At 41.8% G+C, this 288,358-nt stretch overlaps 2 protein-coding genes and 1 long non-coding RNA gene across 3 annotated transcripts; 1 reads left to right on the forward strand and 2 right to left on the reverse strand.

The window, feature by feature from the left end:
• Window positions 1–73,651: 73,651 nt before the first annotated feature.
• On the reverse strand, window positions 73,652–83,779 carry LOC126175144 (uncharacterized). Its single transcript, XR_007535531.1, has 2 exons — window positions 77,928–83,779; window positions 73,652–77,895 (listed from the first exon to the last, which is right to left on the reverse strand). It is a non-coding gene; the product is annotated as an uncharacterized LOC126175144 (long non-coding RNA).
• Window positions 83,780–83,833: 54 nt separating this feature from the next.
• LOC126175145 (forkhead box protein J3-like) lies at window positions 83,834–155,398 on the reverse strand. Its single transcript, XM_049921705.1, has 6 exons — window positions 155,273–155,398; window positions 143,985–144,280; window positions 133,370–133,493; window positions 133,034–133,189; window positions 118,167–118,341; window positions 83,834–85,552 (listed from the first exon to the last, which is right to left on the reverse strand). The coding sequence occupies exons 2-6, from the start codon at window positions 144,188–144,190 to the stop codon at window positions 85,035–85,037; spliced, it is 1,179 nt and encodes a 392-aa protein (XP_049777662.1). The 5' UTR covers window positions 144,191–144,280; window positions 155,273–155,398; the 3' UTR covers window positions 83,834–85,034.
• A 22-nt stretch (window positions 155,399–155,420) lies between these two features.
• On the forward strand, window positions 155,421–181,572 carry LOC126175146 (transmembrane protein 222). The gene is made up of 4 exons (XM_049921706.1): window positions 155,421–155,972; window positions 156,049–156,259; window positions 180,533–180,663; window positions 180,739–181,572. The coding sequence occupies exons 1-4, from the start codon at window positions 155,842–155,844 to the stop codon at window positions 180,824–180,826; spliced, it is 561 nt and encodes a 186-aa protein (XP_049777663.1). The 5' UTR covers window positions 155,421–155,841; the 3' UTR covers window positions 180,827–181,572.
• Window positions 181,573–288,358: the final 106,786 nt, after the last annotated feature.

Genomic DNA, 288,358 nt, shown 5'->3' on the forward strand with positions numbered 1-288,358 from the left:
ATTTACGCCAGGAATTTACAGATGGGAATACTTTAACTGCCTCTGATAAGATTGTGTAGCATCCAGTTCCCTATTGAAAGAACATTCCCAAGCTGTCAATGCTATACTCTCTCTGTATAGCTTGAGCTTTTTGTTTACTTCTTCATAGCTCTTCATCACCGCTTGTAGTTCAGACTGCAAAGCCTGATAATCATCAAGCACTTGTAGCTGAATGTATTACATAGGGTTTGAAGGAGGTTGTACCAGAGCTGTCCCCTACGGTACTGCATGTGAATATGCCAGCAGACTAAGACTAGTAGCGGGTACTGACTCTCCAGTGCTGGTGTGCCTGATACACCCTTGTGTTGGGTTAGGGGAGAGGTGAAATCATTGGAGAATATCCATACCTAACGTTAGTTTGCAAATGTCTGCAACAACAAACTGTCATGTAAACTTTTTGTGAAAACTAAGGTCTATGTTGTGCATCACAGTTTCAAATAGCCTGATATGGGTGTTGTTTGCGGAACTTAGTTGGATGAAAGATGGCATGTGTGCCTTTTATGGCTGTTCCCCTGGAATAGTGCTCACTTCAGAACCTATACCTATAAGGAAGTATTGATTTGTTGCATTATTTAACAAATACTGTCTACCAACATCAGCTGTAGAGGAGAGAAACTAATTTGGCCCACACGCTTGAGCAATAGGTGGCTGTGTTGTGCATTGCGATTTGGATGGTGTCATTTGTTTAGGTGTTTATGCGAAATGGACAAAACGTGAGTGAAACCAACACAACCACAGCCATGCCCCCATACTACAATAATGTATGTTATTGTCAGGAATGAATTTGACAGACTTGGCTGGCTAAACATCACCACTCCAAGGGCCAGCCACTCATGACATCACCATCATGCGTGAATGTAGCTGTTCGTATCATGTCATCTCTGGCTGGCTGTAGCCAGCATGCTGTGCCAGGACTTACTGGCAGCAGTCACTGTTGCACACTGTTTCCAAGTATTGTCGGTACTGTGGGATTATGAAAAGTCTGTCAGCCAGAAATAATTTGCTTTCCCTCACATTGCATTTGTGTGAAATCATTACTCACTGCTTCTGAAGTGATAATTTAATTAACCAGAGCACCCAGAGTGTGTTGTCTGTCATAAGAGTGAGGTTGATCTATTCATGGAGACGTCTCGACAGCTGAGATGGTGACCTGCTGCCAATCTTTCCTCATAAATTACCTGTCATGGCTATAGCTCTGGTGTCTTGGCAAGCCTTTGCAACAGTGCTGCCTTTGCCGGACTCTATGAGATACCGTCAGTGCCTCTGGATACAAATGGACCAAGCCTTCCTTCTATACGGTGCCACGACCTCATACATACACTCTCAGACATTTTCCGCCGTCTCGGAATCTGACGTTGGGAAAGTCTTACCGACCGCTTCAGTCCTGGAACTTCACTCATACACACAGCGGTTCTTCGGGCAGCCACCCAAGTTCTACGCACATCGCCGCGTGACGCCGACACCGCCCACATCTCGACATGAATCGCCTCATCACGTGCCTCACTACGTCGAGCAGCGTTTCCTGCCCATCTTGCGCACCGATGCTAACGCGTCTGCTGCGTCTCCAGCGCCGTGCCACGCCCGTCTCGCGATGGTACCTTACAATCGAACCACTGACGGCCATCATACAATCCAAAAATAGCATTGTTCCGAGTGTATTATATTGCGATGTAGTTTGCCCTCAGCGAGTGTTTGATGTCAGCCAGTGGCGTCAGTGGGGATGACGAGAAGTTCGCCACTCTTCTTAACCACCTCGGAGACAGTGCAGACCTATTACCTACTTGCTTTTGGATGTTCCAGCTTCTCACAAATACTGAACAGCCAAGACCCCTACAATGACTAACACACACGCCTGAAGAGCAGCTACATCTTGCATCAACAAGACTACTTTGGGCAACAGCACGTCATCTTTGCTCTGCCGCCACTTGCGATTTCTTATTGATCCCATTCTACTACCCGATCGCATGCTATGAACACTTTGGCTCCTAAAACTGCCAAAGAACATCCAGACAGCAATGCTAGCTACACTGCTGTCGACGCCCAGTATGCTTGCACCAAAACCGATTTTGCTCGATCCCAGCCAAGCCACCACGACATTCCACGCAGCCACAGACTGTCCCACCTCTGCCATCCCTGCACTTCTCACGGCTACGGCATACAACAGTCGCCTATCGCGATACCCGAGGTTGTTGCCTCACAAGCTGGCAACTGTCCCAACTCTTTGTATAAACAAAAGCCGCTCTGACCAAGTGCATCGCCTGCTTCCACACCCAACACACAACAACGCTACTTCTGGTTTCGCATCAGATATGGGCAGGACACCCAGGACCGCAGACATCCCTGCGCCTACCCAAAAAAGAACGGCGACCTGACTTATGTGCACCAGGCTGCTCTTCATTAACAAGACGCCTCTGCACACAATGGCAAAACAGCACCGATGCAGGGTTTCAGCATTCAGATGGTGGCTGACTGTTGATACCGGGGCTGACATGAGCACTTTACCACCTGCTCTCATGCCTGCTACACTGCCGCCATCGTCACAGTGAAGCAAAGCAAGCACTGTCTCATGTGTGAGATACAGAGGCGAGCGAGTGTGCTGCGACTTCACTGCTAGTAGCACCACATCACCTTAACACGCCTGCCCGTAGCGCACAAGTATCGCACCACAATTAAGAATAAAATTAAAAGCCAAGATTAATGTTTAAAACTTTGTTAAAATATAGTTTAGTACAATAATGTTTCAAATATCAAGTCTTTATGTACCTAGACTTGATAGTTTCCATAAAAATGCAATTTTAAGAGAAAAATAAGCGCCACTAAATAACAAAGCTAAAAAGCCAGAATTTGGTTAAAAGGGCTCATAAATACATGGTGCAAATTTCAAAACCAAAGAGCAATAATTATGACCGGAATCCACGTTTTTTAGGAAAAATGGAAGGCGCTAAATATTGGACTTAGAAAGGTAAAAATTTGTTTAATGCTTCAGTTAACCCTAAAAATAATAATTGAGAGACCACTTATAGTTTTTGAGTAATTAAGTAAAAACGAATTTTGTAACTAAAATATACCCATTTGTAACAGATTAAGTACCTGTAATTTTAAGAGTAGAGAATTTTGGCTAAATCAGGTGATAAAACCTACCAAATAAAAGAGCTATACCAAATTTGAGAGTTGTAGTGTTAATAACAGCCAATACAAGTTCTAGTAAAGGTGTGGTTCAGAGGTAACGATCTACTGTTAGTTCCACTCTAAAAACTCTAGAAGGTAAAGTTTTTATTCAAGCGAGCTGAAACTTTTTCTGTGCTTTCAAACAACTTATCTGAATACAAGTAAAAATTAAGAGGTTTGTGAATTAACTTATAATTACGATATTAAAGTCTATGTGTCCGAGAAAGCGGCAGTTCTGAGCCTGCTGCAGTATGCAGAAGGCAGATAACAACAGATGTTCCCTCGGCTGTCCGCTGCGGCACCTACATAAATACAGCCCGAGAGGCAGTAAAAAGGTTCACTTTGCACTCAGCCACTGTAAGATCGAAGTCTGATAAACGTCGGATCGCGCTCTGCCTCGGATGACATCAAAACCGGACTGTGACGAATTTGCGGTAAAAACGGATAGTGAACTCGCGATGACTGTACACCGTCCTGGATCGCATAGAATTCCCCAAAGTAACTGTTAGTGTGCCGTCCGTGTGGCAAGTGGCGACTATTATTTCCACTTTTATGGCAAGCATTAATTTTGTACATTTATTTCGAACATTCGGTTGTGCATTATTAGAGCGAAAGATATTCTGGTAGGAACGTACTGTAGAGGTCACCTCTGAACTGCTAGTTGAGCTATTTATGATAGAAAGATTTGCTGTCAATTAAACATAGTGAATTTCAAAGTGTTGTATGTGAGAGATTGTATGAACTAGAACTTTATACTTTCATTTAAAATTATAGTCCCGATCCCGCTAAGTAGAAGGAGAACACAAGCGTTTCTTTCAGTGGGCTGTACCAGAATGTGGCCGCAGGCTGGAAACTGAGGTCAGTATGTTTCCCTTCGCTTTCTGGCTGACCACAAAATTAGTTGCCAGGCTCGCGTGAATAAGACGGCTTAATGAACAAACAAACAATGTCAAAGTTTAACAAAAATTATACCTGCGCCCCACAGCTGCAACTGCATCATGTGGCCACTGTAATTGCTGATGTTGGAACTCCACACATTATGCTCGATCTCAGAACAGATAAGCAAATACCTTGGACATTCCCAGTGGCAGAGAGAGTTGACCAGTTCTGGGAGTTGATTTCCTCCAGCACTACCAAATACTGCCGGATTTAAATCGCATCCTCCTATTACGGTGGGACAGCTAGCAGCCATACACTCTGTACACTTGTAATGATTACACGAGTTATGTATATTGTGCTCAGTAAACGGCGCAAACCATATCTCTATGGAGTGTCACTATTTTGCTATCACAGCTCTGGTACCTAATGTCCCACACTGATACACTTCAGAGCCCATACAATCATTGACAGCTACCCTGTTCAGAAATTGCACAATTTTTTCCACGTCTTGGCCGCGGCAAAAATTTTCAGTGCCGTCGATTACAAAATAGCGTACCTGTAAATTCTGATGGCGGCCGAAGAAGTACCGAAAACGGCGATAATCACGCCATTCGGTCTCTGTGACCTCCTCTACATGCCGTACCGACTAAAATACGAGGCACAGACATGGTAAAGAACTTAATGACAGCATAGTGTTCAATTTGCATTTCTATTATGCCTATGTAGATGACGTCATAATCTTTTCGCAAAACGAGCAAGACCACGACGACCACCTGAGTATCATCCTTGATAAGCTGGCCTCTCACAGGTCATGATAAACGATGACAAGTGCCAACCCCGAGTGACCTTTGTTTGACACCACGTCGACGAGTCTGGGGTACGTCATACTGCTGAGAAAACTGAGCAGATATGTCCCCTCCCGCCTCCCAACAACTACCAAGAGCTGCATAGGTCAGTGGGGATCATAAATTTCTACAGAAACCAATTGCCACACACTGCTGAGACTTTATACCACTCACACACTTACTGTGCAATAAGAATACATCTCATAAACGACACCTCGACTGGATACTACAAATACAGATGGTCTTTCACAAAATAAAAGGACACCTGTTACATGCAACGACCCTCGTCCACCCATCGCTCGAAGCACATTTAATTATCACATTACATGCGAGTGATCATGCGATCAGGGCTACTTGACAACAAGAGATTGGTGGAGTCACTCAGCTGCTTACATTTTTCTCGCACAAACTAACCGGCACCCAGATAAAATGATCCATATTTGATCGCAAAATACTAGCCATATATGAAGCAGTTCATCACTTTCAAGGTGATGTTGAGGGGAGACCCCTTATCATATATACAGATCATTGCCCATTGGCTGACGCATTCTGCAACCTGTTGGCGGAGTCTGTACCCAGGAAATTCTGTCACCTAGATTTCGTAGTACAGTACACTACCGATCTGCAATACATCATAGGTGCCTATTATATTGTGGCGAACTATCTTTCCCACATAGCACCTACCTGAGGCCAGATGGAGTTTGATGGGATCGCAAATGCATAAGCGACAAACGCCGATCTCCACAGCTTGTTTAACAAACCAGACACTGGACTCCAATTGTAACAGTGCACGCTACCTGGCGCTACCAAAGAGGTCTGGTATGATGTTTTGAATGGATGGGTCCAACCAGTTGTTCCAGGGCCATATCGGAACAATTTTTGACCTTCTCCACAACCTTGCACATCTGTGCGTATGTCCTTACTGTACACTTCATCACGGAATGGTTTGTTTGGCCTAACATTAAAAAAGATTGTGTTCAGTGGGCCAGGACTTGCATTCCATGCCAGAAGGCAAAACTGGCTGCCACACCCCATTTTGATGAATTCCGAATTCCAAATGGGCTGTTCCAGCACGTCCACACTGGCATCATAGGGCCACTCCCCGAACCACATGGTAACCAGTACATTCTGTCAGTGATAGACTAAATGACACGACTGTTGGAGGCCACGCCCACTTTCGACATATCAGCAGAGCGAGTATCAAAAACTTTCATCAACAGCTACCCAGTCTCCTTAACGTCCGACCAGGGTTGGCAGTTCGAATCCCAACTGCTCAGTGACTTATCCCACCTAAGTGGATTCCACTCCACACAACCGCCTACCGCCACCAATCCAATGGCCTTGTGGAATAATATCATCAGGCGATGAAAGCCGCTCTCATGTACCACTTGACGTGTCGCTCACCGAAATACTATTTGGCGAGTCCCCTTTGTAGTGCATGAAACAGTTCCCATAGACCAGGACTTACCAGACTTAGACGTGCACGTGTGCACACATATAAAAAGCATCAATGTGCACTCCCTTCACATCACATGACGACAAATTTTTATTGATAAAGATCTGGCCACATGTTCTCATGTGATGCTATGCACAGATGCAGTGAAACTTGCGTTACAGCTTCCATTTACAGGACCACGCCGAGTGTTGAAGTGACATACAAACACTTTTTATGTGGCAGTTGCTGGAAAACAAACAAGATTTTTGGTGTATTGGCTTAAACTGGTGTGGACTTTAGTTCGGACCTGTCACAATAGACACCCACGCCCCACCGCTTCCTATGCACCCATTAGTCAATTTCCAAGGGCCTGTGATTCTCCACGATTTTCCGCCCAACGACATATCCGTCACATTATGCCATACTGACCTCATGATTACCGCTAGCACAATATGGACAGACAGTTGGGTGCAAGCACTGTCATACCCAGTTTCATGCACACCACTCCAGTCCCACCAGAAGTTGACACAGCACCCGTTTTTCAGCAGATGGTACACTCACCATGACAACCCCCACTTACACAGCTGCAGGCCCCACGACGCCTCCTGTGGACACAACGATGCAAGGCAACGCCGCCAACTTGCATCCCTCATCGCAAACGGCCGCTAAGCCAGCAACATTTAAAGACGCTGCCGAGACTATATCCTTATCTGTTAACACACTCAGTAGAAACCCTTTAGTCGCAACGCCGACGTCGCACTTTAGGCGTGCTCTGTGCCCACTGGTGCACCTTGCTGACTACGACGTGTCTTCCATAACATTCACAGTCACACAGCCGTCTACATCACTTTCGACAATTCGACAGATGACACCCCACGCAGCCTCCCCTCACATGCTCCATACTGTGGACATGTGTGTGTGTGTGTGTGGGGGGGGGGGGGGGGGGACTGTGGTGACATAACTTCTCTGACTGGAGAAAGGGAGATGGCTATCATGGGAGGCGAAGAGGATTCAGTATGCTCTGTATGCTTGTAACGATTACACTAGTCATGTATGTTGCGCTCGATAATAAATAATGTGGAAATCGTAGCTCAACAGTGTGTCACTATTATGCTATCACACCTCCAGTACCCCATTTCCCACATTTGAGTCCACTTGTTTACAGATTTTAGCTGTAAAGTCTAATTGTTGACTCTTCCTATTGTTCCCCAGACTTAGGAGAGAAGTATTTTTCTTGCAATTCAATCATAGCATTTTTCTAGGAAGATTTGTTTTTTATTTTAAGGAATCTTTTAATTTTGGCATAGCCATTCTTATAGTTGCAAAAATTTTCCCACATGCTGTTCCTCTTCTACAGTGTAAATGCTAATTTACGTTGAGCCACTACCTTTGAACGCTCGTAGTTCAATCATGGCACAGATCCACATTTCAGATTTTTTGTCGCCTTCATCTGAAGGATGGAAGCTGACTTGGCTATGTTGATCGTATTACAGTGGTATTTACTGTAGTTCTCTGAAACTTCGAGACGTTTGAAAACCATTAAAAGACTCCAGAAACAATATGGAAGTCAGTACCATGTTTCCCACACCGAGAAAAAAAATCATTAATATTAAAATTAGTAAATATGAGCTCAGTTTTACATGTCCTGCTTCTTGGAAAGAGTTTCGTTCCTTCAGTTTTGAAAAAGTCGCCACATAAGTTTAGATGGGAAGATATCATATACTCTGAGATCGCTAAGGAACAGAAGTTCAGACTGCACTAACAATCTGATTTGTCCTCATTATTATTGTTGTTGTTATTCTCTGTTTCCACAGTCCCAAGATTCCTAAGAGCTGCTTTTAGCACGTCTACAGAGTGTTTTATTCTGGGTGCATTAAAACGTAGATTCTGTAGTGATCTGGCCAATTCTTCACATAGTGCAAACTCTTCAATGGCGATTGTCATATAAAAATAGTCTCAGAATGTCTGAATCGGTCGCACAGGAATTACTCTCATTCGTCTCTAATTGAGTTCTGTGCATTTAGTACTTCTGTCACTGTTTTCTGGGTCCAGTCATAGTTTTCCCCGAAATGATTCAAAGACTTTACGCTTACAACCCATAGGGTCGGACGCATTGGTATCAGCCGTTGAACGTTCAGGTTTGGATTCGTGTTGTTGACACCAGACAGTAGCAGAACTTCCCTTTTGTGGTTTACAAAATTATTTTTGAGACGTCTTTCACACTTACCAAGACATCACACAATGAATCACAGCTCTTTGATCGGTCTTGAAGAAGGATTTCCTTCACAATCTCGTTCTGCCAAGATATATTAACTGCATCATTGGAGGGCAAGCAGATATTCAATTCCTTGTGAGAGTCTTAGCAGTATGTACTGAACGGTAGCTGCCAGTATTTGTGCTCTACATTCCAGAAGAGTATAAACTCTGCCACAGATATTTTACTGCAAACGTCTGAGGTTCGATGCAACGTACACAGAGCGTGAGATGCTCCTGACCAACCATGTGAGTCGTCGAGTCCATGGAGTATAAATATACTCTATGGTCGAGTCAGCTATAATTTCGTAAAACTGATTATTTTCTAATTTGCTACACAATGTCTCGCTGGATCATGTGAGTCATAATTTCCAGTATTTCGTTTTGTATCGCACAGAAGAATGCTGAAGATTAGATGGGTAGATCACATAACTAATGAGGAAGTATTGAAAAGGATTGGGGAGAAGAGAAGTTTGTGGCGCAACTTGACGAGAAGAAGGGATCGGTTGGTAGGACATGTTCTGAGGCATCAAGGGATCACCAATTTAGTATTGGAGGGCAGCGTGGAGGGTAAAAATCGTAGGGGGAGACCAAGAGATGAATACACTAAGCAGGTTCAGAAGGATGTAGGTTGCAGTAGGTACTGGGAGATGAAGAAGGTTGCACAGGATAGAGTAGCATGGAGAGCTGCATCAAACCAGTCTCAGGACTGAAGACCACAACAACAACAACAACATCGCTCGATGCAATTTAGTGTCGCGGCACTTCAATCAGATCTTGAGATCTGATATATCGTTTTACTAGCAGTGGGAAGTGACATGAGATTTCCAGTAATCACTTCGTGACCTCTCAGTGCGTTTCTGTTCGATCTAGGAACATGAGTGTGTGAATAATTTTTAGTAAAGCGTTTTTAGCTTTCTTCTGATCGATCAGTCAAAGTGACGCGAGTTCTCCGATCACAGCTGCGCTATTTTAATTTTGCTGAAAATTTGCGACGGACCCTTGAATGGCCCCTCCGTCTCCCCTCTTCCCCTCGACCAAGGGTGCCCATACGACAGTTTGTAGGGGACAGGCCTAGGCCTGCGGGGATACGAAGCATTATTAATATTCTGGAAGACGAATGACGACTTGAAAGTAACAAAAAAAAGTTCCAGTTCCGACCCTGTCAAAAATTAGAATAATATAGACTTTTAAATCATTTTCTGAAAGAAAAACCCGGAACTATACTATTAAGCAACTCCATCAGATCATAATGCAATAAAAATCAGCTTAAATAACACTGACGGAAAAAAAACGCAAGACCCAAAAGTTACTGTAGAGCTACGAATTTTCGGGAATACATTTGTTTAGGTGACATATTTAAGTGATGAACATTGCAAGATCATAGGTTAATTTAAGTGTCAGATAAGCCATTCCAAATGTGTAATCCTGGGACATTAATAACCGGTATAGCCGCTAAAATGTTGAATCCAAGTACGCAAGCGTGCATGAATTGCATTGTACAGATGCCGCATGTCAGTTTATAGGCTGGAGTTCCATGGCTGTTGGTCAATACAGGGACGGTTAATGGTTTGTAGATGATGATGGAGTTGGCGTCCAGTGATGTCCCATATGCGCCCAATTGGAGACAGAGCTGGTGATCGAGCGAGCCAAGGCAACATGTCGATATTCTGCAGACCATTTTGGGTTACAACAGCGGTATGTGGGAGAGCATATTCCTGTTGGAAACAGCTTCTGGAATGTTGTTCATTAATGGCAACTCAACAGGTCGCACAACTAGATTGAGGAAAATATTTGCACTCATGGTGCATGGGATAACCAAGAGTGTGCTCCCACTGTCGTACGAAATCGTGACTCCAGGTGTATGTCCAGTCTGTCTAGAACCCAGACAAGTTGGTCGGCAAGCCCTCAACTGGCCTTCTTCTAATCAACATACTGCAATCATTGGCACCGAGGCAGACCCACCTTCCACCAGAAAACAAAACAGATCTCCAACTTGCTCTCCAATGAAGTCTCGCTTGACACCACTGAAGTCGCAAATGGCTGTGGTTTGGGGACAGTGGAATGCACACTACTGGGCGTCTAGCTCGAAGCTCTCCTTGATGCAACCAATCTATAACAGTTCTTGGTGCCACCTGCTGCTCAAATTGCTGCTGCAGATGCAGTACGATGCGCCGGAGCCATATGCTGAAATGATGGTTTCCGTAGTGCCATGTGGCCATTTGGAGCCTGGCTCCTAGCGAGTGTACATTCTCGTGACCACAGCTGCCAGCATCATGTACAGTGGCTGCATTCATGCCAAGTCTTTCTGCAGTACCGCAGAAGGAACATCCGGCTTCTTGTAGCCCTATTACTCAACCTCGTTCAAACTCAGTGAAGTGCTGATAATGGTGTCTTTGTAGCCTTAAAGGCATTCTTGACTAGCATCAAGTCACCATGTCCAATCTCAAAGATAACTAACGCTCACGACCGTTTAAGGCGTGCATTTAACGCAAACTTGATTTGCATCCTCACAGTGGCGGTGCTAGCGCCACTCTTATGCAGCTTGCGCGATATATAAATAGACATCATCTTTCAGATGCAGCAGCTTGCCTACCAACTTTGGTTTACATCGCACGACCCCTTCTTGGTGTTCTGATTTTTTTTTTCGTCAGTGATTTCAAAACAAAAGAAAAGATACAAAAATGGGAAATATGTAAAGTAAAGAACAAGAACTAGCAGCTCTTAGGTTTAAACTTGAGAGAAAAGGATGGGAAAATTTGAGAAGAAAAGATTTTTCAGTAGATCACAATGCAACATATTCTGTAGATGTACTTTGTTAATATTTACATATGACATGCCATGTGACGAAGTCTAGAAGCTGAATCACCAATATATACAAAGAAAAATAATAAAATTACAGGGCATGTGTTAAAACCGGAAGTAATAAATACCACAAAACTTCTTACAGGAAGGAAAAAAAAGTGTTTTCATGACCGTCTGCATAAATTTATTCAAGAGGGTACAAGACTATACGTCTTCCAATATTGATGTAACTGTTTGCTGAGTTTACAACTTCAGTGAAGGATTGGTAAATGAAAAAATATTGTAAAATCAATTGTAACTTGAGATCAGTTAGATACTATATAACCACTATAAGGCCTTAAATTTGTATATGTTTAATTCGCAAATTAGGGGTACAGTCATGCACTGTTGCTTTAAGTCCTAATAGAAACATCGATTACTCATATGACTCACTTACCAAGCAATCAGTGAAAATTTTATAAACACACATGTAAATGAATGGCTTAATAAATAAAGGAGATAAGAAAGGAATGATCCTCAGAAAAATGATGTAGCCTAACCACAGGATTAAGGTTCATTATCAATTTATTCACATTAAACACAATATGTCTTTAATGGTGGTCTTATACAGAAGTTTAAACACTATGAGCAGCAAGAGAAGATCAGTTAACTGACCTACGATAGCATGCAGAGGATTTACAAGTGGTAATAAATGTAAGCCAAGCGCATTTTGCAATGCATTCGAATCACTCAAAATGAATAAAATTCCTAGAGCACAATATGTTCATTCTGACTATTGTAGTGCCATAACCCAGTCTTATAATTTGAAAAAAGAAGTGCATTTGTGCCATCAGCTATACAACTGGTACGTTTATTCTCTACCAGTCACAATAGACCTTCTTAACCAGTTCATATAAATGCTCTGTGGCTTGGGAGAATTCGTGTAGTGCACACTTGGTGATTCGGTTGCAGTGTGTGGAATATTGTTTAAACACTTTAGGCAATGTATAGAATATTGTTCAATTATTTATGACAGTGTATGGAATATAGTTTATTTATTTAGTTAAAGAATTGGTGCAGAAATCGATTGCTATGCATGGAATACTGTTTAAACAATTTAGACAATGTGTGGGATATTGTTTATTTAAACAATTTAGGGTATTCAAGGGAGTGTTGGAATATATGGAAAGTGGTAGCTCTTTGGTGGAGCTGAAGGAATTCATAACAAATTCATGGGTATATTGTTTATTGATAAAAAAATTCAGTTCATGGGTGTTGGATTTCTCTTCCTCATCGTTCTCTGCTGTTTGGAAACATGTAGTTCTTGTAAGAAGTAATTACATGGTGCAAACATGTTTCATGACCTAATGATCGGCACTGTACTCTGGGTGTCTTAGCCTAATGCTCGGCACTTAACCTATTGTTCTGTTAAGTGGTTTTCCACGTCACCCCCATGTCCTTTAACTACTGTACCGCCTTTGATACCAAATTAAGTAATTGGTTATGTCCTCCGACCATTTTCTGGTACACTTTTCGAATTTCACATGCTTTTGAATGCCCACACCCTCAAACTATTGTACTGCGTTTTACATAAAAATAATGCAAATTAACCTAGTGTTCTGCACTTAACGTGCTGTTCTGCTCCATGTCACCCACTAATGCACACCCTCCCCCTAACTTTTGTACTGCTAACACCACATTGATATAAAGAATTTATGCAAATTAATTAAATCCATATTCTTCACATGTATGTTTTTTTTTTTTTAATTTGCAGCATCCTATTGGTCGGTGAAATCGATGGAATATAGTTTAGACAAAAGATCACTAATTAAAAACACATCCCAACACCCAACGCCCGATACTGATGCTGTCAACTCCACACATGCCCCCAGGAGTAGGGGTGCATCGTCAGCCCCCGCAAAGTGACAACACAGCCGGCCATCAGCTGCTGCACCACACACAGGTGTCCATTCAGGTCCCACAAACATAAGGCAGTGGCATCCCTTTCATACTTGACACTTGAGAAATTCCTGTCGAAATATGTGCAGGTCCAGCACCTAGACAGATGTTTGCATAGCAACTAAAAGGTTCTCAATGTTATACTGACGTCACATGCCCATGTAAATAACAGCCAAGTCCCACCTCTGGAAGCGCTATAGAAATCTGTTGCAATGCTTCCCAGAATAACACCGATTGCATTCTACCTGATGGTCCTAATGAGGCACCCCGTCCATCACGTGTTACCCTTCCTGGAAATCGTTAAGTCTTGCTTTCAACAAACAATGTGAGGATATTCAATATGGACATGTGTTTTCACTGGACCATTATTCCCTCCCATGTAAATTGTCTGATTGATTGCACAGTTTCGGATGATGTTTTAAGCGTACCTCCGGAATTAAACATGTATTATCCCCAAAATATCGAGGATAGCTTAAAGTCAACAACAACTATAATCATATGAGTTGTTTGTTTGAAATCAAACTCAAGTTTACTTTGAACCTTTCAGCAACTGTATCATCTGAATTGGGAGGTCGGTAAAAGGATTCAATTAGTATTTTATTCCAGTTGCCAACCATGACCTCGTCCCATACTAACTCACAGAAACTATCTACTTCAATTTCGTGACAATATAAACTACTTCTAACAGCAATAAACACGCTACTGCCAACCATCTTTAGCCTATCCTTTCAGAACACCTTTTGGTTCTTCACTAAACTCTCGGCTGAGCTTATCTCCGGCTTTAGCCAGCTTTCAGTGACTATAACGATTTGAGCATCAGTGCTTTCTATTAGCACTTGGAGCTGTGGTACTTTCCCAAAAAAGCTTCGACAGTTTACAACTGTTATACTGATGGTTCCTGGATGTACGTTCTTCCTGTGTTCAGCCTGCACCCTTTGTGGCTGAAGACCTTCTTGTGTTTTCCCGAGACACTCTAACCTAAAAAACGGTTAGTCCACGCCACACTGCCCCTGCTACCCGTGTATCCGCCTCCTGCATATGGTGAACACCTGACCCATTCAGCGGAACCTGAAACCCAACCACCTTCTGGCGCAAGTCGAGGAATCTGCAGCCTACAGAGTCGCAGAACCGTCTGAGACTCTGTTTTAGACCCTCCATTCGGCTCTGTTCCAGGGGTCCGCAATCGCTCCTGTCGACTATGCTGCAAATGGTCAGCTCTGCTTTACCACTTCTGTTAGTCACTCGAAACCAGAGAGAATCTCTTCTAATCCAAAGTGACACACATCATTGGTACTGATGTGAGCAATCACCTGCAGTTGGCTGCACCCTGTGCTCTTCATGGCATCTGGGAGGACCCGTTCCACATCTGGAGTGACTCCACCCAGTATGCACACAAAGTACACATTGGTTTTCTTTCCCTTCTTGGCAGCAATGTTCCTAAGGGGCCCCATAACACACCTAAGGTTAGAGCTCCCAACTATCAATAATCTCACCCTCTGTGGTTGTCCGGATCTTGCAGGCTGAGAGGTTTCCTCTGAAACACGACAGGTGACAGTATCTGGCTCATCATCTTCTCGTGGAACCTGTTTGTCAGACAAGCTGGGGCAGCCTTACATGTGGCCGTCTGGGAAGTCTTTCGCTGCCTGCTACACCCCGGGGCGACCTCCCACTCAACCACAAGTGAGGGGTCAACCTCAGTGCGAGCAGTAACTGGGCTGGCCACCGGTGAGGATTGATCGGAGGACTCGGACGTGCTGGACATCCGTTGGATCCCCACAGCTGGCCCACAACCATGGTGCCCATCTACTGCAGCCATAAGCTGTGTAACCAATGCCATCACTGCCTGAAGATGAGAGCGATGTGTCACCAACTTGGCTCGCATCCGCACACAACAGTCTCAGTCCCTGTCCATACTAAAGACCATGGAAAACTAAACTATGCAGATAAACGGACTATCGGCACGCGCTGTGCAACTCCTTGCTGTGGACCATGACGAAAATGCAGCAACCATGTCTAATAAATTAGATTAATACACAGAGATTCAAAAACCGGTGCTACATTTGGGGGATGATCATATCCCTTTCATCCACTTTTTTTTCTGTTGCATTTCCTTCATGCACTGGCACCACTTGATGAATTTCTTTGTTGTTATGACATTCTTTACCTGAAGAGTTTGTACCATTTCATAGTATAACCAGGACAGTTCTGGAACAAAGGACACTACCAATCCCTCCCTCTCATCCCTCCATTGTTCCCAAGGTCAAGGTCACCCACTTCCCTACCTGTTCTTTGTTTTCAAGGTCAAAGTCAACCACTCCACTCACTCTCCCTTCCCCATAGCTACACCAGCTCTAGGACAAAGGACGCCATCACACCACACCCTACTCCTTTTCCCTCTGTGTTTTCTGGGACAGAGGTCATGATCCCTCTAGGTCATCCCCTCCCACTGTGTGGGTTCTGGGACAAAGGTTATTATCTCCCAAGTTCACTGCCTCGCCCCTATCCTCCGACATAGCCCAATTAAACTATCTATAAAATGGCAGGAGATCATAAAAGTTGTGGGACGTTAAAAAAGTTGGGAGATTAAAATCTGACAGGAAATTCAAAAAGAACCCAATTGTGGTGCAGGGTTTCCCCCACTCCTATGATAGCTCTGTGGGATTAAGGCAATTAACCCACGTGTAAATTGGTGACAAACTCTAAACATACAAGATAGAGACATTGCCATGCTAGTGTGAAAATAAAAAATACAAGACAGAAAAATTGGGCATATGAGCACAGCCTGCATGGCTGCCAAGTATAGTATCTGGTCCTAAGTTTAAAATAGTGCAAAATTTCAAAAATCAGTGGTTTTCCTCGCATCTATGACACAACAGTCACTTGCTTTAAGTTCAAGATTGTTGTGCTACGCTTAAACAACTAGTGGGAGAGGATAGTAGCACTAGATCTTTATTTAAACAAATATCATGCTGGGGAGTGCCTTTTCTGCAGTCTCCGGAAATGCTGGCAAAGTCCACTAGCAGCCAGCATGGCCGAGACCCCATGGTGTGCCAAGCCTCAGTTGCCACGCTGCAAGCCATTGGTGTTCCAGGCAGAGACCACTGCAGGGTCACAGATGTTGAGTCGCCGCTGGCTCCGCTGCTGTGCCATCACTGTTGGCACGTATGCAGCTGGGCAATACCTGCACGCACTACCGCAGCATTACAGTCGCACTGCCATTGCCACTAACGCCTGCAGGCTGGCATACCCACTCACTCTAACAGCTCCATGCTTCTGTGAGGTGACACAACAGCACTGCATAGCGTGTGACGTCACACAAATGGCCGCCAAGCTGTTGCCCCCACTCATCCCCTCATGCTTCTCCTGATCGCTGCCGCCAATTCACCGTACACCACTGCACTAAGACTGGGCCACAGACATTGTATAGCCACCTCACAACCTCTGTACTGCCTGACAGTTTGGGATCAGACAAGGTTTGTTCACAGCTAAACAAAAGACGGTTTTTCCCAGACATTCCCAAACCTGCAGTAGTTGATATTCATATCTGGGACAAAGCCAATTGCACAAGGGGTTATTCACACCCTTAAACAAACGTGTTTTCCCTCACATATCTGAATCCACAGTTTTCTCCCTGACCACCTGATACCTGTAGCACACTGAAACTCTAAAACAAACTTATAATGGTTGTTGTTTATAGCCATGACAAAAGTTTTGCTTCTATTGCCTGTCTAAACCTGCATACATAATACATTTTTCGTTCTACAAGTAGTAACCAGTCTGTTATTTATAGCTGACCTACTTTCACTGACATGAAGAACCAGTTAACAGATGAAAATATACTTTTTCCCCTAAGGCAGAAAGCACTCATTCATATACATATCTGCAGAGTTTTTTATAGCAGGTGCAAGAAAATTCACTCAGCAGGAATCTGAAGAGATACTGTCAAATTACTCAAAACAATGGATAAAACTGGACACAATCAGCACAAGATGATTTGTCAAATAATAAAAATGAAGCTTGCAACCTTCCAATGTGCTAATCAACGAATACATTGATTAAAAACTGATAGAACTCAATAACTAATAAAGAAGCTTAAGGAAGATAATCATGCATTGATAACTTTCCTATTATATCTAGCAAAAAAAGTGAATAAAGATATGAGGTCAGTGTAGCCCAGTTGGTATGGTCATAGTCAGTGTGGTAACTGTAGCAGGTTCCACACAGAGTCGTGGTAGTAAGTTCTTTTTGTGTAAATTCAAGTAGTAGATCTTAAATTACAAAAATTTCAGCATTAGGCTCCTTACAGACAGCTGCAATATATTGAAGAAATATCTTTTTTTTCAATGTTATCTACATTGCATTGCGAATATGAATATATATATATATATATATATATATATATATATATATATATATATTCACAGAATTATGTATGACTTTACAACATTTAACGTCAGCACAGAATTCCATTCTTATTTGATTATGTATATATGCCAGACTCTATCTAAACATAAATGAAATGTGTATGACATCTGTGTTCTTTCTTTCCTATATATATATATATATATATATATATATATATATATATATATATAATAGAGGGAAACATTCCATGTGGGAAAAATGACTTACCAAACAAAAGCGCTGGCAGGTCGATAGACACACAAACAAACACAAACATACACACAAAATTCAAGCTTTCGCAACAAACAGTTGCTTCGTCAGGAAAGATATTTAGCATCCTCGTGTTCTTAGTTAATAGTGTGTGTGGTGAACTGTATGTGCATGGTTTAACTCGTTTTATTTTTATTTCAAGGTGATGTATTGGACTACCCCCTGACATAGACATCTCAATAGGAGTACATATACATTTTCAGTATGTCTTTAAATCAAAATTCAAATCACAGTAAAAGTATCAGTGCTGGAATATTGTCCAATAGTGAATTTAAGCCAGCTGTAATTTTTGAAACCCACGTAATTGTGACAAAAAAGGAATGCTATCTCATACAGATTGGTGTCAGCTGTGTGCTAATTTATTTGCAATTGCAGGAATGTTTATTGCAAACAGTCAGTCAGTGCAGGCGACTTCCTAGGAATTATCAAACTTCCTATCGAACGAAGCAAAATTGTCTCACATGCAGGAACACAACTACAAGAACTTAATGTATAGCAGTTATGCCATACAGCATGCACTGAACCAAAGACCGAGCTGGCACCCGTACATGTATAGCATCTATGAAATATTGTCGAGTAATTTACTAGAACTCTCACGACAAACACCAAATCCCATGGAAGAAAATGTTGGCAAATATTTCGACATGTGTTGCACGTCAGTACACAGAATTATGTATGACTTTACAACATTTAACGTCAGCACAGAATTCCATTCTTATTTGATTATGTATATATGCCAGACTCTATCTAAACATAAATGAAATGTGTATGACATCTGTGTTCTTTCTTTCCTATAAAAACCCATGTATGCTATGTAGTCATACAGTATTCTACATGAGCGGTTGAATGAAACCTCTTCACAACGAATTTGTTATAATTGACTGATCTGAGAGTACTTCAGAGAAACAGAATAAGAAGAATGGATCATTACTGCCAGACAGTATCAGATCGATGCTTGTTGATCCATCTGGTTGTGAGAAGGCGCATGTTCTCACATCCCTGCCATTGCATCCACTTTATGTATATGTATTTTCAAAAACATTATTCCTGCCCGAATACCAACTAATTGAGGAAATATTCTCAGTCATTGAAGCTGTAAAATATCACTGCCATCTGCAGAGCTGAAACCTAATACAGCATTCATACTCAGCAAATCTGCAGTGGGATCAAGATCAAATACGGGAATACTTCCGTTTTGGCTGTCATAAAGATGTTGAATGTGTTACACCTAAGTCAGATGTATTTTGTTAGGTTAGTACATAGGTTTGTAGCGGTTTTGTTTTGTATGTTGGTATTCCAGTTGCTATTGGTTTATTTGTCGATTGTCATTTTCATTTTTACTTCACTGTTGCCATTTTGAGTTTACATATTATCATTTTGTCATTCAGAGATAGTGAGAGGAAGTTTGGACGCTCGAAAATAGAGTTGCCAAGTGGAGAAATCGTGATATTTCCGATATATTCTTCTGTTTGAGTACAACAGAGTGTGACAGCAGTGGAGGAACCGAGAATAAATTGCGCCATGTATGAGGATAATGCCAATGCACAGGGTAAGACAAGAATGTGGATTTCTCGTTTTAAGGAGGATCGTTTTGACATTTGTGACTTTCTGTGTTCAGAAAGACCTTCAGGGTTTGGTGAAGATCGTTTAAATTCATTAATCTACAGCAGTCCACGTCAGTGTAGTACTTGAGAACTGGCAAATGTAATGAACGTTGATCATTCTACCAGCGTGCGACGGCATGCTCTAGCCTAAAATCGCAAAAATCAGCAGGTTTTATGGTTTGTATTAACCAATTACACTAGCCCCTCTCCTCACGTTCGGTCTGTGGAATCGATTCGTCAGTATTTGATGTGGCTTACGAAATATATGCAGCGGTGCATCGCTGCTTGCTCATCATTGATTAGCTCGTGAAGAACACCAGTCATTCCTATCCTGTGTCGTTACTGGTGACGAGAAAAGATGAATATTTGCCAACGTGCGGAAAAGAAAGGAATGAATGAGACCAAACAAAGCAGCAACTCCCCATACAAAGCCCTGCACGCATCCACGAAAGGTAATGTACGTCTGGTGGTGCAATGACGGTGTGGTGTACTACAAATTGCTTCGCTGAGGTGTTACCACCACTGTTGATATTTGTTGTCAGGAACTGAGACGTCTTGCAGAAGCAATCAAAGAGTAACCACCAGAAAGACTGTGTAAAGTGATATATTCCATGATAATGACCACCCGCATCCTTCTAGACTGACAAAAAACGCTACTCAGGAATTGATTAGGGAAGTCATTCCACTCCCACATTATTTACCTGATATTGTGCCTTCATATTTTGACCTTTTCCGCTCTCTGTCGAACAACCTTCGAGGAACTTCCTTTCTGGACGAAAATGCGCTCCGAACATGGCTCGACAAGTTCTTTGCCTCAAAATCACGTGATTTCTGCAGTCAATCGAAAAGTTACCGCAGTCTTGGCATACTGTTGTAAACAGTGAAGGAAAATATATTATTGATGACTAATGTCTCCGTTTGTGTATCTGTTGTGTTTACTATATTTACAGGAAAACGCTTCGAACTTATACGTCAACTCAACATCATCCCAATGCAACTGATAAGAGGTCATGAAAATCTCGTTATTGACCTCCAGCAGCATAATATGAATTACTCATTTTGTAAACAGAAACCTCCTTTTACTGTTGCAAAATGTTTTATTTCTTCCAGATGCATCTCGCTTTTCGCTTTAAGGCATCTTCAGTGGATTCTAGAATGACACAGTTTTGGTTTTATATGCGATATCCGTAGATTATAAAACTGTTCACGTCTTATTTTTTATACAATAAGTGAATACTTACAGTTATTCGCGTTTTTGGTTTCCTCTCATATGGTCATGTGCCCAAGGTCGCACTATAACTTCGCTTATGAAACATAAGCACGTTTTCATGTTACAAACTTTTTTCTTCACGATTTTCGTATTCTTTGCGCTAATTTCTGTGGAGTACTATCAGTCTTCCGCCACTAGCTGCAGATATTTTACCGAAAACTATGATTTAAAGTCATAACTACTTTGTGTTCACTTTCTTCCAGTTTTGTTTAATATATGTTGCCAACCCAACGAAGTATGTGCTGAAAAATAACGTCTGTTCACTTCTATCTCTCTCTCTCTCTCTCTCTCTCTCTCTCTCTCTTTGTGTGTGAGTGTGTGTGTGTAAGAGAGATAGGGAGAGTGTATGTGTGTGTGTGGGGGGGGGGGGGGGGGGTTGGTTATGCAGGGTAGTTGTTCAAAACTGAATATGAATGTAGTAGCTGTCAGACAATGATTGAATTTAAAATACTTTTACCAGATGCATTAGGAACCGACATGACAGTCAATAAATTTACAACTTTATGCAGAGATTGCTGGAATCATTCACAGTACACCTTTCTAGTTATCAATAAAATGAGGCAGTTGAATGATGGTTGACACCAGCAGATTTTTAAGAAATATGATGGCATGTATATGTAGATACTGGATATTAAAAAGGTGTCGAATATTTTGAGAGGTAGTAGTAACCAACAACACAAGAACAAATTGGCTCTAACATTCATACTGTAAGAGCTATCAGCACTTGTTCATCTTTGCTACTGTGAAACACAACTCATAGCTCTTAAGGCATGTTTTATAAAGCTCGTGTTTACTGAAGTTGTTTGGGCCATGCTACTTCCTCCCAAAATACGGAAAAGGAAGAGCTTGCAATAGAAGATATGTGTTCCCCAGTATCAAAGGTGAACAAGTGCTTAAAGCACTTAAGGTGTGGATTTGAGAGGCCATGTTTATTAGACTTTTTTTTCTTGTTTTTATGGTTACTACCACCTCTCAAAATATTCGACACTTTTTTTAGTAACCCGTATAGTGAAACTACAGGGTAATAATATTATTACACTTTACACTCTGGATAAGTTAGTGCACGCATCTGTGGTAACATCAAGGCACCAAGCCAAAGAGAATTGTTGATAAGCGCTGTGAAGTGGGAGTGTGGAGCATCTGTGCCCTGGATGCTAGATCACACTGAGTGATGTTAGATGGTGAATGCCTCTTGTATTTGTTTGAAGCTAATAAATGTTTATTTAGACTTACTGGTGTTTGCTTGGTATTTTCGTGTCACCTATTGCCATATGTAGGTATACTTCCACAGTGGTGACCCTTGTGCTGTGTTATCTATGAAATACAGTCGTATGCTACACTATTGTGCATTAACAATGAATGCGCAGTTTACTCTGTTCATTGTTCCTTATGGTTGTATGGCTACAAATTCATCACCACCAGCTACAGTGTAGTGTGCCATTCCCTTCATCAATGAACTACGTGGGATATGGGGCAACAATTGTACATAAATGTCACCTCACAGCAGACAGTGACTGTAAATCAACAATGGCAGCCATTGGAGCCTATATTAGTGGATTTGCATGGCAATCCCACACTGACTTGCTTCGAGAACAGTTTTCATTCCGTTTTCGCCTGATCAGACATTGTGCCATAGTGACTTCTGCGTATGCTGTACTGCGATCGGTAACGCTCGATGCATTTGCCTCATATACACAACCTTGATGCCACAACGATGCCAGGTCCCCACCTCCAACGGTGCCATGATTGACGGTCCCAGCACCAGTTGTGCCTTTCCGTTCAGCTCAGGCGATGAAAGCACTATCGGGATTCACAGAACAGTGCAGAGCTGCATGATTCAAATTTAGTGACGTCAATCTGTCTTCTCACAGAGTATGCAGAACTTATAAGTGACATTACCCTTTTCTCTCTACTGCACAGTAAGTATGATGTACCAAAAACAGCATTAGTACAGCAAATTTCTTGCACTCGTGAACAACAGGTGCATCAAGTCATTTACAACAAGAAGCTCGTCGAGGGTGTCATCTATATTCTCTAGTCCACCAGACACTAATGCCAGATCCAACTCTTTGGACATCATGGATTGTGAAACTTCTGTCTCGGCTACAGCGTGCAATGATTGCACAAGAGACATGATGATGATGTTAAGAACTCTAGTAATATGTATGAATGTTAGAAACAGACTGAACTGAATTATGGTGTGCTGGGCTGTCTAATGTAGGTGTGGCTGAGAGAGCTGTGACATTTCAGCCATTACCACTCCAGCTACCACCAGGGTGGACACATGCTAGTGCAGCTCGTGGGGTAAAGTGCTAGGGGTGCATTTGAGAACTAAGATGGCATGAGAGACTGTTTAAAAAAAGCATTTATTTATAATCCAATTAAATAGTTTTATTTTATGTAATGTATACGGTGACAATTATTGAACTACATGAAACAAAATTGTCACAACTTCTGAACAGTTTGTGTTAGGGCGTTCAAACTGCACGGTTGGCTGTGGGGCTTGATGGGAATTAGTATGCACATGGTTTCGTTTAGCCCACTTTCATTCGGATGGGTGCATCAACAAGCAAAATTGGCGTATCTGGTGGACTGAGAATCCGGATTTCTTGATCGAGAAGTGTCTTCACCCTCAACAGGTGACTGTGTTGCGTGCAATGTCTAGTCACGGAATAATCGGTGCGATATTCCTTGATGGCACAGTGACTACCAAATGGTACGCGAAGATTTTGAAATATGATTTACCCCCATTATCCAAAGTGACCCAGATTTCGACTAGATGGGATTCATGCAGGACGAAGCTCGACTTCATCGATGCAGGAGAGTGTCTGATGTCGAGAATGAGCAGTTTGAGGACCGCAGCCACTGGCATGGGCCTCGATTGGCCGCCATACTCTCCGCATCTGAACACATGCGACTCCTTTTTGTGGGGCTGTATTAAAGACAAGGTGTACAGCAATAACCCCAAAACCATTTCTGAGCTGAAAACAGCCATTCAGGTGGTCATCGACAGCGTCTATATTCCGACACTTCAGCGGGTCGTGCAAAATTTCACTATTCGTCTGCGCCACATCATCACCAAAGTGGCAGGCATATAGAATATATCATAACCTAAATCCGAATATCTGTAGTGACGTTTACATGTTGAATAAAGTGTGTGCACGTGGTAGTTTGTAATTTATTTACCTTTTTTTCATATCGTTCAATGATTATCCCCCTGTACATCAGTATGTGACGAAATTTCAGAAGAAATTTCGAGAATGGAACACGGAGTTTCAGATATTAATAGGGACTAGTATCACCCATGGTCGAAATATACAAAGTAACTTCAGACACGAAATTATTTGCATTACAAAATCTGCACTGTCAATTAGTCAAACCGGAATTATAACCCTCAAATTATTTGAAAGTATGTGAGATGCTCATTTAAATTTATCTTTCATTACAATAACAGAATTATTATTATAATCATCCACATATTTTGTCTTTTTCCTAAATTTAAGGATTATTCTTATCAGTTTTCCGCCATTCCAGGAAAAAAAATGTTTGTGGATTGCCAGAAAGAGTATTTGCAGCACCTGACGAGAACACTATAAACGTTCGGCAGTTAACTGATAGTCTGTGTAAATTTGTTGGGCACAGCAGCGATCACAATGAACTAGTAATAAAATATTATTTAGAACAGACTTGATCGCATAAAAATACACTTTCATTCACAAGTGGTGACCGGTTTGGTCTGATGTGGATCATCGTCGGACGATATTCTAGTGATGACAAGTGGACATGGCGGCACAGAGCAGGGACCCACCACCAGCAGTCGACATCAGTCTGGTGGGGAGGGTTTCTGATACGTGTGGCAAGTAGGAAGTACAATAGCTGCTGGCAGAAGTGAAGAAGAAAGAGTGTCCCGGCCATGTTGAGCTCATTTTCCGGGTTGGGGAACCAAGTCGGCTGTGTCGTTTTCAAAGGAACCTTCCCGTCACTTGCTCCGAGTAGTTTGCAGGAAGCGTTGGCAGTATCAACCGAAATGGCCGAACGGGGCTCGAACTGGCGAACTCTCGCATCCAACTCCAGTCCAGGCCTGTCCGCTGCCTCAGCCACCTCGCCTGGCCCTGCAGCCAGTTCGGATAGCTCAGCCTGTAAGGACACTGACCACAAGAGCCGAGATCCCGAGTTCAAATGTCGGTCAGACATCGCCGTTGTAATCTGTCGGGATGTGTCGAAACAGCACATACTCTGCTGCGGAATGTGGATCTTATATGTTGTTGTTGCTGTTACTCGAATCTGTTTCCATGGTATCTACCCGTCGCCCCAGTGATTACTACAGAGCAACTCATCACTGGTATGACTTTAAGCATTGAACAGTAGAGGTAGTTCCATGCCTTTATACATGGTGGAGAACAAATGTCACACTTGGCGGTTGGCATGCGATTCCTCATCCCAGTTCAAGATAAAAGTGTATCTAGCAAAACCTACTTCCGCCAGTAGGTACACTATGTGATCGAAAGTATCCGGACACCTGGCTGAAAATGACTTACAAGTTCGTGGCGCCCTCCATCGGTAATGCTGGAATTCAATATAGTGTTGGCCCACCTTTAGCGTTGATGAAAGATTCCAATCTCGCAGACAAACGTTCAATCAGGTGCTGGAGGGTTTCTTGGAGAATGGCAGCACATTCTTCACCGAGTGCTGCACTGAGAAGAGGTATCGCTGTGGGTCGGTGAGGCCTGGCACGAAGTCGGCGTTCCAAAACGTTCCCAAAGGTGTTCTATAGGATTCAAGTCAGGACTCTGTGTAGGCCAGCCCATTACAGGGATGTTATCGTCGTGTAACCACTCCGCGACAGGCCGTGCACTATGAACAGGTGCTCGTTCGTGTTGAAAGCTGCAATCGCCATTCTTGAATTGCTCTTCAACAGTGGGAAGTAAGAAGGTGCTTAAAACATCGATTTAGGCCTGTGCTGTGATAGTGTCAAGCAAAACAACAAGGGGAGCAGGCCCCCTCCATGAAAAAGACGACCATATCATAACACCACCACCTCCGAATTTCACTGTTGTCACTACACACACTGGCAGATGATGTTCACCAGGCATTCACCATACCCACAACCTGCCATAGAATCACCACATTGTGTACCGTGATTCGTCACTCCACACAACGTTTTTCCACAGTTCAATCGTCCAATGTTTACGCGCCTTACACCAAGCGAGACGTCGTTTGGCATTTACCAGCGTGATGTGTGACTTATGAGCAGCCACTCGACCATGATATCCAAGTTATCTCACCTCCCACCTAACTGTCACAGTACTTACAGTGGGTCCTGATGCAGCTTGGAATTCCTGTGTGATGGGCTGGATAGATGTCTACCTATTACACATTAAGACCCTCTTCAACTGTGCTGGCCTTGGTGTCCGAGCGGTTCTAGGCGCTTCAGTCTGGAACCGCGCGACTGATACGGTAGCAGGTTCGAATCCTGCCTCACGCATGGATGTGTGTGATGTCCTTAGGTTAGTTAGGGATAAGTAGTTCTAAGTTCTAGGGAACTGATGAACTCAGATGTTAAGTCCCATAGTGCTTAGAACCATCTGAACCTCTTCAACTGTCGGCGGTCTCTGTCAGTCAATACACGAGGTCAGCTGTACGCTTTTGTGCCATACGTGTCCCTTCACATTTCCACTTCAGTATCACATTGGAAACTGTGGACCTAGTGATGTTTAGAACTGTGGAAATCTCATGTACAGACGTATGACACAAGTGACACCCAATCACCTGACCGTGTTCCAAGTCTATGAGTTCCACAGAGCGCCACATTCTGCTCCCTCACGATGGCTAATGACTACTGAGGTCACTGATATGGAGTACCTGGCAGTAGGTGACAGCACAATGCACCTAATACGAAAAACGTATGTTTTTGGGGGTGTCCGGACACTTTTGATCACATAGTATATAATAGAAATGTGATTTAAAAAAAGGCGCTGGCAACGCTGTAACTGCGCGTCTCGTGGCCAAGAACAGGCAGCGTGCGCTCTGCGCTGTGCCGGAGCTGTCGCGTTAGCTCAGTGAGATGAGGCGAGGCCGCGGAGAATGGGTATGCAGACTTGGTGATGTTCGGATGGCGTCGCGCCTAACTTTCTCCTTTTAGTTAAAGCATCAAACTGTATCTGATTTACACCCCCACAATGCAGTACCTTAAATATCTCTTTCTGTTACTACTACCTGTCTTTAAACATTAAGACATAACGTGAACTTCTTACGCACGTAAACGACCACTTTGTTTCGTCTATGACAAACCTAAAGCCAACATGAAATAATAGTGGATAGAGTAACATCGTCTATATCCAATAAGGTACAAAAAACATGAGAGGTAGGCAACACTAGATTCCACATTATACAGTGTTGTGGTCTTCAGTGCGAAGACTAGTTTGATGCAGCTGTCTACACTACTCCATCCTGTGCAATCCTCTTCATCTCCGAATAACAACTGCAACCAACATCCTTCTGAAACTGCTTACTGTGCTCATCTATTGGTCTCGCTCTACAATTTTTAACTCCCCACACTTCCACCCAATACTAAATTGGTGATCTCTTGATGCCTCAGAATGTGTCCTGCCAACCTGATCCCTTCGTTTGGTCAAGCTGTGCTACATGTTTATTGTCTTCCCAACTATACTCAGTACCTCCTCATTAGTTACGTGATCTACCCACCTATAGAAGAATGTTGATGAACATTCTTCTATAGCACCACATTTCGAAACGTCCTATACTCTTTTTATCTAAACTGTTTATCGTCCATGTTTCACTTCCATACAATCCAGACAAATACTTTCAGAAAATACTTCCTAAAACTTAAGCTTATATTCGATGTTAACAAATTTATCTTCTTCAGAAACGCTTTTCTCGCCATAGCCAGTCTGCATTTTATATCCTCTCTACTTCGGCCATCATCAGTTATTTCACTGCCCAAGTAACAAAACTCATCTACTACCTTAAGTGACCCGTTTCCTAATCTGTTTCCTTCAGCATCATCCGATTTAACTCGACCACATTCCACTATCTTTGTTTTACTTATGTCGATGTTCACCTTATATCCACTTTTCAAGAAATTGTCCATTCCGTTCAACAGCTCTTCCAAGTCCTTTACTCTCCCTGACAGAATTACAGTGTCGTCGACGAACTTCAAAGTTTTTATTTCTTCTCCCAGAACTTTAATTCCTTCTCCAAATTTTTCATTTGTTTCCTTTAATGCTTGCTCAATGTACAGACTGAATAACATTGGGCATAGGCTACAACCCTGGCTCATTTCCTTCTCAATCGCTGCTTCCTTCTCATGTCCCTCGACTCTCCATACAAGTTGCAAATAGCCTTTTACGTCCTGTGTTTTACCTCTCCTAACTTTGAAAGAGAGTGTTCCATTGTCACCAGCTTTCTCTAAGTCGACAAATGCTATAAACGCAGGTTTGCCTTTCCTAAACCTATATTCTATGGGAAGTCGTTGGGTCAGTATTGCCTCGCGTTTTCCTACATTTCCCCGGAATCCAAACTGATGTTCGTCGAGCTCGGCTTCTACCAGTTTTTTCACACTTCTGTGAATAATTCGTATTAGTATTTTGCAACAGTGGCTTACGAAACTGATAGTTCGGTAATATTCACATCTGTCAACATCTGCTTTCTTTGGAATTGGAATTACTACATTCTTCTTGAAGTATGACTGTATTTCGCCTGTCTCATATATCTTGCACACCAGATGGAAGAGTTTTGTCATGGCTGGCTCTTCCAAGGTTATCAGTGGGTCTGATGAAATATCCTTCACTGCCAGGGCATTGTTTCGACTCATGTCTTTCAGTGCTCTGTCAAATTCTTCTCGCAATATTGTCTCTTCCATCTCATCTTCATCTACGTCCTCTTCCATTTCTATAATATTTCCTGCAACTTTAGCTTCCTTGTAAAGACCCTCTATATACTCCCTCCACCTTTTAGCTTTCCCTTCCTTGCTTAGGACCGGTTTTCCATCTGAGCACTTGATTTTCATATAGCTGCTTCTCTTTTCTCCAAAGGCCTCTTTAGTTTTCCTGTAGGCGGTATCTACCTTTCCCCTAGTGAAATATGTTCCTAAATTCTTACATTTGTCCTGCTTAGCCATTTTTCACTTCCTATCAATCTCATCTTTAGACGTTTGTATCACCTTTTGCCTGCTTCATTTGCTGCATTTTTATATTTTCTCCTTTTATCAGCTATATTTGGTATCTCTTGTGTTATCCAAGTATTTCTACGAGCCTTCGTCTTCTTTCCTTCTTGATCCTCAGTTGCCTTCACTACTTCATCTCTCAAAGCTACCCATTCATCTTTTACTGTAACCCTTTCCGCTGTTCAAGACAATCGTTGCACAATACTCCCTCTGAAACTCGCAACAACCTCCGGTTCTTTCAGTTTATCCAGTCCCATTTCCTTCATTTCCTACCTTTTTGCAGTTTCTTTAGTTTTACTCGGCAATTCTTAACAAATAAATTGTGGTCAGAGTCCACATCTGTCCCTCGGAAAGTCTTACAGTTTAAAATCTGGTTCCGAAATCAATCTGAAACCTGCTGGCGTCTCCAGGTTTCTTCCACGTACACAAACCTTCGTTCACGATTCTTAAACCAAGTGTTAGCAATGATTAAATTATGCTCTGTGCAAAATTCTACCAGGCAGCTTCCTCTTTCATTCCTTTCCCCCAGTCCATATTAACCTACAGTTTTTCGTTCTCTTCCTTTTCCTACTATCAAATTCCACTCCCCCGTCTCAATTAAATCTTCGTCTCCCTTAACTATCTGAATAATTTCTTTAATCTTATCACACATTTCTTCAATCTCTTTATCATCTGCAGAACTAATTTGCGTATAAACTTGTATTACTTTCGTCGGTGCGAGCTTTGTGTCTATATTACCTACGATAATGTGTACACTTGGTTGTTAATAGTAGCTTTCCCGATTTCTATTTTCTTATTGATTATTAAACCTACTCCTGCATCCAGGGCTGTCTTTAACCTATTGGAGGCTCTGGACACATTAGGATAATGGGGCCCCTATGGCCTTGACAGAGTATTATTTTGTTGGAATAGACAAATAAAGTAGATAAGCGAGGTTCTAGATATATTTTTATATCTTTACAGTCACATTAAACGAATAGGTAATATTATCCACAAAAGTAACTCTTTTAACAGTCCCATATTAGTGCTTAAAAATCTATGTTGATTGAAGAGGTACCCTTCTAGATTTGAGATGGGCAAAATTGTTAATCATTTTTTTCAAAATCTATAGTATCGAGCGTATCACATTCTATGGACGTCAGCGATAAACTAACTTTCTTGAAGCATGGTACTTCTTAATTCATTTTTTATTCTTTTCCAATTGGAGAAGGAGCGTTCCACACTGCAGTTGGTTACCATCATGATTGAAAAGATTCTCAATGCGATTTCTACATTTGGAAATGTGTCTTCAATTTCGTTTTCTTTCAAAAGGTGATATATTTCCAATATACTATCATATCCCCCATTTTTACTGTGAACAGTTTTGAAGTATTCTGTTAAATGCAGACATTCCGTTTGCAACTCTTGCTCGTTAACGTCTTCATAACAAATTTCACCAAATTCTTTGCAACTTTGTCTCAGCTCTTCGGAATTCGGAGTTTTCAAGCGAAATTATGAACCAAAACGTTGACTAATGTTCTCACACGAACTTCATAGCTGTTTTAGATGAATACTCAGGGAAGAAAGGATTCTAGGTTGAGTTTCTCTTTTCCATTCAGTTGGACTGACGGTGCAGAGCCATCAAAAAAAACTCTGAAGTGAGCTTCTACGTTGTGTTCTTTGAGATAGGTACTTATAACTAGATTTCGGGTTTCTTTCTTTAGCGGACGTTTCAAAGTCATCAGATTTATCCGTGAGGTTAATGATAAAATAATCAAGTGAACCGAATAAATTAGTTGCAACGTGTAATGTTATTGTTTCTTTCTGAAGATAATTACTTGTTTTGTCCATTCCTTCCCACATAGAGCTCCAAGTTTCCGTTAGTATAATAAATTCTAGCTTTCTCATTTCTCTGGACAGACTAAGGGTTTCGTCTATAGTTTCTCTTGGCTGTTCTGTATCTTCTGCGACGGACGTCAAAGTTTCTATGATTTGTTTATGGCCTTCATGCAAAGTGCTTACTGCATCAGCTGGGGCTGACTATCCGCTTTGTGAAAGACTTTTAACAACTTTTTTTTAACCTAAATGTTCTGTCAGTATATTCCAGTTAGTAACAACTAGAAACAAAACAAACATCACAATACCGTAGACCGCAGACAAATACAGGGGGATTCCCGATCGTGGAATAGGTTTATTTAAGTCTATCGGACACGTTTAATTTTACGTCACTATTCGCTCCGTGCAGAACTGTGCACTGCGCAAAGCTGAGAAGCAAGTAGGCACATCTGAAATCATCAGTCCCCTAGAACTTAGAACTACTGAAACCTAACTAACCTAAGGACATCACACACATCCATGCCCGAGGCAGGATACGAACCTGCGACCGTAGCGGTCGCGCGGTTCCAGACTGAAGCGCCTAGAACCGCTCGGTCACACCGGCCGGCTTATTGTTTAGTGATCTGGCAGGAGCTAGGGGTCCCCTATCGATCGCAGGGCCGTGGGCACGTGTCCAGAGTGCCCAGCGGAAAGAGGAGCCTGCCTGCATTACTCCTATTTGCTTTTGTATTTACAGGGTGTTACAAAAAGGTACGGCCAAACTTTCAGGAAACATTCCTCACACACAAATAAAGAAAAGATGTTATGTGGACATGTGTCCGGAAACGCTTAATTTCCATGTTAGAGCTCATTTTAGTTTCGTCAGTATGTACTGTACTTCCTCGATTCACCGTCAGTTGGCCCAATTGAAGGAAGGTAATGTTGACTTCGATGCTTGTGTTGACATGCGACTCGTTGCTCTACATTGTTGGTGCATCAAGCACACCAGTACGTAGCGTCAACAGGTTAGTGTTCATCACGAACGTGGTTTTGCAGTCAGTGCAATGTTTACAAATGCGGAGTTGGCAGATGCCCATTTGATGTATGGATTAGCACGGGGCAATAACCGTGGCGCGGTACGTTTGTATCGAGACAGATTTGCAAAACGAAGGTGTCCCGACAGGAAGACGTTCGAAGCAATTGATCGACGTCTTAGGGAGCACGGAACATTCCAGCCTATGACTCGCGACTGGGGAAGACCTAGAACGACGAGGACACCTGCAATGGACGAGGCAATTCTTCGTGCAGTTGACGATAACCTTAATGTCAGCGTCAGAGAAGTTGCTGCTGTACAAGGTAACGTTGACCACGTCACTGTATGGAGACCTTAATGTCAGCGTCAGAGTAGTTGCTGCTGTACAAGGTAAGGTTGACCACGTCACTGTATGGAGAGTGCTACGGGAGAACCAGTTGTTTCCGTACCATGTACAGCGTGTGCAGGCACTATCAGCAGTTGATTGGCCTCCACGGGTACACTTCTGCGAATGGTTCATCCAACAATGTGTCAATCCTCATTTCAGTGCAAATGTACTCTTTACGGGTGAGGCTTCATTCCAACGTGATCAAATTGTAATTTTTCACAATCAACATGTGTGGGCTGACGGGAAACCGCACGCAATTGTGCAATCACGTCATCAACACAGATTTTCTGTGAACGTTTGGGCAGGCATTGTTGGAGATGTCTTGATTGGGCCCCACGTTCTTCCACCTACACTCAATGGAGCACGTTATCATGATTTCATATGGGATACTCTACCTGAAAGCTCTTGTCTACGCAACCCCGCTACCAAATGTAGAGACTCTTCGTGCTCGTATTGTGGACGGCTGTGATACAATACGCCATTCTCCAGGGCTGCATCAGCGCATCAGGGATTTCATGCGACGGAGGGTGGATGCATGTATCATCGCTAACGGAGGGCATTTTGAACATTTCCTGTAACAAAGTGTTTGAAGTCACGCTGGTACGTTCTGTTGCTGTGTGTTTCCATTCCATGATTAATGTGATCTGAAGAGAAGTAATAAAATGAGCTCTAACATGGAAAGTAAGCGTTTCCAGACACATGTCCACATAACATATTTTCTTTCTTTGTGTGTGAGGAATGTTTCCTGAAAGTTTGGCCGTACCTTTTTGTAACACCCTGTATAACCCTGTATCCACCTGACCAGAAGTCCTGTTACTGCTGCCACCGAACTTCAGTAATTCCCACTATATCTAACTTCAACCCACCCATCTCCCTTTTAAAATTTTCTAACCTGTCTGTCCGACTGAGGGATCTGACATTCCACGCTCCCATCTGTAGCAAGCCAGTTCTGTTTTTCCTGATGACGACACTCTGCTGAGTAGTCCCCACCCGGAGATCCGAATGGGGGATTATTTTACCTCCGGAATATTTTACCCAAGAGAATAGCATCATCATTCAATAACAGTAGAACTGCTTGCCCCCAGGAAAAATTACGGATGTGGGTTCCCCTTGCTTTCAGCTGTTCACAGTACCAGCACAACAAGGCCGTTTTCACTGATGTTACAAGGCCAGATCAGTCACTCTGTTGCCCTGTAACTACCGAAAACGCTTCATGAATCACACGTTTGTCTGACCTCTCAGCAGATAATCCTCAGATGAGTTTGCACTCACAGCATGGCTCTCTGTATCGCTGAGGCACGCAAGCCACTCCGCCAGTGGCAACGTTCATGGTTCATGGGGTAGGCACGTTATGCTACACATAATTTCATTCTGTACGTTTGACATCCAGGCTTATCTTTACAGAGCCGTGCATACAAGTATGAGCAACATTCACTTTAGAGAAGATCTTGAGAGCATTTGCAAACACTTCGCCACTCACTGGAGTATACTTTGCTGGACATTATGCTACACAGTTCTATCCACCATTGTCTAAGCAGCATGCACTCGAGCTATTAGGTCATCTGCATCCGTGGATGGACTACTATAAACTCGTTCCTCTAAGTGTCCCTACAAATAAAAATCCAGTGGATTAAGATCCACAGAACGTGGGGGCCAGAACTTTGGATCTCCACGATCAAGCCATTTCTTTGGAAACTCATCATTTAAATAGTTACAAACATTCATTCCAAAGTGTGTTGGTGCACCGTGGTGCTGAAACGATAGCTACCGCCGAATACCAAGTTGAACGTTTTCTAATGCGTCAGGTACAGTATTGCTAAGGAACGTACGATAACGGGGCGCATTCGACTTGTCCTGCAACAGCTAAGGGACCCAAGCACTCCTCCCACCACTCCAGCGCATAGGTTGATACCAAAGCGTACCTGTAAGCCACATTTTGTGTGCGATGTAGCTTGTGTTCCGACCAATAATGGCTGTTGTGGAGTTTGAGAATATCTTCACAGGTGAAGCTAGATTCGTCAGTCGATATCATGTTATTTATAAAATGTTCAAATGTTCATTATCTTTCACTTTATTCAAAACACACTGACAAAACAGTACCCATCGAATGCGGTCTTCTGACCATTGGTGTTGAGTTAAAGTGTAACGGTGGGGACGCAGTTTTTCATCACACATCACTTCAACAACCAGTCTTTGAGATACCTGCAACTACCTCAAAAATATGGGGGTACCTTGCCGAAGTGATTGGTGAACAGTTTCAAGAATCGCGTTCCCTGTTTGTGGAGTACGTCTAGTCCTTGGACGACCACTGTCAATTACTTGTGGACGAAGATTACCGGTTTCCCGAAGACGTTGCTCCGGGCGACGAGAAACATTGTTACCGGGATGGCGCCTTACAGGATACTGTACCCCATACTCCTGAGTAGCAGCAACAGCTCGGTTATCCGATGCACCCACCATCAAAAGCATATCGACGTATTCATCATTTTTGCACGCCATCTGGAAGGTGCAGTACATGAACTCGAGGGACCAGTAATGACTGTACACTGTGAGGTTAGTAGAGACGTACATGCAGTTCCATGGATCCCACTATGGTGTGGTAGGCTATTGTCATGTGACAAAATGATGCCCTGCTTATAAACGACAAGAACTAGGGAATAGGCGAGAGGGGAAAAAAAAAAGACTTGACGAGCATTCGAACCGTAGCTCCATGATGGATGTGGGTTCGATGTCCCAGCAGTCTTCTCGTTAAGCTACGACGGCTGGTACTATCATAGTGTGTGTGTGTGTGTGTGTGTGTGTGTGTGTGTGTGTGTGTGTGTGTTTTCGGGGGGGGGGGGGGAAGGGGGGTTTGTGATGCACTTTCCTCTGTACATTGCGATGTGCTGCACGGTGTGACAGTGTTGACAGCTCTTCGTTTTGATACGCGCGTTTTCAAAATGCACCCGATCTGATTTTGCTACATAAACATTTGCCTCGAATCTGGATGAGGACTCGTGTACCAACCTCCAAGTGTGGCATTTTTTCTTCATCCTGTATGTAATGATTACTACATTCGTTGTGCGTAGCTCATTCATATTCAAGCTGCTTAATCATGAAGTTACGCCTTTTATGTATGTTTGTTGTGGGGAATAGAAACCCATGTCTGCAATGTACCATTTCCGTTCTGTACTCATTTCGATTAACCTGATGCGGTTTGTTTACGGAATTTCATTACCCGTGACATTACGTTTCTAACAACCAAACTCAGTTGTGCAACGATTTCTGGGGGAAAAGTAAAGTAAGTAATCAATTGAAAGGGATCAGTGCTGGGGCCATTCCTATTCCTTATTTATATAAATGATATGCCCTCTAGTATTACGGGTAATTCTAAAATATTCCTGTTTGCTGATGACACTACCTCGGTAGTAATGGATGTTGCGTGCGACATTGGCTCTATTTGAAACAATGCAGTTCATGAAATAAGTTCATGGCTCGTAGAAAATAACTCTAAACCACCGTAAGACTCAGTTTTTACAGTTTCTAACACACAATTCAACAAAAGCCGACATTTTAATTTCACAGAGTGGGCATATGATTAGTGAAACTGAACAGTTCATATTTCCAAGAGTTCAGATAGATAGTAAACTGTCGTGGAAAGTCCACGTTCAGAATCTTGTTCAAAGACTTCACGCTGCCATTTTTACTATTAGAACGGTATCTGAAGTAAGTGGTAGTTCGACACGAAAAGTAGCCTACTTTGCTTATTTTCATTTGCTTATGACATATGGTATTGTATTTTGGGGTATCTCTTTCCATTCTCAAAATATTTTCTTGACTCAGAAACGGGCAGTTCGAGCAAGAAGTCTTGTTCACTAATCTGGGTATTCTGACATTGGCCTCTCAGTATATATCTTCTTTACTGTCGTTTCTTGTTAACAATATCTCAACTCATTCCCAAGGATTAGCAGCGTTCACTCGGTTAATACTAGGCAGAAATCCAATCGGCATTTGGATCGCACTTCCTTGTCTCTTATGCAGAAAGGTGTGCAGTATATACTGCTACATCCGTTTTCAATAAGGTACTACAAGAATTCAAAAATATTATAAGTAATCCACGCACTTTCAAATCGAAACTGATCCTATTTTGTCGAGGACTTCCTTGAAAAATTAACTTGATTCCTGGGTTATATTGTTGATTGCGTTGATGGCCTGTCTTTTTTTGGGTTCATAAACATTTCATTTTATCTGTTATTACTATTATGTTGTAACTCCATGTATTGACAAGTTCCATGACATTGGCGATTTGGTCCTCAATTTAGTCCTACGGAACTAGACATGTACAAGTTGAGGAGCAGTGTCAGTAAAGAACTTATGTTATATGCATATTTTTCATTCTTCCATTCCCACATGAGTTATGTAGTACTATTATGGGCAATTCCGTAGGCTCAAAATTAGTGTTTAAATGGCAAAAGAAAGCCGTAAGGTGCAGAGCAGGACTTAGCCCATATGAATCATGTCGAGATTACTTTAAAAAACTAAATATAATGACAGTGCCTGGCCTGTATATTTACAACTAAGTTGTCTCCGTTAAAGAGAATCTGAATAAATTTGCTTAAGGAGGATAGTTCACGACCGTGACATAAGAAACGGACATACAATTAATATGTCATATGCTAGGCTTGCAAAAACACATAACAGATACAAATATTTTGGCCGTCTGCTTCAACAAATTACCTGAGAATGCCTACACTGTGCCAGTAAATAAATTTAAAACTAGTCTCTCGAGGTGGATGAAAAGTAAAGTAATTCACTCTGCTCAAGAGTTCCTTGAGTACGTGACAAAAGACCCACTTTCCTTATGAGAATGAACAATAAATTAACTCAAACTATACATACGCCACACTGTGCAACTATTTTATTACTGTTTCATGTACTTGTTGTTAATTATCTGTTTGATTATTTATTTGTCATTTACTGAACTATGTACTTCATTTATCTTGTAATTGATCAGTTAAGAAACTTTTATTTGCTATTGACATTTGCATAAATATGTATTGTATCCACCTGGATTACTATATTGTAGTTAATGACATGTGTCCAAGTTTATATTGTTATTATTGTCATTATTATTGTGTTAACACTGACGACCCCAGTTGCATGTAAATATGCTCAAAGGTGGATTAAAACATTTGTATTTATATTTGTGTTGTAGAAAATAAAAAAATACTTATTCTCATGTTCTAAAAGTAAAACTTTAAAAAATGTTTGCAGTATTCCACAGTAAGAAATAAATAAATAAATTGACGGCGGCTAGTATGCGGTAGCGACGCACTACAACAGTGGTTGTGTGTGGCGGCCACATGGCGTCGCTAAGCACACACTGAACCTACGAGTGATGTCGTCTGGTGCAGTGAGTGTCTCACAGCTCTGGAGCGGCGAAAGTAACTTGTGTCAGTACGCCTTCCCCCGTCTGTACAAAGGTCTCGTAAGTAGAATTCTCAGCAGGGTCCCAGAAGAAAAGTTACAATGAAGTTAAATCCAGTAATCGTGGGGCCACACAGTTGTACCATGTTGGCCAATTAGAAATGGTAGTACGACCAACACGGTACCTTTCCAGACGTGAGTTTCTATTCAAAATATTATGCACTCACTCCTCCATACAAGTCTCGGAAGATTGCGATCGGAATCTGCGAACAGTCTGTATAATTATTTTTGAATACATTACGGGAAAGGCAGTGATCAATGTCTTACAAATATTTACTATTAAAAACAGTCTTGATCACGATTTATTTATCAAGGTAACCGGTTTCGACCACTACTGTGGTCATCTTCAGACCATTGAGTAGGAACCTCTTTCTGTTGGAGAATCTCTACTGATTCTCCAACAGAAAGAGGCTACTACTCAATGGTCTGAAGATGACCACAGTAGTGGTCAAAACCGGTCACCTTGATAAATAAATCGTGATCAAGACTATTTTTACTAGTAAAAAAAAAGTCTGTATAATGGTGACACCAAGCGCACGAAAATGCTTAAAGACGAAGAAATGAATCTGAAACAATCTCCCGTTCCTTCCTTTACGCCTTATTGACCATTAAGGTCGGGCCTGTTTGATGCCAAATGTTGTAAGACATTGCCAAGGCAAGTAGGGTTATCTCCCACTGCTCAAGATAATTTTGGGAGAAAAAGACATTTCGTGCAACATTTTACTCCCGCTTGATCTAAACGCTTGCGTCTCTCCGTCTATAGCAGAAAAATCTATCACCAGTGTTACTGAATGAGAGTGGAGTACAGCTATGCAGCCTCGACTCTTTCTCTGCTGCTTCCAGCCACTTCTATTCTCGGTATGAGTGGCAGGTAGGAGCAAAAGAGTATAAAATTTTGCTCAACTTCGATGTCTATTTGTGCACAGATTTGTTGATATTTCGAACGTTTAGTACCGTTATTACTGAATGCTACATTCTCGTTGACAATAAACATTGTACCGGCACTGCACCCGGTATATCTCGTAGGCACAATTACCCCGCGGTGTCGCTTATTTCCGGCTCGCCGTGCGGAGTACCACATCCGGCGATATACGCACGTGAGGTGATTATATGGACGCTGTACACGGCGTCCGCCCGCGCAGCTGATACCGCCCTGTATCAGCCCCTTACTGTTCCCGTCTGTCGCAGAGGTGCAGGATGTAGTGCCCGAATATAGCGCGAGGTACAACTGAGGCGACAAGTCACGTGTCGTAGGTCTTACTGCCCGGCGCAGTGCGGCATCTCGACGTGGCGTGAAGTCAACAAGTCGTTGAAAATTCCCTGTAGAAATACTGAGCCGTGCTGCCTCTACAGGCGCCGATAACTGCTAAAGTGTTGGCTGGTAGAGGATTTTGTGCACAAACTGAGCTCTCGATTATGTCCCATAAATGTTCGATGGGATTCAAGTCGGTCGAATCGTTCGCTCGAATTTTCCAGAATGTTCTTCAAACCAATCGCGAACAGTTGTGGGCCGGTGACATGCCGTATTGCCATCCGCAAAAAATTCCATCTTTGTTTGGGAAAATGACAACCATGAATGGCTGCACATGGTCTCCTCGACGTGCAGAGCGCACACCATACGATGCTCGGGGCGACAAACAATAATCCCCATGCTCGTTCACGCTCGCACAGGGAGGCAACTACAGTTTCTCACTCGAGTTGCCCCGCGTGCGGAACAGCGTCGCTTGCAAGTCGGCAATCAGTTGCCGGTGTAGGTCGCCTGCCCGTTGCGTATCTTTCCAGTCGCTCCGCTTGCGGACAGCCTACATTGCTGTAGGGATAGGCAAAAACCGACCAGTTAACACTCTGCCGTCCGGCGACACCACAGTTGGGTCGTGCGCGAAATAGCGATTAACGGCCGGCGACACCACAGTGGTGTCGTGTGCATCGTATCGCACAGTGGCCGGCGACAGCATTTAAGTATCTTTCGCGTTCTGCTGGTGTTTTCTTTAGGTGACAATAAGTTACACACGTCAACAAGTTTTTTGTTTTTATAAGTGCTTCTGCCCTTTCATCATGACACACGAAAGAGACGATACGATTATTTACGACGAATGCGCAGAGCAAAACTTGGAGGTTGCCACTACACCGCGTACATCTCATCATGATCCGGATGACAGACTTTCCGGTCACATAAAGCAACACCAACTCATAGGCCTACGTATTTCCGAAACGATAAACGAAAACGATGAAACTGCCATGTATGTTCCAAAAATAAAAAAAACAACAAAGTTAATGTGCAAGTCTTGTGGAGTTGCATTACATCTTGGAGACTGTTTTGCTGCATATCCTACAAAAGAGAAATACTAAGTACGAAAGACAATGCAAATAAACAAATATATGAAACAAATTTTGTATTTATTTACGTATGTATCTTCCAAATTTCATGAAAGTAGGGGAACAGGGTTGAGAACTTATGAGAACTAAGGATGAGATTAGTAAAACGTAACAATTTATAATCTCTTGATAATGTCAAGAACGGCCGGCGACGAGCCAAGTAATCCGAATTAGCGCTGCCAGCGCCAAGCAGCAAAGTGTTAAAAGCGATACCGGATTTTAGTTCTCAATAACCGGTATTTTTCGGTATTTGTGTGGTCTCGGTTATAGCACGAGTTTTTTATGTTTCACTGATAACCGACTAAATAAATACCGAAATATCAATTAGCCGTTGGAACCGTGCTAAAATTTTTCGTTTTACATAAACTCTTTTTTAAAAAAGGGTCAAATTTGATTCTTAAATTTGCATTGGTTTAAAATACTGCATTATTATGGAAAACTGGAAAAGCGATCGGTGCTATTTTAATAACAATGTCGACAGAAACGAGTAACGAACACATGGCATTAGAATTGGCATAGCGTTGCTGAGAGTAATATCCCTGCTGCCGCGTGTCGTGGCTTAAGGTACGCGGCGTACGTGAAGTGTGCAGAGGACTTGGTCCCCATCTGGTCTAAACGGTACTTCCTCGCTCTCGTCGCCGGACATCCGTTGTATTGTAGAATAGCATCAACCCTATTCTGGAAATATTTTTACTAAGTGACTTAGCGATGACATACATTGCTTCATTTGTTTAAAGGCTAAGATACGTTTTCCATCTCTATGAAGTAATAAAAGAGGAAGGAAATTACGGCAATAGTAATAAATTAACGACTTAACAACAATTTATTCGTAGTATATAATAAAAATATAAAGGAGTTGACCTGCTGCCTCAGTCTAATACGCCTTTATCTGCTTGTAGCCCTTGAGAACGGACAAATCTACAAGAAAAACAGAATTCTTCAATCTCAGTGACCACCCTTCAGTTGTGTCTATTAGTAATGCCCGAACAGTGGCATTACAAACCGATTTTTGAGCAGAGTATCCAAAAATTAGAATCAGTTGAAAAATACTGGTGAATTTTTGTGGTGTTCAACCGCTCATGACCTTTTGAGAAAAGCAGCGAACAGTAGACGGGTTAATTTTTCTTTTGTTTGCCTATTTAATTTAACATTTTGAAAAGAGTGTCTTGAAACTGAGAGTCGAAATTTTTCAACTTCGTTCGATTTCTACATTTAATACAGATAATAATACACTACTGGCCATTAAAATTGCTACACCACGAGGATGACGTGCTATAGACGCGAAATTTAACCGACAGGAAGAAGATAGGCAAATGATTAGCTTTTCAGAGCATTCACACAAGGTTGGCACCGGTGGCGACACCTACAACGTGCTGACTTGAGGAAAGTTTCCAACCGATTTCTCATACACAAACAGCAGTTGACCGGCGTTGCCTGGTGAAACATTGTTGTGATGCCTCGTGTAAAGAGGAGAAATGCGTACCATCACGTTTCCGACTTTGATAAAGGTCGGATTGTAGCCTATCGCGATAGCGGTTTATCGTATCGCGACTTTGCTGCTCACGTTGGTGGAGATCCAATGACTGTTAGCAGAATATGAAATCGGTGAGTTCAGGAGGGTAATACGGAACGCCGTGCTAGATCCCAACAGCCTCGTATCACTAGCAGTCGAGATGACAGGCATCTCATCCGCATGGCTGTAACGGATCGTGCAGCCATGTATCGATCCCTGAGTCAACAGGTGGGGATGTTTGTAAGACAACAAACATCTGCACGAACCGACTATCAGCTCGGAGACCATGGCTGCGGTTACCCTTGCCGCTGCATCACAGACAGGAGCGTATGCGATGGTGTACTCCACAACGAACCTGGGTGCACGAATCGCAAAACGTCATTTTTTCGGATGAATCCAGGTTCTGTTTACAGAATCATGATGGTCGCATCCGTGTTTGGCGACATCGCGGTGAACGCACATTGGAAGCGTGTATTCGTCATCGCCATACTGGCGTATCACCCTGCGTGATGGTATGTGGTGCCACTGGTTACACGTCTCGGTCACCTCTTGTTCGCACTGACGGCACTTTGAACAGTGGACGTTACATTTCAGATGTGTTACGACCCGTGGCTCTACCCTTCATTCGATCCCTGCGAAACCCAACATTTCAGCAGGATATTGCACGACCGCATGTTGCAGGTTCTCTACGGGCCTTTCTGTATACAGAAAATGTTCGACTGCTGCCCTGGCCAGCACATTCTCCAGAACTCTCACCAATTGAAAACGTCTGGTCAATGGTGGACGAGCAATTGGCACGTCACAATACGCCAGTCACCACTCTTGATGAACTGTGATATCGTGTTGAAGCTGTATGGGCAGCTGTACCTGTACACGCCATCCAAGCTCTGTTTGACTCAATGCCCAGGCGTATCGAGGCCGTTATTACGGCCAGAGGTGGTTGTTCTGGGTACTGATTTCTCAGGATCTATGCACCCAAATTTCGTGAAAATGTAATCACATGTCAGTTCTAGTATAATATATTTGTTCAATGAATACCCGTTTATCAACTGCATTTCTTCTTGGTGTAGCAGTTTTAATGGCCAGTAGTGTAGGAGTAAAAACCCGAAAACCGGTTATTTCAACTACAATCGCCATCCCTTCGTTACTTCCTATGTAATGGCTTCCGAGATCTGAAAAAATTAGACTTTCAATATTTCGGCTACTTATCGACTAAATTTAAAAATTTTAAATGCTATCATAATCTACTCATTAAGACGTATAATGTTACGTTAAAAGTTTGATGCAGTAAGACAAGTACTAAAGTTAGAAATTACGTGTTTGTCTTGCGGAAGCGTCATTTACGGTTCGCAAATTACCAGAAATGTACTCGTCCAATATTTGAGAATGAGAGCACTTAGCGACTTTCAACAAATTTTACACACAGTTTCAAATCTTTACGAAACTAGATCTCGCCAACATTCACCACAAAATGGTGAAAGAAATTCGTTTATCGCTTACCACATTTTTCGCTGTTCATGCAGTAAAATTTCAGCATCGAGCATGATGTCTTAATTTCTTACTTCTTTACTGCCGACTCTATCGGCAACGTAGTTTGCAGAAAATGTCCACATATACGCCACTGAATGTACTTGCCAAATTAATCATTGTACGACACACAGTGCATGGTATATGACGTCATGAACATTGAGATGCGTGAATAACTTGCTTTTGCTAAAATGTAGCGCAAATTACCCAGCATATAATCGTCCACTGTTTGAGCACTTGACGACTTCCAGTAAACTTTAAGCATTTTCCTGGTTACATGCTTAATGCCAACTATTCAACACATTAACTCATTTGTGAAGTAATCATACGTTTGAAGCTGTTTTATATGTGGGAGTTCGATACTTTAAAGAATCGAGGGATTACTGCTATATCCGTGATGACTAAATACATACGGATGCGGTTATCGCTAAATTGTAGCGGTAAATGTAGTTCAAAAATGGCTCTGAGCACTGTGGGACTTAACATCTGAGGTCATCAGTCCCCTAGAACTTAAAACTACTTAAACCTAACTAACCTAAGGACACCACACATATCCATGCCCGAGGCAGGATTCGAACCTGCAACCGTAGCGGTCGCACGGTTCCAGGCAAGCGCCTAGAACCGCTCGGCCACAACGGCCAGCAAATGTAGTTGATTCCTGAGGGCTATAGCCGCCGATTTATGACACCCACGCCGTTTTTTCTATGAAACTACATACGTTTCCTATGTCCTTGGAAACAGCTTTCGATGAAGACTTCCAGGACATAACGTACGTGTAACTTGCGGCCACACCGGCCGGCAAATGTAGTTGATTCCTGAGGGCTATAGCCGCCGATTTATGACACCCACGCCGTTTTTTCTATGAAACTACATACGTTTCCTATGTCCTTGGAAACAGCTTTCGATGAAGACTTCCAGGACATAACGTACGTGTAACTGGCGGAGAGGTAAACGGGATAACGTGTAACTCGTGTGCGGTTCGTATGTTCGGTGTTGTGACTGCCACATCGACTGCACAGAACGTTGACCTCTAGTACTGATAAATGCTGTTGGGCGATTCCAGACAGATACCTACCCATGGCTGAGTTTCATCCGCATTTTATCTCAGCACATGCCCGTGTGGTACCTGTTTTATTTATGTTTGCGGTGTTTCCTTGTAGGCTTCTTGTGTCAACTTTCCCAACGGATAACGGTCCAGAGGCGCTCAGTCTGGTGAGCAAGCAAGCAGTTTTGTGTTTCCTGAACGACCGAGCCAGAGGTTCTCTAGTTCTGTTAACCAGACCTGTAATAATAACCAGGGCGAAATGTGCGCAACATTCGTCAACATAGCTCGCCTCATGTCCAGTGATATGTCTTGCATAAACTGCAGCAACAACTCTGTTAATTATTGTAGATACTTGTGACTATCTACAGTCCCATTTTATTAAACAGGGACAAATGCCGGCATTCTCGAAAAGGCCGCACCACAAGTTGATAGACAAATGTTGCTCACCCGCTTCTCTCAGAGGGTTTTCCTCTGACTAGCAGTACATATCGCAAATATTGCTGTTTGTAAACTATCCATCATCCGTAAACAAAATATTGCACAGAAACGCTGCATCACTTTCCAGTTTTGATAGACACCATTCGGAGAACCACAAGTGATTTTGAGTATGGTTACCAAGAAGCTGTTGACTGAGCGTAATGTGGAAAGGATGAAATGCGTTGGAATTTAATATCCGCAGGAGCGTCCTATGGCTGATCCCTCTTGCACATTCAAAAATGGCTCTGAGCACTATGGGACTCAACTGCTGATGTCATTAGTCCCCTAGAACTTAGAACTAGTTAAACCTAACTAACCTAAGGACATCACAAACATCCATGCCCGAGGCAGGATTCGAACCTGCGACCGTAGCGGTCTTGCGGTTCCAGACTGCAGCGCCTTTAACCGCACGGCCACTTCGGCCGGCCTTGCACATTCAACTTGTCTCGTAATGACGTGCGGATTGTATGTTACCGCTGCTAAAATGTTAGTTGCGTTTCCCTCATCGTTTACTGTTCTTTTCCGTTGTCGTATTTTATGGTTCACATTTATAATTTATTGATTATTTCCCCCCCCCCCCCCCCCCCCCCCCCCCCCACGCTGAACGTCTATTCTCTTGTCGGTAGAACTTTCTTGCGTGACAAAATACGTGAAATTGAAACTGCTAATAACTACGCAACTAACGATGCGTAAACTATGGTTGACACCACAACGGATAGATAATACCTGTACGTGTTTGTCGTATAGTTCCTGATCTGCCTGTGCCGTCATTCTAAATGCGTAGGCGCATGAGCGTCATTGTTACCAACTAGCTTTGTTAAAAGTTACAGATTGGTGAAGCGTGGAAACGCCTTTAGCTGGGTCATTGATTCGGACGTCGCTGTGAAGAGCCTGCGGGGCGCTGCTAGCACCCCAAGAGGGAAAGTAGAAATATTCGTCAGAATACAACTGCAAATCGGCACTAAGCGGAAAATTGTAAAGTAATGGAAGATGTCGTTTCATACGACTCTTAAACATGCTCGGAATTATACGAAATGTAAGACAGAGGACAGCTCGCTTCGAAAGGAACCCAGAAACCCTCAAAAGTCCAGTGCCGCGCGATTGTGGGAGCTACGGCAGCGTCGAAATGGGAATGAAAATACTTGTGATTTATCTATTCTGTAACCATTATACTACTCACGTCATTGTAAACATTGTCTTAAAGAGTTTGGCGATGAAATTAGATCTTAATACCAAACACTTGTTGTGATTTTATGCCGACGTTTTGAAGAAACATGTACTGTACGGCCTCGAACTGCGCACACTGACATTTTTGTAAAGTTTGTAACGACGGATCTGGAGGTCTTGGCACGATCTAAATACATCCGTACCGGTAGTCTAACATTTGGGCAACATTAGGCATAAAAGAAAACCTGACGCGCTTCTTCGACTGTCGTATAGAGTGTCAAAGTGTGACTAGCCAAACGGGCAAAAATATTTGGTGTATGTGAGTGTGAAACGTTAATCCCTCTTATCTCGGACTCGAGATCGACCAGGTAAACTCGCAGACCGTACCTGAGTCACGGGTTTTCTACATTTGGCTCAACGGGACAGGCTCTGTGGTAGTGCCGACGGCGGGACAGTGATTTGTTATCTCTTTACTCTTTCGTTGAATTATACACATGTTATGTCTTGGAATCCTTCTTAGAGTGCCACAGAAAACTCCATTTAAAAAATAAATCAAAAAATTCGGAGCCGTATTTCAGTAGCAGTAAACGTTCAGATATTACACTACTGGCCATTAAAATTGCTACACCAAGAAGAAATGCAAATGATAACCGGGTATCCATTGGACAAATATATTATACTAGAACTGACATGTGATTACATTTTCACGAAATTTGGGTGCATAGATCCTGAGAAATCAGTACCCAGAACAACCACCTCTGGCCGTAATAACGGCCTTGATGTGCCTGGGCATTGAGTCAAACAGAGCTTGGATGGCGTGTACAGGTAAAGCTGCCCATGCAGCTTCAACACGATACCACAGTTCATCAAGAGTAGTGACTGGTGTATTGTGACGAGCCAGCTGCTCGGCCACCATTGTCCAGACGTTTTCAATTGGTGAGAGATCTGGAGAATGTGCTGGCCGCGGCAGCAGTCGAACATTTTCTGTATGCAGAAAGGCCCGTACAGGACCTGCAACATGCGGTCGTGTATTATCCTGCTGAAATGTTGGGTTTCGCAGGGATCGAATGAAGGGTAGAGCTACGGGTCGTAATACATCTGAAATGTAACGTCCACTGTTCAAAGTGCCGTCAATGCGAACAAGAGGTGACCGAGACGTGTAACCAATGGCACCCCATAACATCACGCCGGGTGATACGCCAGTATGGCGATGACGAATACACGCTTCCAATGTGCGTTCACCGCGATGTCGCCAAACACGGATGCGACCATCATGATTCTGTAAACAGAACCTGGATTCATCTGAAAAAATGACGTTTTGCCATTCGTGCACCCAGGTTCGTCGTTGAGTACACCATCACAGGCGCTCCTGTCTGTGATGCAGCGTCAAGGGTAACCGCGACCATGGTCTCCGAGCTGATAGTCCATGCTGCTGCAAACGTCGTCGAACTGTTCGTGCAGATGGTTGTTGTCTTGCAAACGTCCCCATCTGTTGACTCAGCAATCGAGACGTGGCTGCACGATCCGTTACAGCCATGCGGATAAGATGCCTGTCATCTCGACTGCTAGTGATCCGAGGCCATTGGGATCCAGCACGGCGTTCCGTATTACCCTCCTGAACCCACCGATATCATATTCTGCTAACAGTCATTGGATCTCGACCAACGCGAGCAGCAATGTCGCGATACGATTAACCGCAATCGCGATAGGCTACAATCCGAACTTTATCAAACTCGGAAACGTGATGGTACGCATTTCTCCTCCTTACACGAGGCATCGTAACAACGTTTTACCAGGCAACGCCGGTCAACTGCTGTTTGTGTATGAGAAATTCGGTTGGAAACTTTCCTCATGTCAGCACATAGTAGGTGTCGCCACCGGTGCCAACCTTGTGTGAATGCTCTGAAAAGCTTATCATTTGCATATCACAGCATTTTCTTCCTGTTGGTTAAATTTCACGTCTGTAGCACGCCATCTTCGTGGTGTAGAAATTTTAATGGCCAGTAGTGTACTTAAACCTAACTAACCTAAGGACATGACACACATCCATGCCCGAGGCAGGATTCGAACCTGCGACTGTAGCAGCAGTGCGGTTCCGGACTGAAGGGCCTAGAGCCGCTCGGTCATATAGGCCGGCTACTGCCTGTCCCATTCCATACGAGAACCGAGTGAGAGCAAAAATATTTGGTGTATGTGTGTGTGAAACGTTAATCCCTCTTATCTCGGGCTCGAGATCCCTACGACGGAGGTAAGAAAAATATTGCACGGCGTTCCTGGAATAGCGGCTCTCTGAATTTACGCAGTAAGATCAAGCGAGGACAGCGCCGCCTCTTTTCCGAACATTCCCGTTTAAGGTCCCTTGACGTTGGCGGTAATTACCTGTGGCGATCCCACCGCCGTTTCTGAATTCCTTTGACGTCATCCGTATGGTCCATCTAAAAAGTGTCCGAACATTACAAGGAAGGAAGCAAGGTAGACTAGGGTTTAGTGTTCCAAATGTCACACTAGTACTCCAGTATAACTCTTGACGCGAAGGAAAATGAACTTCGCCAAAAATACAGTAGCCCCTGCGTACTGGATCAACGACTCGCAGCTACAATCCGTAATGTCGTACAATATTTGGGAGTGAGTGTTTATAGACGTATGATGTGCAAGGACGACGTAGAACGAACTGCACGTAAAGGAACTGGCAAGCTGTGGTTCGCTGGTAAAATACTGCGAAGCTGCAGCTTGTCCGTAAAGGAGACTGCATGTGGCACATACCTGAATACTGTTCGAGTTTATGGGACTCATATCAGGTCTGACTGAAGTCGGAGAAGAGCACTTACAGAGAAAGGCAGTTCGAATGGTCACAGGATTCTCCGATTAGACAGACAGAGCGTGACAGAAATGTTGAAAAATGTCTGCACCAGCGGGCATTCGGAGACAGATGTATATTGCGCGAGGACCCGCTTAGAAAGTCACAAGAGCTGTCATTCGGAGCATAAAACACTAACTTTCTTCATTCCTCTAAGTAGCTGGCCTGGAGAGGTCATGCAGATAAAAATCAGGCACGTAACGCGTCTCGCATGAGCAGTGATTCATTCCACGCTCCAACTGTAACTGGGGCAGGGAGAACCCTTTATACACGGCTCAGTGAAAAGTACCCTCTGCCACGCTGCTTCCACTGATTCACAGAGTAGAGACATAGAAAACATCGCACTAAAGACTTTATGCGATTCCCTTCACTGATGCACTTTTTTCTATTGCGCCTTCCTATAATCCTCCTGTCAAATATTTGTCTTAGATTCACCTTTCATTAAGCGAATTTCACGTGATAGTTCTTTTTCATTTCGTTCCATAAAGTCACTCCCAAGGAATTTATGTTGTGTGTCGGGCCCATGACATCTGCCGGAAATTCATCGAGAGCAAGGACGAGATGCCGTCGGGTTCTCCCTTTAGTCTGTGGGCATCATCTTGCTTTGATTCACACTTAAAAACAACTTCACTACGTGAAAATACTGTCTGAAATAAGTTTTCTCTTCCCTTTCAATCGTCCGGCGACGGCACGTTCCTTGTAGAAACAGCGATCACTCTTGGAATGTTGCTGGCGCCATTTGAGTAATCGTTTGTTGATATTCTAAATGCAGTTCTACATCTACATAGATACTCTGCAATCCACCTTACTGTGCGTGGCGGAGTGTACCTCGTACCACAACTAGTCATTTCCTTTCCTGTCCCGCTCGCAAATAGAACGAGGAACAAACGACCCTTTTTATGCCTCCGTATGAGCCCTAATTTCTCGTATCTTATCTTCGACGTCCTTACGCGCGATGTATGTTGGAGGCAAGTGCAGTCGGCTTCAAATGCCGGTCCTATAAATTTTCTCAATAATGTTTCTCGAAAAGACTGTTGCCTTCCCTCCAGTGATTAGCATTTGAGCTCCCGAAGCATCTCCGTAACGCCTGCTTGTTGTTCCAACCTATGGCTAACAAATCTAGTAGCTCGCCTCTGAATTTCTTCGATGTCGTTCTTCAATCCGACCTGTTACGGATCCCAAACACTCGAGCAGTACTCAACAATGGGTCAAAATAGCGTCGTATACACGGCCTCCTTTACAGATAAATAACACTTTCTCTCAAGAAAACCTAGGTTCACAATTCGCCTTTCCTACCACACTCCTCACATGCTCGTTCCATTTCACATCGCTTTGCAACGTTACGACCAGATATTAAAATGACGTGACTGTGCCAAGCTCCATCACTACTAATGCTGTATCTGAACATAATGTGTTTGTTTCTCCTACTCATCCGCATTAACTTACATTTTTCTGCATTTAATGCTAGCTACCATTCATCACACCAAATACGAATTTTATTTAAGTCGTCTTGTATCCTCCTACGGTCACTCGAGGGCGACACCTTACTGTACACCACAGTACCATCAGCAAACGACTGCAGACTGCTGCCCACCCTGTCCGCCAAATCATTTATGTACATAGAGAACAACAGTGGTCCTATCACAATAACCTGGGGCGCTCCTGATGAACACTCGCCGTCTAGGACAATGTACTGGGTTATATAACTTATGAGGCTCTCACATACCTGTGAACCTATTTTATATGATCGACCCTTCGTTAGCAGCCTGCAATGGGGTACCATGTCAAACGTTTCTCAGAAATCTAGAAGCATGGAATCTACCTGCTGTCCTCCTTCCATAGTTCTCAGTATGTCATGTGAGAAAAGGGCAAGCTGAGTTTCGGACGAGCGATGCTTTCTAAAACCATGCTGATTCGTGGACATCAGCTTCTCAGGATCGAGAAAATTTATTATATTCTAACTCAGCATATGTTCCAGGATTCTGCAGCAAACCAATGTTAAGGATATTGGTCTTGCAATTTTTGCAGGTCCGTTCTTTTTCGCTTCTTATACACAGGAGACATTTGTGCTTTTTTCCAGTCGCTTGGGACTTTGCGCTAGGCGAAGGATTCATGATAAATGCAAGCTAAGTAATGTCCCAATGCCATAGAGTACTCTATGAAAAACCAAACTGGGATTCCATCCATCCCTGTCGATTTATTTGTTTACAAACTCATTCAGTTGTTCCTCTATGCTAGGGATGCTTATTACTATGTCGTCCACACGGGAAGGCTGACTGTTAACATTCCTGGAATCTCTAAATACCTTCTCCCAATTAAATTTTACATGGTCCTATTCTGAATCCCACGCCACTTTCCTTGATGTTGATCTCATCCTCACTGAAGGCCAGCAAAGCGTTTCCATCCACTTTAAAGACTACCAACAACCAACAGTACTTACATTTTGACAGTTGCCATACTTTCCATGTCAAACGTTCCCTGCCGGCGACTGGTGGCCAAGCGGTTCTAGGCGCTTCAGTATGGAACCGCGCGACTGCTATGGTCGCAAGTTCGAATCCTGCCTTGGGCATGGATGTGTGTGATGTCCTTAGGTTAGTTAAGTTTAAGTAGTTCTAAGTTCTAGGGGACTGATGACCTCAGCTGTTAAGTCCCATAGTGCTCAGAGCCATTTGAACCATTCAAACATTCCCTCCCACACAGCCTTGGCATCCGAGGTAAAAGTATTTGTTTGGAGGCAAAGTCTTTACAGCAATACGCCACCATTCTCACCTCCGCCTTCACTGCAAGTAACTATCCCACCAGATTAGTTAAGAAGCAGTTTTTCTGAGCCATCATATCCAATCCTGGTACTGCTGATCCCTCCACAAAGCAGCTTCAGAGCACACCATTGGTGACTCAGAATTATCCTGGTCTGGAATGTGTTAGTCAGCTACTTTGACAGGGCCAAGAGTTCCTAAAATCATGCCCTGAAATGAGATCCATTCTGTCTGAAATTTTACACACCACACCTAGAATAGCTTTCCATCAGTCTCCCAGTCTCCACAACATTCTTCTCAGACCCTATGATCCTTCTGCACCCATCACCCTACCCTATAACTCCTACCCGTGTGACCATCCCAGCTGCAATACTTGCCCTGCGCACCCTCCTACCACCAGCTATAACAGCCCTGTAAACAGCAAAACATATACTATCAGAGGGAGAGCCACCTGCAAAACGACACATCATACACCAGCTATTATGCAAACATTGTTCGGTTTTCTACATTGCCATGACTACCACCAAATTATCAATTAGGATGAATGGTCATAAGCAGACTGTGTATACTGGCAACTTGCAATATCCTATTGCAAAGCATGCTCTACAACACGACGTTCGTGACCTTGGCGCCTGTTTCACCACACGTGCCACTTGGATTCTTCCCCTAGACACCCATTTCTCAGAACTACACAGGTGGAAACTAGTGCTACAACATGTCCTCAGTTCTCACCACCCACCTGGCCTTAATTTACGTTAATTTCTTCTGTCTCAGAATTTCATCACTGTAAATACTCTTTGCTTCACTCCGCTTTAGTGTTCTACATCATTCATTATCTTTCCCATTTATTTTTCACCTCCCCTCCAACCCCTATTACACACTTAGCTTTTCGCTCTTTATTAACTCATGCATGATTTTTATGCAGTAATCTCTGTCTGCATATTATCCTGTCTTCCACCTTTAAGCAGGTTTTCAAACCTCATTCAATGCAGTCCCCAACAATCTGTCTTTCCTTCTCATCCTGCACGGTAAGTCTCCCCTGACCCGCGATTCTGGGTGACTTCCGAAATCTACCCCTTTTCCTAGAGCTCTCCAATCCTTTTCCTTCACCATTCTTCCTTCCCCTTCAACCCTTCTAGCCTGAAGAAGGAGCCACTGGCTCCAAAAGCTTGCCAATTACAACCGTCTTTTATGTTTGTGTTCTGCTGCCGTTTGGTGAGTAGAATTTTTATCTATCCAATTATACAATCCACTTAGCTTTTCACTCTTATGAACTCATGCATGACGTTATAGTAGTAATCTGTGTCTTGCATATTACCCTGTCTTCCACCTTTAAGCTCTCAGGTTTTCAAGTCTCATCCAGTGCAGTCACCAACAATCAGTCTTTCCTCCTCATACCATTCGGAAAGTCTCCCCTGACCCGGAGTTCTGGGCGATTCTCCCAAAATCTACCCTTTTTCCTAGACCTCCCTAGTCCTTTCCCTTCACCCCTCTTCCTTCCCCTTCAATTCTTCTGCCAGGAGGAGGAGCCACTGATTCCGAAAGCTTGTAAAAGTTAAACCCTTTTGTGTGTGTGTTCTATGAGCCAAATATTCCAGGATTCTCTAGTATATGATCATACTTATGAAGATCAGGTGTGAATATAGTCGCTACCAGTATACAAACCCCACTGCCATTAGGAATGTTAAAAAAGTACACTGGGAACATTATCAAGAAATTATAATGTGACAAATAAAAGATAATTTCAATATTCCAAAGGGAATTTAAGGATATGGAAAGTTCATCTCATTGATCAAACAAGCAGATCCCTCCCCTAAGAAGCAGCAATAAAGACAAATGACTGGCAGTTGTATGGTAGAACGTAGACTGCTCCAGGGCCCTAGCAAGGAGAATGTTAGCTCTTTCATCGTACATATACTTGATTCAATTTGCATCGCACTAAAACAAATTATCATCTCGGAAGCACATATATCTATTAGAAATTAAATTAAAATGAAGCCTTTATAATCATTTAAGTTTGGAGATTGGTTATGTCAAACTCTCTATTAAGACCTGAACAAATCAGTACTACAGTGACAAAAACATTGATTATTCAAAACCGCTCACCAAGCTGATATGCAGCACCTTAGGTGACCTGACCACTCATGATATTTGTGTTCCTCGTGCATTTTTACTCAACTATTTAAACCCAAAGTGTCTCCATCTTCGGAGCACGTACTTGGATACACGTATCAATGATATAATCACTGCAAACTCATTCACATTCCACCCACTGGATGGGATCACTGAGGAGGACTCAGGAGGGTGTAGTGTCTGATGTAGTGGAGGTTGCAAAGGCTGCCAGGGAGGATTTTGTTCTTCACTCTGTGCTTTCACTGATCGATGGTGCACTGACGTGAACCTGGTCTTCCTCCAGGTTTGTCTGTGCTTCGCCACTGGGTTCAACTTAAATCTCTGCTCCTTATGTCACCTACCTTGTAGATGCAGCAAATACTGAGCAGGTCATGCTGGTGCCCGCAACTGCACTTGGTGTCGGATGCTCTCGACAGCCTCACTGGGACTGTACCAATTTCTGAGTTTCAGTTCACTTCCCTCTGGCCCCTATAATGATCCAAGATGTGCAGGAAACAAAATTTACGATACCACCTTCTTTTCAGTAATACTTTAAATAAACTTCAGCTACAAATTATGTGATTCATATTTTTCAAAACTTCACATTATACATTTATACATCTGATAAAATTTCCCATCTCTTGAAATTGATACACAACATAACAATAATTTTGCACATTTCTGTGAATTAATCTTGCAATGAAATGACTACCCCTAGCAGCATACAGGTGTTGATATAAATCAACGAGGACAGTTGAAAATGTGTGCCCCGAATGGGACTCGAACCCGTGATCTCCTGCTTACATGGCAGATGCTCTATCCATATGAGCCACTGAGGACACAGAGAATAGTGCGACTGCAGGGACTTATCTCTGGCACGCCTCCCATGAGACCCAGATTTCCACCTTATTGTCCCGCACTATATATTCATAGTGCCCCTGCCCATTATACTCATTACTCGTGGCATTTAGCTGATTCCCGTAAGAATTCGGGCACTGTTTGTGCATCCGCACAGCAGAACAAGATGGTCAAATGGCCGGTGAGACTTAACTCTCTCTCTCTCTCTCTCTCTCTATCATGCATTAAGAATATTAGTTATCCTATTGATTCTACTTTATTTGATTACCGAAAAGGCCTCATATTTCATATATTTAACAACAGAATAGTTCTTGTATACAAGGAACAGGAAACAGATATAATTTCTTAAAAAATAGAAAAGTAAATATTGACTGTCTTAAGCATGCGGTGTAGTTGCAATTCTTAAAATTTATATAAAGTGAACTGAGTTACTAAATTTATCCTTGAATTTTTCTAAAATTAAAAAAATATAGCTTTGCTTAAATTTATCACTACTGAAACACAGGAAATGGAAATATAGTGTAATTTGAATCATCACATTTTCTGTAACATTCTAGAAAAAATTGTTCTAATGCATCAAGTGCAAATTTTTTTTTCTTTCTTCATCGCTATAGAGTCAACCATCACATTTACAAAGTGTCTTTCTTAATGGTTGATTTTTACATTACAAGTGAACAGAAGCAACAACAAAAAAAGTTTTAAAGGTGTGCAAGAGGAAAAGTTGGGTTCAATACTGTGAATCAATATAAAAAGATACCAGCATGACAAAGGTCCATCAGAAAATGAGATGTTTTAGAAATGGGAAATCAAATATAAAATTCTTTGAGAAACAACCTTCTTGGACAGAATTGCACCAGCTTCAGCCTGTATCAAAGATGTTTACTTTCATGAAGGTGAAGCACATCATGAATTATGTACCCCTTTCAAAGAACCAGAATTGATTAATGCTGTATAAAATTCACCCAACACAGAACAAGGTATTGACAGAATACATGATCCTAAACTTGCTTTCTGAGGCACTTGCTGTGTTATAAAGGTTGCAGAATGAAATATGGATGTGTAGTCCACAACCTCATGAATGGACGATGCAAATTTTAATACCTTTTCTTATAGCAAACGAAGACACTCTAAATCTATCGTCTTACAGACCAATAGCACCATCTTCATGTTTATCAAAGATGCCCGAAAGAATGGTTAAAAACATATTAAAATCCTGGATGGAGACAAATAATGTTTTTCCAAAGACTCAAATTGCATTTCAAAAAGGAAAGCTTGCTCTTGACAACATAGGAATTTTTGCATCTGGCATCGGCAGCCACAGACAGAGGTCATGTGTGTGTGTATGAGCTGCATCTGCATGAATGTATATGTGTATGTTTTTTATGTCAGAAGAAGGCCTTCTGACTGAAATCTTACATGTTTGGTAGTCTTTTGTTGTGCCTGTCTGTGACTCAAGATCTCCACTATGTGATGAGTAGCAATCTATCCTTTTCATAATACTGAATTTTGACAAGTGCTATCAGTGGACATTCGTGAACAAATTTTTCCTGTTTTTGGTATTCTCTGATGTAGATGGGGCTTATGACAGTCAGAAAATTGCAATACTGGTAAGAGAACTTGTTTCAGCTGGTTTACTTCTGTAACTAATCTGTGGAATTAAATCTTTGCTCTCAGGGACAAGAATCCATGTTAAGTACAACTGTAAACCTCGGGCCTCAGATAACCAAGAACTATCTTCCTCAGAGAGCCATACTGAGCTGTCTCCTGTACATAGTGTGCTCACGAGACATTGAAAACGTTTCTTGCCAAGAGTATCTATCCTACAATCCACTGATGATCTTTTCCTGTATTCAATCACTTATTCTGCAGAAACAGCAAAAGAAATTATGGGTCATGACATATTAAACCTTAGAATTTGGTTGAAAGAGAATGCCCTGGAGATAACACCAGGAAAATCATCAACAGTTATTTTTACATGAAGAAGAGTTCCAGATTGCCCAAATAGTATGAGGGTTGATGGAATAAATATCCCATTCAGGAGTCAAAATAAGTTTCTAGGCATGAAAATTGACACAGGATTAAAATGGAGGCCTCACATAAATGATATTTCTTCTAAGACAGAGCTGCGTGGCTGGCAGATCATGGGGATCCCACCCAAAAATACTCCTGGACTTTGTATGGGATCCTTGTGAGTTAAGTCTTGGATTATGGATGCATATTTTATCACGATGGGGCAGGAATTTCGATACAGGAGCCATACCATACACACCTACCAATGCTCTCCTTGCTGAGGCAGGTGAGCCACCACTGAGTATCAGAAGGGAAAAATTTGTGACTAAATTCATTTCGGAGTGAGTCTCACAGACAGAACATCCTGTTTGCCTACATTCAAAGATGATGTATACACATGGATCCAAGACCACTGACAGCGATAAATAGATGTGCAATACAGAACCCTGCAGAAAATTATTGAGGCCTGTATTCTCTACCTAAGAAGGCAAGCATCTATTGCATGGAAGTCACTGCAGTTAGGAAAACAGTAAAATAAGTCAGATCTTGCACACAAAGCAGTATGGCGATATTAACTGATTCCCTAAGTGTACTGAAGAACATTAAAAAACCAACATGGAACAAAAGTGTTCTGTCTATAACTACAGACATTATTAAAGAAGTCATCAGAAATAAGCAAGCAGGAATAGTAACAAATTTCTTATGGCTACCTGGACACGGTGGCATCTTTCCTAATGAAATAGTAGAGAACTTAGTAAAGTGAGCAATGAATGTGGGTAAAATCCTAAATGATAAGAGTCCTTATCAAGAAATTCTGGGCTTAATTCATGAAAAAGTGAGAAACAGCTGACAGATGCAATGCAATTTGACCAAGATATTGAAAGTATTACAATATGTGGTCAGCTGCAACCTAAAACAGCATTATCCTGTTGGTTTACTGGTTCGAGTAGGAGCAGATGACTCATAACACTGATTACATGCTTGCTCTTAAATCATGGCAATCTCCCGACCCAACTCGTCCAAATAGAATTGAAGGAATCTCCATTATGCGATTTATACAATATATTATGTGAATCGTTTAGTGTTATTATGTACCAGATACAAGACACAACAAGAATCCTTTATCAGTGCATTGGTTAATTCAGAGGTTTCTCTTCCAGTGTTGGACACAGTGTTGTTGTCAACCCAAAACAGTGTATTACCGATAGTATTACATGTGATGTCAAACTACTTAAATATGTGTGATATAGCTATCTAGAGACACTACATACACAATGTGCAGATTTTTGTATGTTATGTTTTCTTTTTTTTTTTTTTTTTGTTATTATTATGGTACAACCACTTTAGGAGTAGTTTATAGTGGTGACATGCATCAAGCATTTATTCATACCTTTATTATATATAAACATCAACAATCACCTTGTAAACAGGCAATAGACTAAGATGTTTGCCACACAGGTGAAAGGGTACGCACTTCCAAACATTTTCTGAACTTTCAACACACAGAGAACAACCTTACTGATTCATGACAACGAACTTCCAAAATATACCTCCACACCATCTCCACCCCAGAGGGCTAAAACTCACTTTCTGCACCATACAAGAGGCAATGACTGATCCTCAATTTTGCAAGCTGCTCACAGCTTCATGAGACTATTTTCACACAACGTGGTTCGGCCAGTCAGTCCCCACAGCAGAAAATAGACACTGTGAATGGCTACTTCCTGCTAACACTCATAGTACTACTATGAAGTGCTGCTGTCAGCTGACACTTTAAAGTTTGCTTCCCAAAGGCTACTGGGAAACACCAGTCACTCTGCATGAGACACACTCAGTTTGGCAGACCATCCAATCAGGCGTGCTGCCGAGAAGCCAGCCCTTTATCTCCAGACTGGAGAACAGGCATAAACCCACGGACTCTTGGAAGACAAAATTGTCACTCACAATAATAACAGCTGCAGCCCAGAAATGATGACATTACTCCTAACTTGGTTAATGAAATTCTAGGAGCTGAAAAATTCACATAACATGAAGGAACAATGGCTAGTGGGTGTTGCTTACAGAGGCCACATACATACCTCTCAGTTACTGTTTGAGAACTGAACTTGACATAACAGTTCTACAGATTGGTCCATTGATAGTGACCGGGCCAAACACCACAAGAAAAAAGCATCAAACGAAAAAACTACAAAGAACGAAACTTGTCTAGCTTGCAGGGGGAAACCAGATGGCGCTATGGTTGGCCCGCTAGATGGCGCTGCCATAGGTCAAACAGATATCAACTGCATTTTTAAAAAATAGGAACCCCCATTTTTTGTTACATATTTGTATAGTACATAAAGAAATATGAATGTTTTAGTTTGACCACTTTTTTCACTTTGTGATAGATGGTGCTGTAATAGCCACAAATGTATAAGTATGTGGTATCATGTAACATTCTGCCAGTGCGGACGGTATTTGCTTCGTGATACATTACCCGTGTTAAAATGGATCGTTTACCAACTGCGGAAAAGGTCGATATCGTGTTGATGTATGGCTATTGTGATCAAAATGCCAAACGGGCATGTGCTATGTATGCTGCTCGGTATCCTGGACGACATCATCCAAGTGTACGGACCGTACGCAGAATAGTTACATTATTTAAGGGAACAGGAAGTGTTCAGGCATATGTGAAACATCAACCACGACCTGCAACAAATGATGATGGCCAAGTAGGTGTTTTAGCTGCTGTCATGGCTAATCCACACATCAGTAGCGGACAAATTGTGCAAGAATCAGGAATCTCAAAAACTTCGGTGTTGAGAATGCTACATCAACATCGATTGCACCTGTACCACATTTCTATGCACCAGGAATTGCATGGTGACGACTTTGAACGTCGTGTACAGTTCTGCCACTGGGCACAAGAGAAATTACGGGACGATGACAGATTTTTTGCACGCATTCTATTTAGCGACGAAGCGCCATTCACCAACAGTGGTAACGTAAACCAGCATAATATGCCCTACTGGGCAACAGAAAATGTACAATGGCTACAACAAGTGGAACATCAGCGATCTTGGCGGGTTAATGTATGGTGCAGCATTATGGGAGGAAGGATAATTGGCCCCCATTTTATCAATGGCAATCTAAATGGTGCAATGTCTGCTGATTTCCTAGGTAATGTTCTACCGATGTTACTACAAGATGTTTCACTGCATGATAGAATGGCAATGTACTTCCAACATGATGGATGTCCGGCACATAGCTCGCGTGCGTTTGAATCGGTATTGAATAGCATATTTCATGACAGGTGGATTGATCGTCGAAGCACCATACCATGGCCCACATGTTCACCGGATGTGACGTCCCCGGATTTCTTTCTGTGGGGAAAGTTGAACGATATTTGCTATCGTGATCCACCAACAATGCCTGACAACATGTGTCAGCGCATTGTCAATGCATGTGCGAACATTACGGAATGCGAACCACTCGCTGTTGAGAGGAATGTCGTTGCATGTATTGCCAAATGCATTGAGGTTGACGGACATCATTTTCAGCATTTATTGCATTAATGTGATATTTACAAGTAATCAGGCTGTAACAGCATGCATTCTCAGAAATGATAAGTTCACAAAGGTACATGTATCACATTGGAACAACCGAAATAAAATGTTCAAACATACCTACGTTCTGTATTTTAATTTAAAAAACCTACCTGTTACCAAGTGTTTGTCTAAAATTGTGAGCCATATGTTTGTGACTATTACAGCGCCATCTATTATGAAGTGAAAAAAGTGGTTCAACTAAAACATTCATATTTCTTTACGTACTACACGAATATGTAATAAAAAATGGGGGTTCCTATTTAAAAAAAAAACACAATTGATATCCGTTTGACCTATGGCAGCGCCATCTAGTGGGCCAACCATAGCGCCATCAAGTTTCGTTCTTTGTAGTTTTTTCATTTGACGCTTATTTCGTGAGATATTTGGCCCGGTCATGACCAATGGACCACCCTGTATATAACACAAAACAGTGTTTCCAATACCTGATCATATTAAAAAATTAAATAACGACAAGATACTTGAAAAAGTAACAATTAAAGTATTTTTTGTTGTAAATTTCCTCCAGTGCTCCTCTCTGATAGGAAAAACAGTATTTTTTGTTGTACATTTCCTCCAGTGCTCCTCTCTGATAGGAAAAACAATCTGGAAACCTTGCTGGACATACAATCTGATCTCAATAATTAACTTTCCCAAATGGGTGGACAAAGACAGTAGGACAATAGCTGATAATGTTTTCTTTAATGAAGCTCAAAACAAGAAAATAACTCTGTACCCACTTAAAAATGCCTACTCTGATCATGATGCTCAGTTAGAATAAATAAGATAGTGCCCTGCTGGATTGATACTCCTTACAGATGATGATGATGATGATGATGATGATGATGAGTCCCGTACTCCTTTACAGAGCGTAGGGGAGCGACGCGGGAGACCCACACCGCCTTACTAGGCAAGATCCTAGTGGAGGTGGTTTGCCATTGCCTTCCTCTGACCGTAATGGGGATGAATGATGATGATGAAGGCAACACAACAACTCCCAGTCATCTCGAGGCAGGAAAAATCCCTGACCCCGCCAGGAATCGAACCTGGGACCCCGTGCTCGGGAAGCGAGAACGCTACCGCGAGACCACGATATCCTTACAGATATCACTTAGAATAAGTAATTACTACAGAACAAATGGTTTTAAGAGTAGTTTACATGAGATGACCTGGGATGAAATTTACAATGAACCAAATGCCAGCATACAATTTATTATTTTGTAACAGCTTTCTACATAAGCTCATCAGAAAGGACATTAAACAGCCATATAAAAGAAAAACCTGGATTGCTAGATGGATTAAAGTATCACATGAAAGGAAAGGGAAAATGTATCTGTTTGCAAGAACAACTAAAGATCCTGCACTAGTTGCACATTACAAAAATTACTCAAAATTACGAAGAAAAGTTATTAAAAAATCAAAGCACATGCACATTATGTCAGAAATCAGTCAGCAATTCCACCAACAAACTTAAGGCTATATGGAATGTAGTAAGACAAAAGACAGGACAACTGGTTACAGAACAGGATAACAAGACTCCTGAATTAAATGGAAGGGCTACAAATGAATATTCATAAGTAGTTAACAGATTAATAATCATTTCTTAAACACAGTAGAAAATATAGGTACAAATAGTTCAAGAGAAAAGTCACAGCAGTATGTTGAAAAAAATACCTCTCACAAAATTCAACCATATCAATGTGTAACTTTCTTCTCCTTCTGAAATTAAGAAAATTATAAATTCTCTGTAAAATAAGAGCTCATCTAGACTTGATGGTGTTTCCAACAGAGTACCAAAGATTCATTCCCATATATGCCCTGATGTATCTGAAGTATGTAATGCATCAACAATCCTAGGTATTTTCCCAGAGAGACTGAAATGTACCACTTTTAACCGTCTATAAGGAAGGTAATCGGAGAGTTGGCAATAACAATTAACCTGTTTCACTACTGACATCACTTTCCAAAATTTTTGAGAAGTTAATATATTATTGGACAGTACTTCACCTGTGCAGTAATAATATCCTCAGTAAATCACAGTTTGCATTTCAGAAGAGTTGCTCTACAGAGAATGCCATTTACATGTTCACTCAACACATTTTAGAAGTATTAAACTACAAAATAGCACTGGTTGGTATTTGGCATTTGATTACAGCAATCAAAATAAACTGATGTTTTATGTGACTGATGGTAAAATCAAGCAATGGATAATGTCATGTCTATCTAAAAGAATGCATAAAGTTGTACCTCATAATTCAACCAATGTAGTCATGTACATTATTCTTACTGGGGAGAAATCAAATATGGGATTCCCCAAGGCTTGATCTTAAGTTAGTTGTTGTTCCTCATATATGTAAGCAATCTTCCTTCTAATATACAACAAGCAGAATTAGTTTTTTTTTCCCAGATGACCCTAGTATTGCAATCAATCCAAGCATACATACATCACTAGAAGAAATGGTAAACATTCTTAAAAGTATCATTGACTGATTATCTGTAAATGGTCTCTCTGTCAATTTAATAAGGCACAACATATTCAGAAGCACATCAGGAGGCACTGCACCAATGATAAATGAAACACATGATGAGGAAACAATAAACAGGATGGCAACTTCAAAATTTGTAAGTGTCCATACTGATGTGAATTTAAACTGGAAAACACAAATTTTGCAACTCCTAAAACAAATTAGTCCAGCCATATTTGCACTTCAAATTGTTGTAAATCGTGGGGAGGGGCAAACTACTAAGCTGACATATTTTCATTGAATAATGTCATGTGCAATAATGTTCTGGAGCAACTTTTATTTAACAAAGAATGTCTTTATTCCTCAAAAACAAGTTGAATGAACAATATTTGGTGCTCACCCATGATCATCTTGTAGACATATGTTTAAGGAGTTCCGTATTTTGACTACTGCTTCACAGTACATTTATTCCTCTAAGAAATTTGTAGGAAATAATCCATTGCAGTTCAAAAGGAACAACAATTTCCACAATTACAGAACCAGAAGAAAAAAATAACATTCATTACTTCACACCATGTGAAAAGTGGGTGCCCAGTGCTGCAACCAAAGTTTTTGAACACTTATCCAATGATATAAAATGTGTCTCAGGCAGCAATGTAAAATTTGAAAACAAACTCAAAAAGTTTTCCTTAATAACTCCCCCTATTCCACAGAAGAATTTATATTTCTGTAATGTGTAAAAAGTGGTGGGTAGGAATTACTAACTCATGTCAGTATACAGTACACTGTCTGATCTCCGTACTATGCAGCCTACTTAATTAATATCATAATAATACTTCTTCATGATAAAATGAGGATTAGTTTATTGTATATACTGTAATTTTTCAAACCTTTAGGGAGTGGGTCTCAGTTACAATGCTCTGTGTCCTTTCAAAATATTTTATGCATCTTTTGCACTTCTAGCACATCAGGGGCCATAATTATAACATACGTACTGCATTGTTGATATTGAATAAATTACCAGAATCACTCTTCAACAAATAATATTTAGAAGCCTTCTTCCCGCACTCACAAACAACAATGAACACACATAGAGAGCATCTCACACATAGAGAGCATCTCTGTTGGCAACCCTGTTCTTTGCTTCTCCAGTTGCACATCAGATGTCCAGAGTGTAGGCATTGTTGAATTGTTGTTTTGTGTGGTCCTTTGTGTTTTGAGTCCAAAATGAGTGATGTAAGAAAAAATCTTTTAGTGACTATAGTTCAAAAACTATGTGCCATAATGTGACTGGATTCTGGGATAGCAGCCAAAACTATTGCTTTGGAGTTAGGGATAGTACAGAAGTACTTTTAGAGACAGGAAAAAAAAAAAAAAGAAAAAAAAAATTGAAAGGTGATGCACTTTGCAAACCAGTCAAAGTAGAATAAAAATAAGGAAGACAATGTTGAAAGGTAAGCATAAAGCAGTTGAAGAAGCTTTATTTTAGTGGCATAAACACTTAAGAGGAAAAGGTTCACCTGTTACTGGGCTGATATTGCAGGAAAAAGCTTGTAACTTCAGTAGCAAATACAAGGGTAAGGTTCAGAATTCACTGCCAGTGATGGATGGTTGGACAGGTGGAAAAAAACAATTCAGTATTCCGCAGACTACCATTAGCGGAGAGGCTTTATCCAGTGAGAGACTGTGTCATTGTTTAAAGATGATCTTCAGAAGCTACTGACAATGAGGAAATTTCTGGCAACAATTGCACAGTTGTGATGAGAGCAGTTTAAATTACCAGATGCTCCCTACAAAACTGCTTGCTACAAAAAGGGAAGCTGCGGCACTCAGATACAAGAAAAGTAATGAACTAGTTAAAACATTGGCTTGCATTAATGCAACTGTCAACCACAAGCTTACGTGCACATTAATAGGTAATTCACAGAAGCCTAGAGCTTTCAAATGGCTCAAAAATCAGAAAGCAATGCCCTTACATTACACTCATCGAAAGCAAGCATGGATGAATTCAGAAATGAATTTGTACCAGCTGTAGAGAAATATTTGAAAGACAACAATTTACTGAGGAAAGCTCTGCCATTTCTCGATAACATGTCTTCGCATCCTGCCAGTGACAAATTCATAGATGGGGATGCCAAAGCATTATTTTTAACACCTAATGTGACTGTTCTTTGCCTGCCAATGGACCAAGACATTCTTGAAATGCTAAAGAAAAAGTATCACCGCTATCTTCTCAGTTCGTTGAGATCACCCATTGATAATAATGAAGACAACCATTCTGAAGAGGACTGACTTGCTATATGTCATAAGGTGGTTGGTCAAAGTGTGGGAAGAGATTCTGAACATGTCACTTGAAAGGTATTGGAGAATTCTTTTAGGTCATGAACGTGAACATTTTGACTTTGAAACCAAAGTCAATGATGGAAACAACAATATTGTTTCATTGCTCAAAAATGTATGGATGTTGATCAGACGACACAACAGAATGGATGGAAAATAGTGAAGTTGATGAATTATCTGACAACAATATTGAGGACATAGTGATACAGAGTGAAGTAACGTAAGAGTAGGAGGCAAACTTAGATGCCAGGAGAAATTTCATCCCACATTCAGAAGGGTTCAAGACAATTTACGCAGTGCTGCAGTACATTAGCCGATGGTCTTGCTGCAGTGGTAGCACTGGTTCCTGTCAGATAACCAAAATTTAGCACTGTCAGGTTTGGCTAGCACTTCGATGGATGACCGTCTGGGATTGCCAAGCAATATTGGCAAGTGGGATGCGCTCAGCCCTTGTGAGGCTAATTGATGAGCTTCTTGAATGAGAATTAGCAGCTCTGGTCACGAAAACTGACAACAGCTGAGAGAAGCATGTGCTGACCACGTGCTCCTCCGCATGCGCATACAGTGACGCCTATTGGGTGAGGGTGACATTGTGGTCGGTCAGTAACCTTGGGCCTTCCGAGGACTGTTTAGATTGCAATACATTAGTGAGCAGGAGGAAGCAATACCTGCTGGTCTCATCTGTTTGCGTGGAGAGATATTGTAGCACAAAAGAGGGCTTATGGTGGGAAAGAGTCATCTATCAAAGTCTTTTTTAAAACCTCAAAACCTGTAAGTTTCATCTTTTTTGTTAGGCCTAGTTTTTTACATTTATGTAAACCTATGTTCATACTTTAAAATGCAGTGTTTTATGTTTCTTGTACTAATTTTTAACGGATGCTGTAAGAACCTAATAAATACTTATAACTAGCATGTATTATAATGTCTGAAAATGTTAATAAAATTGGGTTTTGCTGTAGAAAGAAGTGTTTTGAATGGTACAGCTGGGGTCGTGAAAAAGAATTTACAGAACTCTGGCCTATCTGGCTTTTTTTTCTATCCATCTTGATCTTCCATCACATTTGGCCAAGTAGCCAAAAGTCTACTGTATTATTATTATTTTATTTTTTTAATGCAACACACTGATAAACTGTCAACATGTAGCCAACTTACAAATTAATTTGTGGTCTGTATGTAAAATGATTCATTTCACATCATTACAATTTATTGTGCAAATTATCCAAGTAACATGGAACTAACTAACTAATTGTAGTTCTTCAAAATTGTTTGCTAATAGCCCAATGTCATCTGCAAGTCTCAAGTTGCTAAGGCTCTTCCCATTGATTACAGTTACTTGTTCTTCCCAGTTCCATTTTGACATTGCCATTTTCAGGACAGCAGAGAATAGCTTGAGAGAGATGGGGCCACCTCATTTCACTCCTCTCTGAATAGTAAACACTTGAGTTATTCCCTGACACTAACAAAAGCTGTAAAAGTTTCATAAACATGGTACAGGATTTTAAACTAGGCCACTTCTGACCTTTGCTCAGCTAAGGCTTGCATGACAGCAGGATTGCTAACTGAATCAAAAGCCTTTTCAAAAGCAAGCAGGGTTAAATTAATTAAAATTTTTATTAAGAAAGTGACCAATGCAACCACAAATCCTAAGATGTAGGGATGAGCCAAAGACGTCACTAACTGTTTGAATTAGAATAATGAACAATTTGTTGCTGTATTATTTCAATATGGGAAATTAAAGAGAAAAATTGTGGCAGAACTTATTACACTGAGCAAGCGGTGTTCACAGACACTAGAAGTAGAACCACATTAAATGGTTCATGTTTTATTAAATGTGCTGCTTTTAGATATCTTAATAGGGAGAAATTGTCACATGTTGTAGCAGTTCTGCCTGCTTTATTTGTTTCTTTGTTTGTTGTCCTCGGTGTCTAAGTACTGCGTTGCTACACTGCCCGAAAAACGGGTTGTGGATTCCGACACTGACTACTGTAAATAATGTAGCTGACAGGTACACAGCTGGGATTCACAGTACTTTAATTTCACTTTTCACAACCACCTAATAATACAAAGTTATATGGCCAGTGCACTATTGTTTAACTTTTGATAAGCCTCGTTATTAGTTTGCAGGACAACCTTCACATACTGCTACAATAGTTTTCTGCTGAACATCTACAAGCAGTAAAACCTAACCACAAAGTTCACAGTTCTTGAAGAATAATCAGGTACATATGGAGCATGCAGTATCATTGTTTTTACACATGGCCTAATTGTTTAACACTTATTCCACGGTTAAGTTGAAGCATTGTTGTTGTTCTAATCAACACAGGTTTCTCGTCTGAAACATATGGCCATAGACAGATTGTTTCGTGACCAAAAATCGGGCCCTTATACATCCTCACAATAATAGATACTGGAACTACACACTGTTCGAACTAAAATTTACAGAAATTACAATTAAAACTTAACTCATTTGATTAACTGAATATCTCAAAAAATTGGTCCTTTTTAACAGTTTCTTCTACTGCAAGAGTTAACCCGAATTATTTGTTTAAATTATGAAATTAATGAATATAAGTATGCAAACAATACTTTTGACAAAACTGATAATTACTTTGGAATTAATTAAGGGCTAGCTTTCCCAACATGTTTTCAAACAGAGCCAAATAGATGCTTTAAGAATACAACTAGATGTTCCTCCAAATGTTTATAATTAGTACAGAATTTATATTTGTTTATATTTCAACAACAGAATTTAAATTAAGAAACAATTACTGATTTCACCCTATAACAAAAGATACTAACTAGTATTAGTCAAAATAAATTAGAACATCAATTACATACATAAAACTAAGCACAAAAGTAGATCTGGTATTATATTGTTTAAAACTGAGGGCCACCCTTTCTCTTATATGAAAATGCAGATTATACTTGCATATGCTAAATGCAATTAGTTAAAAGTGAAACAACGAACTTAAGTAGGTAGATGGAAAAACAAGAGGGGAAGAAAAAATATCCCAGCTTGCTTTGTTACAATGCCAAAGAAACTTTTGGTGTACCTTGAGGGAGTATTATACGGCAGTTACTGTTCATGATATACATTACATAAGTGGCCAGGTGCATATCTCACAAACTCTGTTAGGCTGTTCCTGGTTGGCATTGTGGCACACAGAGAAGTTTCAACACCAGAAAATTGTAATGAAATACGCTAAGACTTGCAGAGAATTGATATACACTGCAGGTGTCTGCCAGTTGACCCTCAACATACAAAATTTTAATGTACTGCACATAAGTATGCAGAAATACCTATTACTGTTCGATAATAAAATCAGTGATCAGTTACTGGAGACAGACAGAATCATAAAATATCTAGAGGTACAAGCATGGAGTGATTTACAGTGGGATATCACACAAAAGTAGATGTAAGACAGCCAGATGCCAAAATGTGATTCATTGGACGAATTCAAACAAAATTTATTTCAGCTACAAAGGCAGTAGATTACAAAAAACCTATTATATCAGTACTTGAGTACTCTTCACAGTTCTGGAAACATTGCCATGTAAAATCAATTCAGAAGAGCCAAAGAAGAGCAGCAAATTTTCTCACAACTTCATTTAATAAGTGGTAGTTTCACATAGATATTCATCAAAGTCTAATGGCAGACACTACAAGAGAGACATTGTGCATCATGGAGAGATTTACTGCTAAAACTACAAGGAGCGTTTCGAAAAACATGAAGCAACATACTACCACCTCCCACATACATCTCCTGAAATGACCAGTCACAGAAATGAGGCCTCATATGGACAGTTACCATGTCATTCTTTCTAAACTCTTTTGGAAAATATAACAGAAAAAGGGGGAAAATGATAGTGACACATGACGTACCCTGCACGACACACCATAATGTAACTTTTGGTAGGGAGAAGAGGTTGGGGGTGGGGGTGGAGATATACATTCAGATGTAGATCTAAGTATCATGCTGTCAGATTAGCCACTTGCCAATGACAAGAAGACAACTAAATAGATACCTGGGCTTACACACTGACAATATTCTGAACTTTCAAGTACAAACAGAAGTTGTCTCTAAAAGGGAACATATACACATAATCCAGAAGTGACAATTACACACTGAAACTTTCAACTGACTTTTTATGTCATGTAAACATATCATACACCATCTGAAATGTTACCATGAACTATGGACAGAGTACAGAGAGAGAACTGTGAAGACCACACAAGCTCTCCAACAAGCACAAAGAGCAATCTTATTCCACCAATAAAGTTACTCAAGTAGAGGTGTATGTACTAGCTGTGCTTCTAGATATACTTTACAGTCTTGGGAAAATGGATCAGTATTCACATTAAAAGGATGACAGTGTGGCAGGAAAAGAAATACTGAATTCCAGAGCTAAATCTAAGCACGAAATAGAGGGCGGTACTAATCAGGAAAAGGCAGGAAATTTGGGACAGGCCAGGGCAGAAGCCAGGAAGAAAACCTATCAGTCAGAATAAAGAAAGCTTGAAAATTAGTCAATTTAGTGTAATAATCTACAACCTACCAGGGCCAAATATCGAGGAAGGCTGCATCAATAGGACACAAATATTTGCAGTTTCAGTGTACTTGGTACCCCCAAATCACATTGTTTAAGAATGTGCCAACAGGGAAGACATAACACAACAAGGAGATACCTACTGAGAAATAAAACAGTATATGAGAAATAAAGGGGCTGTGAATATTGGCAGAACAACATTGCTACTGTATTGCACAGAGTTGCATTGTCTGTTATACATTAAAGCTTGATCAGGTGCACTGTTTTCTACAACATGAGTGGGAGCGTGATGGACTTTGTGCACATGTTAAGTTGTCTTTATGTTACAAAGGTAAACATGTATGAGCAAAATCACAGTTTAATCTTAATTTAATTCAATAACAATGAAATAAACTTACTTCATATGAGTTACAGCACCGTTTAATAACACTAATAAAACAAACTTTCATTACTTCACTCTGCTACTGCGTACAAGTGTTACCCCCAATAATGAACTGCTCAAAGCATTAAACAGTATAGTTGCATCAGATCCCAGTCAAATGCTTACTTGTTTACTGATTATCTTGTAGACACCTGCCTCATTGTGGAATTGTGCCACTAGCTCGGGATCTGGATCATTTCTTGCATGGAAAATAAATTTTTTCTCACGTTGCTTGCTGTTTATTTTATATTACTGCTGTTTTCTTGGATGTATGACAATACAATTGCTGAAGCAATAATGAAGGAATAGGTAAGTGATCACAACTGTAACCGATAAATAGGACAGTACAAGACAATGTTATTTGTGGTTGGCGCACTTCATACATGGGCACGCCAGCTTGATGGTTAAACAAAGGGTACTCACAGGCCTATATGTCATTGTTACATAGTGTCATTATGTACCTTAGAAACAACTATCCCTGAAGCACATTAATTCTGAAGACACTCATTAAGGACACAATATTTCATGGAATTACCAGTCCAAAACATCAGTGGCAACAAATGATCATGCAATTGGAGCTGCTATGTGTAGATGAGAGATAATATTGCCGTGATATGTATGTGCAGAAACAAACACTGTGACATTAGGATACAAGGATGATTCAATAAGTTTCTGTGTTAGAAGCAGATTTTGTAACAAATGGAAGTTGATGTCACCAATGTGTGCAACCATGTGTTAGATGACACTAAAAGAAAAATGACACTGACTCATAGGTTACTTCCAATTGTGTTTCATTGTTTTCTCTGAAATGGAAACAGCGTAGTATTGTTTAATGATTTGCTCTTCATTTTGGGATGCGAAAATGTATGATGAGATAAAAGCTAAACTAGATCCTATTTATGGTGACCCTTCACCATCAATGACAGCAGTTAGATACTGGTTCAACAAATTTAAAAACAGTCAAAAATCCAACTTAGATGAGGGTCACCTAAAACTGCTCAGCATATGTGGGAACCAGAGAAGTCGAGGTAATAATCCATGACATGACCCACTCTGAGCATCAAACAACAGTGGGCAAAGCAGCAGATGCCATACGTGAGTTGATGGAACGATAATCAATATTTCACATAAGTTGACAATACAAAAATTGTCAGTCCGATGGGAGCCATGAATTCTGATGGCAAACAACAAATGCATGAGGTTTGTAACTTTGAATCTGTTTTTACAGTAACTTATGTGAGCTCTGAAGGACTTTTTGAATCATGTTGGCTATGTTGATGACATCTAGGTTCACAATTACACCCCAGAAACGGAGCAACATCAAAACAATGGAGAGCTTCTGTTCCAAAGAAGGCAAAGATAATTCCATCAGCCCGTACTGTTGTAGTGTAGAATTTTTCGAATGCAAATAGCATCATCCTAAAAAATTAATTTTTTGATAGGTTCCACCTTGAGCAAACACAATTTTCTTTTTTTATCCCTTTTACCCCGACATGTTTCACTGAAGTTACAGCATCATCAATGAGCTTTTATTTACTTTCTATTAAACAACAGGGAACATTGCTTTTTTTAATACCCGTAGATACAGATTTTAGTTTTTAAGTAAAGTATTCACAAACTTGAAAGCAGAATTTTTTTATATGTCGTTAATGCCTACTATGGTTTCTGTAGCTGGTTTTCTTTTGGAGTTTGTTATCGGCAACCACAGAGAATTTAAGATAGAAAACTTATTTACACTGAAAATTACATTTGGGTATTTAATACAAAAAAATTATTTACATAAAAAATTACATTTGGGAATGAGTACCTGTGTTATGTTGTGGTTTACATTATTTTACTTTATGTAAAAGAAAGACTCTCTCTCTCTCTCTCTCTCTGTGTGTGTGTGTGTTCTTTTTGGGGGGGGGGGGGGGGGGCTGGGAGCAGGAAAGTGCATGCTCTTGCAATACGTTTACACTTACTTTCACAGATTTCCACATTCGTCTTCATAGTTGTAAACTTCTTAGAGAAAGAAAATATGATTACTGGGCAATACTACACCCAGATTTTGGACTCTTTAGATGAAGGAACTGAAGAAAAATCAGTCCAACTTGCATAAAAAGAAACTGCTTTACAGATTGCTGCAGCATACCTTTATTTTCCCAACCTCGCTTCCTGTACTTGCTTCCTGGGTCCAAAAATAAAGAAATGGCTTGAAGGTAAAAAGTTTTACTCGCATGATGTGGTCATCTTTGAGATACAGGTATATTAAGAAGGCTCAAAAATTAAAAGCTTTATCCCTAAAAGGAGACTATGCAGAAAAACAAAATGATTGGTCAGTTGAAAAAACTATTATTTTATAACTAATGGACGTACTTAGCGTATGGCCACTGCACTATACCTACCTGGCTCCAAGATTCAGCTAGTGGCTTTTCATCAACAGAAGTGTAGGTTATGTGATCCATACAGCCCCCACTACCACCTACTCCAGCCCTGTCACAGGCACCTCCTACCCCATCAAAGGCAGGGCAACTTGTGAAAGCAGCCACATGGTCTACAGACTAAGCTTCTATCTTTTACCTCTTTACACGGGCATGGCAATGACAAGTTGTCTGTTCACATGTATGACCCCTGCCATACTATGGTCAAGTGACAGCTGGACCACCCAGCTGCTGAACATGCTGCTGAGCGTGATGTACTTCACTTCAATTACTACTTCAAATACTGCACCATCTTGATTCTTTCAACCAACACCAGCTTTTCTGAATTGCATCAGGTGGGAGCTCTCCCTACAACATTTCCTCCATTCCTGTAACCCCTGGCGTCAGCCTCCACTAGTCCCCATGCTGCACCTACCTACCCCCACGAATTCACCTACTAGTCTTTTCCCCTTCTCTACTCCTCTCCTCCTCCTTCTATCCCCTACCCCCCCTCCCCTCCCCCCCCCCTTCCCCAGAACAGCCTCCAGATCCCACACCCAGCTGCCCATTCTGTCCCCATCACGTCCTTGCATATTCTCATAGACACCACAGCTTCCTCCCCCACCCCTATCCTGGTATCCCTCCCACTGATTTTACTCCCACCACCCATACCAGCATACAGCTTCTCATGTCACATGCATTTACCATCAGGCCCCAGCAACTGCAGACAGTGGCTGTGTGTGTGTGTGTGTGTGTGTGTGTGTGTGTGTGTGTGTGCGTGCGTGTGTGCGTGAGCGCGCGCGCATGCTTGTGTTAATGTCTGCATGTTTTCTGTTTCAGATGATGGATTTTTTTTGCCCAAAAGCTTGAATCTTTAGCAGTCTTTTTCACTGTGTCTATCTGCAACACAACACCTTCTCTATGTGGAAAGCAGCACCCTATCCTTTACACACTGTTGTTATTCCGTACTGAGCTTTCCATTGCTTTATGTATATAGGAATAATTTTTTACCAAAGGTAACTAATTTCAGGAAACAAATTCCAGCTACATGATTAAGCTATTATTCAGTTTTGTATTGTGGTTAGTTCACCTGTAAGTATTTCAAAGTCTGCCAGTTCACTCAAACTACCAAATCAACAGAGCTCCATTCCTGCATAGCAAAGTAATTGTTATTCCTGATATCGATACTTGCAAACAGGAAAGGTACACATGAATTTTAATCAATTAAATTAAAATTTTCCAAATCCACTAGCATGCTGCAAACAGTATGTTCTACTGACATTCTGCTTACAAAGACACTTCATTCCACTCATTATCTCAAATTTATTTCACTTCATGGTGTCAAACATTGCTATTAATGAAAAGGAAAAGATATAAAAATAAAACAACAAACTCCAATTTTAGTAAACCAACATTGTAATTGGGTATAAAACTTAAAAATTGCACAATTTATTAACTGGCCTTTGAATGAACTGAACACATATTAACACAAATTCTTTTTCTCGGCTGGTTTTCGAGTAATAGTGGTCCGTAACATATTAATGCTCAAACTAAATAAACAATGACTGTAAAAAAAGAGAAATTGCACTACTGACAATCACATTATAGGCACTTAATATACACAACCATGTCACAACCAGCAGCTACAATGCCAACATGATGCACAATTCAGTAATAATGATAATAAGAAAAACAACAACAATAGAAATGTATGGATATGAATAAAAACTTGTTACGCAAACAGCAAGTTATTGTCATTGTTTACAGGTGGGAAACACTTTGCAATAATTAGTGCAGAAACATATCTCAACTGACAGCATCTAACAGAAAACAACTGCCTCGTGGTAGGAGGAGGATTACGCAGTCATCTGCCAGGCATTTCCCAACAACAACAAAACAATCAGTCATCCTCTGAAAGCGTACACAGTGCTATTCAGTAGTGCTGTACAATTAGCACATTATGCTATTAAAGCTCAGATTCAGAAGTTACTGCATATTATGCATGTCTGTGAGTATCGATACGTGAACATAGCAAACAAAATAAAATCTAAAAATCTTGTGATAATAAAATCTAAAAATCTTGTGATATCGAACACCACAAAAAATTAACTCAGAAAGCTGCCATTAATTTTCATTTACAGCTATGATTAGAATATTGCAGGAGATTAGTCCACAATTTTTAACACTCAAACAAAGCAGTCCCATATTACAACTACTGAAACCATCTCACATGTGAAGTGAAAATCTGTACTTTTGGTACCAATATCTCTTACATGAGGTAGTTCACAATTCAGCTAACAGCTGGCAAGTTAAGCATTTAAGCAAACAGTACTAATGCCTTAATTCTTGTAAAATACAATGTTTTTGCACAATATTTGGAACTTGAGTACTTATATGGCACCTGTAAACACAAATAAATAAATAAACTAATAAAAAATAAAAAACAATAAACACATGCAGTACTTTCATTTACCTATGGAAATTTTACACGTTTCAATGCTTCCATTAATCCTGGGTTCATTCTGCAGACAGAATGGTTTGTGACTATTAACACCAAAACTCAGACAATAATGTTTTATCCCATCCTTTTTTTGTTTACAACAGACGTGCACAAAAAATATTTATTTATCCCTTCCACACAGACACTGTTACAACTTTCACAGTTAAAAATGTTAATAAATTTCAAGGGACAAATGAAAACAACAATTTTCATGTAATAGTGCCACAGTTTTGGACTCGTGCAAACAACATTTTTTCCCTTTTGCTATGAAGGTAATTTAATACATTTAACAGTAAGGAATATTTTTTTACAGGAAGGCCTCTGTAACTATTGTCCACAACTGTTGAAGTTCATTTTGAGATTAATGGGCAAGCAGCAGTTGACTAAAATGTAACATTTTCATAAATAATGAGACAGTTAGAATTTTTCCTATCCATGTACTCTTCATTCATTCTTGTATCATGTAAAATGTCTTCCTGATATTTGACAAGTGTTTATCTGCAATTATTCATATGGTAACAAAGACAAACTTTCAGGAGCCCTTCTCAAGTGAATGTATTTTTATAAAGCACTCACACTCACGTCATTTGCAACTGTTAGTAACATCTATTGTGGCAATGCATTTCAAGGTCACTTAGTGTGTAAAATGCTGCTCATCATTTTCTCTCTGACACACACACACACACACACACACACACACACACACACATTACAATGCAAGGTGTTAATCAAAAGATGTCTCTGATTTGCTATTCAAACTCAGAGAAGTTTACAGGTATACACATTCATACCACTCTGAGTAATAAAACAGGCTATGTACATTATTCAACTACAATAAACAGGGTATTATAAAGTTTACTTCCAAAATTTTGTTTCACCAGGAGGCTGAAGAACCTCTCCTGTCAAATATATCACAACATGAAGACATGCCACATCCCTCAGTTGTGATTTTGTACGGACAGCAGAACACTGAATGAAACACAATATTGCAATCTGTTTCAAAGATAAAATAGCTGCATAACAGTGTTTCCTGGAGGTACATATGACTTTCTGTTTTTAATTATACAAACTATTCTCAGCAACAGAGCTGTTAGATTCAAAGAATAGCCACAAATCCTAATGTTCTCTTATATGTAATGTACATGGAAATAATGCATGTGGCAAAGTTCTGTACTGACCTCACAAAACATAAAAAAGAAAGCTTTGGAGAGATGCTTTTCATCTGAATTTTGCTACTGCATGCCAAGAATTGGTATGAATATTTTTAATAAAAATATGGTCCAATATGAACCATTAAAATCCAAACCAGCTCTTTTCCTTCAAACAAATACCAGCTATTACGTAATAATAATAATAATAATAATAATAATAATAATAATAATAATAATAATGACAACAAAAACAAAAATGTATGATCTTTCCAAGCAGGAGATTATGTTTAAATACTATCGGAGGAAACATAAGTTCTCTTTGCATTGATATTTGGTAATGTGATATGGATTTACATTAAACCTGCTGCATCATGCTGGCAGCTGAATCAGTCATCAGTAATTACAACACTAGAAAAACTGAAAAGCAGGAATTCTAAGAAATCATAATCACTGCAAAATTGGTTAGTAAGACTAAATCCTTTTCCTTTTTTTAAAAAAAAAAACAACATTTATAATAAAGAAAATAATGCCCTTAACTGACAGGAGGAAATTCATAGCCAAGAGGCTATCTAGGTCACACCAAGTTATTTCAAAGGCAGGGAAAAAAAAGGGGAAGAAATATGTAAAAAGGACTGACAGTTGACAGATGGAGACTAAAGCAAATGGTTGATGTCAGGATAACAGTTCTGAAGATTATGTGCTGAGAACATAGTCAAATTGCGGCAAAAGGAAAATATGAATAGCAGTTTGTGCCAGTAAGGTACAGTGTGTGTTTGCAAACCAAAAATTACTCTTGCCTAATATGAATTCTGCTTGTCGCTACATATTCTGATAGACCAGTTGTGTTTATAACCCTGTCAAAGAATGGGCATATCCAACACTGTAGTTATACTGTAGATTGCATATTCGATGCCTCACACACATTTGGTTTTGAGGTTGTAGCCAAGGACAATCACTGAACTTGCAGGATATGATTTGCACACACAGCATTTACCGAGAAAGGAGGCGTAGCAAATAACAATACTGAAGGTCTACTGAAACAGTATGGCAAGAATATTATTACATCGAGAGGCTCACTGGAAGTTGCTTTGTGGATTATTACATCTCCTCAAGTGGACAGTCATTCTAAGCTGTGCCAATGTCTGTAGGAGCGAGTGAATATGCTGCCTCACTTTTTACCAAAATTGCCCATTACAATTACATTTAAAAATTTTTAATTACATTTAAACATTGTTGTTAGTCTATCAGTCCTCAGTTGCTACTAATAATATATTAATGATTTTTAGGTTTTATGTCTGTGTGTAACAGAATAAATGCAGCTATATATTTCCAGATGAGTTTCACCCTAATTTATTGCAACGTCTTCTGTAACAGTATATGTTGTTGGAGCTTTACATGTGTCTTCACTGTTTTGTAAATGAAGTTGTTCATCTGCTTATGTGCATACACGTGCACATGCATGCACATGTGTGTACACAATCTCCCCCCCCCCCCTCCTTCCTTCTCTCTCTCTCTCTCTCTCTCTCTCTCTCTCTCTCTCTCTCTCTCTAATGTTCTTTTTTTCTACAGATCCCACTTGCCTTCCTTATACAATGATTCCCTAAACAAGGTGGAAATGTGTATGGGCAAAGTTGTGTGGCGAACTGACAAGAGTTCATTCATAGTGTTGCAAGCTGTAAAGCAGCTTACCAGCAGAACAGCAAGGACGCTTGCAGAACAACACTACATAACACATACTGCCATTGAAGATGCATCACTAAATTAGTGTGAAACTCATCCGGCAAAATGAACACTGCATTTATTCAATTTCACATAGAAAAATTATTAATATATTCTCATATAAGCTACAAGATCTGCTGACTTCTAACGACCCTCCTCCGTCCCAATTTTATATGGCCTACATTCAGATTTTGACCATCCTGGTATGAAACAGCATCACATTTGTCATTCCAGTTCCATCCCGAATCCTTTAGCAAACAGGCCACTCTCTATCTCTCCCCCATTTACACTGATCTTTCCCTGAAAATGTGAAGACAGTCCAAAACTATATTTACTGCAATTTTTCTGTGAGTCTTATCATTCCCTCTTTCATGAGTTTTCCCATTCACCTTTATAGTAATGTTATATTGTAACAGTTCCACAGTGTTGCATTGTTACTATAAATTTACATATATGTGCTTTCAAAATAGAAACTATTTATAATTAAAAAAAGAAAATTATTTTTACTACAATACTGTAATTTGGGAACACTTAAATATGTTAAGAGTTAATTTAATTTGTTATCTTTGCAGTGACAAAATGGCAACTTTATGATGTGATCAATGTACTGGCATTTGCCACAATTATCTTAAGTAGTACACCTCTATTATCAACTGCATGACAAAATCATGGTGGAACCATACAGTTTATTAAAAGTTAAATTCTGTGTCAGAGTATTCCTTGACACACAAGCAAGAAAAGTATCAATTATCTCCATGCACATTTCACTGGACAATACATGAGATTCCTGTTGGACGGGATATTATGAATGTCACTTTCCAGTGCTTGATTTGTGACGGTATGTGCCGGTACACTATACAAGTATCTCTGATGGAAGAAGTCATTAAAATAAGGTTTTAAGGCATTTAAATAAAAATAAAAAAGACCCCCCCCCCCTCCCCAGAATCTCACAGTATCGGAACCTCTTTTCTTACAAATCAAACATTGTCATTTTTTATGTTTGTCAAGGAGCTACAACAGTTGACCATCCTTAAGAGCATTCTTGCACCTTTTCTTGAAATTTAGCATTCCTATTATGGACACATCCCCCTTCCAAAGCGAAAACATTCATATTATAGTGTCACAAAACTCCATAAAACTGTGCAAATGTTCATACGTATTTGCCTACCTAAGTCTCTTACCATTCCATCTCTCAAGGAAAAAATTTCAAAACAACGAATGCCACTGACTACGTTTGTTTACCAATAACTGATACCTTATTCTACATAAACTGTCAATATACAAGTAGGGTTTTCATCCTCAATTATTGCAAAAGAAGAATTTCAATATAAAATGTAACAGGAACCTTAAATATTTGTGTTGTAACTACAAGATAACAAGTTATGTCTCACAAAACTGTGAAACAATATTAAAAAACTTTACATATGTGTACTGAACACACTATTAAAATCACAATTGTGTGTTTCAAATTAGTTAGGAAAGACCAAACTTAGCATGCCTTTTATTTGATTTAACAGATCTGAAGAAATTCAAACAGGTTGTCATTGCAAAGACTATTGCAACAATAGACTGTAATAAAAAAAAAAAATGTTAGGATTTTAAAACAGATAATCAAACTCAATTACTTACACATCATCATTACTATTAATTAATAGAGAGGGAGGGGGAGGGGCAGGTAAAATAAGAGTGACATATCAACTATGCCTCTCACTTAAAATTAAAATATTTTCTCCAATTTATAAATTTTATCCACCTGCACCACAGAAGGAAATAATGATATTAATTAATACACTTCATATTATTAAGGTCAAAAGTTATAAACTGAAGAAAGGGATTAACTACTACACCATATAGCCATCGTCAACACTACAAGCCGGAAGTACGCACTGATTCGGTGCCTAGTACTGCATGCGGTTTTCCCTGAGTATGGGGATGGTGTCTGCGAGGGTAGTTAGTTGAATGGTAATTTAGTTTACCATGTTAAACGTTTGCACTACAGCTTACTGTACTGGCCTAAAAAGTCATAACTCTACAATGACAAAAACTCATGTGTTTACTTGGTTTAAGTAGACCAGGATGGGGCAGCAGAAGTAGAATTTATTTTGCTTCATACCAAAATATAGGAATGAGTACTGTGCATGCTAGAAAAAATTAAAGCAGTCATCACCTGGGAGTTAGTTTCAGTACTGCAGTGCCTTCCTGGACAAGGTCCTATTGGAGGTGGTATGTCCTTGCCATCTTCCTATTGGAAAAACAATCCATCTTGCCATTTATAAGGGAGTTAAATTTAAAGTGGAGTTCAAATGACAGTACCCTCACCAGTTTCATAAAAAAAAAACAATTAAAGAGAAAAGTTCTCTCTCAAATTCACATCAAGAACTACTAGCCAAATGCCAACCTCATAATCCCATGCATAATTTGGCACAGCTGTCAGATGTTACCACAACTGACAAGTGACATAAGAGGACTGGGGTTAAATGGCACCAACTGCTGCATACAGTGCTTGTCACCAGCAATAAAATGAAGTCAGAACATAAAACAAGAGCACATCAGTTTCAAAATATACCAATATCACTAATAAGGGGTAAACTCCCTCTCACCAGAGTTGAATTTAAAATTTCAGGTAGAGAAGTAAACTGTCTGTTTACTTGTACAACAAGATGATACTTGCAAACTGCACGAAAGAGACAAGTTACTTCCCATATCACATCTACAAGAGGCTGAAGAGAGGCAAAACCAAAAAGTCACCATACAGATCCACCTAACTATGATGTTGCTGTTAGAAAGTAGAAACTAGTAAGCAAAAACCAGATTTAACACCTCCTGAAGTTTGATAGGGCAATCTTCCAGGAAAACAGAAATTCTGAAGCAGCAGTAAACGCTTAAAACAATACATTTACATTTTGTGAACAATCAACCTCAACTTGAATGATACTTGGTACAAACATATAAAATACTTAACACATTTCACTGGTTGTAAACCGCACAAAGAGCTGAAATTAGAAGTTTTAGCTGTTGCAAATATTGAAGTTTTTGTAACAGTATACCCGCCATCACTAGTGCTCATTACACAAGCAGCAAAAAAAGAACATACAATAACATTCTAGGCAGTCTTCAGTACATTTCAATTAAAAACTACATTTCACTTATTGTAATGGGTGGCAAGATACAAGCAAAGTCACAAATTAATATCACAGTTATGGTTTGTAAATGTTCATGACATTCAGTTGCATTAATAGTGAATCTTAAATGTGTAATAATCTATTTAGCACTATTCCCTCATCTGGAAGTTAGCTATTCAGTTATTCCCTCCTTATGGACTTAGTGATTGGTTCCGCCATACTGAAATGAACCACTAAGCGGCAAGGGCAGATTTTCTGTTGTTTAAAGTTAGCAGGGTGGAGACCAGATGATGTAAGTACTTCAAAAATCCTCAAAATATCCAAAATACTAGAGGGGAGATTTAAATGTCTTCAATATCAACATCTAATACATATTCCAAATTCAACTGCAAACTTTGCACACAAATATATAAAAGCACAGATCTTGCTTCATAATGCAATCAAAAATCTGTGTGTCACTAATAACTAAACAGTAAGAACACAGGCAAATTTTAACAAGTACAAGAATTATATACAAAACATAAAAAATTGTATGAGGACAGGCACATAAGTAGCAGAGATGTTTGTATATTTTTGTGCGAGTGCACATGTGAAAAAGAGAGGAGTACGGGAGAGGTGGTACACATTGTTATAAGCACATTAGTTACACTTTCTGCGACGGAAACTGAAATTTGAAAGCTGAATAACAATTTTTGTGTCTATTTATGAGCTTGTCATCCACCCGACACATCTTTTGAACGTACAATAGTGGTTGTCCTCATACCATTTTTTCCCTGTCATCCACATTGTTCATTATCTTATCAACATAAAATACAGTTACGCACAAGACGGTAATAAAACATGAATAAAATATTAATCTTATGCATATTATCTGGTATCAATCTTAATTATAAATATTATTGGCTATTGTTGGTAATCTATTGTAGTACCCTTTCACTGGTTTACTGAAACATTCTTAAAGGTTAAAAAAGGAAAGAGATCATTGTGTTCTCACATAATATGAGTGACTATTAAATTATTGGTTTGATGAGACATACATGAATTGTGAGATTCTTCCTCTCTATTTTCTGTCCACCAATGTATGCATACAGAGATGTTTGTATATTTTTGTGCGAGTGCACATGTGAAAAAGAGAGGAGTACGGGAGAGGTGGTACACATTGTTATAAGCACATTAGTTACACTTTCTGCGACGGAAACTGAAATTTGAAAGCTGAATAACAATTTTTGTGTCTATTTATGAGCTTGTCATCCACCCGACACATCTTTTGAACGTACAATAGTGGTTGTCCTCATACCATTTTTTCCCTGTCATCCACATTGTTCATTATCTTATCAACATAAAATACAGTTACGCACAAGACGGTAATAAAACATGAATAAAATATTAATCTTATGCATATTATCTGGTATCAATCTTAATTATAAATATTATTGGCTATTGTTGGTAATCTATTGTAGTACCCTTTCACTGGTTTACTGAAACATTCTTAAAGGTTAAAAAAGGAAAGAGATCATTGTGTTCTCACATAATATGAGTGACTATTAAATTATTGGTTTGATGAGACATACATGAATTGTGAGATTCTTCCTCTCTATTTTCTGTCCACCAATGTATGCATACAGAGATGTTTGTATATTTTTGTGCGAGTGCACATGTGAAAAAGAGAGGAGTACGGGAGAGGTGGTACACATTGTTATAAGCACATTAGTTACACTTTCTGCGACGGAAACTGAAATTTGAAAGCTGAATAACAATTTTTGTGTCTATTTATGAGCTTGTCATCCACCCGACACATCTTTTGAACGTACAATAGTGGTTGTCCTCATACCATTTTTTCCCTGTCATCCACATTGTTCATTATCTTATCAACATAAAATACAGTTACGCACAAGACGGTAATAAAACATGAATAAAATATTAATCTTATGCATATTATCTGGTATCAATCTTAATTATAAATATTATTGGCTATTGTTGGTAATCTATTGTAGTACCCTTTCACTGGTTTACTGAAACATTCTTAAAGGTTAAAAAAAGGAAAGAGATCATTGTGTTCTCACATAATATGAGTGACTATTAAATTATTGGTTTGATGAGACATACATGAATTGTGAGATTCTTCCTCTCTATTTTCTGTCCACCAATGTATGCATACAGCAGACTTAAAATACTGAAAGGGAAGTACTCCTTCCATCTCCTCCCACATGTGATTTAATGTATGAAAAATGACTCTACACAGTAATTACAAGCACAGATCTAACTATAAACAAATTAGACTGCAGCTACAAGCAATTATTCCTGTGAAAAACATAAATGACTTCTGTTTTCAATTTAAATTCCTTTTTTTTACTAGCAGGCATTTGGTAATTGTTATATGTGTGGGAATGAAGTGCAGATGCATAAACAATGTACTTATGAAAATATACATGCATTTAGTGTTGTAGATTTCATAGAACAACAAAAATACAGCAATTCAGTTTTTACACTTCTGTTTATTTAATAAATTTGCCCATACAGCTGCATTCTTTGAAAATTTTCAGACTCACATGCAGTCAATTCAGTACACGTAAACCCCATCCTCGGGCACCGCTCTGTTAGTCGGTTGTCGATTGTCACATTTTTGTGGGTGACACTTGGCTTGAGTTATATTATTGGTGGCCTCCAAAAGCTGTACGAGGATGACATTTAAGTACCTCAAGACTGGTACCTGTGAGTCAAAAAAATTCTTCAAGGAACACGGGTGGTCAAGCGAACTGAAAGAACGAAGGAAAGAAGAAAGGTGTGGGTTTAACACCCCATCAGTCACGAGGTCATTAAAAAGAGCCCAGATTGAGAAAAAGATAGGGAAGGAAATTGGTTGTGCCCCATCAAAGCGACCATACCAGCATTCACTTTAAGCAGGTTAGGGAACCACAGAAAACCTAAACTGGATGGCCAGGCAGGTATTCAAACTGCTGCACTTCCGAATACGAGTCCAGCCTCTTAGCACTGGCCTGGGCGCCTCGCCTGATGCAAGCAAACTGAGTAAACAGAAGGCATACTAATTTAGTTACAAGTATGATTTTCATAAACTGCATATCAAAACTGTTGTTAGGTTAGCACTTTTTCAATTTTCTTTGTCCTTTGTGGATGCCCACCACATTCTGCAATGTACACAGCAGATCAGTCTGTCACTAAAGCAAATTTTGCAGCAGCACAAAATGTGAATTTAAATAGTAGCTGGTATTTCACAAATTACTACTGCAACTAATGAAGCGATGTATTACTATCAGTTATCAATGCAACTGCTAATCTGTCTTATATGGGGCAAAATGATCTCTTGTGCATCTGTTACACATTCAAGTAATGATACGTTACAAAATGTATACTAAATTACTTCATATGGTCACTTTTCATTTTAAACAAATGTGTGTGAAGATGAAGGAGTAGATAGGTGATAAGTCACAGTAGGTGTATGTGTTGGGCTTTGTGTGGTGGTAGGGTTATGGAGGGAGGGAGGCAGAGGGAGAGAAGAAAGAAAGAGAAAGAGAGAGAGAGAGAGTGAGTGACAGAAAGAGAGAGAGAGAGAGAGAGAGAGAGAGAGAGAGAGAGATTTTGAAGTCTAACCTATACTTGTGTAGCTCATCTAGTTTTTTACAACCACAATATCCTCTACATTCATGTATGCAAATAAATCCATCAAATTGACTTTATGCAGAATCTTCTGATGCATTAGATAAGCACTTTTCATTGAAAAATAAAGAAATTAAAAATAGCTGTACAGTTCCTTGACACATGTCTTTGTTTCTCAAAGTACTCCTACAGCTGTAATGTCTATAATGGCACACAACACTGGAGCGGATCGCCTAGGCAGTTATTGTTACAGCAGTAATATACTGAGCAACCATAAAATTTCTTAGAGTTTATTATTCTGTATTTGTTTATTTTTATAAAAAATGTGTACTGCGACAAAGGAAGAACAAGATATGCTCCCCAGTTCCAGAAAACAAAGAAATACCAAGGCATAAAGCTGAAACGTACCAAATATTGTACTGATGATAATAATCAGCCATATAATTATTTTTCTCTCATAACAGTTCTAACAATCACAGAGGCACATAAGAGGAAATGAACTGTGGTCAGAGTGCCACAGAACAATATGAGAGAGGAGAAAAATGGCACAAATTATGAGGGGTTTTACATAATTATTTTTGCTCGCACACTGAGGCCACAGTCTCGACTGACTACACAGTTACGGAGAGGATCCACAGAGCCCCACCAAAGATACCAGTCTCCTCCTCCCTGCGAGCTGATAACTGTTAGCCCCCACTACAGCAAACGGTCCCAATCAAAAGTGTCCCCCACATCTGAGTCCGAGTCCTGCTGCTGTGAATACTGGCACCTGAACATGAGCTGATCGGCCTCTGCACCCTGCTGATGATCCAGATGCTGTTGCTGATTCTCTTGTTGCTGCTGTTGATGGTGTTGGTGTTCCTGCTGCTGCTGCTGCTGCTGCTGCTCCTGTTGCTGGTGCTGCTGCTGCTGCTGCTGCTGCTGCTGTTGTTGCTGTTGTTGTTGTTGCTGTTGCACGTAATCATAGTCGAGGCCTGCAGTTACCTGGGTGCCAGTATAGCAGCCACTGGCCTCAAGCGTAGTGGGAGTCGCACCGTAACGCACATACAAGTCATTGGAGGCAGAGGGTGGTGCCGATGGTGCTGCAGGATAAGAGCAGGACTCATCCAGGTACTGGTACTCCGAGAGAAGCCCTGTCAGCACGGCCGACAACTCCGCTGCATCTGCCAGCTCCAGGGCACTCTCACCCTCTGCAAATGCCGAGTTGCTGCTGCCTGTGGGCACAGAGTCCAGCATCGAGGAACCATTTGCTACTCGTGATGACTTCTGAGAAGTCAGCTTTCACTAATGAAGTCTTCTAAAGTTACTAGCCATGGAAAGAATTATCTTGAAGTAATGAGCAGGGAACCAATTGATAAGTCACTCTAAGATGGTGCTATCACTTGGCTAATTAATTAATTAATTTTTTATTTACATGTCAAGTTCTGTACGACCAAATTGGGAAGCATATCTCCAAGGTCATGGAACGTGTCAATACATAAAATTACAACATAAAAGTAATAACAGATAAAAATAATATGTTTATGAACCCAAAAAAAGTGAAGCCATAAGTTTAAGTAAACGCAAACAACAATGAAACAAGAATCAGCTTAATTTTCCAAGGAACTCCATGAGGAAACTCTTCAGTTTTGATTTGAAAGTGTGTGGATTACTGCTGAGATTTTTTAATTCTAGTGGTAGCTTATTGAAAATGGATGCAGCAGTATACTGCACACCTTTCTGCACAAAAGTTAAGGAAGTCTGATCCAAATGCAGGTCTGATTTCTGATGAGTATTAACTGAGTGAAAGCTGCTTATTCTTGGGAATAAGCTAACATTGTTAATGAGAAATGACAGTAAGGAATATATATATATTTTGAGAGGCCAATGTAAAAATACCCAGATTCCTGAACAATGATTGACAAGAGGTTCGTGAACTTACACCACAAAAATATACTTTTAGAATGGGAAGAGTTACCCCAAAATATAACATATGACATAAGTGAATGAAAATAAGCAAAGTAGACTAATTTTTGTGTCGAACAATCACCCACTTCAGATACTGTTCGAATAGTAAAAATGGCAGCATCTAGTCTTTGAACAAGATCCTGAACATGGGCTTTCCACGACAGTTTACTATCTATCTGAATGCCTAGAAATTTGAACTGTTCAGTTTCACTAATCATATGCCCATTCTGTGAAATTAAAAAGTCAGGTTTTGTTGAATTGTGTGTTAGAAAGGTAAAAACTGTGTCCTACTGTGATTTAGCATTAGTTTATTTTCTACAAGCCTGAACAGTATTTTATCAGATGTGACAATCATTTTTACAACATTCTTCCAGAGGCAAAGAGGAGAAATCTAAAAAAGGTATACAGAATATATCAGGACACTGAATATGTTGTGACTAATGAAAATTTGTGTTAAACTGGGACTCAAGTGCAGGCTTCCGGCTTTTCAAGAACAGTCACCCTAACAATTAGGCTATACGAGCACACATTTGAGGCTGACTGACGTTTCCAAAGGTTTTCTCCCAGAGCATATGTGGGGTGTACGAAGCATAACTTTTGCCAAAAGAGTGTAATAGTTTCTTCTCTAAGGCTTTTATACTAATTATTTTTGTGAACTGGTGTCTTCTGATCCTTCTGCCTGAGCCAGAGCAGAATGGGAAGCAGGAATCCAAGTCTGTACTGCCAGTGGTGCTGTTATGCTCTCCACTTAACATCTCAAATGATTCAATCACAAGAGCTTTCCCTGTAGTGTCCCTGGGAGATTACTCATTATCTCTGTTCCTGATCACCAACTGTGACATACGTCGTCTGCTCGAGTCGCCTTCAGTGAGATTGGACTTATCACAAATCCTGACACCTTCAATTCTTATGTATTCACTGACCATCCACAATTTACTTCAAATTGACTTAAGTTCTTAACACTTCCTCCTGCTATGTAGGGCCCTTGTATACCAATAACAATAAACAATTTTTGAGCCAAATTTGGATCCTTATACACCTATCATGTGACATCTCTTTCCTCATTCGGTCATTCTGTACTTATTGTTAGAAGTACAATCCTGTAACCTTTTAGCCTATTTGTGACTGCTAAAAGTCTTGACCAACAGTATATTCATGTGGAATGAGCAAAATGTAGCTTTGTCAGTAACATTCTTCAGAGTATGTGATCACATTGTCAGATCACGTTGTCAATGTGTAAAATTCTTCGACATTTTGGCCACTGTTGCAAATGGCCTTCCTGAGGGTGTTTTTGCAAATTGCTGAATAAGAAAAACTTAAGTTCTTATGAAAATGTTTCACTGTACAAAATTAAACTAAATGTAATTTTCTACAAAAAAGGTTACATTCATTTATTTCTACAGGACTAATAATTTCCGCATTATCAGGATGCATAAATCGCAGATTGTTAAAAGCGTGTTGTTCTGAAAAATTATAAAATTAACACTTCTTTAATTAAGTAGGTTAAAAGCAAATTTTAAATCTGTCAACCACATCTATGAGCAGTAGAGCCATATTCAGGGATAAATTGTGTTGCAGGAGTGCAACAAGGTGCAGGGGGTCAGTGTGGGTTTGAAGTGCAAGGGAATGTAGGTCATTGGATTGTGTTCGTGCACTTCCCTCCTTCATAGGTTTGCAGACTGTAGGTCAAGCTGGAGATTCCCCACTCTATCAACTCCACTACATCACAATAAGCAACTACAGAGTGTTTCACAAAATTATACCGACCCTCCAGAGCACACCTCAGGAATCACTGGCGATGTAGTGCACAGACGTGCCGAGGACTATTTATTTTGCACAAAATGCATTAACTCTACACTGACTGCAGGTACAAGTTACTGATAATACTGACACAGAATCTACGCACAAGGTGTGAGAGAAAAGTAATGGGACTGACAACACTGCAAGTGATCTGGCAACGCTGTGTTGTTCTGCTTGCATAGACCACTGCATTCATCCATGCCAGGAGCTCGGACCGAGTTTCAGCTCTGTACAGCAATCATTTGATTTTTGAAAGCACCGTCACAGAAGTTGTGTGTTATCAAATTGGAACAGCGGAATTTAGAACGAAGTTATGCCATCAAGTTTTGTGTTAAACTTGAGGAGTCTGCAAGTGTGGCATCTGAAAAGTTGAAACAGGCCTGTGGGGAACATATCCTATCAAATGTAGAAATTTTTCACCGTCACAAATCTTTTTGGAAGGCCAAGAACATGCTGAAGATGAACCTTGCTCAGAGAGACCTTCGACTTCAAAAACTGACAAAAACATCAAACGTGTGCTTGATCTTGCAAGGTCATAACCGACGTTTAACAATAAGGACCGTGGATGACCTGTTATACTTAAATATTTTCATAGTACATCAAATTTTGTCTGAAGTTTAGCACACAAAAAAGGTTTGTGCCATAATGGTGCTGAAAAACCTCACAACTGAACAGAAGGGCAATCAAAGAAATGTGTGCGTTGATCTTCTTGAGAGGATTGCCGATGGCCACAAATACGATCACAGGTGATCTTTTAGTACAATCCTGAGACAAAGCAGCGAAGTGAGGAGTGGCACACTGAGACACATCCTCAACCGAAAAAAGGTAGAATGAGCAAATGGAAGATCGAAATGGTGCCAATTTGCTTTCTCGGCGGTAGGAGTATCGTGTATGTAGAAAATTTCAATAATTTAATTATGTACTGCAGAACTTTTCATTTAGTTTAATTTTGTACTGGAAAAAGCTTTTGTTAGAAGCCGCGGCTTTCGAGTTACCTGAGAATAATATAAAAAAGTGACCTATAAACCCACCCCCACCCAAACGCACACAGTCCAAGTCAGGATTTTTTAGTTGCGTTTTTCATGACACTCCTTCCCAGCACTGTCCAATGATTTGCGACCACGTGATTTTTCCTCCCTAATCGACTTTTGTTGGTCTTTGCTGATTGGGCTAGTAGGTTGAGACAAAAAAGGGCTAAGGTTAGACCCAGGGGAAAGGCACATTTAACAAAAGTACTTTAAATGTGCAAGGAAGAATTGATAGTAAGTGTGTTGTGAATTAGGTAAGTATGGAAGCATTAGAGCAACTGTGGGAGCAAACTGCAGCTCTTCTGTTGGAGAAGCAACCTCTGAGGAAAAATTTGAATCAGGCAGCTGCAGAAATATCAGTGTTTCATGGGAATAAAAGATGCAAATACAGCTACTATTTCAGCTTCACAATATCAAGTTGTTTCACCACCTGTGGTAATGTCAGTTAAGTTGGAGGTAGAGTTTCATTGAGCAAGTTTATTCAGTCTTTTCCAGAATGGTTGAATAAAATGTGCACAAATCCCTAAAGAATATCAGATGTGTGCATCATTCTCATATGTGCACACAGTTGAGCAAGTTCAAATTGTATTGATGAAGACACTTCCAAACAAAAAAAGGATCAGTTTCAATCATGATAAGTAATCTACTTTGAGGAAAGACCATGCCACGGATTTTTTCGTATTTATAGATAGAATTCAAATTCGAGAAAGAAGAATAGCAATCAGTCACAAAAAACTTGAATTTTATTGCAGATCGATTTCAACTATAGAACAGTCATCATCGGTGCATAAAATACCTAGTATGATCACAGTGACATAAAGTTCAAGCACATGTAGACCACAATTTACAGAAATACATGCAGCACCCATTACAGTGAAACTGAAGTGGCCGAAGTCTAATACAAAGTTGAATCTGTTTCTGTTGCAGTTTTGTATTAGACCTCAACCACTTTGGTTCCACTAGCTGTATATTTCGTAATGACTGTTGGAACTTTAATAGTGGCAACTATTTATTTACAGCTTGTACAAAATAGCTATGTGTTTCAAAGTTTTACTGACCTTCAAAGTAGTCTCCAGCATTGTGTATAACCTGTTGCCAGCAATATGGAAGTTGTAGTATACTCTTAGCAGTGACAGTTGTGTTGACAATTCAAGTGGCGCAGTCTATTGCGCGACAAAGTTGTAGCAGTTCTGAAGTGAATACCGTGAAGTGTTTCCTTCAGTTTAGAAATCAAGTTGAACTCGTGAGGACTTACGTAAGGGGAGTGCAGTAAGTAGTATAGCACTTAGCAGCCCCATCAGTCAAACAAATCAATAACAGCCTGGACTGTATGTACTTGAGCAGTCCTGCAAAATGATGGTCAGGTCCTGCAGAAAGTGTCATCACTTCTGTTTCTATGCTGTTCATTTTTGGAACACAACCTACGACCAGCTTAGAGACAGAAGTGATGACACTTTCTGCAGAAGCTGACCATCATTTTGCAGGACAATGCTGAAGCATGTACAGTCCAAGTTGTTACTGATTTTTTTGACTGATAGGGCTGCGAAGTGCTATACCACTTACATACCACTTACTGCACTCCCCTGACTTAAGCCCTCATGAGTTCAACTCGATTTCTAAACTGTAGGAAACGCTTCACAGCATTCACTTCAGAACTGCTACAAATTCGTCAGGTAATAGACCGCACCGTTCGAACTGTCAATACAGCTGGCATTGTTAAGAGTATCCTACGACTTCCACATTGTTGGCAACGGGGTATACACGATGCTGGTGACTACTTTGATGGTCAGTAAAACTTTGAAACACGTATCTATTTTGTACAAGCTGTAAATAAATAGCTGCCACTATTAAATTCCTACCCTCGTATTTCTGTATTTAAATTGTGGTCCACATGTGCCTGAACTTTATGACAATGTGACCACACCAGATATTTTATCCCTTGACGATGACTATTCTACAGCTGAAATTGATCTGCAATAAAATTCAGGTAGGTCACGACTGATCGCTGTTCTTCCTCCCTGAAACTTTGACGGTCACTATGCAAAGAGATCTCATGTACTCCGACATAAATAAAATCTAAGTTGTTTCTTGCCACAGATTTTGACAGAATACTGAGAACAGAACAATACACATTCTACTTCACCAGGAGGTGGCTAGCAATACTGACATTTAGGGAATTGGTCCTAGAACAAGGGGTGAGATCAGTTCATGGTGCTAAGTGCCTTACATCAAACATTAGACTGAGGTAAGAGGGAAACTAGGTAGTAACAACTGTGAGCCACACATCTGACAAGTGCCATGTAACTGAAGCCGGGTGTGACCATTGCTATAGACCAGTACACCATGCATACTAGTGCTAGGCACCATATTACTTGCACTGCAGGAAATGAGCCATACAAAACAGCCATGCCCTAAGCCTCAATAAGAGCAGACAGAAAGTCAGCAAGGGGTAGAAGCAGAAATTGGGGAAATGCAACATAGCTGCCTCGCAGAGCTCCCATTAAACACCATTACACCAGTGAGAAGCATGGGATTAGAAACATTAGAAAATGTGACATTTACTGGAGAAGCAGAGAAGACAGAAGTGAAAATATTTTTAGAAACAGCAGCACAGACGGCTTAAATATTACTCCACAACCCCTTCTCCTCCCTTAGCAAGAGAAGCATGACCTCTCAGTCATCCACACTGTTTAGGATGTGAGACAATATACAATTTATACACGTGGGAGCTTAATCTGAAAACTGGGAAAGCAGTATTTGCGGCTGCAGTCCGACTAGTGGCTCAGGAAACCTGTTCTTTTTTTTTTTTTTTACTTGCTCCTGGGGAGTGATTTCCTGGAACGCATTCACACTTTGGTCTAGTTTCAATAGTTTACAGTTATTTGGCAGCAACAGTACTGACAGGCATGTGAGAAGGCTGAAAAAGGATTGGTCCAACCACTCTCAAAAGACTGACCCACTTTAAGGTATAAGTCAAGTGTTTCCAAGCTATATGCAGTGGAATGAGATGAGTTTTGTGGGTGCAGGTCAAATCTAGTGTCAATAATTTTGACAGATCAGATGTCACCATAACTGGGGAGTACAGATTTAGCAAGAGCCAATAAAATAAGTTGTGAAACAGGGAGCAAAGAAAAAGGATGAATGGGAAAAAAATTAGGAGATAGAAAAATATACGCAAATATCAGAAGTTAAAAGAAAAGTTTATGCAGCTGCCTGCATAGGATGGAAATAACTGTATTTAATACTTGAAGGATTTAGTTCAGTTTTTGAGGGACAGCAAGATTTTATGCTTCTAATTTAATGAATCATATCTCCACGGGCTACAAAGGGCTGATAAGCTAAAAACTGAACAGATTCCCTATCACTTTCAAACCTGTTGTTGAACAAAGCACTCAGAAGCATTTTGATGCTGGTAAATTTAGTCCTCAGTTTTGCCTACTGTCACACTCCTGTAACAGACGCAAGATGGAGAAAATCTGTATCAAATATGCGTTAACACAAGATGTTTGAACAAAGGCCCGTCATGAATAGATGAGACATTGGTTCATTTAAACAATTCCCAGTATTTCAGAACTTTAGATGTCAACCGATTTATCAGCAGCTACTCATCTCCTGTGATGACCATGAAAAGATGGAATATCTAATTATGAGAATTTGAGGATGTCCTCAGGGTTATATAAGGCACCAGCAACAATCCAACAATCTACAAATTTATTTATTATAAGGTTTAGACTTCCTATGAAATCTTCAACCTAGTCCATTGTTAACTGAGAATTTCCTTCCTCTTGTTATGTGAAAGAATTACTATCTTTTTTGGATTTGACAACTGTTGCCATCACTTTGTACCAAAATACATCACTACTGTCAAACATCTCATGAAATTACTAAGGAAGAGAGTGTTATTTAGGCTACATGGACTCTGAGTGTGTAACACTCTTGTTACAATTGAAAGATGTTTAAAGTTAATCAGCTGTTTTGGTACACACTGAGGAATGATTTGTACTCTTCTGTGATGCCAGTCATTACGCAACCGGGTATGTTGATGGTCAAGTTCATGGAGAATTTAAGCCCCCTATTCAGTACGCGTAGGCAGTTAAACAAAGCTGAACTCTCTTACAACACAACAGAGAAAGTACTTTTAGCTTTGTCTATAGAGCAAATTATTTCAAACGTTATTTGTATAGAAAAAGTTTACCGCTCCAACAGATCATTATGCATTAATGATATTTCAAGCCTCAAGGACCTTAGTAGGTGGTCACTACATGGGCATTTAAGTAAATAAGACTACTCAGTAAGACATGAGCTAAGAAACCCCTACCACAATACTGATGCCTCGAGTTGGGAAGTTCGGTATATAGACGTATATGATGTCCTGATTTTTGAACTTCAGGTAGCTCAGCAAGGGGATTAACAATGCAAGCAAATTCAAAGCACCATTTGGATTTGTTGTCATTAATAAAGTCCTCTGTCACAAAAAGGTCCATAGCAATAGTGTTCATCCCTACATTAGTGTAACCAAGCTACGACAGGTCAGGAATGATAAGGAATGCACTGACACTGGACAAACTGGCCAATGGTCGTCAACAGTGGATCACCACATGTGGATTGAAAGACATGCAACAAGAGAAGGATGGTCAACGGAGATGGCTTAGTAGAATAACAAGTCCCATCAAGTACCCATAGAACGAAACCTAAGAAGTAGCCAAAATGTGAGACCAAACAATGATGATTAAAAAGAACAATGCAAGAGAGCAGTGAATACACAACTGAGGCAGAGCCGCAGTGCACCAAGCTTTATAGGGCTGTGGTGGGCTTCAATTGACTGGTGAGATGGGTGTGCATCTAAACCTCGGCCTCTGTGGCTGATGTTGTGACAGTGCCACGAGATTTAAAAGTGCCGCTACGTCAGTACACAAACATGGCGACAGAGGCGCTCCGCAGCTCGGCTGAGCGTGGGAGCGCCACCTGGCTATGAACGGTGCCGGCCGCATGTCACGGCACGGCAGTTGAGTGACAGCTACGGCGTTGGTAGCATGAAACCCACTATTGTTTCTACGTTTGTATATCCACGCAATTTATTAGTGAATTAAAGGTTATAACACTTTTTGGCGACGAGGTCGGATATTTTTCTTCCAGCGTTGGAGTATTGCGCGTTCGTGTCTGGGCAGACATGGAACAGCTTATGCAAGCACTCATTGAACAACAAACACAGCTGACGGCTGCTATTCAGGCGTTGTCGACGTCGCTTACTCATCGTCTGTCGTCCTCTTCTCCGCCTCCGTTCCCTCCTTACGACGAGGCCGCTGAAGACTGGGAGGATTATGAGAAGCGTTTGCGGTAACACTTCTTGGCTTTCGGCGTTGTCGACGCTCCGATGTGTAAGTCGTTATTTCTATCTTGGATTTCCCCACGGATCTATCAGCTGCTATCTCAGTTAGCACCTCTGCGGGAACCTGCCTCTCTGTCCTTCCAAGAAATGTGTGATTTATTGTCTAACTATTACCGAAAAAACACCCACGTCGTTGCCGCCCACGTGGCGTTCTACCGGTGTCGTAAACAGCCCCATCAATCTTACCGGGCTTGGGCGGCGGAACTACACGGTCTGAGTAGGAAATGTCAGTTTGTCACGGACACTCATCATGAGTCTTATGCTGATTAATGGTTAGGGATGCTATTCTACGGCTTGCTCCTGATAAAGAAGTTCGGCAACATGCCCTACAACTGCCAAACCTGTCGTTGTCGGAAGTTCTAAGCATCGCTCAATCCTTTGAAGTGTCTCACGCTGCTGGCGCGCAAATAGACGCGTGGTGTGATGTGGGCGCTGTACAGTCAACTTTCGACACGGACAATTTGCCTGTTTCCCAGGAGAACGATGATGTGGCGGCGGTTCACTCGCGTAAACAACGTCGCGTTGGGCCGCTATGCTCGCAGCGAAAACAGCACCCACAGAAACAGGTTCGTTCCGCCCTTCCTTCTTGTCCACGTTGTTTTGTACAGCATGACAGGGCCGCGTGTCCAAAACGTTGGGACACGTGTAATTCATGTAGGAAAAAAGGCCACATTGCTTCTGTGTGTCAGTCCCCTCACGTTCCTGTCGACGAGGACGAGGCATCGGACATGGATGTTGACTGTGTGCTTTCTCAAACAAATAAGTTGTTTGTTACTGTTTGTGTTCTGGATAAAGACATTCGCATGCAAGTGGACACTGGCTCTGCAGTAACTCTAATTAATTCTCGCACGTATTTAGAGTTGGGCTCCCCTCCCTTGTCTCCAGTTACGCGAAATCTGAGAACTTATAATAAACAGAAAATTCCTATCGTTGGCCAGTTTGATGCTTCCACTGCTTACAAGTCTGTTGTTCGGCCCCTCATGTTTTACGTGGTGGATCATGCAGGCACTGAAAATCCGTTCGGTTATGACGCTTTCCAGTTGTTTGGGTTCTCCATTGATGATGATGTGCACCTCATATCTGAGGACATTCCGTATCAACAGCTGGATGGATTGTGTTCTGAATTCTCATCCATGTTCTCTGCTGGTCTGGGTCGTGCCAAGGATTTTGAAGCCCACATTACTCTTAAACCTACAGCTCGCCCTAAGTTTTTCCGGGCACGCCCTATTCCGATGGCGTTGCGGGCACCTGTCAAGGCTGAGATAGACAGTTTAACAGCTTCAGGGATTCTCCTTCCTGTTACCTCCAGCGAATGGGCATCGCCAATCGTGGTGGTTTCTAAACCCAACGGGAGTCTGCGATTGTGTGGCGATTTTAAAGCCACTGTCAACGCTCAGAGTCTCATTGACACTTATCCTCTTCCCCGTCCTGAGGAGTTATTTACCAAGCTCGCTGGGGGCCAGTTCTTTTCCACACTTGACTTATCGGAGGCGTACCATCAGTTGCCGTTGGATGCGTCTTCCAAGGAATTTCTCGTCATCAACACTCCTTGTGGGTTGTATCAGTACCAGCGGTTACCATTTGGTGTCGCTAGCACGCCGGCCATTTTTCAGCGGTTTTTGGAACAGCTCACGGCTTCCGTTCCTGGCTGCATCAACTACCTGGATGTCATTGTTGTCACGGGGGCCTCCACTGAGGAGCACCTTCGCAATTTGCGTTCATTATTTCGGGTTCTGCATTCGGCTGGGTTGAAGTGCAATCTGGACAAGTCACAGTTCTTCCAACCCTCCATTGTGTATCTTGGTTTCCACTTGTCCCGTGAAGGTATACGTCCTCTACGTCAGCACGTTGCGGCCATCACCGCTCTCCCCCGGCCGTCTACGGTAAAAGAACTTCAGGCGTTTCTAGGCAAGATTGCTTATTATCACAAATTCATTCCATCCGCGGCGGCGGTGGCTCATCCTCTGCATCAGCTGTTACACAAAAACGTACCTTTCTGTTGGTCCGACGAGTGTGAGCAGGCTTTTGTTCGCCTGAAGGCTCATTTGCAGTCGGCACCTTGTCTTGCCACCTTCCGTCCGGGTCAGCACTTGGTTCTGGCGACTGACGCGTCACAGTATGGCCTAGGGGCTGTTCTCGCCCATCGGTATGAGGATGGGTCGGAACGACCCATCGCCTATGCTTCAAAGACCCTCAACGATGCCCAACGGCGTTACTCTCAAATCGAAAAGGAGGCGCTCACTATCATTTATGCTCTAAAAAAGTTCAGCGTTTTTTTGTATGGTTCTAAGTTTCACCTCATCACCGACCACAAGCCGCTGGTCTCTCTGTTCAGCCCTTCGGCGTCGCTTCCGGATAAGGCGGCTCACCGCCTGCAACGTTGGGCCTTATACTTGTCTCGTTTTCACTATGAGATTCACTATCGCCCCACGGCCCAGCACGCCAACGCTGACGCGTTGTCGCGTTTGCCGATGGGCCCCGACCCGGTTTTCGATCGAGATGAACTGCTCTGTTTCCACATTGATGAGGAAGAACGTCGTGCGGTCGAGGGTTTTCCGCTTACAGGTTCGCAGGTCGCGTTGGCTACTGCGCGGGACCCGGTCCTGCGTCAGGTGATCGGTTTAGTTCAACGGGGTTGGCCGGACAGGACCAAGGGCCGGGCATCGGATCCCCTTCGCAACTACCATGCCTTGCGCCTTCGTCTGTCTGTTCGTGAGGGTGTTGTTCTTCTGGCCACGGATGGCGCATCTCCACGGGTCGTGGTGCCAGCTTCTCTTCGCAAAGATGTTCTCAAACTATTGCATGAAGGCCATTGGGGGATTTCTCGGACTAAGTCCCTGGCCCGCAGGCATGTTTATTGGCCCGGTATCGATTCGGACATCTCCCACATGGTTGCTGCGTGTGGTCAGTGTGCTCAACAACTGGCTGCACCCCGTACAATGCCCTCTCCGTGGCCTGATCCGGCGCAGCCATGGGAACGGGTGCACGCTGACTTTGCCGGCCCCTTCCTCGGCACTTATTGGCTACTGTTGATTGACGCCTTCTCGAAGTTTCCGTTTGTGGTTCGATGTCCGTCGCCCACCACTGCGGCGACGACGCTGGCTTTGTCAAAAATTTTTGCGCTAGAAGGTCTTCCCTCCACGATTGTCACGGACAACGGCCCTCAGTTCTCTTCGCAGGCCTTCCGTGATTTTTGTACTGGACACGGGATTCATCATGTTACAGCACCACCCTTCCATCCCCAATCGAATGGGGAGGTCGAGCGCCTTGTCCGCACTTTCAAAAGCCAGATGAAAAAATTCCTTACTGATTTTTCTACCGATGACGCTCTGTTGCAATTTCTGAGTTCTTATCGTTTCATGCCTCTGGGTGATCGCAGCCCTGCTGAACTCTAGCATGGCCGCCAACCGCGCACTCTACTGCACCTGCTTCACCCTGTCAGGCCTAGTACTGTGTCCCCTCTTACGGGAAAATACTCGGTGGGCGCAGACGTGTGGGCACGAGGGTATGGATCTCGCCCTAAATGGATTCCAGGGGTGGTCAAGGCTCTTCGCGGCCGCCGGCTTTGTGAAATACGTACGGACGACAGCATGGTTGTTCGTCATTACGACCAGATGCGCCCACGAGTGGTGGCCACGCCGGTGCCACCGCCCCTTCTTTCGCCTCCACCAGCCCGAGAAGCCAGTCCTGTCGCTGCTGCCGATCTCCCGTGCGTGTCGCTCCAGCCAACGTCGCTGCCGCTTCCGAGTACGCTGGAACCAGCCCCAGTCGCGACGCCGCCTTCTCCGGGACCCATCTCGCTGGAGCACACCCCCAGGTCCACGACACCTATGGATGCTGCTCCGGAGTTTTCACCCATCATCTCGTCCAGGAGGCACGTTCCACGCACAGGCTTCTGTCCTGGACATTTTCGACCATATTCTCGTGTTTCTCCACGGGATCTTCTCGGGGTCTCCCAAGAGGCCATGGATGTCTCCGCACTGTCCGTGTCTCCAAGGAAGTGAGTGTTTTTTTTTTCAAGGGGGGAAAAGTGTGACAGTGCCACGAGATTTAAAAGTGCCGCTACGTCAGTACACAAAACACGGCGACAGAGGCGCTCCGCAGCTCGGCTGAGCATGGGAGCACCACCTGGCTATGAACGGTGCCGGCCGCATGTCACGGCACGGCAGTTGAGTGACAGCTACGGCGTTGGTAGCATGAAACCCACTATTGTTTCTACGTTTGTATATCCACGCAATTTATTAGTGAATTAAAGGTTAGAACAGCTGAGTTCACAAAAATCACTGCTGGTGGTCTGGAGCACAAGTTATACCCTCGCAGTTGGGGGACTGGCAAAGTCGGGCTTTCCTACTCCGACTGAGTCACAGACGGCAGCGCAATGAGGAGGCAGGGGCAGAGCTGACTGCTATGATGGTACTGAAAACCCTTGGAGTGTTAGCTGTAGCAAGGTACCACCCGTGGTGGGTAGCCACCACCAACAAGTCTTTCGCTCCGTATGTGCTTTCCCACACAGTCGTGCCCAGAGAATAATGCCCCGCATGGTGGGTCCACTGTTCCTGGGGCTAGGAGACGGAGGAGAGTACGCGGCTGTTGCCCACAGTCGTGGATGGGAGTGGTCCTGTATGTGCTTGCTCAGGGACATTGTGAGCATAGCCATGGTGGTGATACTTCCCACGGCTTTTAACATCTGCTGTTTAAACACCTGCAACATATGCTCTGCTCCGCCAGTCGAGGACACGTACAATGGCAGACTAAATAGGTGTCTGATGCCATCTGAAACAAAGAATTGTTCGATAGCCGTTGCTGTAAGTTGAGGCACACTGTCCGACACAATGGTTCGGGGAAGCCCTTTGACGGAGAGAATTTGGACGAGTGGATTAACTGTGAGGTCTGTGTGTGTGTGTGTGTGTGTGTGTGTGTGTGTGTGTTTTTTTTTTTTGGTTGTGGTTTTAGGGCGCAAAACTGCTATGGTCATTAGCGCCCAGCCCGTGACTTAAGACAGTAAAAAACCGAAATTGAAAACCAGCAGCAATGGAAACAAACTCATAAAATTGGAGAAACTAAAAATAGAATGCTTAAAAATCCACTACAGAAAGGGGGTGGTTGTCCCCAAAAAAAGCTTCAAATGACTAACGTCATTTCACTGTCACTAATAAACTGGAGAACGCGGTCGGCTGAGCGCGTGTCATCTGCTAAAATCGACGATAGATCAGGCGATAGCTGTAGGCGGGAGCGTAACGGATTAAAATAGGGGCATTCAATTAAAAGGTGCCTGACCGTCCACGGCTGAGAGCAGTGGGGACAGAGTGGAGGAGGATCACCGCTTAAAAGATGTCGATGGCTAAAAAGACAGTGCCCTATCCGGAGTCGAGCTAAAATTACCTCCTCCCGACGACGCGTTCGGGAGGAAGAAGTCCAAGCGCAAGGAAGGGCTTTCACTTCCCGCAATTTATTACGGGGAAGTGTTGACCAATGCGCATGCCATAAATGAGCAACTTGGCGACATAAACCGCTCCGTAGATCGGTGAAGGGAAGCGACTGAATAGCTGGCCGAGGAAGAGAGACTGCAGCCTTGGCCGCCATATCGGCCGCCTCATTCCCACAGATACCAGCGTGTCCCGGGAGCCAGAGGAACGCCACCGAGACGCCCCCCAGGTGGAGCAAGCGCAGACAGTCCTGAATCCGGTGGACCAGAGGGTGCACAGGGTAAAGAGCTTGGAGACTGAGGAGAGAGCTGAGAGAATCTGAGCAGATAACGTACTGTATCCGCTGATGGCGGCGGATGTAGTGGACAGCCTGGAGAACAGCGTAAAGCTCCGCAGTATAAACCGAACACTGGCCGGGAAGCCGAAAGCGATTTGGGGTGTCGCCAACAATATAGGCACTCCCTACACCTAACGATGTTTTCGAGCCGTCGGTGTAAATAAATGTGGCGTCCGTCAGTTGTGCACATAGAGCAGCAAATGCCCGACGATAAACAAGTGTAGGGGTACCATCCTTGGGAAATTGACAAAGGTCACGGAGCAGGCAGATCCGGGGACGGAGCCAAGGCGGTGCTGTACCCCAAGTTGTCAAAAAGGTTTTCGGAAAGCGGCAGGAAAGAGAATCGAGCAATTGACGGAAGCGGACTCCCGGGGGTAGTAGGGAGGAGGAGCGGCCTGCATACCCTACATCAAAGGAGGCGTCGAAAAAAAGGTCATGGGCTGGATTAGCAGGCATGGAAGACAGATGGCTAGCATAACGACTCAGGAGGACTGCTCGCCGATTGGACAGCGGAGGTTCAGCAGTCTCAGCATAAAGGCTTTCCACAGGGCTAGTGTAAAAAGCTCCAGACACTAAACGTAATCCACGGTGGTGGATAGAGTCGAGACGCCGAAGAATAGACGGCCGAGCAGAGGAGTAGACTATGCTTCCGTAATCCAATTTTGAGCGCACTAAGGCGCGATAGAGGCGGAGAAGGACCACTCGGTCCGCTCCCCAGGAGGTACCATTCAGGACACGGAGGGTGTTAAGTGATCGCAGACAGCGAGCCGAAAGATAGGAGACGTGGGAGGACCAGCACAGTTTTCTGTCAAACATAAGACCCAAGAATTTAGCGACGTCTGAAAACGGAAGGTTGACAGGACCTAGATGTAAGGAGGGCGGAAGAAACTCCTTACGTCGCCAAAAATTGACACAAACGGTCTTACTGGGTGAGAAACGGAAGCCGGTTTCGATGCTCCACGAGTGGAGGCGATCGAGACATCCTTGAAGACGTCGTTCAAGAAGGCTGGTCCGTTGAGAGCTGTAGTAGATCGCAAAATCGTCCACAAAGAGGGAGCCCGAGACATCAGGAAGGAGACAATCCATAATTGGATTTATGGCGATGGCAAACAGTACAACACTCAGCACGGATCCCTGGGGTACCCCGTTTTCTTGGGAGAAAGTACGGGAGAGAGTAGTGTTCACCCGCACCCTAAAAGTGCGCTCTGCCATAAATTCGTGAAGAAAAAGGGGCAGCCGGCCTCGAAAGCCCCAAGAGAACAGTGTGCGGAGGATGCCTGTCCTCCAACAGGTATCGTATGCTCTCTCCAGATCGAAAAATATTGCTACCGTTTGGCGTTTCCGGAGAAAATTGTTCATGATATAAGTGGAGAGAGCAACAAGATGGTCAACTGCAGAACGATGCTTCCGGAATCCGCATTGGGCTGGTGTTAAAAGACTGCGGGATTCCAGCCACCAAGCTAAACGGTAATTCACCATACGCTCCAAAACCTTACAGACACTACTCGTGAGAGAAATGGGGCGATAGCTAGAGGGGAGATGTTTGTCCTTTCCAGGTTTCGGAACAGGAACGACAATAGCTTCCCGCCACCGTTTGGGAAAGGTACTGTCGGTCCAAATTCGATTATAAAGGCGAAGGAGGTAACGCAGACTAGGGGTTGATAAATGCAGCAACATTTGGACATGGATACCATCCGGTCCCGGGGTGGAGGAGCGATAAGATGAGAGGGCATGTTGGAGTTCCCGCATGGAGAAAACAGTATTGTAGCTTTTGTGATTTTGAGAGGAGAAAGCAAGAGGTCGCACTTCCGCTGCACGTTTCTTCGGGAGAAACGCTGGCGGGTAATTTGAAGAGCTCGAAATCTCAGCAAAGTGCTGACCCAACGAGTTAGAAATTGCGACGGGGTCCACTAAGGTATCATGCGCGACAGTGAGCCCAGAGACCGGGGAGAAACTAGGCGCGTCTGAGAACCGTCGAAGCCGACTCCAAACTTCCGAGGAGGGAGTGAAGGTGTTAAATGAGCTAATAAAGTATTTCCAGCTTGCCTTCTTGCTATCGCGGATGACGCGACGGCATCGCGCACGGAGCTGCTTATAGCGGATACAGTTGGCCAAAGTAGGATGGTGACGGAAAATGCGAAGAGCACGGCGCCGCTCACGTATTGCATCACGGCATGCCTCGTTCCACCAAGGAACTGGGGGGCGCCGGGGCAATTCGGAGGTGCGTGGTATTGAACATTCCGCAGCTGTAAGGATAACGTCAGTAATATGTGTGACCTCATCGTCGACGCTGGGAAAGCGACGGTCATCGAATGTCGCGAGAGACGAAAAAAGTGTCCAATCGGCTTGGGCAAACTTCCAGCGTCGCAGGCGCATATATGGCAGTTGAGGCTGCAGTCTGAGGACACATGGAAAGTGGTCACTCGAGTGTGTATCATCAAGGGCGAACCATTCGAAGCGCCGAGCTAGCGGAACAGTACCGACCGCAAGGTCCAAATGAGATAAGGTTGTCGTGGAGGCAGACAAAAATGTGGGGACCCCAGTGTTGAGGCAAACTAGATCCGCTTGGTGGAAGACGTCTAGCAATATGGAGCCACGTGGACAAGGATGTGGAGATCCCCAAAGCGGGTGGTGGGCATTGAAGTCCCCAACCTGCAAATAGGGGTGTGGAAGCTGACCAAGAAGATGAAGGAGATCAGCTCGTGCCATTGGTGTGGACGATGGGATGTATACAGTACAAAGAGAGAGCGTATATCCGGAAAGGGAAAGACGGACGGCGACAGCTTGGAAGGAAGTGTTTAAGGGGATTAGGTGATAATGGAGAGTATCATGGAGAAGAATCATGAGTCCTCCATGGGCTGGAGAGCCTTCAACAGAGGGGAGATCATATCGGACCGACTGAAAATGAGGGAGAACAAAGCGGTCATGGGGACGCAGCTTCGTTTCCTGAAGACAGAAGATGACCGGCGAGTAGGATCTTATGAGGATCGACAATTCATCCCTATTGGCTCGAATGCCGCGGATATTCCAGTGGATAATGGACATGGGGTGAACAGAAAATGGAGGACTGTGACCAAAGTTGCTGTCAACTCAAAGACTGCTCGGAGCTAGCGACCGACAGCATGGAATGGCAGTCAGCCGAAGGCAGAAGATCCTGATCCATAGGTTGGTCAGGAGCAGCTCCTGCCACCAGCGATCGGCCGGTTGACCGGCCACCAGCAGTGCGCCTCGGCGACACAGAAGATGGCCGAGGGCGATTTCCGCCAGGTGGTGCTGTAGAGGGGGCACGCCTTGGTGGAGAAGGGAGAGGAACTGGGTTTCTTTGTAGCCTTCTTGGAAGAATGTGGTTTAGATGAAGAAGGAACCGATGGTTGTGAAGTTGCGGTACGTAAAAACTCTTCACGAGTATGCTCTTTTTTCGAAGACTTGGCGTCCAACTTTTGGGCTCGAGATGTAGCAGAACCCGACGAAGGGTGAGCCATAGAGTGGGCAGGCGAAAGTGGTGAGGTTGATCGAGCGATCTTTGCGCTGGCCGATCTGACGACCGTGGTACTAAAGGTGAGGTCGCAAGTCTGCGTGGCCGCCTCCTTTGTTGGCCGAGGAGAAGCAAGGACAGCGCTGTATTTTCCTGTCTGAGGCACGGTGGGCTTGCGACTGGCGAATAATTTTCGAGCAGCAAAGGTCGACACCTTTTCCTTCACCCTTATTTCCTGGATGAGCTTCTCGTCCTTAAAAACGGGGCAATCTCGAGAGGAAGCAGCGTGGTCATCCATGCAGTTGATGCAGCGAGGGGATGGAGGTGGACAAGCACCCTCATGGGCATCCTTGCCACACGTTACACATTTGGCTGGATTGGAACAGTACTGGCTGGTGTGATTGAACCGCTGACATCGATAGCAACGCGTAGGGTTTGGGACGTAAGGGCGAACGGAAATTATCTCATAGCCTGCCTTGATTTTCGATGGGAGTTGAACTGTGTCAAATGTCAAGAAGACAGTGCGGGTTGGAATGATGTTCGTGTCAACCCGTTTCATTACTCTATGAACTGCCGTTACGCCCTGGTCAGACAGATAGTGCTGAATTTCTTCGTCAGACAATCCATCGAGGGAGCGTGTATAAATGACTCCACGCGAGGAATTTAAGGTATGGTGCGGTTCCACCCGGACAGGGAAGGTGTGGAGCAGAGAAGTACGCAGCAATTTTTGTGCCTGGAGGGCACTGTGTGTTTCTAACAACAGGGTGCCATTCCGTAATCTGGAACAAGACTTTACAGGACCTGCTATTGCGTCGACACCTTTCTGAATAATGAAAGGGTTGACCGTGGAGAAGTCGTGACCTTCATCAGACCGAGAAACAACAAGGAACTGTGGCAACGATGGAAGAATCGTCTGTGGCTGAGACTCAGTATACTTACGTTTGTGAGCAGACTTAGTGGATGGTGAGGAAACCATTGCGGAAGAATCCCCCATGATTACCGGAGTCTCCGATGGCGCGCTCCTCCCTTGTGGGGGCCCTCACTGAGGGCACTCCCGCCTTAGGTGATTGTTCACACCTCAGGTCACACCTCCCGACAAACGGACGGAGGGACCAATCGGCATTTTCGGAAGGTATCAGCTCGGGTAATCACCCCTCCCTGGGCCTGGCCGTTACCAGGGGGTACGTACGTGTCCTACCTGTCTACCCGGGGCGGGGAATTACGCGTTACCCCGTCACCGGCTACGCACGAAGGGCGTGGGTCGGCCTTCAGACACGCACAGGGAGGAAGAAAGAGAAAGGCAAAGGAAGGAAGAGAGGTCTCAAACGCCGCAGCGGAGAAAAGGGAAAGAGAAGAGGTAAGGAAAAGAGAAGGACAAAGGAAGGAAGAAGACAGAGAAGGACAAAGGAAGGAAGAAGACATAAAAGCAAGGAAGGCAAAGAATGCAGTACATTTACGAGCGTCCGTCTCCGGACGTAGGCACAAACCATACTCCCAGATGGGGAGAAAGGGAAGGAAAGAGCCAGAGGTGAGGGGAGGAGGGGCGAAGATAGGGATGGGGAAGGATGCGGAATGGGAAGGTATGCAGCCCGGAAAGGAAGGAAGGCCACATTAGCTCGGGGTCCCGTGCTCGCTACGCACGTATCCACAAAAGAGTTGTGGACCCCCTGGGGGGGGGTCTGTGTGGTGGAAACCACCTAGCCACATCTGGGTATTTAGAGTAAGCATCCACGAAAATTAGCGACAGAGTCCAGAAAGGGGTTCACAAAGTCCAAATGAATGTATTCCCAGGGGTCAAGGGGTGAAAGAATGAGCTGGCGCAATTCGATGCCGGGAGTGAGTGGAACATCTGTGCACCACAGCTTCCACAACTTCATTCAGCTTCAGCCAGCAGGTGTGTATCTGTGACATTCCCAAGTGCCTGCAATGGAGGATTTCTAAAACTTGAGGTTGCTGGCAGTCAGGATAATGACACAGTGAGCACCTGCCAGTGTGCGGCAGGAGAAAATTGATGACGACTGACTGACAGTGGGAAATGCGAGCCCAGGCTCACAGCTCAGGATTGGAGTTCTTCAAAAAATATGTGGGCCATCCACTGAACACACCATAAGATAAAAGTTGCAGCACATGTCTGCAGTGATTTGAGCAGCTGTAATGGGAAACCTGTCCAAAGTGTGCTGTCATTTCACATCTATGTGGAGACAGGAAATTTCCTGCTGGTCAAAGCCCCATGCAGACTTTTGTATTGGGATCCAGATGGACCATCTCACCTCGAATTAAAAAGTGAAGTCTCATCAGCAAATCATTCCTTGTAAACTGGTCACCTACAAGCGATATGACCAACAACGGTTGCTTGTGATCTTGATGAAATTCGGGTTGTGATGTGACCACATGGAATCATTGTGAATAATAATTTGAAAGTAACATAGAAATCTCTCAAAAGTGAGAGGGAAGCCAGTATTTTCAGTAAAAAAAAAAAGTCTCCAGGGAAGCCTAAGAAAGGAAGAGCAATTGTTGGAGAGTATCATGGGAGACGTGAAAGGCAGTGAAATGCCGTTTCAGCCATGGTAAATAAGTGTCTGAATTGTCTTTGGGAACATTAGGCAGAAATGCATGTGGGCGGCTTTCCACCTGGGCAGTGTCACCATTTGTACTGGGTTGGTACCTTGAATCTGCAGTCGATCCTTCAAAAGCTGAATGTCCTGATGATGCAACTCAGTTCGCTGCTGCTGTAGCTGTTGTAACAACTGTTGCTGCAAGAGAAGCTGTTGCTACTGCTGTTCCATGAGCTGCATGAGCTTTGTGTCCATAGGACACGGTGAAATTCTTACCTTGCTGCCAATTATTTTAACAGAGCTTCGACAGAGGGTTATAAACCGCTAAAAATGTGCCGAGACTGCACCAACCGGCCAAGGATCACAAGCAGCAGATTGTCGCGTGTGGACAGAAAGACAGTCAATGACAGGAGGATGGAGAAAGAAATCAGAGATCAAACAAACAATGAGTAAATAGAACAATACAAAAGAGCAGCAAATTCACAACTGAAGTGAGCTTTATAGGGCTGTGGTGAATATTAATTGGGTGGTGAGATGCGTGTGGCCTTGAGGCGCGTCGAAGCCAGCTCTGCAGATGGTGACACTAGTGCCTGTAGTTTTAACAATCTTACCTAATGGCCAAGATCAAGTTCCCAGTCTTTCAGCAGGCTCTGACAGTCAGTGGGCTGGGATACCTGACATATCCCTTAGAGAAAGAATTTTATAACAGCCAGATGTCACTAAACCATCTGAATTGTTTACCTTTGTTATAGTTAGCCTATTTCCTATTACAGCACAAATTAATAAATATGCCTTGTTGATTATTGACCAACACACACACACACACACACACACACACACACACACACACCTATGGCCCCAAAATGTGCCAGCTAAACTAGGAGTGGCAATGCTATTTTTCGGGTGGTGGACAGGCTGTGGTGGGAGTTAGTGTCGGGTAGGGTAGGTAGAGGGAGAGGAAGGCAGAAGGCAGGAAGAGGGACTGAGGATGGATGGCTAGCATCTCAAAGGAAAGTGACTGGTTTGCCTGCTAGGAATGCGGGAGGAATTGTAGCACCCACTGGGAAGCAGCACACGCTGAAGGTGAAGTGACGTGAACTGGGAGTGGATAACCAGATGGATGAAGGGGAACTGTTCAGTGGAGGGTGCAGGGACAGTGAGTTACCTGAGTCTGAGGCCAGAACAATTAGAGGAGCAGGAGATGTGCTGTAAGGATAACTCCCATATCCAAAGTTCAGAGAAGCTGGTGGTGGAGGGAAGGATCCAGGTGGCTCGGGCTGTAAAGCAGTCACTGAAACTGAGCATGTTGTGCTCAGGTGCACGTTTCATCGCTCTTTGATCTCAACAATAGTTTGGCGGTGGGCATTAAGCCTGGTCGACAGCTGGTTGGGAGTCATACGACATAGAAAGATATATAGTGTCTGCAGCAGAGCTGAAATATGACGAGGCTGCTTTCACAGTGGCTCAGCCTCTGATGTGGTAGGATGGCCTGTGACAGGACTGGAGTGGGAGGTGCTGTGTGGGTGGACAGGGCAGGTCTTGCACCTTGGTCTACCACAGGGATATGATTCCTGTCGCAAGAGATTGGGAGCAGGAGTGGCATAAGGGTGGACTAGGATCTTGTGTAGCTGGGTGGGTCACAGAACACCTCTTTAGAGGGGGTAGGAAGGATTTTGGATAGACTGTCACTCAAAATGGTAGAATAAGAGATAATCAAAGACCCAGTGAACAATACGGGTCAGTTGCTCCAGTCCAGATGATATTGTGTGATGAGGGGCATGCTCCTTTGTAGCTGATTCTTGGTGGTGGTGGGAGGGTTGAGGTGTGAGAGAATGTAGCATGGGAAACCTGTTTGTGGGCAAGGTTTGGGGGTATTGCCTGCATGTGAAGGCCTTTGTGAGGTCTTCAGCATACAGGGCAATGGAATTTTCATCACTGCAGATATGTTGTCTATGGGTGGCTAGGCTGTATGGCAGGAAGCTTTTGGTGTGGAAGGGAAGACAGCTTTTCGAGTGGAGGTACTGTTGGTGGTTAGTAGGTTTAATGAAGACAGAGGTGTGGATGGAGCCACAGAGAGGTAGAGATCAACGACCTGGAAGGTAGCACGTTGCTCCACAACCTCTACACCTTTTCTCCCACCTGTTTCACCAGGTCCTCCTCTACCCAATGCACCATTTTCCTGGACTTGACCTCCACCTCTCTGATAGCTCCATTCATACAACTGTCCACATTAAACCCACTAACCTCCAACAGTACCTGCCTTTCAACAGCTGCCATCCCTTTCACACCAAAAAATCTCTTTCCAGGGCTTCAGTTATCTCTCATTCTGCCCTGAAATGAGAGATATCCCACCCAAGACCCTTCCCACCCCTCCTAAATTGTTGTTCTAATAGCCACAAAAACCTACACAACAATTTAGATCATCCGCATTCCACTCCTACTCCCAAGCCCTTGCAACACATGTTATATTTCTGTGGGAGAGCAAGGTGCACGACATGCCAAATCAACCCACCCAGCACCTCCTACTCCAGTTCTGTCACAGCCTTATTCTATCCCATCAGAGGCCAGGCCACTGTGAAAGCAGCCATACCATACATCAACTCTGCTGCAAACACTGCACAGCTTTTCATGTTGGTATGACTACCCACCAGATGGCCACCTGGATGAATGTCCACCATCAAATTATTGTGAGAAATAAGGTAGACCACCCAGCAGCACAACATGCTCACTTTCAATGGCTGCTTCACAACCCAAGCCATCTGGATCCTTCCCTCCACCACCAGCTTCCCTGAATTACGCAGATGGAAGTTAGCCTTACAACACAATCTCTGCTTCCAGGATCGTCTTGGCCCCTATCTCAGATAATCCACTGTCCTCACATCCTCCACCCAACAGTTTCACCTTCCTCCACCCTGTCACCCTCTCCCAATTCAGCCCCACATCACCTTCAGTTAGTGCTGGTTCCCACAGGCGACTACAACTGTGCCAGCCAGCCCATATACCCGCCCTCTCTCCCTCATTCTTTCCTAGCAGGCAAATCAGTCACCTCTCTCCGAGATGGTAGCCACCCTCCACCACTTCCTCTCCCCTCCTTGTGCCCCATCTGACACTATCCCCACCACAACCAGTCTGCCTGCTGAAAAATAGCATTGGCACTCTTAGTCTAGCCAGCACCATGTAAGCAGATAGGTGTGTGTGTGTGTGTGTGTGTGTGTGTGTGTGTGTGTGTGTGCGCGCGCGCGCGCGCGCGCGCTCGCTCGCTCGCTCGCAGGCACGCACGCACGCACGCCTGTTTTACTCTAGTCCGTCAAAGGCGAACTCCAAAAGTTATCAAATTTTCTTGTACCTATCGACAACTCAATGCTTCTGCTTTTTGGTGAGTGGTCTCCTTTAATCCAGAAGTACTTACATAGTAATACCATTAGTTGTGTTATGTAGCATAGGGAAAAAATATTCCACTGAAAGGCAGCAAAGCAGGCTCAGACATGGTAATTGGATGTCTCTATAGGCCCCTTGGCTCAGCAACTGTTGTGGCTGAGCACCTGAAGGATAATTTGGAAAATATTTCGAGTAGATTTCCCCACCATGTTATAGTTCTGGGTGGAGATTTTAATTTGCCGGATATAGACTGGGAGACTCAAACGTTCGTAACGGGTGGCAAGGGCAAAGAATCCAGTGAAATTTTTTAAAGTGCTTTATCTGAAAACTGCCTTGAGCAGTTAAACAGAGAACCGACTCGTGGAGATAACATATTAGACCTTCTGGTGACAAACAGACCCGAACTATTTGAAACAGTTAACGCAGAACAGGGAATCAGCGATCATAAAGCGGTTACTGCATCGATGATTTCAGCTGTAAATAGAAATATTAAAAAAGGTAGGAAGATATTTCTGTTTAGGAAAAGTGACAAAAAGCAGATTTCAGAGTACCTGACGGCTCAACACAAAAGTTTTGTCTCAAGTACAGATAATGTTGAGGATCAGTGGACAAAGTTCAAAACCATTGTACAATATGTGTTAGATGAGTATGTGCCAAGCAAGATCGTAAGAGATGGAAAAGAGCCACTGTGGTACAACAACTGAGTTAGAAAACTGCTGCAAAGGGAACTTCACACAAACATAAACATAGCCAAAGCCTTGCAGACAAACAAAAATTATGCAAGGCGAAATGTAGTGTGGGGAGGGCTATGCGAGAAGAGTTCAATGAATTCGAAAGTAAAGTTCTATGTACTGACTTGGCAGAAAATCCTAAGAAATTTTGGTCTTATGTCAAAGTGGTAGGTGGATCAAAACAAAATGTCCAGACACTCTGTGACCAAAATGGTACTGAAACAGAGGATAACAGACTAAAGGCCGAAATACTAAATGTTGCACAAATGACAAGATGGTAGATATCGAAATAAATGACAGAGGGATAGAGAAACAATTAAAATCGCTCAAAAGAAGAAAGGCCGCTGGACCTGATGTGATACCAGTTCGATTTTACACAGAGTATGCGAAGGAACTTGCCCCCCTTCTTGCAGTGGTGTACCGTAGGTCTCTAGAAGAGTGTAGCGTTCCAAAGGATTGGAAAAAGGCACAGGTCATCCCCATTTTCTAGAAGGGACATCGAACAGATGTGCAGAACTATAGACCTATATCTCTAACGTCGATCAGTTGTAGAATTTTGGATCACTTATTATGTTCGAGTATAATGACTTTTCTGGAGACTAGAAATCTACTCTGTAGGAATCAGCAGGGGTTTCGAAATGACGATCGTATGAAACCCAGCTCGCGCTATTCGTCCACGAGACTCAGAGGGCCATAGACACAGGTTCCCAGGTAGATGCCGTGTTTCTTGACTTCCGCAAGGCATTCGATACAGTTCCCCACAGTCGTTTAATGAACAAAGTAAGAGCATATGGACTATCAGACCAATTGTGTGATTGGATTGAAGAGTTACTAGATAACAGAACGCAGCATGTCATTCTCAATGGAGAGAAGTCTTCCAAAGTAAGAGTGATTTCAGGTGTGCCGCACGGTTGTGTCTTAGACCGCTGCTATTCACAATATACATAAATGACCTTGTGGATGACATCGGAAGTTCACTGAGCCTTTTTGCGGATGATGCTGTGGCATATCGAGAGGTTTTAACAATGGAAAATTGTACTGAAATGTAGGAGGATCTGCAGTGAATTGACGCATGGTGCAGGGAATGGCAATTGAATCTCAATGTAGACAAGTCTAATGTGCTGTGAATACATAGAAAGAAAGATCTCTTATCATTTAGCTACAATATAGCAGGTCAGCAACTGGAAGCAGTTAATTCCATAAATTATCTGGGAGTACGCATGAGGAGTGATTTAAAATGGAATGATCATATAAAGTTGATCGTCGGTAAAGCAGATGCCAGACTGAGATTCATTGGAAGAATCCTAAGGAAATGCAATCCGAAAACAAAGGAAGTAGGTTACAGTACACTTGTTTGCCCACTGCTTGAATACTGCTCAGCAGTGTGGGATCCATACCAGATAGGGTTGATAGAAGAGATAGAGAAGATCCAACGGAGAGCAGCGCACTTCGTTACAGGATCATTTAGTAATCGCAAAAGCATTACGGAGATGATAGATAAACTCCAGTGGAAGACTCTGCAGGAGAGACACTCAGTAGCTTGGTACGGGCTTTTGTTGAAGCTTCGAGAACATACCTTCACTGAGAAGTCAAGCAATATATTGCTACCTCCTACGCATATCTCGCGAAGAGACCATGAGGATAAAATCAAAGAGATTAGAGCCCACACAGAGGCATACTGAGAATCCTTCTTTCCACAAACAATACGAGACTGGAATAGAAGGGAGAACCGATAGAGGTACTCAAGGAACCCTCCGCCACACGCCATCAGGTGGCTTGCAGAGTATGGATGTAGATGTAGAAAGCCAAAAAATTAAGGACACGGTATAATTACTCAAGTATATGAAAACACTGAATATAAGATGAACATCCCCCCTCCTATTTGTTAAGAGGATCCTTGAGAAAATTTTACTTTTAACATATTCTGACTAATCAGAATTACAAACTGTTTTACTGATCTATGTACCTGCTTAAAAAAGTTAACATTATACCAATTCCTAACTTAAGACAATTTACTGGTTGTCTACATTTTGATAGAACAAGGAGAAATAATATCAACAATAAGATTGGTTCACTTTAATTTTTATCGTAATTTCACTTTTTCCTTACTTTCTAAGCCAGTTGTCTGTAGTATCACTATCATCAATCATAATCATTGTCGCCGCCGCAGCCACCACCAATATCATCACCACCACCGCCACTGGTATCATTGCCTGGGATGATAGTTTAATCTAACCAATTAGAAGTACGAAAAAAGATAATGCATGAGGATCATTCCAAAAGAACAAAACACTTTTTCCTACAAAAATTTTTATTTGATATAGTTAAATGAAACTGTGTTTTACACACAATTTGATACCCAAGCTACTAGGTCTACAACTTTTCTTCCACATTCTTTTCTGGAATTCGGGGCTTTATTGTACAAACTTACAAAAGAATTATGATTCATAGTATTGCCCATCACTGGGCACTACATTCTCCCATCTTTTGGATAGCATACGAATCCCATGGCGGAAGAACTGGGCATCTTTTGCGTTTGTTTTTAGCAAACAGAACACAGCATGTTGTTCTCAATGGAGAGACATCTACAGACGTTAAAGTAACCTCTGGCGTGCCACAGGGGAGTGTTATGGGACCATTGCTTTTCACAATATATATAAATGACCTAGTAGATAGTGTCGGAAGTTCCATGCGGCTTTTCGCGGATGATGCTGTAGTATACAGAGAAGTTGCAGCATTAGAAAATTGTAGCGAAATGCAGGAAGATCTGCAGCGGATAGGCACTTGGTGCAGGGAGTGGCAACTGACCCTTAACATAGACAAATGTAATGTATTGCGAATACATAGAAAGAAGGATCCTTTATTGTATGATTATATGATAGCGGAACAAACACTGGTAGCAGTTACTTCTGTAAAATATCTGGGAGTATGCGTGCGGAACGATTTGAAGTGGAATGATCATATAAAATTAATTGTTGGTAAGGCGGGTACCAGGTTGAGATTCATTGGGAGAGTCCTTAGAAAATGTAGTCCATCAACAAAGGAGGTGGCTTACAAAACACTCGTTCGACCTATACTTGAGTATTGCTCATCAGTGTGGGATCCGTACCAGATCGGGTTGACGGAGGAGATAGAGAAGATCCAAAGAAGAGCCGCGCGTTTCGTCACAGGGTTATTTGGTAACCGTGATAGCGTTACGGAGATGTTTAACAAACTCAAGTGGCAGACCCTGCAAGAGAGGCGCTCTGCATCGCGGTGTAGCTTGCTCGCCAGGTTTCGAGAGGGTGCGTTTCTGGATGAGGTATCGAATATATTGCTTCCCCCTACTTATACCTCCCGAGGAGATCACGAATGTAAAATTGGAGAGATTAGAGCCCGCACAGAGGCTTTCAGACAGTCGTTCTTCCCGCGAACCATACGCGACTGGAACAGGAAAGGGAGATAATGACAGTGGCACGTAAAGTGCCCTCTGCCACACACCGTTGGGTGGCTTGCGGAGTATAAATGTAGATGTAGATGTAGATGTAGATGATCCATGAAACAATTCAATTTTTCTCTTGTTCATATGATCGGTAGTGTTGGTCAGCCACACTGTATGCCACTGATCGAAAAAGGTGGTAGTTAGAGTGTGCAACGTATGGAGAATACAGCAGGAGTGATAGGACTTCTCATTTCAATGTTTCCATGTATATTTTGATGGGTTTTGCGACATGGGGTTGAGCAGTGACCTGCTGCAAAATTACCTTTACGTGTCTCTCGCTGTACTGTGACCATTTGTGTTTCAGTGCTGGGCTCGAATGCATCAGTTGCTTTCGATAACGATGTCCTGTGACTGTCTTCGTCTGTTTCAGTAGCTACGAAAAAGTGGTGTCTTCCACTGCCACGCCGGACTTCAACATAAAAATCACCGTTCTTAAGGCGTTGAAAACATTCTCTGTACATTCTTCCACTAACAGTTACCTCACCATTTGTCTTACCCAACATTTTAAGAGCTACAGCCGCAGATTTCTTCATGTTAAAGCAGAAAATTAAAACTTCCTACAAATGGCGAGAAATGGGTACGTAAGTTGATGTACTTAATCGAGAATAACCTTATGATGCAATCACAAATCAACTAATATTTTTATGGCATTATGTTTACAGATGCCTAAGCTTATTGTATTACGTCTATGACTAACCACCCAAACCCCACTTGCCGCTACTGCCGTCTATTGCAAAACGGCGGAAGCAAAGTTGAAGACCTAATATTTTTCTACCTAGTCACCATTCAAGTTTAGGTACTTGTCATACCATTTTACCAGCTTTTCTATGACTTCTGCATATTCTATTGTCACCAGGTTGTTGAACTACCGATTAACGGCTTCTTTAAGTTCATCATCACTTCCAGAGTGTTGTCCACTCAAGAAATCTTTCAATTTGGAGAAGTGATAATCACTTGTAGCTAAGTCCAGACTGTATGGTGGATGCTAAAACATTTCCTACTGAAACTGATGAAGCAAGTCCTATGTCACTCCCACTACCTGCGGACATGCATTATCGTGAAGGAGCATGACTCCACCGGCTAGCATTCCATGCCACTTGTTTTTAATGGGGTGGCGAAATTGTTGAAGTAGCTGATAGCAGGCCACTGCACTTATGGTGTCACCTCCATGTAGTCAATCAGCGTGACACTCTTACGATTCCAAAACACTGTAACCATAACCTATCTGATGCCATCAATTTGTTTTGCTTTTTATTTTCAGTTTAGTTGGGTATTATGAATAATGCCATTTCACTGACTGATGCTTTTTTTCTAGTGTGAAATGTGATAGCCAAATCTCATCACCAGTGACAATGTGATTCAAAAATTCAAACATTCTTTACTTTCTGAATGACCCTCCCATTTTTACACATGAGCTGGAATGAAATTTATAATCTTGCTTGTCATAAATATTCACCTGTTTCTTCCAAATATGTTGCGACTCCAATGATTGTGGTTGGACCTAAGAGCACAGCTGTCTTTTCCGAATGAATAACGGATTTCGCATCTACATTGATGTGAGAATATGACAACATTGCTTTGTCCTTTGCCTCCAAATATGTTGTATGCCCACAATGTAGATGCATTTGTGAACACTTCTTCATTGTGAATTGGTCTGACATTCCATGTGACTATGTGTTATGTGTATATTACCTACATTTAAATTGGCTGTTGCCTAACCAAGCACTGCTAGTTCAGCTTTAATAGGTCTGGCTTGAAAATGGGCTTCGTAGTTCGATACTAGTGTCTGGAGGGTTATGTGCCTAGTAAGTGGATAAAGGATGGGAAAGACCCACCATGATTTAATAACGAAATTCAACAGATGCTGGGGAAGCAGAAGCTGTTGCACTCTCAGTTCAACAGCAAATGCACAAATTATGACAAGTGAAGGTTAGCAGAGATCTGCAGGTCAGTGGAAAGATCTATTCGTGAAGCATACAATAACTACCACTGTCACACCCTATCAGAAGATCTGGCAGAGAACCCAAGAAAATTCTTGTCTTGCGTAAAATCGCTAAGCAGGTCTAAGGCTTCAATTCATCCCCTTGTCGATCAGTCTGGTGTGGCAGTTAAAGACAGAAAAGTGAAAGCCAAAGTTTTAAATTTCAAGTTCAAGAAATCATTCACACAGAAGAATTGTACAAACATACCATCATTTGACCATCAGATAGACTTATATATGGATAACATAGTAAGGTGCATATCTAGCATAGAGAAGCAACTGAAAGATTTGAAAGCAAGTAATTCACTAGATCTGGATGGAATCCCACTTCGATTTTACAAAGAGTACTCTATGGCAATGGCCCACTACTTAGCTTGCATTTATTGTGAATCTCTCGCCCAGCACAAAGTCCCAAGCAACTGGAAAAAAGCTCAAACGACTCCAATATATAAGAAGGGTAAAAGAACGGACCCGCAAAATTACAGACCAATATCCCTAACTGCTTTTGCTGCAGAATCCTCGAACATATTCTCAGTTTGAATATAATAAACTTTCTTGAGACTGAGACGCTTATATCCACAAACCAGGGTGGTTTTAGAAAGCATTGCTCGTGCAAAACTCAGCTTGTCATTTTCTCACGATACACTACAAACTATGGATGAAGGGCAACAGGCAGATTCCATATGTCTAGATTTCCGGAAAGCGTTTGATATGGTGGCCCACTGCAAGCTGTTAAAAAAAGATATGAGCATACAGTATAAGTTCATAGATATGTGAGTGGCTCAAAGACTTTTTAAGTAACAGACCCCAGTATGCTGTCCTTGATGGCAAGTGTTGGTCAGAGACAAGGATATTGTATGGAGTGCCCCAGGGAAGTGTGATAGGACCGCTGTTGTTCTCTACACACATAAATGATATGGCGGACATGGTGAGCAGCTATCTGTGGTTGTTTGTGTGGTGTCATCGCCAGACACCACACTTGCTAGGTGGTAGCTTTAAATCGGCTGCGGTCCATTAGTACATGTCGGACCCGCGTGTCGCCACTGTCAGTAATTGCAGACCGAGCGCCGCCACACAGCAGGTCTAGAGAGACGTACTAGGACTCGTCCCAGTTGTACGGACGACTTTGCTAGCGACTACACTGACGAAGCCTCTCTCTCATTTGCCGAGAGATAGTTAGAATAGCCTTCAGCTAAGTCCATGGCTACGACCTAGCAAGGCGCCATTAACCATTTCTAGAGAGAGTCTCACTTGTATCATCAAGAATGCTGTATACAAATGATGGATTAAAGTTAAGTATTCCAGGAGCTACGTACTTTTCTTTATAGCATTCATTACGTATCCTGTTTCAGACCTAAAGCAAGCCTGCGTGAATTAAGCGCGTGCCCTTTCGGCTTCTTCGCCTTGTGCCTAGACTGTCTTGTCTAGACACAACAGTTTGCTGATGATGCTGTGGTGTACAGTAAGATGTATAAGTTGAATGACTGTAGGAAGGTACACAATGATTCAGACAAAATTTCCAGTTTGTGTGATGAATGGCAGCTAGCCCTAGATGTGGAAAAATGTAAGTTAATGCACAAGATGAAATCTCTAATGTTCCAATACAGTATTTCTTGTGTCCTGTTTGATGCAGCCCAGTCATTTAAATACCTGGGCATAACGTTGCAAAGCAATATGAGAGGGAACGAGCACATAAGAACAGTGGTAGGGAAGGTGAATGGTCAAATTTTGTTTATTGGGAGAATTTTTGGAAAGAGTGGTTCCTTGTACAGGAGACCACATATAGGGCACTGGTGCAACCTATTCTTGAGAACTGCTCAAGTGTTTGGGATCCGTATCAGGTCAGACTGAAGGAAGACATCGAAGCAATTCAGAGGTGGACTGCTAAATTTGTTATTGATGTAGATGTAGCACCAGCAGAATTAAACACAACCATGAACAAATTACAATACAGAATTTATGCTACACACTTGCTCTTAAACCAAACTCCTATCTGTTTCAGTGATGTCTTTCATCAAATGAATGTTGGCACTGCCTTCACATCACTTCCTTCAAACAATGTCAGCACCTGACACACTCAGAACCACCTACAATAGTACAGGAGACAATAGGAGAGTATGCCCTTGTTATTTAACCACATCTGCTGACCAGCTCTGCGTCATCAGTTAGTCCTTGCTTTACAAATTCCACAACACCGAAAAATAACTAAGAACCTTCAATCCCATGTGGCATATCCTATCACCGACAAGAAGACAGCAGGAGAAGTGTGTACAGTAGCAGCTACAGTTACTGTTACATACCAGAGAGGTCTGCAGAGTAGCCGTGAATGGCAGTGGCATCTGCTACCTGCCAACCGGGTATGGATGGCGTGGACGACACTGTTGGGGCGACAGGGCCAGCTGTGTACACGCAGTTGCTCAGGTCACTGCCCCCGCTCCCATTGCTGCCACACTCTGGGCTATACGGGACTGCTGCCTGTAATGTATATACACAGGAACACTGCTTATGGGTAAATTTCCATTGGGCAGCCACTGATGACAGAGATAATACAGTAACAGCATGGAAACATATCCACAAAATCCAGCAGCTCTAAAAAAATTCTGAAAATTTATAATTATACTTATATATAACAATATGTAATATAAGACATGTGACCAGTGTCAGCAACAAAAGAGAGAGAGAGAGAGAGAGAGAGAGAGAGAGAGAGAGACTCAGGATAAATATTTAGTCTGTTCCCCACCTCTTTTTACATTACTCATTGGGTTTCTGTCCTAAAGATGGACATAAAATTTCTAACTCATCTGTCACTCTCTCTTTATATAATCTAGAAAACTCACTAAAAGAAGTGTCCATCTGTAGCAGCTAAACATATTTATTATGGTGGGTTAAAAAGCTGTCAATAGCTATTCGTTCTCAGAAATCACCGAAAAGAAATTAAAGCTATTCTTAACCCCAAGGCTGGCTTGAACACTGCAGAACAAGATTTACCTATTCAATTACAGATGAGTCTACAGTTTAACATACACTCTGAAACATAGTGTAACTCATCATTTTTCACACAACAAGCATGCCAGAGGTGATGAGTGAAAGACAAAAATCCCAGAACTGAGTGGCAATCAAACCATGGATCTTTGGAACTGCAGTCTGGCACTTATGCATCGAGCCACACAGAATTCTACTATCTACCTCTGAATGTCAGCCACACACTAACTTCTCTGAAACCTGGCCTCAAGTACATATACCTATTTCATACCAAACATTCACTTCCCACTCCACTTATTAAATTGACAGCTTTGGCTCACTATGAATTCTTGCTGCATCCTTTGTAGTCTTTTCATTGTTACATCTTGGTATCATCAAATCTAACCTTCCTTATCTTATCCAGATAAAAGCCCCTCCAGTCAGTACAACTAGAAGGCCAGTCACCTACAGAAGTCTTACCCCACCTAACAATCATCTCTGTGAACAGTGCTTTTTCCACTGTTGTTGTGAACTGATGCACACACTCAGTTGAAGGACAACACAACTTGTACCTGGCTCCATTCACGATCCCACTGACGTATGTCGAATTCCCCTCCCTTGTGGTACATCGCTCGTCTCATCTCCATTTATAAACTTGAGCACTTTGGATGTCCAACAGTGGCTGGCACTGCAGAGATGACAAATCCTTGCAAAATAGTGCATTCACTTCACATGTAGAGCCTATTAACTTAAATCACAGCTACCAAGCATTTCAATCTCAGAGTATACCCAATTCCCATTCTGCTTTGACCCACAGTGTAGACTGTGCCTACCTTTCTATTAGTTTCCTATTTCGTATTACCTCAGTAAACTCTGGCATTTCTTATGTAGGTGAATGGCTGATAACTCCATGGTTCCTCCACAGTCAGCTTTGAGTACGTCTTTACACGAGTGATTACATACACAAATCTGCAGTTCAAAGGTGCATAACCACAATATAGAGTGACTGGTGACACCTGTATATGCTAAATCTTCTAAAATTAGCTGTCATTCTTTCCATGTCTCAAATTTTACAGCTAGAATATAGCACTTTCCTATATGCTGGCCTGTCTCTTCAATTGCTCTATTCACAATAAAAATGGTTCAAGTGGCTCTGAGCACTATGGGACTTAACTTCTGAGGCCATCAGTCCCCTAGAACTCAGAACTACTTAAACCTAACTAACCTATGGACATCACACACATCCATGGCCGAGGCAGGATTCGAACCTGCGACCGTAGCGGTCGCGTGGTTCCAGACTGTAGCGCCTAGAACCGCTCGGCCACTCCGGCCGGCCTATTCACAATAAAGCACAGATCATCTACAGTACCTACACCTCAACATCTTTCTTACAATATTGAACTTTTCAGACATTATTTTTGCTGCAACGTACAATTTCTGCCCCTCCCTCAAAATACAATCTCAATGAGTGCTTTACAGAGCATTGTACTACCAACGAATCCTGTAGTACTGTGATGTCCTTCAGAGATCTGTTAATCAATCAAAGCAGATCTTTGAACATTTTCCTCAATAACACCTAAAACATTTTTCTCCAATCTGTTACTGTCAGATAATAGAGAGAGAGAGATGGCACCATAACAAATGGGCCAATGAAGACAGGCTATCACAGGTTCCCAGCAGTAGATGATGCTAAAGTTGCAGGCGACAGAGGAATACATCACACTGTGAGGTCCGGTAAATACACAGACAGGGCCTGCTTATGATCACTGCCACCAAGACAGTCATGTTGGCCTTCCCCAGAGGCTACGGGTCTGGTTACGTATTTTGCAGACATGAGATATCAACGTCATTTATTTAGATTTATTTAGTGTTACTGAGGGAGCAGTATCTTCCCCCCACTCTGCTTTCTTTTAGATTTATTTGTATTAAATTTATCTGGCATTATGCAGTGCATTACGCAGTGTAGTGACGGTTAATACAGTAAACGTGTTAAGTGTCTACTGTTTGCTTGACAGGTTCCAAATCCTCGAAGTTTCTCCTTCTTGATGAGAGCTATGGACCATGATGGATGGAAGGGTGGATGAATGAATGAATGAATGAATGAACAACTATTGAACTTATTCTTGAAGATGGCTCAGAGCCATTTGTGGAAACAGGAAAATTCGGGCCAAAACATTACACAGATGATTCCTATGCACATTATGACAACTATTCTAGCCAAATGATCTTCCATCGAGACCTTTCCAAGATGGCATACCTGGATACTCGGCACAGTCACAAAGATACAGAGATCCAGTACATTGGAGATCTAGGTGTCTTTCACTGTAATCCCCTCCCCCCTTTCCCAGTGCCCTTTTTACCTCCTTCCTTGTGGACATTAATAACACAAACCACAAAATGTTTCTTATATTTCTTTGTTGCTCAGGTATTCATTCTTAACTGAAATATTAGTTACTAGTTGGTCAGGATTTGTAAGACCGTCATTAACTAATCAAGTAACTTGAGAAGGGCAACAATAAAACTATGATGAGATGCATGACCAGTTATTTAAAGTCTTATGAAGCCTAACTGAGTAGTAAATAAGATTTTAATCAAGTAAGGACATGGGGTATAAATGTACTGAAAATTGTGGGCAAGAAATGTAACATTAGAAAAGTTTCATGATTTGCACAAACAGACAGAACCCAATCCTGTAAAATATATGCAAGTGACCACCTCCATGTCAATGCCTAGCTAGTCTATACCTGAATACACTCTTGTTCATCATCTACATCTACATGGATACTCTGCAAATCACATTCAAGTGCCTGGCAGAGCGTTCATCAAACCACCTTCACAATTCTCTATTATTCCAATCTTGTATAGCACACAGAAATAATGAACACCTATATCTTTCCATACGACCTCTAATTTCCTTATTTTATCATGGTGATTGTTTCTCCCTATGTAGGTCAGTGTCGACAAAATATTTTTGCATTCGGAGTAGAAAATTGGTGACTGGAAATTCATGAGAAGATTCCGTCACAACGAAAAACGCCTTTCTTTTAATGACTTCCAGCCCAAATCCTGTATTATTTCTGCAACACTCTCTCCCATATTTCGTGATAATACAAAACGTGCTGCCCTTCTTTGAACTTTTTCGATGTACTCTGTCAGTCCTATCTGGTAAGGATCCCACACCAGGCAGCAATATTCTAAAAGGGGATGGACAAGCGTAGTGTAGGCAGTCTCCTTGGTAGGTCTGTTACATTTTCAAAGTGTCCTGCCAATAAAACACAGTCTTTGGTTAGCCTTCCCCACAACATTTTCTATGTGTTCCTTCCAATTTAAGTTGTTCGTAATTGTAATAACTAGGTATTTAGTTGAATTTATGGTTTTTAGATTAGACTGATTTATCATGTAACCGAAGTTTAACGAGTTCCTTTTAGCACTCATGTGGATGATGTCACACTTTTCGTTATTTAGGGTCAACTGCCACTTTTCGTACCATTCAGATATCTTTTCTAAATCGTTTTGAGTTTGTTTTGATCTTCTGATGACTTAATTAGTTGATAAATGACAGCGTCATTTGCAAACAACCAAAGACGGCTGCTCAGGTTGTCTCCAAAATCGTTTAGATAGATAAGGAACAGCAAAGGGCCTATAACACTACCTTGGGAAACGTCAGAAATCACTTCTGTTTTACTTGACGACTTTCCATCAGTTACTACGAACTGTGACCTCTCTGACAGGAAATCACAAATCCAGTCACGTAACTAACAAGGGAATGGTCAGACTTGTCATGCTGAAACATGTATTGATTTTTTTAGCACTGTTATTTAACTGTGCAAAAGGTCCGTTTGCAAAATTGTTTCTGCTGACATGAACTGGAAGTCCCTAAAAAAAAATCACGAACATGGCTGTGTTTCCTGCTTGGCGCTTGCAGTGTCGGCTGGCCACCCCTGGAAATGGCGAGTCGCAAGCGTTGTGCGCATGGTCGGGAAGAGCGGCCGTCTTACCGCGCCGTTCACTAAAGAGGAATATCGCTGCAAGGTTTTGGTGGAAAGGGGGAATGAATATTCGTTTCTGTGGCATGCACGTCCTTTTAATTTCTGGTACGTATTTCGAAACATACCGTCTTGAAACCGGTTAGAGATATGAAAGATGTTCTGTACATGTTCATCTATACTCCGCAAGTCACTTTACGGTGAACATTCAATCTCCCCTCACAGGTGATGGCGAACCCTGTAAATGTTTTGCTGCTTGCCATAGAGATATACCACAGACGCCAAATGAAGCAATCAACAGAAAACACGTGTGAAGACTATGTGTTGTGCGACATGGTTGTTAAACTTCTAGACGAGCATGTAAATGGCGCAGACATGTGGCAAGAAACAACTGGAACACTCGATATTGCAGACTGTGACTCTACAGACGGCGAAGACACCGACGAAAGTTGCACTCGTGAAGACTCTTCGAGTGATAGTGCCGCGTACCATCATCAATTATCTCCGAAAGTAACACCAGCAACAACAATTATCTTATCAGACAAAGAAAAAGCGGTGACGTAATGGTTGAACGAAAGTGGTAAGAAACGCCTACGTGTCAGTACTGTTCAAAATAAGTATCGCTTTGTCCGTTCTGAACGTGAATTGTATAGATGGAAAAAGCAAGTCGCTCGACGACGTAATAGTCGACTGGAAATTGCGACGGAGGTAACTGCGCGACTTTTTGAGTTATTTACCGATGCCAGACAACAGTCATTTGGTGTGAGCAATACAACTTTGAGTGACTGGGCGTTAGAGATTGCCAACGCGATAGACGCTAAAGAATTTACGGCTTCTCAAAGTTGGATTAGTCGCTTCAAAAGATCACATAAAATTGTGGCACGAAAAATAACAAAATTTGTATCGAGAAACAGGTCGGAAAATGAAGTGACACAAATCGAAATGATATAAGCTTTTCTTACGAATGCAAAAAATACGATCGCTAGTTTTAGTGAATCATACGTGTACAATGCAGATCAGTCAGGTTTTCAAAAAGAAATGCATGCGAAAAGAACACTGTCATTCAAATGGGAAAAACATTTTAAGGCGATTGCACAGTCCACGACTGCACTCACCCATTCATACACTATAATGCCCATAATTAGTCTGGATGGTTCATTGCTGCCTAAAATTTATGTGCGTCCTCAAGAACCAACTGGACGTTTTGGACCACGTGTCAAAAGAACAATGTTCTACGCAAACAGTCTTGTAGTAGACGCATCGAAGTCTGGAAAAATGGCAAACGAAAATGTTACACTTTCCATACGTCATGCTTTTTTTTCCGTTGCATCGAAGTCTGGAAAAATGGAAATGAAAACGTTACACTTTTCATGCTTCATGCTTTTTTTTCCGTTCTGCGGGAACAAATCTCTTCTCCTAGATTCATGGTCAGGTCATAAACGGTCTGATTCATTAAAAGCTGTATTTCGAGCCCACCCTGACACAGAAGTAGAGATGCTTCAGATCCCACCCGGCACGACCAACGTAATTCAACCTGTAGACAGAGAATTTTTCCGCCAGTGGAAGGCATTTTACAGAAAACTAACAGAGAAAATTATTGTGTGCTGATCACTGCAATTTCCTGTCTATCACCGTGACAATATTCTCAAGCTGCAATCACTAGTACATTATCAATTTTCCTCCCCACGATTTCAGAATTTGATTAAATATGCGTGGCACTCCTCGAAATATGCCTGATTCATTCCTAACACCAGCCCAGTTTTGTCTACGGACATCCAACAACGTCTGTGATTCGCAGGGCTGTCATATGTCGCCTTTACTTGTATGTTCTTGGTGCACAAAAAACCTATGTTTTGAACAATGTATCAATGTTTCGCATTTTTGCGGTAATTACAAGAAATAAAATTTGGACATGTTCTAAACCGTATATTATTTGTGTCTATTTCATAGCTATTTGGAAAGAATGTCGTAGATAACATATCAGCCATATTTGTCAACGAATGTTTAATTATCATACGATCGCTTTCACTGGGGGAATCAGCTCTCTCAACGCTGTGGCAAGAGAGCGGCGCGTAGCTAACGCCACCTTGTCCCTAGATGGCATTGGTATAACGTAGCGAGAGAGGTCAGGGTTGTACAAGAGGCAGTTATAAGCGTGGAAACCATGCGACAATAATGTCTTACTTCATAAAATTGTTTACAGACTTCCAGGTCATGTCAGCAGCTAAAATTCTGCATACAGACTTCTTGCAATGTTAACTCACAGTGGTAAAAAAAGCAACACAGGTTTCGACATGACAAGTCTGACCATTCCCTTGTAAGACAATATTCCATAAGCACGCAATTTCACTACAAGCCACTTGTATGGTACAGTGTCAAAAGCCTTCCGGAAATCCAGAAATGTGGAATCAATCTGAAATACCTTGTCAATAGCACTCAATAATTCATGTGAATAAAGAGCTAGTTGTGTTTCACAGGAACGATGTTTTCTAAACCCATGTTGACTGTGTGTCAATAGACAGTTTTCTTCGAGGTAAGTCATAATGTTCGAACACAATATATGTTCTAAAATCCTGCTGCATATTGACGTTAACGATATGGGCCTGTAATTTAGTGGATTACTCCTACTACCTTTCTTGAATATTGGTGTGACCTGTGCAACTTTCCAGACTTTGGGAACGGATCTTTCGTCGAGCAAATGGTTGTATATGATTGTTAAGTATGGAGCTAATGCATCAGCATACTCCGAAAGGAACCTAGTTCAGGGTGTATACGTGGACAAGGAAAAAAAATTCCCGGATTTCCCGGTTAAAAATACACTTTCTCCCGGGTGGAAACATAGTTTTTCCCTGTTAATTGACAGTATATTTTCTCTCGAAACTGTGTAACTTACCAATCCTTTGAATGGTTATGGTTTTATACATGGGCGTAGAACTTCCCAGCGCTTTAGGAAACAAAACACCTTTTGGAAAGATGTTTGATGTGCAGTAACACGTACGTTGCATATTTTCATATTACGAAAGTATAAATTCGAATTCCACCAAACACCGCATGTTACTTCCCGAAGCATTGAAATTGAGATTGCGATGCATATTTGTAAGCCAGTCATAGCTCATGTCACGTGATCTCGCCAGCCAATGACAGTGGATATTCAGAGCTTCGGACACGTGGTGTAGTCACAGCCAATAGCAACATCACTGTTAAGTAGTGCGAACATACGAACAGGAAAAGTTAATGGTTTAAATTAATATACGAGGGCTATCCACAAAGTACATTACGTTTTTGTTTGTGTCCGTTATGGGTGGGGCTAGCGCGGCCATCTTGGTGTCATGGCATTCCGCCGCTCAGTCGGCATCCTGCTGTGCTAGTGAGAGGTTCGTGCTGTACTCCGCTGAGTTACTGTGACAGTTTGAAATGTCAGCGTTAATTGAAAATGCCGCGAAGTGTGAAGTGCATGCTGTAATAAGGTTTCTGACTGCAAAAAATCTGTACACCGATAGAAATCTGTCGGCAGCTTTGTGAAGTGTATGGGGACAACATAATCACTGAAGATGGAGTGCGTCAATGGGTCATAAAATTTAAAAATGGCTGAACTAACGTTCACGACGAAGAGCGAAGTGGAAGACCCAGAATAGTGACTGCCGAACTTGTCGAAAAAGTCGATGCCGCGGTCCGTGAAAACCGTAATTTCACAATAATGGAACTCTCTATGAGTTTTCCACAAATTTCACGAAGTTTGTTGCACGAAATCATTACTGAAAAGCTTGGTTACCACAAGTTTTGTGCAAGATGGATACCAAAAATCTTGACAGAGATTCACAAAAATCAGTGAATGGCTGCAGCGTTAAGGTTTTTCTACACCTACGAGAAAGATGGCGACTCATTACTCGATCGCATCATTACTGGTGATGAAACATGGGTTAAGCATGTGAACTGCGAGACAAAATTGCAGTCAATTCAGTGGGGGCACACAAATTCCCTCCAAAAACCCAAGAAATGCATGCAGACAATGTCGGCAAGGAAGGTGATGGCGACTGTCTTTTGGGACAGAAAAGGCGTGATTTTTGTGGATTTCCTGGAAAGAGGCACTACAATAAACTCTCAAAGGTATTGCCAAACTCTGCACAACCTTAGAAGAGCAATACAAAACAAGCGCAGGGGAAAGGTGGGCTCAAAGATCTTGCTGACTCATGACAACACCCGGGCCCACACGGCAAATGCCACTCGTGAAGTTCTCGAATCTTTTAAGTGGGAGTTGTTTCCTCATCCGCCGTACAGTCCCGACCTCGCACCGAGCGACTTCCACTTATTCCCAGCAATGAAGAAGTGGTTGGCTATGCAGCGTTTTGATGATGACACAAAGCTTCAAGAAGAGGTGACCACGTGGTTGAAGGCACAGGCGGCCGAATTTTACCACGAAGGGATTTCCAAGCTCGTCCATCGCTATGATAAGTGCCTTAATTTAAATGGCAACTATGTAGAAAAGTAGTATTTAAGTATGGCTTTCATCTGTATATAATAAAAAAATTTCCAATACTTTATTTATTTTTAATTCCAAAACGTAATGTACTTTGTGGATAGCCCTCGTATATAATGTTACTACAAGAAAAACAAAGCTTTAACATATAACATTGGTCTCTAAGGCCAATTTGCTGCAAGCTTTCACATATAATGTTGGTCTTTTATGCACGTATTACATTTTAAGATATATCACACAAATGTGCCAGTAAATTTTTTTAATAACTACATAAAAGTGTAATCTTCTTGGCTATAAATTCTTCTAAGTGGCTCATCATCAAAGAGCTGATTTTTAAATGAGTCCCAGATTCCCAGTGAAGTAGGCATCGACCTGATATTAAGCTTTTCAATGTGGTTTCGGGATGCAAATTTCCTTGGGTACCAGTACTTTGTTATCTCATGTCTGGCTCTTTGTTATTGCATAATAAAAACGTGCTAGAAGATGAAAACGTACACTTGAAATGCACCGAACAGTTGAAACTAGCCAATAGTTTGAAATTAAACCCTTTATTTAAAATATATTGACTGCCTCAGCGGAAAAGATTAATAAAAGAAAATTTCTTCAGCAAACCGATAAAAATAACTCCATTGTTCTGCATGGCAATTAATGCTTGACTGTCAGAAAGGTGGAAATAAAATAAAATCTGAAACTAATAACGTATTTTAGCCTCCTGTAATTATGTGAATGTATTTTAATTCACGATAGCTCCCGGCCAAAGAAATCAATTTTGTTTTCATTTGACGCGAGTGCAGTAGACAAAGAGGAAACAGCAAAATCACTAAATGTAAACATGGGTCACATGGAGACTACCCACTTCCCTATTACAACTCAGACTGCTCTGCGCATCAGACCTGTATCTACGATATTTCCGAACCAGGGCAATAGTAGATAGTGGCATCCCTCGAGCGTTTGAGATAGGACGTCCAAAATTTAAAAAAAAATCGAATTTTCAAAACTACGTTCATTTTGTAGCGCACGTCTTTTTGAAGACTCTGATACATAAAACATACGTTTCCGAGGAATTGTAAGACATGTTATCTGATCTTAAGTGTGCCAAAGTGCAGCGCCACACCTCTTCACACAGCATTCTTCTATCGCACGTCACTGTATTTCGGTTTGTGGAATTGAAACACGTATATTTTGTACTGGATGCCATCCAACTATATTCAGGACAGCGGAAATTAAAATGTCCTATGGTGCCTCTCCTGCTTCCAGTCGGCCGGTTTGACATCCTGTCCCTCTTTTTCTTTCTTTCTCTTTTTTTTTTTTTAAAAAAAAAAACTGTTCAGAAAATTTGCACTCTTTATTCCCTATTAGCTAACAACTTGCTCCTTTGTGTAACATAAAATTAAGTATAGGATACATAAAGCCAATAAAGAGAAGAGACAAGCAAGACAGTACACATTTCTTCAATCCTTAGCTCTTGGAATTTTTCTCTCTTTAATCTTGCTACAGCTTTACATGGCATGCTTTCCTTTCTGTGAAAGGATCTGTTACCTCATCAAAGTTCGTCAAACGTTTTGCTACTTGAAAAAACGAAATGTCGTTGTCTAATACTGAAAAAGCTGTAATCACAAATAGACCCAAGACTGGTGTGGTTTCTCGACCTGATTACCTATTTTTGTCACTGTCTGCGAGATAAAACAAAATAGGCCTTTATAATACTGCAGCAATTGTAACACACACCAAGTAAACGAGACTGTTTTGGCAGAAATGGTCATTTTTATAACATAGCAGAATATAATTCACGAAGTACCAATATCAAATGCCTATTAGGCCTACTACAAGCAAAAAGCTTTATGTTAGGAAATAGTTTAACACTTCATTCATACGCTTCGGTTTCTCGAGCATGAGATCGAAAAGGACTAGTGCGAAATTTTTATTGAAATTTGGAATCGACTTATTCTTCCATAATTTGTGTGATGTCCCCGTTTCTTCTCCTTCCTCGTTCTAACAAACAATGTTGTCATCACTAATTCTGCATTTATTCCTGCCAATGTCAAAGGTTATTGGCTGGTTAACTTCACTAACTCTGCCAGAATCACCAGTTTAGTTATCCCGCGATTATTCTCTTAGGCATTGTTACGTGTTCGTACAACGTGTTTTCCGCGCTACTTCCAGAATAGACCTTAAAGTGACTGCTAGCCGGAGACGGTACAACTGGCCCTTGCTAGTATAGCGATTTGGCCAAAAATTTTCTGTCAAAATTTCATTTTCTTGGATACACCGAGAAGATAATACGTAATCTTTCTTACCTGTTATTCCTCTTAGCCATTTATTCGCACTCTGGTATCTGAATCTATTGATTTCACTGGTAATCGTAACAACGCTCATCGTTCGCAAACCCTATCAACCACATAATCAGACAGTGGTTGGCATTCTTTTGTTCGGCTATACTCTGCTCAACTCGTATAGCCCATTTTGTCTGCAGGAAAGTTTATTTCTAGATGTGACGAAGATCCCACTGACAGAGACATCACGTACACTATGCACACATTCACAAATCAACTTATGATTCATTCAGAAATCAACTTAGAATGTGTTCAACAATGTTCAAAAACCGACAGGGACACATTTCAAAGTCATGAACAATCGATAGACCAACGTGCACTGGATGCTAGGCGCTTTGTGAAACAAGTTTTATACGTATTTGCCCCCCACCCCCCCATGCTCCTAGATCCAGGGCTGCTTCCCAATCTGGAAGCTTGAGCGCGCCAGTGAAATTTTTCCCGGTAGCACCTAGCTGCTTTTTTTTTTTTCCTTCTGTGACTGCTTACACAGCCAACAGCCACATTTCTGTAGCCAGAAGCGGAAGAAGATACTACTCAACTGCGCATGCGCATGATCCCACTCGTAACTGCTAAAACATATCTAATGTTAACAGTTGTGACGTCATGCTCATCGGAGGCAATTTGTTGTTACGAAGCATTGCATAGTCTTCCTAAAGCCTATGACACATTTTGCTGTTGGCAGACACTTGTATGAGCACTGTGTTTTGTTGCTGTATATGGCGCATCTCCTGTGCAAGTTTTATTTTAGTTTTTTCTCTTGTTCACGTTTTATGGCTGCAGTACGATTCTGCAGTAGCAGGATACAGTAATATCCCTTGTTAGAGTATTGGCACTTACCAGTCAAAATTACAAAAATTTCACTGAGAACAAAAACAATGAAAAATTCCTGGAATTCAAAAAAATTCCCGGTTTTCTCCCGGATGAAAAAATTCCCGGATTTGTCCCAGATCTCCCAGTTGTCCCAGGTCGTAGACACCCTGTAATTGGTATACAGTCTGGACCAGAAGACTTGCTTTTATTAAGTGATTTAAGTTGCTTCACTACTCCAAGGATATTTACTTCTACATTACTCATGTTGGCAGTTCTTCTCGATTCGAATTCTGGAATGTTTACTTTGTCTTCTTTTGTGAAGGCATTTCGGAAGGTTGGTTTGGCAGCACTGTCTTTGATAGTATCTCCATTGCTATCATGCGGAGAAGGCATTGATTGTTTCTTGCTGCTAACATACTTCACATACGACCAGAATCTCTTTGGATTTTCTACCAGGTTTCGAAACAAAGTTTTGTTGTGGAAACTGTTATAGTCATCCCGCATTTAAGTCCGCACTAAATTTCGAGATTCTGTAAAAGATCGCCAATCTTGGGGATTTTGCGTCTGTTTAAATGTTTGTTTTGTTGTTTCTGCAACAGTGTTCTAACCTATTTTGTGTACCAACGAGGATCAGTTCCGTCGTTTGTTAATTTATTTGGTATAAATCTCTCAATTGCTGCTGATACTATTTCTTTGAATCGAAGCCACATCTGGTCTACACTTACATTATTAATTTGGAATGAGTGGAGACAGTCTCTTAGGAAGGCGTCAAGTGAATTTTTATCTGCTTTTTTGAGTAGGTATTTTTTCACTTATTTTTCGAGGATTTGGGGATTACAATATTCAATCCCGCTGCGACAACTCTGTGTTCACTAATCCCTGAATCGGTTTTGATGCTCATTATTAGCTCAGGATTATTTGTTGCTAAGAGATCAAGTGTGTTTTCACAATGGTTTATTAATCGCGTGGGCTCATGAACTAACTGCTTGAAATAATTTTCAGAGAATGCGTTTAGCACAATTTCGGATGATATTTTATGCGTACCTCTGGAACTGTATTTTCGCCAACATATCAAGGATAAATTAAAGTCACCACCAACTGTTATTGTGTGAATCGGGTAGGTGTTTGAAATCAAACTCAAGTTTTCTTTGAACCTTTCAGCAACTGTATCATCTGAATTGGGAGGTCGGTAAAAGGATCCAATTCTTATTTTATTCCAGTTGCCAACAATTACCTCTGCCCATATTAACTCACAGGAAGAATCTACTTCAGTTTCGCGACAAGATAAACTACTTCTGACAGCAACAAACAAGCCACTGCCAACCGTGTTTAGCCTATCCTATTGGAACACCATTAGGTTCTTCGCAAAAATTTCAGCTGAGCTTATATCCGGCCAGCTTTCAGTGCCTATAACGATTTGAGCATCAGTGCTTTCTATTGGCACTTGGGGCTCTGGTACTTTCCCAACACAGCTAACACAATTTACAACTGTTATACCAATGGTTGTCTTCTTCCAGATTCCAACATATAACAACCAGATGGTGACTTTCTCTTGACACCCTTTTGCCAAATTGGGGAAACCACATGAAACACAATAGGGAAAGTCACACCAATACCCCACATAACTTGTATTCCCTCACGTAACACAATTAGACCTCTAATATTGGATCTGTTTACCACATACTACTCCTCTTTTTTATCTCTTCACTATATTTTTACTTACCTAACTATTTACACTAACTGCTCCTCCAAGTTGTCAGTTCTCCCACTGGCATTTCAAATTATTATCTTTCATGTCCTTAAACATTTAAATAAGTAATTTTTGCAACATGAAGGTAGATTCCTCGCTCTCCAGGTTTTATTATGAACACCATGACTTTTGCTCAAGTACAATGTTCACACTTGCCAACAAATTTTACAATGTTCATTTATTGAATATTGTAATATCACATAAATAATAAAACCAAGAATTTGCTTAGTAAGAATCTCTGATATCAATACTTTCCAAAGAGTAGTGTGCACAAGTTTTAAATGGCAGTCCACCATCTGTCTTCTTCTGGCTTCAGTGTAAATTATAAAAGGAATTATCTGCCATTATTCATGATTGCTACTGTCTTGTACTCTTGGCTGGTACTGACACTGATGGATGCTTACGTACAAGACAGGCATACTGATCCCATATTGTATTGTATCATGATAATTTAACAAATAATCTGATGATGTCAATTTACATTCAACTGCAGAATTCTTATTGAGATCAACACTGTTACTAATATACACGTTAAAGTCTTTACAGAAATTACGAATTCCATTGGTGGAGTGAGACTGGGGAGATCTTAGTTATCTTGAGGAAAGACAAAAAGATTTCCGTGTGAAATATTAGTATTATATTATTCTGTCAACCAGACTGTCACTTACATGGTTTACAGAACCTGCAGGATATAAATCGAGATCCAATTCGGAGATTAAAATTAACAATTCACTAGTATTTGTATCAACATATATGCAGTCACTATTCTTTTCGATTTTTGCTTATTTTACATTCAACACAATACAAATCAGTGTAAATATACTATATAACTTTATATTATAATCTTTACCTTAACTGCCTGAGTGCTTTTCTTCTTCTTGGTGAAAGATTCCTCTCGGCTAGAAGAATAATCAATACGCCAGTAGCTACCTTTCCCCGGATCGTCCTTTGAGCGAGCTACTTTTGTGAAACATTTGTTCAGTGACAGGTTGTGACGTATCGAATTCTGAAAACACAGTAAATCTTCCTGACATCTCAAATCATATACCATTTAGTGTGAGAATACATATACAAAACAAAACCTTCAATGTGGATGTCCTAAAGAAATGTATCAGACTTACATAAAAGAAAAATATAGTGACTTAGCATTGAATAGCTATCACAGATACTAATTCACTTAACTGACCTTCCACCCTGTACCTGCATCTCGATAGTATGGAAACTGCTGTATGATGAACTGATAAATCTCGGAAAGAGTCATTTTCCCTTTGGGAGCATTGCTGATTGCAAGGTGAATCAACTTCGCATAGCTGTGGAAAAAACAGTCATTGTGTAAATTTGATGTTAAGACACCTTTGATTAAAGCAAAGCAAAAATATCACTTCCAACAGTTCAAATTACTAAGCACATCCATTAAAAATACAATTGTGGCCGTAAATTAAATGAGAAACAAATCCTCATGGCAAATGCATTACTGGATCTCTTCTCTTCGCACACAAGATACTGTTACTGTGCAACCCCAATTACCTACACCCCTCATCTCCCAATCTGAAAGCCTGGCCATTCAATAACTTGAAAAGTTCTTCGGCAACCACTTCCAAAAGTTTATTCTCACCTCATAGTACCACTACTTAGGCCGGTATTACACTATCAAATTTCTTTGTCAAAGATTTGATCAAAGATATGATGAAATATTCATCAAATTTATCTGACAAAGATCTTTGACGTGGCACTAAAACGGGATATCACACTGTCAACATTTTTTTCATCAAAGTTCAAGATGTCTGACAACAACTTGTTATTAACCGCAGCCATTGCATGTACCACAATTGCACTGTGTGCACATGTAGAAGAGAAGTGGGGGAAAAAAAAGGAAACATACCTGGGTGAAGCCGTGGGTTTTATGATGAGACAATAAAAGCATTCAACGAAACTTGTTACGTGAGCTCGTAATGGAGGATGTCAAGTCATACATAAATTATTTAGGAATGGACGAGCATACATTTCAGTATTTACTCAGTGAAGTGTATCCTCATATCACAAAGCACAATACTCACTTAAGAACTGTTATATCTGCAGAAGACAGGCTCACTGTAACACTCAGATTCCTTTCTACAGGAGAGAGATAAGTTAGGTTAGGTTAGGTTAGGTCAGGTCTCCGATCTTCTTAACCTATTTTTGTATTCAGGGTGTCTCACATTGTAAAGCACCTCATCAGCTTCATACATCTCTATTAATTTTGTATTTGTTGGTACACACCAATTGTATTTACTGGCCATGTTTATAAACACACTACAGATGACAGAACGCTGCAGCGATGCTAGCGCTCCACGTGGTAACATGTCATATTGCAGTGAACAGAAGACAAGTGACTTTTATGATAAAATCTACAGCAAGGCCCTAGATTTGATCAAATTTATTTGACAACAGACAAGATTTGACAAAGTGCCCTATTGCACCATCCAACTTCTTTGACAAAAATATTTGACATATCAACTTTGACAAAGAAATTTGTTAGTGTAATACCAGCCTTAACAATATCTGTCATATCCTCAACAATCTCCTCCAACCCCCACCACCACACTCTCTCTCTCTCTTTTTTGTGGTTTTAGGGTGCACAACTTCAATGGTCATTAGCGCCCTGACTACTCTAAGAATGCACCGCGAGGCACAAGTTGACAACAACAACTAAAAGGGAAAACACGATAAAAGACAGACTGACAGGCATAGGATTAAAAAACAGCATCATCAAATGTCCTTAGAGAGGTTTGTCAAATTGATAAAACGAAGAACACGAGCAGCTGCTCGTGGGTCATCCGCTAAAATGGCATCGAAAGTACTTGGCAGGTTAAGATCTAGACGCAGTGTGTTAAAATCTGGACAGGACATTAAAATGTGTCGAACCGTCAGCAAGTGCCCACATGGGCAGAACGGCGCCGGCACAGCCGTCAGCAGATGGCGATGGCTGAACCGGCGGTGCCCAATTCTTAACCGGGCCAAAACTACCTCCTCCCGCCGAGAAGGGCGTGAGGAGGACGTCCAAGCCACGGGAAGAGGTTGTAAGGCCGAAGCTGCTTGTCTGTAAGTGCAGCCCAATCGGCATGCCACAGCGATAAAATGCGCCGACAAATGACCCTGCTAAAATCGGACGAAGGGACACAACAAGAAGCTGTCCGAGGCTGGAGGACCGCAGCCTTGGCCGCGGCATCTGCAGCTTCGTTCCCAGGGATACCGACATGGCCAGGAACCCACATAAAGCTAACCGGAGAACCGTCGTCCACCAGCTGCTGAAGAGAGCGTTGGATCCGGTGCACGAAAGGGTGAACCGGATACGGATCACCGAGGCTCTGGAGAGCGCTCAGGGAATCTGAACAGATGACATAAGCAGAATGTCGGTGGCGGCAGATGTAAAGAACAGCCTGGTAGAGGGCAAAGAGCTCAGCTGTGAAGACCGAACAATGGCCATGGAGCCGGTATTTGAAACTTTGTGCCCCGACAATAAAGGAACACCCGACCCCGTCATTGGTCTTAGAGCCATCGGTATAAATGAAAGTCATGTTGATGAACTTCGAACGAAGTTCCAAAAAACGGGAGTGGTAGACCGAACCGGGGGTAATCTCTTTTGGGAGCGAGCTGAGGTCAAGGTGAACGCGGACCTGAGCCTGGAGCCAAGGTGGCGTGTGGCTCTCACCCACTCGAAAGGTTGCAGGGAGTGAAAAATTAAGGTGTTGAAGGAGGCGACGAAAGCGAACTCCAGGGGGTAGCAGGGCAGAGACATACAACCCGTATTGACGGTCGAGAGAGTCGTCAAAAAAGGAACGATAAGACGGATGGTCGGGCATTGACAGTAGCCGACAGGCATACCGACAAAACAGTATATCGCGCCGGTAGGTGAGTGGCAATTCGCCAGCGTCAGCATGAAGACTCTCTACGGGACTAGTATAAAATGCTCCGATCGCAAGTCGTAAACCCCGATGTTGTATGGAGTTGAGGCGGCGTAAGATGGATGGCCGTGCAGAGGAGTATACGAAGCTCCCATAATCCAGCTTGGAGCGGACGATCGACCGATATAGACGAAGTAGGACGGTTCGATCCGCTCCCCACGACATACCACTGAGAACACGGTGGACATTTAAAGAACGGGTACAACGGGCGGCCAAATATGACACATGTGGAGACCAGCTAAGTTTCCTGTCAAATGTAAGGCCTAAAAATTTGGTTGTCTCCATGATTGGGAGAGCAACGGGACCGAGTCGTAAGGACGGTGGGAGAAACTCTTTGTAGCGCCAAAAGTTAATACAGACCGTCTTCTCGGCAGAAAAACGGAAGCCATTGGCGACACTCCAGGAGTAAAGACGGTCAAGAGAACGCTGAAGACAGCGCTCCAGGACACGTGTACACTGCGCGCTGCAATAGATGGTAAAATCGTCCACAAAAAGGGAGCCTCAGACATCAGCTGGGAGGCAATCCATTATTGGATTGATTGCGATGGCGAAGAGAGCGACACTCAAAACTGAGCCCTGTGGCACCCCATTCTCCTGGCGAAAGGTGTCGGACAGGACAGAACCCACACGTACCCTCAACTGTCGATCCATTAAAAAGGAACGAATAAAAAGAGGGAGGCGACCGCGAAGGCCCCATGTATGCATGGTGCGGAGAATGCCCGCCCTCCAACAGGTGTCGTAAGCCTTCTCCAAATCAAAGAACACAGCCGCGGTCGGGCGCTTCCGCAATAAGTTATTCATAATGAAGGTCGACAAGGTAACCAGATGGTCAACAGCAGAGCGGCGCCTACCAAATCCACATTGTACATTGGTAAGTAGGCGTCGAGACTCGAGCAGCCAAACCAATCGAGAGTTAACCATTCGCTCCGTCACTTTACAGACACAGCTGGTAAGCGAGATAGGTCGATAACTGGAAGGCAAGTGCTTGTCCTTCCCCGGCTTAGGAATCGGGACAACAATAGACTCGCGCCAGCATGCGGGAACATGTCCCTCAATCCAGATGCGATTGTATGTACGAAGAAGAAAACCTTTACCCGCAGGAAAAAGGTTCTTCAGCATCTGAATATGAATAGAATCAGGCCCTGGAGCGGAGGACCGTGATCGGCCAAGTGCGTTTTCGAGTTCCCGCATGGTGAATGGGGCATTATAACTTTCACAATTCGAGGAGCGGAAGTTAGGTGGCCTAGCCTCCTCTGCCTGTTTGCGGGGGAGGAAGGCAGGGTGGTAATGAGCGGAGCTCGAAACCTCTGCGAAAAAGCGGCCGAAGGCATTGGAGACAGCCTCAGGGGCCACAAGGACGTCATTCGCGACCTTCAAGCCAGAAACTGGTGAGTGGACCTTAGTGCCAGATAGCCGGCGCAGGCTACCCCAGACAACAGAAGAAGGAGTAAAACTGTTGAAGGTGCTTGTGAAAGCAGCCCAGCTGGCTTTCTTGCTTTCTTTGATAATACGACGACACTGAGCACGTAATCGTTTATAATTGATACAATTCGCCACTGTAGGGTGGCGTTTAAATGTGCGTAAAGCACGTCGACGAGCACGTAAAGCGTCTCTACATGCTGCGGACCACCAGGGGACCGGTACGCGACGTGGAGAAGAAGTAGGGTGAGGGATGGAATATTCAGCAGCAGCGAGAATGACTTCCGTGAGGTGTGCGACCTGACGATCGCAGCTTGTGAAGGTTTGATCCTGAAAGGTCGCCCTGGAAGAGAAGAGCCCCCAGTCTGCCTTGGAGATGGTCCAACTAGAGGAGCACGGAGAGGGGGTATGCTGCAGGAGATGGATAACACACGGGAAGTGGTCGCTCGAACATGTATCAGCAAGTGCATACCACTCAAACCGGCGTGCAAGTTGGGGAGTACATATAGAGAGGTCTAAATGGGAATAGGTGTGAGATGTGTCCGAAAGAAAAGTAGGGGCGCCAGTATTGAGGCAGACAAGATTGAGCTGGTTGAAAAGGTCTGCTAACAAGGAGCCCCTCGGGCAGGATGCTGGAGAGCCCCAAAGGGGATGGTGGGCATTGAAGTCTCCAGTTAACAAAAATGGTGCAGGTAGCTGAGCAATAAGTTGCATCATGTCTGCCCTGGTAACGGCAGATGACGATGGAGTGTAAACGGTACAAAAGGAAAACGTAAAAGTGGGGAGAGTAATGCGGATGGCAACTGCCTGCAGGCCGGTGTGCAACGTGATGGGATCGTAGTAAATATCATCCCGGACCAGCAACATAACCCCTCCATAAGCTGGGACACCTACCACAGGGGGTAGGTCAAAACGCACAGAGGTGTAGTGTGCCAAGGCAATTTGATCGCATGGGTGTAACTTCGTTTCCTGGAGGGCTACGACGAGCGGACGGTGCAAGCGGAGCAGCAACTTCAAGTCCTCTCGGTTGGAGCGAATGCTGCGAATATTCCAGTGAATAAGTGCCATCGTAAGAAGAAAAGGAAGATGAAAGAAGGGGTCACCTCGAAGGCCGCTGAGGGCCTGGCTTCGAGCGAGCACTGCTGCCGCTGTCAGTAGGCGGACAGTCATCGTCCATTGGGTCTATAGGTTCATCGGCCATCTCGGGAGGATGGCCGGGAGGGGGAGCTCCCTCTGCCGGTGAACGGCCAGATGTACGGCTACCAGCGGTGCGGCCAGGCGAAACGGATGACGGCCTGGGGCGGCAACCGCTGGGTGGCGCAGGAGAAGAAATGCGCCGTGGCGGAGAAGGAGAACTGTGCTTCCTATGAGCCTTTTTGGAAGGACGTTTGGTGGAAGTACCGGTCGAAGGCTGGGAGGTCGAGGTACGTAGGAAGTCTGTACGGGATGGTTCCTTCTTGAAGGCCCGTGCATCTGACTTCGGTGTCTTCGTCTTAGCAGAAGCTGATGAAGGGGCTGGTGTCTGTGGGGTGATGGGAGGAAGAGGAGACGTCGACCGCGCGATCTTAGCACTGGCCGAACGGACGAAAGTGGTGCTGAAGGTCAGATCGCATGTCTGGGTTGCTACCTCCCTGGTAGTCCGAGGAGAGGCGAGCACAGGACTGTATTTCCCCGCTGGGAGCAGCGCGGGCTTCCTACTAGCCAATAGCTTGCGAGCAGCCGAGGTGGACACTTTCTCTTTGACCCGAATTTCTTGGATACAGCGTTCTTCCTTATAGACAGGACAGTCGCGGGAGGATGCGGCATGGTCACCCTGACAGTTCACACAACAAGGAGACGGAGGTGGACAGTCACCCTCATGGGCATCCCTGCCACAAGTGACACATTTAGCCGCATTGGAACAAGACTGTCGAGTGTGATTGAAACGCTGACACTGGTAGCAGCGCATAGGTGTCGGGACATAGGGGCGAACAGAAATAACCTCGTAGCCCGCCTTGATGCGCGATGGCAGCTTAACACTATCGAAGGTCAAGAAAAGTGTCCGGGTCGGTACAAGGTCATTGTTGACCTTTTTCATGACCCTATGGACAGCCGTCACGCCCTGCTCAGCGAGGAAAGATTGAATCTCCTCGTCAGTCAATCCGTCGAGGGAGCTAGTATAGACTACACCACGAGACGAATTCAAAGTTCGGTGGGCCTCCACCCGGACAGGGAACGTGTACAGGAGTGTAGCCCGAAGCAGTTTTTGTGCCTGAAAGGCACTCTCAGTTTCTAGTAATAAGGTACCGTTACGCAACCTGGTACAAGATTTGACAGATCCGGCTATGGCATCTACGCCCTTCTGGATAACGAAAGGGTTGACAGAGGATAAATCCTTTCCGTCCTCAGATCGAGAAACGACGAGGAACTGTGGGGCAGGCGGTAGTACTTTTGTCACTGGTGGCTGGTCACGTTTCCGTTTTTGGGCAGAAGTCGAGAGAGATGGAGTAGAATCCATTGCGGAGGAATCCCCCATGATTGCCAGCGTCTCCGATGGCGCGCTCCTTCCTTGTGGGGACCCTCTCAGAGGGCACTCCCGCCTTAGGTGAATGTTTACACCTCAGGTCACACCTCCCGAGAAACAGACGGAGGGACCAATCAGCATGGTCAGAAGGTATCAGCTCAGGCAATCACCCCTCCCCGGGCCTGGCCTTTACCAGGGGGTACGCGCGTGCCTTACATGTCTACCCAGGGCGGGGAATTCCGCGTTACCCCGTCACCGGCTACACGTGCGAACGCGTGGGTCGGCCTTCAGGCACGCACAGGGAGGAAGGAAGAAGAGGAAAAAGAAGAGAGAGAGGGAGAAAGAGGACAGACTGTCTCAAACGCCGAGGCGGAGACCTGAGAAGGCAAGGAGAAGAAGGCAATGAGAAGGCAAGGAGAAGAAGGCAATGAGAAGGCAATGAGAAGGCAAGGAGAAGAAGGCAATGAGAAGGCAAGGAGAAGTCAAGGGAAAGAGGAAGGAAGACAGTGAGGTGGAGAAGAGCAAAGAAAGGAACCACCAAAAGGAAGGAAGAAACGAGAAGTGAAAAACCAAAAGGACCACAATCATAGGTCGTGAAACCGTCCGTCTCCGGACGCAGGCGCTAACTACCCCCGTGAGGGGGATGGACTCCTTTTAGTCGCCTCTTACGACAGGCAGGAATACTTCGGGCTTATTCTAATCCCCGGACCTGCAGGGGGACCCCCACACTCAAAACCCCTCACAGAATGCAGACCCTGCCTTGCTGACCTTTTCCAACTGTCATGTTCCTGCAAACTCCCTCCCAATATTGCGTGAAATCCAGAATCCACATAAACCCAAAACACTTGTTCAAGTTACTTACAAAAAGCCTAAATCCCAGAGAAGTTTAGGTCCTATATCAAGGCCTCACATTCAGCCCCACACAAAGAATTAATCATACTGGTCTCATCAAAAACCTACTCTCTTCCTCCCAAACCTTCAGGGGAAACAGTCGTTTGCCACCACTCCTCTCCAACCTAACCCAGTCAAAACCCAGCAATACACCATTGTTCTTGCAGTTCATACCTCTGCCAAACCGTGATTCTCCCCCACCCCCACCTAACTATGCAGTGATTCCTTACCTTCAGCTTGGCTTTACCCTCCTTCCCTACATCCCTTCTTAAAAACACAAACCTCTCTATAAAAGCAAGAGTAGCCACCTACAACCTTAAAACAGATCCAAATCTGATTCTCTCCCCTGCAGGCAACAGCTTCGCCTCTGTTGTGATGAACAGCACTGACTGCCTGACAGTAGGTGCCCACCAACTACCTGATAATTCAACCTGCAAACCCTGTGATACCATCCCAAAAGTCCAACCTACAGTTCTGATTCAGATCCCTTGGCTCATCTCAGAACCTCTCCCCACATCCATCTTCCTCCTCATCTCAATTACTATCTCCACACTTGCCTCCTACATGCCTTCCAAAATAGATAAACTTAGATGCATCATTGTAATTGGTTGTTGTTCTCCTCCAGAAAGAGTCTCAGCTCTTGTTGACCAATATTTAAAACCCAAAAAATGCATCCTAACTTCCCACATCAAGAATTCAAACCACTTTCTTCATCACCTCTCAACCATCCCCACCTCAATGCCACCTAGATCCCTGCTTGTCACTACTGCTGCCATCTAGCTAAACACCAACATACTTTATGCACTTGATGAATGACAGACAGTGTGTGTGTGATGTATTTTATTGTTTATTTTTATTTTGGGCTAATCAGTATCGGACCACATGCCCATCTTCATTATAAACCTGTCAAATCACACCCTTACCCATATATACTTCTCATTTATCTACACATACTTCTAATTTGAAGGCAAGATAAAAAAAAAAAGCCCACAGCATAATCATGGGCTTCCGCATGGCACCCTTATAAGCCAACCTCATCACCCAGAAAACACCTTCCTTCTCGCAACGTAACAATCCCAAATCTTTCATGTGGTTCTGGTTCATTGGTGATATATCTATGATCTGGATCCAAACCTCGACACAGTGTTTTAATGGGACATCCTACCCTAACAATACATTTCCTCAACAGTAGCAGCCGATACCAGTATTATTTTTCGAATTTTGGACAGTTTAATATTATCTCAGTTGCTTCCCTGAAAACTTTCATATAATTTTATACACAGTATGCTATATTTCAAGCTAAAATATATGAAAAGGAATTATTTTATAAAATATTTTAGTTTCAATGTTACAATCGATAAGTATTAGTTGTACATTAAAATTTCTATTATTAATTATACAATCCTGTACTGTTTATTATGTTTATTTCTGGAGTCATTTATGAAACAATAATCGAAATTAATAATGTTATGAAAACTAGTAGAAATTCATTTGTTAAGAAAATTGTAAACCCTTTGGAAGATTGTTATTTCCGCAGGGTGTGGGAGTCGTAAGCTTGCCTCTGATGTAATCAGATGTATTTTTGTATAATAGGTGCAAACAATGTAATTTTGGCTTTGTTAATGAAAAAATCAAAATACTGTATGATATACTGAAATGTGAGAAAATCAGTGGAAAATATACTTACGTAAAAATTCTGCAACAACAATCTTCCAATTTATTTAGTTCAAATCAACTGTGAGGACCTGATGTTAGATTTTCAACTTCAAGAATCAGACCCCTAGACAACAAGAACTGGAGCCATCTCAACATGGCAAACTAAGTAAACTTGAACATTTGTTGTAATAATCGTTCCTCTCAAATCTTCACAAGAGACTTTGCTTATTAATTACTTGGACTGGGCATTGTTTAATCTGGACAACAGATGGAAGAAGGAAGGAGGTGGGAGATTACAGTGTCTACCTTGACAGACCTCCATCTCCCTTATGGCTCCATACAACATCTGCCTGTATCGAACTCACTGACTGCCAACAGTTATCTGTGTTCTAATAGCTGCCATCCCTTCCACACTACACTGAAAAGCCTCTCTCATATAGTCCAGCCACCTGTGGATGGACAACCATTTGCCCAGTATTCTGAAGGTCTTACTGAGACCTTTAAAGACAAGCATTACCCTCCAAATCTAGTCCACATAAGATTTTCCGAGCCTTATCCACAGAAGCCTCTAATTCTCTGACTATCTCCAGCAACCAACTGCAGAGAAGCACCCTCCTCTCCACTCCCTCAGCATCCTGGACCAAGACAATTTAACCTTATCCTTCACTAGGCCCCTGATGGCTTATCACCGTCCCCAGAAATGAGGAGCATTCTCCCACAGCCCCTTGAACCCCACCCAAAGTGTTACTCCGCTGCAAAAACAATCTACAAAAGCTCCTAGTCCTCCATTATGACACTCCTACTCCCAATCCCTTGCCACATGGGTCATGCCTCTGTGCAGGACGTAGGTGCAAGTCCTGTGCAGTACACCCATCCAGCACATCCTATTCCCTTCCTGTCACAAGCTTATTCTGTCCAATCACAGGCAGGACCACCTGTGGTAGCAGACATATCATATGCTAGCTCTGATGCAATTTCTGTGCAGTCTATTAATTTAAGCATCACCACCAATCTGCTGTCCAACCAAATGAATGAACATTGCCAGCTTTGCCCAAGGGCAGTCCGCCATTCTTCGTTCTACTCTCCACTGCCTTTCTCCCCTTGCAGACTCTGGTGGAAGTATTTTATGCAAAGTTCAGAGAGAATTTGTCATCTTATTAAATCCTGTAATCTGAACGGTGATTACATAGGGAAGTATTACAAAAGTTTAGTTTTAAGATATTCTAGTACACTTTCTGTAGCTACCTTTTCTTTCTTAGCCCAATGAAGGTTTCTTTCCAGGTAGATCTCACACTATTTCACTAGGGACTTATTGCAGGTATAATTCAGTTCAAACTATTTAATGATAAGATTACTCTGTTTCCACAGGCTGCAGGTCGCTGCCTTACCTGAGAGGTGGCTTGCCATCCTTAGCTCTCGTGATGCCGGGAGGTGTGCACACTGTCCCCTCCACCCCATCTTCGGCAGCCCCATCGGCCTCTGTGCCGCCGCCCCCCACGGGAGGCGGAGTGGTGGGGCCAGTGCCCGCAGCGGCAGCCGCGCTCAACCGCGGCAGCCAGTCCACGGCGGTCAGGCTCCGGTCCAGGCCGGCCATCAGCCCCGCCGTCTCGCAGCCTGTCCACAGCAGCCCGTGTGCCGAAGCTGCACCTGTGCCCACATTCGGACTCCAACACACTCCTGCCACCTGTAACACGTCATGATATAGTTGCAGGAATGGAGGTTCTCAAGGAATTAAAAGAATAATAATAATAACAATATTATTATTATTATTTTTACACTAAACCCTCACTGATCGGGCACTCTGTAGTCTGGTCTCTCTCCGTAATCTGGTCCACATCTAAAATAGCACGCAACAATGAATTATTGTGCACAGCACTGTTGTTACTGAATTGCAATGTTAAACAATGCATTACATATTTGAAATTGTGGCATTCTATACAGTGCAGCTTCATGTCTCTAAAAGGAAACATATTATGCTAGACTTCAAGCAGAAAGTTGAAAATTTAGGTAAGTTGAACTGAGGTTCTCTGCAGAAAGCCACTGCTGCAGAGTACAATGATGGAAAAGCCACTATTTATGACATTAAAAAGAAAGAAGGCTTTATTTGACAGTGCACAACCAAATGGATAGGGAGTTGGGAAAACAGATGGTTTTGTCAAAGAGGGAGAATGAAGAACTGTACGTAGCTATTTATAGATGGTTCATACAACAACGCAGTAAAGTAATTCCAGCTATTGGCCTGATGATAAAGGAAAAAGCAGTTGCAGTTTAAAAACAACCTGGTGGTAGTAATCTGTCTGCGGCAAGTGAGGGCTGGCTCTCAAACTGCAAAAAACGACATTGTTTCCGGTAGCTGAAAGTCACCAGGGAAAGTTGCTCAGTTAACAAAAAAGATGCAGAGGGGTTTGCAAAGAAGATATGGAAGATAACAGAGGAAGAAGATTTAAATGCTGATGCCTTGTACAATGCTTATGAAACCAGACTCTTTTTACAGGATGTTTCCCTGAAAAACATTACCTGCCAAGAATGAGAAGGATGCTCATGGGTACAAGCAACAGAAACAGTGCATAACATTAATGGTGTGTTGCAACACAGTGACATAAACACACTGCCAGTGCAATATTTCACTCAGAAGACAATGTGGGTGAACAGAAAAATATTCTCTTGGTGGTTCCACAAAATATTTGTAGCAGCTGTGAGAAAAGAGCTGCAGAAGAAAAAGCTTCCACTGAAAGCTGTTCTTGTTATTGACAATGCCCCAAAAGTGGAGAGCACTTCCATAATAAAGAGCTGGAGACAAGTGTGGTCATTCACAAATGCAGGGTTGAATCCACTACTGAACAACAGCGATGAGCCAGTCAATTTGGAATCATCCACTGCTTATATTTTGTACACTGATATGTTCCACAAGCTTCCAGGAGGAGGAGAAGGACGAGAAATTGACAAAGATTTTGCTAAGTGGTTGAAAGAGGAAAATGGTGAGATAAACCAAACCTTAAAAGATGAAGAAATAATCAAAAGTGTGCAGGAAAGTATTGATGAAAGTGATGAAGAAGAGCACATCGGAGGTGAGAGCATGAAGATTTCTCACACTGCTGCTGCTAAAGCTGCAAGCTTCTTCCTGGAGTATATTATGCAACAACCAAATACATGCAGTACAATCTAATGCTTGTGAAGCAGTTGTGTGTGATAAAGCATACAATCATTGTGTATCATCATTGTGACAAATACAAATTTGGGACATGTTTCATAGTGAATGTTACAGTACTATCACAATCAAATAATGGAAAATCCAGTACTACTATATAATTAAGTATAAACTGAAGAACAACATTTTTTTTGAAAATTAACGTATTTTTGGATTTAAAAAGACACAGGCTCTATGTTTTTTACAATTGAATCTTTAGATTTAATAAAATATATCCCCAACATATTTAAAGCTGTATTTTGAACTAATAAAGTATATCCGCTATGTTATTAACATAAATTTCATACCCTTTCAATAATACAGCACTTCTACTAATCCAGCACCCATGTGTGCCAGGAATGGCCAGATTAGTGAGAGTTTAGTGTATTACCATATGGCATTAGTTTAGTGTATTACCATACGGCATTACAAAACATATACATACATAACATATTGGCATGTCAATCTTTGAATTTGACAACCAGATGGCAATTCTCAGTGTTATTCATGAAAATCTTTTATGAGACTTCTTTTAAAATCAGAGAGTGAACAGTTCACCACAGATTGTCTTATTGAGTGAGCCTTGTTCACATGCGGCACTTTCACAACTTCTTCAAGATGTGGCCACATCTCTCTTGTCCGATTTGGAAGCAGCAGAGTCTCGATCAATCGCAACAGAGAATACCATATCCTGCAGCCTTCATCATTGGGTTTTGAATTAGATGTGCGGTCTGGGGTGGATGTTCATTCTAGAATTCTTTCTACTCAAAGAGTATTAACATGGAAACACTTTTTTGGGTTTCCAGATACATAACTCTATTTAGCAAGAACCTCAAATGATTCACAACGAATTTCTCACGAAAAAGATCTGAAGATGGGCGCCCTGACTTCTGTCTGCAACCAAAAAGGAGTAATATGTAATAAGTTCCTTTCAATTTTTAGAGCACTGTTAGTGGAATGAAGCCATTGTTCCAAGGGCATGACACAAAAGTATTTTACTTTCATACGCTTTTTAAAAAAGGGAATCAATGGAATGTTATGAACCTGGTGTCAGACTTCAAAGAAGGCAAATGATCTCTTTCTCTGATAAGAGAGTCATACAGTTATATTCCAAATTACAAGAAAATTATCTTTTTAGAAGTCAATTACGAGAATGATAACAATGCTTATTTTTATTTTCTAGTATGCAGCAAACGGATCAGAATTGAGATGTTGTCTGAGGAATGAAGTACCTTGACATGGATGGTGCCTGGTGACAGAATCACAAGTAAACATACCCACATACCAGAAGCAACAATGAATGAGAGACTGTAGCATGGGCACAAACGCGCGCGCGCCCACACACACACACACACACACACACACACACACACACACACACCAGTGTCACCACCACTGCACTAGCGGGCTTGTTTGCTTATGTCACAACTCAGTGACGCTCACCCCAGTCAGCAGTCACCACCTGAGACGACAGCATCGTTTATCTACAGAGCCAGCAGTGCATAAATTGTATTATACAGAACTTTGCATAAAAGTTTATGGTCAGTTGCACTCTGTTAGAAGACTAGTATCTTGTTCTGTATCAAGTGACACATTCACAGTGAGTGACAGTATTGAATACTCATGACATTCCTGTGGACATGGATTGTAACAAAGTTAAGTACTCCATCTTTTTCATGTTATTATACATTGATCTAATATTTTATATGCTGAGGTACAATCTCAGCCCCCTCAAAGAGTAAAGCAAAGAACACACCACTGTACCTACAAATTATTTCATTTGGTATGACAAATAGTGTCGAGACTGGTCATTTCTATAGACTTTCCTCGCCTGCTTACAAAGTTGATATGTGCACCTCATTCCCATGCATTGTCCGTGCTGAGTTTGTCTCGTATATTTTGATATTTTTGTGTCTCATATAAGGCATTTAACCATGTCTGAGCCACCACAGGAAATGTCTCGAAACAAAGTTGTTCCATTTCTGATGCAGCATATTGAACAAATGCTGCTCAGTGACCGAAAGATGATAGTTACTATTGCAGTAAGCAGCACCACCGCCAGTTGCTATTTATGACTTTCACCCATTCGATAGTAACTGAAAAGATTGGTCAGAATGTCAGACACAGATGGAGCTCCATTTCGCTGCATACATCATCACAGTTAGGGTATGCAATGCATGTTTTCACAGCCGAAGTGTACCGCGGTTTAGCTCCTCTGACCACTTCTCGCCCATGCAGCACTCTGGTGGTCAGGCCAACAGAGGGCACTGATTACTTACTGTAGTCTGTTTTCATTCTTTTGGCTTATTTCTTTATTTATTTTATCATTTTTATATTATTCCATGAACTCCGTAAGCTCATTCTTAGGTATGCCATAACATTTTTATCTATAATTCAGCACAAGAGCATATCCAAATTATTGTCACTTAAATATTTCCTTTTTAAGAATTTAACTTTGATCATGCTTTTAATTTGTTGCATCTTATTACTGCAATGACTTATATATCTGGTAAATCCACTACAGACTTTAATGACTCTATTCTTCGTTTTATTCCATATTGTACAATAATGTAATTGAACAATACGTGTACGCCTACAGTTGCAACATTTAACGAGATGACAAAAATTTTGTGCCTACTGTAACCAGTTTGTTGCGAACAGTAGAGTTGTTAACAAGATGACTCTAGTATAGACCACATTTTATATATATGCGACAATGCTAGGCTGAATGTGTGATTTTCTTTTGACAATGACACTATTGCTATATTAGGACTTGGTCTTAAAACAGGTATGCCTCGTCATATATAAAGTGCATAATTTTCATATGTATGTCGGTAATACTTTTCATTATGATGTATTTTATTGTTTTTGAGCTGTAGACAATCCACTAGTTGTACTTGTGTTTTTCCTGTATTTTGGTGCAGATCTGAAGGTGGTCCTTGCTGACCGAAACCAGTAGCCAGTAGTCTGTGCCATTAGAGTCGGCACAAGTGAAAGCTCTCATTTACGCATTGCAGAAATCTTCTACTGTAGTACGCAGACAGCACAGCAAACTTTTTGTTCAATTAACAGTGACTTAAAAGACAGTTAAATTTCAGTTAGATATGGGTTCTTCTGTTCTCCTTATCAATAATGACACATATTTAAGGATCAGTAGCCCAAAATATCAAATCCTGTTTCTGTTCTGTCTGCATATAACAGACCTGGAATACCACTACTTGGCATGTGTTGTTTGCCAGCAACTTTTCATGAAATTATGAAATGTATTTCATTTCATGTACTCAGTTCTTGGAGCAGTGCAAACATTTTTCGTGTAGTCTGGTTTGATTTGTTCAACCTGCGAATTTAAGATGAAGTGTTAGAAATCAGTGTTTCAGTGGAGAGACGAGATTAGTGTTTAACATCCTGGGGAGAATGAGGTCATTACAGTTGGAACATTAGCTCAGATAAGGAAAGGATGGGAAAGGAAATCGCACGTGCCCTTTCAAAGGAACCATCATGGCATTTGTCTGAAAAGATTTAGGAAAATCACAGAAAACCTAAATCAGGGCGGTCAATTGCGGGTTTGAACTGTTGTCCTCCCAAATACGAGTCCAGCGTGCTAACACTGTGCCACCTCTCTCGGCAGTGTTCCAGTGCCTCACACTATTGTTTCTGACTTGTGTAATAAGTACAGTGAATTGTTTGAACCAGATTTAGGAAGGGCTAATTATTTTGAAGCACACATTACCAATGCAGACATTGGGCAGCCACGATTTTTTCGCACTCAGCCAGTCCCCCGTGCAATACGTGAGCAATTTGCTCACAAACTGCAAAGATGGGAAGACACAAAGTTGTCCAGCCCCTTTCTGCAAGTCAATGAGCATCGCCTTAGGTCATTTTCAAAAAGTCATCAGGAGGTTTATGTCTTTGTGTTGCTTTTAAAGCCACAGTAAACCCACAAACTGTCATGGATTTGTTTCCTCTCCCATGACCAGAGGAATGAATTAAAGGACAGTTTAGGACACCGTAGATTATTTTCTAAGACTGACGTACAGTAAGCATATTTCCAGTTACCACTGGACAAGCAGTACAAGCAATATTTTGTGGTCAACACTCACTTGAGTTTGTTCGAGTTTCAGAGACTAACGTTTAGAAGTGCTTCAGTTCCTGCCATTTTTCAACAGTTCCTGGAACAATTAACAGTAATGTCCCTTGCAGCACAAACTATTTGGACAACAATGTCATCACGTATCATATGCTTGCTGAGCATTTGGTAAATTTAGACTGCATGTTTCAAGTTCTTTCTGCAGCTGGCTTAAAGTGCAACAACGACAAGTGCTCCTTCGTCCAAAAGTTATTAAAGATCTGGCAGTGCCCCCTAACATTTAGGAGCTCCTAGCTGGCATGAGGAAGCTCACTTATTATATCGAATTCATTGCAAATGCTGCACAAATTGCTGCTATGCTGAACAGGCTGCACCGGAAAGGTATTCCCTTTGTGCATCCCAAGAATGTCAGGACACATTTCAGCTAATTTGATTCATTTTGATCCAGCTAAGCCTGTTGTGTTGGCTATGTATGCATTTTCTAAAGGGACTGGAGTGCTCCTCTCCCATAGAATTGGTTCTTCTGACAGATCTATTGCTTTTACCTCAAAAACTCTAAACAAAGTGCAGCATGATTACATTCAACTAGAAAAAGAGGTGCTTGCCATTATCTATGGTGTTACCAAGTTCCATTGTACAGTAGGTAGTTCTATTTGCTTACAGATCATGGCTTTGTTCAATCCTTCCAGGCCTGTCCTACTGTGGACAGTGCAAAAATTGCAATGTTGGGCTCCGACATTGTCTAATTACCAGTAAGAGTTGTTGGTACTTCTCTTATTTATGCAGCCACAATATTTCAATGAACCAACTGGTAACCATCTTCAGGTGAGTATAGTGATGCACACTATCGCCGGAATTGAGTTTCCAACAGAATTAGCAGTTCCTTGGTACACCATGACTGGTCCAAGCACATGCACGAGTAGCAGTGCTGCTGCGCTCAAACCCACATGAAGTAGTAGCACACTGGTGGAAGACACAGGCAAAATGATACATCATTAACAGAACACTAATTAAAAGAATCCGCTGCTGGTAGTGAAGACTGTTGTTGTTTAATATCAGATAAAATGTCTCTAATTAAGACAGCATTCTGCTGCTGTGTATTTCTCCAGCTAGAGCAAACACATTTCACGATGGTGTTCTACACATCAGTCCTGAGTAGTATGGATAGTGTGGCCAATATAAGCCATCCCATAATTACACAGAATTTTGTATACTTTGTGTTCCCTCAGTCACAGTCATCCTTTGCTGACCCAAGAAGGGCCCTAGGCTTAGATGGTGGCATAAATATACTTCTGATGTCTTATCTTCTTAAAATTCTTGAAATACTCACAGCAAAAGGTAAAAATGCAACCATTTACAAGTATCCTGTGCAGGTTTCCCTGGCGGTCTGAACTGAAGAGAATGACATATTTTATGAATATTATAACCATTCAACTTAAAAACTATGGTCCAATTTCTGTATTAAACTTCATATGTCACAAATGGCATAGGTTCTGTTCACCAAAGTCTACAAGACCCTATGTACTGGTGTGATGGATGATGGCTGGTCACATGAAGATAACGATCAGTACATGTAGGTTTACGATATACACTATGCCCAAAGTCCCATTGTCACTTCAGTGAATCAAAACATCACGGAAAGGAAGTCTGACACCCTTCTCAACTTGCACTGTAAATTTGACACTAGGACGAAGACAATTTAAATGGACTGAAAAAAGGATTCAAAGCATCAATCCCATGAGGTCAAACTATGGAAGTGTCATCAACATATCTCCAGTCTTTGTTGGCTGGAAGCATAAGTAAATCCTAATCTTTTCTAACAGACCAGATAGCTGCACTTCCACAAGATAAAATATTGCTCCGTGGGGGTAGTGCTCGATGAAGCTTGCGGGAGATCCGAGCCCCATTTCCTCCACCTGGTCTCATGGAAGTGGGGCATGGCTAGTTTAACAGCACAAACAAAAACAGCAACAGGAGTAAGTTTCAGTGTGGGACCAAAATTTAAACCCTTCTCTGACACTAATAATATAGTTTCATCCAGTTCCTTTTTAGTGGGATTAAAACACTGTGTCGACAGGTATCATCATCAGATATAGCAGACTGGACACAAAGTCGATAAAACTTAAGATGACCATTTACCGATAGCACTGCTTTGCGCTGAGTGTGTGACGTGGTTGACAACCGAGACGAAATCACCAACTGAAAATAATCTAAATCTTTGTATATAAAATCCAGTTGTCTGCTGTTGCTTTACAGGTAATTCCTTTAGCTGGATCTATATCTCTCATAGCTCTTCTGCTTCCCTTGTGGGTATGTGAGCCTTGAAGAAATGGCTCCTCTGCTTTGTGCTTCAAGTTTTGTGTGCAAGTGACCGTCTGCATACTGCCTCAAACCCCCAGCTGCTCAAAGCTATTCCTTTTCTCCTTTGTGCTTCATTACATGTGCACTTATGTACCCAAGTGTTTGTAATGGTGATGCAAATAACATCGTAAAAGTTGGTGGTTGCACGACCTTATATTCTTTTGCTTTTTGCAGACAGTTAGACAAACATTCACTATCTAACAGTCAATCATTGACGAATGAAGTGACCGTGTTGTTCAAAAGAATTCCGTGGATACCAGTGAGTATGTTGCCCCTATTTCGATTGTACAAGATGTGTGATTTTTCCTACACCTCAGTCCGGGGGCCTGAAGATGCCATAGTGTTGTGCTGAAACTGGTAGCAAAAATAAAATGAAATTGGCAATACAGAAGGCTGAGGGTATTCTTGATTGACATTTCACAGATTTGAGATGTGGTAGGTGCCATCTGTTTTTCCAAATCTCTATTGAAGTGTCTGTGATCATTATTTTTCTTCAATTCATTATTTGAAATAATTTTTTTTAAATTTTTTTATCTTTTCAACATCATTTTAATCACTATCTTTAATTTTTATTTGCGCTCATTTACCTTTATTCTTTTGGATTCTTTATCCATGACATTTTAATTATTTTTATTTGCCCACTGTAATACCCACACATTTAAAAAATACAGATCTACTTGGTTTTTTTAAGACAAAAACAATCTACAGTATTTATATTCACTGTGCATATTTTTCATTGTAAGACATACATTTTTTGGGGTGGTAACCCTCATACAAATATTTAATAGATAAATACTTCTTGCACCACAGACAAGATAAGATAAATGATAATAGTGCTTTACTTAAAAAATCTATCATGGTACACATGAGAAAGTTTCTCAGTACTCTAAAGAGAATAAAACAATGTGTGACCAGGTCTTTGATGGCTATTTTTCATGACTATATTACAATCAACAAAAATTTGGTACATCCCACTGTACTACAATTTTGCCACCACACACCACTTCATAAATGTAATTATGAGAAAACTAAATGCAAAGGTGCCTGCTTCAATACTGAAAAGGAAATCCAGCTGCCCCCATGATGGCAAGTGAAACAGACAACAAATGTATGTGCACAAATATTGCAATCACAAAGTCTTTAATATTGGTTGGTTGGTTGGTTCGGAGGAGGGGACCAAACAGCAAGGTCATCGGTCCCATAGTATTTGGGAAGGATGGGGACGGAAGTCTGCCATGCTCCTTCAAAAGAACCATCACGGCATTTGTCTGATGTGATATAGGGAAATCACGAAAAACGTGAATCAGGATGGGCAGACGTGGGTTTGAACCGTCATCCTGTAGTAGTAATGGTGGTGGTACATCAGCTGATAAAATTTTAGGACATATAACAAATTGTTAGACTACATCTCCTTGAAGTCTTAAGTTTTGTCTGATACTAAACATGAATGGGAGCAAACCCAGAGACTCCTGCAAATCCATCTTCAGAAAGTTGGAAATCCTTACATTGCCTTTCCTCTACATTCTTGAGAGACTAAAATTTTTCAGAAAACACATAGTACCAACTGACCCCAGAGTCGTAAAAAATAATGAAATACATGAACACAACACCAGGAAAAATGCAAACCTGCATGTTATACGTACAAACACTCAACTGCGTAAAAAGGGAGTTTTCCACATGGGCCTCCAACTGTTCAACAATCTTCCCACTAGTATTAAGTCCATTGGAGACAACATGAAATTAGCAAAGCCGTGAAATCATATTTGTTGTGTCACTGTTTTTACTCTGTAAATGAATACTTAGAACAGTAATCTTGCTGTTTGTGTTAAATTGAAAACATTGAACAATATAATAAATTAGGATACTATAGGCCTACGTTAATATATGTTAACAATGTTAAATGATATTTTCCGACATCTGCAACACACTGTGTACCATCAGATCACATGGAATAAATAAATAAGAATCACATCACTCAAAATGATATAGGTATTGAAAATGGAAAGCTATACTGTCACCTGAATCCTATGTTAAGAAATATCTGCCCCATAACAAGATGAGAAAGTTGGCTGGAAGCATTCTACCAATGTGTTGACATCCATGTCTTAATCAAGCTACCACCATCCAATCTAACAAAGACTTGATGAAGCTGGTTGGATTAAGCTATTTATCTTCATCAGTAGCAATAGTTGTAAAGCTGTGATTGCACTCAGGCCAACATTTCCATTGGTACACAGTTCGCTTTATTTATTTATGGTGCTGTTATTTTGATATTACTGCTGTCAATACCAATTTATTTATTTATCTAATGACTGTTTGTCTAATGCTCAATACACTAGGTTTACTATTTCCTGTCGTTGTCATCACAGATGCAAATTTAAATTCAGCACTATGCTTATCAATTAAACTATTACACCAAGTCACTTGCACAAATTTATACACCGAAACCGACAGACCACAGACTATCTTGATCATCCTATTGTAAACAGAGGATGTAAACAAACAATAGGTACAGTACATTATTTACCAAACCAGGGCAGATGAAAGGTTCGAAATCTACGCTGAAGCCCTGGTTCGCCTCCCATACAAACGAAAATGCAGTTCCTCTTCCACCTGATTCATTAATGCTGCAGATACAGCTTGCGAAACTATGAGGACGTGCTTCACTGGCCGACTATAATAAGTCGCCTCATCTACGACGAGAACACCGTTAGTATCCTGATTTATTGCTATTTTACTTTAACAGCATGTAAACTATATACCCAAAAGTATTAATTACAAATTAACCTAAGCAAGTTTGCAATTCAAAAAACTTCTTTTGGTTTCACTGGCGTTCAAAAGTAATACTCTTCAATTATCACGTGAGCCACGGGAAATGTATGTAGCGCACAATTAAATAATAAATAACGAAAGTTTGGTTATCATAAGACTTTCACCGAACGTTCAAATATATTTAGGAATTAAATTAAAAGAAACGTAACCTAAAAAAGAACGAATATTGCCGTTCACTTATTTAACAAAATGATTTTATCGTTACTCACCTCATACTATCTCAAAAATACAAACAACGAATCCAAAATATAATACGTTAGCGTTTCTGAAAATTTTTACACTGACAGCTAATTTCGCACGACACTTATTCCCTTGTGTAATAACTACGCTGCCGACTAAAGCCACCTAGTGGTCCGAATTTTAACTATAAGTAAGTAGGTACGGCAGGATGGAGGATCGAATAAATTTTTAGAGTCGTCTGCTGCGCAGTGTGTTGACGTGAAACAATGCGAGTTTGTCAACAACATTCGGTTTGACGTTGAATGTGATGGTGGTCATGGGTTTCATTAAGGAAAGAGTGATGCTACTTCATTTAGAGATACAGATAAGACAAGGAATTTAGAAAGTACTGTTCGTGAAAAATGACAAACTCCCTTGAGATTTTCGTGAACAACCCAAATAGACGCAAATTGTACAAAATTGTGTTTTAGTCGTTGATCGACAGACGTAAATGGTTGTTCTTGTATTTGTATTTCAAGGGAAGTTAAAACACTATATGATCCGCACACGGAATTTATTCAACTTGTACCAGTAGTTATGTCTTAGCTTATATTCTAACATGAACGAAGCTGAAATTAACACAAACAGTTGCCAAAAATCCAGCACGGAAAATTTAATGGAGCCGCTGATGGATCACAGGAGAGCAAGATATCCATTTTGCATTGTGTGGACGCCACTGCCTTTGCTAACGTAAGTTTAGGGATACATTCAAACATGAGAATGCACGTCTCGTAATTATTGACTAATTTTTTTTTCTTTTCCGTAGATGGATTTTTCCATTTATAGGACATATGGGAATTGCCATGTCTTCAGGTGTGATAAGAGATTTTGCAGGACCCTATTTTGTATCAGAAGACAACATGGCATTCGGGAAGCCAACCAAATACTGGCGTCTCAGACCAGAACTAGCGGCAGGAGGATCAAGTGGCTGGGATCGCGCCGTGATAGACGCCTCTGAAGAATACAAGTCAAGAATGGTGAGGAACTGCTGACATGTAGAAACAGAATCGTGACGTATGATATATGCTTCAGATATGCACATTTAACTATGGTACCTCTAAATCAGTACTGTGCAAACCACTTTGAAGAACGTATAGCACAGTGTACTTACAGTCATATCACACATTAGGGTTTTGTGTGGTGCCATTTGCATAAGGAGTGCAAGTAGACTGATTGTTTCCCTGCCTCTGTGCATAAAGTCATTAGTGTAATCTAGTCTTTGTGGTCCATAAAGGAGCTATACCATGGGGGTTGCAGTGTATTGTTAGGTTCCTCATGTAATACTGATTGTTGAAACCGTGTAAGTAGAGTTTTGTGGGGTGGTTGGTGTGTATCATCACAAGCCTGGAAATTAAAGGTTTTTAAAATATTTCTATGATGATCATCCATGGGTCAAACGAACGTGTCAGTTCGTGCTGCCCTTCTTTGTAAAGGCCTGTGTTCAGTACCCTGTGTTAGTCCTATTTGATGTGGATCCCACTCACTTGAGCAATATTCTAGGATATGTTGCATGAGTGTTTTGTGAGCAGTCTTCTTTGTAGATTGATTGCACTTTTTCAGTACCCTACCAATGAACCAAAGTCAGTAACTCCTTGATATTTTACTTATTTTGTGAAATGCACAATTATTTTTATTCCTGAACATTTCAAGCGAGTTGCCTAACTTTGCATTACATTGAGATTGTTTCAAGATATGACAGTATTTGTGCAGCTTTTTTTTCAGCCTGTGGATAGCTGCATCATTTACAAAAAAATCCTTAGGCTGAGCAGTACCCAAAAATAGGTTGCACCAGGGTCCTATATGCAGTCTCCTTTACAGGTGAACCACTCTTTCCTAAAATTCTCCCAATAAACCAAAATCAACCATTCGCCTTCCCTACAACAGTTCTCACATGCTCGTTCCATCTCATATCGCTTTTAACATTACTCCCAGATATTCAAACGACTTGATTGTATCAAGCGAAATACTAGTAATACTGTATCCAAACATTACAGGTTTGATCTTCCAACTCATCCACATTAACTTACATTTTTCCGAATATAGGGCTAGCTGCTATTCATCACACCAACTGGGAAATTTTGTCTAAATCGTCTTGTATCTTCCTACAGTCGCTCAACTTCGATGTCTTGCCATTTACCATGGCATCAGCTGCAGATAGCTTCCCATTCTGTTCGTCAAATCATTTATTTACATAGAGAACAGTAGCAGTCCTATCACAGTTCCCTGCGGTGCTCCTGACAATGTCACTGATGAACACTCACTGTCGAGGACAATATAATGGGTTCTGTTATTTAACAAGTCTTCAAGCCACTCACATATCTCCCCCCAGGGCGGCCACAACTCTTTTGGGGATACGTGCGTGGAGAACACGGGACCCTGAGCTACTGCAGCTCTCTTTCCTATCCAGACTGCATACCTTCCTTTTCCACATCCCTCCCCATCCCCCATTCTTCCCCAACCCCTTCCCCCACCTCTTCCCTTCCCCTTCTCCCTCTCTTTGGGAGTATGTTTTGGCCTATGTCTGGAGACGGATGCTTATAACTGTAAGACGTAGTTTCTCTTGTTTGCTCTCTCTGCTGGAAAGTCTCTGCCCTCTCTTTGTCCTTCTCTTTTCCTTGGATCTTCTCTTTACCCTCTTCTCCACTGCAGCATTTGAGACCTCTCTTCTTTCCTTTTCTTTGTTGCTCCCTTTCTACTTCTTTCCTCCCTGTGCGTGTCTGAAGGCCGACACACGTAGCCAGGGTAATGCGGAATTCCCCGCCCCAGGTAGACAAGTAGGCTATAACACGTATGTACGCCCTGGTAAAGGCCGGACCCAGAGAGGAGTGATTACCCTAGCTGGTACCTTCCGAAAGTGCTGATTGGTCCCTCCAATCATTTCTTGGAAGGTGTGACCTGAGGTGTGGACAATCACCTAAGGCGGGAGTGACTTCAGAGAGGGGCCCCCACGAGGAAGGAGCGCACGATCGGTGACACCGGTAATCATGGGGGATACTTTCGCAATGGTTTCTTCTACTCCTACAACTTCTGCCCACAAGAGAAAACTAGATGAGTCTCAGCCACGAACAATTTTTCCATCAGTGCCAAAGTTCCTAGTTGTTTCTCGGTCTGACGAACATCAAGAGTTCTCCACAATCAACCCTTTCATTATTCAGAAAGGTGTCAACACAATTGCAGGTCCTGTAAAGTCTTGCTCACAATTACAAAATGGCACCTTGTTGTTAGAAACAGTCAGTGCCCTCCAGACACAAAAATTGCTGCAAACTACACTGCTACAAATCTTCCCTGTCTGGGTGGAGGTACTTTAAACTCATCATGCAGGGATAGTTTATACACGCTCACTTGACAGTTTATCGAATGAGGACATTCAACACTGCCTGTCTGACCAGGGCAAAACGGCTGTACATCGAGTCATGAAAAGTGTTGACAAGGACTTGATACCGACCCGTACTCTCTTCTTGACGTCTGATAGAGTTCAACTTCCTGCGAACATTAAAGCTGGATATGGGATCATTTCAGTTCGCCCTTACATCCCCAACCCTACGTGTTGCTATCAGTGTCAGCGGTTTAAACATACCAGCCTGTTGTGTTCCAATCCGGCCAAATGCGTTACATGTGGCAGGGATGCCCATGAGGGTGATTGTCCACCTCCATCCACTCATTGCATAAACTGTATGGGAAACCACGGTGCTTCTTCTAGAGATTGCTCTATTTTCAAAGATGCATGAATTATTCAGGAAATCCGAGTTAAGGATAAGGCGTCCACATTTGCTGCTCGTAAGTTATTCACCAGTAGAAAGCCCACTGTGCTCCCAGCAGGTAAATATAGCATTGTCCTTGCATTTCCTCAGCCTACTAAGGAGGTAGCCACACAGACTTGCGATCTCACCATTAGCGCTATGATCATCAGATCGGCCAGCCCAAAGATCGCCTGTTCATCCTCGCCACTGTTGCCTGCTCACTCTCAGGCTCATTCTTCATCGGCTCCTGCTAAGTCCCGGGCCCCAAGATTGGATGCCCAGACTTCCAAAAAAGAGCCTAGTCGCAAAGAATTTTTTACATACCCTGACCTCCCAACTGTCAATTCCTCCCTCTTCTCACCACCATGCTTCCAAGAAGGCTCAAAAGAAACAAAGTTCCTCTCTTTCTCCACCATGGCATGTCTCATCTACAGTTCTACCCAGCGGTAGCTGCCCTCGGTTGTCTTCCTTGTTGCCGAGACGCACCATTGGCGGCCGATCCACCAGCCAATCACTTGCAGCAGGAGAGGCCCCTGAGCAACCTATGGATCAGGATCTTCTGCCTTTGGCTGAATACCATGCCATACCATCGGCCGATGGCTCTCAGCGGTCATTGAGTTGATGGCAACCGTGGTGAGATTTTTACCTTTTCTGCCCACCCTATGTCAGTTATCCATTGGAATATCCGCAGAATTCACTCCAATCAGGATGAATTGTCGATCCTCTTATGATCTTACTCCCCGGCCGTCTTCTGTCTTCAGGAAACAAAGCTACATCCCCATGATCGCTTTGTCTTCCCTCATTTCCAATCGGTCCGGTTTGATATCCCCTCTGTTGATGGCACTCCAGCACATGGGGGACTTATGATTCTTCTCCATGATACTGTCCATTATCACCCAATCCCCTTAAACAGTTCCTTCCAAGCAGTCACTGTACTTCTTTCGCTTTCTGGATACACCTTCTCCCTTTGTACTATATACATTCCATCGTCCACACCAATGGCAACAGCTGATCTCCTTCATCTCCTTGGTCAGCTCCCGCCCTCCTATTTGCTGGTTGGGGCCTTCAATGCCCACCACCCACTTTGGGGATCTCCGCATCCTTGTCCGTGAGGCTCCCTATTGATTGACATCTTCCACCTCGTGGATCTTGTTTGCCTCAACACTGGGGAACCTACATTTTTGTCTGCCTCCATGTCAAACTTCTCCCATTTGAACCTTTCGGTCGGTACTGTTCAGCTATCTCAGCACTTTGAATAGTTCGCTCTTGCTGATACACACTCAAGTGACCATTTTCCATGTGTCCTTCGATTGCAGCCACAACTGCCACCTATGTGCCCACGATGCTGGAAGTTTTCCCAAGCTGATTGGACACTTTTCTCCTCTCTAGCGACATTCGATGACCATCACGTTTCTAGCATCGACAATCTGATCACTCATGTTACGGAAGTTATTCTTACAGTTGCGGAATGTTCAATACCTCGTACCTCACCTTTGCACCGGCACCCCCTGCAGTTCTTTAGTGGAATGAGACGTGTCGTGACGCAATACGCAACCAGAGACGTGCTTTTCATGTTTTCTGCCACCATCCTACAATTGCCAATTGTATCTGCTATAAGCAATTACGTACGCACAACAGCAAGAAGGCAAGCTGGGACTTCTTTACCAGCTCCTTCAGTTCCTTCTCTTCCTCATCTGTAGTTTGGAGTCGAATTTGGCGGTTATCTGGCATGTCCCCGATCTCTGGGCTCACTGTCGCGCATGATACCTTAGTGGACCATGTTGCAATTTCTGATGCATTGGGTCAACACTTTGCTTAGATTTCAAGCTCTTCAAATTACCTGCCAGCCTTTCTTCCGAAGAAGCAAGCAGTGGAAGTGCGAACTCTTGCTTTCTTCTCTCAAAATTGCGAAAGCTATAATACTGTTTTCTCTGTGTGGGAACTCCAACACACACTCTCATCATCTCACTCTTCCTCCCCAGGACTGGATGGCACCCACGTCCAGATGTTGCTGCATTTATCATACCGTAGTCTGTGTTACCTCCTTCACCTTTATAATCGAATTTGGACTGACAGTACCTTTCCCAGAAGATTGTGGGACGCTATTGTCATTCCTGTTCCAAAACCTGGTAAGGACAAACATCTCCCATCTAGCTTATCGCCCCATATCTGTCACGAGTAGTGTATGTAAGGTTTTGGAGCATATGGTGAATTGCCATTTAGGCTGGTGGCAGGAATCCCAAAACCTTTTAACACCTGCCCAATGCAGTTTCCGAAAGCATTGTTCTGCAGTTGACCATCTTGTTGCACTCTCCACTTACATCATGAACAATTTTCTCAGGAAACACCAAATGGTAGCAATATTTTTTGATCGGGAGAGGGCATATGATATATGTTGGAGGACAGGTATCCTCAGCACACTGTTCTCTTGGGGCTTTCGAGGTTGGCTACCCCTTTTTATTCGCGAATTTATGACAAAGCACACATTTAAGGTGTGGCTGACCACTACTGTCTCCTGTACTTTTTCCCAAGAAAACGGGATGCCCCAGGGCTCCATGCTAAGTGTTGTACTGTTTGCCATCGCCGTAAAACCAATTATGGATTGTCTCCTTCCCAATGTCGTGGGCTCCCTCTTTGTCGATGATTTTGCAATCTACTACAGCTCTCAATAGACCAACCTTCTTGAACAATGTCTTCAAGGGTGTCTCAATCGCCTCCACTCATGGAGCACCAAAACCGGCTTCCACTTTTCTCCCAGTAAGACCATCTGTGTAAATTTTTGGCATCATACAGTGTTTCCTCTGCCTTCTCTACGTCTAGGCCGTGTCAACCTTCCATTTGCGGATGTTGCTAAATTCTTGGGCCTTATGTTTGACAGAAAACTTCAGTGGTCTTCCCACATTTCAAATATTTCGGCTCACTGTCTACGATCCCACAGCACCCTCCATGTTCTAAGTGGTACCTCCTGGGGAGCAGACCGAGTGGTCCTCCTTTGCCTATATCGCACCTTAGTGCACTCGAAATGAACTATGGAAGCATAGTTTATTCCTCTGCATGGCAGTCTATTCTTTAGTGTCTTGACTCTGTCCAACACCGTGGATTACGTTTAGCATCTGGAGCTTTTTACACTAGCTCCGTGGAGGGCCTGTACACTGAGACAGATGAACCTCTGCTATCCATTCGGCAAGCTGTCCTACTGAGTCATTACACTAGTCATCTGTCTTCCATGCCTGCTCATCTGACCCATGCCCTTGTTTTCAATGCTTTCTTGGATTTAGGGTTTACAGGCCGCCCTTCCTCTCTATTACCACCAGGAGTCTGCTTCCATCAACTGCGACATTCTTTTTCCTTCCACTTTCCTAAAACTTTCTTGACAAATGGGGGTACAGTGCCACCTTGGCTTCATCCCTGTACCTGCCTGCTCCGTAACCTTTGTCAGCTTCCCAAGAATAGTACCCCCACTAAAGTTTATTGTCACCAGGAAGAGCTAATTTTAACTAGACTCCGGATAGGGCACTGTCTTTTTAGCTGTCGACATCTTTTAAGTGGCGATCCTCCTCCATTTTGACCCCATTGCTCTCAACAGTGGACAGTGAGACACCTTTTACTTCAGTGCCCATATTTTAATCCACTATGCGCCCCGTTACAGTTGTTGCCTGATATATCTTCTCTTTTAGCATGTGACATGCTCTCAGCCAATCGCATCCCTGAGTTTATCAGTGTCAGTGAGATGACATCGGTCATTTGAACCTTTTTTTTTGGGGGGGGGGGGGAGAGGAGAGACAACAATCTCCCCCCCCCCCCCCCCAGTAGTTTTTTACGATTTCCTTCTGTTTTTAGTTTCCCTCCTTCTTGAGTTTCGCTCCCATTGCCCCTGATTTAACATTAAAGTTTTTACCCTTCCCTAAGCCACACAATGGGCGCTTATGACCATAGCAGTTTTGCACCCTAAAACCATAAAAAAAAAAACACTCGCATATCTGTGAACTGATTCCATATGCTCGTATCTTCATTAACAGCCTGCAATGAGGCACTGTGTCAAATGCTTTCCAGAAATCTAAAAATATGGCATCTGCCTGTTCTCAGTATACCATGTGAGAAGAGGGCAAGTTGAGTTTTGCACAACCGATGCATTCTAAAAGCATGCTGATTCGTGGACATAAGCTTCTCAAGGTTCACAGGAGAGCTTCTGTAAAGTTTGGAAGGTAGGAGGCGAGGTACTGGTAGAATTAAAGCTGTGAGGACGGGGCGTGACTGGTGCTAGGGTAGCTTAGTTGGTAGAGCACTTGCCCGTGAAAGTCTAAAGGTCCCGAGTTCGAGTCTCGGTCCGGCACACAGTTTTAATCTGCCACAAAGTTTCATATCAGCGCACACTCCGCTGCAGGGTGAAAATCTCATTCTGGAAACATCCCCCAGGCTGTGGCTAAGCCATGTCTCGGTGGTGTCCTTTCTTTCAGGAGTGCTAGTTCTGCAAGGTTTGCAGGACAGCTTCTGTAAAGTTTGGAAGGTAGGAGGTGAGGTACTGGCAGAATTGAAGCTGTGAGGACGGGGCGTGACTGGTGCTAGGGTAGCTCAGTTGGTAGAGCACTTGCCCGCGAAAGGCAAAGGTCCTGAGTTGGAGTTTCGGTCTGACACAGAGTTTTAATCTGCCAGGAAGTTTCATATCAGCGCACTCTCCGCTGCAGAGTGAAAATCTCATTCTAGTCTCACATGTTTTGGCCTGTATGTGATAATCCCCTGTAGGGTTTGACTTCTATTTTTCAAAATTTTCCTGATGAGTGAGCCAACTGGGGAAGGGTACCTTACATGGTGCATAGCATCCATCAGACACTGAGACCTCTCGCATCCTTCGTTGACATGGATCTGCACTTCCGCTCATTTTAAAGCTGTTGAGTGAGGTCACCCTCATGGGTGCATTTTCCTCCATCCTCTGTGCTGTGTCGCTTTCTGCATTGTCAACGATAATGGACTTCTTAGCTCTTTTGCTCCTGATACCCAGCATGGTAGCCAGTCCATTGTGGTGGGACCGCCATATACCCTGTTCGTTGTAGCCCCCCGACCACACAGGGATCGTTCTGCTGATGCCTGCGCCGTTAACTCCCCATGTATGCCAAGGAGAAGATGTTCGTCACCCTGGGGCATCGGGACTCCTGGCAATGACCTTCCTGCCAGGTGGCCTTTGCTGTGGCTGGGTGGCACCCATGGGGAGGGCTCCTGGTCAGAGTGGGTGGCGTCAGGGCAGACAACACACATCATGAAGCATAGTACGTCATCTCTTGCTGGTGGTCAAACAGAAGCAGTCTCTAAGCAGTCTACTTCTAACTTCAATGCTAAGAAATATGACCCCAAATCGTTCCCTCCCTGGCCACACCATGGGAGGAATGCCAGGCTCAGGATGGGAGTGGAGCTTACTCACTCTGGTACCTCGTATGTGTGAGAGTTGATGGGGAATCTTTCTTGTCAATGAAACCTCAGTTTTTTGTGGAGCATTTAGAGGACAAGTTTGGTGAGGTGGAGGGCTTGTCCAAAATGCAGGCAGCGTCGGTCTTGATCAAAACAGCTTCCTCTGCCCAGTCACAGGCACTACTCGCCTGTGACAAGCTGGAGGATGTTTCTGTTTACATCATGCCCCATAAAAGCTTAAATATGGTCCAGGGTATCATATTTCCCTGGGACCTTCTTTTGCAGTCTGACGATGAGCTGCACACCAATTAAGAGCGCCGAGGTGTCCATTTCATCTGGCGCATCCACTGGGGTCCGAGGGATAATCAGGTTGCCACCGGTGTCTTCATCTTGGCGTTCAGGGGTGAGACATTACCCCACCTCCCATCTGTGTCAACTGCGCAGCGCACCATTCGCCTTGCTTGCCAGACTGCAGGATTCTACAGAAAGAAAGAAAAATAATGGAATACAATACCCTAGACCGACTGACCTACACTGAGGCTAAGAGAAAATATGAGAGGCTACTTCCTGTGCATATGACGTCAATCTATGCCACCGCTATGACAACAGTTCTACCATCTTGCATTCTGCTGCATACAGTTGGCTCTCAGAGCTGTCATACTCCACCTGCTCCCTTGATGCTAGTTGGCACTTCCCTCCCTGTTGCTACTGCACAACCTACTTCAGGAGCTCACCCCACCCCCCACCTTCCCTCCAACCATCAGGGACGTCAATCCCCACTTCTCAGCTTGGAGAAGTGTAAGTCTTCTTCGGCTCCTCTCGCCAGGAGGGGATACCTTGGGCCACTCCCTTCCCAGTTTCCTACCAGTGGCAAAACTGACACCTGCCAGTGGCTGAAGCAACCACAGGTCACAGGTAGCTGGTCGTAGGGCTTCATGGTCCTCCTCAGTCCCTGAGACTGAATCAGTGAAGCCCTCCCAGCTGGACAAACCTAAGGAGCAGTGAGAGAAACCTAAAAAGAAAAAGACCCCCAAGAACCAAGGCATTGCAGTGGCACCCTCACCACCATTACCTATAATCTCTGTGTCTGAGGATGAGCTGGAGATTCTGGCATCTTCTGAGGACCTAGATCTCACTGGGCCCTCAGACGCAATGGATGTCAGATGTCAATCGCACAGGTACTCATCTGGTGGCAGCAGGTGACCCTGAGGCATAGACTACCTCATTGAGTGTTTCATGCCTTCCCAGTCTCACGATCACATAATCCTCCAGTGGAATTGCGGCGGTATTTTCCACCACCTGGCTGAATTATAGCAAATGTTAAGCTTTACACATGCTTTCTGCATTGCCCTCCAAGAAACCTGGTTCCTGGCAATGCAGATCCCTGCCCTCCGCAGCTGTAAGGGATATTAACAGGAACTGTAGCGACTATAACAGAGTGTCAGGTGGAGTTTGCGTCTATGTCCTGAACTCAGTATGTAGTGAACCTGTGCCCCCTTCAAACCCCTATTGAAGCTGTGGCTGTCAGGATAAGGACAACACAGGAAATAACTGTCTGCAGTGTATATCTTCCTCCAGATGGTGCAGTACCCTTGAATGTATTGGCCGCACTGATTGATCAACTCCCTAAACCTTTCCTATCTTTGAGAGATTTTAACGTGCATAACTCCTTGTGGGGTGCACTGTGCTTACTGGCCGAGGTAGGGAGGTCAAAAATTTACTGTCACAACTCAACCTCTGCCTCTTAAATACAGGTGCCCCCACACATTTCAGTGTGGCACATGTCACATATTCAGCCATTGATCTCTGTTTGCTGTCCTATCCTTCTCCCATTTATCCTCTGGAGAGCATATGACAACCGGTGTGGTAGTGACCAGTTCCCCATCTTCCTGTCACTCTCCCGGCTGCCTACCCAGATATGCTTTAAACAAGGCAGACTGGGAAGCCTTCACCTCTGCTGTCACCTCTGAATCTCCCCCACATGGTGCCATCAATGCTGTCGTTGATCAGGTCACTACAACGATCTTTTCTGCGGTGGAAATCGCGATCCCTCATTCTTTAGGGTGCCCCTGGTGAAAGACGGTCCCTTGGTGGTCACCGGAAGTTGCTGAGGCAATTAAAGAGCGTTGACGAGCTCTACAGTGACATAAGTGGCACCATTCCCTAGAGCACCTAATAGCCTTTAAGTGGCTTTGTGCCCATGTTCGGTAGCTTATAAAACGGCGGAAACAGGAGTGTTAGGAGAGGTACGTGTCGACCATTGGGTGCCATACATCACCTTCTCAAGTTGGGACAAAGCTCAGACGTGCTTTTGGGTACAAGACCCCAACAGGTATCCCTGGCATTAACATCAATGGTGCATTACCTATAGATGCAAATGCGATTAGCGAGCACTTTGCTGAGCACTATGCTAAAGCCTCTGTGTCGGAGAACTAGCCCCCCCCCCCCCCCCAGCCTTTCGCACCCTCAAACGGCAGATGGAAAAGAAAGTCCTTTCGTTCACTACACGCCACAGTGAACTCTATAACGCCCTATTGATCGGATCCACAGTCAGATGATAAAACATCTCTCATCTGACTTCAAGTGACATCTCCTTGTCATCCTCAACTGGACCTGATGCGATGGTGTCTTTCCATAACAATGGCGGGAGAGCACCATCATTCTGGTGCCAAAACCCAGTCAAAACCCGCTTGATGTGGATAGCTACCGGCCCATCAGCCTCATCAACATTCTCTGTAAGCTGCTGGAACGTATGGCATGTCGGAGGTTGGGTTGGGTCTTGGAGTCATGAGGCCTATTGGCTCCATGTCAGGGCGGCTTCTGCCAGGGTCACTCTACCACTGATAATCTTGTGTCCCTTGAGTCTGCCGTCCAAACAGCCTTTTCGAGACACCAACATCTGGTAGCCATCTTTTTTGACTTACGTAAAGCATATGACACAACCTGGCAACATCATATCCTTGCCACATTGTATGAGTGGGGTCTCCATAGCCCGCATCCGATGTTTATCCAATACTTCCTGTTGCTCCATACTTTCCATGTTCAAGTTGGTGCCTCCCATAGTTCCCCATGTATTCAGGAGAATGGCGTTCCGTAGGGTTTCTTATTGAGTGCATCTCTATTTATAGTGACCATCAATAGCCTAGCAGCAGCTGTAGGGTCATTAGTCTCCCCTTATCTGTATGTGGATGACTTCTGCATTTCATATTGCTACTCCAGTACTGGTGTTGCTGACTGGTGCCTACAGGGAGCCATTCACAAGGCGCAGTCGTGGGCTCTAGCACAATTTTCAGCTGCGAATTCGTGTGTCATGCACTTCTGTTGGTGTCGTACCGTTCATCCGGAACCTGAACTTTATCTTAAAGGTGATCCACTCACTGTAGTGGACACATATTAATTCTTAGGACTGGTTTTTTACACCCTATTGGCTTGGCTACCTCACCTTCGTCAGCTTAAGTGGGAGTGCTGGCAGCACCTCAATGCTCTCCACTGCCTGAGCAACACCAACTGTGGTGCAGATTCCTCTATGCTGTTGCAGCTCTACAGAGCCCTTGTTCAATCCTGCCTTGACTATGGGAGTCTGGTTTATGGTTCGACGGCGCCCTCAGCGATGCATTTCCTTGACCAAATGCACCACTGTGGCATTCACCTAGCGACAGGAGCTTTTAGAACGAGTGTGTTGACCAGTATCTTGGTGAAGGCCAGAGGCCCTCCAACGTGCACAACTGCTCACCAGTTATGTTGCACACATTTGTAGTTCTCCTGAGCATCCGATTTACCGTCTCCTTTTCCCACCTGCTGCAGTTCATCTCCCGCATCAGTGGCCCAGGTCAAGGCTCACAATTGTGGTTCCCGTGCAATCCCTTCTCTCCGAACTGGAGTCCTTCTCTTTGCCACCTCTACCAGAGGTTCATTCACGTACATCTCCATGGTGTACACCTTGGCCAAAGCTTCGTCTGGACCTTTTGCGTGGCCCTAAGGACTCCGTTAACCCCACCGCTCTCCACTGTCACTTCCTCTCGATTCTTGACGTGTTTCGGGGCTTTCATCTACATCTACATTTATACTCCGCAAGCCACCCAACGGTGTGTGGCGGAGGGCACTTTACGTGCCACTGTCATTACCTCCCTTTCCTGTTCCAGTCGCGTATGGTTCGCGGGAAGAACGACTGTCTGAAAGCCTCTGTGCGCGCTCTAATCTCTCTGATTTTACATTCGTGATCTCCTCGGGAGGTATAAGTAGGGGGAAGCAATATATTCGATACCTCATCCAGAAACGCACCCTCTCGAAACCTGGACAGCAAGCTACACCGCGATGCAGAGCGCCTCTCTTGCAGAGTCTGCCACTTGAGTTTGTTAAACATCTCCGTAATGCTATCACGGTTACCAAATAACCCTGTGACGAAAGGCGCCGCTCTTCTTTGAATCTTCTCTATCTCCTCCGTCAACCCGATCTGGTACGGATCCCACACTGATGAGCAATACTCAAGTATAGGTCGAACGAGTGTTTTGTAAGCCACCTCCTTTGTTGATGGACTACATTTTCTAAGGACTCTCCCAATGAATCTCAACCTGGTACCCGCCTTACCAACAATTAATTTTATATGATCATTCCACTTCAAATCATTCCGCACACATACTCCCAGATATTTTACAGAAGTAACTCCTACCAGTGTTCGTTCTGCTATCATATAATCATACAATAAAGGATCCTTCTTTCTATGTATTCGCAATACATTACATTTGTCTATGTTAAGAGTCAGTTGCCACTCCCTGCACCAAGTGCCTATCCGCTGCAGATCTTCCTGCATTTCACTACAATTTTCTAATGCTGCAACTTCTCTGTATACTACAGCATCATCCGCGCAAAGCCGCATGGAACTTCCGACACTATCTACTAGGTCATTTATATATATTGTGAAAAGCAATGGTTCCATAACACTCCCCTGTGGCATGCCAGAGGTTACTTTAACGTCTGTAGACGTCTCTCCGTTGATAACAACATGCTGTGTTCTGTTTGCTAAAAACTCTTCAATCCAGCCACACAGCTGGTCTGATATTCCGTAGGCTCTTACTTTGTTTATCAGGTGACAGTGCGGAACTGTACCGAACGCCTTCCGGAAGTCAAGAAAAATAGCATCTACCTGGGAGCCTGTATCTAATATTTTCTGGGTCTCATGAACAAATAAAGCGAGTTGGGTCTCACACGATCGCTGTTTCCGGAATCCATGTTGGTTCCTACATAGTAGATTCTGAGTTTCCAAAAACGACATGATACTCGAGCAAAAAACGTGTTCTAAAATTCTACAACAGATCAACGTCAGAGATATAGGTCTATAGTTTTGCGCATCTGCTCGACGACCCATCTTGAAGACTGGGACTACCTGTGCTCTTTTCCAATCATTTGGGACCTTCTGTTCCTCTAGAGACTTGCGGAACACGGCTGGTAGAAGGGGGGCAAGTTCTTTCGCGTACTCTGTGTAGAATCGAATTGGTATCCCATCAGGACCAGTGGACTTTCCTCTGTTCAGTGATTCCAGTTGCTTTTTTATTCCTTGGACACTTATTTCGATGTCAGCCATTTTTTCGTTTGTGTGAGGATTTAGAGAAGGAACTGCAGTGCGGTTTTCCTCTGTGAAACAGCTTTGGAAAAAGGTGTTTAGTATTTCAGCTTTACGCTTGTCACCCTCTGTTTCAATGCCATCATCATCCCGGAGTGTCTGGACATGCTGTTTCGAGCCACTTACTGATTTAACGTAAGACCAGAACTTCCTAGGATTTTCTGTCAAGTCGGTACAACTTTGAAGTTGTTTATACCGATGGCTCAATGGCTGATGGCCTATGTCCACAGAGGCCATATTGAACAGCATTCATTGCCCACTGGCTGCTGTGTATTCACTGCAGAGATTGTGGCCATATCTCGTGCACTTCAGTACATCCATTTCTGTACAGGTGAGTTGTTTTTTCTCTGTTCTGACTCCCTGAACAGCTTACAAGCTATCGACCAGTGCTACCCTTGCCATCCTTTGTATTAAACATCCAGGAGTCCATCTGTGCCCTGGAGTGGTCCAGTCGTTCAGTGGTGTTTGTGTGGACCCCAGGACACGTCAGAATCCCAGGCAACAAACTTGCTGACAGGCTGACCAAACCGGCTACGCAGAAACTGCTCCTGCAGATGGGCACCTTTGAAACAGACCTGGGTTCCATCTTACGCCACAAGGGTTTTCGGCTTTGGGAGGCAGTGTGGCGTAACAGTATGCACAACAAACTGTGTGTCATTAAGGAGACTGTGAATGTGTGGAAGTCTTCCCTGTGGGGTTCTCGCAGGGAATCAGTTGTCCTTTGTCTACTCCGCATTGGCCATATATGGCTCAACACATGGTTATCTCCTCAGTTGCGAGGACCCACCTCAGTGTCGCTGTGGCTCCCAAATGACAGTTGTCCACCGTTTGCTGAACTGCCCACTTTTAGCCACTCTGCGGGGCACTTTTAACTTTCCTAGCACCCTACCTTCAGTGTTGAGTGACAGTGCCTCAACAGCAGCTTTAGTTTTATGTTTTATTCGTGAGGGTGGGTTTTGTCATTTGATCTGAATCTTAGTGCATGTCCTTTCTGTGCCCTCCACCCTAGAGCTTTTAGGGTGGAGGTTTTAATGTGTCGCAGAGTGGCTGGCTTCTCCTTTTTTATTCTCATGGTCAGCCAGCCATGGTAATCCACTTTCTTGTTTTTAATATCCTCTGCCTGTTTCTTGCATCTCTCTGTGGTCTTCTTGTCCTGTTTTGTCCATTGTAGTGTTTGTTGTCCTTCTGTTGTTCTTCTGGTTCTTCCTTTCTCCTGTTATTGTGCTGTACGTCTTCTTTATTTTCTTCTTTCCCTTGGCTAATTGTTCTACTGGGAACAAGCAACCAATGACCTTGCAGTTTGGTCCCTTTCCTCCCCTTTTAAACAAACCAAACAACACTGAGTGCAGCTGGTGTCCAGTGCCTGCACTGCACACTTCCCACATATGCCACGGAGTATGTGCCTGTCATGACTAGGGCAAGGGGTCTCCCAGCTATGGATTACTTGCTAGGTAACCATTGCTGAGGCTAGGTAGCACCCCTGGGGAGAGCACCTACGAGGTGCATTCAAGTTCTAAGGCCTCCGATTTTTTTCCAAATTAACTACTCACCCGAAATCGATGAAACTGGCGTTACTTCTCGATGTAATCGCCCTGCAGACGTACACATTTTTCACAACGCTGACGCCATGATTCCGTGACAGCGGCGAAGGCTTCTTTAGGAGTCTGTTTTGACAACTGGAAAATCGATGAGGCAATAGCAGCACGGCTGGTGAATGTGCGGCCACGGAGAGTGGCTTTCATTGTTGGAAAAAGCCAAAAGTCACTAGGAGCCAGGTCAGGTGAGTAGGGAGCGTGAGGAATCACTTCAAAGTTGTTATCACGAAGAAACTGTTGCGTAACGTTAGCTCGATGTGCGGGTGCATTGTCTTGGTGAAACAGCACACGCGCAGCCCTTCCCGGACGTTTTTGTTGAAATGCAGGAAGGAATTTGTTCTTCAAAACATTTTCATAGGGTGCGCCTGTTACCGTAGTGCCCTTTGGAACGCAATGGGTAAGGATTACACCCTTGGTGTCCCAGAACATGGACACCATTTTTTCAGCACTGACGGTTACCTGAAATTGTTTTGGTGGTGGTGAATCTGTGTGCTTCCATTGAGCTGACTGGCGCTTTGTTTCTGGATTGAAAAATGGCATCCACATCTCATCCATTGTCACAACCGACGAAATGAAAGTCCCATTCATGCTGTCATTGCGCGTCAACATTGCTTGGCAGCATGGCACACGGGCAGCCATGTGGTCGTCCGTCAGCATTTGTGGCACCCACCTGGATGACACTTTTTGCATTTTCAGGTCGTCATGCAGGATTGTGTGTACAGAACCCACAGAAATGCCAACTCTGGAGGCGATCTGTTCAACAGTCATTCGGCGATCCCCAAAAACAATTCTCTCCACTTTCTCGATCATGTCGTCAGACCGGCTTGTGCGAGCCCGAGGTTGTTTCGGTTTGTTGTCACACGATGTTCTGCCTTCATTAAACTGTCGCACCCACGAACGCACTTTAGACACATTCATAACTCCATCACCACATGTCTCCTTCAACTCTCGATGAATTTCAATTGGTTTCACACCACGCAAATTCAGAAAACGAATGATTGCACGCTGTTAAAGTAAGGAAAACGTCGCCATTTTAAGTATTTAAAACAGTTGTCATTCTCGCCCCTGGCGGTAAAATTCCATCTGCCATACGCTGCTGCCATCTCTGGAACGTATTGACAATGAACGCGGCCTCATTTTAAAACAATGTGCATGTTTCTATCTCTTTCCTGTCTGGAGAAAAAAAATCGGAGGCCTTAGAACTTGAATGCACCTTGTATTTGGAGTGGATGGCACTGTGGCACATGAAGTGGCAAACTTTCTCCCATTGGTGGCCACACAGCCCCAGCAGTTTCTATGAATGGAAAGGCCTCATATGGTGCAAAGAAATAAAATCCCAACACATTCCCTTCCCTTTTGGAGGAACATAGGACTAGACAACAAGGAGAAAATTATTCTCCCCCAATACCTGGTCTGTACCAGGACTGACAGGGACACCTTCTTGGCTACAAAGCTTTTATTTTTTGTCAAAGGCACTGAACACAAATACGGGGAAGTTGCAGCCATCTCTGAGATGAAAAGCAGTTCCATCCTGATTAAAATGTCATTTCCTGCCCAGCCACAGGCACTGCTCTCTTGTGAAAAATAGGATGACATTCCTGTCACTGTGTCTTCCCAGAAGAATCTCAGTATGGTCCAGAGTGTCATCTTTCACCGTGATCTTTTGCAATCTGATGATGGCTGCGGGCCAACTTAGAGCAACGGGATGTGCACTTCATCTGCCTTGTCCACAGGGGACCAGGAGAAAACAGAGTTGCTACCAGGGGCTTCATCTTGGATTTCAAGGGTGATACATTGCATGAGTAGGCCAAGTTGATGGTCTACCTGTGTGACACGAATTCCTACGCTTCTCCTCCTATAAGATGCTTTAAGTGTGTGAAGTTCAGACATATGTCTTCCCATTGCACCACTACCCCTGTCTGCAGGGATTGTGCACATCCATTGCATGTAAATGTTACTTGTGCCCCTCCTCCCATCTGTGTAAACTGCAGCAAGCTCTATTCCCCCTGCTCATCAAATTGCTCAATTTTTAATCTTGAGAAGAAAATCCAGATGTACAAGACCCTGGACAATTTCACATGTCAAGAGGCCAAAAAAAGTTATGAACATCTTAATCCCACACAAATGACACAATTTTATGCTACAGCCTCAACGTCTCACCTTCTTTGTCGATGGTGCTTTCCACTGTTGCGCCTCTTACAGTGGGCTCTGAGCCATCCGCTAATTGCTGACCCCCCCTCCCCCCCCCCCCTCCTCCCAACAGCTGGGGGCCCTTCTAGTGCTCCCACTGCAGCCACGTAGGGAGCATTGGCTTCCCACTTGCCAGGGATACCGTCCCCCATCTCCCAGCTAGAGGCGCCTCATCCTCCTCTGGCTTCACTAGCTAGGAAGAAGTCCCTCGGGACTCTCCCTTTCATGGTCTCTGCCCCTCGGGACTCTCCCTTTCATGGTCTCTGCTGGTCCACAGCCAGACACCAGCTGGGAGCTGAAGGAACCACAGGCTGCTGGCTGTCAGACTTCTCACTCTTTCCCTGTCCCTGAAATCAGTTCTGGGAAACCTTCCCAGTCCTCGTCTTGTAAGGAGAGGAAGGACAAAAAGAAGGCCTCTAGTTGAAGGAAACTATGGTGACCCCCACACCACTGAACTATGCATGTGCTCCTTCTGTGGCCAAGGTGGAGATCCCTGTGGCCCCAAAGGCACCAAAAATCTCCAGGCAGTGTGCCACGGAACCTGTATCAGTGGATCCCCTGATATCTGAACTAGTGGCAGTACATGACCCTGGATCATAACCTGCTCCCCACCCACTTGGTCACTTCATGCCCCCACAGTGTTCAGACAGTTTGATCCTCCAATGTATTTACAATGGATTTTTCCACAACCTGGCTGAGCTACAGCAGCTTTTAAGCACTTGCTGTGTATTCTGTTCTGCATCCAGGAATTGTGGTTTCCAGCAACTTGGGCCCTTGGCCTTTGTGGCTACAGTGGTTATTTTAAGAATCATACTGACTATGAGAGGGTCTCGGGTGGAGTTGGGTTGTATGTTCTGGACTCTGTATAAAGTGACCTTGTGCCTCTTGATAAATTTTTGTAGGCTGTGGCAATTCAGGTAAGGGCACATCATGATTTCACCACCTGCAATGTTTATCTTCCTTCCGATGATGTTGTGTCCCAGGATGTACTATCTGCATTACTCTCTCAGCTTCCCCGCTTTTCCTTGTCTTGGACAACTTCAACACCCACAGCCCTTTGAGGAGTGGAACAATGATCACTGGCCATGGTAAAGATATCAAAACTCTACTGGCACATCTCAATATTTGCCGCTCAAACTCTGGTGCATCCAAAGACTTCAGTGTGGCACACAAAACTTATTCTGCCATTGTTTTTTTCTTTACAGCCTTGGTCTTCTACCATCTATCCACTGGAGAGTCCACGACGATCTTGGCGATGCTTCCTTGTATGCCCACCCTGATGGATTCAGAATGCTGACTGCGATGGGCTCACCTCTGCTGTTGTTCTTAGCTCCGCAAACCAAGGCAGTATTTGTGCGCCTGTTCAGCAGACAACAGCAGCGATTCTTTTGGCAGCCTACCAAGTCATCCCCTCTTCCTCGGGATCCCCCTGACGGAAGATGGTACCCTGATGGGCACCAGTGATCACTAAGGCCATTAGAGATTGTATGTGGGCTGTCCAATGCCATAAGTGGCACCCTCCACTGGAGTAACTCATTGCCTTTAAATGGCTCCATGCCTGAATCCACTATCTCATAAAATGATGAAAGCAGAAATCCAGCCCCTGCAGGTGTACCAAGTATTTCTGTAAATGATGCCATTTATACTGATTCAGATGCTGCCGCTGAATATTTTGCTGAGCATTATCCTTGTGCATCTGCCGTCTGAGAACTACCACCCCGTCTTTTGACTCATAAAACAGTGGGTGGAGTGAATGCACTTATCTTTTACTGCCCACCACCTGAAGCCATATAATACTCCATTCAGTGAATGGAAACTCTCCAGTGCCCTAGCCCATCATCGGCTCCTGGAGTCTGGGGGCCATTTGGCTGCATCCGAGGGTGGTTTTTGCTAAGGCCACCCCACAGCCGATAATCTGGTTCACCTGGAGTCTGGTACACAGGTGGCCTTTGCACATTGTCAGCGCTTCATCACTGTCTTTTTGAACCTACAGAAGGCCTATGACATGGCATGGCATCACCACATTGTTACTTCATTATGTGAGTGGGGTCTCGGGGTCCACTCCCGACTTTTGTCAAGAACCTCTTGTAGCAATGTGCGTTCTGGGTTCAAATGGATGCTTCACTCAGTGCCCCCCATATCCAAGAGAACGAGTTCTGGCAGGGCTCTGTACTGAGTGTTCACTTCTTTTTAGTGACCATCAATGGTCTAGCAGCAGACGTGGGGCCTTTGGTATCATCCTCGTTATATGCTTACGATTTTTGCTTTCGTTATTGCTCCTGTATTGTGGGTGCTGGTGAGCGTTACCCACAGGGTGCCATATGAAAGGCACAGTCATGGGCTCTCACCCATGGCTTTTGGTTTTCAACCACTAAGACTCGTGGATTTCTGTCACTATCGACTGCCCACTTACATCCAGAGCTTTACTTAGACAATCAATTACTTTTTGTAGTTGAGATGCACCACTTTTTTTGGGACTAGTCTTTGATTCCCAGCTGACATGATTTCCCATCTTCACCAACTTAAACCGAGTGAGGTGGGGCAGTGGTTAGCACATTGGACTCACATTCGAGAGGACGACCATTCAAACCCGCATCCGGCCATCCAGATTTAGATTTTCTGTGATTTCTCTAAATTGCTCCTGGCAAATGCTGGGATGGTTTCTTTGTAAAGGGCACGGCTAACTTCCCTCCCCATCCTTGACACAATCCAAGCTTGTGCTCCATCTCTAATGACATCAATGTCGATGGGACAGTAAAGCCAATCTTCCTTTTTCCAATTTAAATGAAAGTGTTGGTGACACCTCAATATACTTCACTGCCTCAGTAACACTATCTGGGGTGCAGATCACTCTACCAATTTGCTGCTCTACAAAGCCCTTATTCTGTCCTGTCTTGATAATGGGAGTCTTACATATGATTCAGCATCACCTTTTGCATTTAGGATACTGGACCCCATTCATCATTGTGGGGTCCAAATTGTGACAAGAGCCTTCCGAGCTAGTCCTGTGAACAGTCTATTAGCCATGCTGGCGTCATTCCAGTACCTATCAGACACCAACAGCAGCTGCTGAATTACACTATATGCATTCATAGCTTCCCTGAACATCCCAACTACCATGTCCTTTTCCCTGAAAAGGAGCTCCACTTCCCACAACAGTGACCCAGAACTGGATTTACAATTGCTGCACACCTACAGTCTCTCTGTTTGGAACTGCGTCTTCCTCCGCTGACGCCTCTGGTCAGTGAGACAACACATCTGCCCTCATGGCTTGTGCCCTGGCCTTGGATTTGTCTTGAAGTATCCTTTGGCCACAATTTTTTGCCACCTGTTCTTGAGATGTATCCAGGTTCAGAAATGGTAATCACCGATGACTCAACAGTCGACGGACGAACAGGCTTTGCATACACACATGCACAGTGCAGTGAACTCTACTCTCTGCCAAATGGCTGCAGTGTTTTCACTGCTGAATTGATGGCCTTTAAACTACCCCTTAAACATGATAATTCTTGCACTGGCAAGAGTATCCTAATCTGTAGTGACTCCCTTAGCAGCCTTCAGGCTGTGGACCAATGCTACTCTCTTCACCCACTGGTAAAGCTATCCAGGATCTTGTCTATAACCTCCATCAAGCTGGATGGCCAGTCATTTTCGTTTGGACTCCAAGTCATGTTGGAATTTCAGGAAATGAACATGCTGGCTAGTTGGCCAAGCTGGCTACCGGGATACCAATTTTGGAAATTGGGGTCCCAGAAATGGGCCTCCGGTTGTTTATACGCTGTCAATTGCAGGAAGTCAGGAACTCGGAGTGGTCTGCCCTGATCTCCTCAAACAAACTGAGGACAATTAAGGAGACCATGATCACGTGGCAGTCTTCCTGCATGCTTCTCACAGGGAGTCCACCATCCTCTGTTGACTCCACATTGGCTGCACTTGGCTGATACATGGTCACATTCTCCGATGTGATGATACCCCTTACAGCTGATGTGGAACCAGCTGGATGGTGTCCCACTTACTCATAGACTGTCCTAATTTGACTGCTTTGAGGCGACATCTTAATCTTCCTGACACGCTACCTCTGGTGGTAGCAGATGACACCAAAGCGGACATTTTGCCTGTGAAAGTGGTTTCTAGTCGTCCCTGTAAGGTAGAGCTTTTTGGCCTCACTGACTGCCTGAAGGGTTGGTGGAGCACCTCTCTCCTGCTCCCCCTCAGTGGCCCAACCTGGCCTCTTTCCTTCTCACCTTTTTATTTTTTTCATTCCTTGGTTTTTAATGCCTTGTCTTGACTGATCTTTTGATGACTTGTCTGTGTTATCAGTTTTCTGGGCTTTTATCTCTGTTGTTTTATTATTATTATTGTGTTAGCTACACTTAGGCTTTCTAGGATTTGCCTTTCACCTCCTTCCTCTGACAACCACTCCTGGTTTGCCACTTAACAAATGAAGGGACTGATGACCTTGCAGTTTAGTCCCTTTCACCCCTAACAACCAACCAACCAACCAAAAATCACTAAAATGTGCAGCAGCAGCAACAACAAAGCACGTCTTCTGCTTCCTTTTCAACTAACAACAAATTATCTTAATATGGTCCTTTCAGGAAATTGTGATCTGTGCTGAAGAGTACTGTGAAAGCTGCTTTTGTTTCTGTGTAGGAACACAACTTTATTACAGCATACATAATAGCTAAAGCCTCCTTTTCTATTTGGTAATAATTAGTTTGAGTTGGTGTTAAGATACTGGAGGAATACACAATAGGTTGTTTAGAAGTGCCTGGGTTCCTGCGAAATAACACAGGCCCCGTGGTGCATCGGGCAGCATCAGTCACCAGTACGTGCTGTTTTCGAAGTGTAAAGATTGGTTAAATGCCCTGATACATTGTAGCGACCATACAAAGTGCATGACCTTTTTATGTAATTTATTCAATGAATATATGAATTCTGCTGTCAGAGTGAGAAATTTAGAACAATAGCTTATTTTACCAAGAGAAAACAGCAGCTTTTTTAAATTCCATGGTTGTGGCAGGTTTCCATCACTGAAAAATGTTGCATCATTGGCTTGATGCCTTCTGTCAAAAGGATATGGCCCAAATATTCTACTTCTGTCTGGAAAATTTTTGATAGTTACAAATTGCATTTGAAACCTTCATATTGCATTTTGATGAAGAGAAACCTGAGGTTTTTAGAGGTGTTCCAGCTGTGAAGCACCTGTTATGATTATATCGTTGGGATAATTTGCACAGGAAGGAATTTCCCCAGCTGCTGTAAGTATCAGTGAAAAATCACCTACAACTAAGCTCTGCAAACCACTGTGAGATGCATGGAATGGGATACATCCCATTGTACCAGTTATTAGGGTTTCTTCCTGTTCCATTCACGAGTGGGGTGCGGGAAGAATTATTGTTTGAATGCCTCTGTGCATGCAGTAATTATTCTAATCTTATCTTCATGATTCCTATGTGAGCGATATGTAAGGGGTTGTAGTATATTCATAGAGTAATCATTTAAAGCCTGTTCTTGAAAATTTATTAATAGTCTTTCTTGGAATAGTTTACATCTATCTTCAAGATCTTCCAGTTCAATTCCTTCAGTATTTCTGTGACAGTCTCCCATGGAGTAAACAAACCTGTATATGTTCAGAATCCCCTGTTAGTCCTATTTGGTACAGGTCCCACACACTTGAGCAATATTCTAGGATGGGTCACACAAGTGATTTGTAAGCAATCTCCTTTGTAGACTGACAGCACTTCCACTGTAATCTATGAATAAATCAGTCTACCACCTGACTTACCTATGACTGAACCTACGTGATCATTCCATTTCATATCCCTACAAAGTGTTACACCCAGGTATTTGTATGAGTTGGCTGATTCCATTTGTGGAAAATCTTGGGTGGAATAATGACAGTATTACAAAAAGGATAAATTGCTACTCACCATATAGTGGGATGTCAAGTCACAGACAGGCACAACAAAAATATTGCTAAACAAGTAAGCTTTCGGCCCAAGGCCTTCTTCAGAATTTGACAACAAAACAGTCTTTTTGTTGTGCCTGTCTGCAATTCAACATCTCCATTATTTGCTAAGTTTCTCATTGAGATATGACACTGATGATTTTTTTATTTAATTTACTGAACATAATCATGTTAAAACAAGTCCATATTTTTTGAGTCTTTTATGTCAGCATTTTAAATCTCTCTCTCTCTCTCTCTCTCTCTCTCTCATAGGATGGGAAAATAGTGGGGGGAACAGAGCAGTCATTACTCTGATTCTCATGGTAGGTCAGTATTATTGGAAATGCAATCATGTCACCTGTTTTTCACCATTCAAATAGTCTGTTGCTATTCAAAATCTCACCAAATGTGTTCTGTTAAGCAGTTCTAATGGCAAAAACTATCAAAGCTGTTGACACATGTTCCAAAATTTGTGCTTTGTACAGACTGAAAGTGATGAGTGAAGGTGTTGTGCACCTGAAATGTTCTCATAAAATCTGTAAATTACTATAGTTTTAGAATATTATACAAATCATTGTTTTGGGTTTCTCATTATGGTCTGTTGAGTGAATGCTTTATTACAAGGACATCCCCTGTCCTTACAAGGCAGCCATAATACATTATGTGGATGTTTTAAAATAGTCTTGTATATTTTACCACTTGTGTTTCAGTGATCTGTTGACTGCAGTTACAGGCTGTATATTTTTTTGCAGCATAATCTTTGTTGTGATAATTGTCATTCACATGTCGCTATGGCATTAAACCTGATGAAGTATGATGGTAGTGAAAAATGGAATATGGTCAAACTAGCTTTCTATATTCTTTTTAAAGGTCATTATGTAAGGTGAGTGTACCTCATTTAAGGTTTTTGGCTAACTAGTGACTGAAAAAAATGTAGTCTAAATCATATACATTTCAGTTTTGCAGCTTGGTTGAAGACATGGGCACCCTTCATCATCATTGTTACTGTCGTTAGCGTGGTATATGTTTTTACGAGGAATCTGTGAACTCTATTTGCATGAGCCAGACAGATGTGGACAGAAGCTTTATGAAGAAAATGCACATGTTGCTGCATGTTTCTTGAGACAAAAACCTGTGCAATCTGAATGTGTCTTCCTGACATAAGTGTGCATATTTTGTATGTAAGTGACTGAAGAAAACATTCCAGAAGATTTAATGTGACATGATTGTGGAAAAGAAATGTGTGAAATATGTTAAGTGATAAAAAACTAATTTCCCTATTGTATTCTCATTTTCACAAACTGACCAAACGATATAGTGGAGAAGGAGATGATGTTAAAAGTTTTGAAATATTACTGCAAATATTTTATTTCACTGTTCAGAACTGAAAGAACAGCATCATTATAGTTTCTGTACTTTTCAGTATTTTAATGTTATATCAGTATCAGTATCATGATCATTAGGAAAAGAACTCTTTCTTAAGTGAAAAAGAATGAATAAATTTTCCATGCCACAGCGTTTTCCACACATGAGTAAAGTAAACTGTAAGAAATGTGAACCAGATGGTTTAGTACTTAGTTCCCTCCAAGTTGAAAACTTCATCAGTGATCCTTTGTCTCTCCCTACTTTTTGGCCCTGAATTTTTCTTGTTGAATAAAAATTCTCCTGTTTGACTTTCCTATTAGATACTGATTTCTTAGCAGAAAGACACTCACACATGTCTGTCTGTCTTTCAGCATGGCACATCATCAACCCCCTCTGCGTGTCACATCAACCTCCCCCCCCCCCCCCCACACACACACACACACTGACACTCACGCTTTCTCTCCCCATTCACCCATCTGAGCTTAAGAGATAAAAGTAATAAATGTGGAGGAAACCATTACTGAAATAATTTTCTCATTTATTGATTGAGTGTGTTGACCGTAATCCTTTTGTCTTCTAGCTAATAGTTGTTTATCATGACTATTTTCATGTTTTCTGTGATTTTAAAAAACATACTTAATACTTAATATGAGTTTACAAAAAGAAACAGCATATGTGTAATAAAATATGACTAATATTAAACTGTCTTTTTCTTTGTAAGATAATTAACTGGTAGCTGCTTCCCTTCTGTCTTGTGATTCGTATGTATACATATTGACTAATATAAACATGTGAGATTTTGTAACATATGTATATTATATTAAAATACTTGGTGGTTTACTGTTGTGTTGGAATCAAATACTAAAGTAATAATGTTTCGGAGATGTGGCACTGGCCATACTCAGGGCACATACTGATTTTGCTCAAACTGCACGTCTACTGGTGTGCCTCCCTTGTGAGAGCTGCAGTGGTAAGACACCGGGCATGCATTCGGGAGGATGGCAAATTGTATCCCTGAGTCATTTAAGGCAAATTCAGGGACGGCTTCTTTGAAAAAGGCACGGGCAATTTCATTCCCGTATCCAAGGTTGTACTTGGTCTTTAATGACCTCATTGTTGAAGGCACAATAAATCCACGTCTTCCACCCTTCAATTCCTTTGTGTGGAAGTCTATAGAGTACCAGTTGACAAATTAGGATATAAATTCACCCATAAAACAGCTATCACAAACCAGTGTTGAGACATCAAATCCCACCATCATGTGGTACAGAAGTTGCTTTATCCTGCACACAATAATATCCCAAGCCCAACCCTTAAGTAGTACAGATAATGTCAGACAACAGCTGAGAGCTGAGAGAGCTACACAGCAACTACTCCCAATCCTGCAGCTCACAGGTCATTCCTTTGTGGTTGGCCCATTTGCAAGACCTGTTCCGTAAACCCACCCACCACTCCTACTGCAGTCCAGTCACTACCGATAAAAGACTGGGCCACGTGTGAAAGCAGCCATGTTATACACACAGCCATGTTATACATCAGTTATGCTGCAATTACCATACAGCATTCCATGTGGGCGTGACAAGTAAGCAACTGTCTATTCACATGAATGGCCACCATCAAACTGTGGCAAACTGCAACCTTGACCATCCAGTTGGTGAACGTGCTGCACAGCAAAACACAAATGACTTCAACAGCTGCTACACAATGTGGGCCATTCAGACAGTCCCTTCCACCACTAGTTTCTCTGAACTATGCAGATGGGAACTGTCTCTTCAACACATCCTGTGTTCTCACAATCCCCTTGGTCTAAACCTCCACTACACTGTTCCCACGGCCTCACCTTCCCTTTTGCCTTCTCTTTGCCCACACCAGTCCTCCTCCACCCAGGCAGTGCACTGCCTGCTCCCACTACTCTTCGTGCCCCCCCCCCCCCCCCCCAGGCAGTCATTCTACCTTCCTCTCTCTCTCTCTCTCTCTCTCCCTCTCTCCCTCCCTCCCTCCCTCCCTCCCTCCCCCCTCTCTCTCCCCCCTCCCTCCCTCCCTCCCTTATCCTCTCCCCCTTTTCAACCCCTCTCTCTTCTCTGCCCCCCCCCCCCTCTCTCTCTCTCTCTCTCTCTCTCTCTCTCTCTGTCTCTCTCTCCATCTTCACCTTTCTTTCTTCATCACCTTTCTCTCCTTTCCCCCTTCCCTTTTTTCCCCTTCAGTTCCTCATGCCCCTCGCTCTTCCTACTTCTCTTTTTTTGCTGTACTCATTTTGTCTTGTTTTGTGGCTGAGAAGTCATCTGTCCAAAGACCTAGCTCTTTACCGCTTGCCCCACCCCACCTCCATCAGCTCAGGCAACGGCTTTTGTAGGTGTCCTGTGGCCCCAGGATAGCGCATGTGGGTGTCTGTGTGGTTATGTGTGTGCTGTTGCTAGAAAAAGAGCTAGTGCTTGAAAGCTAGTGTAAATGCTGTTTTCTGCTGTGTCTTTCTGTGCTCCATGCATCGATCCATTGTTGGTGTCTGTTTGCCTTTTCTTTATTTTATGTATAAAAGATACTAATCCATTCTTGAAATGACTCAAATCGATTGGCATTCTTCTCCCGCCTGGAACCTTCCTTTTGACTGACTTCTCTCCCCTCATCCTCCCAACATGTGGGACCAACTCTCAACATAAAGTAATGCCACCACTGGGAGAATTTCATTTGCTCCATCTTTTTCCCTGCTGGACTTTGCAGCTCTATTTTTTTCTTATCCATCGCCTCTGTTGTAGGTATGGATGGACAAGGATATTTTGTGGGTTGGGTGATTGGCAGAACGCTACTGTGGGGGATGGGGATAGGATTTTGGGTAAGATATCCCTCGTCTCAGGGCATGACAAGAGGTAGTTGGGCCCCTGGCAGAGAATGTGGTTGAGTTTTTCAAGGCCAGCATAATTCTGGGTGATTAGAGGAGTGCTGATCAGTGGCTGGTTAACAGGTTTACTGATGTCAGAGCAGCAGATGGAACAGTAGATTTTTTATGGATGAGTCTGATAGGAAATATTCTATCAGTAAAAGCTCTGGTAAGGTTATCAGCAACTCCTGCTTCCCACTGCAGATGCAGTGTCCTCCGAGGGCAAAGCTATAAGGACAAGACCTTGCGACATGGAAAAAGGTGACAGCTGCCGAAGTGGAGGTAATGTTAGTGTTTGGTGGGATCGATATAGACAGACATATTTATGGAACCACCTCAGATGTGGTGATCGACTTTTAAGAAGGTGGCTTGATGAGTTGAGGAGGAGGAGCAGAAGCCAGTTTGGGAATAGGCGTTGAGGTTATGGTGGAAAGAGCAAAGGTTATCCTTGTCATGAATCCTGATTGTGAAAATGCCATCGGTGGATCGGAACCAGACAAAAAGTTTTAGGTGTGGAGGGATAGGAAGAATTCCTCTAGGTGGCCCATAAAAAAGTTGGCATAGGATGGTGCCATACAAGTACTCATGGCAGTACCACAGATTTGTTTGGTGATTTGGTCTTTGAAAGTGAAGTAATTGTGAGTCAGGATGTTGCTGTCTAGGAGGATTAGGAAAGAGGTGGTGGGTTTGTTATAAAGAGGACACTGGTAAAAGTAGTGCTCCATGGCCGCAAGGCCATAGGCATTAGGGATGTTGATGTACAAGAAAGTTGCAACCACATGAGCAACAGAGAGAGTGGTGGTAATGGAACAGCAAGCTTTTGTTTGAAAAAAAAAAAAAAAAAATCATCTCAGCAGGGTGACGTTAATCTGTGCCAACTAGAGCTACAAATTTTAATATTGGTAATTTTAGGTTTGTAGTTTTTAATCAGTGTGAAATGTATTGAGTAGAGCATAAAATCAAACTTAAATACCATTTGCTTTTCAGGATGTGTTTAGTATTCTGGAGAATGTGTTTTCCTTTTTGCAAACCAGTTACAGTCTACAATGTCCTTGAACACAATACAAATTCCCTTTGATCCTCATCTGCAGTCAGTAGTCCACAAAACTCTTGCATTAATCAAACAATGGAAAATCCAGGATGGAATGTAACAATATTATGAGAAGGAAAGTTGCTAATCATAATATTGTTACAAAATCTTGCATTAGTTTAATATACCTTTCAATAGAGTAAGTACCAGCTAATAAGAATAAGAATCTTTATTAGCCGTTCAGTATTTTCTTATACAATGGGCTTCATCAATAATTTTAATTGCAGTATAAAGATGGTTATATCCTCATAAAAATGTATATACAAATCATATGAATATTGTGTAGTACAATAGCACACATTTGGAATTTTATATATTGTTAATTTTACAATAAAAAAGAAAACATTATACAGATTTATATTAAGCGGGGAGTATTCATGTTGATGACACTATGTCATTATCATATACATGTTGATAACGCTATGTCATTATCCTAAGCTATTGATACAAATTTAGAACACTCGAAATAGGTCTATTATGCCTATATGTTGAATATTGTTTTTCCAAATTTAGGTCCTACTACAGGCAGAGGTACCTTTCTCTATGTTAAAACAGCAAATCTACCATATTACAATCTTTATATTCATCAACTGAGTAAAATGCTTTACCTTTGAGCCATTGACCCAATGTTGTCTTAAATTTATTTTTGGATACTGTTTGTACAATTTTAGGGTGCATATTAAACAGTTCAAGGCCTACATATTTATAACTATTATGTATCTTGGACAATCTAGAGTATGGCAGATCAATTGTGTGGTTTCGTCTTGTATTGTGGGTGTGGACAGATGACGTAAGGGGATATTGAGCTATATTTTCTTTTACGTGTAATAAGCAATAATAGATGTACAAACAAGGAACTGTCATGATGTTAAGTTCTTTTGAAATGTTCCCTGCATGTATCCCTAGGAGATAAACCCACTATACATCGAAGAGCTTTTTTTTGCCATCTGAAAATTGATATTGAATTGGGAGAATTTCCCCAGAGCAGAATACCATATGAAAGATGGGGGTGGATATAAGCAAAATATGAATGCAGCAGTAAGTTTTGGATGGCATTACTCCTAAGCTTATAAAGTAGGAACATAGCCCGTGCAAGTTTAGAACAGACATATGTGATATGTTTATCCCAGCTAAGTTTCTGGTCAATCATCATTCCTAACAGTTTTAACGGACTTATTTTCTTTGTTTGATACTTTCAAATTAAAGAATATTTCCTCAGCTTTTGTTTCATTTATGAATAGGGAGTTTGCACTAAACCAATGAACTGATTTTTCAAATATTATATTATTTTTTTCTCCTACAGATTCAAGAGTCTGTCCTGAATTGATGAAAGTGGTATCATCCGCATAGAGGACTGTTTTACAGGGTAAATACTGTGGCATATCATTAACATACACTACAAACAGGAAGGGCCCAATTATGGAGCCCTGTGGCACACCTCTTTTTATTGTTTGTGGGTTTGACAGCTGTCCATTTACACTAACAAATTGTACTCTGTTGCTTAAGTAGGATTCTAATAATTTCATGGTGTCCTCTTCCATGCCGTAGTGTCTTAATTTCATGATCAAAGTACTATGAGATGCAGTGTCAAACGCTTTACTCAGGTCTAAGAGAGTAGCACAAGAGATTAATTTATTTTCAAAGCCATCATATATATCACTAACAATATTTTCAACCACTTTAACTGTGGATAGTTTAGACCTAAATCCATACTGTGAGTTACTTAGCAAGTTATTCCTCTCGAAATAGTGATTCATTTATTGGTGAACACAGTCTTCGATTATTTTAGATATTATTGGGATTAATGAGATAGGTCGATAGTTACTTGGATTTGATTTATCTCCTTTCTTAAATATGGGAATAGTTACTGCTATTTTCAAACAGTCGGGAAAAATCCCTTGCTGTAATATATGGTTAATGAGAGTGGTTAGAGGGGACAGAAGATCACTTGATATCTTCTTTATGACAAAGTTTGACAGACCATAGAAGTCCTCTGCTCTGGAACTACTTAGTTTGCCTATTGCTTTTCTAACATCATTTTCAGTTACTGTTGCCCAGCAGAATTTATGGACTACATACTTATTTGAACCTAAAAAAGTTTTAGCATCAAGCATGGCGTTCGGGGCAGACAAATCTTGTTGTAAACTGAAGTTAACAAAGTGTGAGTTTAAGATATCTGGGGCTATGGGTATAGCTAGTTGAGTTGTTGGTCTATTTATTTCACTTTTAATTACTTCCCAGACAGCTTTACAGCTGTTTCTGGATTTAAGAATATAGTTATCATTCGCCCTACGTTTTGCTAAACTTATTTCAGATCTATAAATTTTTCTTATTCTAATGTACATCTTTTTGTACTCACTGCTGTTATGAGATCTGTCCTTAAACATAAGAACCATAATCCTGATGCTGTTGAGGTATGGTGAAAACCAATTATTTAGTCTCTGTGGTTTATGAGCTTGGTTATTATTCTATTTTTTTACTAATCTGGGACAACACTCATCAAATATTCTTGCAATTTCCTCTATAAATAATTTGCTTGTGTTATTCACACACATATCTTTGTATAAGATGTCATTCCATTTAACTGACCTTAATCTAGTTCTAAACTCTCTTATGTTGCATTCATTCATAGGTCTAACAGTTTTGTGTTGTTCATCTGGAATGATGACTGGAACTGTAATCCATAGGCCATCATGGTCAGCTAGGCCTAACTTGACTACTCGAATTTCAACATTATTTTCATGGATATTACTTATTATATTATCTAAGCATGCATTATATCTTGTAGGCTTATCATTTAGACAATAGCAATCAAAAGCTCTTAGGCTATCCAAGAATTCCAATATGATATTCATATTAATATCACCAAAAATTAAGATTCTTTGGTATTTATATTTAGGCTTAGTTAGTAAGACTAACAGTTTTCTTAACAAATTCGTATTCACTAGAAGATGGTGTGCGGTATATAGACGCGACAATAATATTATGTTTAGGTATATGTACAACTGCAGCCTCAAAGGTGATGTCTATACACAGGTCTGTGACATCAATAGTAAAGTATTGTAGATTTAGTCCATTCTTAATATATATTGTAACACCCCCATGTCCAATTGTTGATCTGCAGTAACTACTAGCTAAGGAGTAACCAAATGGAATATTGAGGTCAATTCCTGATGAATATAGCCAGTGCTCATTTACACTAAGTATACCACAGTTGGAAGTTTCTAACCAGTACTGCAATTCTTCCAACTTCTTTCTTAAAGACTGTATATTAATATGTAAGAACAGAAGACTATTTTTGCTAACCCTGGGCAGTAAAGATGAGGGTTCAGATTGTCTTCTTAAGGGCACTTCTATACAGCTGATATCTTGAGTTGTTTGTAAGTCTACTGCTGGTAGCCAGGCCCCATTTTGACAACGTTAGGATACATCTAGTTTCCTGCACTCAGAGTGAATGGTTTGAAGATTATTTTGATCCTGCTGGAGCATATCTGTTAATATTTTGCCAGACAGACCAGCAGGCTTTACAGGTTTCCCTGGTCCAGCGGTATTACTGTAAAGGTGGCCATTTCTTCACTCACAGTTTTGGTGATCAGTTTCGAGATTAATCTTCTTCCTTGGTTGTTGAGGTGGAATCCTTGTCGTGTATAGCACTCCCTGTCAAACTCGTTAGCTTTAATGATTGTGGTATTTTTGAATTTCGAACACAGGTGATATAGCCGTTTGTTTACTTCCAATACCTCGCAATTTATGCAGGATCGTTTTGCAAGATCATATCTAAATGGAACATCGACAACAAACGCTTTTTTCAATGTGATACTTGGTAATGTGCTTCTTAAACCTTTTATTAAGTTCACGCTGTTGTTTTTCGCTATGTCATTTGTTCCAGTCATAATTATGACGACATCAGCTTCAGAAGCCTTTTTGTTAGTGTTTTGCAAGACATCCTTGGCTTCTGCTGAAGGATACACATGCCCCAGACACTCGAGATTTACATTTACATTAAGGCAACTTGAAACATTACGACCTTGGCTGTCACTCAATAAGGTAATTTTACAGGTTTTACGTACTAAATTTTGACCATCACACTGTTTCACTCCTGTCTGAATTTCTTTTTTATATTTATTAGCACTATTATATTTCACTGCATATGTTTCCTGTTCACTACTTCGTTCATGAAACTTGCTAACATTCACACTGCAGCTACTTGTGCTGTTTTTGGCACTATGCCGTTTTGCTGCGAATGTTTCTTGTTCATCACTTCATTCATAAAACTTACTTACGTTCACTCTACAGGTTTTTACACTGTCTTCTGCCTGGCAGAGATGCGAATATTTGTTTACGTCGGCGAACCTTACTCTTCTTGGTGGTTTATTTACTACTGCTAAGCTATTATTATGGTGAACCGTTTCGCAGAGCAAAGTTTCCTTTATAGTACAGGTTACCTTCGATATCTGCGATTCATTATTTACTGCTTCTGAAGTCCCACATGCTCTCTGAGTGAGTTGTAGCTGCTGATTTTCTTTCTTCAGGTATATAATTTCTTTATGTAGGACTACCACAGTTTTCTGCAGACTGATTATTCGTTTGTTTAGCTTCACAGTAATATCACTACAAGGCACATATTTGTTGTTTTTTACTACTCAACTATAACTTTCATACACACGCGAATTACAAACACTACCAGTTGCCGCCATCTTAACTCCTGAACTATCCTTTAGTGTCTAAACATGAAGTTCTGGTCATCCATGTCAAAGGGCATTCTTGAATAAATTTAGTGTCCATAATCTTCTGGCAAGACAACAGATCATTGCTCTTGTTTGACATGATTTCAGCTAATGTTTTTGCTTGAAATAAAGATGAGATTGAATTAGGAGAGGTAATGAATAAAAATTAATAATAATTTTTACCATATAGTTACCCATCCAGTTCTCCACAAGAAAGGAATAATATCTTTTAAAATTGTAGACTCTCTCTGCCCAAATTTGCTATCATTTTGACTTTGGTTTGTATGTCTGCTGCATTGTCAGAGAGCGATAAGAAAGATAATTGTACAGTGAAATATTACAAATGATTGCTAAATTTCTTTATAGCTGCTTTTGAGATTGTGGGCTGCTATCTTCTCTCATGATTTCAGATCTTTTAAGAAGCAGAGATCCAGATGAGTAGCTTTTACAGCTCCACTACACTGAAGCCGTCATTCAACATAAGTACTCACAATTATAGAGAGAGACACCTCTCAGTGCATTTCTATCTTCAATGGATAGTTCAAGTTGTGATAGAAGAAATGGTTTTAACCAATAAATTGCTTTTGCCATCCATTGTGCTTTATGCAATGCTCCAGGAGGGCATAAGTCCCCCTCCCCCCCCCCCCCCCCCCATGTCTCCTCCCAAAAACATTACACAGAACTCCATAAATTCACTGTGTCACCTGTCACTGTTAATCAATCTAATTCACTTTCAAAAATATCTTAACAACTCCCTAATTTCTCACTCATTAAAAACCAAATCCACTGTCTTTTTGCCAGTATGAAAATTACTAATGTTGATACTTTTCCAGTTTTCTCTCAGTTGGAAAACTGATATGCCAGGACTACATATTACACCAAGGTACTTTACATTCAAATACACTTTTTAAAATAAGTGTACATATGTGATGATGGCATGGGAAATAAGACAACCTGTCCTCACGTGTTCATGTAATACACATGATGCATGCCCCATTAAGACGGCCAGTGTTTGAGGCAGTTCTGCCGCTGCAGAGATTTTGTGCATTGTCGTCAATACCCCAGTATGTCAATACATTCGAAACAGTATTTGCTTACTCTTTTTCAGAACTATTCTGTAATTTTGGAATACCAGTGAGCTGTTCACTGTCCCCAAATGTAACAATGATTAGAAGTTTTTCTTGTTTTGGGTCCCTCTCATTCAATGACGGCAGCAGTTTACAAGCCCAATGAACAATATGAACTGCAGGGATATCAGTCTTGAAGACTGATTTTATTGTTTCAGACTGTTGTCCTCTCTTCTTCTGTCTGATTATATCTAGAGACAATGTATTGTATTGTGACAGAGTGCCTCTGCTGTCACCTGGAGAATATATATACAGAATCCCTTACACTCGGCTGACATCTATACAAGGCAGCCGCTAATTTTTCAGTTATAAAATCTTTGGTACTTCATCTTGCAACATTCTCCAATGATCTACTCTCAGAAGTACATTCTAAAAACTCACCATCAACAGCATAATTTTGAAAATTTCTTATCCGATTCTTCTGATGATGAAGAAGGGAAGTACAGCAGAAGGTGTAGAAGTAGATGATGTGCACTTTTGTTTCTCTTGCCTTTCCTCTTCCTCCAGTTTTTCCTGCCATACTCTTTCTTCTTTATCCACAAGTATTTGGTCTAGTCGTGCAATGTAGCCTTTATGCCGTGCCTCTTTCTGTTGAAATAAAACCATCCTATCTTCTTCCAACTTGAAAGTTTATTGAGCATTGACATGTGCAATATCAAATAAAGTATCCCAGTTATTTATAAACTTCTCTTCATGGCATTTAAACACATCTTGGCACTTATTTGTGATTTTTGCAACTTTCTCCCCTCTGAATGCAAATTAGTAACTTTTTATGAACAGTGCTGAATAGCTCTTTTCAGAATTCTTGCTTTCTCCCAAAATATGATGCACCCACAAACCACAAGATCAGCACTTTCACTAATGGTTAATTTTACTTCCTGTATGTTATAAAATAAAACTCCCAGCACTTCTCTATTTACCAAACAGACATTCCTTGGCACATCTTAGATAATGACTGGAAAATACATACAACACAATCAGTTACAAATAAACAACTGACTGCGCATACTGAAAAGCTGAGGTGACGTCACCATGACATCAGCAAACATTCACACTCAATTTGGCACAGGTTACAGTGCTTCGATCACAACAAAATTTTGTGCAGACGTATTTCATAGTCATTCAGACAATACTGGACGGTAAGCACTCACAAATATCGAAGTCAGAAAATAAGGACACCCTCGTGTTGATCAGGAAAGGCAGAGGATCTTTCTGTGGCAGCAATTTACCCGGACACAATAGAATGACCAGTAGGGAGACCTGTGGGGTTGGATTTGTAGTGTTTGGGGAATCGGTAAAAGAGAGGAGTGTGTGGCTTGCTGGTTTGAGAGGGGGAGGGGGGTGGGGGATGGATGCTTTGGGATGGACCTAAGGCCATGAGGAGCTGCTGGAGGTCTCGTTGGACTTCTCAGATGGAAATATGGTTGTAAGGTTGCAATCAGAGGTGCCAGAAAGCCGGCAGAGGTCCTCAACCACATAGTCATCATGATTCATGACCCCTGTGGTGGAGTCTTTGTCTGTGGGAAGGATGATACAGTCTGAATTACAGATAGCTGTGTGTTATCTAGGAGTGATGTTGGATTCACTGGGGAGCAATTTTGGAAAGGAATTTGTGTCCTGGTTAAAGTGATGAATTTCTGAAAGATTACCAGAGAATAAGAGAGGAGGATTGTGGTTGGAGGGAAGTTGGAACTGTTTTAAACAAGGATCCGTATGGGGTCTTGGTCAGTTGTTGTCAGCAGGGTATGTGGCAAAGATATGTTTCCACTGCAAAGAAGAATAAAGGAAAGAAGGTCCTTTACAAGTTTAGCAAGGTTTAAATCAGGTTTGGGGCTAAGGATGAGGCCTTCGGAAGGCACCGAAACTTCTGCAGGGGTCAGAATTTTGGCAGATTGACAACTGTGTTATGCAATGAGTGTTCTGGAGTAGTGAGTTTTATGAAAGATGTGGACAGTGGAATGTGTCAGTGAGGCATGGTCAGAGAGCTTTTGAAATGTTGGTTGGGGGAGCAGGGGGGGGGGGGGGGGGGGGGGGGAGTGGGACAGTTTGGATCAGAGAGGTAGCTTTTTCTTGAAACTTCCTGGCAGATTAAAACTGTGTGCCGAACTGTGACTCAAACTCGGAACATTTGCCTTTTGTGGGCAAGTGCTCTATCGACTGAGCTATCCAAGTACAATTCATGATCCATCCTCACAGCTTTACATGAGCAAGTATCTCATCTCCTACCTTCCAAACTTCACAGAAGCTCTCCTCCGAACCTTGCAGAACTAGAACTGCTGGAAGAAAGGATATTGCAGAGACATGGCTTAGCCACAGCCTGGAGGGATGTTTGCAGAATGAAATTTTTGCTCCGCAGGGGAGAGTGCGGTGATATGAAACTTCCTGCCAGATTAAAACTGTCTGTTGGACCGAGACTCAAACTCGGGACCTGTACCTTTCACAGTAAGTGCTCTACCAATTGAGTCGTGCTTGGGTAGCTCAATCAGTAGAGCACTTGCCTGCTAAAGGCAAAGGTTCTGAGTTTGAGTCTCAGTCCAGCACACAGTTTTAATCTGCCAGGGAGTTTCTTATCAGTGCACACTCAGCTGCAGAGTAAAAATTTCATTCTGGAAGCCTTTTTTGTGGTTAAAGGTAGTCACATGTGGGCATACGACAGCAATTGCTGGGACAGCTTCCTCAGATGATGGTGGGAATTCTGTTCCAACTGCTGAAGGGCAACAGTTTCTGTTGCAGTGATGGGATTCAGAAGCTGGAATCACAGAGTAAAAGGATTTTGTGAAAGAGTAGAGGCTGTCAGGTGTGGTTTTAGCATGGATTGTATGATTATGAAGGACCAAATTTGTGAGTGAATGGACTGATGCAATTTGGAAAGATGAAGGTTTTTGCCATGGGATGGATGACAGCCTGAGATGCCAATTTTAATGGTAAGGCCATTAGGTGGGCCACAAAGTACCAGACAGGATTTTAGGTAGAGGATGTTTGATTAGAATTTTGGAAAGCAGAATGTTCAGAATTGGCGGACATAGAATGAGCAGGGATTTATTGTTGTGTGGTTTGCGACAAAAGGAGTAACAGAAAATTTGTTTAAAAAAAATCAAAAATAAGTTTAAAATTTGTGGTTGAAGCATTTTTATGTATAGAGAGCTATGTTGGAAGTTCAGAAAATGTTTTGAAGAAACAGGAATTAGTGGGCGCACTCATAAATAAATAAGTTGGACAGCAAATTGAGATGTGTGACAAGAAGAAACACTTGATATCATAAATAAACACAAGCAATTGTAAATAACATGTGTGATCAGAGTAATAGTCAAGTTGGGCAGCACAAGTCACTAGAGGAGAGTATGTTAAAATCTGCACTGTAATTAAATGTTTAGAAAGGGGTGTCACCAAGAGAGCAGAAAGTTGTAGAAGGGCACTATTTACTGTGGTGGGGCGTTACAACCACTGGTGTTCAGATGGCGCAACAGAGGGTTGCTGTTGTGCGTTTTGAAGGCAGGTACAGTAGAAAAGGAAGTATAGAAATATGAAGGAATAAAGAATGTACAGCGAGCTATAGATAATTAAAGAGATGGAGTAAAAGAGGTAAAAGGGTATGGCAAGAAAGAGAGCTGAATCGGCAGTATATAATAATAATGGAGTACCCTGGATGGAGCAATACATAAAATAAAGGTAAGGCAATCACGTACCTGCGGCGGATCAGTGCACGGAGCACAGAAGCACACAGAAGAAAACAACTTTCACACTAGCTTTCAACCATTAGCTCTTTTTGCAGCAGTTGCACACGCGTAACCACACAGCACTCAAATGCGCACTCCTGTAGCAACAGTAAGACTAATTATTGATACTCAATAACTGAAAGCAGTTCCCTGTGCTGCTGGAGGTGGGAAGAGAGTAGGGAAAGGCTCATGGAGGGGACAGGAGAAAAGAGGCAGGTCTTTGAACAGATGGCCCTACGGCCTCACAATAAGACAAAGAGTACAGATGATACAGCAAAAAGAGATGCCGGAAGATGGGGGGGGGATACAGAAGAGGAGGCGAAAATGAAAGAAAGGTGAAGACAATTATGAAGAGATGGATTGGGGGGGGGGGGGGGGTGATAGTAGGGAGTCGTGTTGAAAATGAGGAAGAAGGGAGGTAGGGGGTGCGGGGAAGGACACACACACACACACACACACACACACACACACACACACACACACACACACATGGGAGGGGGGGGAGGGAGATTCTGTCCATGATGGGTTGGAGCTGCTAGTCTTAAAGGCTAAAGTCCATTTGGTGAGGGCTTGGTAGCTTGCTACAGTCGGACAGCCAGAATGGTTGTTTTTCTGTGTGTATGGGATTAGGTAGAAGATAGGGGTCTTTGAGTCAGGAGTGGTAAGGAGTTCTATACTTGTACAGCAACAGAAGAAATGGTAAACATTGTTTTTAGAAGTATCACTGACTGGTTTTCTGCAAATCATCTCACCCTCAGTTCTGCACATCTACAGGCCCTGCACCAGTGATAAGTGTAACACATGGTGAGGAAATAATAAATAGGGTGAAAACTACAAAATTCTTAGATATCCGTGTTGATGAGACTTTAAACTGAGAAAAGCATGTTTTGGAACTCCTAAAACAAGTTAGTTCAGCCACATTTGCACTTGGAAAATGTGCTGTAAGAATAATATGTGGTGGTCACCCAGAATCATCTTGTAAACATCAGTTTAAGGAGCATTTTGACTACTGCTAGACAGGTTGTTGTAAATAATGTTGTAAATAATCCACTGCAGTTCAAAAGGAACATTGATGTACCTCATTACAATACCAGAGGAAAAAATGGCATTTATTATGCCACATTAAGGTTGTCTTTAGCACAATAGAGGTACACAATGTTACAACCAAAATTTTTTATCACTTATGCACTGATATATAAGGTGCGTCCTTCTGAGCCAAGAGCATGAATGACCTACCTCTTCTTTCTGGCCTCCTCCAGCAAATCCCTCTCTTTGCCGCTGCAGAGGAACATTCAAATACCAATAGCTAAAGTTAATGTTTTCTGATTAAAGTGTTTTTTCTGGCTGTACTGGAATTTTACCTCATGAAGATGAATTCTGGTCAACCATTCTGTTCCCTTGTAAGTTAACAACTGTTTTGTTGAATTTTCCCTTTGTCACATGTAACAGCTTATTCCATGTTTATTAATACATTTCTCATCAGTTAAAGTTTAATGGTCGCTGCCCCCGTGGTACTCACTGTGCTGTATGTGGTTCGTGAGCTGTGCCAGAGACCTCAGTTAGCAATGGCTGACCTCACATTTAATCCAGCTGTTGTTCCTGAGCTACCAGCTTATGTGCACCATGTTGCCAATCCTCTGCTTAGTACTGTGCGGGGTAACTCTGCTTAGCATAATGGCCAAATGTATGTCATAGAGAATTGGGAGATTTGCCTAAATGATGAGATGGTAAGAATAGTATGAACTTCTGTAAAAAAAGATGAGCTCAAAGCATGCTACCTGTTGGGAGATGGACTGTTAGTGAAGTGAAACAATAAGTGGACAACTTGTGGGTACTTGGCACAGTCCTGTATTAGGCATAAGGCATACTCAGCCCAGCAGCAGGGCTCTGAATGGACATTTGTTTCCTCAGTTTCAACTGGGCTTCAGCACTTACCACTGTAACCTATAGAAGCATTGCCAGTAATCTGGGTAAGTTGTTGGATGTTGGTAACCATTGCTGGGTTTCGAGGGGTACACTCGGCGGTGCATCCCCTTTAACTTTTTGAATCCTCAGAGGGGGGAAAAAAGGCTACCTTTTATTTATACTAAAGTGCAGAAAAATCATATGTCACTGACATCACTAGCAAAAACAGATGGTGATACTAGATTTTGTATGTATCTGGGGAATTTGCAAATGGTATGATGGTATTTTTTAGGTGTCATGGCAACTAATCTCTCAGCCTTTTAATCTCACAGCCTTTTTGAAATGTGACTAGAATATCAACCTGTACAGTATCACTGAAATCTCTCAACTTTTGAATTTTAAGAGCCATGAAAGTGAATAGCAGTCTTATGTGGACAGATTCTAAAATACATTTCGTGAAGGTACTGCTTTCATTGTTATGCAGTGATGCTGTAATGTCATTAGTTCATTTCTGTATTTAGTGCTGAGGAGGTTAAGATGTAGTGTGGAATTCTATTAGAGTTTCAGAGTTGAAATGTGTCATAGGATTATGTAGTATTTCTCATCGCCATCGAATAAAATGATTAAGTTATTTGAGGGTGATGATGAAAGTGGCAGAGGTTGTGACGATGATCGCCTGCTTTGTCTCTTCGTTTGCTGTCCTCGGTGTCGAAGTACTGCGTTGCTACACTGGCTGAAGGTGCACAGTTGCGTTTCACAGACTTTTACTTTGACTGTTGACAACCCCCTAATATTACACAGTTGTATGGCCAGTGCATTGTTGTTTAACTTTCAATAAGCCTCATTAATAGTCTGCAGGCAAACATCCACATACTGCTACAATAGTTTCCTGTGGAACATCTACGAGCAGTAAAAACCTAACAACAGAGTTCACAGTTCTTGAAGAATTGGAAGGTACGTATGGAGCAGACACTGTCACTGTTTTAACACATGTCCTAATTGCGTTACACTTATTTCACTGTTAAGTTGATGCATTGTTGTCATTCTAACCAACACAGGTTCCTTGTCTGAAACTCGGCCATGGACTGACTGTCTCATGACCAAAAATCGGGCCCTTATATATTCTCACAATAATAGGTACTGAAACTAAACATTGTTCAAAGTTTAATTTACAGAAATTACAATTAAAACTTAACTCATTAAATTAACTGAATACATGGAAAAATTCGTTCCTTTTAACAGTTTCTTCTACTACAAGGTTTAGGCCGAATTATTTGTTTAAATAATGAAATTAACAAATACAAGTACGCAAACAATACTTTTGACAAAACTGAAAATTACTTTGGAATTAATTAAGAGATGGTTTTGCTAACATGTTTTTGAATAGAACCAAAGAAATACTTAAAGAATGTCAGTGTTTCATCTTCCTGGTGTTTATAATTGTTATGGAATTTATATTTGTTTATATGTCAACAATAGACTTTAAGTTACAAAACAATTACTGATGTCACCCTATAATGAAAGGTACTAACTAGGAATAGTCAACATAAATCAGAAAATCAATTTCATACATAAAACTAAGCACAAAATTGGATCTGGTGTTATATTCTTTAAAACTGAGGGTCAGCCTTTCTCTTTTATGAAAATGCAGATTATTTTCACGTGTGTTAATGGTAATTAGTTAAAAAAAAACGAATTTAAAGAGGCAGATGTCAAAACAAGAGGGGAAGTGAAAATATCCCAGCTTGCTTCATCACAAGGTGATGAAAGTAAGAAAACAAGTGGGAATGAAATCACAAGTGCTGAAAATATGCCACTCATGTGAGGACTTACTTCTGTAAATAATGTCAATTGTGATCTTCCTGACTTTTGGACATTTGAAGAGAAAGATAATTTGTGTAAGAATAATGAGTGGTTGGTAATTAAAAGAGAGAGAGAGAGAGAGAGAGAGAGTGGAGCAGAAGAAGAAGAAGAAGAAGAAGAAGAAGACACTGTGATCCAAAAGTTGTAAGGAAGTTGGGACACTGGGGCCAGAAAGAATTAAACAAGGAATGAGTATTTTGCAGCAGTAGTCAACAGTTTGTCTCATGCTCCGGAGAAGGCAAAACAGACCTGATGACATCTTTCCTAAAGAAAATAATTACACACAAAGAAAGTTAAGCTTATAAAGTCACTTTGAAAATATCTGTGCCAAGTGAAAAATCTTTGGAATCTGTCTGTGTTAAAGCACTTGAGAATAACGAATCGGTAACTGATGTTTTCAAAACTGCCTACAAAGTTACCAAAAGGAATCAACTGTTAAATGATTTTGAGTGGGAAACCAATTTTAAGAAATTAAATGGAGTGGACATGGGTGTTCTTCATTCCAGGTTTGGATATATCAACATATTAAATCATATTGCTGCAGAAATGAGAGCTGGAGGCATCAAAAATACAATTGAATCCTGCAGCAAAAGTTCCTTGATACTTGATAAAAGTTGAACAATCAGCCAGTTGTCTTCATCTATTATTTATGTTCGAACAGTGTTACCTGATATGATGGAACCAACTAATATTTTCCTAGATTTACAATTATGGAAAGGATTGATTGCTATCCACCATAAATATGACACATTGGGTTGCAGACAGGCACAACGAAGAGGCTTTTAAATACTGAGCTTTTGGCCAAAGTGTACTACAGGAAAAAAAAGAAAACACACATGCATTCATAAAAGCGAGCACACCTCATACATATGCAACCACTCTTTCCAGCCGCTGTGACCAGAATGCAATGGTGCCATATCAAGTGAAAACAGCAGTCTGGAGTGGGGAATGGGGAGGGATAGCAGGGTACGGGTGGGGCAAGAGGAAACAGTGCTGCCTGGTGGAGTGTGCAGGGACTAGAGGTGGCAGACGAGGCTACCTGGTGCAGTGTCGGGAGGGTGTGAGGAAAAAAGTTGGTGGAAAGGAGAGAGCAAAGAAGGAAAAAAAAAAATCTGTGGGTGCATTGGCAGAAAGCAGTGCACAAAGTGGATGAGGAGACATGAGCTGGGAGGAGGTGACGTGAAAGGAGGGTTGGAAACTGCTGGACGATGGGTGCGGGGATAGTGGGTTATCGTACGTAATGCACCGAACGGGAGCAACAACCTGTAATGTAGCAGTAACCTACTGTCCCCACGCCCTTCACCTGACAGTTTCCGCCACCTCTGTCCTACCACCACTTCCCAGATCAGGTCCCCTCACCCTTTTTGTGCACTGCTTTCTGCCATTGCACCCATCAATCTTTTCCCTTTCTCTGCTCCCCTCCTTTTCACTCGCTCTTTTTCCTTCCCTCCCTCTCCCACAGCCTCCCAATGCTGCACCAGATAGCCTTGTCTGCCACCTCTAGCCCTGCACACCCCAACAGCAGCACTGTTTCCTCTTCTCTCAACTGTACCCTGCTATCATTCCCCCTTCCTCACACCACTACAAATTGTTGCTTCCATTTGACATGTTTCAGTCTGGCCTGAGCAGCCAGAGATAGCAGTTGTGTGCACATAAAGTGTGCTCGCTTGTGTGAATGCGCGTGTGTTTTTCTTTTCCAATGAAGGCTTGGCCAAAATCTTAATTTGTAAAAGTCTTTTCATTGTGCCTGCCTGCAACTCTATGTGTTATCTTTATGGTGAGTAGCAATCTATCCTTTCCGTAATTGTTGATATTCCAACCTGGACTTTTCATTGTTTGATTTTTCCTAGATTTGATTGAAATAGAATGGATGGCAGCTGAAGGTATATTCAATGCTGTAATGAATAATTTAAAGACTTTGGGTTTTCACCAAAGTTATTTTTAATGAATAATTAATTTCTGTTGTCACTGATGCAGTGGTAGATATGTTGGGGAAAAATACAGTTGCAGTCGCATTGGTGAAACAAACTTTTCCACAAATTTTAAGTTGCCACTTTGCCAGATATAACCTAGAGCTCTCTGGTGGTGATGTTATAAGAAAAGATTTTCCTTCAGAAATCAGCCATTCTAAATTTTTCTTGGATAATCTGTACACCGTCTTCCATCAGTCACCAAAAAATATCAGGGAACTAAGAAGACATGTAGAACAACTTGAAATCCAATTTCTTAAAATTGGCAGAGTCTTCGGTACTTGATGGGTTGCCTCTTGCTTTAGAAGTGTCATAGCAGTTTGGGGAAATTATGAGGCACTATTTTCACATTTTACTGGTGCTAAGACTGGTATGACTAGAGATGACACTGATAGGAAAATGTATGAAGACCCTCTAAATAAAACCACCAGTATTGACTTTATTTTGGATTTGGGTTTAATGAGTGATGTGCTACAGGAGTTGTCTCATCTTAGTTTAGAACTACAGACTCTTCATCACTCATCACACTGCTGCCAAAAATATATAAACCACTCAGAGTGTTTGAAGAGAGAAAGGTAAATAGAGCTTCATATTATAAAGAAGCTCTCAAAGTGAAGGGGCGGCAGAAGGAATCTCATCCCGCTGCTACTGGTTCTTTCATCATCATTCATGGTAGTGATAGATCCAAAAAATGAGATGATTCTCGTGGGTGTGGAAATGTAAGAAAGTATAACATAGAAGACATAAAACATTTTAATATAATACTTACTACCCTGGTCATTTGTCTGGAAATTGTCAAAATAGTTGAACGCATTACAGTAAAGTGGAACTGCTAATATTTACAGAATTAATATTCTATCAAAATGAAACATTGTTGTGCAGTTTTAATAAATTTATCATACACAAAATACCTAATCTTGACTGTTGTGACCAAGTGTTGTCAAAACTGAAATCTAACAGATATTTTTACTTAAGCTGGCCTAACAGTCCCTTATAAGATATTCACCTATGGAGTAGAAGGAGTTGCCTTTCAAAAAGTCTTTCAAACTCTGTTTAAACCATGTTTTATCTGAAACCTAGTTTTTAATGGTTGCTAGCAATTTATTGAAAATGTTTGTTCCTGAATATTGGACCCCTTTTTGGACCAAGGTGAGTATTTTAGGTCTTTATATAGATTGTTCTTATTCTTAGTATTGATACTATGTATTAAGATATTGGTTGGAAATAGAGATATATTACTTGCAACAAATTTCATTAAGGCATAAATATACAGAGAAGCAGGGGTTAGAATACAAAGTTCCTTGAACAGGTTTATATGTGGTGTTCTTGAATTTACACCACAAATAATTCTTATTGCATGCTTTTGTACACAAAAAAAAAAAAAAAAAAAAAAAAAAAAAAAAAAAAAAAAAAAAAAAATTTGCTTGGTTTAATGAGTTACCCCAGAATATGATCCCGTATGACATGATAGAATGAAAATAAGCAAAGTATGTAAGTTTTTTTTGTATGTATGACTCCTACATCTGACATCATTCTCAGTGCAAATACATACTTTTTTTAGGTGCTTAAGCAATTCTATGGTATGCCCTTCCCAACTGAATTTATTATAAAGTTGTAATTCCAGAAATTTAACACTGTCAACCTCTTCGATCTGCATGTCTTCATAAGTTATACACATGCTGGAAGGAAATCTCTTACAGGTTCTTAACTGCATATAGAGGGTCTTTTCAAAGCTTAATGGCAGTGAATTAGCTTTAAACATTTTATTAATGTCAGTGAAAATTTGATTAGCAGCTATTTCTAAATCCTTGCTTGACTTGCTACTTATTGCAATGTTTTCATCATCTGCAAACAAAACAAACTTAGCATTTGGCAATGTAACAGATGTTGTTCTGTTGTTGATTTGAAACCTGCTTTAAACAGCCAGGTTCATCTGCAAGATACCTCTTTTATTCTTGATTCTAGATATCATATGTAAATCTAAGTTATTTACGTACTTTAAGCTATATTTTAAAAAAGTATTATAGAATTCCTTACAATAATAATATGTAAATGTTAGGTACCAGAGACAGGTCACTCAAAGTGCCCGCTTAAATTTTTTCCGTAGAATCAGCACTGGTAGTAACACAAGTGAAGTCACAAGTTTGTAAGAACTAATCATTGTTCTTGGTGAATATGACGACATGCGACCACTTTATGTAACTAAATGTATTTATTGTGATACACTGACACACAGTCATAGTCCATTAACAATCACAATGTCAAGAGAAAACAGACCGACTCAAGGATCACCGAGATTTGCAGAAGTTTAGACAGACTCTCGACAGTCGATCTACTATCGGTAGTCGCCACAGAGGCCCCCACACCCCGGTGGTGTGAAACATGGGGAAGGACATGAAGGGACAGTGCTGTGGTTGATAGGGTGGAATGATGGCCAGTTGGCATCAGTCAAACAGAGCAATTGTCTGTTCCCATATCATATAGGGAGTGCGTACGATGAGCAGGATAGTGACAAAGAGGTGACAGTTGTCTATGGAAGCCATGATGTTATCTTCATCAATGTCATGCAGAAGCTGGAAGGAGAGAAGAGGAGGGATGTGGGAGTTGCTGAATCATCGAACATACTTGGAGGACTGTGGAAAATAAAGAGAGTGCCATCTGAGAATTAGGCATGGGGTGGGGTGGGGGTGGGGGTGGGGGTGGGGGTGGGGTGGGGGTGGGGGAGAGGGAGGGGGGAGAGAGAGGGGGGGGTCCTCAATGAAAAATGCAGAATGTCAAAACTGTAAAGAAGGCAAAATTTGAAAAAGCGTGAGGCGACAATGGTATAGGGGTCACACAGGGCATGTCATCTGGCATGGAACCATCACAGGGAGAACTGGCATTTGCAGATACACAGGGAGAGGTGAACTCTAAAGACAATTAATCTGTGTACACAGAGGAAGGCATATCCGTGGATGACATCTCAGAATCGGATATCACTGGAGAGTTGTCTTCGAAGGTCTAAGTGGGTTTAACTCGGTTAAGCAACACAGTCTTTTGCTTCTTGTTGAGGCAAATGTCTCAAGTGTTATTCATGCATTGAAGCACCCTGTGTGGGCCAGAATAGGGAGCTTATAATGCTGCATGGACTGTGTCATCTCAAAGCATAATGAACCCACAGTGTTCTAGATCTTTTTGTATGAACACTTGCAATACAGTGTGAGCACACAGAGGTAGTGTGTGGATGTAGACAATGTGTGGGCAGATGTGCTCAACTAAGGCAGAGAGCCCAGCAGGGGAGGAGAGCTCAGAGTCTCCGAGAAACTCAACAGGGAGTGTCAATGACTCGCCACATAATATTTTGGTGAAGGAAGAGTTTAGGTCATCCTTAAAGGCAGTGAGGATGCCACATAAGATTTTGGTGAAGGAAGAGTTGAACTCGTCTTTAAATGTTGTGTGAATGCTGAGTAATACCAATGGAAGGGCCTCTGACCAGGAGCCTGAGTGACAAACGAGGGCCATTTTAAGTTTGTGGTGTCAACGCTCAACCAGTCCATTGCTCTGGCAGTGTATGCGGTCATATGGCATTTGTTGCCACTGCACAGGATGCATCACCTGGTAAAGAGGAGTGACTCAAATTGTCTCCCTTGGTCGGTCATGATAGAATAGGGACAACCAAAGTGAGAGAGCCAAGTAGTGCAGAGGCTCGTGTGTTCGAATTGGCAGATATGTCTGAGAGGGGAACAACCTCCACCCATCTGATGGCATAATCAGTGACATAGTACGTACCTAAAACCTTCCAAAGGTGACAGAGGACCCACAAGGTCGAGGTTTATGTGACACAACCTTCCTGTCAGTATTTCAAATAGTCATTGTTAAGCGTGATGACCAATCTGGCTTTGCTGGCAAGGTAAGCATGCACATGTCCAAGAGCAATAGTCGTTTTTTACTCCAGGGCAGACAAATCATTTTGTCACGAGGAGTGTAGTAGCCTTAATTCCCAGGTGTGCTAAGTCATGAATGGCTGAAAAAGCCATACCTTGGAGGGAGACTGGTACCGAGGGATGGAGAGTACCCATACAGTTATCGCACGGCACTGTACATGAAGAGCCAGGAAGACAGCACAATTTCACTGTCAATGCAGAGGTAGTGTCTTGTTGCACATTTTGAATGTTTGGGTCATCTGTCTTCTGGTGCGCTAGTTCATCTTAGTCCAAGGAAGAAGAAATGGTGCACACATGCGACATGTACTCTGTGATAATGTTGTCAGCCCTTGTGATTAAGGGACGTCTGTGGTGCATTGACTAATGAGGTTCAAATGGCGGAATTGCTGGATGGGAGGGGGGGGGGGGGGGAGGGGGGAGATGGTTGGCAGGGTGCAGAGCACATCTGCAAGCAGCTTGTGATCAGTGAAGATGGTGACTTCAAGCCCTTCACTGTCCGTGTGAAAATATTGCATGGCCTCATAGAATGTGAGGAGTTCCTGGTCAAATGCTGACCACTTGCAATGAAAAGGGGAGAGTTTCTTTGAGAAAAAACAGAGAGGTTGAGTCTTAAAAGCATCAGTGAGCAGGTGTACAAGTGTGATGGTGGTCATGAGTGCAGTCTTGAGAGCATCGAACACATGGATTGTGTCGTCAGACCACTGCACTTTCTGCACCCCAGAAATGTTCTTGCTCACAAAGGTGTCTGTCAGTGGGGCCTGGAGAGAAGCATCATGATTTATATAGCACCGAAAAAATGTACAATTCTGGGGAATTGTTGCAGATCATGGGAGGTCTCTGGTAATGATGGGTCACTGATAAATGTGACATGGTCCAGAGTTGGATGGATACCCTCGGCAGTGAAAGTGTGACTGAGGAAGGTAACACAAGTGCAGTGCAATTTTGATTTGTCATGGTTAATCTTCACATTGTGGTTGGAGAGTGCTTTAAGGATCTGGATTAAGTGTTGCTCGTGCTCCTCGGCAGAGGTGGAGTAGATGAGAAAGTTATCTAAATAGGCATAGCACAAAAGCAGGGGAAAAAGTACATAGTCAATAAACATTTGCCTTGTCTCAGTGGCATTCTTGAGACTGTATGGCATAAAGCAGAATTCAAAACAGGTCAGTGAGCTAATGATGGTTTTTTTTGGTATGTTGTCATCGTACATAGGGATCTGATGATATGCTTTGTGACATCAGTCACACTAAAAATCATGCACCCTTGAGTTGTTGAGCAAAGTTTTGTATGTGAGGAATAGGGTAGTTGTCCATAACGGTATAAGTGTTGAGCATTTGATAATCCCCACACAGCTGGAATGAACCACCCTTCTTAAAGACTATGTGACTGGGTGACAACCAATCGATATCCAATGGACGTATTTTTCTGGCATTTAAGAGTTTTGAGAATGGCTGATTTTGTGTGACACATTTCTTAGAGGTTAGGCATTGGGCCCTACAAATTGATGGGAGGGCCTTCTGTACTGGATGACCTATGGCAGGTAATGTTTGTGATCATGCCAGCGAGAGCAGTTTCAGTGTGTGGGGAACACATGTGTATCAACATGAGAGGAAAGCGACTGATCACATGAAACATTGATAGTTTGAATGTCACTGAGCTGAGTTGCATAAAGCATGGTCGATGTTGAAGGAGCAGCAGGCATGGAGCAGAACTCATGATGTGAAGTGCTGGCAAAGAGGTGAGGTCATTGACCATGCGAATATCACACACCAGGTTGGCATTGGCAATCAGCTGATGAAGGATGTTGTTTTTGTTGTTGGAGTGGAGAGCATTGATCTCACAGCACTGAGTCACAAGGTCAACTAATGAGTTGATGAGGTTAGTTGTCTAATGGGAGCATTTGGAGGTAGTGCAAGAAAAGGGGGTCACACTGAACCAGAGATGATGGTGAGGAAAGGGCAAAGAAGCTGGGAATGCGTGACAGGTGTGTGATGGAGTGAGGTGATCAAATGAATATCATGAGAGAGACTGAAATGCTTAAGGAAATTGATCCTGAGAACTGGGATATTCACATTGACAACATAGAAAGTCCAGGGGAATTGTAGCTCTGACATAAGCTGGAGCCAGGGGTCAGCGTTGCAGTGGGCAGTGATGTCGGAGTTGTTGGCTATGCGAAGAACTAGTGCCATAGGGAGAAGACTCAATGGAGCTCAGGAGGGGGGGAATGAAGCTGGCATCATCCCAGTATCGACCAGAAGTGTGAAGTTGCTGGTGGAGTCTGAGACATAGAGTCTGCCACTGGGAGGAGCTGCCATGTTGAATGACTGATGTGAATAATGGCTCCCAGTAGCATCCATGGTACCTTAATCAAACGCCATGTTGAGTTCAGGAAGGCACAGGGGGGATGACAGATCCTTGCCGTGCCTCCGAGCGTCACATGGTACCAGCACAGTGGGTATGTGGGATGAGGAATGAGCTGTAATGTGGTTGAACTATTCAAAGAGTTGCATTTCAGGTCAGGCAGGAGGAGAAGTGGTAGAGGACAAGGTAGGACATGCCAGTGGTGGTCCACCAGATGGAATGGAGGTAGCACATGAACTCTACCAACTGGAGCACTGTTACCAACCGTAGAGGTAGGTAATGAGACAGCCATAGCTGTCAGTGGCACATGATACAATATGCCTGATCTGCCAGCTGAAGTACAGATTCCAATGTGTCAGCAGAGTGGGAAAGTAACTGAAGTTGCATTTCACTGGGAAGTTTGAAGAGCCAGTGTCCACAAGGGAAATCAGCATGTCCTCTGAACCAACCAGTTCTTGTAGGTGCCTCCACAGCTGCAAAGGTGTTCTGTATTGAAGTTGTACTTCGTAGAAGAAGTGATGTATCACCTTCAGCAGAGGGCATGACAGGCAGTAAATGATGAGAGACTTTGCAGTGGTGTACTTGTAATGAGTAGGCAGGTTGAGGAGCAAATCATTAATAAGATATGTATGACCATGTAGATTACTAATAAGATAACATCCAAAATGTTGTGATTCTTCAGTTTCTCCCGGCATATTTGTAGCCCGAACAGTCCACGGGTATACTGACGATTCATAGTGTCCAACGGGCACAATATTTCAGCGATCAGACATGTCGCCATCATCAGGTGTGCTGACGAACTGAGCTCCTGAGGGCGAGCGGCCGATTTAACCCCCCCACCCATGGGCCGCTCTCTTTATCGTCCGCACCTGCGCACTGGTGGTCGTGAAGACGTGGGCGTCAGAATCTGTTGTAGCATTGATGTGCTTGCTACGTCTGCCCTGGACGATGGCGAAATGTCTGATTGCTGAAATATTGTGCCCGTTGGACACCATGAACCGCCAGCATACCCATGGACTGTTCGAGCATCCAAAATGTTGTCCACTAAGGCAAACCATGTTTTTGGTTTCTCTTTCTGCAACTGTGAAAGTTTGGGGAATCTGCCTGCACGAACGTGCCGAAGTGGAACAGGGTAGGGCATGGGATGATGAATGGATGGAAAAAAGGTAGGTAGTTGAGGAGGGAAAACATCAGTGGTGGAATTATGATGTAGAGCAGCATGTGGTGTGTCAGCCGAGACCTGCATGAGGTGGACAGGCAGGCATTGCTCTCATGTCACACATGGTGTGGCTGGCATGGAGGTAACCCGACTGGTGCAGATGGAGTGACTGTGGTTGTTGGAGAGTAGTTCAGAAACTTCATAGGAAACAGTCTGGACAAATGAGGGAACATTGCAGTGCTTGTGGATAAATGATGTGCCTTCATGCTTCAAATTGCATGTCATACAGTGTGAATAGGCTGAATGAGTCCAGAACCACTAATGTGGTGGTCCAGGACATAGTGGAATGAGTACATGCAGTTCCTGCCATGATGGCATTAGCCAGGTGAATGTACATGTGCACAAAAATGTGGGAAATGCAACGAAGGCAGAGTTCATGCATCACAGTCAAAGTTTACTGTAGGAGTCAGGAATATAGAGCGCAAGTCAAAACACGGTAAGTGATCTGTTGTTCATAGGTCTTGGTATGAAACCAGTAACGAACAACACATATTTTGTGGACAAAAGTAACAAATCAGGATCATCAATGTGGGAACAAAGCACTATCCTTAATGAATATAATGACACACACCCACTTTATGTAACGAAACATATTTATTATGATAGACTGATACAAAGTTGTAATTCACAAATGATCACATTGGTGTGAGCAAACAGACTGAGTCAATGATGATATCAGTGAGCTTTGTAGGAGTTTAGGCAGACTTTTGATAGTTGATCTGCTATCAATATTTGCCACAAGTTTAGTGCCCCTGTACACCCATAATAAATACAATGTCAGTAACAGTGCACACACAAATTCTCAGATTGTATGTGTAACTGTAAAGAGAGAAGAAGGTATAATAGGAAAGCTATCACCTTAGTATGTAAAGTAAGCATTTTATGAGAGACCAGTAACTCTGAAGTTACTGATGACTTATGAATAAAAATTGACATAATGTGTCAAGCTACATTATTGCAGAATGTGAAACATAACAAGTGTGAGAACTACACTGCAGCAACTATGGACTATGAAGTCTGCCTGATGGTACCATTGAGCCCTTCACTCAGGCCCCAATTTGTCATAATTTCTCAGTTTGCCAGAGGGATAAAAGGAGGAACAAATAAAACTTTGATTGCTACAATAGCTCCTATTCTAACGTTAATGTGTCCAGAACACCGAGATCCACCAGAAGGAGAAACCCTGTGTATCTGCAGTAAACACATTTTGAACGTACTGGCATCCTGCACTGAGAGGTTATGCTATCCACAGACAAGAGAAGGTGAATGGTGTGCTTGTTAATTGCACACACCAATCCTCTACCATTCTTTGGCTACAGACTTTTCAAGCATTTGGGGCTATACTTCACATGCCACATACATTCCATCTAGTGTTGTTACAAGAGACTTTAAAATACCAGGTTTGACATCCCATGGCCCAGATTAGGCAGGCTATAAATTCTTAAAAAAATTTCCACAATATTGAGCAATTATATTTGTCATATGTAAAAGGAACTCTACTTAAAGCCAAGGAAAAATGTGATTACAAAGAAAAACTATTATCTGTAACATACGTATTATTATTACTTTGTTCTTTTTGGTATCGGTGTAAAACAAAAAGCACCAGACACTCTCTTGCTTGTTCTTGTTCAGATAGGATGTCATTGTGCACAATCTACATAGTAAGGTGTGTACATAGTTTATTATTTGCGCAGTGAGCTCCAATATGTATCTAAAGTATTTCTATTGTGAATTTCAACAATAACCTGCACCACATATCCTGATTGCTTGTTCCATCATTTTTAAAAGAATTTCAGATGCCATGCCGCAGTAAGTTGAACATTACTGGATGGCGACAACTGGCCACCATTAAGCGGCAATTTCAAATTATCATAATTATTATCCCCTTCTTTTCACAGGCGACACTGGAGATTGGCGATATTATGTCTTTCATACATGATCTGTAGGAAACTGACATTTTCAAAGTACTTAATGATTTATTCAGACAATGTATGTTATGTGAGATATGACACACCTTGGCCTTCACTAAGACATAATTAAATCACACATAAGTCCGTACATATTGAAAATGGTGAAATACTTTTTTGTATGTGTATATAGCCCATAATGATTAACTGTTTTTGAGCATGCATTTGTCTAATTAATTTCAATAATTATTCAGGATCCCATGCTAAATTTTTGTGTCAGTAAAGTCTAAAAATTACCCATGCCTTCGTGTATCTTTGCAGTGGACCCAAAATCAAAATAAAATATAAATTAAATTAAATAATAAAACAGACACATTAATAGATTATAGCTAGATACACTACCCAGACTCTCAAAGACCCCACAATAAAATGGTTCAAATGGCTCTGAGCACTATGGGACTTAACATCTATGGTCATCAGTCCCCTAGAACTTAGAACTACTTAAACCTAACTAACCTAAGGACATCACACAACACCCAGCAGACCCCACAATACACCTCTTCCATCCTCATCTCATGCTAAGTATCTGAGTATCTGTGGGTTTTGTCTGTGACTTGGGAATTTTCCTCTGCTTGGCTGTGAGACACCAAGATCAAGGAGCTTACCCAGAGGGATACACTGGTAAGCTGCTGAGACATGCTCCTTCTGGTCATCCCACTTGAGCAGTAAACAAAACCTATAGTAGTGGAATTTCATTTACCATTTCTTTTTCTCTGATTGAGCTCTTGTATGTCACATAACCTGAAATCTTTACTCACATAAATAAAATACCACAGTTGGTACTAACATTTCCCAGTGTCAAAGTGTGACAATTTCCTAAGTTGCTGTAGGCTGTATAATAAATGCATTGCTCACCAATTGCAATAGGAGCAATTATTTTGCAATGGACACATGAGTTACATTGAACTGCAGAGTGACAGCCAATGTGTTTTGACTTGACAAAACTGCAAGATGCTAGAATCCAAAAACATCCACAGAAAGTGCATGACTGAGTGAGGCAGTGTCAGTGACTCATCATTTTCTCTCAGGATTGACGATGGGAGAATAAATGTCAGCAGTATGATCAGATATTTGTGTTGAATACGTACAATACTGTGACAATCAACCAGATTGGTTTTTGTGTCAAATAGGTACAATACTGCGAGAGCCAACCATATTGCTATCGTAGAAGATGACAGCAACATGGACAGTTGTTTAAATCTTGAGTCCTCTAGACTCTGAAATCTGCCCTTATGCATGAGAATTATTCAACCAAGGCAGTGTTTGTCTGTGGGGTGTAACACCTTTAGGTGGCTATGCAGAAACAATGCCTCTACAAATGAAAGTCTCATGGTGCATAATTATGCAGATTATATGTTTGAAACTAATGTGTGTCATTTTGCTAGGCAGCCATTTCATCCCAAAATGTGAGAATGCTAGGTCTCTCTGTGTCTGTCTTGCAGACATCATGTTCCACACCAACCACAAACTCTACACTGGGTTGCTCTCAGGAGGTGTGCCTGTGCTCAGAGTTCTCCTCTTCCTCCTGCTTCCCTTCCTCCCTATCCTCACCACTCTGGGAGTAATTCTACAAGAAGATGGGCGTTCACTTCACATGAAGCTTGTGTTAGTTTTCTTAGCAGTGTTGCACATCATTTTATGAGCTGCAGTGTTGGGTAGGAACCACATTCTCATACATATATGCTACTTGTTCTGTACAAAACTATGTAGAATTCAGATGTATTTAAGTTTGAATATGCATTCTATGTCTGGTACTTTTCCATGTTTTTGTGTGTGCAATGTTAGGTGCTTGCACTAATCTGTTATTGTTGCCACACAAAGAAATGTGTGAATTCATTTGAAACCATTATTATCAATGTAGATGTAATTTTTATTGCAATATTTCTTGTTTGCACATGAAATAAGTGCGCTGCAAGAAGTGACCTCTGTTGACAAAACATGGAAGCTGCCAGAGCTGTAGGCAGATCATTGCATCTAGTGGTAACCAAGCGAAATAGTTAAGATGCATAGAACTCAGGAGGAATGATGTCCAACACATTGAGTATTAAAAATGGAGTGTGACAAGGGGATGCATTGGCATGCCTTCTCTTTAATACCACCCTGGAGAAGGTGATGCGAAATGCAAACCTTCTGAACAGAGGAACGATCTTCTATAAATTGATGCAGATACTGGCCTATGCAGATGACATAGATATAATAGCAAGAACCCAAAAAGCAGTGGAAGAGACATTTAGCGCTCTTGAACAGGCCAGTAGGAACATGGGGTTAATTATTAATGAACAAAAAACAAAATATATGGCAGCTGGAAAAGCACATAGAGAAAATATGCCAAATGTAATAACAATTGGCAATTATACATTTGAGAGAGTTGAACATTTCATGTGTCTGGGCTCGACAGTTACACATCTAAATGATACCTCCTTTGAAATTAAGCAGAGATTAATACTGGCCAACAGAGCCTATTTTGCCCTAACAAGACTTCTATCCTCAAGGCTCCTGTCTCGTACCATGAAATTAGCTATGTATAAATCACTTATACGACCAGTGCTTACATATGCCTCTGAAGCCTGGACATTAACAGCTAAAGATATTGAAACACTGGATGTATTTGAAAGAAAGGTACTTAGACGAATTATCAGCCCAATCTGTGAAAGAGGAAGATGGAGGAGGAGATACAAACATGAGTTGTATACCATATACAAAGACCAACCCATCAGAAGGATAGTGAAATCATAACAACTGAGGTGGGCGGGACATGTGGCTTGCATGAATGATACAGAAGTACCAAAAATAATATTACAAGGAAAGCCAGGAGGGCAGAGAGGACGTGGTCGACCAAGAGCCAGATGGGAAGATGGAGTAATCGAAGATCTTAGGAAGATGGGCTATAGAAACTGGAGAGTATTGGCAAAGGACCAAGAGAGATGGAAGGAAATTGTAGAAGAGGCCAAGGCTCATCATGAGCTGTAGAGCCAAGAAAGAAGAAGAAGAACTCTGCAGAATAATTGAGAAAGTTAGGGAAAAAAAGAAAACTGAAAATTGTAGCAGAGCATACAATGAGCGTGAGGCATGGGTAGTGATTAAGTAATTCATTGTGAGATCTAAATAACAACTGTCAATTAGGAAAATCTGTTGGAATACATTTCCATTGCACAAAATAGGATTAGCTTTTGTTTGGTAGAAAGACTTTTTTATTTTGCTAAACAGGTTAAGAATTTGAATGTTACATTAGGAATTAACTGATATGACAAGGCTCAGTATGCTGCACCACTGTATATTTTGATAAACGAAACTGGCCCATTGTAGATTAGGTCCTAACTTTTATCCTCACGTATGTAGTTAGTGAGAAGGAACTTTTCCTTCAATTTTTCACATGTTGAGCAACTAAAGGATTTGCTCTTATAGTGATCACATTGAATTCAATGCAGAGACTCATGTAAGATACTTTTAAAAGTAGAAAAAAGTATTCTGTATACATAATAAAAGCAGTAGGAAAGCAAACAATGAGAGGTTACAAATGGATATAGATTAAACCTTTGGCATTTTTGTGAGTGAATTAAGAGGGTACGCAATCACTAATACATGGCTTTCAGAAGCACAACATAATGAATAAGTTTGTCTGACCCATGTGTATAGTAAATGTTCCATCAGACTTTTGACCTTCATTTATCTAAACTTAAATTTCAGTCAGTACAAGAAAGCACTGAACAGTTATTAGTCCCTTTTATTTGAGACTATGCTGTAAATATAATATGACATGTGAAAAGAAGGTTCTTTAAAGAGTGCACACTATAAGGATATCATCATCATCATCATTTATTGCACATACACAGGCCATTTAGCCCATGGCGGAAGACAAAACTATACAAAAACAAGACATATGTAGAACATAATGAAATGATTAATGCATCAAGTCTATGAATCATGACAAAATAGTTGTGACATCACAGAAATTTATTACATGTGTTTGCCCATTTCCTTCTGTCTCAGGCATCTTTAGTTTTGACTGTTGAATCTGCTTCTTACAGGGTTACTAAGGTTCTCTCTCTCCAGCTCATTCAGGGACCACCTCTTGGATGTCTACCAGTTTGCTGGTGTAGGAATGCTCTGTTAGGGAGAGTGCCCTCTGCTTGTAGAACATGTCCTGCACACTGTAGCCGTCTTCTTGCAATCACTCTCCCAATATCAGCTTTCTCAAACTGCCAATACAATCTGCATTGTGCTTTCTTTCTTTCCCATATTGTAATTTCTGCATTGTATGCCAGGCCATAAATTTTCCTTAAAAACTTCCTCTCAAATGCACCAATGCCCTCTTCCACTGTCTGTATTCTTCCCCATGTCTCACAACCACACAATACAACAGTCACACTAGTGACTTGCAGCTGTATATTGCTTTCCTGGGATATGAAGTGTAACATGTATAAGGTGACTTAAACTGTAGTACACCTGGTTCACTCTTATTATTCTTTGTCCAATATCCTTCCCTGTCTCACTTTTATTTAGTAACATTGACCCCAGGTCGTGAATATTTCAAATCTTTCAAAATTGTGACTGTCTACACTATGGCATCCATATCATGTTGTCAAGGGGAGACTACCATATACATTTTTTACTCGCTGTCGACCAGTAACCCTAGTATGCTCACTTCCAGCATAAATCAAGTGATATCTGCTGTCAGCTCATTCAGAGTTTCACCCACAATCACCACATCATCTGCAAATGGAAGGATCGTATCACTTCTGACCATCTCCATCACCCTCTTACTGCCAACTGCACATCTCACCTTTTCCAGCGCTATGTTGAACAGAACAGGTGAGAGAGGATCGCCCTGTCTTAACCCATTCTTAACTGTGAAGGGTGCCAACAATTGATTTGCAATGTGTACTTGGCATCTTGATCCATTGTAACAAGCTACAATCAGCCTAATGTACTTCACTGGTATACTGAACTCCTGCATTATCTTCCAGAGGGCAGTCTGATAAATGCTGTCATATGCCTGCCAGAAGTCAATGAATATAAGGAGTAGGTCTTCATTAAATTCATAAAACTTCTCCACCATTTGTCTCAATGTGAAGGTGTTGTTTATGATTGAAAGTTCAAAGGTAAACCCACACTGGTATGTGCCTACAATCCCACCAAGTAATGGGTTTAGTCGACTTAGTATTGGAGTGGTGTATACTTTACATCCTATCTCCAGCAGCGAGATCCCTTGATAATTATGCACTTTCATGACATTGCCTTTTTTAAAAATCGGGCATATTATTGCAATTTTCCAATCTGCGGGTATCTCCTGTGCTGACCATATTTTGGCCATAAGCTGTCTGAGACTTTCTATTACTGCTTCACCCTCACCCCCACACCATACTGAAACGACTCCACATTGATGCCACAACTGATTGGAGCCTTATTGTTTTTAAGGGCCTCCAGGATGCTTTTTATCATGTGGGCTCAGAAAATTATTCTTCTGTCTCTTCCAATCTATTCAGTTCTTTTGTCTCTACCTGATCCTTATGATTTAATACTTTGTCAAAATGTCTTCCAAAGTCATCTGCTTGCTCCACTGGAGAAACCACTTTTTCTTCGTCAACCGTTAGGGTTAGAGTTTGCAGTCTACAAATACCTCTTGCAAACCTTGTCCACCAAAGAAGGAGCAGGTTGCTTTCTTTGACTCCTCAATTTGCCTCAATAGTTGTTTATCATATTCTCATTTCTTTGCCTTATGATTCTGTCTATCAGTCTTCTTTCCACCATGTATGCTACCTTTGTGCTGTCAGTGGGGTCCTTCAGCCATTCTAATCATGTTGCCGTGGCTAGTCTTCACTCCCTCTTTACACTCATCAACAACCCATGGCTTTTTCATTGGCTTTGGTTGTTGTCCAAGTGCTTCACTTGCACTTTGAATGCTATCCTCTCATAGTGACCATCCTTTCTCATCAGTTCCACCTGCGATTCTGAATGATAGGTGAATCATGACTTTATCTTGATAGCAGCATCTCACTTGTTTATTTGCAAGCATGTCTTTGTCATGATGAGCCAGCACTTCATTTATCTTTCATCATTTTGTGGATAGTTTCAGTTGCAGTTTCAGAGCCACTAGGAGATGGTTTGAATTCATGTCAGCCCTGCAAAGTGTTCTTACTTGTTCAACACACCGACAGTGATTCCCATCCACTAAAATGTGATCAATCTGATTTTTAGTCTGGTCATCTTGCAATATAAGGATCTCACATGGAAATCATTTGTATTCTTGGATCCCATGGCCAAGAATGATATGATTAGTAAGAGAACTGTACTAGTTGTGGCATTGATTGCTAAAGTAATATTAACATAGTAAGGAAATGTCTGCTTTAGTTACTTAAATAAAGTGCAGCCTTTCAAAGAATGATGTAAAGTCTGAAGATCTCCAGTTGCCCAGTACTGAGTACAGCATTGAGGAAGTTTGAATGATGATTGTGATGAAGTGACACCTGAGATGCAATGAGTTGTGTCTTCAGATACAATATTGTGCATAACACACTTAATATTTCTAAAGTATATGCAGGATTGATCTGCGTGTGAGAACCTACTGAATCCATATTCTACCAAAACTGAATTTCTTTTTTAACCAACAATGACCTGAAATTCACATCCACGACATGCAACTCAATAATGAATCCTTGAAAGTGTGGGGGAAACTGTCAAGGAGAAACTCGAACCTCAGTGCTCACACCATTTCAAAACTTTAAAGGGATCACCCTGAAACATTGTAATGGTATAAATATGAGAGATCTTATGAAGATTGGTGCATTATGTTACAGGAATGTTTAGATGACATGAGTACATTATGGAAATGCCTGACAAAGTACAGTGGCAGATGCTACAAGAGAGAAACTGCGAAGTGTGGGAGCATTACTGTTGACTTTTTGTGAATGTACATTCTGAGAAGAATCGAGCAACATATTGCTTTCTCTCACATGTCTTGTGAACTGACAGTGGTGAGAAACTCAGAGAATTAGGATTCATACAGTGGTTTATGAACAGCTGTTCTTCCCAAGAACCATTCTCCAATGGGGCCGTGGCAGGCACTGAGAGAACTGCATTAACAGGAGGCCACAAGGAGGAACCAAATCCCTCTGACCTGCTCGAACAACCTGAGAAGGTGGCCCTCCCACACAAGGTGACACCCCTGCTGGCCAGTCTCTGTCAAAGTTCCATAAGATGGACTTGCATATTAAAAATGTTGATGCAGATCATTTGGTGAAGGGTGCAACAGTAAACAGTATGTGCTGTAGTGAGATTAGGTTGTACAAACAGAAACCTGCAATTTGCAATAAGCAATTAAGTACAACGTCAAACGTTAGTCTTTTGTTGCGAGTGCATATAGTAGGTCCACATGTGACCAGACATAGAAAGTTGTGTTACTAGGTGAGGTGTATGACACAAATAGAGATGTATGAAGAGTGGTGCACTCGAAGTTGTAGCACACGAGAACATTATTTTTGAGGCTGCACCATACATTTGTGGGGACAGTGGCTCAAATTCTCATCCAACCATTCAGATTTATGATTCCTGTTGTTTCCTTAACCTGCTTGAAACAAATGCCTGTACAATTCCTTTGTAAAGGAAACATCCAATTTCTTCCCCACTCAGACTGTACTCCTCCTCTAATGCCCTCATTGTCCACAGAATGTTAAACCCTAATCTCCCTTCCTTACAGTGAAAACCTGTATGATATCATTGCAAATGGTGTAATTATATTTTCTCTTTGAGAGTTCTAATAAAATTTATAACTAGGGTGAGGGTACTTATTGACTTACCCTTATACATACCTTAAGTAAACAAAAAGAAAATTAAGTTCTTGTGCACCTAAAATATTACCTGGCATGACAAATTCTGTTTCTGCTTCATGGTGATGATGCTCAATCTCATATATATTGTAGCTACTGTTTTGAATAAATTTAAAAGCTTTGAGATGTAGTACAAGATTAATGAGGCTCTCTGGTTTTCTGGAACTGTTTTATTATTTGGGATTGCCTTCTCTGATTCAAGTGAACGGCTGCTCCTGTTGCAATTTTCTGCATAGCTAGATATTTTGAATCTGTCCTTCACCTGAAGGTGATTCAAGTGAAGTTGATGATGATGATGATGTTTGTTTTGCGGGGTGTTTAACTGTGTGGTCATCAGTGCCCGATTAAAGTGAAGTGTCTTCAAACTTAACACACTACTAAAAGATATGTTTGCTGTATGAAAACTAGCAATCTTCATTGTAAACAAACATAAATGACCACCAATTGTTGCAGCATGCAGTTTAACTGTTGTTATTTGATATTTGTAGATGCAGTCATGTAAACAATAAGCTCCCAGTAAGAGATAAACAGTGGTTACTTAATATGCACGATGAAGTGATAGCTTTTGTCAGTGTGGTGGCTTTTCTGCAACATTTCAGCACAAAAAAATGGCTCAAATGGCTCTGAGCACTATGGGACTTAACATCTATGGTCATCAGTCCCCTAGAACTTAGAACTACTTAAACCTAACTAACCTAAGGACATCACACAACACCCAGTCATCATGAGGCAGAGAGAAAATCCCTGACCCCGCCGGGAATCGAACCCGGGAACCCGGGCGTGGGAAGCGAGAACGCTACCGCACGACCACGAGCTGCGGACATTTCAGCACAAATACTATAGAAAAGTGTAGTGACCATTTGTTGTTACAGCATACAGATTTAGTCCTGGCAACTGTTTTCCTTTTTTTAATGCATATCTTCAACTTGTTTCAGAACACTGGAAGTTCTCTTGTGTGATAAGGTATACAGAACACAATGAATGAAGGAAATTTTCTGAAAAAGTGAAATATGCAACAGCTGTGCTAAGTTATAAAATGGTAATAAGCAAGAAATTTTTAACTGGAGACCTATCCACTCCATTTCAGAATTTTCAAAGCTTTGTGGAAAGAAAATATGACAGAATAGAGACCCATTTTTCTGACAAGAAATTTGGTTTCCATGGAGCTTTTCTATCAATAAAGTCATATTTATCTTTCTTATGACATTCTATCAAAGTTAAACTGTAAACATCATCATAGTGGGATTTTGTGCAACTTTTCCAGAACTTCAATTATGTAAGTTGCGATATTTTGCCGGGAAAATGAAAATACTCTGGTGTCAGTTATGTACTACATATATGGCTGTAAATTTTCCTCACACAACATGAAAGAGAAGGTCATATTAATCAACTGCACCACAGGATAACAGCAAAACTCAGTAAGTGAAATACTGTGTTCCACAATATTTGGCCTATCAAACCAACTGACAAGAGTTTCAAATACTCTTATGATTCTTAATGACACAATGATACTAACAAAATGTTGAAACCTAACACATTTGTTACATCCAGGAGAAATACCAAAGAAAATTATGAAAAGAAAAATTCACTTGAGAAAATTGTTAAATTACAAGGAAACAGAAGGGCTGGATAGTACTTACCTTCATGAGGGGAAATTTCAGTACTCTGGACACATTTAAAAGCAAAAATGCTCCCTGAGGAAGGAACTAATAGTTCCAAAAGATAGAGTGAGTATTTTCTCTTTTAACTATGTTTTATGTTACAGTGAAATCTTATGTTACAGTGAAATTTTGTCTCCTAAAGATAACCACTGGACAGTCATTTTGCTTCCTTACAATTTTGAACAAAATTATCATTGATTTGTGACAAACAACTGAGCTCTTAACTTTACATAAAATTATCTAAGATAGTCCCTACAATTACTAAAAGGGTCAATGAATAACTATTTTCAGTCGCTAGTTCTAAATGAAACTGGATTTTGAAAGTTTATTTGTGTGCAGACAGGAGGGTTTGTCTAGGCCTAAGTAACCTGCCCCTCATTTTCAGCCTTTCCTAAACAATCCTTCTTGCCACCCTGAGAAAGGAATGCACTAGTTCCAAAAGATGGGATTAGTTTTCCTATTTTAGTTTTCTTACTGGCAGTACTTGTGATTTCAGTTTCAGTATGGGGTCTGTTCAAAAAAGTCTGGAACATTCTTAATTTTGCACCAATGGTGTGTTGGAGCAAAATGTGGTTGGCATCCCTGCACACACCTGTGTTCAATGTGTAGCTGCCAGAAGTTTCATTGTTGTATGTCTTTTAGTTATTTTTCAGTGCTGTATTGTGTAGAACACTGTGTCACACAGTTTACAAATTTTGAGATCGCAGAGTTAGAGGAGCAATGCATCTGCATTAAATTTTGTGTGAAACTCAAAGAAACTTTTACAGAGACACACCAAATGATGCAGGAAGCCTACAGTGATGAGTGTTTGATCCATAATAGGCTCATTTGGTTTAAAAATGGCTGGACAGAAGTTAAAGATGACACTCGTTAGGAGGCCATTTGACATCTCCTGATGATGCTCAGATCAGGAATGTCAATGAAGCTGTGCATGCCAATCAAAGACTGACTGTCCAAGAGAGTGAAGAAGAATGTAACTTTCAGTTGGATCATGTCGTGAAATCCAGACACAGCATCTTGGAATGCATTGTGTTGCCACCAAGTTCATCCCACAGCTCATGAGTCAAGATCAGAAAGACCTTCCCACACAATCTGTGAAGAGCTTTTGGATTGGGCAAATGAGAAAAAGATCTTCCGTAAGGGAATCGTAACTGGTAATGAGACGTAGGTCTGCAGGTATGATGCTGAGACCAAGGTTCAGTCTTCACAATGGGTTGGGAAAGGTTCTCCAAGACCAAAAAAATGCTCGTCAGGTCAGGTCAAATGTCAAAGCCATGTTGATAGTTTTCTTTGACTTTGAGGAATTACTTTATTATGAATTCATGCCACAGAGACAAACTGTTAATCAATGGTACTATCGGGATGTGCTGTGATGCCCGAGAGAAAATGTGAGAAGGAAATGGCCTGAGATTTGGTGAGACAATTTGTGGCTCTAGCATCATGATAACGCACCCACACATTCATCCCTGTTGGTGCGTGACTATTGCCAAAAAATGAAATCACTGTGCTGCCTCATCCTCCATACTCTCTAGATCTAGCCCTTGTGGACCTTTTGTTTTAATTTCCAAAGTTGAAAACCCCATTGAAAGTACAAAGATTTGTAATGATAGATGAGATAAAAGAAAATTTGCAGATAGCAATTCACATGATCCAGCAAGTGGCTTACTAGACTGCTGCTAGATGTGGAAACCACATTGAGAGCAGTGTATCAATTGTGGAGGAGAGTATTTCAGCGGAGACCATGCACAATAAGTGAAAGGTATGCACAGAAAATTTTTGTGGACAAAGTTCTGGAATTTTTTGAACAGACCTTGTAAATAAGTACTGGCCAGTCTTTCTGCTGCCTTATAATTTCAGACAGTTACCTTATAATTTATGTTATCTTATAACTTAAAAATTAAACTAAAACACTGACTCAGAAGTTAAGTCGCATGGTGCTCAGAGCCATTTGAACCAACATCCTTCAGACTCCAAACCCACTACCTTATTCCTCATACACCTTACTAACTTTATCTTAACCCACAACTACTTCTCATTTGAAGGGAAAATATATAAAAAATCCATGCCACAGCCATTTACGCCCACGTGGCACCCATCTATGGCAACCTTTTCATGGATCATCTAGAGAAGACTTTCCCAGCTTCCCAAAACACCAAACTCCTAGTCTGCCTCAGATTCATTGATGATATCTTCATGATCTGGGCCCAGGGCCAAGACACCCTATCTTCGTTCATTCACAGCCTCAACACCTTCTCTCCCATCTGGTTCATGTGGTCCTCCTCAGCCCAGCATGCCACCTTCTTAGATGTTGACCCCCTTCTCTCTGAAGGCTCCATTCACACTTCTGTCCATATTAAACCCACCAACCACCAACAGTACCAGCATTTCGACAGCTGTCATGCCTTTCAAACAAAACAAAAAATCCCTCCAATATTGCATGGCTACCTGGGGAATGGCATATCTGCAGTGATCAAAACTCCCTTACTCAGTATGCTGAGGGTCTCACCAAGGCCTTCATAGACAGAAACTATCACCCTGACCTAGTCCACAAACGGATCTCCCATGCCATTTCCCTTCACAACCCCAATCCTCCCACCACCCCCAAAAAATCACCACAAAGAAGTGTCCCTTTTGTCACCCAGTACCACCCTGGAATGTGTAATGGGGCACCCTTTTCTAACAAAACTTTTTTTTTCTTTATAGAAGTAGTCAAAACCAGGATTAATCCTGAATATAGTATAAGTGAACATTCTCAGCTGTTTCACTGAAAGAATTTCATGTGATTTCGTATATGATGTATTATATTTCAGTCTAAAATGTATAAAAAGAAATTAATTTGTTAGTACTCTGTAGGTACAGTTAAAATTACTCTTCTTTTAAAAATATTTGAAATTATGAAATATCTGGCATACTTAAAATCATATTATTAATTGCACAATCTAATGCTAATTACTAAATTTATTTCTGGATTCATTTATAAAATAATGTTATATCTTGGTGACAAATCTTCTTTTGTCAAGAAAGTTTGTAAACTCTTTTGATTTGTAAACTCTTTGGACTATTGTGAGTTCCGCAGAATGTAGGGTAATAGTGGCCATGGCTCTGATGGAATCAGATGTGTTTTTGATTGTGTCACTAATACTGTAATTTGTGGTGTTGTAGAAGTGGAGATGGAAAAGACGGTGTGATATTGAAAAATTTAAAGTCTTTAAATATGTCTGCTTGTGTCTGTATATGTGTGGATGGATATGTGTGTGTGTGCAAGTGTGTACCCGTCCTTTTTTCTCCCTAAGGTAAGTCTTTCCACTCCCGGGACTGGAATGACTCCTTACCCTCTCCCTTAAAACCCACATCCTTTCGTCTTTCCCTCTCCTTCCCTCTTTCCTGATGAGGCAACAGTTTGTTGCGAAAGCTTGAATTTTGTGTGTATGTTTGTGTTTGTTTGTGTGTCTGTCGACCTGCCAGCACTTTCATTTGGTAAGTCACATCATCTTTGTTTTTAGATATATTTTTCCTTCGTGGAATGTTTCCTTCTATTATAACCATATATATATATATAGGCCTTGGTGCACGACCAGCACATCTTGGCGCAGTGTTACACCGTCCGGGTTATCTGGATACTTCCTACTAACACCAACCTATCCGAACTCCGGAGATGGGAACTTGCTCTTCAATATATCCTCTCTTCCCGTTATCCACCAGGCCTCAATCTCCGCTAATTTCAAGTTGCCGCCACTCATACCTCACCTGTCATTCAACAACATCTTTGCCTCTGCACTTCTGCCTCGACTGACATCTCTGCCCAAACTCTTTGTCTTTAAATATGTCTGCTTGTGTCTGTATATGTGTGGATGGATATGTGTGTGTGTGTGTGTGTGTGTGTGCGCGCGAGTGTATACCCGTCCTTTTTTCCCCCTAAGGTAAGTCTTTCCACTCCCGGGACTGGAATGACTCCTTACCCTCTCCCTTAAAACCCACATCCTTTCGTCTTTCCCTCTCCTTCCCTCTTTCCTTTCATTTGGTAAGTCACATCATCTTTGTTTTTATATATATATATATATATATATATATATATATATATATAATAGAGGGAAACATTCCAGGTGGAAAAAATATATCTAAAAAGCAAAATGATGAGACTTACCAAACAAAAGCGCTGGCAGGTCGATAGACACACAAACAAACACAAACATACACACAAAATTCAAGCTTTCGCAACAAACGGTTGCTTCATCAGGAAAGAGGGAAGGAGAGGGAAAGATGAAAGGATGTGGGTTTTAAGGGAGAGAGTAAGGAGTCATTCCAATCCCGGGAGCGGAAAGACTTACCTTAGGGGGAAAAAAGGACAGATATACACTCGCACACACACACATATCCATCCGCATATACACAGACACAAGCAGACATTTGTAAAGGCAAAGAGTTTGGGCAGAGATGTCAGTTGAGGCGGAAGTACAGAGGCAAAGATTATGTTGAAAGACAGGTGAGGTATGAGCGGCGGCAAATTGAAATTAGAAATTAGTGGAGATTGAGGCCTGGCGGATAGTGAGAAGAGAGGATATGCTGAAGGGAAAGTTCCCATCTCTGGAGTTCTGACAGGTTGGTGTTAGTGGGAAGTATCCAGATAACCCGGACGGTGTAACACTGTGCCAAGATGTGCTGGCTGTGCACCAAGGCATGTTTAGCCACAGGGTGATCCTCATTACCAACAAACACTGTCTGCCTGTGTCCATTCATGCGAATGGACAGTTTGTTGCTGGTCATTTCCACATAGAAGGCTTCACAGTGTAGGCAGGTCAGTTGGTAAATCACGTGGGTGCTTTCACACGTGGCTCTGCCTTTGATCGTGTACACCTTCCAGGTTACAGGACTGGAGTAGGTGGTGGTGGGAGGGTGCATGGGACAGGTTTTACACCGGGGGCGGTTACAAGGGTAGGAGCCAGAGGGTAGGGAAGGTGGTTTGGGGATTTCATAGGGATGAACTAAGTGGTTACAAAGGTTAGGTGGACAGCGGATAGACACTCTAGGTGGAGTGGGGAGGATTTCATGAAGGATGGATCTCATTTCAGGGCAGGATTTGAGGAAGTCGTATCCCTGCTGGAGAGCCACATTCAGAATCTGATCCAGTCCCGGAAAGTATCCTGTCACAAGTGGGGCACTTTTGGGGTTCTTCTGTGGAAGGTTCCGGGTTTGAGGAGATGAGGAAGTGGCTCTGGTTATTTGCTTCTGTACCAGGTCGGGAGGGTAGTTACGGGATGCGAAAGCTGTTTTCAGGTTGTTGGTGTAATAGTTCAAGGATTCCAGACTGGAGCAGATTCATTTGCCACGAAGACCTAGGCTGTAGGGAAGGGACCGTTTGATGTGGAATGGGTGGCAGCTGTCATAATGGAGGTACTGTTGCTTGTTGGTGGGTTTGATGTGGACGGACGTGTGAAGCTGGCCATTGGACAGGCGGAGGTCAACGTCAAGGAAAGTGGCATGGGATTTAGAGTAGGACCAGGTGAATCTGATGGAACCAAAGGAGTTGAGGTTGGAGAGAAATTCTGGAGTTCTTCTTCACTGTGAGTCCAGATCATGAAAATGTCATCAATAAATCTGTACCAAACTTTGGGTTGGCAGGCCTGGGTAACCAAGAAGGCTTCCTCTAAGCAACCCATGAATAGGTTGGCGTATGAGGGGGCCATTCTGGTACCCATGGCTGTTCCCTTTAATTGTTGGTATGTCTGGCCTTCGAAAGTGAAGAAGTTGTGGGTCAGGATGAAGCTGGCTAAGGTAATGAGGAAAGAGGTTTTAGGTAGGGTGGCAGGTGATCGGCATGAAAGGAAGTGCTCCATCGCAGCAAGGCCCTGAACATGTGGAATATTTGTGTATAAGGAAGTGGCATCAATGGTTACAAGGATGGTTTCCGGAGGTAACAGACTGGGTAGGGATTCCAGGCGTTCGAGAAAGTGGTTGGTGTCTTTGATGAAGGATGGGAGACTGCATATATATATATATATATATATATATATATAGAAAGATGATGAGACTTACCAAACAAAAGTGCTGGCAGGTCGATAGACACACAAACAAACACAAACATACACACAAAATTCTAGCTTTCGCAACCAACGGTTGCCTCGTCAGGAAAGAGGGAAGGAGAGGGAAAGACAAAAGGATTTGGGTTTTAAGGGAGAGGGTAAGGAGTCATTCCAATCCCGGGAGCGGAAAGACTTACCTTAGGGGGAAAAAAGGACAGGTATACACTCGCACACACACCCATATCCCACACACGTGTGTGTGTGTGTGTGTGTGTGTGTGTGTGTGTGTGTGTGTGTGTGTGTGTGTGTGTGTAAAATATATCTTAAAAACAAAGATGATGTGACTTACCAAACGAAAGCACTGGCATGTTGATAGATACACAAACAAACACAAACATACACACAAAATTCAAGCTTTCGCAACCAACGGTTGCTTCATCAGGAAAGAGGGAAGGAGAGGGAAAGACGAAAGGATGTGGGTTTTATATATACACATATACATATGTGCAGATGGATAGGTGTGTGTGTGGAGTGTATACCTGTCCTTTTTTCCCCCTAAGGTAAGTCTTTCCGCTCCCGGGATTGGAATGACTCCTTACCCTCTCCCTTAAAACCCACATCCTTTCGTCTTTTCCTCTCCTTCCCTCTTTCCTGACAAAGCAACTTTTGGTTGTGAAAGCTTGAATTTTGTGTGTATGTTTGTGTTTGTGTGTCTATCGACATGCCAGCACTTTTGTTTGGTAAGTCACATCATCTTTGTTTTTAGATATATTTTTCCCACGTGGAATGTTTCCCTCTGTTATATCTCTTCAGGTTGTCTCTGGATCGTCCAACTCCTGATCATAATCTGTTTAAAGATTTCCACACCAGCCAGCTCTCGTTGTGTCCAGGTGGTAGTTCTTCAGCTTCTGGCATCTGCAGGTGAGGTGTTGACTTCTTCCATAACTCCAGCCTTGCCTTCTCTTGTGAAATGGTGAGCTTCTCGGATGTTCTCAGGAAGCTCTTTCGCGATCTCAGCCGTTGCTTTGGTGGATTATGTCCGTGCAGTGGATGGGCACTGTCCTGTTCCACTTTCAGTCTCTCCTTGTTGGCAGCCACTGTTCTGCGTACCCATGGTGGCACTATTCCAGCCAGGCAGTAGAACTTGTCAGTTGGGATACGTCTTAAGCAACCTGTGATCTACCTGCAGGTTTCTTTGAGAGCAATGTCTACTTGCCTGGCATGGGATGACCTGTACCAGACTGGAGAAGCATATCCAGCAGTAGAAAAGCACAGTGCCATTGCAGAACAGCGAATAGCACTGTGCTTTTCTACTGCTGGATATGCTTCTCCAGTCCGGTACAGGCCATCTCATGCCAGTATGAATAATCAACTTCAATAAGAGGGAGACTAAAGAAACATGTAATCTTTCAATAACAAAAAAAATTGCACTAACAAGCTTCTGAAATGCCATTGTCAACATTATGGAGAGATTAAATTCAATATTTTGTGTGTTATTTAAGAATTTACACCAGGACTTGTTTCTTTGTCTATTCTCCCTCTGTTTCCTTCGCAATGCCATCTCTCAGAGGTAACCATTTCTCTTCAGTTGCATTCTTTTCCCCTGTTTTAGTCAATAGTTCCCTAATGCTCCCTTTAAATCTGTCAACAAACAATTTTTCATTCAGCTTTTCCAGCCAGATCCCTTTTCCTTCATGTCTTAGTTTTTTGTAGTGTATTCATTTTCAATATGCATTCATTCAATTACAAAATCAACAATTTTGGTAATTTCTTCTTGTTTATTTTATATATGTGCAAGGGCCATTTCAAAACATCTGTACAGAGTACAAGTGCATGCATAACAGTGGAATGATTACTGCAAGCAGAGTGTAAGTTCTCAGCCAGTGGTGTTTTCAGTGTTACGATAATTTGTCTTTGGAATGAGATACTCAGATTTGAAATGGATGGAGGGAATGACTTATGTCAAATCTCATGTAGTAACCAGTGCTCTTCCATCAAAATTGAAAATTTGAGCGGAAAAACATGTATCAAAATTCAATGTTCCAGCTGAAGTTATTGGGATAGTGTACTGTATTAAAGTGTAGTGTCAATGTGGGCTTCCTGTATTTCACAAAGGCTGAACTAGTACTGAAGACAATCCAATGAGCAGGTGGCCAGTAAATGCAAGTGACTATACTTCCATTTTAATATTATTATTATTAACAACAGTCTACAAGAAGATTTATGCAAAACTTGTGAAGAAATTGCAAATGAAACAAACACTCTCTCTTTAGTGTTCAGAATCATAACCGAGAAAGTACAGAAAAGAAAAGCTGCTACGAACTGGGTTCCTCATCATCTGAGTGAAGAGCAAAAAGCAAATTGCAAGAGAATCCCTCAATAATTGCTTCACTGCTATGGGTCAGAGGAAGATCAGTTTTTTAACAGGATTTTTGTCGTAGACAGAAGGTGGATTCATGATTTTGAGCCAGAACTGAAACCTCAGTCCTTCTAGTGGAAACATCCTAACTCTCCTTAGCCAAAAGAATGCTACCTGCAACAGTCATCAGTCAAGCTGATGATGAATAGGGGTTATGACAAGAATGAAGTGATATCAACTGATAGAGTGCCCCAGAGAAGCATTGTAATAGATTTTCTGCAAAATGTTTTACAGCCAAAAATTTACCAGAGTAAGTCCAATGCTATTGCAGGTGGGCTGCTCATTCTGCACAATAACACATGATGCAAATTGCCAAACAAGTAGGCAGAATTTTGGGGAATTATGGATGGGAAATCCTTCTCCATCTACCCTACAGTCCTGACATTAGCGCAACAGACTTTAATTTCTTTCTGAAACTCAAGACACCAGTCCAAGGGAAACATTTTCAAACCATTCAGGAGGCTTTTGACACAATAACCTGAGTAATCCAACACATCAACAAAGATGTCATCTTAAGAATTTGTAAAATATTAGGCTACTGTTATTGTAAAGAACGTTATTTCGTGGGGTTGGTGAGGGGGGGGGGGGGGGGGGGGGAGCTGAATTTTAACTATAGGAAGTGGTGCAAAGATTGGAAACTTGCCTTAAATTTTCAGAAATGTAAAATTGTGCACTTTACAAAACGAAAATATAGTATCCTATTAACATAAAACCAGTGAGTCACAGATGGAATCGCTAAACTCATACAAACACCTAGGTGTAATGATTAGTAGGGACATGAAGTGGACAAAAACATAGCCTCAGTTGTGGGTGAAGCTGGTAGCAGACTTCGGTTTATTGACAGAACACTAGGAAAATGCAACACGTCTACAAACGAAATTGCATACAAATCACTTGTGAAATGCATCCCAGAATACTGCTTTAGTATGTGGGATCTGTACCAAATAGGACTAACAGGGGACATTGAATATGTACAGAGAAAGGCAGCATAAGTGGTCACAGGTCTGCTCAAGGTGTGGGAGAGTGTTATGGGAATGTTGAAAGAACTGAACTGACGGATTCTGAAAGATAGACAGTAATTAACCCAAGAAAATCTAATGACAAAGTTTCAAGAACCAACTCTAAATGACGACTCTAGCAATATACTACAACCCCATACATATGACTCCCAGAGACATTATGAGGATAAGATTAGATTGATTACAGTTCACATAGTAATATTTAAACAATCATTCTGCCTGCACTCCATATGTGAAAGGAATGTGAAAAAGCCATAATAACTGGTACAGTGGGGCACCCTACCTTGCACTTCAGAGTGGCTTGCAGAGTACAGATACAGGTTTTTGAAATTATCCTAATATGGTAAGAGAAAAGCAGTTACTTTGAAAAAAGGCTACCATTTCTCCTCCTATACTACTCAGCTGTTGTTTTGATATAATGCACCAAATGCAGGAGTTATGTAACTTTACACAGACCACTATCAGTTGTCTGTTTATTGATAAAGTCAGGATCTATGTAATTCAAATATTAGAGTTATGTGAATTTACATTCTTGACCTTCCTTCAGTGGCTCAAGACACTTCATCAGTCTTAGTCGGGATCAATGAACTCAGCAGTTTGATCCCATAAGAAATTACCACCAAAAAAAATCAGTCTTAGTCCCTCCACACTATACAGCAGTGCAAGACACTGCTCCACCTTATGTATCTCCACCATCATCAGCAGTAACAGAGGCAAGCAGAAGAAGCACAAGAACCAGGAAATGCACAACTCTACAGCATTTTTGGCATCCAGCCTCAGTTCCAGGACAAACTTAACTAAAAAATCTGCAGGTAAGCTGCCTATAATCTCTAATTTCATTTTACAACAGAACAGTGACATCAGAAGAGAGAGTTTAGGAAATGACAAAGTTTGTATTTTTCATCAGAATATAATGGGTCTTGGAAAAAAAACTGTACCAGTTGTCTGCTTAAATTAATGACACTGATGCAATAAACAATGCCCATATATTATGTTTTACTGAACATCATTTGACAGAAAGGACTGAAATGGTGCAATTATATAAGTACAACCTAGCAGCTTATTATACTATGTAGAAATACAGTGGATAAAGGAGGAGTAATAATGTATGTTAAAAATAATATAATATACAAGTTTGTAGATGTAAAAACTTATTGTGTTGATCAACATTTTGAGGCTTGTTGCACTGAACTCCACATTAATACTCTACCTGTTTATGTGATTACTGTTTACAGAGCACCCTCAGGAAAACTTAGTATATTCCTCAAGAATATAGAACCACTTTTAACTTGTCTGTCTTCAAAAAACAAGGAAATAATCATACTTGTCAATTTTACTGTAAATTTATACATCTATATCTACATGAATACTCTGCAAATCACATTAAGTGTGTGGCAGAGGGTTTATTGAACCACCTTCACAATTCTCTATTGTTTCAACCTTGTGTAGCGAATGGAAAGAACGAAAACCTATATCTTTCCGTACAAGCTCTGATTTCCCTTATTTTATCATGGCGATCGTTTCTCCCTATGTAGGTCGGTGTCAACAAAATATTTTGCATTTGGAGGAGAAAGTTGGTGATTGGAATTTCGTGAGAAGATTCCATCACAACGAAAAATGCCTTTATTTTAATGATGTCTAGCCCAAATCCTGTATCATTTCTGTGACACTCTCTCTCATATTTCATGATAATACAAAATGTGCTGCCCTTCTTTGAACTTTTTGATGTACTCCATCAGTCCTATCTGGTAAGGATCCCTCACCACACAGCAGTATTCTAAAAGAGGATGGACAAGTGTAGTGTAGGCAGTCGCTTTAGTAGATCTGTTACATTTTCTAAGTGTCCTGCCAATAACACGCAGTCTTTTGTTAGCCTTCCCCACAACATTTTCTGTGTGTTCCTTCCCGTTTAAGTTGTTTGTAATTGTAATACCTAGGTATTTAGTTGAATTTACAGCTTTTAGATTAGACTGATTTACCATGTAACCAAAGTTTCATGAATTCCTTTTAGCACTCATGTGGATGAGCTCACACTTTTTGTTATTTAAGGTCAACTGCTAATTTTTGCACCATTCAGATGTCTTTTCTAAATCGTTTTGCAATTTGTTTTGATCTTCTGATGACTTGATTAGTCAATAAACAATGGCGTCATCTGCAAACAACCTAAGACATCTGCTCAGATTGTCTCCCAAATCGGAAAAAGGAACAGCAAAGGGCCTATAACACTACCTTTGGAAACACAGAAATCACTTCTGTTTTACTCAATGATTTTCGATCAATTACTATGAACTGTGACCTCTCTGACAGGAAATCACAAATCCAGTCACATAACTGAGACGATATTCCATAAGCAAGCGATTTCACTACAAGCCACTTGTGTGGTACTGTGTCAAAAGTCTTCCGGAAATCCATAAATATGGAATCGATCTGTAATCCCTTATAAATAGCACTCAACAATTCATGTGAATAAAGAGCTAGTTGTGTTTCACAGGAATGATCTTTTCTAAACCCATGTTGACTGTTTGTCAATAGACAGTTTTCTTCGAGGTAATTCGTAATGTTAGAACACAATATATGTTCCAAAATCCTGCTGCATATTGATGTTAACGATATGGGCCTGTAATTTAGTGGATTACTCCTATACCTTTCCTTACCTGTAATAATGATAGAATAGATTTTGAGAATGTAATGATCTCTTTTAATCTGAGGGCAGTTGTTGACTTTCCCACAAATGATTAGCAATATTTTGTAGAGAATAACAGAATTGATAACATGTGTGTTCACAAATATTAAATGGCCTTTCTGACCATGATGGACAGTTGATAAAAACACATGATGTAAGCCCAGCTAACAATAGCTGTTTTACCAACAGAGCTTTTAGCTAATCAATAGTGAGAATCTGGAAACCTTCAGCAGGCATTTGCAGCAGTTGAAATCCATTGTTTGATATTCCTGAATGAATTTGTTACCATTTTTGAAGCTGTATTTCCCAAGAGAATTTCAAAAAACATCACTGTGAGTGATTACAGGAGACAGTGGCTCACTATGGGAATCAAAACATTCTGTAAAACAAAGAGAGTGCTTTATGTCTCACTCAGAAGTTCTAACAAACTTCAGGATAGAGAGCACTACAAATTATATTTTAGCATCCTAAAGAGTGTCATTAAAAAATCCAAGAGCATGTTTATTAAATCTGAAATTAACCATTCAAATAATAAAATAAAAACTATTTGGAAGATGGTCGAAAGGAAGACAGGAAAAATTACAGAAGACAGACAGTATCAAAGTGTATCATAATGGAAGCATTGTTGATGAAGGTGATATATTTACCAGTATCTTCAACAACCATTTTTGATGGTAGCAGATCAAATTGGTTGTAAAGGGTCTAGAGTTGAAGCCATGAGTCCTCTACAAAAAGCAGTGGGGAACAAAATTAGTCAGATGTATGTACCCTACATCACAACCAAAGAGATTGAGAAGGTAGTATGGCAAATGAAAAATAAAAATCCCACTGTTGTGGATAATATGTCTATCAAAGTACTGAAGCACAGCTACAAATTTATTCTTCAGGCACATAGTTAATCAGTCCATAAATCAACGTACAGTCCCTAACAGACTCAAATACGCAATTGTGAAACCGCTGTTCAAAAAAAGGTGATAAAGCTGATGTTTCCAACTAGCAGTGAGTTTCATTGTTAACAAGTCTCTCTAAAATTCTAGAGAAACTAACGTTCAAGAGAATCATGAATCATCTTAATAAAAATAAAATCCTTAATAAAAATCACTTTCAATTCCAAAGGGGTACTTAAACTGAACACACCACTTTATCATTTTTAAACCAACTCCCTGAATCTGTAAACAATAGAATGTCACCAGTTAGAATCATCTGTGATATGTCTAAAGCATTTGACTGTGTTGACCACAAAATTCTACTTACAAAGGCTGAGCACTATGGATTAAATAGTAAAGTAAGGATGTGGCTTGAATCATATCTAGATGACAGAAGGCAGACGCTAGTATTGAACAATTCTGTAATGGCACATGCCTGCTCTGACTGGGGCACAGTACAATGTGGAGTCCACAGGACTCAGTGCTTGGCCCTTTACTTTTCCTCATCTTTATCAATGATCTGCCATGCTGTATGACACAAAAAGCAGACTTCACCCTGTTTGCTGATGAGACAACCATTATGATTGACAAAACACCCAACTGCAGCCTAGAGAACACATGCACCACTGTATTCAAAGAAGCTCTAGATTGGTTCACTTCAAATGGTCTGTCACTCAATGTTAACAAGAGTCAACTTATTCAGTTTCAAACAGCAAATAAAAAACAGGAAAATATTGAAACAAAATGTGGTGACAAAGAAATATTGAGAGTTGAGTCTTCCAAATTCCTGGGATTACTCATAAACCACAATCTAAACTGATCAGTTCACACCAACGACCTATGTAAATGACTGAATTCAGCAGCATTTGCCATTCACTCAATTTCATTTGTTTGCAACTTGTAAACAATTAAAGATGCATACCTAAGATATTTTCATTCACTTGTGACATATGGCATCATATTTTGGAGTAACCAGTCATGAGCAAACAAAGTCTTTGTTGCACAGAAAAGAGTCATCCGAATTATGGCTAGAGTGCACCCCAGATGCTCTTACAGAAGCTTATTCAAACAGTTCAGGATCCTCACCATGCCATCTTAGTACATTTTTTCATTAATGTGCTTTGTGAAAAATAATCAAACAATTTACAAAACAAAGAGTGAATATCATGATCATGATACAAGAAGTAAACATCATCTTCACAAAGATATAACAAATCTCAGCATGGTACAGAAAGGAGTACATTATTCAAGCATAAAAGTATATAACAAAATTCTATTTCATGTTACATCAATCATTGGGGATATGAGAAAAATTTAAAAAGCAACTGAAACTTTATCTTTTGAATCATTCTTTCTATTCTTTACAGAAATTTTCTGACAGCGTATAACAGTTAGCACAATGTGTTTAATTTTAAACATTCCTATAAGAACTGACAATGTAGCATATCAGTTAGTGAGAGAATGCTTTTTATATGCATTAGAATGAAAGACATATAATTTGTTTGTGTAATAATTATTACTACTGTAATCTGTATTTGTTTACATGTGATTTAGTTTGTAAGCCTCATGTCCATTTAGGTACAGTTATTACTGTAATAATCTGACACGTTCTACATCCTAGCGATACACTCGCATCAAGGATCTATGGAATACAAAAACAAATAAATAAATATAAACCAATTACTCTTATAAATTGTAAGAGTGACACACATGGTATTCCTTCATTTTGTTTTTAAATATTTTGGACGTCAATTTTCTGCCTGATGTCCACTGGGAACCTGTTACAGACTTTTCCACTGGAATATAGAACTCAGTTTGGATCCTTAGAGAGGGATGCATAGTCTATATGAATATTATTTGTTTCTAGTATTGTGGTTGTGAATTACCAAGTTAATCCTAACTTCACTCTTGTTATTAACTGTAAATACCTCTACAGAGTATTTGCCAAGTATGTGTAACAGTACCTAGGTCCCTGAAGAGTAAGATATGTTCAGCTACCAAATTTATGTAATGTTCATATTGTGTGCTTCTGTAGAAGAAATACTTTTTTCACCTGAATTGCAGTGCCCCAGTATACAACTGAGAGAAAGTGCTTGGAGTATGTTATCAATTGTGCCTGCAAGTCAACACAGTGAGAGAGATTTCTGAGTGCAAAGCAGGCAGAACTGAGCCTTTTGGTTAACTTATCCACTTCAGTTTATTGTGCATCTGGTTGCCCAGGAACTTCACAAATAGAGCTCCATCTAGTGTATGCCCTATTGATCTATAGGCCTGGGACCTGAAAGTCACTTTTATTTGTTTGGAAATACATGATATAGTTTTAGCACGATTAAAGGTTAAGCTATTGGTTATGAACAAGTTGCAAGTTCGTCCCCTTATTCTCCTGCCTGTGTCTGATACAAATGTTTTTGGCCCCTTTAGCAATATACTTCTGTCATCAGAAAACATTACTGTTTTTGAAGATTCTCCAGTGTTGCTGGTAATTCATTTATGTAAACCAAGAACAGGAGTAGGCCAAGAACCAAAGTCCAAAAAGTATTATGATTCTTAACCTTCGTGCTGTCCAAGCTGCCATTTTTTCTTTCTGAATTTACAGTTGCAACAGTGTCTATAGTTGTTTGGCAGCTCAGTATTTATCCTGAAAAACACCTAGTGATTGGATAGACAGTGACAGAACAAATTGGCACAGTGGTTAGCACACTGGACTCGCATTTGGGTAGACAGTAGTTCAAACCCAAGTCTGGCCATCTTGATTTAGGTTTCCCGTGATTTCCGTAAATCGTTTCATACAAATGCCATGATGGTTCCTTTGAAAGGGCATGGCCAACTTCTTTCTCTATTCTTCCCAACTCCGATGGGACAGTTGACATCAATGTTTGGTCCCCTTCACCAAATCAACCAACCAATTTACCAATAGACTGCGTTCTGCTTACACTGAGCTTCTGGAAATTAGTTAGACAAGTAAACACTTAAATGGAACATTCAGATGTACACTATGCCATGTATGGTGTGATTATGTGAGGGACTGTGCATCAGCCACCCCACCCTGTTGAGTGACTTGTGAAGCACTGTATTTCCATGTCTGTGGAATGCTTAATCCAGGGCTCATCATATCACTCAGAGTGTGGCACAGTATTCACATTTGTGTGAGGAACATTCTCAGTGATGTGGCTGGTGTTACCTTTAATTTGTGGGTACTGTTGGAGCTATTCCCGGCACACCAATAACTGTTACATGATTTTCTTTACTTAGATCTTTCTTCAGAGCATCTAAACCTCAGGTAACATTGCTAAGCTCTGCATCTGGCTTAAAAATATTCGTTCCCTGGTTGTCACTGTCCAGGAATTTCTGTGCCAGTTAGAACATCCCCCTCCCATGACTTGACCTTAGCAGAAGAACCTTATTGGTATTTTTAACCTTCCAACTATTACTAAATTAGCCTGCACTTATTTCCACTGTGTTGTCAGTGTGTTCCTAAACTCCTTGGTTTGTCTTCACACATTTCTTACAATCTTCAGAGCAGTGAAGCCGTTGAGACATCTAGACTAAACCTAGAAAAACTTGCAAAATCCCTTGAACCTGGTGCTTGGTCAGGTAGGTTTGGCCACAGTCCAGTATCTGATGCCCTCGGTTATTCTAGTCTGTGCTACTGCCAGGTCAGGTTTGAGTTCTAAGATCAGCTGATCTTCCTCCATAACTGTGGAGCAATATGCCAACTACAATAGCACTAAAGACTCAGCATACCACCAATCAACCTGGCTGCTTCGTAACACCAATATGAAAAAAAGCCTAGGGGGTTTTCTTGCTGCTGATCATTTCTGGCTATTCAGTGGAAAATGCCACATTTGTCCACTGTGATGTAACAGACAACTGACTTATGATACCGCTACATAATTAATGGAACTTGCTACATTACTTCTGGTGCAATATTGTTTAAAAATTTGCTCCTAGGTCTGTTTTCTAAAAAAGCTAAATCAGTTTTGATAAAAATATATTCAAAGGCTAAACTGTTAGTCATTAATGGTGACTTCAATGTCAACTTCCTAACAGAAAGCACCAGTAAAACAGATCTTGAACATTTTTTACAAAACTTTAACTTAATTTCAGTGGTAAAATTTTCTGCCCAAGTGGCTGTGTAAGCCATACTGACAACATCTTTATTTACAAGCGTAGGAGTATTAGTAGTACTGTACACAAATACTCAATGAACTGTCTGACCAAGATGGGCAGTTGCTTACACTTAATGAGTGATAAATCTGAACCAGTTTTTAGGTCTTTCAGAACAATGAGTGTTAACGCATTAGAAACTTTCAATTGTCATTTGCAGCAGATTGACTGGAGCCCAGTGTATAAAGAAAGAAATGTTAGTACTAATTCACCCTATTCACAGATGAATTCTTGTTCCTCTTTGAAGTAGTATTTCTCAAGAAAACTTTAGAATTTAATACCCCAGGCTATAAAATGAAACCCTGGATTACAAAAGGATAAAAATTTCTTTTAAGACAAAAAAGAGTTTTATATATATCACAAAAATTTTATGATGAACTTGAGATAAAAGAGCACTATAGATTATATTGTAAAATCTTAGAAAGAGTCAACGGCTCCAAATCCTTACATATTAAATCTGAAATAGAGAACTCCAACAACAATATAAAAACCATCTGGGGTGCTATTAAAAGAGAACTTAGGAAGAAATATGTAAGTGAATCCAGCTTAGAAATATGAAATTGTGGAAATATGATTAAAGAAACTGATACAGTTGCTAGTGTCTTTAACAATCACTTTTTAATAGCTGCTGAAAAAAAAACGGCTGCAAGGGCTCAGTCAAAGAAGCTGTGGACCTTCTGAAAGGAGCTGGTTGATTCAAAATAGACAAATACACGCAGCCCCTTTCACAGTCAGCAGGGTGAAAATGGTTATCACTAAACCACAAAACAAAAATTCATCTGACTTTCATATTATTTCCACAAAGGAACTTAATCAAGAAACGGGATGAAACTGATGCTTCTAAGTACTGCGGTATCTCGCTTTTAACATGTTTCTCCAAAGTTCTGGAGAAACTATATCTACATCTACATCTATACTCTGCAAACCACGATGAAGTGCATGGCAGAGAGTATGTCCCATTGTACTAGTTATTAGGGTTTCTTCCTGTTCCATCCACATATGGAGCGATGGAATAATGATTAATTGAATCCCTCTGTGGGTGCTGTAAATATTCTAATGTTGTCCTCATGATCCCTATATGAGCAATACATAGATGGTTGTAGTATATCCTAGAGTACTCATTTAGAGTTGGTTCTTGAAACTTTGTAATTAAACTTTATCGGGTTAGTTGACATCTACCTTCAAGAGTCTAGCATTCAGTTTCTTCAGCATCTCAGTATCAATTTCCCATGGGTCAAACAAACTTGTGACTATATGTTTCCCTTCTCTGTATATGCTCAAATCCTGTGTTAATCCTATTTGGTATGGGTCTCAAACACTTTAGCAATATTCTAGAATGTGTTGTACAAGTGACCTGTAAGCAATCTCCTTTGAAGACTGATTGCACTTCCCCAGTATTCTACCAATAAACCAAAGTACACCACCTGCTTTATCCACAACTGAGCCTATGTGACAATTCAATTTCATATCTCTACAAAATGTTACACTCAGGTATTTGTATGAGTTGACCAATTCCAGTAGTGACTCATTGATATTTTAATCATAGGATACTACATTTTTTCATTTTGTGAAGTGCACAATTCTATATTTCCAAACATTTAAAGCAAATTACCATTTTTTGCACTGCTTTGAAATCTTGTCAAGATCTGACTGAATATTAATGCAGCCTCTTTCAGATAGTACTTCGTTATAGATAACTGCAAAGTCTGAGGTTACTAGTAATGTTGTCTGCAAGGTCACCGCCGGCCTGTGTGGCCAAGCGGTTCTAGGCGTGTCAGTCTGGAACCGCGAGACCGCTACGGTCGCAGGTTCGAATCCTGCCTCAGGCATGGATGTGCGTGATGTCTTTAGGTTAGTTAGGTTTAAGTAGTTCTAAGTTCTAGGGGACTGATGACCTCAGATGTTAAGTCCCTTAGTGCTCAGAGCCATTTGAACCATTTTTTTTTGCAAGGTCACTGATATACTATGCGAACAGCAGGGGTCCCAACACACATCCCTGGGGCACACCCAAAGCTACTTCTGCATCATATGATGACTCTCCATCTGAGATAACATCCTGTGTCCTCCTTACCAAAAAGTTCTCAGTCCAGTCACAAATTTCAATTGGTACCCCATATGATCAAATTTTTCACAATAAGCCTATGTATGGTATTGAGTGAATTGCTTTTTGGAAATGAAGAGATAATGCATCTGCCTGACTGCCTTGATCTAAAGCTTTCACCAAGTTATGTGAGAAAAATACGACTTGAGTTTCATATGATTGATGTTTCCGGAATCCATACTGGTTGGCATGAGGGAGGTCATTCTGTTCAAGATACCTCATTATGTTTTTGCTCAGAATGTGTCAAGGATAAAACTTCCTGGTAGATAAAAACTGTGAGCTGAACCAAGACTCAAACTTGGGACCTTTGCCTATTTTGGGCAAGTGCTCTACTGACTGAGCTACCCAAGCTTGATTCACAGTTGATCCTCATGGCTTCACTTCCACCAGTACCTCGTTTCCTTTCTTTCTTCCAGGAGTGGCAGTCTTGTAAGGTTTGCAAGACAGCTTCTGTGAAGTTTGGAAGGTAGGAGATGAGGTACTGGCAGAAGTGAAGCTGTGAGGACAGGACATGAGTTGTGCGTGGGTATCTCAGTCAGTAGAACATTTGCCCATGAAATGCAAAGGTCCTGAGTTTGAGTCTCAGTCTGGCATACGGTTTTAATCTGATAGGAAGTCTCATATCAGTGCACACTCCGTTGCAGAGTGATAATTTCATTCTGATGTCAAGAATACTAGATCGTTTCTGCTACCTTCTTGTAGACACGTGTGACCTGTGCTTTCTTTCAGCTACTGGGTACAGTTTTCTGCTCAAGGGATCTATGGTAGATTATAGTTATAAGAGGGACTAGCTCAGCTGCAAATTCATTATAGAAGCTAACAGGGGCTCCACTGGGCCCTGGAGCTTTGTTCAGTTTTAATGATTTCAGCTGTTTCTCAACTCAACTGTTACTGATTTCACTCATCTTTTCAGTGGTACAACGATTAAATTGGGGTAGTTCTCCTGGTTTTCCTTTGTAAAGGAACATTTGAAAACAGAATTAAGCATTTCAGCCTTTTCTTTGCTACCCTCAGTTTCAGTTCCTGTCTCATTCACTAGGGACTGGACACTATATTTCTTGCCAGCCTTTACATATGACCAGAATTTCTTTAGGTTTTGAGAAAGATCATTTGACAATATTCTGCTATGGTAGTCACTGAAGGCTTCATTCATTGCTCTCTTGACAATCATATGTTTCATTCAGAATCTCTTTATCTATAGTCCTGTGGTTTGTTTTACACCTATTATGCAGTAGTCTCTATTTCCTTAGAAGCTGCTTAGAAGCTACAGTGACTGTATACAATGGAGGGTCCCTCCCATTACAGACTGTTATGCTTGGTACATATGTATTTAGTGCACAGTCAACTACTCTTTTACTCTTGAGCCATAATTCCTCTACATGCTCCTGCCCTGTGCTGAAAGCCTCGAGATCCTCATTGAACTATGAAACTACAGATTTATTTAAATTTAGTTTGTTGAATATGTATGTCTTTCTGATTGCTTTAGTTGTCCTTTGTACTTTGGGAACCATTGTTGATTTGTTGCCATTAGATCCAATGTATTCCCATTGTGAGTGAGGTTCTGAACTATCTTTGCTAGGTAGTTTTCAGAGAAGGTATTTAGTAATGTTTCACAGGATATCTTATTACATGCACCACTAAAAAAACTGTAATTTTCCCAATTGATTGTTGGATAATTAAGGACTCCACCATGACTACAGTGTGATTGGGGAACTTATGTACAAATGAACTGAGGTTTTCTCTAAAGTTTTTGGTTACATTAGGAGATGAGTCTGGTGGATGATAGAAGGATCCAATTATCATTTTCTGCCCACCCCTGATACTGAGCCTTGTCCAAAAAATCTCTCATGCACTTTCAGTTTCTGTCTTGGTGTATTTGGGTTTCTTGTCTACTGTGACAAACATACCACCTTCACTTCCCATTAGCTTATCCTTTCGATAAACAATTAAATTTTCCCCAAAAATCCCACTGCTATCCATTTCAGGTTTCAACTGATGCATACGAGAATTGTTGAATGCCTGAACATCCATCCACAAGGCACCCAGTCATTGTCAATTTGGTTTCAAAACTGGTCTGTCAGCTGATGACACCATATTTTTTGTTTGTTTCAGAAGCACTTAATGATAGACTAGCTTCTATTGGTATATTTTGTGATGTAACCAAGGCTTTTGACCATATGAATCATGAAATCCTTTTCAAAAAAGCTGATTTTTATGGCTTAAGTGGCACATTAGGAATGTGGCTTTGTTCACACTTAACTGATAGAAAACAGAAGGTTTCATTTAATCATGCAGATGGTATGATAGCTTAATTTCTCTGAGGAACAGTGGATGCAGGAGTGCCACAAGGTTCTGTAATGGGCCCTTTGCTCCTTCTTATTTTTATTAATGACCATCCAGTATATACAAAGCTAAAAGCAAATTTATCCCCTTGGCTGCAAATTTTCTCCCTTTGCCAATGATACATCTCTTTTAGTTAAAAAAAGAAACACTTAACAATGACCTTTCAACATCTGTCAACTATGTTTTCTCTTATCTCCAAAAGTGGTTAAATTGCAATGGCCTAACTTTACATGCTTTTTTAACAAACAAAAAAAATTACATTCAACATTCAGTCTCATAATGTTCTGGAGGGCAAAGGGCTGAAATGCAGTGATCAAAACATACAACATGTACATCCTGGGAAAATTTTAGACCTAATTATGTTGGTCTGATTTCACAAAAAAAACTTAGATTCAGATTCAGATTCTTTATTAGTCATTCAGCATTATTACATGCAATAGACTTCGTCAGTTCACTTAACCTATTAATTTTATAAAATAAATTTTTACATATTTAAGTTGATATTGGGCATTTCTAAAAATTCTTCTAATGAATAGAATGGATTAGTTAACAAGTAGTAATGAACATTGTCTTTAAATAATTTGTCAGGCTTGATTGACCCATTTTTAGACAATTTGTTATATATTTTAGTTGCCATATACTTATGACTATTGTTAGTTTTAGTTAATCTATTTTGTGGCAACAGCAGAGAAGTACACGTTCTTGTATAGTAGCCATGCCTTTCATTTGTTACACTTAAATTAGGTAGTTCAGCAAGTACGTAGTTAACACTGTCAAGAATATATAAATTATTTACTGTTAAAATTCTATATTTAATGAACAATGGTTTACAATGTGTTCTATTATCTACCTTAGCCATTACTCTGATTGCTTTCTTTTGGATCACCATAATTTCATTTATTTTTCTGCTGTTTCCCCAGAGTATTAACCCATACCTTAAAACAGATTGAAAAAAGGCAAAATATGCTGTCCTTACATACTCAAATGTCACACAACACATCAGTCTCTTCAACAAATATATAACTCTTGACAACCTAACCACTATGTGATCAACATGAGAGTTCCATGTTAGACTGTTGTCAAGTACGATACCTAAAAACTTTGCCTTTTGTTTTTCTATTTTTGTAGTCTTTGATAGACTGAACCACATATTCTGGGTCTTTTCCTCATTTAATAGCAGACCATTGGCATTAAACCATGATGTTGCATTTTCTTTTGCCAATTTCATATCACTTACAAGGTTATCAAGTATATGGTTTACAGATAGAAAAGTTGTGTCATCTGCATACATATATGTCTTTACATCTATATTTCCTGGTAAGTCATTTATGTGTACAAGGAAAAGAAGTGGTCCCAATTTAGATCCCTGTGGCACACCATGATGAACCTCGAGTATGTTTGACAGATGACTTCCTGAACTCACCACCTGCTTCCTTTTATTGAGGTATGATTTGATGAGTTTTAAACTTTTATCACATATTCCATAGTCCTCAAGTTTAGAGAGCAGAAGTGAGTGGTCAACACAGTCAAAAGCTTTGCTCAGATCACATAAGGTTACCTGTGCGTGTGCATGGTCCTCAAATGCTGCTAGAATGTCTCTGACTAAGAGCTCTATGGCATGTATAGCTGACCTTCCTTTTCTGTAACCAAACTGTGATGCACTTAACATACCATTTAGTTCTAGGTACTCATACATCTGCTTATATATTATGCCTTCAAAGACTTTTCCTAGTACTGGAATTAGTGAAATTGGTCTGTAGTTTGCAGGATCTGATTTGACACCCTTCTTAAAGACTGGAGTTACCTTGGATAGTTTGAGAGGATCAGGAAAAAACCCTTCTATGAGACACAGGTTTATGGAATATGTTAATGGTGCTGCAATGTAATGTATGATTTCTTTCAATAGATTGTTTGACATATTAAAAATATCTGTACTGTATGAATTTTTCATTTCTTGGACTATTTTAAGAACTTCATGTTGGGATACCTCTTTGAAGTGTTTCAATGATGATCTGGCCCTATTATGATTTAGGTTTGCTCTCTTCAGATAATCTATACATGTTACATTGGGTTTACTGATCAGCTTTTTGATATCATCAGCACAGCTTACAAAATATTTATTGAATGTATCTGCTGGTATTGGGACTGTCTTGTCAAAGTTTCTGACTTCACCTTTAACAGTATTAATTACTGACCAGGCTGTTTTGCATTGGTTTCTACTATTTTTTATGAAATTTGTGTTGTATCTTAGTTTCGCCAATTGCAACTCTTTCTTATACAGTTTCTTAGTGATTTTTTCAAGATCCTTAATTTCATTAGAATTGTTTACTTTGGCAAGGCGCTTCAACAGCACTAGCTTATTTTTTAGATTCTCCAGTTCTTTGGTGTACCAAAATTTACCCTTTCTTGTTTTATGGTATTTCTTTTGAACAAGATGGGCTTTTAAAATACCTGTTAAGTAATTGTGGAATGTTTCATAAACTGTTTGGGCATTGGAATCACAGTTTTGAAATAATTTGTCCCAGTTTGTTATGCTCAGCTGGTGTGTTAGTTTTATGAGATTGTGTTTTGTTAATATTAAGGTATTAGATTTCGTTAACTTTAGTGCAGCCTTGCTCTCATCCCCTTCTTAGTTCAGCAGCTTACACTCTATGTGTTTAGCAATCAGCTGTTGATATTGAATGCTGCTACAGCTGTTTATTTTGGTTGTTTTCATTAATTATTGTCCTATGGTATTATATTTTGACGTAACCAATCAATGGCAGAGGTGGTGTTTGTTACTCAGGAAAGAGCAATCCAAATTCTGAGTAGAGTCAACAGAAGTCATTCTTGCAGAAATCTTTTTAAAAACATAAAATATTATCAATGACCTCACAGTACATCCTGTCCCTTATATGTTTTTTAATTAAGAACCACTCCACATACAGAACCAACAGTACTTATCATGATCATGTCCATGGCACACAATCTAAACACGACCTGCATACCAACAACAAAAACTTAAGTCTTGCACAAAAGGGAGTACATTACTTAAGCACAAAGGTATTCTATGCACTCCCATCAAATATAAAAAATCTTACCAGTGCAATGCCACAATTTACAAGTATATTGCAGGAATATCTATTGGACAACTCTTTTTGCTATCTTGATGAATTTTTTAATGTAAATATATTGCAGTTCAGACACTTTGGGAGAAAATGAAGTTACAATGGCAATGCACTGTCTATGGTAACATCTTGTCTGTGAAATAAAATAATAACTCTCCATTTACTGATCCATCATTCAAAGAAGACACCTGAGCATTGTAAATGCAAACTCTACAGTTCCAGTGTAATACCATCACAACTGCTGTTACGATCCTTTTGCACTCATATCTTCAGCAGCTTGCTTGACCTTTTACCATAACTGCTTTTACAATTTTGTTTCACTGAACAAACAAATGATTGAGGAGTGAAAATGGAGGAGAAACATTAGAAAATAAGTTTATCAGAAGGGAAAATCATGAATTAATTCAAGTGGAGCAGAAGTGCAAGAAATGCTGCAAGGTGTACATTTAAAAATACAGCATCATTGAACAAAGACAGAAATTGTTTGAGACAGTTTGTGGGTTAGAAAGTACATATAGGATACACAATACAAGCTGATCATGAAAATTCCAAGAATTTGTACTTGCCCATTACAACATAGATTTATTTTTGAAAATCAAGTGGTGGAAGTATACAAAAATATGTCATTGCCTACATTTGGTATTACTGATCAGTAGATATAAATGATTTTAGGGCAAATAATTTAGAGCAAACGTGGCAAGCACACTTATCATAATCATCAATGAACATCGGATGACATTATGGATGGGATTAAAATCATACAGATTCATTTGATAAAGTAGTATCACACTACATTACAAAGGATAGTTCACAACAATACTTAGATAGCACCCTCAGTATTCAAAAGATGTGCATAATGCACATTCAGAAGTGCCAAGAGGAGGGGAAGGAATGTACATCAGCTTGGATGTACGAAAAGGTTTTCAACACAGAATACAACTTTGGGTTTTTCAAACCTAAAAAGGATGTGTGTGGTAAGTGCTAAATGCTGAACCACAAAATAAGACTGCTTTCAAGGAACAAATAGAAAGACATCTGAAAAACAAATACTTGTCTCAAGCAGAAAAAAATACTGGCAAGCTGAAGATGCAAGCTGACAGTACATTCCTGTGTGCCTGTCTTGATTTACAGCAGGTACTTAACACTCCATATTGTGAAGTATACTTGCTCCATTACAAAAGAAAGCTGAGAACCTGCAACCTGGCTATCTGCAACATGTGAATATGAGAGGAAATGTACTTCCTGTGGCTTGGGGGAATTGGATGTAGAGGATGCATAGCTGTGTCTATAAATTCCTAAAGCAGCAAAGTGAGAATGGCAACAAAAATCCATCTTTTCTGACAATTGGAGCAGTAAAAGCAGAAATACATTTATATTTTTCATGTATCTGTACAGTATGAGTACTCTACAAATTGATTCAGTTACATATAAGTTTCTTGAGAAGGAGGACACCCAGAAGGAATGAGACAGCAAGCACAGTATTATCAGGAGAGCAAAAAATGGTCGTGAGCATTTATTTGCCATAGCTGTGGTACACTGTAGCAGCCACAGCCAAGGAAAATGGAAAAAGATATGATGTATGCGAGATGGCGCAGAAGGATTTCTTTGGTTTCAAAATGGGCTTTATTGAAGTTCCAAAACTGGACCAAAGCTGAAAACAGAGAAAGGGTAAGATGGTCTGATATCAGAGTTATAATGGTGAGGAAGGAAGAACCATGGGTGACATTATTTACATAAGAATATGAATCAGGCTACAATACCATCTCTTTAATGTCCAAGTTGTGAGGTCATAGACCAAGTATAGAGCATGCTGTAGAAGACTTGCTATGTGCTTATTCTTCATTATTGCCACTTTCAGAAGATACTCCTCTGCCAGAAGCACATTATTCCAATAGTTTCCCATGAATTCTATCACAAACTGAAGCATGGGGAAACTCATAATGTTGAAGAAGAAGATGAATGAAGTGTTACAACAGTCTTTATTTTTTACCTGGGAACTATGTTGTTGTTTTGTCATGCTTGCATATCATCACATTCATGTGATAGAAAGTTATGGAAATAAGCAATCTCATAGAGGCATTGTCACTGCCAACAGCATTTATGAAATAAAGATATTCACATTTGTAGCCACATGCTGATGTAGCACTAGACTAGACTAGACTTAGTGCTTCAAAGTTAAATTAATTCTTTTCTCTCATCGAGAATTTGTGTGGTTAATTAAAAGTTTCTGAAGCAAGTTTATAGGTTTGTTTACATTAGTGTTTAGTTACGTATTAGTACAGTTTACAAAACTATTGTGTTGTTGAAGTTATTTTCTGCTTTTGTGTTACGTTTTACTATCAAACCATGTGCGACAAGTGTGGTGGTTGCCGTAGAAATTTGAAAGAGGGGTTGTTCTGTATAGACTGTACGTTGTGGTTTTATTGGGGCAAGTGCAGTGGAGAGGAAACGAGGGTAGATAGTGAGACTCTTCCATGGCAGTGTAGGTTATGTAGAAAGGACAGAAAAATCACGGAACAGGAGGCAAATATTTGTGCCCTTAAGGCTGAATTAGAAGTCGCGAATTTGGAATTATGTAAGCTAAGGGGGTAAAAGGACTCTGGGCGCTGGGAAAAGGTAGCAAGCAAAGGGCGAAAAAGGGAAATAATTGATGAAACTTCTGAAATTCAGTTAGCAAATCAGTTTGGTTTGCTATCTGAAGTAATGGAGGAAGGGCCTCATTCAGATGTAGTTAAATGCAGGTTGAAGCAGAATACTAGCTTAAAGAAAAAAGACAGGTCGGGATCAAACCAGAATAGGAAAAGAAAAATTCTGCTTATAGGTAGCAGTCATGGGAGGGGTGTGAGCCAACAGCTTCAGGAGAAATTAGGGACAGAGTACAAGGTCACAAGTTTTGTGAAACCAAGTGCTAGCCTTAGCCAGGTGACAGAAAACTTAGGTCAGCTATGCAAGAACTTTGAGAAGGAAGATCAGGTAATTATAGTTGGGGGAGCAGGAAACAGCCTGGCTATGAATCCAAGATATAGTATTAGGAGTGACCTGGATAAAATAGGAGCAGAAACTGGGCACATGAATGTGGGGTTTGTGGAGGTCTTTCAGTGCCATGATGAGCCCTGGGTAAACACTGCTGTAAGGTGTGTTAACACTGAGCTGAATGGGATGCTCCAGACACCGGCAAAGTCTCACATGAGTGTTGTTCCAGTTGATGCTATTGGTAGGTGGGTTTACTCTACACATGGCCTGCACCTTAATAGGAAGGGGAAAGATAAGTTAGCTTCTCTATTAGCAGATACTGTAAGGGGGGCCACAGTCACACAAGGGGTGATCCCTGTGGTTATTGGGACCAGGCAGACAGGTTTTTTAGGTTAAAGCCAAATTCCAGACAGACAACAACCAAGGAAAATAGAAGAAAAGAAACTTCATGCACAGCAAATGGGATAAAGCTAAGGGTGGTATCAACTTACTTCACCAAAATATCAGGAGAATAAAAAATAAAGTAATGATAATGTGTTTAGATGATCTCAAAAATAAGAATGAGATTGGTATACTTTGTCTGTCTGAGCACCATGTAACTGTGGGGATGGAAAATGTCAGCATAAATGGGTATAATTTAGCATCTTACATTTATAGATCTAGTGTGGATAGAGGAGGAGTTGCCATTTTCATAAAACAAGGGTATAAATACAGAACTGTTGAAGTAAGCAAATTTTGTGTTGATCAGCACTTTGAGGTTTGTGCATGTGAAATTCAGTTAGATAATGTTGTCTTGATATTAGCAACGGTGTACAGGTCTCCACTAGGAGATTGGAAGCTATTCATAAAAAAGTTTGACTCCCTATTATGCTGTCTTTCGGACAAAAAGAAAAAGTTATTAATCTGTGGTGATTTAAATGTTAACTTTCTAAGCAACTCAGATAGGAAAAGTGAACTAGAAGTGTTTTTAACAACATACAACTTAGAATCAGTGATCAATTTCCCTACATGTACAGCTCACGACAGTAGTACTCTAATAGATAATGTATTTGTACAGCAAGAGGATGTAGAACAAACACATGCTTTCCCTGTGGTAAATGGATTATCTGACCATGATGCACAACTGATTAACTTACAAAACCTAACATGGCATACACTTCATAAAACATTAAGTAAAAGTGTGAGGGTGCTCAACGCAGTATCTATAGATCACTTCAGAGAAAGTTTATTAAATGTAAACTGGGAAGATGTATGTCATGAGCCCACTGCTAATGATAAATGCAGCATATTTCTTGATAAATTTATATCCCTTTTTGAACATTGTTTTCCAAAGAAAATTACTAAATGTAACACCACAAACTTTTCAAAGAAACCTTGGATTACTACAGGTATTAAAGTGTCTTCAGAAAGAAAAAGAAAACTGTATGAGACAGCAACTAATAAAGATCCAGAAGTAGTTTTACACTATAAAAATTATTGTAACATACTGAGAAAAATTGTAAGGAGATCAAGAGATATGTATGTTAGAGAAGAAATTAACAACTCCAGCAAAATATGGAATGTTGTTAGAAGAGAGACAGGAAAAGTAACCACTGGGGTAGGTAGAATTACTGTTAAAGAGAATGAGACCATCTTAACCAACAGTACACAGGTAGCCAATACATTTAACAATCACTTCTTATGGCTAGGAGAAAAAATTGGTGAGAATAGATCAAAAGAAAAAGCCAGGCAGTACATGGAAGAGCCAGTTTTGAAAAATTTTGGTCAGTTTAAGTTTAATCTAACAACCTCTTGTGAAATAAGGAAAATTACTACAGCTTTGAAAAATAAATGTTCTGTTGGAGTAGATGACATCTCTAACAAGTTATTAAAACAATGTGGAGCAATTACAGCTGATGTTTTGAGTCACATATGTAATGCATCACTGACTCAGGGTATTTTTCCAGACAGGTTAAAATATGCCATTGTCAGGCCTCTCTATAAAAAGGGGGAAACCACAGATGTCAATAATTGCCAGCCACTATCCTTGCTTGCAGCATTTTCAAAAATCTTTGAGAAAGTAATGTATGCAAGAGTGGTTAGCCATCTCAACAGTAATGGGATACTTAGAAAATCACAGTTCGGATTTCAGAAATGCTGTTCCACTGAGACAGCAATATACAATTTCACTGTCCACATAACAGAGTGTTTAAATAGTAAAATGTCACCAGCAGGAATATTTTGTGACTTATCCAAAGCATTCGACTGTGTGAACCACAACATTACGTTAGAGAAATTACAATTCTATGGTATAAATGGAACAGCATATGAGTGGTTTAAGTCATATCTACAGAACAGGAAGCAAAAAGTCTCTTTATATGCTTAAAGTGATTCAAAGGAGTTTGCCACTTCATCTAACTGGGGTGAAATTACATTAGGTGTTCCACAAGGTTCGATCATGGGTCTCCTTCTGTTCTTGAAACAAGATGCTGAACTGACACTGTTTTCTGATGATACAAGCATAATTATTAATCCAGTAATTTGAAAAAACACAGTACATCCAATTTTCTGCTGCAAAAAGTATAATTCCCTCAATGAACATAACACATCAAAGAAGTCAGTAGCCAGGGTAGAGCATATGAAGTTTTTGGGTGTACATATAGATGAAAATCTTAACTGGAAAAGTCATATTTTGGATTTCCTAAAGCGACTAGGTTCAGCAACTTGAGCGATCAGAATAATTGCCAATTTTGAGGATGTACAAATTAGTAAGCTATCATACTTTGCATACTTCCCCTCTCTGATGTCATACGGAATAATATTCTGGGGCAACTCAACACTTAGGTAAATGGTATTCACTGCTCAAGAGAAAGTAGCTAGAATAATGTGTGAGGTTCATAGTCACACATCTTGTAGGCATCTGTCGAAAAGGTTAGGAATTCTTTCAACTGCTTCACAGTACATTTACTCAGTAATGAAATTTTTTCTCAACAACATGGACCAGTTTAAAATCAACAGCGACATTCATGATTACAATACCAGAAAAAAGAAAGACCTACACTATCCTTTACTTAACCTATCTTTGGCACAAAGATGGAAACCCAGTTATAAGCAAAGAAGGGAAAGCAGAAACGTGGAAGGAGTTTATAGAGGGTCTATACAAGGGCGATGTACTTGAGGACAATATTATGGAAATGCAAGAGGATGTAGATGAAGATGAAATGGGAGTTACTATACTGCATGAAGAGTTTGACAGAGCACTGAAAGACCTGAGTCGAAACAAGGCCCTGGGAGTAGACAACATTCCATTGGAACTACTGACGGCCTTGGGAAAGCCAGTCCTGACAAAACTCTACCATCTGGTGAGCAAGATGTATGAGACAGGCGAAATACTCTCAGACTTCAAGAAGAATATAATAATTCCAATCCCAAAGAAAGCAGGTGGTGACAGATGTGAAAATTACCAAACTATGAGTTTAATAAGTCACAGCTGCAAAATACTAATGTGAATTCTTTACAGACGAATGGGAAAACTGGTAGAAGCCGACCTCGGTGAAGATCAGTTTGGATTCTGTAGAAATGTTCTAACACGTGAGGCAATACTGACCCCATGACTTATCTTAGAAAATAGATTAAGGAAAGGCAAACCTACATTTCTAGCATTTGTAGACTTAGAGAAAGCTTTTGACAATGTTGACTGGAATACTCTCTTTCAAATTCTAAAGGTGGCAAGGGTAAAATACAGGGAGCGAAAGGCTATTTACAATTTGTACAGAAACGAGAAGGCAGTTATAAGAGTCGAGGGCCCTGAAAGGAAAGCAGCGATTGGGAAGGGAGTGAGACAGGGTTGTAGCCTATCCACGATGTTATTCAATCTGTATATTGAGTAAGCAGTAAAGGAAAAAAAAAAAAAAAGAAAAATTCCATGTAGGAATTAAAATCCATGGAGAAGAAATAAAAACTATGAGGTTCGCCGATGACACTGTAATTCTGTCAGAGACAGCAAAGGACCTGGAAGAGCAGCTGAATGGAATGGACTGTGTCTTGAAAGGAGGATATAAGATCAACATCAACAAAAGCAAAACAAGGATAATGGAATGTAGTTGAATTAAATCGGGTGATGCTGCGGGATTTAGATTAGGAAATGAGACGTTTAAAGTAGTAAATGAGTTTTGCTATTTGGGGAGCAAAATAACTGATGATGGTCAAAGTAGAGAGGATATAAAATGTAGACTGGCAATGGCAAGGAAAGAGTCTCTGAAGCAGAAAAATTTGTTAACATCGAATATAGATTTAAGTGTTAGGAAGTCATTTCTGAAAGTATTTGTATGGAGTGTGGCCATGTATGGAAGTGAAACATGGACGATAAATAGTTTGCACAAGAAGAGAATAGAAGCTTTTGAAATGTGATGCTACAGATGAATGCTGAAGATTAGATGGATAGATCACATAACTAATGATGAAGTATTGAATAGAATTGGGGAGAAGAGGAGTATGTGGCACAACTTGACAAGAAGAAGGGGCCTGTTGGTAGGACACTTTATGAGGCATCAAGGGATCACAAATTTAGCATTGGAGGACAGTGTGGAGGGTAAAAATCATAGAGGGACACCAAAAGATGAATACACTAAGCTGATTCAGAAAGATGTAGGTTGCAGTAAGTACTGGGAGATGAAGAAACTCGCACAGGATAGAGTGGCATGCAGAGCTGCATCAAACCAGTCTCAGGACTGAATACAACAACAACAACATCAACAACATTGGCACAAAAGGGGAAAAATGCTGCTATAAAACTTTTTGTTAAATTACCAGATGAAATGAAATGTCAGACAGACAGCAGTAATAGTTTCAAAAACAAATTGAAATCATACCTCCTTGACAACTCCTTCTATACCATAGATGAATTCTTGAATATGAGTAAATAAATCTGGAGATATAATATATGCATTTTGTGCCATTTAAGGGAATGGGATAGATAATAGAAATATTTAGGTATAACACTATAATGTAAAAGTAGAAAAAAAAGAACCAATTGTTTCCTGTGTGCATTTATTGTGCATTTGACACGTTCCACATCATAACGGTTTCACACGTCTGCAGTCTCAGAGAGCTGAAACTACACTGCGAGCAGCAGCACAAGTGCATGATGGGAGTGGCGACTGCGTGGAGGTAAGGAGGAGGCTGGGGCAGGTAGGGGGAGGGATAGTATGGTGGGATTGGCGGACAGTGAAGCGTTGCAGTTTAGACGGAGGGTAGGAGAGAAGATGCGAAGGAGGGAAGAGGCGAGTAGCAGAAAGGAGAGAAATAAAAATAAAAGAAATTAAAAGACTGGGTGTGGCGGTGAAATGACAGCTGTGTAGTGCTGGAATGGGAACAGGGAGGGGGGGGGGGGGGGGGGCTGGATGGGTGAGGACAGTGACTAACGAAGGTTGAGGCCAGGAGGGTTACGGGAACGTAGGATGTATTGCAGGGAAAGTTCCCACCTGTGCAATTCGGAAAAGCTGGTGTTGGTGGGAAGGATCCATATGGCACAGGCTGTGAAGCAGTGATTGAGATGAGGGATATCATGTTTGGCAGCGTGTTCAGCTACAGGGTGGTCCACTTGTGTTTTGGCCACAGTTTGTCGGTGGCCGTTCATGTGGACAGACATCCTGTTGGTTGTCATGCCTTCATAGAATGAGAAATGTCCTACCCACTATCCTTCCCACCCCTCCTACTGTGGTATTCCGCCGTCCACCGAACCTACACAATATACTTGTCCATCCTTACACAACCCCTGCTCCCAATCCCTTACTTCACGGCTCATACCCCTGTAATAGACCCAGGTGCAAGACCTGTCCCATACATCCTCCTACCACCACCTACTCCAGTCCGGTCACTAACATCACCTATCCCATCAAAGGCAGGGCTACCTGTGAAACCAGTCACATGATTTACAAGCTAAGCTGCAACCACAGTGCTGCATTCTATGCAGGCATGACAACCAACAAGCTGTCTGTCCGCATGAACGGCCTCCATCAAACTGTGGCCAAAAGCAAGTGGACCACCCTGTAGCTGAACATGCTGCCAAACATGATACCCCTCATCTCAATGACTGGTGCACAGCCTGTGCCATATGGATCCTTCCCACCAATAACAGCTTTTCTGAATTGCGCAGGTGGGAACTTTTCCTGCAATACATCCTCCTTTCCCATAACCCTCCTGGCCTCAACCTTCGTTAGTCACTGTCCTCACCCATCCAGCCCCCTCCCTGTTCCCATTCCAGCACTACACAGCAGTAGACACAGGCTCTGTCTCCAGCTGATACTGATCTCTGACCAGACATGGCAGCTTGTCCTGTTCCAGAGGTTGCCCCTCAGTCTGCAAGATCCGGGCGGTTGCAGAGGCTGGGCTTACTAGTAGTTGGGAGCTCCAACGTCAAGTGCGTAATGGGGCACCTTAGGGATATGACTGCAAGAGAGGGGAAGAAAACCAATGTGCACTCCATGTGCATACCTGGGGGAGTCATTCCAGATGTGGAAAGAGTCCTTCTGGATGCCATAAAGGGTACAGGGTGCACCCATCACCAGGTGGTCGCTCATGTCAGCACCAATGATGTGTGTCGTTATGGATCGGAGGAAATCCTCTCTGGCTTCTGGCGGCTATCTGATTTGGTGAAGACTGCCAGTCTTGCTAGCGGGATGAAAGCAGAGCTCACCATCTCCAGCATCGTCGACAGGACTGACTGCGGACCTTTGGTACAGAGCCGAGTGGAGGTTCTGAATCAGAGGCTGAGACGGTTCTGTGACCATGTGGGCTGCAGATTCCTCGACTTGCACCATAGGGTGGTGGAGTTTCGGGTTCTGCTGGATAGGTCAGGAGTCCACTACACGCAACAGGCAGCTACACGGGTAGCAGGGGTTGTGTGGCGTGGACTGTGTGGTTTTTTAGGTTAGATGGCCTCGGGCAAGTACAGAAAGGGCATGCGGGGACCAAGCAGCAGTCGGTATTGTAATTGTAAACTGTCAAAGCTGCGTTGGTAAAGTACCGGAACTTCAAACGCTAATAGAAAGCACTGAAGCTGAAATCATTACAGGTACAGAAAGCTGGCTGAAGCCAGAGATAAATTCTGCCAAAATTTTTACAAAGGAACAGACAGTGTCTAGAAAGGATAGATTGCATGCAACTGGTGGTGGTGTGTTTGTCGCTGTTAGTAGTAGTTTATCCTGTAGTGAAATAGAAGTGGATAGTTCCTGTGAATTATTATGGGTGGAGGTTATACTCAACAATCGAGCTAAGTTAATAATTGGCTCCTTTTATCGACCTCCCGACTCAGCAGCATTAGTGGCAGAACAACTGAGAGAAATCTGGAATACATTTCACATAAATTTCCTCAGCATGTTATAGTCTTAGGTGGAGATTACAATTTACCAGATATAGACTGGGACACTCAGATGTTTAGGACAGGTGGTAGGGACAGAGCATCGAGTGACATTATACTGAGTGAACTATCCGAAAATTACCTCAAGCAATTAAACAGAGAACTGACTCATGGAGATAACATCTTGGACCTACTGATAACAAACAGACCCGAACTTTTCGACTCTGTAAGTGCGGAATAGGGAATCAATGACCATAAGGCCATTGCTGCATCCCTGAATATGGAAGTAAATAGGATTATAAATAAAGGAAGGAGGCAGATTTCAGACTACCTAACAGATCAAAACGAAAATTTCTGTTCCAACACTGACAATGATGAGTGTTTATGGAAAAAGTTCAAGGCAATCGTAAAATGCGTTTTAGACAGGTATGTGCTGAGTAAAACTGTGAGGGATGGGAAAAACCCACCGTGGTTCAACAACAAAGTTAGGAAACTACTGTGAAAGCGAAGAGAGCTTCACTGCAAGTTTAAATGCAGCCAAAACCTCTCAGACAAACAGAAGCTAAATAATGTCAAAGTTAGCGTAAGGAGGGCTATGCGTAAAGCATTCAGTGAATTCGAAAGTAAAATTCTATGTACCGACTTGACAGAAAATCCTAGGAAGTTCTGGTCTTACGTTAACAGTAAGTGGCTCGAAACAGCATATCCAGACACTCTGGGATGATGATGGCATTGAAACAGAGGATGACATGCGTAAAGCTGAAATACTAAACAGCTTTATCCAAAACTGTTTCACAGAGGAAGACCGCACTGCAGTTCCTTCTCTAAATCTTCACATGAGCGAAAAAATGGCTGACATAGAAATAAGTGTCCAAGGAATAGAAAAGCAACTGAAATCACTCAACAGAGGAAAGTCCATAGGACCTGACGGGATACCAGTTCAATTCTACACAGAGTACGCGAAAGAACTGGCCCCCCTTCTAACAGCCGTGTACCACAAGTCTATAGAGGAACGGAAGGTTCCAAATGATTGGAAAAGAGCACAGGTAGTCCCAGTCTTCAAGAAGGGTCATCGAGCAGATGCGCAGAACTATAGACCTATATCTCTGACGTCGATCTGTTGTAGAATTTTAGAACATGTTTTTTGCTCGAGTATCATGTCGTTTTTGGAAACCCAGAATCTACTATGTAGGAATCAACATGGATTCCGGAAACAGCGATCGTGTGAGACCTAACTCGCTTTATTTGTTCATCAGACCCAGAAAATATTAGATACAGGTTCCCAGGTAGATGCCATTTTCCTCAACTTCCTGAAGGAGTTTGATACAGTTCCACACTATTGCCTGATAAACGAAGTAAGAGCCTGCGGAATATCAGACCAGCTGTGTGGCTGGCTTGAAGAGTTTTTAGCAAACAGAACACAGCATGTTGTTCTCAATGGAGAGACGTCTACAGACGTTAAAGTAACCTCTGGCGTGCCACAGGGGAGTGTTATGGGACCATTGCTTTTCACAATATATATATAAATGACCTAGTAGATAGTGTCGGAAGTTCCATGCAGCTTTTCGTAGATGATGCTGTAGTATACAGAGAAGTTGCAGCATTAGAAAACTGCTGCGAAATGCAGAAAGATCTGCAGTGGATAGGCACTTGGTGCAGGGAGTGGCAACTGACCCTTAACATAGACAAATGTAATGTATTGAGAATACATAGAAAGAAGGATCCTTTATTGTATGATTATATGATAGCGGAACAAACACTGGTAGCAGTTACTTCTGTAAAATATCTGGGAGTATGCGTACGGAATGATTTGAAGTGGAATGATCATATAAAATTAATTGTTGGTAAGTCGGGTGCCAGGTTGAGATTCATTGGGAGAGTCATTAGAAAAAGTAGTCCATCAACAAAGGAGGTGGCTTATAAAACATTCGTTCGACCTACGCTTGAGTATTGCTCATCAGTGTGGGATCTGTACCAGGTCGGGTTGACAGAGAAGATAGAGAAGATCCAAAGAAGAGCGGCACATTTCGTCACAGGGTTATTTGCTAAATGTGATAGCATTACGGAGATGGTTAGCAAACTCAAGTGGCAGACTCTGCAAGAGAGGCACTCTGCATCACGGTGTAGCTTACTGTCCAGGTTTCGAGAGTGTGTGTTTCTGGATGAGGTATCGAATATATTGCTTCCCCCTACTTATATCTTCAGAGGAGATCACGAATGTAAAATTAGAGAGATTCGTGCATGCACGGAGGCTTTCCGGCAGTCGTTCTTCCCGCGAACCATACGTGACTGGAACAGGAAAGGGAGGAAATGACAATGGCATGTAAAGTGCCCTCCGCCACACACCGTTGGGTGGCTTGTGGAGTATAAATGTAGATTTAGACACAGCCATCATTTCACTGCCATACCCAGTCTATTAATTTCTTTTATTTTTATTTCTGTCCTTTCCACTACTTGCCCCCTCCCCCCTTCGCACCTTCTCTCCTACCCTCCATCCAAACTGCAACACTTCACTGTCCGCCACTCCCACCATACTATCCCTCCCCCTCCCCCTCCCTGCCCCAGCCTCCTCCTTACCCCCACCCAGTCGCCAGTCCTATCATGCACTGGTGCTACTGCTCGCAGTGTAGTTTCAGCTCTCTGAGACTGCCAACATGTGTGCAAGTTGCGCTTGCGTGAGTGTGCATGTATGTGTGTGTGCCTACTGCTGACAAAGGCCTTAATGGCCGAAAGCTATGATTGTGTGAATCTTTTTATTGTGCCTATCACGACTCAGCATCTCCGCTATATGGTGAGTAGCAACTTTCCTTCTTTCGTATTGTTACATTCCATCCTGGATTTTCCATTGTTTGAGTAACTAACTAACTAGCACCATGCCAGTGAAATATGATCCTAAGTGACATTTTAATGTTAGGGATCAATACCTTTATTAATAATTACCTCCAAAACATTTTCTGCTGTAAACTACTTAATAGCAATGGGATATAGCAGGATATTCTAAGCAACATCTGCAAGTGTATATTTCCAGGATTATTTCTGGGAAACACTGGAACTTTCAGTTTGTCATTCTGTAAAGTTTAAGAAATGCTAGTTATAATAGTGTTGCTCTGAACTATCGATTTCATCATTGTAGTTTCAGAATGGTACACTGTACATTTTATTATCCATTATTCCACTTTGTAAATGTTTAATGATCACTTTAATTTTAGCATCTTACAACTTTTAATGTACATTATCAATAATATATGATGTTTCCAGAATGAGATTTTCACTCTGCAGCGGAGTGTGCGCTGATATGAAACTTCCTGGCAGATTAAAACTGTGTGCCGGACTGAGACTCGAACTCGGGACCTTTGCCTTTCGCGGGCAAGTGCTCTACCAACTGAGCTACCCAAGCACGACTCATGCCCCGTCCTCACAGCTTTACTTCTGGCAGTACCTCGTCTCCTACCTTCCAAACTTAACAGAAGCTTTCCTGCGAATCTTGCAGAACTACCACTCCTGAAAGAAAGGATATTGCTTAGACATGGCTTAGCCACAGCCTGGGGGATGTTTCCAGAACGAGATTTTCACTCTGCAGCAGAGTGTGCGCTGATATGAAACTTCCTGGCAGATTAAAACTGTGTGCCGGACCGAGACTCGAACTCGGGACCTTTGCCTTTCGTGGGCAAGTGCTCTTCCAACTGAGCTACCGAAGCACGACTCACGCTCCTGCAAGAGCTTCTGTTACGTTTGGAAGGTAGGAGACGAGGTACTGGCAGAAGTAAAGCTGTGAGGATGGGGCGTGAGTCGTGCTTGGGTAGCTCAGTTGGTAGAGCACTTGCCCGCGAAAGGCAAAGGTCCCGAGTTGAAGTCTCGGTCCGACACACAGTTTTAATCTGCCAGGAAGTTTAATATATGATGTTATTGTGTTATACTCCAGTTTTACTGTAGTTTAAGTTCATGTTTGCAATAATTAGCATATGTTCATATTTAGTTCCGTTTCACATGTACGCATACCATATCTCAATTTTTGTTGCTTATTCTGTTTTTGCTTTGTTAAACTTGTTCCACATCCATACAATTCTTTTGTCTACTAGATCAACGGAACATGAGTAAATAAATAAATAAAATACATAAAACTGGGGATTTCTATGAATTCAGCTACATTAAAAAGCCACTCTTTCTGTAAATTAGCTGTATATTTGGATTTCAGGTTAATATTGTATGAACAATATCCATTGGAAATAAGGATCTTCCGTACAGTACATATCTGCTTTTCCTCCAGTATTAACTGCTAAGTATATATCAGCAGATCAACATCAGTCAAGTAGCATATCTGAAAAAGAATCTGCATTTTTAAAGTAGTGGCTTATGTTCTAATTGTGTAACTTCCAACTTCCCTCTCTATCCTAATTGTGTAATTTCCAACTCTCTCTCTCGTTATTAATGTAGAGCAAGTGCCACTGAAAAATAACATGTATCTTACACTGTGAATAGTGGTTAGCTTTAGAAGCAATTCACCATAGCTTCGTTTGTATGATAATGACTGTTTTGATTGTATAAAATGGAAAATTTTCTCTGAATTAATTGGCTCTCACTTACCTATCTGTTCTTCTTTCCCCTCTGATGAAGAAATTTTAGTTTCAAAACTTAGGGTTATTTCTTAATTCTTTTAAATGAGCTAACTAGCAGTATTGGAATTCTGTCTTCTCAAAGTTAACTACTAACCAGCCATTCGGTGTCTTAGTAATTTTATAATGTGTGTTTTGATGTACTGTGTTTGACATCCTTGAGGCTTCTCACTCAAGATGGGATATTACAAAACTCAATGTGTGAACGAATGAAAATGCACATATTCTCAAAAGTAGCTCCTATTATTTCAGTATGCTCTTGGTGCTGTATTCCAGCAACACTACATGCAACTTGGAATGTGCCCACCTTCTCCATGAGGAAGAAGGTACCATTTTTCTCATCATTTCCCCAGAGATGCGAGGAGCTGAGCCCAAAAGGGATGTGAATAGTTGCTAATTTAGATGCTGAATTACTTGTTTCCCATCATTTATAAGGTTTGCCATCTAAGGCAAACCGTGACAACTACTACACAAAAAACACAGATGTCACAGCAGGATAGTGACAGATGCCTCAGTGGTAGGTGTTCTTGCACAAGAAGTCGTGCTGACATTGCGGAAGTCTTCACCTGGTGTCCTGAAAAGTGAAGTTGCAACTCTGTCACGCCACACTAGGGCCGCAGTACCTCTGACACAGCAAAGGATGGGCCATCGAGACAGTGATGCTATGACTGCCTGATGACCACGCCTCGTGCCTTTGTTCTGCTGGACAAAAAGCGCTGCCATTTCATTAGTGGCGAACCGTGCCCATTTTAAACAAACAGCCTGTGGCTAGTTATGAGGGGAAATCTTTGCCAATCAGCTTCCCAAAATGGATCACTGCTAAACACTGTGACTCTAGAACTAAACAGTGTACAAAAGACAAGGACAATTTCCTAATTACCACACACATTTCTTGAAAATTTTTACACACATCAGGTTAGCAAAAGGAAATATTATGCTACATTTTATTGTTCCTTACACTTTACAAAAACAAACTTAGTTGTGCTGCATTTTTGTTTTTCTACATATTCCCTTACTGTAAAGAAGCAGTACTTCACCAAGTAATCCTTCACCATTGATTTGAAATTGTTTGTCTCCATTATTATTTTGAGGATTTTAGTAATGCAATATAACAGTCCAATGCCAGGATGGCATATGTTGGCTGTAAGCCTGCCATCCACACCAAAGTCCAAATGCCGTTGACTTTACGCCTTTCAGCTGGCGAGCACCTGCTGGCTAACTTCCGTCCACAGCAAGCCACCTATCCTGGGGATCTAAGCATACTTCACCGACGGAGACCAGCCTGCATCCTGGGTGCCTAGTACCACCTCGACCGATATTCTGGTGCAGAATAAATGAATATATGAAATTACTGTTTTTATGACTGGACATCGAACAACCATCTGTTAACTGCCTACAGCACTGCTACCACCACGCCCAGGGTGGGAAGCCTGGGAGGCCTTCCTCACCACTAGCACTCCAGATCCACGCCATTCTCCCCGACTTCTGCAGTGAGCAGACCTATGGTGAACAATTGTAAGTGTTTTCACTAGTTGTCAATGACAGAGATCTACATTTTCAAGGGATACCTCATAAATATCTCGAATGATGAACAAAAGTGGACAAAATGTAGAGAATAAGGAGGAACTCAAGAATATGTGGAAGTAGTATTTTGAAGAATTCCTGAACCTGAATGGAGACCTGGATGAGGAGGAACAAGCTGGGAGAAAAAAAAAAAAAAAAGAGGAGAAATAGCAAATAGAAAAAGACATTACATAGAGAGAAGTGGAAGAGGCATTGGGCAAGATGAAGGGAGGGAAGTCACCAGGTCTGGATGAGCTAAATGTAGAAATGGTGAGAGCAGCAGGAGAGGTGGGAATACAATGGCTATATCAAGTAATGAAAATTGTGTGGATACAGAACATGATCCCAGAAGACTGGAAGAAGGGGATAATTGTCCTGATCTTTAAGAAGGGAAATAGAAAAGAGTGCAAGAACTATCGGGGATAACATTGATGAGTCATTGCGCAAATATTTTTGAGAACATTTTGGAAGCATGAATTCGGGCAAAATTAAAAGGAAGAATGAGAGAAGAGCAACATGACTTCAGAACAGGAAGGTCCATGGTGGATCTAATTTTTGCTGTAAGACAACTGCAGGAACAGCAGTATGAATATGGAATAGATCTACTAATGACCTTCCTGGACACTGAAAAAATGTATGATAGTATACGTAGAAGCAAAGTGTGGAAAGCCCTGGAGACAGAGCAGTAGCAAAAAAGATTATTTTGAGGATAAGGGAAATGTACCATGGAAGTGTGAGCTGTGTGAAAGTGGGAGGGGAGAGATCAGCTTGGATTGAACAGAAGAATGGCTTGAGGCAGAGAAGCGCACTTTCACCATTACTCTTCACTGTCATGATGGATGATATATGAGTACAGTAGCACAAGTAACTGGTGCAAGGAAGATGAAAGCTATGGTTTTTGCAGATGATCTGATGATTTGGGGGAGTAAGGAGGAGGAAGTACAAGAGCAGTTGGACGAAGAGTACAAGAATATGGGATGAAATTTAGTACAAGTAAGTGTGAGATAATTATCACAATAAGAAAGAAGGAGAGAGGAACAACTGGAATAACAGTTGGTGGGGAATGACTGAGGAGAGTGCTGAGTTTCAAATACCTGGGAAGCCTAATACAAGAAGACGGAAAAAACGACAGGGAAATAAACGAGCAGGGGAGAAAAGCAGAAGCATTTTGGAAGAGTGTCAGAAGCCTGATATGGAGCAAGGATGTACCCCAAATCAGTAAAATGGTTATATACCAGTCATACTATGTCCCAATCCTGACATATGCATTAGAAACCTGGGTTATGAAAGAAAGAGAGAAAAGCAAAGTACAAGCTAGTGAGATGAAATTCTTGAGAAACAGTATTGGAGTGATGAAGACAGACAGGTTAAGAAATGAGAGGATCACAGAGTTAATAAAGGTGAAACCATTACAGGAGGAGATAGAGACATCGAGGCTGAGATGGTATAGACATGTTAAGAGAATGGAGGAGAAGAGGATACCTGGGAAGATAAACAAGATGAAACTGGAAGGAGAGACACCAAGAGGAAGACCAAGAGACAGATGGCTGAACGGAATAGAGGAATGCATCCAGAAGAAAGGAGAAGACTGGACCAAGGTGAAGATGGAGACATGGTGGCAAGACAGAAGATGATGGAGAGGCCTATGTTCCATACAGACCCGGACAGAGGCTGGAAACTGTCCAAGATGATGATGATGATGATCTCATAAGTAAATAATTTTTCCATTTACCACCTCTATATCATTGAGGTACCCATATATCATAATAACATTCGAACTGATACCAATATCCCCCCGCCCCTCCAAGTTCTTCACTTTGAGAACAGTTTATGTGGGAAAAACAAGTTCATGACTTTCAGTAAACAGAATTTAGTTATTATTCTAATTTTTTATAATTCTTTTCCTCATTGATGACACATTGTTCAACATAGCTTTCCACACGCTTCTTCATAAACGTGGGATAAATCAGCCATATTCTAAGGTAGCCACATCAGTGGTGTTATCTGAGATGATTATGACTCCTATTCCAGTTGCTCTTGTTCACTCGTTGCCAACTACACACATCGCTTCTTTCCTCAATAGATAATATTTAATTTCTGCTTTGGTTTTTATTTGGTAATATTTCTACACAACAGTAAAACAGTTTTCATTTGATGCCTGCAGACAAAACAACTTGAAAAGAACAGTATTTAATCTGCTAAATTTAAGTCTGGTTACAGCAAACATCAGCAATAATGTAGATAACAACTGTAACAAAAAAAAGGAAAGAAGATAAGCATTTAACATGTAGTCGCAGGTGAGGTCATTAGAGACAAAGCACAAGCTGGCTGGACAACTATATACTGTGTCTGAGTTAAGTTTATTTATGAAAACCTAAATGTGGGCATATGGGGAATTGTATGCCTACCCTGTTCCTCCTGAATGCTAGTCTAGTGGCCTAACCAATGTACCACCACTTCCAAGAATTCTGTAATGTAAATTTAAAAGGTGTGCTCTTTAATAGTAACTGTAGTACTTATTCATGCTGATTTGTTATGCGCTATGAGAACACAGACTTTTGCAAGGTCAACATTTAAGAAATGAGAATAGTTTTTAATTTCACATTTTCAAAAGTGTAGTGTATAGTAAGGCTTGGGCAGGTAAGTTATGATAATGATGAGGAGGAGGAGGATGAGGAATAATGTAAGGGGGAAGAAAACAATGTTGTACTCAACTTTCGAATTGCACACTTTTTTAATCTACTACATAGGGTTCTGTCTTTTCTCCAATTATTTCATTGCCTAAAACAGTTGTGAAGAACTGTTCTATTTTCAAATGATCTTAGCACTTTACTCTATTGATTTGCGTTGGCTGTATATATTATGAGTTTTTGATTAATGTTATTATTTTGTTATTTCTACTTGCTATAACATCAGCTGAAAAGCCTTCAAAACTGTTGACTTTCTGTTCTCTACACTACACCCTAAGTTAACACACAAACCACAAAAAATATTACTTTCCTCAATTAAAGAATATGACTTAAGAAGTCAGATGACTTATTATTACACTGAAACCAAGAAATTTTATATGCACCTATGAGGAATGTTGATAGCTTCTTAAAATACCTCATACCTTTTAGGTGATACTGAAACAGGCTTTCTACAGCAGTGCATATGTAGACACTGTGTTATAAAGCAGAAACTATGCCCTTTGCTGACAATGCAACCACTATAATGAAGCCCCAAAGAGTTTCAACAACAGAATGAGCAATAAATTGAATTACTGAAAAGTATTACTGACTGGTTCATAGTAAATTATCTACTCCTATCACTTAATTTAGAAAAAACAGTCTGTTCAGTGCTCCACAAGGCAACAACAACAACAGCAGCAGCAGCAGCAGCAGCAGCAGCTGCAGCTGCAGCTTGGAGAAAAGGCAGTATGTGAAATTAATTGTTCAAAATTCCTGGGTGTGCATACTGATCACAACTTGATTTGGAAATCACATATTATTGATTTCCGCAAACTACTGAGTGCAGTTGCTGAGTCTGGTGATAAAAGCCCCAGAAAATTAACTTAAATTGGAAATTTCCTGTGATGATGTACAGAATAATTTCCTGGTGCAATTCCACATATAGACATGAAGTATTTATTGCACAGTAACATGTGTGAATGATATCATCCGGGGTCCATCATAAACTTCATGCAGTCATATGTCTAAAAAACAAGGCGTACTAACAACAGCCTCACAATACATTTATACTCTTATTAAGTTTGTTGTGCGCTATCAGTTATTACTTGAGAGTATAGCAGTATTCATAAACCTGACATTAGGAACAAAATTAGCCTTCACTACCCACAACTTAACTATATTCTTGTACAGAAAGGAGCAAAGTTTTCATCCATAGAAATGTTTGCCCACCATCATTGTGAATAAAAGTTACTGGCATATAAGGAATGTTTTAAAAATAAAATGAAAACATTTCTACTTGACAACTCTTTTTACTCCAAAAATGAATTTCTGAATAGATAGAATGTATGTGGTTGGATTGCAATCATTGCAGTTTTGTTGTTAATTATGATTAAACCATAAATCCATTTATGTAAATGGCCAACACGTAAATATGTTTCACAGAAAATTAATGTGTCCCATTTGTGAACCTACTGATATTTCCACATCATGGCTAGAAATCAACATGATCCAATGAAAATGGGGGAGGGGGAACAATGACCTAACATGAGCAAATGTCAATGATATAAACAAATCACACACAGTACATTCTGACACATTTTTGCAATCTTTACATAGCTGATGAGAAGGAAAGTATTGGTTCAACAAGGAAAATGGGACTATGGTCAACATTATGTTTACAGTAGCCCACTGAATGCCTCAGAACTGCTTTCACCTTGTTTCAACACAGTAGCTCTATAAACAATGCTGCACATTTTAAGTGATTTAGTCACCACTATATTTTATTAAGTTAATGGAATTCAGCACACTTGAAGCTAATGGCTACATGTAAGAGTGAGTAGTGCACTGATATCAATTTAATGTAGATAACCTATAGTTTAGAACAGTGAGTGTATGAACATTGAAATGTTTTAAAAACTGACAGATGTATATTCTGTATGGAAATTCAGCTGTCTCAATAAGAGAGATTGAGCACGTCAGCTAAAATATTTGAGTATTATAAAGACTGGTGAGTTCTGACACTGACACGGTGCAGGTGCCTTCTGCCTCACGGCCTTTGGCTGATGCTTGTTTAGCAATTTTTCCCAACACTTCACCGGCATGAGTAGCTGGTATAGTGAAAGGTGAATATTTTGCAATGCCAGTCACTTGTTCCGGAGAAATGTCAAGAAAATTGTTATGTCTGCCAAACACACTCAGGCACAAAACAACAAGCAATATATCAACAACTGACCATGAAAGCCACAACAATTTTACTTGCACTAAGTTTTCAAACTTTGTAATGCCAGGAATAAGAGAAAATGATGCCAAGAAAAATTGCAGACTGCAGATAAATAGATGTGTCAACTGATGTCAGTAAATCTAGTAGCAGAATGATAAAAGTTCCAGATTAAAACTAAAATTACGATATTTGTTGTATCACTCTTGATGCTCTAAAGTTGGGTTGCGACAGACAAGATTTTTACTAAGCACCATGATCATCTTGGAATGCAAAGAAAGTGCCATTACATCTGAAAAATAAAGACTGGTTGTTTCTCTGCAGAGATTAGGAACAGCATATTGGTGTTCTTTTTAGTAAATATCTTCTCTTTCATTACCCTTACCACTTCTGACAATACTAAACATAGCTTCAAATGTGTTAAACTAATCAACATGGTTCATATTGCACATTATTATTTTTACTGCCAAGTATTATTGTGAATATTTCCTAATGTATCTGATATCGGTAGCCTACATGTTGTGTTTGTGGTCAGATGTGTGAGAGGGCTTTAAGGTCCTAATATGGTCTGGCTAAATAAATAAATGTAGTTTTGAAGTGCTAGTAACAGTCGCTGCATCTTTTTTATTGGCTAATTATTGTGGGGGGGGGGGGGGGAGGGCTACTATGACAACCACTTCAGGAGTGTTATGAGAAAACCAATTAATCTGTGAACATTTATATACTCATTAAAAATCTTGAATTCAGTATCAACTATGGTACAATACAAAGCATTAGTGTAATTACCAGTTCTTTGTCATTCACCACCCACAGCTCAACACACTTACTTCAGTTAGTTTCACAATTACGAAGAGAAACAATTATGTACTAAAATGCTCAAATGTGGACGGATAAATTAAAACAACCTCCCAGCATCTTTAAAAAGAGTAGTACAAACAATATATATTTGATGATTCTTCATAGGTGTACACACAGATGTTTGGCTACATTATGAACAACTTCCTTACTACATGATGTGAAAAAATGTATTCTTTATCACTGGAATCATATTGGATTGATAGAAGAGTATAACAATTAGAACAGTTTCTGTTAAATAAATGTCAGCAGTACCTCGTTGTAACATCCACAGACAATAAAAGAGCTACATCACAATACTCGTAAACTATGGGACGCTTAAGATTCATACTGCATAACTTCATGGAGTCAGTCTTCATTAAAGCAAAAGATAATGTGGTCTATTTTACACTCTTACTCTATTTTTCCATCTGAAATACAATCAATTACTAACAACATCATATACAAATCACATTAATGCGTCATTGAAATGATGACTGTTTTTAAAATGAAACGTGACTGGCAGGCTACCACAGCTTTACATATGAGCTATTGCCTGACAACGCCGTCTTCTAGTGAAAAAGTGTACTCAAAAGAGTTCGAACTCAGAAGTTGTTTAATAAATGACAAGTGCTGAGTTGTGCGCACGTGTAATGTTGTAATGGACTCCACGTCTTCGAACGAACCACTGCATGTCAACTTAAACGGCACTCCGTGCAACAAACTTTGCTGCTGCTGACTTGGTTCTTGTTGATGACTTGATTCTTGTTGGTGCTTATCCCGTGCGACAGAAGTTGATACAGGCGCCAGTGAATAGGGCAGGTGTGGTCCTCCAGTATCCGATGACTGAGATGCCAACGACTGTGAAAGCATAACGAAATCGTCTTCACCATCGTCTCGTTTCGCCTGTGAATCCTGGCCGGATTGCTCTTGTTCACTTTTCTTCCTACTGCCGAATATCCAATCCAATGGCATTTTTAACTTCTTAGGTTAACTGTAAAGTGTGCGTGCGTCAATACACAGTTATCACACTGTCAGGTAAAGTCAGGAACCTTCAAAACAATATTCAGTTTTTGCATTCCATTACTACTTGTCACAAGTTGCGCAGTTCCTACAGTACCAATTCTTTGGTTTCAGCTGGTGCTCAGAGTAATCACCATTCAAAATAATGTCAGTCATGTCACCCGTATTTCTCTTGACCTGTTTGTTTAAGGCGAAAATTCATGTTTAGATATAAAATGCGCGCTGACTCTAAAATAATTCAGTATGTTCATTGTACTAAAGTAATTTGAAGAATAATAATTTATTTTCAGTATGTTGGCTCTTCTGTTCGATTAATTTCCTGAGTATAGAGGGCAGTAGTTGGCAACGACATAGAATTGTTTTTGTGCTTGTGTATTTATTGTGGATATTAGTGATAAAACAGCTTTGTAGTTTCGAAGTGGATAATAGTTCGTAATTTTTTTCTGGATTTACACCTGAAAGTCGACAAGCGTGGAGTTGCCATACTGACATCGTAGGTATGAATTCCAATTTACCGCTTGTTATTTCATAGGTAATAAAAAATGAACGTCTGGAAGTTTGTTGCGACATTTAATCTACTCCCGTTTTAAGAAACTGGTCATGAGTCTTTTTTTACCAGTTTTCCTAATTAATTACTATAATTATTGGATTAATTTCTCAAATTTTTGAATGCTATACTTTTTTAAGGCAGATTAACTAATTTGTTCGTCGTTAAAAGACAGCTAGTGACTGCTTGTTTACAAATTGCTTTTACTCAGTATAATGTGTCAGTAAACAATAGTAATATGCAGTTGTTCGTCATTTAATAAAGTAAAATGATTATATGTTGGATAAGACTGCTCTATATACTCATTCATTCGGTATATTTAATACACTGGGCGTTTTTAGAGAGGCGTTGTAAACAGGTGGCATCGTTCGCCGTGAATTCTGTCGTATACTTAGCGGATAGAAGCTGCAGATTGGTGTTTGAAATGACACGGAATTTATACGGAAGCATTAAACGTTATCCATTTGTGATATTAGATTATTAAACCTTTGTCTCTGTTGTAGTTTGCGCATGTTGAGAAGGTAAGAGAGATATTGACTATCCCTCAATTGAAATATTAATGGGCGCGGTCTTCTACTCGAAACGTTTAAATTCCAGGGCTTCCGTCATACGTTAGACTAATCAGCTGTTTTTATAAATCATACCATCATTCGAAGTCGCTACAACAGCACAAATGTGAATGTTAGGAAAACATTGGGTAACAATGCTTAACAAAAGATATATCATTGTTTAATCTCTGTAGAAAGAAGAAAACTTCCAAGCGATGCTGTATATGGATGGAGTAAAAAATTGCTGCCGTTTTTCATTCTGGATTGACAATCAGTGTAGTTAAATGTGCAAAAGGTTATGTAGTCATGTGATAGTGGGTATTCTTTATTGCCTTCGTGTATTACCAAAATAGGCTATATTAAATGTTCAGTGTCACAAAAATGGGCTTCTTGGTTGTGGTGTTTGAAATATGAAGGCGTGATAAGTGCTAAACATAAATATATGTAAAAATAAGAATTCTTGTGCTGCCAGAAAACGATTTAATCAGTGCATTACAATAGTTATTGTAAGTATGATATGTAACTTCGATAGCCATAGAAATTAAATTAGGCTATTTGGAATAGTTTGAATGCGTCTTTCAGGTTCCATATTGCTTAAAAATTAGTATTAAATTCATAATGTTTGTCAGATAATATGCCACCAAGGGCCTTATGGTTGCCTGGAAGCACATTTCTGGTATAAGCCTCTATTGTGGCGTACTAAACTGGTTACAACAGTTAATTAAAAGATTTTGTGGTATAGGATAGACACTGTGAGTGGTGATTCAGCTGAAACCAGGAAAATTGTTATTTATTTCTATGTATTGCTGTTATAAGTCATATAATGTGGCTCTGTAAGGCCAACAATATATTTTGAATAAAATTATTGGTTTTGTATTTGTCTTCTGAAAGAAAGATCTATATGCCACTTCTGTAAAAGAAAGAACGTCTCTGCACTGATGCAGTTGTGCCAAGATCCATTGAATTAACCCGTAAGGAAATGTAACAACTGTAGAAGAATCCATAATTTATAAGTATTGTTGGCAGAGTAATTTACAGGTGGTATCCGATTGGAATGAAGAACATTTATTGAACACATTGTTGTTGTTTTCAATCTGAAGTTTGGTTTGCTGCAAATCTCTGCATTAGCCTATCCTGTCCAAGCCTCTTCATCTCCCAAAAACTACTGCATCTTACATCCATTTGAACTTCCGTAATGTATTCATCCCTTGGTCTGCCAATAGAATTTTTATACCCCACACTACACTGCAGTACCAAACTAATCATTCCTTGACACCTCAGAGATTTTTAAATTGATTTTATTTTACCATCACAAATTTCAGGCCTGAGCCCATCGTCAGATGGTAGTTTTGACTTCTTTGGAAGTTTTATATCTGCCGGCCTATCATCCTGAAAGTCTTCCTTTACATATTAAAAGATAGAAATTTTATTTTATTTTATAACCCATACTGATCAATGAACTGTACTAAAGACAAGATGGCAAATACATTTGTTTTCATTGGCTGCTAATTTGATGTACTGTAGCCAGTCTGCATTTCATAACCTCTCTACTTCAACCATTATCAGTTACGTTATTGCACAAATAGCAAACCTCATCTGCTGCGTTTAGTATCGGATTCCCAAATCTAATTCGCTCAGCACTGACTGATTTTATTCTACTACATTCTATTATGCCCTTTTTTACATTTAATTATGCTCAGCTTATAATCTTTCTTGAAGACACTATCTGTTCTGTTCAACTGCTCTTCCTGGTTCTTTAGTGTCATAAGTGAAATCTCAAAAGTTTTTATTTCTTGTTCCTGAACTTTAATTCCTTGCCCAAATTGTTTTTTTTCCCCCTCATTGCATTCTCAATGTACAAATTGAATATTATCAAGGATACGCTACAACCCTTTCTTGCTCACTTCTGTACTACTGCTTCACTTTAATGTCCTTAATCTCATGTAACTGCAGTCATGTTTTTGTAAAAACTGTAGGCCTATATAACTGTTCGCTACATGCATTTTAACAATGGAAAAACTGCAATACGAACTATTGCATGGTAGGCCTATATTACATGGAGTAAAGACATAGTTGCACCACAGCAACACAAAAGGTACTTGAGTAAGCAAGGCATTTATTCTAATCTCAGGCCATCACTGTTCTGTGTGATCTAAACAGATAATCGGATGTCGATTTTCAATTTCATGATAGGGTACATTCTTAATATTTTCACTGAGCAAGGTGGCACAGTGGATACTGGACTTGCATTCGGCAGGATGATGGTTCAAACCTGTGTCCGGCCATCCTGATTTAGGTTTCCCATTATTTCTCTAAGTTGCTTCAGGCAAATGCCACAATGGTTCCTTTGAAGGGCATTGCAGATTTCTTCCCCTGATGGGACTGACGAACTTGCTATTTGGTTCCCTCCTCCAAATCAATCGATCTTAATATTTTCTTGTTCTGAACTCATATCGTGAATAAGTGTAGATATCTGACTACACTCTTTCATGCTGGATCAGTTGAGAATTTGCTCCGTGTAGTGTATCTGCTCTATCCACAAACAATCTTATTTGCAGTTCCTAGTAATTTAGATAGGTAAACAGTAACTTCATGAAAATGTTTCAGTTTGAATCTTGCTGTAAGTTTGTTCTTCAAAAATCTTCCTTTCACACATTGTTACTGGAAGTTAGCGTATCATGTACATAAACAGCAATGCTTGAATGTCTGAACCTTGATTTTTGTAATAGACACGAGGGTCAGCCATTGACCTTTTGAAGTTTGTGTCTAATTTCGGCAATACTGAAAATCCGAGTTCTCTCGTGTGCTTTAACCTGTGAAGGCAGACACTCATTTCTCCAGAATACACAGTATGACGAACATAGTGTTACCAAATACACCCGAAACAAAGATGTAAACGACGCAATATTATTTCACTCCGGCAATAAAGTGAAACTAACGGAACGATTGCGGGAAGTTTGGGTTTTTGGGTGGCGACTAGTGAAATAAACAGCACTTAAGAATCATGCCACATTTCCAAAACAAACAAAAGCAAATAAATCGTAAAATACAAAAAAAAAATCAAACAACTGGAATCGAATACTTAATTTGATCAACGAAGACATTGAATACCAAAAACCGACAGTTAGCTGTCAGTTGAAAAAAAAAAAAAAATTACTTCTTCGACTTAATTTAGATACCCACATCTACAAGAAAATTACAAATATAACAAACACGTTACACTTCGTGCAGTAAAGACTAAAAAACATAAAAACGTACTTGCCACCAAAAGTCAGCAGACAAATCTTGGCCGGCACATCTCTCTCTCTCTCTCTCTCTCTCTCTCTCTCTCTCTCTCACTCACACACACACACACACACACACACACACACACACCAAATAAAACCAGAAACAACCAGATGTAAACGACGCAATATTATTTCACTCCGGCAATAAAGTGAATCTAACGGAACGATTGCGGGAAGTTTGGGTTTTTGGGTGGCGACTAGTGAAATAAACAGCACTTAAGAATCATGCCACATTTCCAAAACAAACAAAAGCAAATAAATCGTAAAATACAAAAAAAATCAAACAACTGGAATCGAATACTTAATTTGATCAACGAAGACATTGAATACCAAAAACCGACAGTTAGCTGTCAGTTGAAAAAAAAAAAAAAATTACTTCTTCGACTTAATTTAGATACCCACATCTACAAGAAAATTACAAATATAACAAACACGTTACACTTCGTGCAGTAAAGACTAAAAAACATAAAAACGTACTTGCCACCAAAAGTCAGCAGACAAATCTTGGCCGGCACATCTCTCTCTCTCTCTCTCTCTCTCTCTCTCACACACACACACACACACACACACACACACACACACCAAATAAAACCAGAAACAACCATTATTGAAACCTACCATTTCTTACACTCGTCCCTGGTTTGAGAAGTGGAGATTTCGCTCAGTTTCATAAATTCCGCGCACTGCTGACACTTCGCAAATTCCACCAAGCGGCCATGTAACTGGATAAACCTAATTGTAGACGCCATATTAATACCCATAGCAGCAACCAACGAACAACTATCAAAATTCCTTGCAAGGACGTGCCGACGTAGTACTAAAAAAAAAACACAAAAAATTACTTGCAAACCATCAACAACACGACGAATAAACAATCTGAAAACCAAAAGCAAATCAGTTGCTAGTAACTAAAATAACATTCAAAAGTCTAGTAACACACAGCCTTAAGTTCAGTGCCGCACGACCATCCCTCACAAACAATTTAGAAGCATAAACATCCGACACTTTCTAATGTGTCAGCGCTTAGTCCAACCCGCCCTCTGGAAACACAGTCCAGTTCAAACATTTGGACCGAGCGAGGCGGCGCAGTGGTTCGCATAGTGGACTCGCATTTGCGAGGACGACTCTTCAAACCCGCGTCCGGCCATCCTGATTTAGGTTTTCCCTACAACGTTTCCGACAAATTCCGGGATGGTTCCTTTGGAAGGGCACGGGCCGACTTCCTTCCCTAATCAGACGGGACCGAAAACCTCGCTGTTTGGTCCCCTCCCCCAAATCAACCAACCAAACACTTCGTGTCTCAGTGACATTGTATAACACAACACAGTTGTCGCAGGTCAAAGCAGACAAATGGAATAAGACCTTTCGATTGACCCTCAATTGCATATTCCAGCAGCAGCTACTTTGGTTAAATCCATACACTGCCTTTTTATAGTTTTTTTATACCAGTATCTTTCCATGCCTTCATACCTGGATCGACTCGACTGCTGGAACTGTTACACAAATCTCTTGTAGTAAATCTCCTTGCAAAACAGCCATGATGCCACCAGGTGATAAACGTCAAGATCATGTTTAGTAGCCACACGACATAAATACCTGAATGAGTTAGGGCTATAATTTATAACTGGTGCATATTTTTCGTCATGGATCAGGCCTTGCTTCCGAGTACAACGTTTTGTTACTAGCATTTATTGACTTCTTATCTGAAGGTAAAACGGCAGACTCCCATATGTCGTTATCTTTGTGAGATTTTAACACTTCTTGTGTTGCCTTCATTCGGTTTCCATCGGTGCCTGCCATTGCTTTTTCCAGTGACAGAGGGTCAGAGTCAGTTGACTGTTAAGAGTGATATGCTACGAAGTTATTTTGCTGTAGAATTCTTGATGACTTTCGTATTTGCTCAAGTTGTTGCAGTTGCTCCTTATCATTATTTGCTTTCCTGTACTTGATTCCTCATTGCAGCTAGTACTCATCATCATACGATAATCTCATGTTCCGGTCCAATTTCTTCTAGTTCAGTCTTTTATTTATAACGGGCATTGAAATGAAGCCCGATCACTATTGTAAAGTAACGGTAACGAAAAATAGGTTCAAATGGCTCTGAGCACTATGGGACTTAACTTTTGAGGTCATCAGTCCCCCAGAACTTAGAACTACTTAAACCTAGCTAACCTAAGGACATCACACACATCCATGTCCGAGGCAGAATTCGAACCTGCGACCGTAGCGGTCGCGCAGTTCCAGACTGTAGCGCCTAGAACCGCTAGGCCACCACAGCCGGCAGTAACGGTAACAATTTTGTTGTTGTTGTGGTCTTCAGTCCAGAGACTGCCCTCTAATACTAAATTGGTGATCCCTTGATGCCTCATAATATGCCCTTCCAACCGACCCATTCTTCTAGTCAAATTGTGCCACAAATTTCTCCTCTCTCTCCAATTATATTCAATACCTCCTCATTAGTTATGCGATCTACCCATCTAATCTTCAGCCTTCTTCTGTAGCACCACATTTCGAAAGCTTCTATTCTCTTCTTGGCCAAACTAATTATCGTCCACGTTTCACTTCCATACATGACTATACTCCATACAAATACTTTCAGAAACGACTTCCTGACACTTAAATCTATACTCGATGTTAACAATTTTTTCTGCTTCAGAGACTCTTTCCTTGCCATTGCCAGTCTACATTTTATATCCTCTCTACTTCGACCATCATCAGTTACTTTGCTCCCCAAATAGCAAAACTCATTTACTATTTTAAGCGTCTCATTTCCTAATCTAAATCCCGCAGCATCATCCGATTTAATTCAACTACATTCCATTATCCTTGTTTTGCTTTTGTTGATGTTGATCTTATATCCTCCTTTCAAGACACAGTCCATTCCATTCAGCTGCTCTTCCAGGTCCTTTGCTGTCTCTGACAGAATTACAGTGTCATCGGCGAACCTCATAGTTTTTATTTCTTCTCCATGGATTTTAATTCCTACACAGAATTTTTCTTTTTTTTCCCCCTTTACTTCTTACTCAATATACAGATTGAATAACATCGTGGATAGGCTACAACCCAACCACTGCTTCCCTTTCATGCTCCTCGAGTCTTATAACTGCCATCTGGTTTCTGTACAAATCGTAAATAGCCTTTCGCTCCCTGTATTTTACCCCTGCCACCTTCAGAATTTGAAAGAGAGTATTCCAGTCACCATTGTCAAAAGCTTTCTCTAAGTCTACAAATGCTAGAAACGTAGGTTTGCCTTACCTTACTCAAAAATGTAGTTATACACAGTACACATACCGGTTCTCAAAAATAGTCGACAAAACTGTTGGCACATGTGTCCCATAGCAATACTAGCCACACGATTCCATCCTTGAAGAAGCTAGTAGGCTGCTGTCGGATCCAGGCCTAGACCCAGTCACACACTTCGTCGTCCGTTGCGAATCGACGCCCGTGAATAGGTTTAGAGGTCCAAACACATGAAAGTCACACGGTGAAAGGTCGGGACTGTACGGTGGATGTTACAGCGTTTCCCACCGAAACTACTGCAATACCGTCATCGCTGCATCGGCTGTTTGTGGGCGGGCATTATCATGCAGGAGGATGATGGCTTCGGACAACATGCCTTGGTGGTTGCCCGTTCCAGGAACTCGACAAGCAGTGGGCCCTTGTGGTCAAAAAAGGACATCATGACCTTACCAGAACTGGTGTGCACGGCCTTTAATTTCTTTGGGGATAGTGAAATCGCATGTTTCCACTGGTTCCTCTGACGCTCGCTTTTCCGGTTCAAAGTGGTGACACCATGTTTCGTCACCTGTGACAATACGCGACAGAAAGCCGTATTCCTCATCATGATAACGTTGCAGATACTCAAAGACAGCGCCATTCGAGTATTGCAAGGTTCGGCGATCAGTTGGTGGGGAACCCACTGCGCACAGCTTTTTCGGAATTTCAAGTGTTGATGCATTATGGTGTGGGCGCTGCCTACGCTAATACCGAGTAACCGATGTATCTCGTCCACGGTGATTCTGCGGTTGCACAATACTAAAGCGTTCACTTCCGCAACCATGTCAAGTGTGATGTCACGATGAGCCTGTCCAGGACGAGCATCGTCTTCCAGTGACGAGGAATCGTTTGCACCATTCCACAACACTTGAACGGCTTAGACTGTACTCATCGTACACATCCTTCATCCGTCGATACACTTCACGGCCTCCAATTCCCTCCGCCGTCACAAATCGAATCACTCCTCGTTCCTGCTTACTCGCCTGCATGTTCTGTAGTGGACGATAGCTTGTGTGATTCCTTCTCTTCGGCGTGAAACCACACTCGCGCTTTACATCAAACGGTGCGCACGCGTCAGTCTGTCTACCAATAGATAGCGCCACCACACCCGCAGTTACGTGGTGCCACCTTACGTGTAAGGCAAAGGTAAACGTAATGTACCTCATAGTTCTGCTCCTGTTCTGTCAGTGGGATAAACAATTGACTTAGTTTCTGTGACTCGGTTTCTAATTTATACTGGAGATGTCGAAGATTTGATTCTTGCCTGTCCAAGCTTTTTCAGGAGTTTTCTGTTTTAGTGCCGTAGTCCCGATCACCTAAGTGAAGCACCGCCGGGCCCAGATTCAACTTTTACGGCTGACGACCTGGTTACATCGGTTACCGTTGGCACCATGGCGTCCAGTTGAAAGATTTGCACCCAGCGGTGTTACATACATTATTATTATCATCATCACTTGTTTTAGACAGGTTTTTTAATCGACTTGTGACATTGCAGACCGATTTTGTGTTAAAACTCACTATTTGCGGAAAATTTTAACGTAAAAGACTTTTAACTATCAAAGGCAAAAAAGGCATCATGGATGTCCAGCTTAGTACCAATATTTTAGGAAGCTAACATATAATAACGTATAAGAGACACCTTGTTCCTATTATCTTATTACAAATATCATTTTATTTGTTTTAAAGTACTTATTAACTGGGTAATTCGTATACCGGTTTGTCACAGAGAATAACCGTGACCATTGCGGTAGTCCATTATCTCTGGCCTTTGGGCGAGCTGACTTTTCTAAATGAATATACTTTCCGAAACAAGAAAATTTTTTGTCATCGTCGCCTTTAATTGTGATTTACTTACTGTTACCACGGACTAATGTGCTCAAATAACGTACAAAGTGCAATGAAAATCTCAAAATATAATTAGAGGTTATTGTGGACTCAGTGATAGGCAATACTAGGTAAAAAGCGACACTTTGTTCTAAGCTATACAGATCGCATTTATTTACGTTTTTGTATTTTGTATTCGTAATTCTCATTAATCTTCTCTTCAACAACAGACAAATGCAGATTTTACTGTCGAAAGTTAGAAATTACAAGCAATTAATGAGAGTTAAATATTTTTCTCTCTTCATTCACATAACTACATATATCCCAACGCTTAAACTTATTTCTATTACTCTCATTATTTAAAACTATAGAAGTGCGAAAATTTCGCGCTGGTTGCCTCGTTATTATTACAGATTATTATTATTATTATTATTATTATTATTTGGAAATTTTGTTTCGAAGAGCAGACATCTTGCGTTTTCGCCTCTTGTATTAAAACGCTTAGCCGCTGAGGTTTTTTTCTTGCCTGACAAGGTTTATCAGATTATCATCCTCACATTCTCTCCATTATTGGTGCATGGAGTGCAGATCCTTTTTCCTACGTTCCCTTCAGTTCGGTTTTTAAAGTCTCGAGTCAACTGTGATACTTGATTTTTATCCCGAAAGTGTATATAAAAAGTTTCCTGGAACAGTCGTCAGTTAAAGTAGGAAATTATTTGGCTCCTCGAGTTGACGTAATTTGCGTCTGACCACACAAGTCTGAGTGTAATGGCTCGAGAATTTCCGTGGCAAGTATTACTTGCTTTCTCACACGAAATGCCACTAGCTGGAACTATGCGTAGTGCATGCATCTCTTTAGACTGCAGATAACCTAGTCCTTTATTTCACAAATCTGCTGTGTTTGACTGCACTATTGATTTTGTTTCAAAATTCCGAGCGTATGGTGAGTCTAGCCGGTACATTCCATTTGTTAATGACACACTAGTAACTACATTTTTGGATTTGTCGTTAATACGACAGCCACCCTTTAGAATAAAATCTAATGGGCTTTTTATATTACTCACATCCTTCCCGCTTGTTTTCAAACTTAGTTCAACCTGTTCACGTGAGTGGCGCCGTCACAGCATGTCTTCAAGATGGCTGCTACAGATTGACGTTCATCAGAAGCAACGTGCTGTCATAGAATTGCTGTGCTGTGAAAACGAGACAGTGGGAAACATCCACAAGAGGTTGAAAAAGGTATTTGGAGATGCTGCTGTCGATCGCAGGTTACGTGATGAAAGCGGACACGGCAATATTGAGGATTGTCCTCGCAGTGGCAGGCCTCGCACTGGACACACTCCAGACAATGTGCAGACAGTTAACGAATTTCCAGAATGAGATTTTCACTCTGCAGCGGAGTGTGCGCTGATATGAAACTTCCTGGCAGATTAAAACTGTGTGCCCGACCGAGACTCGAACTCGGGACCTTTGCCTTTCGCGGGCAAGTGCTCTACCAACTGAGCTACCGAAGCACGACTCACGCCCGGTACTCACAGCTTTACTTCTGCCAGTACCTCGTCTCCTACCTTCCAAACTTCACAGAAGCTCTCCTGCGAAACTTGCAGAACTAGCACTCCTGAAAGAAAGGATATTGCGGAGACATGGCTTAGCCACAGTTTGGAAGGTAGGAGACGAGGTACTGGCAGAAGTAAAGCTGTGAGTACCGGGCGTGAGTCGTGCTTCGGTAGCTCAGTTGGTAGAGCACTTGCCCGCGAAAGGCAAAGGTCCCGAGTTCGAGTCTCGGTCGGGCACACAGTTTTAATCTGCCAGGAAGTTTCATATCAGCGCACACTCCGCTGCAGAGTGAAAATCTCATTCTGGAAACATCCCCCAGGCTGTGGCTAAGCCATGTCTCCGCAATATCCTTTCTTTCAGGAGTGCTAGTTCTGCAAGGTCCGCAGGAGAGCTTCTGTAAAGTTTGGAAGGTAGGAGACGAGGTACTGGCAGAAGTAAAGCTGTGAGTACCGGGCGTGAGTCGTGCTTCGGTAGCTCAGTTGGTAGAGCACTTGCCCGCGAAAGGAAAAGGTCCCGAGTTCGAGTCTCGGTCGGGCACACAGTTTTAATCTGCCAGGAAGTTTCATATCAGCGCACACTCCGCTGCAGAGTGAAAATCTCATTCTGGAAACATCCCCCAGGCTGTGGCTAAGCCATGTCTCCGCAATATCCTTTCTTTCAGGAGTGCTAGTTCTGCAAGTTTCGCAGGAGAGCTTCTGTGAAGTTTGGAAGGTAGGAGACGAGGTACTGGCAGAAGTAAAGCTGTGAGTACCGGGCGTGAGTCGTGCTTCGGTAGCTCAGTTGGTAGAGCACTTGCCCGCGAAAGGCAAAGGTCCCGAGTTCGAGTCTCGGTCGGGCACACAGTTTTAATCTGCCAGGAAGTTTCAGTTAACGAATTGTTGACTGCTGACAGACGCATCACAGTGAACGAATTGTCACGCTTCGTTGGGATAGGGGAAGAAAGTGTTTGCAGAATACTGAAAGTGTTGGCGTTAAAAAAGGTTTGTGCCAGGTGGGTTCCCGGGATGTTGACAGTGGCTCACAAAGAAACAAGAAAAACGGTATGCAGCCCACTTTTGGAACAGTACGAGAATGGTGGAGATGAATTTCTTGGAAGAATTATGACAGGTGATGAAACATGGGTCCATCAGTTTTCACCAGAGACGAAGAGGCAATCAATGGAGTGGCATCATGCAAATTCACCCAATAAAAACAAATTCAAAACCACACCTTCTGCTGGAAAAGTTATGGCTTCGATTCCGAAGGACTCTTGCTTGTGGACATCATGCCAAGTAGAACCACCATAGCCCCCTGCGGGTTCGGGGGTTAGAATAGGCCCGCGGTATTCCTGCCTGTCGTAAGAGGCGACTAAAAGGAGTCTCACATGTTTTGGCCTTATGTGATGGTCCCCTCTCGGGTTTGACCTCCATCTTTCTAAATTATTCCGAAGAGCGAGCCAATTGGGGAAGGGCGCCTTACATGGTGCACTGTATCCGTCGTACAATTAGACCTTTAGCCGTCTTTCTCGTCGTTGCAATGGTGTCCCGCTCGTTTTCGATCTCTTGGGCGATTACCACACTGCACTCTGCAGTGTTTCTTTTAACTGCGACGACGACCTTGGCCATTTTTGCACCTAAGATCCAGCACGGTAGCCAGTCCGTTGTGGTGGGGCCGCCATGTACCCTCTTGGTTGTAGCCCCCTGACAACACAGGGATCGCTCTACTGATGCCTGCGCCGTTAACTCCCCACGTATGCCAAGGAGTAGATGCCTATCCTCCTGGGGTATCAGGACTCCCGGCAACGGCCATCCTGCCAGGTGGCCTTTGCTGTGGCTGGGTGGCGCCCGTGGGGAGGGCCCTTGGTCGGAGTAGGTGGCATCAGGGCGGATGACCCGCAATGAAGCGTGGTACATCATCTCTCGCTGGCGGCCAGCCGCCAGCAGTCTCTAAGCGTTCTCGGGCTCAATTTAATGCTCAGAAGTACGATCCGAAAACGTTCCCCTCCCTGGCCACGCCGTGGGAAGAGCGTAAGTCCCAGGATGGAGGTAACAGTTATTCGCCCCGATTCTTAGTTTGCACGAGAGCTGATGGGGAGTCTTTTCTCTCCACAAAGCCTCAGTTCTTCGTCGAGCATTTAGAGGACAAGTTTGGGGAGGTGGAGGGCTTGTCTAAAATGCGCTCTGGCTCAGTACTGATACAAACGGCATCCTCCGCCCAGTCACGCAGGTTACTTGCTTGTGACAAGTTGGGGGATGTTAACGTTACTATTACTCCACATAAGAGTTTAAATATGGTCCAGGGTGTTATTTTCCATAGGGACCTCCTTTTGCAGTCTGATGACGAGCTGCGCGCCAACTTAGAACGTAGAGGTGTTCATTTCGTCCGGCGCGTTCATCGGGGTCCGAGGGACAATCAGGTTGCTACCGGTGCCTTCATCTTGGCCTTCGAGGGTGATACGTTACCGGAAAAGGTCAAGGTGATGGTCTACCGATATGACGTCAAGCCCTATATCCCTCCCCCGATGCGGTGCTTCAAGTGCTGGAAGTTCGGCCATATGTCTTCCCGCTGCACTTCCAGCCTCACATGTCGAGATTGCGGACGCCCATCTCATCCCGATACTCCATGTGCCCCGCCTCCCATCTGCGTCAACTGCGGGGAGCACCATTCACCTTGCTCGCCAGACTGCAGAATATTCCAGAAAGAGCGCAAAATCATGGAATATAAGACCCTGGACCGACTGACTTATACTGAGGCCAAACGGAAATACGACCGATTACATCCTGTGCGAATGACAACTTCCTACGCCGCTGCTACAACACCTGTGCTAGCCCCATCAGTTTCACGCCTTCCGGCCGGATCGACGAGTGGTACAACTCCTCCTGCCCCCTTGCCAGTGGGGGGCTCTACCCACCGGGTTGCTCCTGTGCCACCTACCTCAGGAGCAACACCATCCCCCCCATCGGGGACGTTGGTCCCCGCTTCTAAGCCGGAGAAGTGTCCAACTTCTTCGGCTTCTCACGCTCGCAAGGGGTCCCTTGGGTCCCTCCCTTCCCAGGTTTCCACCGGCGGGAAGGCTGACGATCGACAGTGGCGTAAGTGCCCACAATCTGCAGGTCGAAGGGCTTCCCGATCCTCCTCAGTCCCGGAGACTGAATCGGTGAAGCCCTCCCAGCCAGTTAAACCCAAGGAGCAGCGTGAGAAATCAAAGAAGAGCAGCTCTAAGCCCAAGGAACGCGCGGTGGTAGCCACCCCATCGCAACCTTCTAGCTCTGCGTCTGGGGACGAGGTGGAGATTCTGGCGTCCGCTGAGGACCTCGATCTCGCCGGTCCCTCAGACGCCGTGAATAGCAATAGCACTAGCACGGGTGCTCAATCGGAGGCAGCAGGTGACCCAGCGGCGTAATCTGCCGTCCCAGTCCCGGCACGCCTTTCTCAGCCATGGACAAAACCATCCTCCAGTGGAACTGCAGCGGTTTCTTCCACCATCTAGCTGAGCTCCGCCAACTTATCAGCCTTCACCCTTTCCTCTGCATTGCTCTGCAGGAAACTTGGTTTCCAGCAATGCGCACCCCCGCCCTCCGTGGCTATCGGGGTTATTATAAGAACCGAGCAGCTTATGAAAGGGTGTCTGGTGGCGTCTGCATCTATGTCCTTAACTCTCTTCACAGCGAGTCTGTCCCTCTACAAACAGCTTTAGAGGCTGTCGCTGTTAGGGTGTGGACGCCGCAGGCTCTTACCGTCTGCAGTATTTACCTTCCACCGGAGGGTGATGTCGCGCAGCATGTCCTGGCTGCGCTGATAGCCCAATTGCCGCCACCTTTCTTATTACTGGGCGACTTTAACGCCCATAACCCTCTGTGGGGTGGGTCAGTGGCAACAGGTCGAGGCGCCACCGTTGAGCATTTATTGTCGCAGCTCGATCTCTCGATTTTGAATGATGGTGCCTCCACACACTTCAGTGTGGCGCATGGCACCTACTCCGCCATTGACCTTTCAATCTGTAGCCCTAGCCTCTTAGCATCTGTCCACTGGAGTGTGCATGACGACCTGTGTGGTAGTGACCACTTTCCGATTTTTCTGTCACTACCACAGCGTCACTCTTCTGGGCGCCCTAGCAGATGGGCTATGAATAAGGCTGACTGGGACTTGTTCTCCTCCACTGCCGCTATTGAGCCTCTCTCAACTGATGCCATTGATGCGGTGGTTACATCGGTCACCGCCGGCATCGTCACTGCCGCCGAGTCTGCCATTCCCCGTTCTTCTGGGTCCCCTCGGCGGAGGGCTGTGCCTTGGTGGTCGCCTGAGATCGCTGAAGCGATTAAAGATCGCCGGCGGGCGCTCCAGCGTCACAAGCGACATCCCTCCATGGACCACCTTATTGCCTTCAAACGGCTGCGTGCGCGGGCTCGCCTCCTTATCCGCCAAGGCAAGAAGGAGTGCTGGGAGCGGTATGTGTCCACCATTGGCCTCCATGTCACTCCATCGCAGGTCTGGGCCAAGATTCGACGGGTCTTCGGCTATCGGACCCCTGCCAGCGTCCCTGCGCTCTCACTGCATGGAGCAGTTTGTACTGACTCCGACGTCATTGCAAACCGCTTAGCAGAGCATTTTGCTACGAGTTCGGCTTCTGCGAATTACCCCCAGGCCTTCCGCTCCATTAAAGAGCGGATGGAACGTCGGAGCCTTTCTTTTCGCACCAACGCTTCTGAACCCTACAACGCTCCATTCAGTGAGTGGGAATTTCAGAGTGCCCTTGCCGCTTGCCCTGATACCGCTCCCGGGCCAGATCGCATCCACTGTCAGATGCTGAAACACCTTTCAGTGGACTGCAAGCGACGCCTCCTCGACCTTTACAACCGTCTCTGGGTCGAGGGTGAGTTTCCGTCGCAATGGCGGGAAAGTATTGTCATCCCCATTTTGAAACCTGGAAAGAACCCTCTGGAGGTGGACAGCTACCGTCCCATTAGTCTCACCAACGTTCTTTGCAAGTTGCTTGAACGGATGGTGAGCCGGCGCTTAAATTGGGTGCTGGAGTCTCGGGGCCTTCTGGCTCCGTCTCAGGGTGGGTTCCGTAAAGGCCGCTCCGCCACCGACAATCTGGTGAGCCTTGAGTCGGCCATCCGTACAGCCTTTGCCCGCCGTCAGCACCTGGTCGCTGTCTTTTTCGACATGCGGAAGGCGTACGATACGACATGGCGTCATCACATCCTTTCTACGCTTCATGGATGGGGTCTTCGGGGCCCTCTGCCGATCTTTATCAGAAATTTTCTGTCGTATCGTACCTTCCGCGTGCAAGTCGCGGCCTCGTATAGTTCCTCCCTCGTCCAGGAGAACGGGGTACCCCAGGGCTCTGTCCTCAGTGTCTGCCTGTTTTTAATTGCAATAAACGGTCTCGCTGCGGCAGTGGGAAATTCTGTCTCCGCTTCCCTGTATGCTGACGACTTCTGTCTTTACTATAGTTCTATTAGCATTGCAGCAGCTGAACGTCAGCTACAGGGCGCAATCCGCAAGGCGCAGTCTTGGGCTGTAGCGCGTGGTTTTCAGTTTTCGGCAGCCAAGACCCGCGTTATGCATTTCTGCCGGCGCCGAACGGTCCATCCTGAGCCGCGGCTTTATCTTGCCGACGAACTTCTTGCTGTGGTGGAGACCCACAGGTTTTTGGGTGTCCTTTTTGATGCCCGGTTGACTTGGCTGCCTCATATCCGGCAGCTTAAACAAGCGTGTTGGCGGCATCTCAACGCCCTGCGTTGTTTGAGCCACACCCGCTGGGGCGCCGACCGATCTACCCTGTTGCGGCTCTACCAGGCGTTAATCCAGTCTCGCCTGGATTATGGGTGCCTAGCTTATGGCTCAGCATCCCCATCTGCGTTGCGGGTGCTGGACCCAATTCTCCACAGCGGGATACGCCTTGCCACTGGTGCTTTCCGCACCAGCCCTGTGGACAGCGTCCTAGTAGAGGCAGGTGTACCTCCACTGCGGTTCCGACGCCAACGTTTGCTGGCCGCTTATGCTGCCCATGTTTTTAGCTTGCCTGGGCATCCAAATTATCGTGTCCTGTTCCCGCAGTCAGTCGTCCATCTGCCAGACCGTCGGCCCCGGTCGGGTTGTCCGATCGCCGTACGCATCAAGGAGCTTCTCTGCGGGCTTGGGTTTTTCCCAGTTCCACCTCCTTTCCGGGCGCCTCTGCGTACACCCCCGTGGTGTGTTCCTCGCCCTTGCCTTCGGCTCGACTTGGCACAGGGCTCGAAGGACTCGGTCCCTCCAGAGGCCTTCCGCCGCCGCTTTTATTCCATCCTGGCCACGTATCAGGGCTCTGGAATTGTTTACACCGACGGTTCGATGGTTGCTGGTCGTGTGGGGTATGCGCTAACTCTAGGGGACCATTCCGAACAACGGTCCTTGGCGGCTGGCTGCAGCGTTTACACTGCTGAGCTAGTCGCCATCTTTCGTGCCCTAGAGTATATCCGCTCCTGCTCAGGTGAGTCCTTCGTTATCTGTAGCGATTCCCTGAGCGGTTTACGAGCTCTCGACCAGTGTTTTCCTCGTTCTCGTCTGGTGATGGCTATCCATGAGTCCCTGCATACTCTTGCGCATTGCGGCCGCTCTGTGGTCTTTGTGTGGACCCCCGGTCATGTCGGTATCCCGGGCAATGAACATGTTGACCGCCTGGCGAAAGAGGCCACGAGTAAACCATCTCTGGATGTTGGCCTCCCAGAGACTGATTTGCGGGCAGTCCTCCGCCGAAAAGTTTTTGCGCTTTGGGACGCTGAATGGCGCAATCGGATCATGCCCAATAAACTCCGTGCAATCAAGGAGACGACGACTGTGTGGCAGTCATCCCTGCGAGCCAACCGCAGGGACTCTGTCGTCCTTTGTCGGCTCCGCATTGGCCACTCCCACCTGACACACAGTTATTTACTGCGCCGGGAGGACCCTCCTGTATGTCGCTGCGGGGCGGCTTTGACAGTGGCCCACATTTTGTTGGCCTGCCCCCTTTTAGCTGTGGTCAGGCAGACATTTGCGCTGCCTGATACGCTCCCTGCCCTCTTATGTGATGACCCTGGTATGGCTGCCTTAGTTTTACGTTTTATTAGGGCAGGGAGTTTTTATTCTTTCATCTGAGTGTTTGTTCTGTTCTTTTGTGTTGATTCTGGCCATTGGCCTACGATTTTACGCTGAGTTTTTAATGTGTTCTCGGTGGTTGGCTTTTCCTTTTTATCTCTATGGTCGGCCAACCACTGTCACACTCTGTGTGATTTTAATTTGTTTCGTCTGATCTCTGTAGGAGTATTTCTTGTCCTGTGTCGTCTGACGTCTTTCCTGTTGTTCGTTTTTTTTTTATTCTCTTTGGGTGGTTTTACTTTTTTTTTTGGAAAAAGGGACCGATGACCGTCGCAGTCTGGTCCCTTTAATCCCCCCAAACCAAGAACCACCATAAATTCTGATGCATATGTGACGACACTGAAGAAACTTCAAGCTCGACTGAGTCGTGTTCGACCACATCGGCAAAAGCAGGATGTTTTTGCGGTTGCACGACAATGCACGGCCACATGTCAGTCAAAAAACCGTAGAGGCTATCACAAAACTCTGATGGACAACACTGAAATATCCGCCTTACAGTCCTGACCTGGCTCCATGTGACTATCATCTCTTTGGGAAACTGAAAGACTCTCTTCATGGAACAAGGTTTGAAGATGATGACTCCCTTGTGCACGCTGCCAAACAGTGGCTTCAACAGGTTGGTCCAGAATTTTACCGTTGCGGGTATACAGGCGCTGGTTCCAAGATGACGTAAGGCAGTTGAGAGGGATGGAAATTATGTGGAAAAAAGAAAATATTGTTCCTAAAGGATGTATCTACACACTGTAAAACTTTCAAACATGTCGAATAAAAGATGGATTTAAAAAAAAAATAGTGTGCATTTCTTTTGAAGTGAGCATTGTAGATTTGTGCTTAGTTGAGGTACATGCAGAATATCCTCTACTTCAGTTGTAGCTTTGTTGTTGCCCGTAAGCACATCTGTATATGATGAATCTATCCATTTTACAGGTAAGTTGTCATTTGCTGTTATAACTTGCGATTGTATCACTGTTTCAACATTATTTCGTCACATGGATATTACGATGTGCGCTGACGCGCCTCAGTCAACGTATCATTAAGGCCGTTTATTTTTAGCTGCAGCTACGTTTTTCCCATCAGTTTTTCTCTTGCTGTTTCAATTTTTGCCAGATGCTCGTACTTGTTGCAGTTTATTTGAACGTAACACGTCATTCTTTTCAGAGCAGCGTCGCTAGTCGATGGTTTACTACTCGCGCCGTCGTTTGTATCTTCCACAAATGTTACTGTTTTATAGTCTCTCGTGGTTAGCAAGTTTTGAATTTTCCGAACTCAGAATAATGGGTTTATTCGTCTGGTAGTCTGGGTAGTAGGACGCATCGAATAAATTTTTCTTTAACTTCAGAACTCGAGTCATTTAATGTTTGTGACGTGGAAATGATCTTTGACACACATTCTTCCACGGACGAATAATTTTAAAGTCGGGTTGTCGTCAGTGTCCTTATCAATCCTATTCGTCGAGAGGCCAAACAATGTCTTCGTAGACTTGGATTAAATTTTTCCACGCTTCTTTAGCAGTAGAAGTATTTTGCAAATGAATATATATCTATGGATGTACAGAAACTATAATTTTGGCGCCTGTTGTGGTGCTCACATTTTTTACAGCGGATATTTTTTCAATTGACGCAATCCCAAAATTGTCCGCGTTCTAGATACCCTCCCATAACGAACAGCCACGTAATGTAATTTTCTCTTGCCACCGGTTTCTTTCTTTCCTTTTTTCCTGGAGGCAGCGAATTGTCATTTAGAGAAACCATTGTATGAGCAGGTACGTCTTTCCAGATTCCCACTCGCTGCTGCGATTTCCGCTAGCCAGTTTTTAGAATATTGCGCCGAAACGCGTAATTGAACTGTGTAGGTTGTATCAATTGAAGGTCATGTCCACAGTATTCCATAGAAAGACGAGATACCAAACCACTTAGCAGGCACCAAATGGATCATTTCAAATCTATCATGTTGCAATCATTGTAAAGAGTGGGAAAGGGATCATAAATGTTAGAGTACGCAAAGGTTGGCATGTTGACACTGACCATTTCTTCACACAAATAAAGACCAGAGTACTACCTAATCGAAAGGTACGTCGTACCACAATTCCGCCAAGGATTGATCCCCAATTCTTTGCAGACAATAAAGAATGCTTTAAAACTGACATCATGCAAAAAGAAATGAAATTTTGGAACCAACTGAGGTCCATTGTAAGCGAGGTGACCAATAACCTCGGATAACCTCGAAGGAAGCGATGTCATAGATGGTGGAATTCTGAATGTGACCTTGCAGTTAATGAGCGTGCCACAGCCTGGAGGAAGTGGAACTCTACTAAACGACAAGAAGACTGGAAAGAATTTCACAATGGCGCGGAAACTGACAAGCAAGGCCCTGTACTGAGCAGATCTTCAATACGAAAACCATTCTCCAACTAAAACAAAAAAGGAGTACTAACATCATCCTGGTTTTCGTTGATTTTACGAAAGCTTATGTTTCCATTGACTGTCAAACACTCTTCTTAGTACCCCAAGAACGAGGTGTGGATTACAACACACACATCCTCATGAAACAGACTCTCACGGATACAACCTCCAAGGTGAAGTTCAGAGGATTTTCAACATCAAAACTGCAGTACGACAGTGTGATGGTCTATCACCCATTCTGTTTAATCTGGTGCTTGATAAAGTCATCAAAACATGAGAATGTATGCTGAGGATTCTAGGAATCAAACCAGTTACCATTAGAACAGGGACTTTAAGAATTAAGATAAGATGCCGTGCTTTCACAGATGACATTGCAATCTTAACCAACAACTCTAAGGATGCTGTCATTGCTGTTCAAGCCCTGCAT

Source organism: Schistocerca cancellata, chromosome 3, assembly GCF_023864275.1.
Source record: "Schistocerca cancellata isolate TAMUIC-IGC-003103 chromosome 3, iqSchCanc2.1, whole genome shotgun sequence".
Classification (NCBI taxonomy): domain Eukaryota; kingdom Metazoa; phylum Arthropoda; class Insecta; order Orthoptera; family Acrididae; genus Schistocerca; species Schistocerca cancellata.

Excerpts from the sequence above, each read along its gene's own strand:
- LOC126175145 (XM_049921705.1), bottom strand. The coding sequence starts at position 144,190 with ATGGCCGGCCTGGACCGGAGCCTGACCGCCGTGGACTGGCTGCCGCGG. Across the intron at positions 133,494-143,984 it reads GATGGCAAGCCACCTCTCAG|CTATGCGAAGTTGATTCACC; the intron begins GTAAGGCAGCGA and ends TTTTTTCCACAG. Across the intron at positions 133,190-133,369 it reads ATGCAGGTACAGGGTGGAAG|AATTCGATACGTCACAACCT; the intron begins GTCAGTTAAGTG and ends CTGTGTTTTCAG.
- LOC126175146 (XM_049921706.1), top strand. The coding sequence starts at position 155,842 with ATGAACGAAGCTGAAATTAACACAAACAGTTGCCAAAAATCCAGCACG. Across the intron at positions 155,973-156,048 it reads ACGCCACTGCCTTTGCTAAC|ATGGATTTTTCCATTTATAG; the intron begins GTAAGTTTAGGG and ends TCTTTTCCGTAG. Across the intron at positions 180,664-180,738 it reads TTTAAAGGTCATTATGTAAG|TTTTGCAGCTTGGTTGAAGA; the intron begins GTGAGTGTACCT and ends TATACATTTCAG.